The sequence below is a fragment of the Cyprinodon tularosa genome, unplaced genomic scaffold, assembly GCF_016077235.1.
Source record: "Cyprinodon tularosa strain WSP-4 unplaced genomic scaffold, ASM1607723v1 ctg131, whole genome shotgun sequence".
Lineage (NCBI taxonomy): Eukaryota > Metazoa > Chordata > Actinopteri > Cyprinodontiformes > Cyprinodontidae > Cyprinodon > Cyprinodon tularosa.
Window position 1 is genome coordinate 4,577 of NW_024038126.1, and position 214,628 is coordinate 219,204.

Sequence of the window (214,628 nt, forward strand, 5' to 3'; positions counted from 1 at the left end):
TTCAAGATATTCAAAGTTTGACTTGTTCTTCATTCATTTTAAGCTAATTGCTTTCAAGACCTGTAACTCACTGTGCTGAAAACTTGTACAATTTCAACTGAACTTAGAGGGTTTGGACACACAGTTTAAGAAAATGTCATTCTCATCTTTTTCCTGTACGTTTGGATTTTTGAGTCTTTCCACCAGGTCTCTGTTTGGTACGTGTCCTTGGCTCAATGTGCTTCTTGTTTTTCTTGACAATGCACTGCAATTTCAGAAGAGGCAGACTGTAGGTACATGAAAGATAATTGTAGTTGCATGCCCCTTCTTTATTTTTCTATATTTTATTTTATTTATTTTAAAGGCTATAAACTTTTTACTTCAATAATCCAGAAGACATATTGATGTCTTTTAAAAAAGCACAAGCTTTAAAATCTAGCTTGCTTACTTTTTTTTTTTCATTCAGTTTTATATGAAGTCGTTTCAGTCTCTTTCATCTCATAACAAGCATCCATTGTGTTCTTCATTACCCCAGTTAAACGTCTACTGTCACGTATGTTATGTGTCTTGTGTTTGTGCACGTGCTTTGCATGTTGGGGTTGACGGTTCTCTCTTGCTTTTTTCATTTGAACTTTTTTCTCTCTCCCAGTTTTCTTCTTCTATCCTATTTTTGTTTGTATTTTAGGTTATTTATACTGTTTTCTCCATGTCTCTGTTTCTCCTTGTGAAGGGGACGTGCTGTTCCAGATGGCTGAGGTCCACAGACAGATCCAAGTGCAGCTCGAGGAAATGGTTGGTATTTCCAAGTTAAAGTGGTTTGTGGTTGTGTGTTTTAACAATGACTTCATCTATTGGAATATTTTAACAAATACACTATATTGCCAAAAGTATTTGCTCACCTGCCTTGACTCACATATGAGCTTAAGTGACATCCCGTTCCTAATCCATAGGGTTCAATATGACGTCGGTCCACCCTTTGCAGCTAGAACAGCTTCAACTCTTCTGGGAAGGCTGTCCACAAGGTTTAGGAGTGTGTTTATGGGAATTTTTGACCATTCTTCCAGAAGCGCATTTGTGAGGTCGCACACTGATGTTGGACGAGAAGGCCTGGCTCTCAGTCTCCGCTCTAATTCATCCCAAAGGTGTTCTATCGGGTTGAGGTCAGGACTCTGTGCAGGCCAGTCAAGTTCATCCACACCAGACTCTGTCATCCATGTCTTTATGGACCTTGCTTTGTGCACTGGTGCACAGTCATGTTGGAAGAGGAAGGGGCCAGCTCCAAACTGTTCCCACAAAGTTGGGAGCATGGAATTGTCCAAAATGTCTTGGTATGCTGAAGCATTCAGAGTTCCTTTCACTGGAACTAAGGGGCCAAGCCCAGCTCCTGAAAAACAACCCCACACCATAATCCCCCCTCCACCAAACTTTACACTTGGCACAATGCAGTCAGACAAGTACCGTTCTCCTGGCAACCGCCAAACCCAGACCCGTCCATCAGATTGCCAGATGGAGAAGCGCGATTCGTCACTCCAGAGAACGCGTCTCCACTGCTCTAGAGTCCAGTGGCGGCGTGCTTTACACCACCGCATCCGACGCTTTGCATTGCACTTGGTGATGTATGGCTTGGATGCAGCTGCTCGACCATGGAAACCCATTCCATGAAGCTCTCTGCGCACTGTTCTTGAGCTAATCTGAAGGCCACATGAAGTTTGGAGGTCTGTAGTGATTGACTCTGCAGAAAGTTGGCGACCTCTTCGCACTATGCGCTTCAGCATCCGCTGACCCCGCTCCGTCAGTTTACGTGGCCTACCACTTCGTGGCTGAGTTGCTGTCGTTCCCAAACACTTCCATTTTCTTATAATACAGCTGACAGTTGACTGTGGAATATTTAGGAGCGAGGAAATTTCACGACTGGATTTGTTGCACAGGTGGCATCCTATCACAGTTCCACGCTGGAATTCACTGAGCTCCTGAGAGCGACCCATTCTTTCACAAATGTTTGTAAAAACAGTCTGCATGCCTAGGTGCTTGAATTTATACACCTGTGGCCATGGAAGTGATTGGAACACCTGATTCCAATAATTTGGATGGGTGAGCAAATACTTTTGGCAATATAGTGTATATGCACAGAGGAACAAGTTACTACAAGGATGCAAAAGCAAATTTATTTTTATTGCTTCAAGATGTTCCTACAACAGTTCATGTCTTCATAACAAAGATTTATACCTGAAGTCCTTGATATACCAGATAAAATACAGTAAAATATAATTTCTATTTAAACTCTTAAGATTTTCCTTCAAAACTGCCATCCTGCAAAATAAGATTTTTTATTTTTTTTACAAAGGAGCATAAAATCATATGAGTTTGACTTGTAATACAGGAGTGGGTGGCCTGTGGCTTATCTCTCCCTCCTGTGTGGCTTGCAGTGACTCCACAAGTCTGTAAAGGTTTTCATTTAAAGTTTATAGAGGAATTTATTTTGTAATGTGTCCCTTTCCACCTCAGTTTCAGTCCCTTCCAATTAAGACTCTATACACAGGTCTGCAGCTAAATCATTTCTTATGCAGTTAGTTCAACTGAAGCACCAGCGAATCATGTTGGTTTGTTGGTAGTGCACACGTCCAACAAAACCCACCCCTTTACCTTGCCACATTAAAAGACACAAATGTAGTATGGCTGGAGTTCCATTATAACTTTGAAATCAATACATAAATAATAATATTTATAATAATAAATATATAAATAAATATATATAATAATATCATTGAACTTTATTGGTCTCACATTGGAGAAATTTACCTCTTCCTATTAACCCATCCCGTCGGGGAGCAGTGGGCTGCCATAATGGGTCGCCCTGGGAGCAGTGTGGGGTTAAGGGTCTTGTTCAGAGACCCAGAGATGCAGTCTGTGGAGTGGGGCTCAAACTCAGAACCTCAGGATTCCAGGCTCTATGCCCTAACCACTAGGGCCACCACTCCCCCATACAGTAGGAAAGACACTCATGATAGAACAGAGCAAACAACCTGAAGTAACTGACTCTACTTTTACTCCATATTGACATTACCTGTCAATGAAAAACAATAGTGACATACCAGATGCTGCACATGTGACTGTAGCTTTTTTAATCTAAACAATTTTCCTTATTGTTCACTAAAATAACCAGAGGTGAGCAGCCAGAAATTTTACTCAAATAAGGGTAGTGTTGAATTAAAAAATGTTGCTCATGTAATCGTAAAAGGTTAGAGTAAAATTACTCTTGGTGTACATTTTGTTACTCAAGTAAATTTGACCAGTTACTCTTTGCCTCTGGTTGTCATAGAAGGCAAAGATGAATTCAAAACTAAAGTGAGTTTTGTTGTTTTTTTTTTTGCAGATTGACCTCAAGAAAGGTGTCAATGTTATTATCATAATGACATTTTGTTGCCTTAGATGTTTTGATTTTCAAGCAAAATTATGACACAAATTTTCCAATAAAAAATACAGTTATTAGTAATAATATGTGGAAATTTTGCTTTGGGCCAAAAATGCATTTGGAAATGCATGTCCTTCAATCTTAGTGTCATGGTCAAAATTCTCCTGCATTTGATAAGTCAATTTTTTTTAACTGTTTATGAACATAATTTGAGCATTAACTTAGCTTTTATAGCATGTTAGGTAAAAAATAATGGCATCTTTTTAGTAGCCCTTTTACAGTTTCAGTACTGTTAGTTTAAAACGCTAAGTAACCAGCCACTCTAATCTGCACCAGAGATTGACCAATAAAGGTTTTTATTTTTTAAATGCAGATGAGATCCTTCTGATATCACTGTAACTGGTGTAATGTTTTTTTTTTTTGCCAATTATGCCAATATTGCTTTCTCTTTATTTACATGATGTGGAAGAGAATGTATAATATATAACACATATAAATAAAATAACACGTTACACAAGTCTCAATTAAAACAAAAATACTTCTACTGAGAAAACATATTAACAATTGATAGCAACTGGATGGAGCAGCAATGAATGCGTGTCACATGATTTCAAGCCATAGCTCCTGAATGCACAATGAATCGGCCTAAATAAGCACATATCAGCCGATACAAGACAAAAATGCTAATATCGCCTGAAATTAGACCCTGATTTGCATACCTGAGATACAAAAGGTTTTATGAGGGATCACCTGTGGGTTTCTCTCCACACATTCAGGTAACAAGCACTACTGCCTTTATATTATAAAATTTAGATCAATACCTAAAATATTAAGGATTTTCTAAGCACTGAAACTTTATTAGAACTACAGATATAATCTGACCTTCTGTAATGACTTGGCAGTTATTCATTTTGTTAGAGACAAAATGCAAATGTAATATCTTTTAAATAAATCTTTGATGCAAAACTCTTTGAAACAGGGATAAAGAGCTTATGTTGATCCTTGACAGTTGGGTAAATGTAATTTTGAGGAGCTACACCAAGTCACTGTTAAAATGGTGAAAGTAAAAGAATTTCAAAATAGAGGTGATTATGTAAGTTTTTCTATGCATCTGAAGCTGTGAACCTTATTCAACAATCTTTAAATCGCAAAGGATATAAAACTATTTATTGTCTTTTATATATATATATAAAAACTTTAATGTATATGGATGCAGGAAGCTATTTGCAGTTGAACACTTTATAGAATATATATTTTCAGGCTTGAATTCTGACAATGCAGGATATTTAGAAAAATATAAATAATAGTAAAAATGATCAAATGTATTAAAAAGTGACTAAATAATTGCATTACTTATCAAGTTACATGTGGCGTACTCAACAAATATTCAAAATATTTTCTACATTTTAATAAAATCTTGAACCAAAACCTTTATTGAAATATACTGATACTTCACAAGCCAGCACTTTGTTTGTCAAGGCATTCATAACGTCTTCTGTGAAACCATTCCTGTTTAATGAGACGTTTCTGTTTTCCTTTTGGTTTATTTTTCAGTTGAAAAGCTTCCACAATGAGTTGCTCTCTGAGCTTGAGAAGAAGGTGGATTTGGATGCTCGCTACTTGACTGTAAGTATCTACATGCGTCGCTTGGTTTCCTGAATCAGAAGAATGCTTAAAAAGTACACTGCAGTAGTTTATTTTTGGAAATGCTTACATTGTTGAACCAGAGCAGACAATGCCGAATTCAAATTAAGTGATAACAGCTTTGCTGTTTAAGCTGTTTTTCTTAGGTTTGGGTTTTAAGTCTGTAACATTTCATGTCTACTAAACTATCGAGGGTAGATTGATAATAATAAGCTCCTCATGGAGCGTGTGTAAGTGCTGCAAAGTGGGTCTACATGTGATATCTTTAGAATGAGTGGGTTGCAGCCGAAGTGTACAGCAGTATCACTGTGCGTCGTTTTAGGGGATGGTAAATGTTTTCATTATTGTATTGTTGGAAGAACCCTGTTATGAGCTGTATTAGCGCACAGCTCCTTGTATACACACTTTAAACAGCATTTAAAAATAAGTCAGCTGAAACTCACTTTAAATTCAAAGGTTAATTCAGATGCAGTCACAGTTCTGTCATCCTAAGGCAACCCCATTGTAATTACTAACACATTAAGCAAGTTGTTCTAGTTTCCATCGATATCTTTGTATTATTATCCAAACAAATACTGGGATTACCTTAAAAATTATTTAGAACTCTTGAACTCTTTTTCCATGTTTTGGTATCTTGGAACCATTTTATTTTACTGACAAATTAGAAAATATTGCATTTTTTTAAAAGGTGCACAAAATGTTTCATTCTAATAAGAGCTTGGTTTGCATTTGAATTCACTGCCACAGGGTCAATAGTTTGTACAATAACCTGCAATTAGAACTTCAAGTATTTTTATGTTTCTGCAAATTCTTTTTGACATTTAGAGGGTCTGTGAACATAAATTCCTCTCAGTCATATTTTGGTTTAAATATTGGTCACGATTTTTCCTGGGCCATTCTAAAACCTATGCTTTTAACATTTTAGGCCTGTAGTTTTTCATTCCCGGAAAAAAAAAGAAAAAGTTTTTAGTTTTTTTTTTTTTTATCATATACATACAATCAATACATTACACAAATTTCATAGATTCAACCTACTAATTTGCTGCCATCATGTTTTATGAGTGTGATGCATCTTGGGCAAGGTGTTTAGTTTTGGGGAAATCGCACAACTTGATAAGATAGACCGATACATCGGTCTGCTGATAGTAGCTTTTTTGCTTGTACCTGTATCTGCTGAAATGTGCATATTTTAGCTGAATTATTAGTGCATTCAGCAGCCATGTCTTGAGATCAAGTGAAGTCCAACTCCCTCCATTTACGAAACTATCCATTGTTAATGTTTTTTTTTATTTGTATAATACATTTTTACTTTGTGTCTGAATTGAGACTTATATAATGATTATCATTCTGTCATTTTCATCGAATAAATGGAGAAAAATAAAAAAAACAATATCACCTTCAAAAATAGTCTCTTAGAAAATTTGCATCACATACTGGCAATCGTTTTGACCGATGTCAAAATAATTTGTATCGGCCTCAGTCCTAAAAAAAACTTGATGGGTCAAATTTTTAACAAGGTGTACCTCATTCTAAAGGTTTAAATTTAATTGTAAACAAAAATTTCTTGGAACATCTTTTAATAATTTCTTATAAATCTTAGGTTTACAGTCAGGTATACTGTTGCCAGAATATCAGTCCACTTAAGGAGTTGTGTTTAACAAGGAAACAAGGAATTTAATTTTGGTTTCTCATCTTTTACAACGTAATCAACGCCAAAAAACCCCACAATATTTAGATTGAATGCTTTAAAAAAAATAAGAGAATAGATAAAAAGGATAGTAGCAGAACATACAAATCTGCATGTACAGCCCATCTTTGCAGATTGTCCATAGGTTTCATGAACCTATTGCTGCTGCTCGGATTGATGCTATACTTGCAAGAAAGCTACTTGACGATAGATTTGTGCCTCTTTCTACACAAGTATTTATGATCTGTATGAAACCTTGGAGTATTTTATATTTTAAAAAATATTTTAGCCTTCTGAACAATTTATATTTGACCTGGCTGAGTTCCTTAGCATCCATGATGCTGTTTTCACCAATGTTCTGTAAAAAGTGGTTGAGGCCCTCAAAGCCACACTTATATTGTATTTCCATTTGCAAAGATGGACTCTGTTTGCTCATTAGACTTACTGTTTGCCTAGAACCACTAAGATTGGGATACCCGTAGAATTGCCAGAGGGATTTGTCTTATATTTTGTTAGAGGAGCCTAAAAAGTGAAAACTGTTAAATTTAAAAGGCTAATTTTACTCCTAGTTCAAGTGAGTTATGGATTTTCAAAAGATAAGATAGGTAAAAGTTGAGCAGGGTATATTTTATAGAATATTTAAATGTATATTTAGTGATATGTCATCCTAGTTATTTATCTGAGACCAAAAAAGCTTTAGTAATAATGGAATATTTGTAACTATGACAGAACATTTTAATAATTGAGTAACTACTCCCACAATTCTTTCTGATAAAAGTATCCCTTGTCCAAAATAATATGCACAACAAAGCCTGCACAGAATTAATTGCTCAACATTTAATGTTTTGTATTATTTGTATTAATACTTGGACTTTTTTTATTTCACTTGCCCATTACATGTTTGACCTGTTTTTTTGTTTGTTTTTTGGCCAAAAACCAATGTATATAAGGCCATACATGACACAAAGCTGCAGTCAGGGACTCAATCATATGCTGAGTGCATATTTAATATAGGCATCTGGGGGAAAAGAAATTTCTTATTTCAAACCTCTGCTGGAATATTTGCCTATATTTATTTATTTAGGGTTATCTTCATCAGCTTCTCTAAGGTTTCTTTTAATTATCTCCAAATCCTGCACACTTATGTTCTGAATCAGTGCCAAAACCTATTTAATCTTTAATGTTGTTTACCGGTCCAAACCCTGCATCAAAGTTTTAAGAAACTTTACTGCAAACTCAAAGTTTTTTGCAGCCATGTACCTTTTTTTTTCTGCTTTTCATACTGGTTTTTCAGGAGGCCGTTGCCCTGTCAATTTAGTTAAATTTGCTGCGTTTTGCAATATGGCTGCACAATGTTGATAAAATATTTGATATGATTGGTAAATTCTGACTTAATTATATGACTTACAATAAATAAATGCTTGAAATATCCATTTTCTTTGGGTTCAGACAAACATCTTAGAAGATAAGAAATCCATACATTTTTTTAAAACATTGAAACAAATTCTGATCTCTCATTCTTAAAAGCACAGCTCAGTATGAAAGGGTGTTTTTTTTTTTTTTGATTAATTCCTCGGTTTATCACCGCTCTACCTTATAAAAAGTGCCAACCAATTATACAAAGTCTTAGAGGGCGCAGGGTTCTTGGATAAAAGAATTGCACCCAATACTGTCAAAGCGATTCCTAATCTGCACACTGCTTAGAATATTAAGATCACAAATTTGATATTATGGCCTCATAATATATCAAAATTGTGATGTTAACATCATTCTAAGCAGTATTTCCATGTACCTTTTCAGTCATTAGGTAAATATCCTTACACAGCAAAGCTATCTGTATTTGTCAGCTGTACAAAAAAAAAAAATCAACATTCTTGGGGCCATGTTGAGATAGTGATGTTCCAAAGGTAGGAGCAGCTGTCTACACAGCATTTTCTATTATTTAAGGTTCAAATGACCCTCAGCAGTTGTAGGTTTAACTGCTCCTAACTACAGTATTTAACATTGCAATAATTCTCTTACTGAAGAGATGTTGGGGTCTCATTTTTGGAGAAGTCATGAGATATTATCTATGTTCAGTAGCAGCCATTTAAAATGGCCCTTCCCAGTCAAACGCCAGCCGAATGGCAGCCCACTTCCCGGCAGCTCCCAGCAAAATCCCCTCCAACTTCCAGCCACTGCCCTTCTCCTGAGCATGCATTTTTTTTTTCTCTGACTCCACCCTTTCACTGAATGTCAGGGTCTGACCTTTTTAGATCTTAATGTCCACAAATCACAGAGTGTTTTAGTACAAAGATTGATGTTTAAAAAGGAATTGTAAGGGACCAGCCAAGGAGACATAAAGGAAAGTAGGAAAATGATGAATGTCTGCTACTGTATAGCTGCATTTAAGAAAATGACACGATAGATAGATAGATAGATAGATAGATAGATAGATAGATAGATAGATAGATAGATAGATAGATAGATACACTATATTGCCAAAAGTATTTGCTCACCTGCCTTGACTCACATATGAGCTTAAGTGACATCCCGTTCCTAATCCATAGGGTTCAATATGACGTCGGTCCACCCTTTGCAGCTAGAACAGCTTCAACTCTTCTGGGAAGGCTGTCCACAAGGTTTAGGAGTGTGTTTATGGGAATTTTTGACCATTCTTCCAGAAGCGCATTTGTGAGGTCGCACACTGATGTTGGACGAGAAGGCCTGGCTCTCAGTCTCCGCTCTAATTCATCCCAAAGGTGTTCTATCGGGTTGAGGTCAGGACTCTGTGCAGGCCAGTCAAGTTCATCCACACCAGACTCTGTCATCCATGTCTTTATGGACCTTGCTTTGTGCACTGGTGCACAGTCATGTTGGAAGAGGAAGGGGCCAGCTCCAAACTGTTCCCACAAAGTTGGGAGCATGGAATTGTCCAAAATGTCTTGGTATGCTGAAGCATTCAGAGTTCCTTTCACTGGAACTAAGGGGCCAAGCCCAGCTCCTGAAAAACAACCCCACACCATAATCCCCCCTCCACCAAACTTTACACTTGGCACAATGCAGTCAGACAAGTACCGTTCTCCTGGCAACCGCCAAACCCAGACCCGTCCATCAGATTGCCAGATGGAGAAGCGCGATTCGTCACTCCAGAGAACGCGTCTCCACTGCTCTAGAGTCCAGTGGCGGCGTGCTTTACACCACCGCATCCGACGCTTTGCATTGCACTTGGTGATGTATGGCTTGGATGCAGCTGCTCGCCCATGGAAACCCATTCCATGAAGCTCTCTGCGCACTGTTCTTGAGCTACATGAAGTTTGGAGGTCTGTAGTGATTGACTCTGCAGAAAGTTGGCGACCTCTTTGCACTATGCGCGTCAGCATCCGCTGACCCCGCTCCGTCAGTTTACGTGGCCTACCACTTCGTGGCTGAGTTGCTGTCGTTCCCAAACACTTCCATTTTCTTATAATACAGCTGACAGTTGACTGTGGAATATTTAGGAGCGAGGAAATTTCACGACTGGATTTGTTGCACAGGTGGCATCCTATCACAGTTCCACGCTGGAATTCACTGAGCTCCTGAGAGCGACCCATTCTTTCACAAATGTTTGTAAAAACAGTCTGCATGCCTAGGTGCTTGAATTTATACACCTGTGGCCATGGAAGTGATTGGAACACCTGATTCCAATAATTTGGATGGGTGAGCAAATACTTTTGGCAATATAGTGTAGATAGATAGATAGATAGATAGATAGATAGATAGATAGATAGATAGATAGATAACAATGTATTGGTCCGTTACATACTTGTAAAATGCATTGATTTTGCTTCACATGATAGATCTCATAACATTTTAGATCACATGTCAATCCTTTCATAAAGATTGGAATGTGGTCAGAAACCTAAATGACCCTTCTGTTTCTAAACAGATTTATCAACAGTGGTTATCTGTTCTTTCCATGTTGGTTAACCGGGGTTTGCTTTTTCAGTACAAGGAAAATGGGAGGGGTTATCTGACTATTTTTTGTTAATCTAGGAGTTATTTCCCAACACCAGCCCCAGTTTCTGTGAGATTAATTCTGCCACCAGCGAGGCAGTCTGTGTTGGCTGTATCACTTTACCTTGAACAACAGGAGAAAATGAGGAGATGACTCATCCCTTTTTATCATTAATGCATTTGAAAGCTGATAAAGGTCCAAAGACCTAATTTGGTCCATTTTCAAACATATTGAATAGATCGGTGATTTTTGAAAATATCTCTTCAATGAAATGCAAACACTGCATGTCCTGCTGCTAGTCTGAAGCAACCGTTTCCAATTTCTGCTCCTTTTCAGAGTACCTTGAAAATACCTGTTTATGTGCCCATTTCATCCAGGATGCAAATGTGGGTGTTGGAACCCCTGTGCATATGCCTCTTTTTCCTTCTAATCTTGTCAAATGTAGGGACCACATGAGCTTTCTCAAACCACACACTGTTACTATAGCAACAGAGCTCATAAAGCCAAGGAAACAACACTGTTTATTATTATTATTATTATTATTATTTTTATTATTATTATTACAGAAATAATCTAGCTAAACAATCAAAACATCAAACAGATTGAGTTATTAACACTTTTTTTTTTTTTTTTTTGCAAAACCTTGCTTGTGTTGTTGTCCTCACAGGCTGTCACCGATATCTGATTGTTTATGTTATTTGATGAAAATCAGCCCTAACAAGGGATGGGCTTTTGCAGCAGATACTCACAGATACGTGATCAAAGAAGTTCTTCAATTCAAAGCTAAACCAGTAAATAAATCAATAGAGAACATAAAGTTTAAGACCCAGATAATTCCAGCACTTCCTTTATTGAAAGAATTTTCTGTGCCTTTTCTAACACAGAGATAAAACAGAGAGAATGATGCTAGCTCATATCCCCCATGACCTGTAATTGACATACATTTCTCAGCCTTAACTTTACAAGTATCTGTTTAATAATCCTCTGATTCATTAGGGTATAGATGTCAAACCTCCAGAGTCTTCTCATTACTTCTCTGGACTTGTTGAAACAGAATCTTGTGATTCCTGTTGGAAGCAAACAAACGTATACCTGTATGAGATTGGATGTTGGATGCTGACAAAGAAAGATAATAACCTTGGGCTGAAATGCGACAGTATTATGGGATGAAAATTGAACAGGAGGAAAATGAAATGTTATTTGCTATAATTAAAAACTGAATAGAAAAAGAGATAATTCATTTTGAGTTAGGGGCACATGAATATCATTGATGGGTAAGCAAATAGTTAGTCTTTTTAAGAGCTGGCACGTCTAGCAGGCACCAGGGGGCTTGAGTGGTGTCACGAGTGGAACGGTTAACAGAGTGACTAATAGTCAGTCAAAACAGAGAGTGAAGGTCAGCAGAAACAGATGCCTCTATAGACACATCAGAGAACATGACTATCACCAGGAGAGAGTGCATTGGGGGTTTTCATGACACTGGGTGCTTATGTTGTCCATTTCCCCCCCAACATGGGGGGTAATATCTGTGCATATGTTGTCAGCACCACAGGGTTCGTTCTGTGTAAAACCACCTTTCAATGCACATGCATATCTACCGGTACCAGTTTATGCATCAAAAGCCTGACATTTCTACCTATTTTTCTTTGCGAAATCGGCTATTTTTGTCATAATTAAAGACAATATTTTACCCTCAGTTTTTAAACATTGCCACAGATTCTGGGTTGGGTTTGGATATACATTCAAACATTGTTTTCTTATGCATCCCTTAACCGATTTTCTTCAAGATTTTCCACAATTTATCATCATGATTGCTCTTTCCATAAAAGTTTAAAAAAAAAATTTTTTTTTTTTATTTACGGAATGACTATGAACTGGATGACTGAGAATCTTCATCAGCATGGTTGCTCTTATCTAATCTGACTAAATTAAGTCTATAATATTGTTGTTGAACATAAACTGATATCTGGTCCATAGCAATACACCACAGAGATTCTTTTAAATGTTCATTGGATTTTTTTTTATTTTTTTTTATTTCCTCACTCTAAAGAGGAGCAAATGCAACAGGGAATATCTGTGTTAATGTGGATGTGTGACTGTGATCAGCTATACCTGATTTGAATGTGGCGATAGAATTAATTCTAACAAAGGAAATTGACGAAAGATGTTCTTATATTTTACTTTGATAAATTAAATCTAGAGATCGTTTTTCTTTTTTCTTTTTTTTTATTTGCATATATTTCAGTAAAACATGTTCTGTCTTCTGTCTCTTTGATTAAAACCTTTAAAAACATTTGATTATGCAAAAAGTAGGATTTTCTTCTCTCTGAACTGCTTCTTTCTCCTTTTAGGCTGCCTTGAAAAAATACCAGATGGAACATAAGAGCAAAGGGGAGAGTCTGGAAAAATGCCAGGGTGAACTGAAGAAGCTCAGAAGAAAGAGCCAGGGCAGTAAGAACCCTTCAAAGTACGGAGAGAAGGAGATGCAGGTGAGCCCCTGCAGAGTTCTTACTGCGTCACAACTTGATAAGAAATCTTCTTCATATATATATATTCTCTGCATATACCTTATATAACAAGATAAAAGTTTATATTTAGAAATATTTGCAGTAATGTTGAGAAGAAGAAACTGCTAAGATGGTTGTAGATTTAGGAGACATATGTACTTAGTTTTTTTCTCTGCTTTACTGATTTAATAGTTTCTGCATACTCCAACTAGATGTGGCTGAATATAAGATTTAGGGATTATGAACCACAGTGAAAAGAAGGACTTTAAAATCCTTTATTAAGTAAAGAGAACACTGCCAAGATGGGGGTGGAGGCAGAGGTGACATGATGTCCTGAGTGGGAAGGGAAATGCTGAAGATTTGATTATGAATTATGTGCCCTTGGAAACCTTCATTATATGTGCATACATTCAAGTAGGAATACTGAAAGGCAGGAGGAAAACACAAACTACAGTTATTGATATACTGAAGGTGGATGCACAATTGAGCCAATGGGATTTGACAGATTACTTTATCGGAGTTTTAACAAAATATAATACACACGCAATAACAAGAAATGGGTTTATGCATCAAAGGTTAGGTAGAACTATTGCACTCTTAGCTTCCTGCAATACAGATTTAAGCTTTAATCCAGTTGTATTAAAGAAAGAGGCTGCTTGAGGGATTAGTTTCTTATAATAACGGAACCTTTGTTGATTGTTTCAGGTTAAATGAATGTTGATTGATTCGAAGTGAACATTTGCTGTATGACATTGCTTGATTAGTAATGTCACATTTATTTTTCCATCCCTTACATGACAGGGTAGCAGTTCAGTTCAGTTCAGTTCCTGGGCACAAACAAACCTGACAACATTCTTCTGTATCAAGCTCATTGTTCCTTTTTTAATGCTTCCTTGTTCAGTCCTCTACCAAGAGGGAAATCAAGAGACACAATAAAAAAAAAAGGTCAAAACAATTCGTTGGTAGCAGGAATTAAGATAAAGGATGGGAGCAAAGATGTGCACACAGACCAGGGCTGGTAGTTATAACTGAGCTGCTGTTGGTCTTAGTTAGGTGAGATCAGTTGTCAGGTAGACTAAATCTCCAGGATACAAACTTTTACAAACTCAAAAAAGTTTTTTTGTTTTGTTTTGCTGTGCCACTTTTATGCTGTCACTTACAATTGCACACTCACATCCAACGCCATCTTGTCTATTATGGTGTGGAAGAGCTGGATTGATGTGACTCGGTTGTCACATCACGTTTGTTTCATTGTGTCACAAATGCCTTGAAGAGGTGATGTATTAAGTGTCATCATAAGGCATCAAGTCTGACAAAGCACTCAGCAGTGCAGCCAAGTGTGAAGCACTGCTTGAATTGCTAGCATTACTGTGGGCTCTACATGAGCAAATCAATTAGAAAAGAATCATGCTCCTTTTCATTTAAGTTTTTTCCTTTCTCCTAATAGTGAAAAAGTTTTTTTTAAAGTTTGTTGTTGTATAGTTCTTCATTATAGATTGTCTTATTTAAGTCATTTAATTCCTCTTAATAAACGGCTCTGCATTACATTAAACACAGTAATTGTAAGAGTGTATACTCTACTTTTAATATAAGATATTTTCATGGTACCCATGTTAATGATTTAGTGGGAATATGTATTAAAACTTCATCTAAAGACCAAATCCTTTTAATGATATGTCTTGTGGTTATCAATAAAATAACGTGAATATAGTTTTTGTTGATGATTTACAATTTTCAGAATAAATGCAGACATTCAGATAAGGACTGGTGGAAAAACTACTGATTGGAATCAAGTGCTTCTATTAATGATGATGCAATAATAACTAAAGATACAACCAGTAATATGTCTCATTTACTTTCAAAGATTGAAACAAAACAGATCAAACTTTCCTGGACAAATGAAGCTCTTTTAAGTGAAATGTCAAAATCCATGATCTGTATTTGCACCACATAGAACTACAACAGCATTTCAAATGCTTTTATATTAGTATTATTGAACATATTGATTGCATAAAAATATCAAAATTATGTTTAAAAAAAAAAAAAAAAAAAAAAAGGATATAAATATACATATATAATAATAATAAACACATCGTGGTGTGAAATCCTCCTCAATTTTAGGTTTGCAGCTAAATACGCATTTAGTACAAACATTGTAAAAGCATGTGAAGGCTGTGCTTTTTTCATACAAAAAACAGTTAGAATATTATAGTTAGAATATTGATTTATCTTAAATTTACCTTTTTTAATGTATGGGAACTAAATATATCTATCAGCCTGTCTTTCTAATAATTATTGCCTTATTCTACTGCAAACCTTTTTCTTGACACCAAAAGGTATTGATGTAAAGGTTTTTTTTTTTTTTTTTTTTTTTACTTTAACATGTGTTTCAAAGCAAGTGGTGACTAATTTGGTCCTTCCATAAGCTGCACAGTTATACTGGGTACATCTCAAAAAATCTGATTATTTAAAAGTTTTATGCATATTGTTTCTTACTTCAGATCAAGAAGCGCTCTTGTGGATTTTGTATAATTTTGATGATTAAGCCTAATCATGAAAATTCCAAAATCTGTGTCTGAGAAAGTGCAAATACTAAATCAGAGAAAAAAGAAATGCTCTTCTTTTTATCTTATACCAGTAAGTTATAGGATTTTTCCTGTGGTTAGAAGAATCTGGTAGAACTGAAACACTTAATCACCTAAGATAATTGTTTTCTCTGAACTACCGGTACATGAAAAAAAGGAAGGAAGGAAAGTAAAAAACAAATAACGTTTACCTCTTTGAATGTTAAACTTAATTATTAGTTTTAGATGTAATCCCACTCTCCTACCAAGTCTGTATGACTTATCAATTAGGCCCATCTGTGCAGAGGGAAGGGCTCTTCATTCTCTGGACTCATACAGTAATTTGCAATGACTTTGCAGGAAAACAGAAAAATCAATCTCCCTTTCTCATTTTCAGTCTGCTCACTTTCACTGATAATATCACGGCTGTAGGCGTGTGAGAGAAAAGTCAACTCGTTTGTGCCTGAGCCCACAAGAAGCGTAGCTGGCAAATTATAGAACGAGAGCCCTGCACTCCCACAAGACCTGTGCTTCACAATTACAAGTGTCCACCTGGAAAAATAGTTCCGATTTGTGACAGATTGCATGGTTTAATTTGTGCTGCTAGAGGTACAGCGGGAGGCAGGGAAGAAAAGGACAAGTAAATGTTGCAAAGATAAGGGCAGTGTCTCATCCTCCTCCACCACATTTGTGATGCTTTGAAAGATGAGAGGCACTACTTCTTTACAAGCTGGTATCTTAGTGCATTCTAGCAGCAAAAGGAGTCAGACCAGGATAAAACTATAGACTTCTCATTTTTTTCCTATTCGCTCTGACCTTTCTTTCCTAAAGACGATTCCAAAGCCCCATCAGTAGGTAAAATCTGATAAAATGCTAATTATTTCATCATGAAGTTCAATGAAGAGTACCATATAAAGGGATTGTATCAAGATGAGCTCCTTTGTACTGCACAAGATTTTAATAAGAGCGCAGAGAGGAACAGCTCTCCAAACCAAGACGGAGAACTTAATATCATAGAAATGATGTTTGATCCACTCAGACTTTTTCTATAACATTAAATGGATTCTAATCTGTAGATTTTACAGGTATGCACACCCAAAGAAAAGTGTTTTGGGGTGCCTGCAAAGGAAAATCAATGATAAAAACCAAAATGTACCTTGGGTGTTTTGCTTCAGAGGTTTCCAAAGTCTGTTTCTATTTACTCCAACAGTAGTGCTGCGACAGCTCGAAATGGTGCAAGCTGCTGTGCAATCACCTCAGAAGTACTGCATAATATGAACACTTTTGTTGCCATGAATCCAGGTGGATTATTTACCAAGCAATTGCTATGAGAGCCTCTGTCCCCGTGGTTGTAATTACCAGAAAATGTGATGGTTGTGCAGAGTATTGGAGTGCTGGAGCGTTAGGAAATCAGATTAATTGTGATGAATCGATTATTGAAATATTCTTCAACCAATTTAGTAATCGATGAATTATTAACTGTAGTATAGGGACTATAAAGCATGAATTTAGCCGACAGAGCGACCCACTTAAAGCAGTAATTTTGCCAAAAAAAAAAAAAAAAAGAAACATTTTGCATTTAAGATTTAGAAAAGATTAAAAATGCTCCATTCTCCTCAGGTGGAAAAGCTTTAGTTTTACCTGGTTTCATTTCGTTAAAAGTCTTCTTCAAAGAATCGTTGGCTATCCAATTATTAATTGATTAATCTAAAAAAAAAATCTACAGATTATTCAATTTGCAATATAGTCTTTTTTTTCAGCTATAATTTAATCCTGTATATGTCGGTGTATAAAGATGTACAGAGAAGATCCTGTAATGCTGAATACTTAAAGCTGGGGTGTTAAAACTGCCCTGACAGTTTTCATTTCTATCCATAACCTTTGTAGAACAAGTCAGTCTAGCTGTGATGTAACTTGAGGTCACTGGAAAATAATGGTGCCTTGTGTCTGTGTGAGCTTTTCTCACTGCACTCATTGTCTTGGGTTACTTTCATGACCTTTTGAATGGCTGAGAATGGGGCCATGTTGATTTGACAAAAGGCGAGCGCACACTGCCTCAGCCGCTCCTATTAGCTCTGGTTAGAGGTGTTGCAGAGGCTAGCAGTCTGTGAGTCACAGACTGCAAATACGAAAAGGGTCACTCCACCAGAGAGACAAAGGGGAAGTTGCTTTGACTGTGATCTTTCTTGGGTCCTTTCACTGGACAGTTTCTGTGATGTAGTCAAGGACCATTTCACAAATGCTTGAAGATAATACAGTCTGTCCACGTGTGCATTTTCTTGAAATTTCTGTACTGAGATGTGCTTGTTTCTGCCTTCTCCCTCCTCTGGTTTTATTCTCTTTTCAGCTGCAGCAAAGACTATGACTCATTCCTAAACAAAATTGCTATCCCCATCTCTTTTTCATGGAGATTATTAGAAGTAATAAATGTCATCTTTAAACGCAAAAATTATTTTGGCAGTTTTATACACTAACTCTTCTGAAGGATCCTCATATTTTAACAAAGTATTAATTAAAGAACAATAGCCTTTATTTAAAGCATTTTCAGTGTAAGATCTTTTTTATTAAATCTAGCAAAGCAATGATTCACACTCAGCATTATGTTATAAGATAATACAAAAGCGCTGCACCACGATGAAAAGTAACAGACTTCTTTGTTTGACCCAGAGCTGTTCAAATAAAATACTGAAATGACAAAAGGAGGGTATCGTGCTTACTCATAACATGTATGGGCTTTGCTACACAATTATATAGATAATATCTGTGGGTTTTGATTTAATTCCCACATGTTTTTAAAGGAGCATCTTTCTCTCAAAATGAATGACTACATAAATAATCAAAGACCTAACTTTGACTTACTTAAAATGGTTAAAGGTATATTGCAGGAGTTTCGCAAATTTTTGAAAAGATCCGCCCTCTCCACTTAAAAAAAAAAAAAAAGTTGCAATTTGCCTCGCTCATACAAGCTTACTTTCTAAAATAACATTTGCAATTTTTCTACTATGTCAGACTCACCACTGGTAAGTGAAAATGGGGACAAGCACATAAAATGGCCTTACCGTCACCAGAATGATTGACAATTGGGAGGACCACTTATTTTGATGATCCACCTAGAAGAAGAACATCCTCCACTATACCTTTAGGAGTGTGGCCTGATGATTATGAAATGAAACACAAATTCCACATTTGCCATTAAAGAATTTGCTACAAAAGTCAATATAAAAACAGAGATTAAAAAAATCTGATTAATCTACTTGTTTAATAAAATGTTAAACATTAACCTTCCTAGTTCTTATATGCAATATCTAAGATGGAAACGTTTGGAAATGTATTCAAACATATGACTTGATTCTAACATGGCAACACACTAAAGCATGTTTCAGCTTAGATCAAATCATGGCAAGTAAATAAAAAAATCTACCCTTCTAGGTCACTCATATTAGCAGATGGTTATAAATTCATCAAACAGTTCTCATTTGACCTACTTTTAAATGCAGTCTAAAACTGAACTGATAATATACAAAACACTGACATGAACCTTATATGTGCAGGTTTCTTTTTACAAATTTAATTGATATGGTGCAACTTGTGTTACAGTGAATTAGATACAGTAAACATTTTTTTCCATTGTTTTAGTTCCTAATTGGCTAATTGATTTTAGAGCGCTACATTAGGCTGAGCTTCTGTATGAAGCATGAATGTATGGAAACTGTGTCCATCTCCAGTATCGGTAATTTATTCCTGTTCTTTGTGTTTGAATTATGGACATTCTGTTCAGGAATGTGTTGCTGTGCACACATTAAACACTTTGCAATGCAGTCCTAAATGTCAAAGGTGTTGATTAATTACACACAGTGATCAATTGAAGGTATTTTTTTATTCTGTTAATGATGATGCTAAAGCTTAAGACTGATTGAAATTTAATTTATTAAATCTTATCAGAAACAAATATTGAAAAAGATTTTTAATGTTTTCTGACTGAAAGCTATATTCTTGTACTGTAGAATAAATTTGTGCGATACCTGTTCATTAGTTTTGCACACATTGAAGGGGAAGCAAATTTTTCTTTAAAAGTTGTATAAAACATTTGAATTATTGGGAGCTGCGTTTCCAATCTCACACATGGCATATATTGTTATCTGTAGATGATCTACCAATTTCCTGTTGAATCAGAACGGATTCACCATAGTTATTATGCAGGTATTTGCACTTCATGCATTGTGGAAGGATACAAAATCCTCAAGGAAAATGAAAATCAGTGTCTTCATAAAGTCAAAAAGAAGCATTAGGTGCTCTTAAATTTCCTGGTTTATTGTTCGGCTGACTTTGTAATGAATAAAACATGGTGGTCAAACATCTACAGATGCTCTGAAATAATCTGACTGCAATGCACAACAATCAGCTCTCATTCTCTGCCCCTTTATGCTTCCTCCAAACTCTGGGTGTTGAATTTTCAAATAAAATACATCACTTCTATTAAGTGAGGAGTATGATTCACTGTGTATTACTCTTTTTTTTTTGGGGGTGGGCTTTAGTGTAGGGCAGACATTTTTCACGATGTTTTAGGTTAAGACACTTGGTGGTAACCGATGTCCTAAATACATCTGTTAGTGGTGGCTCTTCAACAGACTTTTGCTGGACCATGGGGTCCTGATTGGACTTTGCTACTAAAAACTTTGGTATTCCTTTTTGTATATGTATGTTTTCAATAGGTTTTCCTTCCACTCAACTACCACCTTTTTTAGTAAAGATATTTTGTGGCTTATACTTCTTTGAATAGTAATAACCTTTCGGTATTCAATCCTGTTTTACAAATAACCTTGATAACCATGTGTTTTACCATACTTGTTTTTTAATGGAATTATCTTAAGTTAATGAGCTTTGGTGGAAAAGATGTGTAGAAAATATGTTATAATGGGTCAGCATATTTCAAACTTTTTTGTTGTACAAATTGTTATACAGCTTAAAGGATAAAAGCAAGACCAGGATAAAAATTCATAACTCTCATATTTTAACCGTTATTTTGTGTTCCCTTTCAGTTTGTGGAGACCATTAGCAATAAGCAGACTGAGCTAGATAGCTTCATTGCTGAGGGCTACAAGACGGCTTTGTCTGAGGAACGTCGCAGATACTGCTTTCTTGTGGACAGACAATGTGCTGTGGCCAAAAACAACAGCGCCTACCATGGAAAGGTACGTTCAAATGCCTTTTCAGTCTTGATTTCAGTTTCCTTTCCATTCAGAGGATGCATCTTAAATTGTTAACGAAAAGGACAAATGAAAAGGAATTATATTTTAGTTTAGATTAAAGGCAAAGGCATGTCCAGAGTTCACCAGAGTTTTAAATTACTACTTTAATTTTCTAATTATTGTTACTACTTTTTTTTCCACCTTTTCTGTTGAAATATGAGTGTTTATCTTTTGACATCTTCTGAGCTTTCCATCCAGCATAAAAAAACTGAAAGAGCAAAGCACAACTGCAAACGTACAAAGATTCAACTCTCTCACATACACTAGACTGCTTCTCTTGCAAGGGCAAGAAAAGCATTAATCATAGTAGCAGCAAAGGCAATGTATCCTTGGAGTTGTTAAAGTGACTGTAACTTTTATCCACTAGGGGCACTAGACCTGTAACTTCCAGGATTAGAGGCCCTGAAAGCAACAGGAACGCCTGTCACAGAATTATACAGTCTCTCTTTGTGTTTTTCAATCTGATAGCGGCAGGGCTGTTTTTGGACAAAATGACAAAGCTTTATAGTTTTAGTCAAAATTAAGTCATTTCACATATGAACATTTTAATCAAGTGTTAGCCTTGGAAAACTCAAAGGTTAAGTCTAGTTTTAGTCTGATTTAGCTTTTTAATTGTGTATATATAATGAACACCTTATACAAATATCAGCAAGTGAATACTGAACAATCAAATGTAGATATGTCATATTTAAAAAAATATTTATACACATGTGAATGTATTTATTTACCATCTTGTGTTTTAACACATCAATTTGACTAAATATTTAGTTTTCTTTTTTATCTAATTTGTTTCCTCAGCCTGAGAAAGGCCAAAAATAGCTATATTTAGCAAAAAACATTTTATTTTACTGAGAGCTACTAGCTGGTGCAGCAGAAGAAATTAAAATTGAATCCAGTGATTAACTGTCCTTCCTCATCATTCTCCCTTCATGCTGTATTTGTCTCATTCAGTTGGCCTCTAACTAAGTCATTTAATTTTTATAAGGAACTCAGTTATGTTCAATCTTAGTGGACAAATTCTCTGAAGCCTGAAACTCTGTTCACAATTACAAATGATCAAAACCATCATAACTAGCTATGAAATATATAAATTGAACCATTTCTGGCTCGATCATTCCTCGGATCAACCTTGTATAACACATATGAAAAGATCCAGACTCTGTATCACAGGAAAGCATTGGGGATGAGAAAATGTGCTGCACCTCTGCTGCTGTTACCATGACAGCTAGTGCTGTAGCACTCAAATAACAGTCTACACACAGCATGATTTTTCTCAATCATAAAATGCTAAAATCAGAGACTGCCTCATTAAGGCACAGATCGTGGGGACTGTCCCGGAAAATCAGGACACCTGGTAACCATATTCTTATGGCTTTTAGCCCAAAGTTACCAGATGACAAAGCACATTTATCTCAACCTGGTTACACATTGTAACGTGTCGACAGCACCTAGACAAGGAGTTAAACTTTGCTCAATATCACACTTGTTATCCAGCTATAAACTACAGAGTTTTGACAGTAACACACAGAAATAACAAAACTAATGCTAAAGCAACTAACCGAAGTTTATCCTAAAGTTATTAGGATCTTACCTCGGTAGGAACATCTGGCAGAGGTGCTGCCGTGGTTTTTCCCCCCAACTCATTTATGTACATATTAACCACTACTTGTCTATACATTACATTACATTTTCTTTTGCATATTTGAAGTATATCCATAGGATTTTCGGTGGTGTCCAACCATCAAGCCTGTTTTTAACATGCATTTTTGAATTGTTGATCCTTCAGTTTTTAATTGATAGATTAGATGCAAAATGGGAAGAGATGCCTTTGATTTTGTCTGTGCGGCAAGTCATTATCAACATTTTCGTCTAGTCTAGAGAACGAAAACCTCCCACATCTCGACATTTCTTCATTAATTTTAGAATCATGTTTATTTCATCACTGTCTCATTATCATCATTAAAACAGGGTCTGTCAACTGAATGTTTTAAAGATAAGCCCAAATTCAACCATACAGTTGAAAAACAAAAATATTCTGATTAGATAAGTGACAGAATAGTTTTTACCTGAAGCTCAGTGGATGGTACAGCAGCGTTCTGGGTCACATGACTCATTCAGTGACAAATCCTACCTCTCAAATTACATAGGCGTGTTTACATGGGCAACAGAGAAGCTCGACAGGATGGATGAAGCTAAATGCAGAGGATCTCCTTCCCACTATAAACCATGACAACCTTAAACCCAGCCAAACTGCTATAGAATAGTTTTGAAAAAAAAACTTCAAAATCAATGTACACTTCAGCTGGTCAGTTATGAAATACTCTTTATCTACCATGTAAAATCTCTAAAAAAAAAATGCACCAAAGATTTTTTCTGATTGGAGCACCACCCAGACTGAAAGTAAGTTTCTTTTAAACTAAGCAGAACCTGCTACCCTTAGTTATCCTTCCTGAAATTTTAAACTAAACAAATTTATTTCCACTTCTTATGGTCCAGCAAAAGCAAATGTTATTGAAGAAGTATGTAATTCATTTACATATATATTCTCGTTGTTGTGTGGGTGTGTGCGCTTCAAATGCATGTCTTTTTCACAACAATTTCAAATCCATGGGTAATGGAGTGCATCAGTCACCTGGGATTATGGGTGGGTGAGAACTGCCAGCCTGAAGATGTGGCTGCGGGGAGGACGATGCGTGTGTCAACCACGCTGCCATTTTTTTTTTTTTTTTCCTTTTCCCAACATGAAGTCTAGTCATTAATCAGCATGGGGGTGTGTGGGGGAAATGTCCACCTTCACCAAACTCATGAACGTGCTCCCAGAGGGTTCCTTATGTGCAAAAGATATGTGTTAGAGAGGAAACGAGATTTTAATCTGATTGTATGAGAGCGCATAGTCTATTTTGTGTTTGTTTGTTTTATTTACATGTACTCCTTTCCGTTAAACATTAAACACTATTACCAGACTTGTAAAAAGAACAGCTGTGTCCACAGGCTGGAAAGACTGCAGTGGGCAGCAGGGCTGAGTGATGGTCTGCTTTACCCACGCAGCACATTATCAAAGCTCTACAGAGGGCAGTGGTCAAGGATACACACAGAGTAAATGTTTATAAAGACAGATTTTTATTTATTTAATTTAAAACAATGAGAGTAAAGAGTTAGAAAAGCCTTTTTTAAATATTTATGGCAGGGCTAAACAGATATTAGCATCTCTTCTTCTAATCCAGCCTTTTTGTTTTTGTTTCCATGTTGTTTTACTTCATTCTCTCAGGGTAAAGACCTTTTGACCCAGAAGATCCCAGTGTGGCAGCAGGCCTGCTCAGACCCCAATAAACTCCCGGACAGAGCCATGATGCTGGCCCAACAGATGTGTTCTGCTGCTCTTGGGAGCACCAGTCCCCTGCACTCCTCCAAATCCAATCTGGTCATCTCAGACCCCATACCAGGGGCTCAGCCTCTTCCTGTTCCCCCAGAGCTGGCTGTTTTTATGGGCAGTGGTCTTGGACACCCCGCGGTGAGAAAATTAATGACTTTTTTTTTTTTTTCTGCCTGACCAAAATAAATATATTTATATTTGATGTAACCATGTTAAATCCAAGTGCTGACAATTGAATTAAGTCTTTTTCCCTACTTTTTTATTCCAGAGGCTGATGGGTCCTGATGGCATGTCCATGGTCAATGGGACGACAGGAGTCCATGGAGAGGAATACTGGACAGATGGGGGTACAATGTCAGTCTCTCAAGTTAGGCCGTCATCCCCTCAGGCTCAGACACAGGGTCCGTCCCAGGTCCCGCCCCAGAGACAGGTCAGCGACGTCTACTCCAATACTCTCCCTGTCCGTAGGCCTGCTCCAGCCAAGAATAAAAATCCCGTTGGTAAGCTAAAACAGCACAGCTTGGACTTTATTATACTGTCATTGCTCTATGAAAACTAAGCAAGAGGTCACAGAAATATTTAACTGATATGTTTTTCCCCTTATACAGTTTTTTAAAGTAGGATGGCAATCTGTCTGATCTGCCCCAACATGTCCACCTTTTCAGTTTTAATGGTTTTTCAAGGCATATACTTCAATTGACTGGTGTGATGCATGAAAACCAATAAGGTTTTCCTTATGCTGCTGTTATGCAATCACAGATGAATGAACAGCACAATGCTGAGGCTGCTCTTGTTTCAAGACGGCTGTAGCTTTAGAGAAAAAACACTGAAGAATTGTACCCAATGTTGCCCTCATTAGGACAGATAAGTGGTGCAGTGTATCGTTAGTGTGTTAAAAACCTTGTAGGTCACATGTATGGAAAACATAGAGGCTGTGAGAGTTAACATAGTTTGCTGTTACACTTTGGAAAAGGGTTAGAGTATATAAAAAGTGGATCAAATATTTTGAGAAGACCAAATCCATGATATGATTATAGAATTACTCAAGACTGCAGGTTGTCTTTGCACCTTCCTGACACAGAAATTGAGAAGGTTTTGCTATTGTTACAAAGCAAGTACACCCCGAACAGGAGCCAACTTCTTGTCACTTAAGGGGATTTTGCTTGTGAAATATAGCTTCAAAGATGCCTTTTCCAAAGACTTTTATTTTCATTTGCTAGGCAACTGAGAAGCAATACATGTGACCAACTTTGTAGCAAAACATGGTTGGAGAGAAAACTTAAGATTATAAAGAAAAATAAAGAATTGAGTATACATGCATTTGTTTTCAAATAAGTGTCTTTTGGAGACTGCAGCTTTGAATTTACTTTATCGAATGGAAAAAAAATTCGATAAAGTAAAGTATGGTTCATATATTAAAAATATCCTAAAATTGTTGATAACATTATTTGTACATTAGTTATAAAGTGAGCTATTATTGCTACAGATTAATATTAATAAGCATCATTTGCCCTGTTATAATTAAATTCCAAAGTTTTTAAAGTTCTTTTTATACTTGTTGACTTGCATAAAGTTATTAACTATTCTTTTGTAACCACAAATAAAAGGAATGTACGAGACATTTCAAACTATCTACATAATTGATACCTTAAATCTACACTCTTGTACACATTTTAATTCACAAATATTTATTTAAAATTCTGCTCCTCAGGGGAGACACGGACTTTGCCCAGGTCCAGCTCCATGGCGGCTGGACTGGAAAAGAACGGGCGCTCCCGCGTCCAGGCCATCTTCTCCCATGCTGCAGGTGACAACGGTACCCTGCTAAGCTTCTCTGAGGGAGACGTTATCACTTTGCTAGTGCCTGAGGCCCGTGATGGCTGGCACTATGGAGAAAATGAGAAAAACAAAATGTACGTCTATTCTGTTTTCTCTTAATTCATATTGTAAAATCAACTGAAACACACATGCATTTAGTTTTCATTATCATTTACTGGTATAAATAAAATTATGCACATATACAATGTAAATGTTTTTCATTTCCTCTTTTAATCTGTTTATTACATTTGAAAATTGTTCATGTTTTTAGGCGTGGCTGGTTTCCATTCTCTTACACTCGTGTGCTCCCTGAGAGTGATGGGGACAAGCTGAGAGTGAAGTATGTCCTACTTCTTTCGTGAAAGGTTTTTAAAACTCAAATGAGTCAAAGTCTTAAGGCTGTTTCTTTTTTTGTTTTTTTCCAGTTCCAGTCTTCATCATGGTAAAAGCAGCAGCACAGGGAACCTGCTGGAGAGCGATGCATCAGTGCCCACACCTGATTACGGCCTAACTGCTCGACTGCTGGCCCAGAGCTTAGCACAGACCCGCCCACGCCCTTACAGCATGGCAGGGTTTGCTCCACAGGTATTACAATCCAAGCATCCATGAAATGTGCAGAATCGGTTGCTTTACTTGTGTACTTAATTTGAAGCCTCCATCTGATTAAGGGCTCTATTGCATAATTGGTCATGAGTAATTCTGCAGTACCTGAAAGTTAGACTTCTGCACAGTTCCTACTGCCACCTAGTGTTTGTGAATTAATATAACTGTCTTTCAATAAAACAAAAATTCTTTCATTTTCCAGCCTGCTATTGAGGATTACGACAGCCGCTTTGCCACAAGGTATGTCATTTTGCATTCCCATAATTATTCATTTATGCTGAAAAATGAATATTACATCAGTAATTGTGACTTAGGGTAAATAACTTTGCAATTGGATTACATGAGGGGTAACTGCATTACAAACATCTAAGTAAATCAGCAAAAACTATTTCCGCTGTGTAACACAAAATTACATGCCTCTTTGAAATGATTAGGTTTTTATTGTGCAGATTATTTGAACCATTGTCATTGCAGCTGTGTATTGTGAGCTGCAATAAAGCAGATAATACAGCAGAATGCTGCACATCCTCAAACATCCAAAAATTACTGGAGAAAGTGCTATATTCTGTGTTCTAATAAAAGGAATGTTTATATTCTGTGCAGCAACATTTAGATTGCCCAGTAATTTAACTTTCTAAGCCATCTTTATTTGGCAGGAAACCTTTTAATGTAGTTCTTAAACATTTTTATGTGTGTAAATAAGGAGGAAGAAGTGTTTATCTTCTGTAGCTTGAAGTCACCAAAATGTATGCTGATTTTCCTACAGTATTTTTCAATTTCCATATTTTTTCTAATCATCCTTTTTGTTTTATTTTAATTTTTGAATCAGAGGATTAGAAATAGATATTGATTTTTAAAAATCTTAACCTGTTCAACTACTTTTTTTTTTGCCTCTGAACGTGTGTTCCTTTCCTTTATGGTGGGCTCCATACATCTTGATATTCAATTCGAAAAAATATATTTGATTAAGATAGGAAAAACGTTAACTTTACATTTAATTACTTTGTGTCTTTAGCTTCCTCGGTTTCTCCCTTTTCAGTGCTACTTTTTTTTAGAAATATTTGTAATGCACTGGTGAGATTCTTGCAGCATCAGTGTTCCAGTTTATAGTCTAATGGCTACTGGGCAAGTTCAATTAGATATTATTATTTATATCAAGACCATACTGAGTTTCAGGTTTGTTCCTGTCTAATTAGGGAGAACATCGTGCTTTTCTTATGTGTGTCAGGTGATGTGCGTTTGATAAAGAGAACAGTGTCCTGAGGTGAATGAGCATTTGTCAAAGTGTTGAAGTTTGTTTTAACAGTAGATGTCATGTCAGCCATTTTTTGCCTGGCAGCCTGGATTCTTTTTAGCATCAAGCTGCTGTTTCACTTTCCTGTCTGCTCTAAATGTGTCTTTATTTCTTCTGTATCAGTATTATCATCGTATAGGGTGTATTTACCCTCACAGACTAATACTACATCCTTACAGCAACAAAGATCACTGAGAAATTTCCTCATCAACAGCTGTGCCTTTTTTCATCTTTTTGCATCCATTTGGGGCATGATTTAAATTGTAAAACTTTGATTTGTGGGACAAACTAGATTTCTGTTTAGAGTTGTTGATGATGAAACTGAAGCTCCGGTCTTCATGATTATTGCAGGTGTGATTGGAGTTTTGTAGGTGGGGCCAACAGTAATTTCCTGAGCCCCCCCCTGCATTACCTCTCCAAACCACCCTGCCTCCTTGTGCCTGTCTTGTCTCTCTCCATTTCTCTCTGAGTGTGTCCGACCTGGCAAGCTTCCTTCTCTCTTTGTTCCACAGTGACAGTCCTGATGGAAAATTGATTTCGACTGTGTGAGAACACACATACAGACAGACACAGACAGCTCCGGATAGCACAGGGGCCTCTTCCTCCCCCATCTTTTCCTTCCTCTTCCCCTCCCTGCCTGTCCACTTGTCTGCACCTCTGCCTCCACTCACACCCCTTCTCCGAATGGAAGAGGCCAATTTCATCCCTCCTTTCTGTCCTCTCTTCCTCCCCGGGTTCCTCCTTTTCCTCCTCCTGTCCATCCTGGGTGCTGCTGCTGCTTCTTCTGGCGTTGGTGTGGACAGTAGCGGCTGGTGGGTGGAGGATTGCGTTGAACATGAAACCCCGAGCGGGGCCTACCTGCTCGACATGCAGCGATACGGACTCTGAACACTCTCTAATCAGTCCGCACATCTTGGACTGTTCTCTCAAGAGACTGCCTTTGCTACTGCTTGTCTTTCATGCATGTACATGGTTGTGTCATTTTGTCAAAAAACTGAAAGACATGTTCATGTACTGTTCAAGTGCCAAAAGACCTCAGTGTCGTTGTACTTAAGCCACTGACTGAATGGCCTTTCCTTAAGCACCGCGAGGGCCCTAATATTGAGTTCCTACCCAACAAGCATACAAAAAAAAAAAGCTATGTTATAAGTAACTCTGTCCAATAGCTTGCTGTGTTTGTTTTGAGAAATCCCACAGGTCCTGCTGTGCTTCCTCGTGTCAGTGCTAGATCTTTTTGTCAAGAGGGTGTCATATTGGCCTTACTTTAATATTTTCCTTTATACACACTTAACATATTAATTATATATTTACAAAAATTGAATACTTAACATTACACCCTTGGGCATATTTCTTTATATATTTGTTTATTTCTATTTACTTATTTGCATTCCTGACTGACTTACTACCAAGATTTGTTGCTTAAACTATCATAGAATCATTTCTTTCTCCCACTTCAAGCTTTATTAGCAAACTTTTTATTGACCACCCTTAAATTATAGTTGGGAATAATTTGACATTTAACTACGACCACAGCTTTTATGCATTTTTCCTTGTTTTGTTTTGCTTTTTTGTTTTTTTCCTGAATGGCTGTACAAGTTTGGTCTTTTCTTTTAAAGGGAAAAAAAAACTATCAATAATAAATACTGTCCTTGTAAAATATCTCAAGATACAATGATAAACATACTCATGCATGCTGTGGAGGGGAAAACCAGAAAAACGTGACTCTTAAAATTGACCTTGAATGTATGGTGACTTTTTACAAAGGTATTCTGAATAAAACACATCTCTATATATTAATAAATGGTTCTGGTCTGACGAGGAATATTTTCTGCCACTGACGAGGAATTTCCCTTGTTTCAGTGTTTTCTTTCTGCTTTTTTTTTTTTTTTTTTTTTTTTACTTAAAAAGTAACATTTTGTGAGTAATTCCGTTACGGCTGTGTCCCATGCATGTTTCATTCCTGCCTCCTCCTCCCACCCATGTCGTACCTGTACTGTCCTTTGGGGGTAAAAGTGGTGTTTTGATACAGTATTTTTATTGTGGGAATCTGACTTTTTGCTGCCTGCACACATTCCTTGATTTTGAATTTTTGCTTGTGTGAGGTTTGTATTTGGTTTAAATAAATTAGCCGTTTTCACTATTTATTTTGGTCCATTCTCAGTATAATTTTCTCTGTTGAGACTGTGTTGAATTGACGAGGCATGTGTAGCATGCACAGTAGTGTTGCACCGCTGTTTTGCATTTTTCATTGAAATATAACCAGCGTACAGTATATTTGTCTTGCATCAGACTAACAATTGTCATTACAAGTTTTTACCTCATGCATGATTTGAGGTGTGAACCACTCAAACCCCAAGGTTCTCTTTACCTTCCAGTTTGGGTCCAGAATTGTCCCGGTTCTGAGGGAACAGGACTGCTGTAAGTCCCTCCAGTCTCCATCGCCGCTCAATAAACTTATCACCTCTGTTTTTCTTCTCTCTATTAATGCTTGGTCTCATCTGTTTTTTGCTGGTCACCTGCTAGAATAGGATACTGGAAATTACTGGTCTTTTCTTTTTGGTCTTTGCAATCCGGCAGGCCTTGGGTTGTGCACTCTTTTTTCTTTATTTCAATAACCCAATATCCTCCTCATTAGATATTAACCATGCATGCCTGCATAAATACTTTGACAGATCTGCTGGTAAACCTGTTGAAGATGTGTAGAAAGCCTTTAAATATTCAAACCTATATCTTTATTATCACAAAGATAATTCAGGCTTTAAATCTAATACGTTTGGATCAATTATGAAGCCTATGTTAAAAGTTATTTTAATTTTTTTTCTAATAAGATGTAAAGTTGTTGGTAAGCTTATTAATGCATTTAAGATAAATCTTACATTACATTCACCTTTTTCATTTCATCCACACATTTTTGGACAGAATAGTCCCTTTCTTTTTAGTTTTTTTTCCTGAATGGCTATAAATGTGAGAGATAATACAGGCTTTTAAATTTAAATCGCACCAATTATCCATTAATACCATTACATAATCTTAAGCTATCCGACTTTTTACACACTTTGGGATATTGTCTGAGTGACAGCTTCACCTTCTAAGTGATGTATAGCTGTCTGATTACATGTCGGCACTTGTAGATCACTGTCATTTCAATAATTTTAATAATAGGGGATGGGTGGCCTACTAGTTGGAGCTTTCAGCTTGGGTCCCGGGGGTTCTGGGTTCACGCTGAATCAGGCTGCTGTTAAAATTAATGATCTGCAACACAACGGGCCTGTTTTTCTTTTAAAGGCCCAATTTTTTTCTAAATTGGAACAGCAGGATCCACTCCTTAAATTGCCGGTGTATTTTTGTCACCAGATCTTTCAACTTGGTAATCATTAGGGGTTCGGTTAGTTGCTTTATACACATGTTCGCCAGGGATACCAACGATTATTTTTCACCTTTGTGTTACCAACTGCTTTTCATTGGTGATGTTTGAAAGGTTTCTCATCTCATGCTTGATCTCACAAAACAGCAACTTTTTTTCCACCTCAAAAAATGAATGTAGCAGTTACTGTGGGTGTGGTTGAAAGGTTTAACAGCGTTTCTGTTTGTTGATGTGTGGGATAAAGTTGACGCTAATTCTGACTGTCTACCCCCTCCTTTCCCCACAGTGACCGTTCCCTCGAGGTCTTTCTCCGGCCCTCATTCTCTGATGATCGCTCTGCACCAATATACTACTAGCAACCTGCTTTCTCCTCTCTCCCACTATTGGGCACCTATTTTAAAAGAAGAGGACAGTAACAAGCCATGATGTGCATTTTTCTTTTACCAGAAGAGGGCCCAGAGGTCTGATCGTCTCAACAAATAAGAGAATTTGATTTCTTCTGGTATAGAAAATGTCCTTTGAACAAAGAAAAACAAAAAAACCTACAGCTAGGACCACAGTTAAACATCTCTGCCTGAATATGTTATGGTAATGGTAGATTTATTAAGTTATTTAGACCACAAGGTAAGGCTAGGAAGTTTAAGTTCTATCATTATTATCTTTTTAACACTAAAAACTCTACATTTTCTGAGACCATTATGTTTGCAATAGGATTGCTACTTGAGGGTGATCTGAAAGCAGGACAACCACCCTTTTTGTTATTATGCTTCAATTGTGCTTCTGTTAGATCATATAGATGATTGTTTATCAATGATACTCCATGCTCAGTCAATTTCCTGTGCCTTCTACAAGTCTTTGCTGGTTTTATCTACATTAATCATTCTATCATGTTCTAATTGTTCTGCTAAAATGGTTCAAGGGTGATTCTTTGTTGTACAGATTTTCTTGTTTTGTCCTGACAATGCTCATGGAAATATTTGAGCTCAAGTTTTAATTATTTTTTGTTTTTTTATGTGTGGGAAGCCACTTTTTCTGTATAATTTAAAAAAATATACAGAACTTGGGATATAATTCTTTTTTTTCTCCTAGTATTTAGCTTTAAGGGAGTGATAGATCATTTAGATATCATCCCCAGTATTGTATATATATATTTTTTAATTATCCTCCATTCACAGTATTACATTTCACACTAATCTGGGTCACAGTAAAAATACAATCACACAACAACACACACACATATATATACATATACATTTGTGTGTAGATTGCAGCAAAAGAGGTTAAAATATATGAATGTTTGAGTGAATGGACTGCATTGCCTTCCTAAGCATTGTTTGTGAGAGTTTTTAGTTTTTTTTTTTTTTAACTAGTCCTTAACCTGATGTGATCACACTTATGTCACAATTTAATATCTATTTGTTTTGTACAAAATTGAATTAAACATGGCTGCCCTTGTCTTTATTTCTCCCTTCTGTTTCTGTTTGTACTGTATCCATTCTTTAAAGAAATGCATTTAAATTAAACGTAACAAATAAATTTAAACTTGCGCAGCTGTCTTATTTCCATCTTTGTTTTTAAACCCCACTTTTTACTACTTGTTTCAAACAGAAAAAAGCAGATGTAAACTTCATTGAATATACCACAGATGCAAGGGGGGGGGGGGGGGGGGGGGGAGTACTTGAATTTATTCAGGTTTTTGAAGGGCGTGGATAGTACAACAGCAATGAATGAGGAATAAATGGAAACAGCAACAATGTCACTTCTGGTGCATAGAGCAACCTCGTCTTCCCCAAAGGCATCCACCATTTAAAAGCCAACAGGCTTTGCAGTTTTTCTTTGGCAAATTCAATAAACATTCATCCTAGATGCATTTTTTTTTAAAATCTGTGTACAAAAATACTGGCAACAGTTTTTCAATCTTGCACAACTTAAAAGGCATAGTGGGTGGAGGGGGGCATTGAAACTTGGATCTACAGAAGGATGCACAGAGGAGGGAATACAACAGTGAATACAGCAGTAATAATTCTACTCAAGCTACCTGCTACATGTTGATATAATATTCATATAATATACCAGAATGTCCTTTTCTGAATGTCTTGGTTTCACCTCAGGAGTAGACATTCACCAAAACTGCAATATCATGTGTCTTTTTCTTTTTTTTTTTTTTTCTTAGAAAATATATTTTAACATTAGAAGTGACATTCCACCTTTATGACTGAGATGTTTACGGTGACACCACACAGTTTTGTGGAAAAACGTCTTAGTCTGATTTTTTTCTAAAAAAAAAAAAGTTTAGATTTAAACAAACCTTGTACTATGAATGACAATGACTTGTGTTCAGCTAATTTATTCTAGTACAAGAAATTGGAGAGCAACTAAGGCTACACAAAGTGCTAAATAATCAAAAGTGTCTAGTGATGGTGATTCTGGAACTGGCCTACATCTGTAAGTTTTTGTACACGAGTGCCATAATCAGCTCAATATGGAAAATGATACAGAATTTATTTCCCCTTGACCTTTAATGGAACAATTTTCAAGTCATTTTCTTCTTATTATGAATTCTGTAACAGTCCTAAAGTTGCCAGAACTAGTTTCAAAGCATAAGTAATAAGGCAGCCAATGGGAGAAATGACAATAAAGCCTGTTCTTATTTTCCCATTTTTGTCTTGCGCATTAAAAAGAAAAACCTGTTACCATAAGGATTGCCAGCATTCATTAAGCAAAATATTTAAGCTGCAATAAAACGATTTTTTCCCCTTCAAACATATATAAATTTTATCTGCAATCAAAATTCCATTCCTACTGCTATTGCACATACGTCAAGAAGTAAAGTTTGTGCAAATCAATTAGGTTTTCAACCACCATATGAGCCACCATCTCATAGAGTGTCTCATATTCAGATATCCCCAATACTACAAAATAAACTCTGTAAATCATCTTTAATATATAATAATGCTTCTCTGCTTCTCTTCTTCTTGTCTTTCCTGCAAGATTCAGTTGCTTGGGTTATCTTCATTGCTCCCTGTTAGGCACAAGGAATTTTGTTTCATTAGAGCTGTAAATTAAATAGCATTCTCAAGTATAGAAATAGGTTTTGATTACAGACCTGTTGTTGTGCCTGAATGGGAGTCAGACACATGTGTGATGGAGAACCGAGAGACCATGAAACGGTTCAGAGGAATGGCCGCTGGTTTGGGAACTTCAACTGTATCTGTGACAGAGGAGTGTGAGGACACAGGATCAGGGATATGAGGAGAGGATGAGGAGGTGTCCACTGACTGCTCATCTTCCCATATGTTATTACCACCTGTGTAATGGTAAAAAAAAAAAAAAAAAAGGAACACTTTAGAGATGCAGTAAAAAAAAGGATTACTTGATGACATAAAGAGCATCACTTTTATATAGCGGAGCCTGACTGGTGACCGAGGCTGGACAGAAACCAATAAATGACCTTGGTATTTTTGGTGATTAGTTATATTATAAGCAGACACACAGCATGGTAGTGCATATAAACTCACATTTTGCACACAAATTATGCAGTCGAGAAGATGAAAATAAGTAATATAATAAGTCTTGGACATATTCTGGTATTTTAAACACATGTTGAACTATTTTAATTTTTTTGTTGTTCAAAATAAAAGTAAAAGACCAATATTTACATTACATAATGTGAAATTTTTACTTTATTTTTCATTGATCTCCGAAAAGCTCAACAGATAAAAAATAATATTATAACAAGGCTGCAATTAAAGCCTATTCTGTCGATTAAAAATTGGATGCCAAAAAGAGCCTTAGAAAAGATCTTACAAAGAATTAAAACCAAGGGAAGCCCTTTGAAGATTTGTGGATAGAGCATATTAATGGAAAAAGGTTTTCCAGATTAAATACAAAATGCTTTTATATATTTTACATTTTCAGTATTAAATGCTTTCAGTGGGTTGCTCTTTCAGCTAAAGGCATGCTTCAGACTCTCGATACTCAAGTTAACTATTACGAATACTAAATCACGGTCATTTCAATAATTTATGAGGATTAATCCGATTATGTTTTCAGCCCTAATTAAAACACTTTAGCCTCTGACCACTGCCTTTATTTATACATAAATTCATTAATAATTGATTTGTAATAATGATTTGTTCTATGAAACAGAATTATTTCCATATATGTGCTTAATTACAATAGGAGAGCCTTGGACTGGACCAAAGTGTATCTTGGCCCACCAGGTCTGGCCTGGTATGACCTGTGACAAGTCCAGTCATAAGCTCAAAAGTTTCTGCTATCTTTAAAAACACCAAGGCTAAGTGGTAACAGATCACACTGACAAAAATCATCAATGTAGAAGTTGCTCAATGGAAAGAACTGAAGTTAGCTATTTTTACCAGTGGCGATATGTTTAAAAATAGAGTCAGAGGAGGGCAAAGTTGCTGGTGGTTGCTGATTTTGTACTTTTACATCTACTTAAATGAGGGCTGTGCACAGTGGCGGCCGGCCCATAGGGGGCGCTGGGGCACCGCCCTCCCTGATAAGAAGATAGAAACGTAAATAAATTTTTAGAAATTAACTCATAAATGTCAGTTTTACTCTCTAGACTGTGTACCTATAAGCAAAACAAATTATATAAACTACATTTCCCTATCTACTGTCATTAATTTGTGGATTTCCACAGACAGACTCCTACCGTCTCTGTTCTGGGGGCGCTGATCAGACTGACCCACATTTGCAGAGAATCTGTCAATCATGTACTATTGCTAGGTGAATTTAATGGCCAATCAGCGTCTCGGAACTTTATGGTATTGGGGCGCTGAAAATACTGCGCTTTAACAGGCTTCTGAACCCAAGCGCAGGTGCAGACAGTTAGAGGGAAGATGGCGAATGTAACGACCGAGATGCAGCTTCCACCAAATTCGGTGAGATCCTTATTTATCTACCCGTTTGCCAGAAGAATATCCCTGTTGTAGGATATGAACATTTCATGTCATGGTTATTGTGACTGTGACGAATCCACCTCGTCGCTTAAAACAACCTCTCTAACTTTGCGCACCACACACACATTCTTGTTATACTGTGTTTGTGAGGACCAATACACTCGCGCTGAGCCCAGTAGCTCCATGAACTTAAAACACACAAGCTGTTCCTGGTTACCTGCTGGCGTATTGAGGGTGCACACTTAATATTTCAGTGGGGTTAGCCGTGTGTGTGTGTGTGTGCGTGTGGGTGTGTGGGGGGTGTGGGTGTGTACGTGTTTATGCTACGGGGACTTGTCATCTTCAGTCTGGCTGCGTCTTTGCTGGGTTCAAACCCAGTTTGGTGTAATTGAATAAGTCAATGAATCTGTGTAAAAGAATTAAGTTGTAAAAATTATTTGTTTTTGTACATCAATTGTTTGTGGAGGTAATATATGGACAAAACTGATTAATGAGAAGAAATCAGAAATAAGAGAGCCTGAGGTGAGGGGCTTAAACTATTTAATGAGGGCTGTGGGAAGAAAAGCGGCAATTTTTGTTTTCTGTTTCTTTGTTACATTGCTGGTAACTGGAGGGAGGCTGAGGCCCAGAGTATCTTGTACATGTTTAGTTTTTTTTAAACCCTGTTTTGAGTTTTTGAGCTCAATAAATCACCAACACCGGTAACCCGACTGAGACTGGATTCTTGGAGGCCAAAGAACCCCGTCACAGTGACCCAAATCATCACTGTTACTGTTATTATATAGTAAATTAAATCATTACTGTTAAATTGTATGTATTGTCCAATTGTTTATTTGAATTCTTATTCCGGATTAGTTGGAGACATACACTAGGCTATATCAGCCCCACCAAAAATATTTTTCACCAGCCGCCACTGGCTGTGCAGCTGGAAGATTCCAACAGGAATCTTCAGTCGCAACTTTAGCCATATGGAATAAGAAAAGTATTGAAGCAAAATTTCCGCCTCTCTGTGTCATGAAAGGGGTTCCATCTTTGAATATTGGCTTCCTTTCTAAAGACATGACTTGACCTAAAACTCTACATTTACCTATAGTACTAGTAATGAGGGCTAAAATATGAGATGTTAAAGACAAAGTGACCATTTCCTCATCATTTTGTCTAATTTAAAGTCATTATTTGCTCTAGTGTATTTAGTTGCAGTACAAATAGTGGGTAGTTTGTTCCTCCAAGCAGCTGTTTGACTGTAAAACTATCAACCTTTCCATCGAACACAATAAGCTCTTTACATCACTATCAATTATTCACATGTTGACATATTTTTTCAAATGATCACACTACAAACACTTTTAGTGCGAACTTCCCATTATCTAATTCCGCTAAGTTTTGTATATTTTGTAAAATGAGTGGTTTGCATATTTTTTTTCTAACTTTTTATGTATAACATTACTGAACATTATCTTATTTTCATTAGTACCAATTTTGGGGTGTATCTGCATGTTTTCCATTTGCCTGCCACTTTCCCGATGGTACATTTACCCAGTGAGGATCACATAAAGTGTTATTCAGTTCGGTTTTATTCTAAAATATACGACAATTGCATCAATCATCACAGGAGCTTCTATTTAGAGGGAAGTTGGTATTTCCTATAGGGCCTTCTAAGAACTGGAGATGGAAAATCTTTCAAAATACTCCTCCTAGAAACGTAACTGAAGGTAGGATTCTTTGTGCTTACCCTGTGCTGAGATGTTTCCATCTGTTTGTGTAGAAAAACAGTGAGTATCACAACCTTTAAGATCTAAATTTGATGTTTCCTGCTCAATGGGCTGTTCTCCAGTGGAAAATGAACAGTCCGCAAGTTCTCCGGTGGGGCTCTCCTGGAAGACACAGAGTTAAAATAATGATTATCTTTAAGCCAAAAAGGTGGAACTTTGTTCCATTTCTTTTTCCTACCTGGTCAAAAAGGAATACTGTGACATCATCAAAAAAGGAAACAGCTTTTTTCTTCCTCTCCAACTCGTCACAGGAGGATTGGGTCAGCAGGGTAGGCATCTTCAGGAGGCTGCGGAGGTGTTTCACCTTGCTGCTTTCACTTACTACCACCGGCACTGAGGTGAAATCTTCCTCACTCTCCTCGCTGTCTTCACCTTGGATGTTGTAGGTTCTCAGCTCTTCATCAGACTCGCTGTCATCGGAGTCATCTTCATCCTCAGCCTCTTCCAGAGGAGCTCTCACCTCTTCTCCACAAAGCTCCAATAATGATGAGGAGGTGGAAAGATCATGAGGACTGTTAGATTCCTCACATAAACTTTCACAGTCCTCTGCATCAATGTCCTCAAACTCCTCTTCGTTAATTCTCCCACCCTCTCTTTGATGCTCTTCCTTCTCAAGGACATTAATCTGTTTAGGCACCTCTTCCTCCTCAGTGGATTCCTCCACGTTTTCATTTTCTTCACATGGATTATCTCTGCATTCATTTATGGAGCAACCAGAGACTAATGAATTGATAGATGAGCTGCTCCCTGCTTCTGTGCTACCCTCTCCATGGTTTGCAGTGGCTTCTACGACAGAAGAGGAAGGTTCTGACCCATGGAGGGAGTTGAGCTCAGATGCAGGATCATCCCCCGAATGCTCTGTGTTTAACCCCAGATCATCATCAGCAGGGGCAGATTCTTTGGTGAGACACCCACCCATCTGTGGAGGAAATGGTGACAGCATGGACAACTCAGGGGTTTGGATATTTTGTGTTAAATATAATTTGGCTTCTGAGGGATTTACCGAAATGCAACTTTTGAGATGTCTCAGATTTTTTAGATTGTTTTCAAGAGTATGGTCTCCTGCAGAGCTTGGAGTGTAAGGTTTTCCTGGAGCTGCAAAGAAACTTCTCCTTTCATCTTTGTCTTTGGGACTCCTCTCACTTTCTACATCAAAGTCAGAGAAATAAGCAGAGTCCCTGTATGGATTGTTATCAACAAGACTCTTCACATGTGGCTCTGAGGTGACTATTGAAGTGCAGATACTCTGCCCTAAACCGACATGAAGACCAATTTCAGATTCTCCACCTAGCCTTGGGCAACTTTCACAATCTAGTGCATCTCCAAGCTCTTTGAACATAAACTCTGGGGATTCATTGTTTTCTGTGTCATAGCCACTATCCAGAGATTTGGGCAGTATGGGTGTGTTGTAAGGATCGGGACTAAAGGCCTGGTCACAGGAGCTTGCTACAGATGAAAGCACATTAATGGCACCCAAAGTGTCTGTATTCCCCTCTGAAATCTTTTTGGGGCTGATGTCTTCCTCCTCAACCTCACTAAGATCAAGGTTGAAGTCAGCAAAGATCCCAGATGTAATATCATTCATGTCATCTTCTTCATCCTCACTGTAGTCATCAAGATCAACCAGGCAGCTGCTAGGGTCCCTAACATCTACTGCATGCTGCTGGTTTCTGCTACTTTTGGATGAATCTGCATAACTCAACATTAAGTCACTCAGACTAATGGATTTTCCAGCTGAAACTCCCTCCCAGGTGTTGCCTTGCTGCATATCAGACAAGGTTCTTGTTTGGTCAGTCTGAGGTTCCATTTCTCCATCCTTTGCACAGCTTGTTGTCTTGCTGGAGCTGGTGAGAGCATTGTTGCTTTGAAAATTATCCAAACTTGCAGGTTTTTCTTGAGCTGATTCTTTGTGGCATATCTGAATATATGAGTCTAACCCAACAGAAATGCAGGATGCACTCCATTCAGGGCTTTCGTCGCTGACCCCCAAGGTGCCACAAGGCTTAAAGTTTTGGAAGGTTCTTGTGGTGGCTTTGGTTAAAGCCCATGCATCTGTTGCATCTGAATGAAGAGTTATGCAATTGTCATTCCCACTCCCTGTATGCCTGCTGTCAGTACTGTTATTGTTTGCCGAATGGTTTGAGATCCAGTTGGTTTTGTCCTCAACTTCTCTACTTTTCCACCGACTGAACTGTAGGTCATCATTGTCTCCTACATCGTTGCCAACGTGGTTTACAATAGGTAGTGTTTTTTTCATGGGGCCCAACATATTATGGCAGCTTTCGTTGACTGTGCTATGACCTGTGTGCTGTTCAAGGTAAGGATCGCAGAATCCTAAACTGGGGCTGCTGACAGCCTGTGACAAACTGCATGGGTTTTCTAACAGACCGCCCATATGAGGAGGGTTTGTTTGAATCTCTTGTGACTTTTCAAGTATAGAGGGAGAGGATGGCCTCTTTAGCTCAGGTTCCAGCGATTCGTCAGAGGAGACTGCATTATTATCAATGCTATAGGGTGGAACTAAATTGTAAGAACAACCTGATTTTACTAGACTGCCATTAGATGAGGGGCTCAGTAGTGGATGTGTTTGTAGCTGAATGTTTGGACTCGAATCATTTGATTTCACGTTGTCCGTGGTGGACCAGTAAGAGCTGGATTGATTCTCAGATGGCAACTCCCTGTTAGCAAGTTCCATTTCTGAACTGTAGTCCCCAGTGTCATCATCAAATTTGAGGTTGCACTGGACAGGTTCTTCAATGCGAATGTAGTACTCATTGCTAATAGAGGGGCTGTGGGCACTCAGCACTGGGACAACACTAGTGTGCTCAGATTCATAATAGGATGAGGACTTGCTTGACATCAGAATGTCAGTCTTGCAGCCCACTGAGGTACTTCCTGTGTTAGAATAATAAATATCTTGGTAGTGTGGGTTCTCCTGGCCTAGTTGTCCACTAGTGGAGGAGGAACAATAGGGCTGTTCAGCTCTGGCTGGCTCCCACTTGTACTCAAAGTTTAGACCATGGCTTGTCTCGGTGACGGTCAGGAGGTCATCCCCAGTGTCAGAGTGAAAGCCGTCAGAAAAGTGCTCCAGGAGGGGAAAGGAGGATGAAGCGGAGGAGGCCAGCTCCATTGTCTGAGTTAGGTCTGCGCTGTGGATGTCAGCACGGGTGGGAGTGAAAACCAAGGATGTGGATGCAGCTGTGTGCGATGTGCTGCCAAGCAAATTGGGTTTCAAGGCATTCCAGCGTTGCTCAAAGTCTTCCTCAGCTTCACTTGAGCCTTTAGCACACAAGTAGGTGACCAGAAGGTGGACTTCCTCACTGCTTGGCCTTAGCTCTGGCTGTAGCCAGCAGAACTGCATAACTTCATACCTGAAATGAACAAAAATATTTACACATTTTTACCCACTCTGACATGACTAATGATATTGTAAATGGCAGGGGATTTAAATAATTGATCTAAACAAACAACAGAAGAGAACTTCAGAGGTAAGCATTTTAATGTTACACTTGGGATTTATTTACAGATCTAGCCAATAACCTACAGCCTACATAAAGGCGCATAGAATGGTTGCTGACTCAGTTGGAAGATCCTCTTTGTGTGTCAGTGTAGCTTTTCAAAGATGCTGCCAAATGTTTTTCCATTGAGCAACTGCAGTGAAAAATTAATAGGTATAAACATTGTTCAGCTGTCTTCAAGGTAAAGATAGATGAAGTGATTTAACTCTGCTTTGAGTCAGAAGGGTCACACAGAATAAGACTATTGATCAGCTTCTCTCACTTGCAATTAGATATATAACCTCAATGGTCGGGTGCAATTGAACATTAGCTATTTATGTGATTTTCTTTCCAGCCAACTAATGTTGAATAGTCATTTAAAGTCATGACATGTCTGGGGTCCAAATCTTTAATTTCCTAAATGAGTAAATATCAAAGCTTGTCTCACCAGCGGTCATCCAGGGGGAACTGCAGGTGGGGTTTGGGTAGTTTAAGCTGCTGCTCCTTTACAGCATATGTCAACACTTGTCTGTCAGAATATTGTCTGTATGGTTGGTTTCCCAGCTCATAAAGCTCCCATAAAGTCACACCCAAAGACCTGGAGAGATGGGAGACAGAATTAAAGATGATTTAAGCTGCAACGCGAATAAAAAAGATACAATGAAAGACAAAGTTAATGGTAATAGTGATTTATCAAATTTTATAATAATGAGTATATTCAGTATTTGGAGCTTGATTAAGTTTTTCTGTCGTTAATCTTTTTTTATCACGATTAAATTGTTCATATTACTAAAAATAAAAAAATGAAAACCCTAGCAAGAGTGAAAAGCAATCTTCATGGTATGGTTTTATTTATCAAGTGAGCTGTCAAAACCAATATGACTTTGTAAGATATTGCACCTTAATCATTGGTTAGGTAACCCTTGGTCACAGCTGGAATCTAGAATTCTTGAATTTGCAATAACTAGCATGAGGCTGTTATATGGCAGTGAAGTAATTTTGGACAAGCCTATTCTGTAAGACTATGAGCCTTCAACACTGAAATTGAGGTTGTTGTCTTATTTTCTTACACATTACAAGCTGTGTGAGAGGAACATGTATATATATATATATATATATATATATATATATATATATATATATATATATATATATATATATATATAGCTTATAGTTAGAGTGGCTCAGGTTATCCAGTGCTATCTCTATAGTGTGTTGCTTAGGCTTAGACCGCTGGAGGACATAGGGAACCCTTTTTCACCTTTTTCATCATTCTGCTTCATTCTATATCTATTCTCCCACTCTGCATAACTTGTTAGTTCAATCTCTAATGTTATGCTCTCTCTGGTTTTCTCATAGTAGCTTAATTTGGCCTGTTCCTGTTTGGCTATGATACCATCCTGGTAAGAAATATCAGCTGTGTTGCTCCCATCAACAACATCTTTGTTTATAGATGTTTGAGCTCAGCCTATTTTTCAGTGTAGACCTGTTTCCCTGACTGTGACTGGCTGGATGTGCTCACTTCGTCCTCTGACGTGGAAACGAGCTCAGAGCTTGTCTCTCTGGCTGTGTTTTTCTGTACGGGGCCGTCTGTGGAGCTGGAGGACAAGTTCCTTTGTATCTCTGCTTCCTCTTGTATGCCTGCTTCTGTATTCTTGAACCCCAGTCTGCCTCGGCAGATGCCCCCCTAACACTGAGCCTGGTTCTGGTGCTGGATGTTTCTTCCTGTTAAAAGGAAGTTTTCCCTCTCTAATGTCACTATAAGCAGGTTTGGTGTGAGGGATTGTCTTCGAGTCAATGAGTGGATGCAATCAACTGGTTTTCCTTAGATAGAAAACTTTGAATCAATTTAACTGTATGATCTGGTTGAATCTCCGTAAAGTGCCTTGATATGACATGTTGTGAATTGGCATTATATAAATAGACAGAATTTAATTGAATATATATTTCAAATACATAAGAAAATCCAGCAGTAAAATAACTTAACTTTGTGTTTTTACAGATTTCTCTGCAGTGAAGTGCAAAACAACCCCTGGCTGCTGAACCAACCCATCCTGTGAAATTGCAAGAGTTTGGTCCTCAGGTCGTACCTTGGCACATCAGGTCCCCGTATATCATCAACAGTTTGCTATTGTCTTTTTCTGTTAAACTTCATTTATTTGCAAATAGTACAAAGGCTACATTTTAGTAGAAAAAAGTACAAGACAAAAATAATGAATAAATAAACAACACAAGCAACATAAAAGAAGAGGAAAAAATATACCTCTCAATATGCTATGACAAAACCATAGAAAGGAAATTAAAAGAAAAACAAAAAAAAAGAAGAAAATAAACAAAAGTAAGTTACACAAATAAATTATATTCAGTGCAAATATTCTTTGTTTTAATGGTCTTTTAGTTAATTAAGTCAGAGATTGATTCAAGATACAGTTTAACATCCATTATAAAGAGCTTTAAAAAAGTATTTTTGTGCATTACTTTACTCTTCTGTGATACCAAACAAAACATTTTCAAAACAGAGAAGGAAACCAGACTGAATATTATTAGATATCAAAAAAGGCAAAGCTCTACCTCTTAGGGAAAGATCTCTTTGTAACAAGCTATTAAATATTTTTTTTGATTTTTCAAGGATTGGTGTAAAAATAATAATACCTCTGTTAATATTTTTAGTGATATTGATGCCCAGATATGTTACAGAATCCGTAACAGGTTTTCCAGAAATACGGTGTGAGCATTTATTCAGCTATAATAAAGCCAGAAGCCTTAGTGAAACTTTAAAGTGTATTTATTGCCTAAAGCACAGGTGACTCATCATTTAGAAACAAAACTGTATCATCAGCCAACTGGCTAATCAACAGTTTGCTAGTACCGGAGCTTTAGTGCCACACACACGTCACTTGACAGTCCGAGAACGAATAAAACAAATGAATAAGAGAATATGTAAATAAGCAGCACTGTGGAAAACTCTTCCGTCACTGAAGAATGCAGCATCACCAAAAATCAAAGACTGGTTTTCAAAAAAGAACAGAAAGAAAGAAGAAAGAGGAGAGACGGAGGAAGACGTTAAATACATGACGTAATTTTTCAAGAAAGGTTTGTTAACTGAGTAACAGTTGATTATTAACCTGTTGTGTAAATAAGGTAGCTATCTGCTGTCTACAACTACGTAATAACTCCTTAATGTCGCAGGGAATCACATTATTAATAATATCAGCTAGCTGTGCTCTGCTGTTAGTCTTAAACTGAAACTGATTGCAAGTTTTTTTTTTTTTTTTTTTTTTTTTTTTTTTTTTTTATTTAACCAGGATTTATTCAGCATTTGTAATGAGCCTATAGTGTGTCTGTGAATAACACTAAGCCTAAGCAACTAAAACAGATAGCTCACAGAGCTGAGAATTTACATTTATACAAACCGACCAAGCAACAGGAAAATTTTTAGGGCTATTAAATGTTTAGGAAGAAATTTAAATTAAAAAACTGTCCTTCAACAGATGCTCCGCCAGCAGCAGCCCCCAATTCCCCTCCTAGTTTCAGTGAAAAAGTAGAGCATAAAAACATTGTGTTCAATGACATGCAAGTTAGCATCCTTACAGAGTATGTGAGATTTTCCTCTCGTTACCATAAAAAAAAGATTATAAATTTATAAATATTTAATATTTATTAAAAAAATAAAATGATTTTCCCTACATAATGATCACTATGAAGTAAAAATGGACTGCAGTTGTTTGAAGGACAACACTAAGTACCCTCCAGCAGCCCTGTATTAAAATCAAAATTAATATTAAAATAGTTCAGTTAGATTTTTATAGTCAGATTGAATTACAGTCATTGAAAGACATCCATAAATCTTGATGGGCAGCCTGAAGCAGCCAATACAGCAAGCAGCATATTTTATTGTTATTACAATACATGTATTCATGAATGAAAAATAAGATCTCAGGGCCAACATAAAAGTAATCTGTCCTTTATTAAAATAAAAGTTAAAATCTAAAGCAATGATGTGTACATGGACAGGGGCAGGTGGGGCAGCCGCCCTGCCTATTGTGCTAAAAAACATTTATCACAGTTCTCTTTACAGTGGGGAGGAAGCGCATTATGAGTCCTTTTACTTTATTTCTGTCCCTGCCATTCAAAAAGTATGCACGCCACTGAACTCATTTGACTATATTTTCTAAAACAAATGCTCAACTGTAAAAAAGATGTTTTTTTTTTTTTTCAAGTAAGTCTCTGCTAGTTTTACATCAGATGTAATGGAAAGCAAATTATATGTTGACTTATTTGTCCTCATATTATTAGTTTTGGTGAAAATGTGTGATTGTTATTTTGTGTTGTCTTCAACAGTTGATTTTACTGTGAATCTTTCCCATTGCTGCCAGTTAATTCCTCTTCTTTTTTTAAGACATTTGAGGTCAGAGCTTTAAAAGATGTTTCAGGTCTTCTGTGATCTTCTGAGTGAGTTGTCGATTGTCACTTAAAACGATGTGTTAAAGATTGAAACGTTTACAGTAGTCACATGTCCTCTCTATTTTATTAAACTGCCAAGGCTCAGAAATTGATCCACTAATTGATCACTAATACTGTTCTATCTGAGTGTGGCTAGTGAACTAGACTCCAAAAATGAGGATAACAGGTGATACATTACTTAAAAAGGCAATTACAATTACAGGCAATTACATTTTCCCAGAGTGGCAGGTTGGTTTGGATAGCTTATTTTCCTAATAGTTAAATAAAAATATTTGGACATATTTTTCACATCACTTCACAAAAACATTTTTCTGATCATAAAAGAAAGTATAGTTGAAGTAAAAGACTAAAAAATAAGATGATTACAGTTACACCTTTAGCAGAATTTAATTTAATACTTAATTAATTAATTTAATACACTTTTTAAATCTCTCACCATATGTTGCTGCTTTTGGTTTGATCAACAACCAGCAGGTTTCCGTGGACCTCATCTATGAGTTCCGGTGCGATCCAGCGCAGAGGAACCCAAATCTGGTCTTGTGTGATGAAGTAGTCATCCTACATAAATAAACACAAAACACAGGCTTTATCACTAAAAGGGTAAATAAAAGTGAAAGAAAAAGTGACTTTTTAATCAAGGGCTGACCTTATATTGGCTGTGAGACAGCCCGTAGTCGCCGATCTTGACAGACATTTCTGAAGTAAGAAGGCAGTTTCGCAGGGCCAGATCACTGTGGTGCCAAAAAAAAAAAATCCTAAAATTAATTTTGACTTTTCCACAAAATGCACGAAGTGTGTATAAATACTGTTTATATGAGTCTACAGCTGTTTTCATATGGTTGTTTCAGGGATAAAACATTTAGTCTAATATTACCTCCTTTAAATGCTGCGCCTTTCCGTTGGGCCATCAAAAGAATGAATTGGGGTTCACCACCAGCAACAAAATCACTGATGCTGGAGTTTGTGTCAACTACTCAGGCAGCACCAGGATGTTGTTGCAGGAGGTAACCAACAGGTGGCACACAAAGCCTTCATGTTGATGTTGCTCATTTTGTGCAATAAAAGCAGCTTGAATGCAAAAAGACAGAAACTATTGTTTACATACCTGTGGATAAAATTATATTTGTGAAGGTGAACAAGCCCTGAAGCGATGTCGCAAGCCATTCTCTGGAGAATCAAGGCGTCTAGAGTCTCAGAGTCAGTCGCCCGACAGCTGCTGAGGTAATTCTTAAGATCCCCCTGAAAGGAGGAAAATAGGAAATGAGGGTATTAGGTGTTCTGTCTGTGTGCGACTACAAGCTACAGAGAGCCATGCACAGAAACAAGGAGGTACTTATTAAAAAGCAAATAACATCTCAATCTAAATAGTTTTCATACCAAAGGACAAAACTCCATGACCAGCAGATAGGGAGTGACCTCAGAACACTGTGCCAGGCACTGCAGGAGGGCAGGGTGCTGAAGGCTTCTGGAAGAACAGCAAACATTTAAGCTGCATCCATCCATATATACAGTGGTATGAATAACAGAAACAGAAGTTTGTTAGTTTGGTGAGCCAACATGTTTGTGGCACTGACCTATATGGCTGAGCCTCTTCCAGGAATTGGATCTGATCCTGAACGCTTGAACTGGCTTTCAGCTCCTTCACCACTACCTGGGTGGTGCTGACGCCTGCAGAGACCTCCCCTAACAGAACCTATGAGATTATGGAAGGAAGGAACAGGAGATCCCAGCTTTTTACAAACCTAGACTTAATTCAAAGCATTGCTAATATAAAGCAGAAGCTTTAGAGTGGTAAAGAGGAGTTGCTAAAAAAAAAATCCAAGTGTTTCATTACCATCAGTTAGATTCTAAGTTATCCTCTGTAAATATGAATCTCTGCTCCTCTCCAACAGAACTGACACTGACATAAGTGCCAAAGATTTGCTTCAACTCCTGATCAAATTAACCTCAAATTACAAAGTTTAACAAGCCTAAAATATAGCGAAGATAGTACAGATTTTGAATTATAGCAATGAATTCTGATAATGGAGGTAAACCAATGTTTCTGGATTGTGTACAGAACTATGTTAAAAGCTAAAAAAGATAAACATATTACTTTTCCAAACCAGCCATGTCCGATCCCTTTCAGATACAGCAGGCTGTGGCGGCCAATGTCAGACGATTTCAACAGCTGTACTGAAAAGGAACAACAAAGAACACATTAAAATACTATACTAAGATCAACAAAACTGCAGAATGCCAAAGCTGACCAGAGATTATAAGAAAAAGCATGCTGACTGAAAAAAAAAAACAATCAGATTTGAAGGAGCTTCTTTAAAATATGGAATTGCAAAAGTAAACCACAAACCCTGAGAGCTATGTAGGGAGTTCACTTTTCGTAAAAAAAAAATCATCAAGTTTGTCTGCACAGATATAAACTCAGCATCTTGGCTAAAAATGGCAAAAGAGCAATAAATTAGCAAAGTCTAGAGATTAGATTACCTCCTTGAATCCTCATGATTCAGGAATCAGAGATGTTGATGGTGAGGTTAGAGAAGATAATGACAGCAAGGCAGAGCAACCGGCCGCGCTGAATACCATGACGGGGTCTGAGTCCATGACCCCATCTGAGATAGGGTGCCGGTTCAAAGTGTGAGAACCGAGAGCCTGAGGCCCCAGCTCCTGCCCCAGACATCTCAGCGCTTGTTGTGTGTGTGTAAAAGAGAGCCCAATGGTCATACTGTGTGTGAGACAGCCTCGGGAGGATTTAACCCACAGAGCCCTCCAACAGCTGAACAAGCTCACCACACTGTCTCTCCCCATCTGCAGCGAGCTCATTCTCCAACTGGGACATACACACAAACATGCACACTGGCCTCTCTATGCTTTCCAGCTGTTGAGCAAATGCTTAAATCCTTGAATTTTAAACTGGCTATACTGAACACACAATAAACAGAAAGTAAAAAAATTAGAATCCACTGACTCTCAGTCTATCTATGGCTCCTTCCTCCTGTGATGCAGATTTTCTGAATGTGCGTCGAGCCCGATGTGACCGTCACGCATGTTGGTTGTATGCCGTTTGACGCAGAAGCCTTGTGTGCTGCTTAAAGTCAACCCGTAATGACATAAGGTCCACATAATGCCCCTCCTGTCACCCAGGGCAGCAACATTCCTTAACCGAAGATGAAACAAACACTGCTCTGTCCAATACAAAAAAAGATCTCTGTCATACACATTCACCCCCCCCCCCCCCCCCCCCCCGCTCTTAGGCCCTGGTGCATGCCACCAACCCTTCCCTGTCTCTCTCCATCCTGTCACAAACCCCTCACTGTATTCACCCCACAATGCCGGTCCTCCGCTTATGCGTTCCACAGACGTTTTAGCCCGGCCTTACACTCTCCCACTGGCCAGCCACCTTAAAGCAGGGCAATTGTTCAGTTCGCTCACTCACACACTCACCCTGTGTCTATTGGTACCTAGTCCACCCAGCAGAAACACACAGAAACACAAGGTCCATTCTCTGCTGGAACGCTGGATGGAGGTTGTCACAGCGATAACAGGCCCAATACTTTCCTTCACAATTACCCAAGCTCACTGATAATTCCACCCTTGATTAAAGAGTTGGCAAGTAAATATTGAAGATACTGATATATTCCTAACTTGGATAGTTTGTGCATGATTGTATATCTCTCTCATCTCCTTTTCATGACATGCCCAAAGAATAGGGCACAATCAGTGGAATGAAACAAACTTGCACAAACGCTTTAAAGCATCTGTGGATAAGCATTATTAGAGCAACAACTTGAAAAAGATTGATGTTTTATAAATGGCAAACGCCAAGCTCTCTGTGCAGAGCATCTAGAATGGATCTTTAAATCACAAAACAAGCAGCATTTATGGTTTATGCACCATCTATGCAATGAGAAATCTTCTTCATGTAGTAATAAAAGTAAAAGTAAATAAATAACCAAGCATGTATGCATATAATGTGATCATCATTTTCCTTACTCTGAGGTAAAAACAATCTGGTTTTCACAATGTCTCCTAACGCCGCATGTTCATTCCTCGCCCTGCAACACCTGCACCAATCACACAGCCGTCGCTACAAGGGACAGAGGCATGGCTCACGATTGGCTGCAAGCTGGAGGCTGCCTCGTCCAATCACTGCTGGTGCTCTCATCCAAGGATGCCGAAGAGCAGCAGCTACAAACCTTTCTTTTTGACTAAGCTCAGCGCAGAGTAGACAGCTGGTGAGTCATGAAGGGGTGAGACAAATCGAGGATGTGCCACATGCTGACACATAAATGAGCACGCATATTTCAACATGAAATAGGATGACATGATAACATACAAGCAGATTAAATAGACAGGTTTTAGATAATAGAATGTAAAGTAAAAACATTAAAATCAAAAATGCATATGGATACATTTTTTTCCTTAGATAAAGCAAATTGATCAAAGAGAAAATGCATGAAATACATGCTTCTTTTGGTGCTTTAAATGATATGATACAGAAATATTAGATGTGAACACACAATTATAAAATTTTAACACCAAATAAGTCTGAACTGTTCTTTTATGTTAAATAAAATGACCAAAAAATGCTAAATAATCTAAGTACATTCTTCAAGCACAGGATATAACAAACATTTCTTTAATATTTGGTTTTATTTGGATTTGCCTTTTTTACTGAATGATTTGCGTCAAATGACTTGGACACTTTTCTGCAAGCTTCTAACTTTGCTGGAATTTTTACTTAATTCTACTAAGAGAACTGGTGCAGCTGAGTCCGGTTTTAGGCCACCTGTCATGGTTTTGGTTCTGTTTAAGTTTTCTTTTTGTGTTTTCATTGGTTTAATTTCCATTTTGTGTTGTTTTCTGGTTGTATTTGAGTTTTTATGTATTTCTTGTTTACCCTCCTGTGCCCCCTTGTGTCAGTCTCCTTCCTCTAGCTCTCTTCTAGATTCTTCCATCCACACCTGCTCCTCGTTATCCAAATCTTTATTGAGTCTTCCATTTATACCCCTGTCGTACAGTTTCTTATTGCTTGTTCCTAATGTGTTTTTTTTGCATGGCATCTTTTGGCTTTTTGGTTTTCTGTATTTTGTGTTTGAACGTTGCTTGTTTTGTGTTGGATCTGCATTAAATCAGCAAAAACTAATTTCTGCTTCTTTCCGTCTCTGCATTTGGGTCCTTTTCAAACCCCCAAACAATGTGATATCACCTTGCTCACACACAACTTTTCAGCGCTGCACATACATTTTCAATTGGACTCAGTTTAAAGCTTCGGATAAGAACTTTAAAATAATGAATTGGTTGTTCTTAAGGCAATTTGTGCTTAATCTGAGATTGGGCTTAGGGTCAAGAGGATTTGTATAACTCTTGCTTTCCACCATGACACACAAAATCACGTCTACTGACACACCAAATAAATACAATCAACCACTTATACTAGTGTATTTGCATCTATTGTTGCACTTTCATACATCTAAAAATTGTACTAAAGAATGAACTAGAGTGGTGGAAATTCACAGTTATATTCCATATGTATAGAATATTGATTGATTTTTAAATATATTCATAAGTAGGTCTCAATTTTGATATTTAATCAAAACCTTACAAAGCTGTTGTGTCATCTGAAATGTCCTGAAACTTCCTGCAAAAAGCTGGCTATCACTTTTAGAAAAAAAAAGAGGTGATGGTATGATTTCTTACTTGATCTCCCAGGCTGTTTTGAGACGGGGAGGGAGACCTCGGTGAGGGGAAGGATGTAAACCTCAGGCCCATTCTGGGAGGAAGGCGAGGCCAGAGCGGAGAGGTCTGCCTGGTACTCTTCTCCCTCTGTGTTTTCAAATTCCTGGTGCGAGGTCAGACACTGGGATTAGTCATACGCTCCCAACTGGAGGGTGGTAGACATGAATACACTGTGCAGGCATTAAAATACACTGAGGCACATTCTACCCATATACATTAGTCATATAGATTGTACCCTACACTGAGATGGTCACACACTAATACAAACTGTTCTTTAAACTCTATACACAGGAATTTACATTAATATATTCACATCAGAAGTTATCCATTTTATTCTCTAATTATCAAAAAAAAATCTAATATATAATTTAATGTATTTTTTTCTCAGTCTTCAAAATAACTGCTTTAAAAAATATGTTTCTCAACACCAAATAATAATAAATTTGGGGTTATATTTCAAATTGTGACCTTATATTTGCATCCACTGATCTTATACACTAGTTTAAGTTCTAACTGTGACACCTAGTGAGTTGTCAAATACATCAACATTAAAATAAAATAAAATACACACAGAGGATTAAAAACAGTGATTAGAGCCTTAAAGTAGAAAGCAATACTTACTAAACATAAATGTATTTAAACAGGATTAAAATATTGATGCATATCACTTAGAGGTGGACGGAAAATGATACATAGTTCAAAGTGTCTTCAACAAAGGAAACTCTAGAAATTGCAAACCACTTTATATTCCGACCTCCACAGGAACAAACTTAAAGTTAGGAACTAACTTTATAATAGACAAACAGCCCCAAATACAATTGCTTTTTGTCTGTATCTGCACATGTTGAGAGAGGCAATATAAAACAGCTGAATATCTATCAGATTATGTGAAATATCGCTCTGAACAATCTTTCCACAGAATTTCAATTATATTTATGTCTGGACTTGAGGTTCTTCTATCATAAAATGCCTTCACTGAAGCCACACTGTTTTAGCTTTGGTTGTATATTTAGGGCTATTGCCCAGTTTAGAGGTGACACCTAACCTTCATTTCAAATTTGTGACAGCCTCCGACTTAGACCAATTTCTTCTTTTTTCTTCGCTGCAGAAAAGCATCTCCACACAATGATGCTGCTCCCACTTTATTTTACAAAATAATTGTGTTGCTTAGGGTAGCTGCATCTTAGAATAGCTCTTTTAGCAATATTCTAATGTTCTTTTTTAAGACAAATTTTGTTCCTGAGTTTTTGGATCTGAATTTCTTTTTTACAGTATTTTTGCCTCTGATGTTTAATGCTTTACAACTGAAAGGATTTTTGCCAGTATTTTTCTTTTTTTCTTTTTGGATGTTTCTTATGATATATAGCCATATTAACCATAGTGAGTTGTTTTTTTAGACCTAGGACTGGCTCAGGTCTCTCAAGCGGACACTCTCAACATCTCGTACTCTTTAATACTTTAACACTCTCTAATCTCTTTAATACTTAAATAACTTTTGCATGTACAAGCTCAATGAAAAAGAGGCACTGAGGATGCAGAGTAGGAGCAAGGATAAGAGAGAGGACATGGAAAAACAAGCCATCTCTTCTATAAATCATCATGGGGAATTTAATAACTTTAGGAAACAAGTTAAAAGAACTCCAAGCCCAAGCACGGACCAAGCCAATATACTGGCAATGCAGAAATATGTGTTTTACTGAAACAGTTCTGCAGGACCATATCTCTGACTCTATCACATGTTTCTGTGAAAATTCTTCTCTGCAACCCAGATATTGAACAGTTGGCAGTTGGCTTTATTCATATTATTATCCCAGTGTTTAACGGTGGCATTTTATTAACCTTTTACATTCCTACTTCTGTTGTTGCTCATACTGTGGGTGATCAGTTCCATTGTTGCTAAGCTAGAGACACAACAGCCAAATGCATTTGTAGCAACAACTGGTGATTGAAATCATGCTTATCTCTCTTCTACACTGCCAATGTTCTAACAGCTTCTTTTCCACTTAAAACAAAAAGATTACACTATTGTACAGTATGTCAGCCACATGGAGAGGAACTGAGTGTGTGGCTCACAACACAAACCTCTGTCTAGATCACACCATCCCAAACAAAACACTTAAATAATTCATCACAAATACAATTTTTGATCACCAGTGATTTGAATGAACTGATCAACAAGAGTAAAGGAGCCTCCGGGAAGAGAGAAAGGGAATCATTAAGGAGTATAAAGAAGCAACTTAAGGCCAAAATGAGAGAATGCAAGGAGATATACAGTAAAAAGCTGCAAAGCAAGTTCCAGCAGAACAATTACAGAGATGATTGGTCACGAACCAAGCAGAGGAGGAGCAGTTCAAGTACAGAAAGCAGGACAGATGTTACAGAAGATCATTCCTGCCTTATCTACATTTTGCAACAATTCGCTTAAAAACCTGATGAGTAAAAACAACATTTAATTTCCCTTTGGGATCAATAAAGTATTTTTGAATTGAACATAAATGCCTTTATACTAAGTTAAAATTGCATACAGGAACTGGTGGCACAAGTAGATAACATCTGAGTCAAGTGTTCAAAACTAACTGTATATAAGTGATGTTAGGGTAAAGGAGTAAACGAAGATAAAAACAGATGCACAACACACTTTTTAGATGTCTATATGTGAAAAAATAGAAAACCACCCTAATTTTTCTTCTACTTCACAAATTGGTGCTGCTTTGTTTTTGTCTATTACATAAAATCCCCAAATTATTGTGGCTTTTGGTTGTAACATGCAAAATGTGGATAATTTTAAGAGTAATGAATACTCTCACAAGACACTGTTTTATGATGCCGTGCTATACCAAGACTGAAGCTGTATCTTATTTTACCTAAAGTACAACTAACCTTTTAAACTGAGAGTGATACATATTTAGTCATTGCAGTAAAATGGTCTTTACTCAGGTTGCACCCCCACCCCAAACATGTATGCATCTCTCCCCACGCACACACAACCAGCTGTAGCAGTGAAAAGCTGTGCCGCTCCTTCTTACCAGAAATCCCACCTACTGCCTCCTTGTGTTGTGTCTAATTTATTTCTACAACCAATCTTCCTGCTCCTCGCTCCACTGCAGTGTCCTTGTTCACTGTGCAGTCCAGCCATCAAATGATGTCATATATCATATGATAGAATATACTGGATGTCCCAGCATCATCTTAAATCTCTCTGGATCATTTTAAATCAAACCATAGGGGTTCTCATATGCTACGTCAGCTTGCTTGTCAAATATTATATCCTACTGCCCAAATGAACAGAGGCTTTTCTCATATGTTCCACATTTAAGAGAAATTACAGACACTTTATTCCTTCATTTTGCTTTTCAATTGCAGCCTTGACAGCACCTTTATTTTCCAACTCGGATTAGGGTTATATAATTGTTTGCAATTCTATAATATAATAAATATATAACACAGCCCTTTTTTCCCCTTTAGGCCTTTGTTGATATTACTACTGTATGTGCCCAACACATTTCAGTTGGTGCAATTGAGAGATTAATTATAGAAACCACAAAAATATGCTTATCAAGAACTCACTTTTGAGATGTGAGTAGGAAACAGTTATGTACTTTTTTCTAAGGTGGATTTCCTTTTTTCTACATATTATAGCCTTATATTGATTAGGATATTGTCTTATCTGAAGCACTATATGCTAAATTTGTGGTATTATGTTTTACTTAAAAATTATAGCTATTCTATTCTAAAGATTCTTGTATTTAGCCTGTGACAAACACTTCTCAGGGTATACTACTAAGCTCGTTCACAGCTGGACTGTGACCAATTTTCAATTGCAAAACACACAACTTTGTTTTTATAAATCATTTCAATTTGCTTACCAAATTATGCTGTCAAGTAAACAGCCTCTTGTGCTGATATAGTTAGCCCAAGTTTTAACAAGGTGCTAGTTATGCATTTAGAGGAAGAGCATATCTGTATTTATGTAAATTTATGCAAACTACTGTAAGCCCAAAATGCATCCAATTCTCAAAGAGCAATACTGATTGCAAGAGGCAGTTTAACATAAAATATGGTATTTAATATCTACTTGAAGCTGGTTTTGCAACAGAGGAAAAGAGGCAACCTTGTGGCTGCATTGCAGATAGGAGTGTAATAGAAGATATAGTCCATCTTCATAATAAAAAAAGTGTTTGAAATCCTAATGTTGCATTTTTATATTTAGTATTTTAATATTTATTACTATGATTTATCACAAAAGAATTAATGACATCTTTGTAACAGATACTGTTTCATGTCCAAAGGTCAATATCTAACCACAAGATCCCCCTAAAATATAACTATATCATTCCATATTTTTAGTCTATTTAATAAATTTTATTTTATTTTCATTTTATAATTTTTTTTGCAGGAGATCAGGCTATAGTGCTGTCTTCGTGTACATAAAGCTACTTAATGGTCCTCTGGGTATCTATAGTTCAAGAACCAATCATGAAATAAAACTTGGGGTAACAGCAGTTATATGCAGTTAAAATAAAGGGGAAAACTGATTTAGTACCAGATAGTAAAGTGAGGTTGGACTAATATTTAATTTATCTAAATGGCTTTGTATGTGTGTGCTGTTAAACATGTGTGCATAGGAATGTGTGTAGGTGCACTTCTCATTCAAGACGACCATCTGCCACTCTCCCCGGAGTGAAGTGTGAAAGCGAGCACCTGGCTGTGAGTCAGCAGTGCATAAATCCCCGGAGAGCCTTCAGTTTAGAAAGCACTTAATATCCAGCCACACATTGCACGCTCCAGTAGGAACACAATAAGGGAGAATAATAATGGAGCTTTTACCACAGGGCAGGCCCACAAGAAAGCGCACCTAACCAAAAAGGGTTTGACTGATGAGTCATGGTCAAATCAGATAAAGTGTTGGAACTACTGAAGTATTTCTTGTCACTCCTACTGCTATATGAATGCATTATATACTCAGTAGTAACTGCATTGATGGTAAAATGTTCAAAGCTCTGACTAGGTTCCCTGTAGGCGTCCATTAACAAAACACTGAGTCGTTCAGAGGCAAATGCTTGTTGGCCAAATGTTCATTTTGGAAATGATGTGCTGTAGTAATTGATAGCTCCACTTTAATATAATCAACCAGAAAGAAGGCTGGTCAAAACAAAGAGAAACAACCTTTTTCATACTGCTTACTCCTATATTATTTAAACCCCAAGGAGATTTTGATTTCCCTAGGATTTACCATTTTTCAACCTATCTTTAGCTTACTGGATTCTGTAAATTTGTTTTTAAACCTTTTATTTCCTTGTATTTCAAAAAAAGGATGTTATGTGCACTAACAAATCTTCCAAGAACTTTAAAAGTAAAGCAGGTCAGATCATTCACCATACTTAACACATATGGTTTTTGATAATGCATGACTAAATCAGTTTAATCCTACCGAAATACATGTCTCCAGTTAAGATTTAGTAGAGTTCAACAAACTCTATATTTCCATTTATTTTTATTGCATCCAGGCATTATTACAAAATAGTGTCTGTAAGTGACAATTACATGCCAAGACACTATGTAAAAGTGAGCTCTGGAGATTTTTTAACCTCCCATCATTGCAGTCAAGCACGGTGGTTGGAGGCTTAAAGAGATACACATTTTTGTGTTATGTTTTTTTAATGATTCAGGAAAACATGCATGTTAGGTTTAATTAAGTGAAGTAATACAACCCATTTGGTATCCACTAATAGAATTAATATGATGAAAATAAGCTGCACAAACAACAAGCTAATGTATTCCTGACTGAATAAACATACAGTAGTAGCCATTCAAAATTTCCCCACCTTCCTTAACGGTCCCCTACAATTCCTTTTTAAACATCAATCTTTGTACTAAAATATTCTTTCTGTCATGATTTTTGGACATTAACATCTAAAGAGATGCTGTATCTCCTGGCCAGACCCTGTAATCCAGTGAAGGGGTGGAGCCAGAGTAAAAAAAATATCCAAGAGGGTTCAATCCAGTGGCTTGAAGTTGGAGGGGATTTAGCTGGGAGTTGCAGAGAAATGGGCTGCCATTCGGCTGCTGTTTGACTAGGAATGGCCATTTTAAATGGCTGCTACTGTAGTCAAATTTCAAAATACACCAATTTAGCTTTTTTCAGTGTGTGTGGGGGGGCGTGGGGGGTCGGGGGGCTGCAGTGGGTTAATGATGTCAATGGTGCAGGACACCTCTACACTTTCCAATTACTTATTAGTAATAACTGCACGGCATATCTGGAACAGTAAGATACACTGGAAGACTTTGTAAGTAGTAATGGATGTATCCTCCTTTATTTTGCCTGAAACCAGCTGAGGTTTAATCAATTCAAATCCTCCACGTGACCAAGACATTTCTCCAGAACCAAGGCAATCAACAGCACTAATGATTTTTTGTTAGGGGAGTCTAATCTGAAAAAAACATGGAAGGATTAAACATGATTTCTTCCTCTCCCATTTTTTGTCCAAGACAGTAAGATTTCTTCCTGCAGTCTAACAAATCTATGAAGTCCCCACTATTGTCAATCTACTTCTTCAAAAAGCTAGAAAAGAAATACAAATAACAATTTAATGCATTTTTCGTCCCACCTTCCTTCATCTCTGAGTAGCTTTGCTTCAACTCACTATACACACAATGGTCTGTTTTTGATATAAAAGTCCCCTAATCAAAATGATCAGTTCACTCAGATGTATAAGAATGAGAAGGACATATAAAATTAACAGGAAATGAACTGACTTCATAAGCATCATGAGCAAAGCATGATCCTTCCCTCTCACCCATTGTAAATCAGATATAACACTCTAGATGACTTGAATGGCTCATTGACAGCATAGTGAAGACTTCAATTACATGGCACAGCACTGATTACCTCTGATGAAGCTTTGGTCTAAGGCTTAGCATTCTAGTTTGAGAGCAGTTATTTTGAAGGGAGGTTTTTCTTTAACTCCTTTTTAAAACTGTCAGAAAAGCATTTTTTTACAACTACAACTGGTAATTCTAGGTTGAAGCAACTAGCTGCATATATCTTCCAGGCTGTAGCAGTGACATTTGAAGTTCATCATGCACAGAAGCTACATTTTAGCAAAAAAGTAATGATGGTAATTAATTTGGTGAAAAAAAAAACAACATAATTTCCGTTTGGAATGCATGATCTCCCAACTAGGGCATCCATGTCTATACTCTCTAAGCTGTTAAGAAGCAGCCACTTGTTATGAAATGTGCAACGAGCATACCATTTCAAAAACAGACCAGTGTTCTTTCACTAAGTGTTAGATTACAGGCTTAGATCTTGAATGTAGATTCCACTGCTAGAGTTCAGACTATAATTTATCCACTTTAAAGCTAAAGGAAGTAAGCCATTAAAATGCATGAACAAATTGACTTGACAAACTTAAAGATGTCTAAATGGTCATTCAACGTAAGAGCAACACATTAAAGGGGAAGTTTAAAAGTCTGGGTGCAGCATATTTAGTAGCTTCAGATATTTTACAACTTTGTATTCCCCTATATGCATTAAGACTGTGTCATTTACAATTAGCCTTGATCTCCTGCTTGGTTTAGTGCATAAATTTGACACATTATGACTCAGACTCACTTACAGGCGAAGACAACAGAAATAATGTGTCAGCCTGTTATGGCTTTTGGGAAATGACTTACATTACATATAATGAAATTGTCATGATTCTGGCAAAGTAACTGACTTGTTTACATTTATCTCTAATCATGGCATTATCACTAATTCTTCCCATCTGTGAAGCTTCAACCCTTCTCATCAGTGCTCATATTTACCACCTGATCCCCAACCTACTTAACCACACATCAAACCAGTGACTGTTACCTTATTATTTGAAAGGTTCACAGTGAGTAGATGTCTAAAAGTCTTTACTTTCATGACTGTTAGGGAGGAGAACGACACAGGATTTGGGAAATCGATTGTTAATGCCCATGTGTAGATTTTCTATTAAACTGTCGGCCTCATTTTATTTCTTATTGTCTTTTTTACAGCAGCAGCAATGCAGCACTAGTTCATTTTAGTCTAAAAGCATGGCTGTAGTGTCCAATATTTAGCATTAAAGCTGTGGTAATTAAAAGGTGTGAAAGAGAAATTTAAAATTCTTATTGAATATTCTTACAAACAAAAAGGACCTTGATCTGGACATGTAACTTAAACATGCTATGTTTTCCTGATTAAAACATTTAATAAAACACTTTTATGTAGATGCTTATCACAAGAGAAAATGAGCAACAATTAAAATTGAGAACAGCTGGCCGATTTTTTCAACCAGAGTAACTAACTGTTTTTCTGTTCCATGACTAAGAAGTTATGTTGTTCCTGTTGGACTCCACGGTGGAGAATCTGCAAAGGGAATTCCTGGTCATCTGTCTGCGCCATCTGTGTTTGTGAGCACCATGCTCACCGTTATTTTTTACATCAAACAAAACACTCATGCTTCCAGATGTGTGCGGCAGGGAGCTCACCTTGAAGCCAATGTCCCCCTTCTTGCAGCAAAGGCAGGCCAACATGAGGAAGACAAACGTGAAGAGACCAGAGAAGGAGATGGCTACGACTGCTAAAGAAGAGGGCCAGGACAGCTCACTCAGTGGCGTCCCATCTGCAACATTAGAGAGATTTGCAAGTGTTAACGGTTTCGAGGTGTCTGGGGATCAGATGGCAAACAACAAAGCCATGCAGGAAATTAAAAGCTAAGTGGAGATGAAGCGGATTTGTATCGGCAGGGTTAAAACGCACCAGCTTGGAAAAAAAGAATAATCACTCGTCATTAAAATGGATACAGGTTCTTTTTCCTCTTTAAAGGAATAGTACACTCAAAACATGGTTAGCCTTCATTTTCTACTCACCCCCATGCTGAACAACACTCCGGAGTACTTTTTTGATATCCAAATGCATCTGGAGATCTGGGAGGCTTCTTGCTGTCTGCTGACATTCAAATAATGGAGGTCTACGGTGCCCGAGACAGAAAGGTCCATAAAAGTCCACAAAAAAGTTTCAATATTCCTCCATACTGCTCGTCCAATGTATTCCAAGTGTCCTGAGTGGGTAGCATCCAGAATTTACTCGAAACGAAGTCATTTAGATTGTTTTTAGAGCATAAACAGTAGTGTATAGTATTTCCTGAAAGCGCGCGCCAGCGTGTTCAGGACGCTACGGAAGCCGGCAGACCAAACCAGATGAAAGTGCGCATTCAGCGTCTGCTCTGCCGATAATGCAAGCGTAGAAGAAGAAATGTGCTGTTTACCTGTGCAAAGAAAGAAACAACGAAAGAAAAATGTCTGAGGACTTCAGTGTTGAGGAAGAGCATGAGTTCTTTGCCGAGCTGAATGCGCTGGTTTGGTCTGCCGGCTTCCGTAGGCTCGTGAACGCGCTGGCGCGCGCTTTCAGGAAATACTATACACTACTGTTTATGCTCTAAATGACTTCGTTTCGAGTAAATTCTGGATGCTACCCCCTCAGGACACTTGGAATACATTGGACGAGCAGTATGGAGGAATATTGACACGTTTTTTGTGGACTTTTATGGACCTTTCTGTCTCGGGCGCCATAGACCTCCATTATTTGAATGTCAGCAGACAGCAAGAAGCCTCCCAGATCTCCAGATGCATTTGAGATATCAAAAAAGTACTCCAGAGTGTTGTTCAGCATGGGGGTGAGTAGAAAATGAAGCCTAATCATGTTTTGGGTGTACTATTCCTTTAAGGAGTAAATGTTAGAATATTGTAGCAAAGTTGGAAAAAAAAAATAACAGCAGTCTGAGCCAAGTGGGGGAAAGCATAAAAAAACATCCATTAATGCAAGTAATGCCCCATAAAATGTAATAAAAGAGTAGTTATTATTCTGCCTTAGTATACACAGCTGTAATGGATAAAAATATTGCATTCTGCTTTTCATTTTCCACACAGCAATAAACTAGAATCTGATTTAAACCAACTACTTTCCAAGCAATGCACAAAAAGCTGTTATAACATATTTGTGTTTACCACATTTTAAAACATCCATATTCAGCCTGTCTTGTATTTTTTTGATTGTTTTAAAAATTTTACAGGTACATTACAGGTGCATTACTATATATCTCATCACACACATGATGTGGTTCCTAGAATTTCTAAAAGTGGAATGGGAGGCAAATCTTTCAGTTATCAGGCTCCTCTCCTATGGAACCAACTACCAGTTTTAGCCCGTGTGGCGAACACTCAGTCTACTTTTAAGGGTAGGCTTAAAACTTTCCTTTTTGATAAAGCTTACACTATAGTCAGAATGGCTCAAGTTATCCCAAACTATCTCTATAGTTACGCTGCTATAGGCTTAAACTGCTGGAGGACATACAGTAGGGACCAGTTTTCATTCTAGTAATTTGATTGTTTAATCTCTAACATTATGCTCTCTCTGATTTTTCTCATCATTGCAGCTTCATCTGGCCTGTTCCTGTTTGGCTGTGGCACCAACCAAGAGTAAAAAATATCAGCTGTGCTGCTGCCATCAACACCGTTGTTTATAGATGCTGAGATGCTAGCTGGGCTTTTTAGCCAAAATTAAGTCTTTCAAATGCAACACTGCATATCACCCTAAACACACAATTCCAAAGGTAAAGTATGGGAGTATGGGCATGGCAGAATAATAAAAAGAAGGGGGGGTTTCTTCATCAGAGGCATGAATCTTTGTTTAATTTATTAGGAAGTTGGCTAGAAGTGAGCAGAGTGTGATTTTTGAAAAATGATTGTTTAATAAAAGGCTGCAAAACACTTTGCATTTGGAGAGGAGCTCCACCCTTTCAGTAGAAAAATGAACTAAAACACACATCCAGAACTACAGTGGATCAAAACATCTATGTACATTAAGGAGCAATAATAAAATGTTGGTCTTTAGCTATGTAAAACTATAAAAAACCACAGAACTATACTATATTCTAGACTTCAAACTGATGCTCTAAAATGATGTCAGTCCATCAGATAAAATTACAAAAGATGTGTATCAAAATAAGTGGCTGTTAAAGTTCAAGAAGAGGGAATATTTTTGCAAGGTACTAGAGATCTGAAGAAGACAAATACATACAGAGTCAGAAAAAGCGGAGATCTACATCATAGATTGGAGTTACAATAGTCTGTGAGGCATGTGAGTGGGTTGTTTCCAGCTCGGAGGCTGAGACCCCTGTGGTCCTGGCCCATTTGGCAACAGGGAACACACTGTTCTAGACCTGAATGCTCCCACTGCCCAATCAGCTCTGCTCCAACCCAAGCCCGACCCAAAGGTCACAGCCACAAAGCCTGTTATGTGTTAGACTTGCATACACAACAGATAGAATATACTCTAACCTGATACAGTATCTTTGTGCTAAAAGTTTTGGCATATTTCGGCACTGACTGGTAAAGACATTACCATGGTAACATCCAGATGGCCGCCAAATTGATTGGCTTTTACAGTGCGATAAACTTTATGCTCCATCTTTCTTTCATTAACACGAAAGACTGATGCCTCATGTTTCATCGATTTTACTGTGCCAGTAGTGAGATTGTGTGGTTTTTTTCTATGCAAGTGAAATGTTTGTGAGATGAAAAAGGTGATACTTGGACTAAACCAGACAGTACTACTTCTCAAACCAGTGCAAATCATTAGCATACACAGTGTGTATGCAGCGAGCACACACAATCGGAAGAGGCTGACTTTCTATTTATTTACAAAGAAATTTAAAAAAAAAGGGATACCAATATTCCCATTGGACAAACAGTTTCCACACAACTGTCTGTGTAATTTATTTTAAATCTATAACACATTTTGTCTGTTAATAACTTATACAGTTGATTAATGGCTTTATTAAATGTAAGCTGCAGTTGTTGTCAAAGTTTTAATGGAACACACTAAATATGTGGGAGTCAGTGCCAACTCAAGGACATTACAAAATACATGCATATAGATAATGCCCTTTAAGGAATAGGCTGTTGGAGTTTTTCTGATATGACCTGTAAGATCTGCAGCAGATAAATTAGTGTCCTTTAAAACTTAAGAAAAACAGATTGAACACATAATTCCTCTATCCCTCTGCTGCTGACATTCCCACAAGGATACTATACAGACTGACCGATATGATGGAACCAGACTCTATTGAAAACAAGAAAAAAAATCACAGAAAAATATGCAAACCTGAAAACAAACCAGGTTACAATTACAATGGTCAGTGGGTTTCCTGAGCTTTAATTCATCAGTGGCCATTTTAAATTCACTTTCTAGGTGTGAGTTTTAATAAAGATTGAAAAAACTCCATGGAATCATATTTTCAGTTTAATTCTTGAGAGCTATTGTAATTTGTAATCTTTTTTCTATATTTTTTCAGCCAGCCTCATTTCTCCCCATAAAGTACTCAGCTCTAAATTCCAATATAGTTTGTTACTTGTGCCATTTCCTCATAAACATATTTGCAAAAGCCATTAAACCATTTGTTCATCAGGTTTTAGTGATCAACATTTGCAATCTGCATTAGAAAATAGATGGCCATTGGTTATATTGCATCAGCTAAAAAATGACAATGAGAGATCTCCTTCTATGGAACCTTAATTTTTATTATGACAGATCACTCTCAATCTGCAGATTTACTAGTGGTTCCTAGAATTTCTAAAAAAAAAAATAGAATGGGAAGCAGATCTTTTAGTTATCCGGCTTCTCTCCTGTGGAACCAACTACCAGTTTTGGTCCGTGAGGCAGACACCCTGTCTACTTTTAAGACAAGGCTTAAAATCCTGAGCTATCTCTATAGTTATGCTGCTATAGGCTTAAACTGCTGGAGGACATAGGGACAGCTGCCTTTTGTATCTCTGTTTCTGTCTCCTTGAACCCCAGTCGGCCTCGGCAGATGGCCGCTCACACTGAGCCTGGTTCTGCTGGAGATTTCTTCCTGTTAAAAGGGAGTTTTTCCTCTCCACTGTCGCTACAAGCATGCTTAGTGTGAGGGATTGCACTTCAGTCAATGAGTCAATGCAATCAACTGTTTTTTCCTTAGATAGAAAACTTTGAATCAATTTGACTGTATGATATGGTTAAACTGTAAAGTGCCTTGAGATGACATGTATTGTGAATTGGCGCTATATAAATAAACTGAATTGAATTGAATCCTAACCTGAAGTAGGACTATTGATTTCCTATCTCTTAAAGGTAAAAACTAATAACGAATGATCTTTTGCATTTCTTGCCTGTTGGTGACCAAGTTCCCATCAAGAGTTCATCTTAGGGTCCCTTTTATTCAGTATCAACTGTAAATGCTCCCCTCTCTCACCAGGCGACTATGAACCCATTCAAACACTGGGTAAATGTGCGAAAGAAATCAACTCAGGGATGTGCTACAATTTTCTTCATCTGATTCCAAAGAAAACTGAATAGTGTTTGGACTGAAAGAAGAGTCCGAAATTGTGTACTCGGCTTGTGTACAACCCCCCCCATATGCTCCCTTCGGGTAACCGGTACCTCTTTCAGCGGGTGCTAGTTGGTTTTCTATGTGCAGGGCTGGGTGCACTGCTTTGTTGGGTCCCATCTCATTCTGGGCAGCTGCTGGGCCAGGCCTGGGACCCCTAGCGCAAGGGCCTTTGCTTAGGGATCCAGCCTCCCTAGGCCTCAGGTTTCTGGGCCCACAACTGGGTCTGCTTTGGCCAACTGCCAGCAGAGGCAAGGGCTGGTTTGTGCCGCTCCTTTGTGCTTTAACACCATAGGCTCAGGGGGTCTAGCCCTTGATCTTACATCTGTCAGTGGTGTTGTCCCCATATCTACCCTCCCTGTTAACATTTACTTAGGGGTGCCATTGGATATCTGGGACTGTGGTCTCCTCTTTGTCAGGCCTAGGCTCGTTGGGGTGGTTCCAGGGTCCCTCAGACCTGCTATTTATCATCTTCTCCTGCTTTGAGCCTTTTAAATACTATATACACAAGCATACTCATGTGTATGCACCACAAGCATTTCAATTCAGCCATTCATGGATACACAGTTATGCTCAATACTAAGCTACATCTTCAACAACATATACTGTAGGTCTGAATACCATGGTGTAATCTTCATGTATTTTGCGTTTGAGGTTTTTAAACATGCGTATGTATACCAACTCCCTCTTTTGTCACGATTGGTGTTGTGTGTTTCTTCTTTCTTCTTGCAGGTGTGGAATCAGTCCTAAACCATGTTTTGGTCATTTTTTTCTTTCTCCTCCTTCCCCTCTCCCTTTCTCTCTGCCTTCAATTTTTTTCACCCTGCCTTGTCTCACCAACCTTTCTGTCTCCATGTCCATTCATATTGCTTTTCTTTCCCAAAGGCCAATTCAAATAAAGTTTCAAGCACAATTAACAAGTAGAACCTTATGGCAACAGCGATGATAGTCCACTTGTGAAAGCAAATCTGTTGGGCTCTTATCCAGCACAAGATTTCAACATCTAGCAAAGTACAGAGTAAATCTATTGGCAAACAAGAAGAAGATGTGCCTGAGCTATAAATAGTTGGAGAAAGTAGACCTCTACACTCTTTGAAAAAGACATTTAAAGTAAAACATCATAAGCTGTTAAAAACATGTTGTACTTATAGTGATCTAAAAACAATGAAAAAATATGCAACTTCACCTTTAAGGCAGTTCAGTTACTAAATTCACCTTATATTGGAACTAAATTATATAGCAAGAAGCTATAGGGCTATAGGGATGGCAACAGCTTAATAAAACATATGTAAATTACAAATGTATATTAAAATCTAGAACCATGTATTGCTTTAATTAACTGCAGGCATGGGTTTTTATCTTACTTGTTTTGTGTATCAAAGATCCAGATAATAGATCAGCATACATCTCTTATTTCACCAAAGGAAACTTCTGTGCGGTGGTCCAGGGGAAACCTAGAGGAAACATTTTCATAAAAGTGACATTTAAATCTATCTGCCTCTCTCCCTGACTCGCTCTCTCCTTTCCATCTCACTTGGGATCTGTGAACACAGTGACGGGTTCCTCCATAAATATTTGAGAAGTGCACATTATCGTACCAGCTGCAAAGAGAAATGAAAATAAAGCACTTAAAGCTTGGTTCATTCCAGCTTTATTAAAATGCTTTCTCCAGGACTGAGAGAAAGAGATGAGTAATTTCTTGGCTGGGAGGAGGGCAGGAGCAATGGAGTCACCCTACCACCTTCACATTTCAGGCTGACAATTAGGGGGAGGCTGCAGGGTAAACAGATGGACAACAAAGAAAGATGGTGCTTCCTGTAAAGAATGAAAATAGAGAACTTTTTATTTTCCATAAAACTGTAATACCAAATTATTTGGCCAAACAATTAAATTAATCTACAGGGTTTTTAGAAGGATTCAACCTTTCTAGTTTGTCATGCTTTAACAGCAAACTAACTGACTGTCTGCCTAACTAACTAATGAGGGGCTACATGACATAACATTCTATCAAAATAATTTTCTTCAAAGTGGTAATACTGTATGACTAAATGGAAACAAGATCAATTGGATCAGTACCTTTGCAAAGCAGTGGAAAAGGCATCAGAGGGCTTCATGTAGCAATTTTCGTATTCTTGCCGTACACTTCTTTTTACTTTCTTCTTTCTTTCTAGCATTTTTTTCTACTGTGGCTTCCTAGGAGTGTTCCACATAATATTAAATAAAATGTTCTTAACTTCAGTAAGTGATCATAATAAACCTGATGAAGTCCACATGTGCGTAAGTTCCCGAGACATGTGAATTTGCAATAATTACTGTCCCAATAATTTCATATACGGCAGTGGTTCCCATCCCTGTTCCTCGTCTATCATTGTCCCTTGTTGCTTCACACCAGAACAGGATGAATGATCAACAGGCTTCTCTAGCACTTGATTGCAGATAACAGACATATGTATAACATGTAAGGCAGGGGTCCCTGAGGGCCAGGGTTGGAAACCACTGATTTAGGGGTAAAACTTTCTATGCTTATCAGAAGGTGTCAATTCACATAAGATGCATGACAAACAAAGATGAAAAACTTTACTGTATCAGGGATTGAGGTTCTGCTGACTGAGTGCGGAGCAGCCGAAAGAAAAGACTGTCATGAAGCGGTGTTGGGTTGAGGACCCAAAAGCAGAGGCAAGTTGGCAGAGATGAATTTTGGTGGGTTTATTGAAGTTTACAGATACGGAGGCAGGAATCAAAGATCCAACAAAATAACACTAACCAGAACCAAGGAGACATCAGGGGAAACCAAACTCTAGGAGCCAGGGAAAGACGAGGTAAACAGACAGACGTTTTGATGAGGATCCAGCAAACAGGAACGGAAGAGGGAGGGGTTTTAAAGGGGACAGAGACAAAGAGAGGGCTAACGAGGGAATTGAAAACAGGTGAGGGCAGAACAAAAAACAGAGCAAGGGAAAGAGGACACAAGAGGGCAGCAGAGGACAAAAAATGGAAAACCAAGAAGACTGAATACTAAAAGGAAAATCATAACAGAACCAGAAACCTAACAAAGACTAGTAAAAGTCAAGCAATGGGGAAAAAGTCACAAGAGCTGTAAATTCCATAGCACAAAAGTAAAAAGAAAAGATAGAAAATAATAAAAGAAAAATAATTTGATCCGAAAACAGTCAATGAAAACTACTGATGGAAGCAAGAGATGCAACATATATGATGTGAATGCTTACTAGGTGTTCACTGTCAACCAACAGAAAATAGGATTCTACAAAATCTAGTTTTATTCTCCTTTGAAAAGGCTAGGTCTCCAGAGCACCCCTGCAATCTTCATTGCACTCTTCATCTCTCTCATGCAAAGCATAGGAAAAACATGGTAAATGGCCTGAACTTATATAACACTATTTGAAGTCAGAGGACTTGACCAAACAGTTTACACTACATTCAGTCATTCATCCAATCATGCACACACTCAGGGACTGATGGTGGCAAGCTACAGTGTAGCCACCACTGGCCTGGGGCTCACTGACTGGCTGCCGTACACTGGCGCCACCAGACCCTCCGACCACCATCAGTAGGCAATGCAGCTGAAGTGTCTTGCCCAAGGACACAATGTCACTGAAAGCCAGAGCCGGAACTTGAACTGACAACCCTCCAGTTGCAGGGAAAACTAGTCCTACGGCACTGTAATAAAATTTACTTTATAATTGCAAAGTTGCAGAATTAATAATTATGTAGCCTAATAAAACAGATACTTGCTTCTACGTAAAACTGTAGTAATTTAGTAAAAAATTTGGTTTGGATAACACCTGACTGATTGCATAAGACTCCATCAAGTCTGGAGCACCTGTAAAATTTGTTTGTAGCTGAGAGAGGATTACAAATAGGAGAAAAATTTTGAATGTGACATTTTCTCCTAAATCACTCATACAAACGATTTAAGAAAAACTTTGCTGATTTTAAGGGTTCTTGCATGAGGCTCAATGTCTATAAGTGCCTTAGAGTGAGATTAAGAAACTAAGAAGCCAGCTTTTATTTTAGAAAAGTGAGGGGCAAACGTGTTGTTTCATCTGCCTTAACTGGGCAAACAATACCACAATATACTGTATATAAAGTTGTTGATGCTCAGATTAGCCACAGTGCTTTGCTAAAAGACTGTGAGGAGCATAAAGATGTTCAGAAAGATGGTAGAGTAACGTTGTACTTACTGGAAAAATAAATGAGCAAAACATAGAAAGAAGTAGGGTAAAAGCACTGTTCTCTGACATCAAAGCCTCAGACACAGAAATGTTCAGAGGTATCTCACTCATGAGGCACTCAGTGACCAAGGGGACCAGTATGACATGATTAATGGTAGGATATGGCATTCTCCTCCAGCATACTTCCTCTCTGCCAGTCTCAGGCACTTTCTAAATGAGTGCAGATGGCAGAGGGATGTCCTACCCGCAGACAGCTATGATAACTGTCATTAAATGGGAGGGAGACCTCTGGAGAACCACAGGGAAAAAGCATCAGAAGAACTGTAATGTACATGTAAAGGGAAGCATTCTGGTGAAAACAAAGGGTTAGGCTAAGAATATCTGTTCAGTTTCTTTCTGTGCTTTATTACCCTTTTATGGTAAAAAAGCAGCTCAAAAAGCTACCATCAGACTGTTCATATCACTTCACACAAAACACTGGAAATAATTTTACCTAAAAGCAATAGCAAAAAAAGAAAGCATCATTACTTTGAGAGTTTTTTTTACTGATGAGATTGAAGAGAAGCCATCAAAGCGGGCAATACATACAGAATACATAATTATAATGGTTTGACCAATATTGTACAGCTTTATAAATTAGTGTTGATTTTAGTTTAAAATGAGAAAACACAAAAATATAAAACTCGTTTGAATATTAAGTCTTTTTTCAAATATATTTGTGCTTTCAATATGAACAACCACTCTTGTAACAGCAGCCAGTAAAGAATTGCCTCATTATTCACTTTCATTAACTGATAACACATAATGAATTATTGCTTTCCATAAATCTCATTTAATCTCCTGATTCAAACAGCAGTTAACATCAGCATAAATTAGCCAGTTTATGTTGTTATTTGCTTAGCACTAATCAATAATGAGAAGCAATTCTTTTTGCTCCTTAGGGATAGATCTAATTATATCTCCACTCCTTTGGTCATGGTTCTGAAAATGAAAACTGAGTTTAGAGTGAAAGCTAATGCCTATTGAGATTTAAGTTTGAACGCATCTCTTATAAATGATATTACTGGTTTTGAAAGTTATAACTTTGCGTTTTAAATATTATTTATATGACATCAGAATAATGTCACTGTAGGTCTAATAGTAAAGCAATACACATTTTGCTTCCGTAATCAGCATTTCCTATAGATCTGACAGACCAGGGCTCTGAATTGACATCCCAGGGCTCATTTCACCACAGATGATAAAACTATTTCTGCAAATATGCACTGGAATTGAACCCAAGATAATATTTTAGTCAGTTTCTTGTGAAGCTAACCACAACAGTCTAGATTTAAATGTGAAGATGCCCATGTTTGTGCTTTTGTAGGGATAAGTTAAAATCCAGATAATACAGAAAGGTCTAGAGTAATACCGGTACTTTACAAAATGAATAGAAAGTGGATTACATCAATAATTTACATCATAGAGATGTTAAATAATGAGTGATATGTGTTTATTTTTGTCATGATTGTTTTAATTTTTCATGATTGTTTTTTTCCTGTTATTAACTTTTCTGTTAAAAAAGGAGATTGTATGTGTTATCCACTCTATTACCTTTGTAGAGTCATGAGGAATGTAGGTAAATAGGTAGGTAGACTAATAGGTAGATGAGCAAGGTAGACAACTTTAGACTTAAAAAACTGTCATGAAAAACCCATTTCAGAATTTGGAGAAGAAAAGCATATGGAATATGGTACGGGCATAGAGGCAGTCCTTCAAGTAGCACCACACAAATGTGTCCAGGACTTATGCAACAACTGTGGTGTTCTTTGTGTGTAACTGCTCTTGTAATTCTCATGGTATCACTTTGATTGACCTAAACCCCTTAAGGAATCTGTAAAGGGCTGCCAAAAAGAAGGCAATACAAATATTAACAAAAAAGACCAAACTCAACTCTGATAATGAAGAAACTTGGGATTCCTTCACCCCTTATCACTGAGCTCCACAATTCAATTTGGTCCCGATATTCAATCATTCAATCATCAAAACTAGCATTAAAGGAATAGTACACCCAAAACATGATTAGCCTTCATTTTCTACTCACCCCCATGCTGAACAACACTCTGGAGTACTTTTTTGATATCTCAAATGCATCTGGAGATCTGGGAGGCTTCTTGCTGTCTGCTGACATTCAAATAATCGAGGTCCATAGCGCCCGAGGCAGAAATGTCCATAAAAGTCCACAAAAAACGTGTCAATATTCCTCCATACTGCTCATCCAATGTAATCCAAGTGTCCTGAGTGGGTAGCGTCCATAATTTACTCGAAACGAAGTCATTTAGAATGTTTTAGAGCCTAAATAGTAGTGTAAAGGATTTCCTAAAAGCGCGCGCCTGCAAGTTCACGAGCCTACGGAAACCGCGGCAGACCAAACCAGATGAAAGTGCGCATTATTTGAATGTCAGCAGACAGCAAGAAGTATCAAAGTAAGTATCTAATGCAGTGATCTCTGTGCTCAGGACCCACTTTCCTGCACATTTTAGAAGTTTCTCTGCTTCAGAACACCTAAATCAAATAATTGAATCTCATCAGCAGACATCAAGGGCTACAGAGGACCTGTGATTCACCCATTTGTAGTCAGGGCAGTTGGGACCAAGGTTAAAAACCACTAGACTAATGAATCTATACAATATAAATATTTATCAATATAGATATCTGGTATTAGATGCTGGTGCAATTCCAAATACCCTGCCTTTTCAACCACTGGATGGTTTTTGAGACAATTTTTAATCATCAAAGCTGTCATACAGTAGATTCAACAAAAATGCACCCACACGAACCATTAAGCATTGTGATATAAAAAGGCTTTTTTTAGGTTTCAAAAAACATAAAGCATGTGGAACAACAAAGAATTGAGTTCTTAAAAAAAGAAAACAGTGTGCATCATCTTGATCAGAAGGAATTCCAACTGTCCAACATCTGCTGCACTAAAAACAAACGACTAACACCACATTATTACATTGCCAGCACAGGGAGGACACATTGAAGTGTTCCACTGACTGGTTAAATTCACTTCATTCTTATCCCACTTCTCCCCAGAGGCAGGCTTATGCAACCGAAGTGCTCCATGTTACACATGGATAGATGAATAATCAGTCAGTGGTGGATGCAATGGCTTGTGCTGACCGAGCCAGTAGGAGGAGCTTCTCATGTAGTTTCCCCTTCAATGTTGCAAGCTCCTTGGTTAAAACCTGTGGTGTTTCCATTTTGCTAAACCTAGGGACAGGCCCTGCCCCCCCATGCATGCAGAATAAGCGACATGAACCATGCATCTATTATTTCTTGTTTGCATCAATCTAAATTCCATATATGACACCACTGCCATCTCCAGGCATTGCAGGACAGTGCGGAAAGAAAAACTCCCACGGTGCTGCATTGCCGGCTCCTATAACACAGTTCCTTTCCAGGTCAATCTGCTGTCTGTTTGCCTTGATGGTAAAACCAATCCACGTTTATTTTCTTCATAGTGTGATCTCAATTTATGTTATGAGCTCTCCATGGTGCTGAAGTAATAGCATGCCAGGTGCTGGCTGGGGCAAGTGCCAAACTGCCACATGCATAAAATCCCATTTCTATCCTGTGTCGACAAATAAAGTCAGGAAATCTGGTGTCCTCACACTGTGTTTGTGCATCCCTTACATAATGCCTCCAAATGTAAAGAGGAACTTTTTCTTTACATTTCTTTTCCACAATCTTGAACTAATGTGCAGAGGTACTGTAGAGCAAGCTATGCTCTCACACAGCCAGGGGCACAGGGACGTACTGCAGCTGTAGAGGTTAGCGAAAGGGGTGTAAAAGTTCAAGAGCTGTTTAAATGCGAGCTTTGATGTCTGATCAACCTTGAGTTAATGTGAAATTTTAAAAAAATGCACGGCTGTACAACACGGTTAAATTCCAGAGACACTTTCTTATTCAGAAAAGGTGTAGAATTAGCAGTTTTAGCCCAGCTAGAAAAAGATTTCCTCTAAAAATTGTCCAACCCCTTATAGAGAATGGGCATTTCCCTGTCCTCTTTGTACAGAAGGGGTTGGCTGTCTGACACACACCCCCTTCATCTCCTTGGTAATATTGATTTTAAGTTCAAACACAATACACAGTCTCCGGTCTACTGAGGTGCTGCTCTTTTTAGAAATCGGGATCATTAGTTCAGAATTTAGATGCATATCCAAGCCCTGTGGCTATCCAACTCCCTCACCAAATCTAGCATAAATTTTTCCACTGTCATCTGAGTGAAAAGAAATGCTTCTTATCCTGGCTGGAATTTATCCAAAGCCATGAACTCACTCAGGAAGACAACGCTGGCTAAATTAAATTAAAGACAACCCAGGAGAGTCATAGTTAGCTGCTGTTTTATCCATAATTCAATTGAGGACTGCTTATGTGGTAGGTCTGTTTAACGTGGGTCTGTTTTCAGAAATAGGGTTCAGCATCCACACCTTGTAATTTGAAACCTAAAAAAACAACCTTTTAAGATTAGCATTTGTTTGGATTGAAAGTTCATTTATGTAACAGCTAATTCTTATTTCTATTTCTTGAATGATTCAATATTCAATATTTTAACAGCCCATATGATGACAAAAGATACCAAAGTGGACAATTCTGGTAGAGGAGGGAAGGAATCATTGGACAAAATGGGATCAGAGATCCCTCAGAGAGGATAGTATTGGAAGGACAGATCAAGCTTGAAACGTGAGAGCCAGTGGGGTCACTGTCATTTGTATGCACAGCACACTGCGTCCAGTCCAAGGATTCTCTTTTGTCCAGTTTACATGTGCGCAGTTATTCAGCCTGAGCCCTTTGCAGCCTGTAAGAGAGCTGAGCTACCTGATGACCAGTCGGAAAGCATTGCAGCATCCCCTGGATTCATTTTGGCTGAGGATCCCTTCCGGCTGACTCCATGGTGATGATTGAATACTGAATCCAAAGGACAGCCTGAAGCATTGACCTCAGACAGTTAAACTTTAAACGTCATTCCATACAGAACGCTGCATTAGACACGCACTGAACAAATACATACACACTGCATTGCATGTGTGGGACTATGCACATTTAATGCTGATTCAACTTTTAACCCTCTTGTCACCAAGCTTTTGGGGCCTAACAGTATATATATATATATATATATATATATATATATATATATATATATATATATATATATATATATATATATATATATATATATATATATATATATATATATATATATACACAACTGGGTGCAAATGACAAATGCATTGCATTCATTTGGAATAATGAGATGAGATCCATCAGTGTAACGCATTAACCGCCTGGAGCGGATTGACTGACGCCCTTATTAATGCCCCAGTTTGATTCCTACCTGCATCAAAGTGGGAGCTGAAGGCGAAGCTGGGATTGAAAAAAGCCGAAGACATGACAATCACATGAAGGGCAAACAGCATCCTCCTCGCTGCGTTGCAGAAGACAACAAGTCTATATCTGAAAGGAGGGGGGGTGAAGGATAAATTCCTGACTCAGGGGCTTTGGAGATTCAAATGACCCGAAGCAGAAGCTCTAAAACGTCGCATTTTTCTTCCTTTGTACCTCACAGAGAGAGGAACCCTCTTCACGTTCGGAGACAGGTGTTGACAGCGGTTGTCATTGTTTTTAATCACAGCTATGTCTTTAACAACAACATCCAGTTTAACGCATCCTCTTCATTCAGGGCACGTAGTCAGTTGCCAGGTGAAACCATGCCACGCTGTTTAAAAAAAAAATAATAATTTCCTGGGTAAAAATTCAAATTTTTCCCGAAGATCCAGTCGGATCTCTGTTTGCACCTTACTAAAACAAAACAAATAAAAAAAAATTCTTGTTCACATGCTTCCCCAAAAAAGCTGCTGCCTCCCTCTTTCTGCCTGGAGAGTCCAGGCGTTTGTGGATGTGACCGTCACCGGTGCGTAATTGGGTCCAGTTCGGCTCTGTAGACCTGAGCAGCAAAAAGGACAGAAACTAGAAAGACAGATGCTTCCGTTTATTCCTTTCAAAATAATTGATCTCTAAGTAAAATGACTCTTGCTTCACTTAACCTAAAATTCTTTTTCCGTGGCTTTTCCTCTATATAAAGAAGCCTTAACCCATTCTAATCCAACAGCCTTTTCAACACAGAATATAGTCATATTGTTACTTTTACAATGGATTTTTGTTTAGAATCAGCTCCTGCATAACATAATAATGTTAAATGAAAATACTCTAGAACATTTTTCAGTTATAATTCAGAGATTCAATTAAAATATCTAGTTGTTTTTAAACACAGGTAAAAATCAGCAAGTGTGATCTATGCAGTTAGGGACATGTTGATTTAGATTGTTTCCTCTAAGTTCAGTTTATCTACGGAAGCATCATGTCACTTGAGAAAATAATTTTTTGTTGATTATATTATAAACGTGATATTTATCTGTGTTTTCACTAATATATCAACATGTTTGATGTTGTAAAACACTGAAGTGTGACAAGTGTAAAAAAGGAAAAGTCAAACAGGGTCAAACTCTTTTCATCATCACTGTAATTTAAGTACTGGTGGTCCTTCTGGTATAGAATTGAAGTCATTAGTTGAATATGACGGCACTGTATTAAAACTAGGTTAAACTGGAATCTATCCACTTGATTGGTTTGACTTGATTTCTTGCTTCTGAATAAAAAAAACAACAACTTTCTGAGTACCTCAAGATTATATTTGATGGGAAATAGCATTATATAACAATTAATAAGATTGAATCAAATTGGATTAAAGTTTTTCACTATTAACAGGATTGAAGGTACAAAATGTATAATTGTATGTAGAGGAATACACAGAGGTCTGGTGTATTTGTACTTGAAGGAAATGTAGGAACTTAAGGAATATAAATGAACTAATATGGATTTTATATTAAAATGTTTGTACACATGAATATTATGGACATTTGAGAAATAAATCACCCAACAATATTTTACTGAAGAGGAATACCAGAACTTACATATAAATACCAGTTTTATTATCATTATTTTTATGTAAACAAATGGGATTTTGTTTTTTCTACATTATAGTACATAGTAAAACTATAAATACCAAATGAATCAATGAAATATTAAAAACTAATGACAGGTGGATGAAAATGGTAAAACCACTTTAAAAAAAAAAAGATATCAACAACAGATTGGGACATCCATATTAATAAATTTAAAATCAACTTATAATTTCATTACAAACTAATCTATTAGGTGTGAGCATAAATCAGTATCTCCTAAAATGTGAGAGTTATCTTCAGTAAGAGTCACATCACAATGCGGCCATCTTTGTTAAAAAGCATGGAAGTTACCTTTCTGAACTAGAAAAACTGTATTTTTAATATTTGCACCAAAAATGATCCTGTTTATGCAATATAATGATATAATATTGTAAAAATGTAAAAAAAAAAAAAAAAAAAAAAATGTAATTTCAATGAAAGGTTTTCCAAGTTACAAACTGTCATGTTAATTCTTTTGAAGATGTAATGTGATACTGTATTTGTCAGTAGTGTTGAGTGATTTATTTTTATGCTTTTCCCCTAACTGAGCTCATTAACTGAAAGAATCAGGAGGAAACCATGATGCTTTGACCTTAAACAGAATAAGTTTAGTTAAAGAAACACGTAATGTATTTATTGCATTATTAACTTAACCAAAAAAAATTTTTTAATAATTCAAATCTTATAATTTGCTTAATAATAATTGGAGAGGTAACACCCCCACAGTGAAAAAAACATAGTAGTCACTGACGGGGAAAATTTACTAATTCATTTTTGCTCTTAGATTGTTAAAGACTACATTTTTCAAGTGTTAGTATTTTTTAGGTAAAGTGTTTTAAAATCCTTACTTTTACTTAGATACATTTTTTTAATTTACGTTTTGAAGAATGGCTTATCTAAATCATACCTGTTACCAAATAAAACTTACAATAAAGACGAGGAGAATATGACATCTGAAGAATTCTAGGCTTTAAGATTGTCCTGAGCCTGTTAATGGAGAGAGCAGAGATGCAATACCTACTGCAATTGGTATTTCTGCAACATTATTGTAGCACGACAACACTTACAGACACTTAAAAGACTATGATATATATTGATGGCACAGAGTGAAAGCCCGGCTCACCTTTGATACCATTGTGCAGCCATCAATCAAAGAGACATCTTTCAGGGCCAGTGAAAAAGGAAGGTAACTGCTTTGTTGTAATATTTCAGCCGCTGTGAAGCTGTCATGAAAATAGTTGCTGCTGTAGCATTTTCTCAGATAAAAAAAAAACAATAACTGAGAAGAAATCTTGGGAGTTTTGCTTCCCACCGTTGCCATTTGCATGCTCGGTATACAGCAAAGTTAACGACTAAGTTGATTTGAGTTCAGTTTCTGATGGGAAAAAAATTACTTGTAAAAACTGGCTTAACAAACTGAACCAGACTGCATAATTTTAATAACAAGGATAGAAAGGACTTATGTCTGTATAACTGGGTTAAACTAACTTGCCTTTATAAAGGCATTATTTACTAGAAATTCAAATTGTCTTGCCACTTAAATATGTTATACAAGTGTTATATTATGTTATATAATCTGTTTGTCATATTGAAAAAAAATCCGAAGACAATATGTTCTCAAAATCATTGCTTTCTTTTTCCAGTTCATAACTTTATTGCAAGAATAACTTACAATTCTATACCATCTTTTTGTGTATTTATGATCAATCATTGGTTGGTATGAATTTTATGCTGTGGTGACAATTGATTTCTATTAAATGATGGTATTAAGAGTAACATCTGAAACGTACCTCTGCAGTAATCCACTGTGACCACCAGAAGGCATTAGACTGCCATTATTTATCAAACGCAACCCTCAAAATAATTTGTTTAATCATTTCAAAGGTGCTTCAAAATCTATTTTACTAATAGTTTAATAGTAAAGAAAAAATGTGATGCTTTTTTTGTATTTATTTTTACATTTATTAAAGCTTTGGGTGTTTATCTTCCTCTTCTGTTTGAGTCATTTTGAGGCCTAACTAATGTCACTTGCACTATCATGATCAGGAACACTCATGATATTTCAGTATGGAATAAAAAGCCATTAAGATAATTTGGTATAAAGTGAGGTTTATAAAAAAAAAATCTCTTTTTGACCTCAATATCTGGATAAGAGTAAGTTAATCACATTAAACGTTTATATAAAATGCCTGTATGCCATGTAAGTTATCGGTATTGAAAATATAATTGATTTCAATTGGTCCAGTATGGATCAGTTATAATTATTTACTTAAACTCTTTTAATAAAGTCTTTATCAGTGATGTGTTATTGAGAGAAAATAATAGGTAGCAGCTAAGAAGCTGATGTGTCTCTGAGCTGAAAAACAGAAAGTAGAAGGCCAGATTCTCCTCCCCTCTGATCCTGCAGCTCAACTGGAGTCATTCTTTCCTTTGGCTGTGCTGAACCGAGCAGCAGGGGGCTGGAACAAAATTAGCATTGCTGCAGGCAAAACCAGAGACTGACCGCTGGCTGCATTTTAGTCCTCTTGTACATCTGGTCATACATTCCTATGCAATGATAGTAAAACTAAGAATGAGTGTAATTACAGATTTTGTTTTGAAAAACACTGACTTTCAGACCTAATCTATGAACGTTGCAGTTTTCATAGATTTAAGCAGAAAGAATTCAAGTTACTTGTATGGTATAATTTGATTGTGATTCATACAATTATCACTGGTTGACTGACAGTTTTGTTCATCTCTGATTTAGGTGATGAACAGACTGACAGTGTTTTGAACAATCTTGGTCAATTATATTGAAATATTGTAGTAATTATGTTACAGTTTAGGTTTTGCCTGATAATCAAACATGCATATGTTTAAGGATTAAACATATGCATGTTTGGTTATCAGGCAATGCAAACAACCTGAAATTAAAATAAATAAATAATAAAAAATAATGAAAAAATGATTCAAAGTATTTTTCCTGCTATTCTTTTTATTATAGAGGTTTGAAATTCATTCTAAAAGACTTATATGACAAAATAAATTGACAAAACGATTTTGACATAAAAACCAAACAAAGCATTTTGTCACTTTTTATTAGTGGATACATTACAATAAAATAAAATCATCACAAAAATATTAGAAGCAAAAAGCAAAATAACTCTCATATAAAACATTAAGTGTGAATGCTATATTACATTCCTTAACAACATGATTTAAATACACTAATTCTAGATCTTTTTTATTGTTAAAAGAAACATAACAGTTTATTAAGGATGGGTGAAAGTGAAAAGAATCCCCTAGTGGAAATCTTCCTGGTGGAAGTTGTGTAGGTTTTCATTAAATTCTGTCCTACAGATGCATGGAAACCTTAAACTCACTCACTGCTAAAATCAATAATATTTTTCACTTAATTCATTCTTTTGAGTGTTTGCTAATCAGTAGGTTTCAATAACCTCTGGATGTTACAGAGACTAATGTTGGCTGGTTCTGTCAGCCCAGACGGTTAACATACTGGATTACCGTAGACACTGAGAATGTTATTTCTCAGCAATAGTGCTACTCAAACACCTCTGCTGAATCAGGGACACAGTTGGTGCTGTTGCACCAAAACCAGTCAGTACAGCTTGATGCTTGAACAGCAGCAAGACTTGCTCCAACCTGACCCAGGTACTAGATAACCAGAAGTTTGCTTTTGTAAAGTTATAGTGATGTTTATCAATGACCATGCCTCTGATCTCCATTAATACACCAGCTGAATCCCACTGCACTGCAGTCATGCAACAGAAACAAAGTTATCTAAAGTTTGCAAATAATAGTTTGAACTGATTCTCAGGAATCATGTATTTTTATATAAAAAAGACAGTCAACATATTCCTAGACCTCTTACAACATGCAACCATTGTGTAACATTTTAGATGATCTTACTGCAAAGATTGAGCCAAAGAAAAAGAGGGAAAGATTATACAGCAGTCTTGTTTCCTTTTGCCTGTTTTTTTTTTTCAATTGATATTGAGGTTATTTCTTCTTCACAGCTTAAGACTTTTTTAATTTATGATTTGGTTGTGTTCCTTAATTTTTTCAATGTAGCATCACACAGCTAAAGTTCTTTAAAAAGTTAAAAGGACTATTAGTGTGGATGTCTGTATGTGTTAGGGATCCAATCTCCCCTCAAAGTTTGATAAAATTGAAGTTCTTATGGATTATCTTAAAGATGGTGGACTCATGTTAGGGACTTTTCGCATTTTTTTTCTTGACTACAAGCACAAAGGAGGCTCATAAGTCAACCAACGCAGAGCAAGGAGAACTGCTTACTGACTTGTTCTTTTTAAGGAGATCACTGCTAAATGTAAGAATAGAATACTGAAATCCTGGTCATAAAAAGCATTGTAACAGGCATGACTTTTATATTTGGCCACTTTTCTTAGTAAAGCACTCTAACACAAGGTGGCGCCCTTTATCTACTTATGTGTCTTTTTTTTACACTGCAAACAAAGTGCAGCCTAAAAAAGTAAAAAAGTGTAATACTAAACAATCATAGGTGTTTTTAGCCTATTTTTTGGTGTGCTATATATATATATATATAGATATATATATATATATATATATATATATATATATATTTATATATATACTGTATGCGCTTTTTACAATAAAAAGCAAAAAAAAAAAAAGAAAAAAAGTGACATTGTAAAAAAAACTATACAGCAGTTAGTTTTTTAACCCCTTCAATTATGTTCTGGTTCATCAGTAATAATAATGAACAAACAAAAAAACAAGTAAACAAGCCTGATGGAGCTCCTTAACTTAAATTTTGACCAACAATTTGAGGAAAACACTGCATTCGGGTGGTTCTGAAATTATCAGTAAGATTTCTGCACCAATTGATGGTTTGTTGGTGAAATGTTCATCAGCGAGGTGCTCTAATGTGTCTGAGACTGGTTTGTTTAATTGTGTTTAAAACCAAAACTCGAAATGAATATCTAAATTTACTGAATCATTTGTTAATAGTTATAATTTTTTTCAGTTTCTAGTTATTTGAATTTATAATGAATTATTAATGATTGCCAGTCTAAAGAGGGAGAGGTGTACAAGGGGGAGCAGTGGAGCAAGCTGTGTGCAAAATAACAGGTCAGGAAAAACCAGGTAAGAAAACAAACAGAATAGTAGCAGGAAAAACAGCAGTTGTTAAACTGACAAAGAAAAACATTTCATTCAGTAGATTATTTTACATATATCATGGGAGTAATTTTGGCACACATGGGAGAAAACTTATTTCATGAAAACTGATTCAAAGGTTTCCATGACACAAGTTTATTTAAAAGCTTTAATTGGAATAACCTTCTAAAAAATGTTGCTTTTTGCTTTTCTTGTTAGGTTTTTGGCAAACGTCTCTGATATGATGCAGTAGATAATGATGGAGTCAGTCATTAGCAAAACGCACTGAACAAGTTTCAAAAATATGTGTAGAAAGCAATGAAATGTATCTTGTTCTGCCAGACAGCTCTCTGGGTGCTTACACCCCTAAAACCTATGATCTTAGGATCAACCTAGCTAAATATAACTTCTATTGCATTGTAAACCGGAATTTATAACCCTTTACAGTATTTTAGTCAAAATACAAAGGAAGAACACAAAAAAGATAGTTAAAATGGTAAAACCAAACAGTGTATACAGAACAGCTAGATAGAGCACACAGCCAATTTGATCATTCATCACTTTAAAGGAAAGATTTAAGAAATATGAACTCATAAAGCGATCATTGGAGAATGTAAAAATATGTTTCTATTTAATAGAAAGGGGGTGTGGTTTTTATCTTTGTTCCTCTTGGGCGAGGAAAGACAAAAGATCAAATCTGTCTTACAGTAAATGTTACAAATTGGTTCTGTATTATTATGAGTTTAGAAAGCTAATCAATAAAATGAATAAATGAAAGAACATAATTAGCTATTTTATGACCCTTTAGTAAAAGCGAAATTTCCAGTTTCAAATGAATCACTCTGTTCCGCTTTTGGCGAATGCTTTCCCAGTAATTCGTAACACATAGGCCAAATAATATTACTAATAACACAAGCAAAAAAATTTAAGTGAGACCTTGTTTTTTTGAGCTGAGTAAAAAACTGTCAGCCTTTTGAAAGATGATGATAAATGAAACCACATTTTCATCCTTGATAAGTGAAGCATAATCTCTCTGAACTTTACTCCCTTTTCTTACAGGATGCAGCTGCAAACCTCGCCTCAGTTTTTATACCATATTTAAATGAAGGGCTCAACTTTCTGAATTGATAATGCTAATTTCTTGTTCTCTAAATCATAATTAGTTTATATACCAGAGTTGACATAACTCATTATCTGTTAAAGAATGAGGATAGGGACTGCTAAAAGTGCTGCACAATGTTTATGAATAAGTGACAAGAGAAGAAACTGTGATCAGTCTGTATGAATCATATTTTGATCTTGATTCTTAATGATGTTTGTTGAGGGAATTTTAATTTGAACTATTGGTTTACCCACCGCTAATTTCAGGCTTTGCACATATGGATGAAAATAGTTAAATCTATTGAACGTTGAGAAAGTGTCAGTTAAAACATGTCTCAGGAAGTTTCCTCTAAAAAAAAATGTCCCTATCATTTGCATAAACTGTAAGAAGAAAAAGAATAGGAGACCTGCAGGTGTATCCTGTGAGATGAGAGATATTTGAAAAAACTGAAAGAGTCAAAGTACTAAATCACAACACAATAAAAATGTTAAGACATCAATGTGATATTCGCTTTGCTGTTTTTTATTGATTAAAGGCTAGGCTAATTAGAAATACATTACAAATGATAGATTCATGCTTGTAACAACTATAGCTAAGGTTTTTAGAAAAAAAAAAAAAAAAAAAAAAAAAAAACAATAACAGAAACATAAAAAATAGCAATAAAGAAGCAGATTATAGATGATTGTGGTCCTCTACTGTTCTTCAGCAGGACATCCTGACTTGTTGATGGTTTTCTCTGCAGTCTGGGAGCCCAAAGACACTTTACAGGTATAAACCTTATTCATGTTCCAGTCTGATGTCTGGATGGACAGAGAACTGCTGATGTGGAAAGTCTGGTCTGGTCTCTGAACAGCAGTGCTGGTAGAGATCCCACTGGTCACTGGACTCCCACCAACCAACCAGCTCACATCTGCAAAAGGCGCAGACTGACTGGACAGACAGAGCAGAGTGGCTTTGTTGGTCTGCAGCTCAGCACTGGATGGAGGGAAGACAGTCAGGACAGGAGGAGGGAGACTGGAGTCTGGAAAGACATGGAGGACATTATCAAATAACACTATTATGCCAGCAACGACATAGCACTTGATTGCATTAAAACATGGGTCATAAATGAAAGTTGAAACAACTTTGTAATGACACTGAAGCTCTTTAGAATTTTCTGTTATTCTAGCAACGTTTATGAGCTTGATTTTTTTGGTTTGTCAGATTTTAAACTACATATTTAGTTGCGACTTAAAACACAAGATAATGAACATGACATCCCTATGACAGATAGAAAAGCATTATCCATTAAAATTTATATTCTTGTGAATTTACTATGGGAAAGGTAATATTTACAACCTCATTTTTGTTATGAGGTATTCGTTTTTAAAAGATGGTCAGATGTAATCTAAAATGTAAAATATATTTAGTTTAATATAAAATAAAGTTTAAGAGAATCATTAATTACAAAAAATTGATCCCATTAAAATTTCTCTGTTAACAAAAAATTAAAAAGCAAATTGTATGATATCACTTCTTCTGTCATTCTTACCTCAAAATAATAGTACAATTCTGGATGTTTTTATCGACTTTTATCATTTCAGAAGAAATATTTCTGTATCATGTGGTTTCTTTCAGTCTCAGGAGGAAAGAATCAATTTGGTAAACATGTTAAATTTGACAGAACATGATACAGCCTTTTGTAACAGTTTTACATAATTTACTTCAACTCCGTTCATCAGTTGCATTAGATCCTTACTTTTGATCAAAGTAAAACATTTATACAAAAAAATCGCCAAAATATGAACATTCAATCTTTAAGCATATATTTAAAAGTAATTCTTTGACAATGAAACAGAAAATTTGAAAAAACTCTTATTTAAAAGTAATTAAAACAAATCCTTACCTGTTACAATCAGCTTGGTTCCTTGGCCGAATACCACAGTGATTCAGTTTGTATACATGGCCGTACAAAAACCTCCTGATTGTCTCTGATCAGGGAGTGGAACTGAAACCTGCTGAGACCAACTTTCACTGAAAACATGTCAAATGCCTCAATGGTGATGTATTCCTGGAGCATTATTAGACCAAAATTAAAGAAAAAAAATAAACAAAACAAAAAATAGTCTGTATTTCTCATTTCTTAATCGAAATGAATAGACTTTATATTACGTTCTCATCTTGACTCAAGGGAGAGCACTGTTAACCTATTTTGTAAGGGTCCTTCTGGTGTGACAGTGAGGAAAGGTCACACAGCCAACATAAAATGTTACCTGGGGACTGTTACTGTCAGTCCTGCTTGTTGGTGTATTTCTAGGTAAATTCACACAGTCTGTGCTGATCTATCATGATGTTGATAGTTCAGCCTGGTATGGCTGTTTTTATCTCCAAAGTTCACATCCGACCATTAATCAAAATCAGATAATATTTTGATCATCAACAAAGTAGAGTAGCAGGACTCTGCTGTTTATTACTGTAAAAGATGGGATGGCTCTGACAATGAGAGGACTTCACATTGATTAAAGGCAAAAACTTCACTACAAAGACTTGTGCTGTTTGACATATTCAATAAAATCGTACATAGCTGTAAGCTTTTGAAATGAAAGAGAAGAGATGTCATTTTTACACAGCTTTTTTTTTATATATGTAAAATTTGCATGTTGTCAGTTTGTGTTCCTAAAATATATAGCTGTGAGTTGAACCTTTAAAATAGAAGGCTGACTCAAAGTATAACAATCTAGGTAAATGAAAACAGGGCAAGAAAGAACATTTACTTCCAGTCTTAAAAGCAATGTTTAAGGTTCCATTTTGCTGGAGCTTACTTGAAAAAAAATAATGGTTTGATTTTATTTTTCTTATGAAGTTGTAGCTTTTTTGGGTGAATAATTTATATTTCTTTGGTTTCTGATCATTAAACATGAAAAAATAAAGTTCTGTTGATAATGGCTCTTTGATTGTGGAAGGGTAAACATATGATCCTTGATTTTACATTGAGAATGAAGTAAATCATTAATCAAGCCGTTAATAAGACTTCCTAGTTTAGCAAATATAAAACAATTCAGAAAATACTTAATTACGTCCAGATATTGTACTTTCCTTAGTTTAGTTATTAAAATGAGATGGGATTTCTTATAATCTGGAATTGTTTTTTTTTAATAGGGGGTCTTGGCTTTGGGTTTTTTTCATTCAATTTTAATAGAATGTTCTCACTGTCATTGTTCTGTGTTTAATAAATGAGCTTAAATAACCATAATATTTCACCAAAGGGGATTTGTATTTCCATTAAATGAAGACTTAAAGGATCTAAAATTTGGCCTTGAAATGTTTTTATCCTTTGTGCATCACATATCAACAACTTAAAAAGCAGAAGTATTGACAAGGTTTTTGTCATGGTGTGAATCACTGTGATACCAACTCTTCAGCAGAGTCATCCCATGTGCTACAGTAATATACTGCAGCGTCTCCTTCTTCAACATTGCTAATTCTAAGCTGATAATCTGAGTTTGACTGATGATTAACAGTAAATTTGGGAGAGGAGAAACCAGAACCAAAATCTGGAGCGCTCCAGTCCTCATAAAAATTTAAAACAAACTGAGGGATTCCTCCTGGAATCTGTTTGTAAAAACGTGGTCCATTAACAGCTGAATTACAGTCCATGTTGGCCGTCTCTCCTAAAGGCACCTGTGACACAACTACCACACCATTCACACCTGCAAGCAAAGACATGACATAAAGTTACAGTAAACAGAACATAGACAGATTATTCCAACAGGAGCTCCAGTCTGCAGTAAGTCATCCTGCTTACATGTTAGAGCTGTGATGAGAGAGCAAAGGGTCCCCAGCATGTTGTCAGTTTCTGCTAAGAATGATCTTGGTCCTTCTGAAGTGACCTTACTTCTGACAGATGAGAAAGTTTAAAGGATGAGGAGAGGAGGTGGAGGAGATATTTATCAGAAGACTCAGACTAACAGCAACAGACAGGAGGAGGAGCTCTGATACGTTATGGTGTGAAGGACTTCTTTGACTAAATTTGGTTTTCTTGATTTGTTTTTAATTATTTTAGCATCATGAAATAGTAAATCCACTTTTTCTCAAACAGTACTCCAAGTCAGATCAGGGAAGGTCAGGTTGGCTGAAGTTAATGAGAGAGCTCACTGTGGTGCAACCTGGAGGCATGGCTGAAACCAATTTCAGATATTAAAATCAGATATTTTCATTTTACTGTACTATTTTTCCCTTTAAACCACTGTTCCTTTTTGAGGATGTTTCTCCATAAAGCATCATGAAAACTTAACCAAATTATCGCTATAACTTGTGTTTTTCTCTAATTACATGTGAGCGTACTAAGCAAAAACTTTTTAGACTTGTTGAAACAGAGAATTGTTTATTAATTTCATAACCACATTTTGTTTAGATCCAGCCACTTTACAAAAAACTTTGATTTATTCAGAATGTGACAGATTGTATCATGAAACAAAGTGAATGTGATAGTTTTTTCCTTGTTTGCTTTGACACTGAGGTCTATAATTTCTCTGGAAATGTGGACAAACTTCAATATCATCTTGCATTTTTGTATTACAAACTCTGGATGAAAAACAGCCTGTATATCCCTGGTTTGATCTGAAATAAGTTAATGAGAGAGCTCACTGTGGTCCAGCCTGGAGGCAGTGCTGAGTCTGCTGCATGGACTCCATGAAATAAGTAAATAAAAAGTTAAATAATTAAATCTATATTTGAAAGAAATGTTAATAACTTTTTGTATTATTTAATATTATTGTTGAAGATGTATGTTTAATTATTTAACAGCACATTAAATATTCAATTCTACATTTCATAATTTAATGGTACTTACAAATATTTAGTTATATATTAAATGAAAACATAAATAGTACATTTTTTTCATTTCTTTATTTAACCAGGTAAACCTCGTTGAGATCTGGATCTCATTTTCAAGGGGGACCTGGGCAGAGATCTCCAGTACACTGCAACCTGGTTACAAAAAATAAAACCAATTAATACATATGCACAAATATAAAACATTAAAAACTATTTAAAAGCAGTGACACTGTTTCATAGAAGTTTGTTGTCTATCTTTAAGAATATTTAAAAACTGTTTATGACACAATCCTGGCTCCTTTTTGCCAAGACCTATAGCATTCACTTGAACAGTTCACAGCTGAGAGTGAAGTGGCAGGGATGAGGATCAGCTCCTCCTAGTTTGGAATAAAGTGGTCTGCCCTCCTCAAGTTGGAGGAGAGTTTCTTCCTCAAGTAGAGGACTTTAAGTAACATGGGGTCCTTTTCATTAGTGGGGCACAGTTTCCTGTCTTTGCCTGCTTTTGTTAATTTTTGAAGTGGAATTGGAGTCACATTTTTGTGAGGAGAAACTTGCTCTAAAGCGTAGTGATGCATGGGAAGGATGAAAGGTAGAACAAGCTGAGGAGTCCCACCAGGCACATGTTTGTACCAGATGATATATGTCAATTTTCTCTAAGAAAGTTAGAACAACTTGTTGTCCTGTAGAAACTGTGTGAACAGCAGGTGTCTGGGTCAAAACATAGACTGCTTCAGCAATTGTAAATACAAAAGCATATGGGAATTTGAAATCAATGTTACAAAAAAAGAACAATAAAGTGAACCAAAGCTGTAACTTACAGGACAAAACAGTGATGGCTGTACAGTAGATTAGTAGCTTGTTGTCAGCTTGTGGTGTCAATGTTCCCTAAAATGAAGGTGAGAGAACATGACTGAGATGTATAAAGAAGCTGAGAAGAGAAAACAGGGATATTTAAGGTACTACAAAAAACAGCAACAGCATTATTTACCACATGCTTTTTAATGCTTTCAAATGATAATAGATTGCTGAAGTTCAACGGTATATATATGGTAATGTTTACATTATTTTAAACTTGTCATTACTTATACTCTGATTTGAACTAAACTGAATTGGCCCTGTATTTATACCATGAGCACATTGAGGTGTGAAAGTTTAATTTCATTCAATATTTAAATTATATGTCAAGAGCGAATAAGCTTTGTGACAAGCTCATGTGCTACACTACTCAAAAAAATTAAAGGAACACTTTGTAATCAGAGTATAGCATCAAGTTAATTAAACTTCTGGGATATTGATTTGGTCAGGTAAGTAGCAGAGGGGGTTGTTAATAGTTGCAGCTGCTTTGGTGTTAATGAAATTAACAACAGGTGCACTAGAGGGGCAACAACAAGACGACCATCAAAACAGGAATGGTTTTACAGGTGGAGGCCACTGATATTTTTTCCCTCCTCATCTTTTCTGACTCTTTTTCAATCGTTCTACATTTGGCTAGGGTCACTGTCACTACTTTCAGCATGAGGCACTGTACCTGCACCCTACAGAGGTTGCACAGGCAGTTCAACTCCTCCAGGATGGCACATTAATACATGCCATTGCCAGAAGGTTTGCTGTGTCTCCCAGCACAATCTCAAGAGCATGGAGGAGATTGCAGGAGACAGGCAGTTACTCCAGGAGAGCTGGAGAGGGCCATAGAAGGTCTACAACGGATCAGCAGGACCGGTATCTGCTCCTTTGTGCAAGAAGGAGCAGGAGGAGCACTGCCAGAGCCCTACAAAATGACCTCCAGCAGGCCACTGGTGTGAATGTCTCTGACCAAACAATCAGAAACAGACTTCATGAGGGTGGCCTGAGGGCCCGACGTCCTCTAGTGGGCCCTGTGCTCACTGCCCGGTACCGTGCAGCTCGATTGGCATTTGCCACCGGTACCGTGCAGCTCGATTGGCATTTGCCACCGGAATTTGCAAGTCCGCCACTGGCGCCCTGTGCTTTTCTCAGATGAGAGCAGGTTCACCCTGAGCACGTGTGACAGATGTGAAAGGGTCTGGAGAAGCCATGGAGAATGTTATGCTGCCTAATACATCATTCAGCATGACCGGTTTGGTGGTGGGTTAGTGATGGCCTGGGGAGGCATATCCATGGAGGGACGCACAGACCTATACAGGCTAGACAAAGGCACCCTGACTGCCATTAGGGATCCGGATGAAATCCTTGCACCAATTTTCAGACCCTATGCTGGTGCAGTGGGTCCTGGGTTCCTCCTGGTGCACGACAATGCCCGGCTTCATGTGGCGAGAGTATTCAGGCAGTTCCTGGAGGATGAAGGAATTGATACCATTGATTGGCCCCCACATTCGCCTGAACTAAATCAAATCGAACACCTTTGGGACATTATGTTTCGATCCATCCGACGCCACCAGATTGCACCTCAGACTGTCCAGGAGCTCAGTGATGCCCTGGTCCAGATCTGTGAGGAGATACCACAGGACGCCATTCGTCGTCTCATTAGGAGTACAGTATGCCCCGACGTTGTCAGACCTGCATACACGCACGTTGGGGCCATACAAATTACTGAATACCATTTTGAGTTGCTGCAATTAAATTTCAGCATAATGGACTAGCCTTCCTGCATCATTTTTTAACTGTAATTTTTGGGGTGTCTTTGAATTTAGCCCTCTGTAGGTTGATAATTTTAATTTCCATCAAACGATGTGACATTCTTTTGTTTCTAACACATCACCCAGTCCATATCAGTATAAATAAACGGTATGATTTTTTTCCCCAATGAGATCTGATGTGTTTTCAAAGTGTTCCTTTAATTTTTTTGAGGAGTGTATTTTCTTGCCCCCTAGTGTCCGTTTTCGTTCCCCTTACTATTTAGTTGTTCCTGCCCACACCTGCTCCCTATTAACTGATTAGCCCATTTACTGTATGTTTCTCCCATGCGCTATATACGCCATGCACCTTTTCCTTCTTTTGGCACCTTCGTTCGACTATTGAGCTGATATGAAATGAAAGTGAGAGATGGAGTCTTATCTTATCAAATATACATCTCCTGTGTAGTTCCTCTTTGCTGGATTCTCTTTATTACTTATGTTAGTTTCACTGAGCGTCTCCTAGTTTTTGATTCCTGATTTCTTTGCCTGTTTTTTCGGGATTAGTTGTTTCTGTACTATCAACATCTTCATTAAATCTGCAAAACAAAAATCATCTCTGCCTGTTCATCTCTGAATCTGGGTCCTCAAAAAACATCCACCAAACCTGACAGCTTCTCAGTGTCTCAGATATTCTGGATGCATAAGGAATGAGAATGTTTTTGCATCAGTCTGATTTCTCCATTGTGATACCTCAAGATATCACAATTCTAAGTTTAAAAAGAAAAATAATAAGAAGAACCAGAGATGAACATATGTTTGAGCAGCAATTATAATTCAGAGAGGCCACAGCATGTTGTCAGTTTGTGTTCCTAAAAATATAGCTGTGAGTTGAACCTTTAAAAGAGAAGGCTAAATCAAAGTATAAGAATCTAGGTAAATAAAACAGGGCAGGATAGGAAATTTACTTGCAATGTTTAAAGTTCCATTTTGCTCAAACTTACATAAAAAAAATGGTTTGATTTTATTTTTCTTTTACAGTTTTAGCTTTTTTTGATGAATAAGTTATACTGTCTCATTTTGTCTTAGTTTCTGATCATTAAAGATGAAAAAATAAAGTTCTGTTGATAATGGTACTTTGATTGTGGAAGGGTAAACACATGATCCTTGATTTTATATTGAGACTGAAGTAAATCATTAATCAAGCTGTTAATGAGACTTGCTAGTTTTGCAAATATGAAACAATTCAGAAAATACTTTATTAGGTCCAGATTGTGTACTTTGCTTAGTTTAGTTGTTAAACTGAGATGGGAGTTTTTATAAACTGGTGTTGTTTTCATAGGGAGTCTTGAGCTTTGTGTTTTTTTTTTTTTTAATTTTAATAGAATGTTCTCACTGTCATTGTTCTGTGTTCAATAAGTTAGCATAAACAAGCATCATTTTTCATTGTATTTACATTAAATGAAGACTTAAGGATCAAAAATTCGGCCTTGAAATGTTTTTTGCCTTTATGCATCATAGTTGCAGTAGCAGTAGCAACAAGTTAAAAAGCAGAAGTATTGACAAGGTTTTTGTAATGGTGTGAATCACTGTGATACCTCCTCTTTAACAGAGCTGTCCCATGTGTGACAGTAATAAACTGCAGAGTCTCCTTTTTCAACATTGCTGATAGTCAAACGATAATCTGATGTTGACTGATGAGTGGAAGTGTGTCTTGCAGGAGGGAACCCAGTGTCATAGCTGGGTGAACTCCAGCCATGATAAAACCTCAGCATATAGAGAGGAACTCCCCCTGGAATCTGTCTGTACCAACGAGCGCCAGCCTTAGTAACAGTCCCCAGGTTACAGTCCATGGTGGCTGTCTCTCCTTTCCTTACCGTCAGAACTGAAGGCTTCTGTGTCACCACTGTCACTCCACTAACAACTGGAAACAGCAAAATTACATAAAGTTAAGAGAAACACACAGACTGATGAATCCAACAGGAGCTCCAGTCTGCAGTAAGTCATCCTGCTTACATGTTAGAGCCGTGATGAGAGAGCAGAGGGTCCCCAACATGTTGTCAGTTTGTGCTGAGAATGATCTTGGATTTTCTAAGGGTAATCTCACTGCTGACAGATGAGAGAGTTTAGAGGATGAGGAGAGGAGGTGGAGGAGATATTTATCAGAAGACTCAGACTAACAGGAACAGACAGGAGGAGGAGCTCTGATACTTTATGGTAAAACTCCTCTTTAATATGTTTTCTTCTGAAATTCTTTATACCTGTAGGCAAAGCAAGTTTATGCCAATGGAATAATTCATCACAGGCAAACTTCAAAGTACTTTACATGACTGATAGAAACCATTAAATAAAATTAAAATAAAGGTATACCTATGAGGACAGTATTGCAGTAATCAATTCTACTAAAGATAAATATATGAATGGGTTTTTCTAAATCCTGCTTGGACATTAATCCTTTAATCCTTGAAATGTTCTTCAGGTGATAAAAAGGCTAACTGCCTTTCTGTGTTTCTGAAGGTTAAGGTCTGTGTCCATCATGAAAACAAGATTTTGGCCATAATCAGTGGTTTCTAGTTGTAGTAGCTGAAGCTGTGAGCTAACTCTGGATTGCTCTGTGTGTCTTTCAAACCAACATTTCACTCATGTCTTTCATTTTGTTTGCAGATGTTAATGCAGATAAAGTTTTGACCACTCTCAAGAGTTACTTAACAGTTTCTTTTTTAGTCTTTTTTTTTTTTTTACATTCATCTACTCTGTCTTTTGCCAAAGTTTGTTGCAACATCTTAAAAATTATGGTCACTAATTTACAGGAAACATAAATATCATTAACAAAAATATATGATTGTACATTAGAAACTACTTATTTGTATGTTTTTAGATTGATAATTCTCTTAGTTGTTTAGAATATTGTTAACACTGGAGGTGAAAAGCTGGGTTGAAATAAAGATTTTATTTCATAGATTATTTTCTTTTCTTTCTAGTTTTGAAGATAATAACATGAAACTAAACATTTTTACCAAAATCATTAAAATAACTGTCAGGTTTGTTCAATGATGATTATAAAGCTAATGTATGTGCATATGGAACTTTAAAGAAATGAGATGCTAAACTCTGTTTACTGCAAAATGTCATGCAACGGTGGTAGAAAATTGCTGATGTTTGTGCAAGGATAATCACAGTTATCAGGAGACCACTCTATTCTGTGATTCAATCAGAGGAGCATTTTGTCCTATGACCTGATCAATTGCCTTGTCAGAAGAACACTGTTCTGTAACCCACCCCATGTGTTATGATCTGCTAATAAAAAGGCTTCTGCTGAGGAAACCCACCAGAGAGCAGATGTGGCTGAACGTGGCTCTCTCCCTTTGCAGAGGTCAAAAATCCCTATTCTGTGCGGACTCAGTTTCTCTTTTATGAACCTACATTTTTAAACGTAACATTAACATTTCGAATTGGGATTCGTGAATTGAATGATTGGATTGGACTGATTAAGACCATATTTACAATGAATGAGATTACTTTAAAAAAAATCACAAGCTATATCCTGCAGTGAAAATATAGTTAAACTTACCACCATTTCTACAATATGTTATACTTGATTTTGACCTATTGGGCAGAAACTGTCAAATATTGTTTTCATCCATACAGGTCCCTGTAAAAGTCAATCAGGCACATGCAGCTCATCTGTACTTTGATCACTACATTAGCACCTTAGAGGTTGAAGTAGAAGGATGGAAGTAAATATCTTTTTTGTGCCACTAAAATCGCTGAATAGTGTTGGACCTCCAGACCAGCAATATAGAGTTGCTGGTTGGATGGTAAACATCTGGAGTGTAGAGGTCATCAGGGACCTCTTCATTCTGTAATCCCAGGGCAGGACTAAAGATGTGCAGAGAATTATTTAGTTTTTCTGCTCCACCTGAATTGTGCAGAAATTGTTCACAACATGAAATGGTGTTTGAAACGGCTAATAATCTGAGGTTAAAGTGTAATACTAAATTATATCCCCATTGAAAATGGGTGATTAGATCATAATTAGATGCCTTTGATATCTTATCAATATCTTTATAATTTGATTAAGTAGCGTGCCTGCACAATGCAGGAGCCTTCTGACCTGAAATCTAAGTAAATTTATATTTGGTGTATTAATGGTTTTATTGGTGTATTAATGGACATCAGGAATCATCTGAGTAACAAGGTTCAGGTCAATGGCAGAGTAAAATATTACAATAGCAGCCACATAAATGTCCCTCATAGGAGTGAAAGTATTTGGATTGGAGCAGATTTTGATGCTTTTGAAGGCTGAGTTTTGTGGTAGATGTTCTGGTAAATAACCTTGATCTGCTGGAGGTTTCTACGTGTTCAAAGGGAGTTTTTCCTCTCCACTTTCACTGCATGCATGCTCCATGTGATGGATTGTTCCAAAGCCAGTGACACAATGCAAATTAAAGTCTACTGTACTGTAGCCACACTCTTTTCCATGATTAGCTATTCCTACAAAATGTATGACCGCTTAATCCTAATCTTCACAATTAAAAGTTTAATTTAACCTCTAAATAGAATAAGATAAATGTATAAGTCAGTTTAACCACAGAAGCAGCACTAAATTAGATTTTCAACAACTTTACACATTAAAAAAAGATTTTTTAGAAGATGATGTGATTATTAATTAGTAATCTTTTTAAGTTTTAAATATTAGATTAGAAATTCCCTGTGATGATAAAGAAAACTTTATTTTTTCTCTTCCATACCTTAGACACAAACAATCCTTATTATAGTAAATCAGCTTTTGCTTTGATTTTAAAAAAAAAGATAGAAATATTTAATCATGCGAACCAATTAAACAGATTTTCAGTTCTTGTCAGTGAAACCTCTATCTACATCTTCCTCACTGTTCTTACAGGATGCAGCTGCAGACCTTTACTCTATATTTATACATTCATGTAAATGAGGAGATCCAGTTTTTGGACTCTCTTGGGACCTGCAAACGTTTTTTTTTTATTATTTCTTTCAAATTACCAATATCAATGATTAACTTAAAATAAACTCTCCTTGGATGATGACGTGATGAAATGTTCATAAATAATATGTGTGTGTGTATCACAGTCACTTGTTATATAGTTGATTATTTCTTGTTAATTATTTTTAAATGTTTCCATAATAGCCTACTCTGTTTTAATGTGAACTTAGGATTCATTAAGCTTTAACTTTCCAATATTAACCTCAGTATCTCAGGGATTGTTTCCTCTTAAACCGCATTTCATTATTAACATAAAAAGAAAAAACCCAGAGGAAGTCTGTAAACTGAAGAGGTGGAGAGAAGAAAAAGTTATGCTTTACTGATTGAAAAAATAAATACGTTATTCACTGTTTTTATCTGTTTTTATCTGTTCTATCAGACTATCATTAACTTATAAGAACTTAAACATACATTTTTTTTCTTTTATGTTGTATCTACATATTTCCTACTTCTTCAAGTTGATTGAAAGAATACAGTTTGAAAATGTACAAGATAGAAACACATGAATACACTCTATGTATGCAGACCCTTTTATTTTCCAATTATCATGATCATTATTATCACAGGCAAATTGTGCTGACGCACAGCTACTCTCATTAATGTTTATAGAAATGCACATCAGTCTACAATTTTATTATATATGTTTATTTTTTTTATATAAAAAAAAGAAAACAGATGCAGCAATGATTGTTGAAAACACATTATTTTAAAACTCTGGTTAGAAGCAAAACAATAAAGAAGCAGATTATAGATGATTGTGGTCCTCTACTGTTCTTCAGCAGGACATCCTGACTTGTTGATGGTTTTCTCTGCAGTCTGGGAGCCCAAAGACACTTTACAGGTATAAACCTGATTCATGTTCCAGTCTGATATCTGGATGGACAGAGAACTGCTGATGTGGAAAGTCTGGTCTGGTCTCTGAACAGCAGTGCTGGTAGAGATCCCACTGGTCACTGGACTCCCACCAACCAACCAGCTCACATCTGCAAAAGGCCCAGACTGACTGGACAGACAGAGCAGAGTGGCTTTGTTGGTCTTTGTTGGACAGTCGTCGTCTCATTAGGAGCATGCCGCGACGTTGTCAGGCATGCATACACGCACGTGGGGGCCATACAAATACCATTTGATACCATTTTGAGTTGCTGCAATGACATTTCAGCAAAATGGACCAGTCTGCCGCATCATTTTATCACTGTCATTTTTGGGGTGTCTTGGAATTCAGCCCTCTGTATGTTGATAATTTTCATTTCCATCAAACGATGTGACATCCTTTTGTTTCTAAAACATCACCCAGTCGATATCAGTATAAATAAACAGCATGATTTTTTCCCCCAATGAGATCTGATGTGTTTTCGAAGTGTTCCTTTAATTTTTTTGAGCAGTTTATATTCTTGCCCCCTAGTGTCCGTTTTTTTCCCCCTTACCTACTTTTTAGTTGTTCCTGCCCACACCTGCTCCCTATTAACTGATTAGCCTATTTACTGTATGTTCCTCCCATGCGGTATATACCCCATGCACCTTTTCCTTCTTTTGGCACCTTCGTTCGACTATTGAGCTGATGTGAAATGAAAGTGAGAGATGGAGTCTTATCTTATCAAATATACATCTCCTGTGTAGTTCCTCTTTGCTGGATTCTCTATATTACTTATGTTAGTTTCACTGAGCGTCTCCTAGTTTTTGATTCCTGATTTCTTTGCCTGTTTTTTCGGGATTAGTTGTTTCTATACTATCAACATCTTCATTAAATCTGCAAAAAAAATAAAAAAATCATCTCTGCCTGTTCATCTCTGAATCTGGGTCCTCAAAAAACATCCACCAAACCTGACAGCTTCTCAGTGTCTCAGATATTCTGGATGCATAAGGAATGAGAATGTTTTTGCATCAGTCTGATTTCTCCATTTTGATACCTCAAGGTATCACAATTATAAGTTTAAAAAGAAAAATAATAAGAACAAGAACCAGAGATGAACATATGTTTGAGCAGCAATTATAACTCAGAGAGGCCACAGCATGTTGTCAGTTTGTGTTCCTAAAAATATAGCTGTGAGTTGAACCTTTAAAAGAGAAGGCTGACTCAAAGTATAAGAATCTAGGTAAATAAAAACCAGGCAAGAGAGAAAACTTACTTTCAGTCTTAAAAGCAATGTTTAAGGTTCCATTTTGTTCAAACTTACACGAAAAATTATTATGGTTGGATTTTATTTTTCTTATACAGTTTTAGCTTTTTTTTGGATGAATAAATATATTGTCTCATTTTGTCTAGCTTTACGATCATTAAAGATGAGAAAAGAAAGTTCTGTTGATACTTTGATTGTAGAAGGGTGAACATATGATCCTTGATTTTACATTGAGACTGAAGTAAATCATTAATCAAGCTGTTAATCAGACTTGCTAGTTTTGCAAATATAAAACAATTCAGAAAATACGTTATTAGGTCCAGATTGTGTACTTTCCTTAGTTTAGTTGTTAAACTGAGATGGAATTTTTTATAATCTGGTGTTGTTTTTTTTAATAGGGGGTCTTGAGCTTCGTGTTTTTTTTTCATTCAATTTTATTAGAATGTTCTCACTGTCATTGTTCTGTGTTTAATAAATAAGCCTAAATAACCATAATATTTCACCAAAGGGAATTTGTATTTACATTAAATGAAGATTTAAATGATCTAAAATTCTGCCTTGCAATGTTTTTATGCTTTATGCATCACATGCCAACAAGTTAAAAAGCAGAAGTATTGACAAGGTTTTTGTCATGGTGTGAATCACTGTGATACCTCCTCTTTAGAAGAGTTGTCCCATGTGCTACAGTAATAAACTGCAGAGTCTCCTTTTTCAACATTGCTGATAGTCAAACGATAATCTGTTGTTGACTGATGAGTGGAAGTGTGTCTTGCAGGAGGGAACCCAGTGTCATATTTGGGTGAACTCCAGCTATGATGAAACCTCAGCATATAGAGAGGAACTCCTCCTGGGATCTGTCTGTACCAACGGGCACTACTGTCAGTAACAGTCCCCAGGTTACAGTCCATGGTGGCTGTCTCTCCTTTCGTCACCGTCAGAACCGAAGGCTTCTGTGTCACCACAGTCACTCCACTCACACCTGGAAACAGCAAAATTACATAAAGTTAAGAGAAACACAGACTGATGAATCCAGCAGGAGCTCCAGTCTGCAATAAGTCATCCTGTTTACATGTTAGAGCTGTGATGAGAGAGCAGAGGGTCCCCAGCATGTTGTCAGTTTGTGCTGAGAATGATCTTGGTCCTTCTGAAGTGACCTTTCTGCTGATGGATGAGAAAGTTTCGAGGATGAGGAGAGGAGGTGGAGGAGATATTTATTACAAGACTGAGAGAGAGGAGGTGGCAGGAGGAGCGGCCTTTTAGGGATATAGATAGTGTCTCGCATTTTTTTTTTTTTTTTATTATTTCACTATTATAAACTGGTTAAACTGGTAAGTCCAGTTTTCTCAAACAATACCCAGAGTCAGTTCAAGGGAAATTAGGACCACAACCATTGTAGGCTCATACCCCTTGTTTTTTAAACTTAGTTATTGTGAGTCTGCTGCATGAACTCAATTAAATAAGTAAATATACAGTTTTTAACTGAATTATTGTTTAAAGGAACTTATTTTAAAAAATTAGCTTTCAATTTTATTATTTAGTTGGTTTGTTAAGTTATTTATTAGCACATTGAAATATGTTACTCTACATTTCATGAGGGTGAGTTCCCCATTTGGAAAATGGTGGCTTCTCCTCTTCAGAGGAGAGTTCTGCCTCAAGTACAGGACTTCAAGGATCTTGGAGTCCTGTCTCACAACCGAAAAAAAAAAAAAAAATCAAGATCAAAATGTGGCTAATTTTTTATTCATATTTCTGTGTCTCTCTTGACTTTATGTTATCTGTTTAGAGGTGTGAGCGATGTCACTGTGGAGACACAGGGGCCTCCTATTGTGACAGTTGGAGAGGCAGCCACCATAGACTGTTGAAGGACTATGCTTTTTTAAAAACAGCTTCAAGGAGAATTCTCTCAGTTTGTTCTAAATGTTATAAGGGCCTCTACAATCAAAGTTTAACAATTTTCTCTCCAATTTAATGTCCATCATCAGTCAAACTGATTATTATTTAAGAATTAACTATGTTGGTAAAAGGAGATTCTATAGCCTTTTATTGTATTCATATTGTATAATATTACTGCAGTGATTTATGTTATTAAAAGAAAAACAACCTTCTGATTCCTGTCTTCTTTAGGTCGTGGTTGTTGGCATATGAAGTTATGGTTTTCGGCATATGAAGCCATAACTTTATCATGATTTATCAATTCCTATTATTTATAAAGACCAAATTAATGAAAGGATGCAATCACAGATTTATTACTTTAGGTAAAACAGGGATATATTTCATTATATATATTTAGTATTTGATAAATCTTAAGGCATAACTGAAAATCTAATATTAAGAGTAATTTTGAGTGTGAAGCATGTACATTTGTAAAGTTTCTTGTAGTTCACAAAAACAACAGTATGCACTGACATTATTTAAAAACTTAAGTCAATAATTATAACCCCCCAGCTTCTTAATTTTGTAGACATGATTGTACTAAAACATTCTGATCGTCTCTGATCAGGGAGTGGAACTGAAACCTCTTGCTGACACCAACTTTCACTGAAAACATCTCAAATGCCTCAGTGGTCATGTTGTTCCTGGAGCATTATTATGAAGGAAAGTTATATGAAAAATAAAAAGAAACAAAACAAAAAGTAATTGATGTCTTTTTCACATCTATATGCAATTTATTGAACTGCATATTCGGTTCAAATATCGATTTAAAAAGGTTGGCAGCATTAACCATTTTTAGGGTTGGGGATTAAAAAATTAGGATAAAAATAATGCAGGGGATACGATGGGAATATCATGGCTCTACTATATACAGCTTTTAGATACAGTACATTCTGTCTTCTAAAGAATGCTCTTTACCAGACATCTATAGAGCTGAAGGACTGAATGATAATGAGTGAATTCAGGTGTGTTTGAGAAGAGATGCATGTAATGGTATGGGACAGTAGCTTTCAGGACTACAATTAGGAAGCCAGTATTGCTGTTAACATGACAGCAAAAAACAAGGATGACTATGAGCCACTCTGTTGGGTTTCCAGCTACTCACAGTGAATTCTATTCCCATTCTACGTTTGTAAGGAGTACTGTAAACCCATTAGTAAAAGATGAGATAGACGACTACGTGTGTTCATCTTATCGTATCTCATGCTTCTACTATTTGAGTTCACTCTCCAATGGAAAATATCAGCTGAATCTCAGTTTATGTTTTTTCCGTTAGGCATGACCAAAATCGTTCCTCGAGGGCCACTGTCCTACAATTTTTCAATGATTCCAGCTTCAATGCAGCTGATTTTGATGATTACAGATTAGCAAAAGCCTGTTAATCCATGGAGGTTGATAGAAAATCGGTTGTACTGAAGTAGGGAAACCTCTCAAACCTGCAGGACGAGGACCTTCGAGGACTGACTTTAGACATGCCTGCTTTACATAGTGTAAAAGTTAAGTGATTTTGCTCCTTCCTCTTCTCCTTCCAGAATAGTCTCACAAAGACTGTTTTGAAGAATGTGTCTAAGAAAGCAAAAGTTAAGCCAGAAGGTTCAGGCCACTGTTTAAATCACTGCGATACTTACATCTCATTAGTATCATCCCATGTTTTATAGTAAAACTCATGCAAATTCTCCTCTCCCTAGCTACTCAAATATGTTGTAGGAGAAACCTGCTCTAAGGCTAAGTCATGGATGAAAGCTATACAATGCAGAGTCCAACTAGGCACATGTTTGTACCAGCTGACAATGTGTCAATCATCTCTGAATGATGCAGTTTAGAACAACTTGTTTTCTTGTAGAAACTGTGTGAACAAGGGGAGTCTGGTTTAGAACGTCCGCTACTTCGCTATCTGTAAATACAAAAGTATACATGAATTTGAAATCAATGTTAAAAAAAGGAAGCACGTTTTTTGGATAGATTGATGTTGGGATCTGGAGTTTCTGCCACCTGTCTCCAGCAGAGAGCGCCCTGGGTCTCCTGAGCAGGAGCTTCAGGCACACCTGAGGATCATCAGCTGATCAGGAGACCAGCTACATAAGCAGCAGCCAGACCTGTCTTCAGTGCCAGAGTGTTGCCAAGTTATGGTTAGCAGAACCTGAGCCAAGCCTGCCGCTGTAAACTCTCTGCTGAACCCTCAAGCTCTGGACCCAACTGGTTCCCCCTCTCATCGTGTCCTACGATGGTATAGATCCTGAAGATCTATACCTTCAGGTATAGATCAACTTCAAACTCAGTCAAGCTACTCCAGACCCCTGGCTAACCAAACTCTCCCTTCTCTACAGAGGACCCTCGTGAAGTCTGTCCCGGGCTTGTACCTGACTCTGTGATTGCATGATTTGTGCTTCTTCAATAAACTGTTGAACTTTTTATCCCAGTCTCCGTGGTGTGTTCTGCATGTGGGTTAAGTCAGTGAAGCCCATCATGACAGTTGATTATATTTCTCAAAGGCATTGGAGTTATTCACAGCTGTAGTAATTGGAATTGTTAAGTGAAGTGTACAGATAAAATTTGTCTTTGTTTAGAAACAAAAGATGATATGAAAAGATCTTGAATGACATATCAAAAATATTTTGCAATTGATTGGAACGATGTTGAAAATTTGACTATTTCTGTAACTTGATTATAGAATTCATAAACATTATGTAGAAAGATGACCACGAAGCTCAAACATGTGTACAAACTTCTTACCATTTGATATTTCAAAGCCTTAAATCTTAGAAAATTTGGTGAGCACAAAGTGGGTTCAGACAGTAGCTGCATCCATATTTGTTAGTACTCAAAGTATCACACTGGCATACACAATTTATAGTTTAAGAAAATAAACTGCCAGAAGATAAACATAGTTATAGCAGTGATTCTAACTGGGAAAAGCATGTCAGTTTGTGTTCCTTAAAACATAGTGAGATTAGCCTACAAACTAAAAGAGGAAGAAAAGATAAAAAATAAGATAAAAAGTCTTGTTTTTTCCTTTATCACAAAAACGATTAAATAGCCATGATATATTTCCCTACAGGAGGCTTTTAATATTTAATAAAAATAAAAAAAAATTAAAGGGTCTAAATTTTAGCATGCAAAGTTTTATTCCTTTCATGCTTCACATGTCAACAAGTTAAAAAGCAGAAGTATTATTGAAGAGGTTTTTGTCATGGTGTGAATCACTGTGATACGTGCTCTTTAGCAGAGGTGTCCCATGTGCTACAGTAATATACTGCAGCGTCTCCTTCAACATTGCTAATTCTAAGATGATAATCTGAGTTTGACTGATGATTAACAGTAAATTTGGGAGCAGAGAAACCAGAACCAAAGTCTGGAGAGCTCCAGCCCTTATTAAAATTTAAAACAAACTGAGGGATTCCTCCTGGAATCTGTTTGAAAAAACGTGGTCCAGTAACAGCTGAATTACAGTCCATGTTGGCCGTCTCTCCTTTCCTCACCATCACAACTAAAGGCACCTGTGACACAACTACCACACCATTCACACCTGCAAGCAAAGACATGACATAAAGTTACAGTAAGAGAAACATAGATTAATCCAACAGGAGCTCCAGTCTGCAGTAAGTCATCCTGCTTACATGTTAGAGCTGTGATGAGAGAGCAAAGGGTCCCCAGCATGTTGTCAGTTTCTGCTAAGAATGATCTTGGTCCTTCTGAAGTAACCTTACTTCTGACAGATGAAAAAGTTTAAAGGATGAGGAGAGGAGGTGGAGGAGATATTTATCAGAAGACTCAGACTAACAGGAACAGACAGGAGGAGGAGCTCTGATACGTTATGGTGTGAAGGACTTCTTTGACCAAATTGGCATCAGTCTCTTGATTTGTTTTTAATTATTTTAGCATCATGAACTAGTAAATCCAGTTTTTCTCAAACAGTACTCCAAAGCCGGATCAGGGAAGATCAGGTTGGCTGAAGTTAATGAGAGAGCTCACTGTGGTGCAGTCTGGAGGCATGGCTGAAACCAATTTGATGGCACAATTTATATTATAGCCACTATTTTTTTAACCACCGAAAATTAATTTTAGTCTCAAAATCTGATATTTTAATTTCCCGTACAATTTTTCTCTTTAAACAACTGTTACATTTTTTAGGATATTTATGCATAAAGCATCATGAAAACTTAACTGAATTATCACTATATATTGTTCCTTTTTTACTTATTACATGTGAGAAGCAAGAATTCTTTCAGCCCCTCAAAACCCACCCGATCGTCTGCAACCATTTTTATAGCGTTTACAACTAACAACTGCATGAGGAGTACAACGGTAAAACTTTTACCAATATAGATATGTTAGACATTGTTGAAAAGCTTAGATTCTCTTTACAGTCCAACCACCTAGTTCATTTTGTGGATACAGGCAGCTGTCATGAACCAAGGACAGATGGACCCAGTATTCAGGAGAGACAGTCAGTAGGAAAGTTCAAAAGGTTTATTAAAATTAAAACCAAACAAAAGCGGAGCTGTGGCTCGCGGACATTGCAGGCGGGGGGGCGGGGCACCGCCCAATCTCAGACACTCTGGGGGAGAAACACAGGTAAGTGACCACGATCAACTGATAGGAGATTATCTGTGAAGGTCACTTACCTGGTTTAACAGTCCAGTCCAGTGTCCCCAGTGCTGCAGTCCCAGAGGTGATGCTGGAAGCTGATCCTGGTGAGGGATCCCGAACAGACAGGAACAGGCGGGATCCAGATCAGGCAGGAGCAGAAAGAGGTGGCAGGATCCAGACTTCCAGGCATCCACAGACTTCCAGGAGGGTTAAGAGTCAGACTGGGACCAGAAGCATGACCAGGTGGTCACACACAGGAGCAGACAGGATCAGGTGCAGACAGGCAGGCTCAGTGGAAGAGGGTAGCCGAGACAGGACGTAGGAACTGGAACTTGAAGCTGGACTTTAAATTGGTCTCCTCCCTGGAGCCAGGCTTACTTTGAAAAAAACTGACCCCCCCCCCATAATGAGCCAAAAACCCAGAGGACTCCGTGGGGGAGGAACAGTGGACAATCAGGAGACGAGACAAACACTAAAACCCTCTTTCCACTGGCAGCTAGAATCCAGGACATGAACCAAGGAAATAAAACTGACAGAAAGACAAGTAATGATCTGGCTCTGAATGCTCAGGCTGAACTGAATATAAACCAGAGGAAACAGGTGAGGGGAATAAATTATAATTGAGGCAGGGAAGGAAGAGGGCAGGTGAGAGGAATTACTAATTAAGGGAGAGCAAACAGGCCAGATCATGACAGCAGCACCAAAGCACAATTAACACAGATATAGCAGCATGTCAAAATGTAAACATTAGAGCGATATTACCAGGTCGGCTGTTTGGCTTTGTAGCCAATGAAATAAGGTTTCAAACAAGAGTAGACATGACTGGGTTGCATAAAGCAGAGCCGTGTTACTGGCTTGTGTAAGAGTGAAACACACTGCTTAGAATTAATAAATGCGCGCATTTCAAAGCTGAATAATAACAACGGTATGATATTTTTGAAGTTTGGATGGTGATTTTGTTTATTACAATACCTAAGGCCAAAAAAACAAAACAAAATACAGCTCAGAATAGGCTCTGGGGCTTATTTAAGCTTGAAAATCAACTGTTTCACTTTTTTTTTTTTTTATAGATTTTATGTTATTTTAGTGTCATAAATGTTACATTTTGTTATATACACTGATTCTGAAAAAAAAAAAAGTTGAAAAATACTTGATTCATAAATGTTTTGTGGCCATCATATAAGGCTTCGGTGTTATTCTAGGGGTCAAATAGTTGACTAAAAGCATTTGGCACAATTTAGCACAATCTAGCTCATTTGGAGAGATTTGGAGACGCTGGTGACACCAAAAGTTCAAAGCCCCACAGCTCTGGAACTGTTGTAGCTAGAGGTCTGAAATTTTCTGCATTTGTGGTTGACATAATGTAGAATCCAATGACAGCTTGTCAGCTTGTGGAGTCAATGTTCCCTAAAATTAAGGTGTCATGGTCTTGGTTCTGTTGTACTTTACTTTGCTCCTTGTTTTCTAGTTTTATTGGTTTAATTCCTGTTTTGTTGATTTATGTTAGTTCTCATGTTATTCTGTTGTCCTCTGTTGCCCTCTTGTGTGTGTGTGTGTGTGTGTGTGTGTGTGTGTTCCTTTCCCCTTGGCTACCTTGTTGTCTTCTCTCACACCTGCTCCTTGTAAGCTTGTTAGCCCTGCCTTTGTCTCAGTCAGCTATTTATACTCTACCTCTGCTGTCACTCCTTGTTGGTTCCTTGTCTTTGCTCTCTTCTCATACAGTTGTCTACCCACCCCGTCTCTCCCTGGCTCCTTGTGTTTGGTTTCCCCAGTTGTCTCCAGAGTTTGTTACTGTTCTTCATCATTAAAACTGCAAGAAATCTCCTCAGCCCCTCTGCATCTGGGTCCTCTAACCTCTACCAAACCTTGACAGAAGGTGAGAGAACATGACTGAGATGTATAAAGAAGCTCAGGAAAGAAAACAGGTAGGAGATTTAAGGTACAACAAAAACATTTACCACATCCTTTTTAATGCTTTCAAATGATAATAGATTGCTGAAGTTCAACTTTAGTGATTGTAATGTTCACATTATTTTAAACTTGTCATTACTTTTACTTTGATTTGTACTGAACTGAATGGGCCCTGCATTTATACCATGAGCACATTGAGGTGTGAAAATCTAATTAAATTAAATATTTATATTATATGTCCATAGCAAATCAGCTTTGTGGCAACCTCATGTACTATTTTATACACTTCAGTTAAATCATGGAAGTTCCTAAATAGATAACCTCCTTAAATATCCTTTTAAATTGATTGCTACTCTCAAAAGACCAAACAGATGTACATGCTAATAAAGTTCTAAAGAAGGTGACGGTTGGAGGATCAAAATATAGTTTAACTCACCAGTGGATATAAAACGATCTTCTTAGAAAATATCCCACTAATGCTACATGTTGTCCATATCAAAATCCTGTTTAAACACCCATAGTAAAAATGATTGGATTAAAAAGTCTGGTTACCAATATTCTGACATAACTTTTAAATGTATATAAGGTGATACCAGCATGATGATGATGGTTAAGATTTTGGACATTTTTTAAAATTCCTTAAAATAATTATAAAGATATTCCATCCAGCTGAAAAATTTTCATTTGGAGGAAACGAAAAGCAAAAAAAAAAAAAAAAAGAGAGATGAGTATTTTTCAAAGAAAAATACTCATCTCTTTATAATTTTGGTGTTCCGCCTCTCTGCCTGCTCAGATGCCTCTCTCCTTCGCATTCCGCTTGCTTACATTTTCCCAAGCTGGATTACTTCTGAAACATTTTAAAACATTTAAAGGACTAATGTCCAAGCAGGATCTAGAAAAACAAATTTTATTATTTATCTTCAGTAGAATTGATTACTGCAACAATGTCCTCATAGGGTTACCTAAAGAGTCCATCAGACATCATCAGCTAATCCGAAATAGAATGTGTTCTTATTAAAACTAAGAAAGAAGAGCACATCAGCCTGGTTCTAAATTTAAAATCTATTATATGCTCCTAACTTCTGCCTAGGCTTCATGACAAAAACCTCACTAAAAACACCTGTGCTTTTTAACATGTTTAACTATGTTGCACATAGATTTTTTTTATATATAAAATAGAACAGAACAGAAATAATTTCAACACAGACACTTTTATCATATGGAATTCTAACCAATGAAATATATTAAGACCTACTTTTCCATGTAAAAAGTTAAAGATATTGTTTAGAAAATAATAATAATCAGAATTGTTAAATGAGCTGTACAGATAACCATTAAAAAAAACAGCAAAGATATTATGACAAATAATAATGACATGTCCAAGCTATGTGTGTATAAACCTATGCTATAAATGAGAATTGAAAATGTGATTATTCATGGAACTCCCTTAACTAATTGAAAAGCATTGTGTAGAAAGGTGAATATCAAGCTCTAACAATTATGCATATTTTTAAGTGTGTTGTTTTGAAGCATTGCATTTTATTGTGATTTTTCCAACCAAAAAGCTAATGCAAATAGAGTATAGTATCATAATGATAACTTTGTAAATTCTCTGTCATAGCAACCATAAAACAGGCTTTAATTAGAAGGCAACCAGACAGTTTATTCTAAAAACGTTTTGATCCCTTTACAGGAGTTACTGTCAATTTTGTTGGTTCACACTGGTTCACACCAGAACAATCTTTAGTTACAGTACATTACAAGCACATTACAAGTCAGATGCAGATCAAATATCCACCCCTTGTTCTTCTGAATTATTGGACTCTTATTATGCAGGAGCTCTGTGATTGGCTTTTTGAACACAAATGAGAGGTTTTATGTAATTCCTTTGAGATTATTTCCATGACTAAAGTGTAAATACTTGGAGGCTGAAAATGCAATCTTTCAACTATTCAGTGATGTTTCTCTTTTTAACAAATATGGCTTCCTTCACCCCTCTTTCCAACCAGTTCTCTCTGTCCAGAATCTGAACATTTTGTTTTTCAAATGTGTGTCATTTGTTCTTGAGTTGCAAGTGCACATCTGATTCTTTCCATGATTTACTGGCGCTCCTATGCTGTAGAACACATTTATGTAGATGTTATTTGGTTTTTCCAAAACAGGAGGCTGTACAACCCTCTATGCAATGGAACGCGTACACAGTTCTATTCAGCTTAAATTTGTGTATTCTGTCATTACGATTAACCAATGTATCGGGAAAATGCTTTTGTCATGGTTCTGCTCTTTCTGGACTTTTGGTTTCTGTTTAGGTTTTCTTTTGGGCTCTCAGTTATGCTTTATATTATGTTGTTCAGTGTTTATCACTTTTGAATTCTTAGTTTTACTCCCATTTGTCAGTGTCATGAACCGAGGACATGTGGACCCAGTATTCAAGGAGAGACAGTCAGTAGGAAAGTTCAAACGTTTATTAAATTTAAAAAAACAAAAGCGGAGCTGTGGCTCGCGGACACTGCAGGCGGGGGGGCAGGGCACCGCCCAATCTCAGACACTCTAGGGGAGAAACACAGGTAAGTGACCACGATCATCTGACTGAAGATGATGTTCTCAGTGAGTCACTTACCTGGTTTAGCAGTCCAGACCAAGAATGTCCCAGTGCTGCAGTTCCAGAGGTCATGCTGGAAGCCGGTCCTGGTCAGGGATCTAGAACAGACAGAAAGAGACAGGAACAGGCAGGATCCAGATCAGGCAGGAACAGAAACAGGTGGCAGGATCCAGACTTCCAGACATCCACAGGCTCCCAGGAGGGTTCAGAGTCTGACTGGGACCAGAAGCATGACCAGGTGGTCACGCACAGGAGCAGACAGGATCAGGTGCAGACAGGCAGGCTCAGTGGGAGAGGGTAGCCGAGACAGGACGTGGAACCAGAACTTGATGCAGGAACTTTAAACTGGTCTCCTCCCTGGAGCCAGGCTTACTTTGAAAAAAACTTAACCTCCCCCCATAATGAGCCAAAACCCAGAGGACTCCGCGGGGGAGGAACAGTGGACAATCAGGAGACGAGACAAACACTAAAACCCTCTTTCCACTGGCAGCTAGGATCCAGGACATTAACCAAGGAAATAAAACTAACAGACAGGCTAACAGAAAGACAAGTAATGATCTGGCCCTGAATGCTCAGGCTGAACTGAATTTAAACCAGAGGAAACAGGTGAGAGGAATAAATTATGATTGAGGGACGGAGGAGAAACAGCAGGTAAGAGGAATTACTAATTAAGGGAGAGCAAACAGGCCAGATCATGACAGTTAGTTCTTTCAGTTATCTCTTCAGAATTGTTGATATTATTCACATTATTCATATATTATTCATTTTTTGGTCTAGTTTTAGTTGCAGTTATTGGTTTTATTTCCTTTAGCTTAATTTAAGTTCTTTCCTCTTTACAGTTAGATCCTGTTTTTCCTGATTATATTTTGCTGCCCCTATTGTCCCTTTTCTTTCCGCTTATTTTCTTTTTAGTTGCTCCTGCCCATACCTGCTCCCTATTAACTGATTAGCCCATGTATTGTTTCTCCCATGTGGTATATACCCCATGCCCCTTTTCCTCCTTTTTGCACCTTTCTTTTACTAGTGAGCGATGTGAAATGAAAGTGAGAGATGGAGTCTTATCTTACCTAATCAAATATACAGCTCCTGTGCAGTTCCTCTCTTTGCTGGATTCTCTTCATTACTCTATTACTTATGTTAGTTTCACTGAGCGTCTCCTAGTTTTTGATTCCTGATTTCTTTGCCTGTTATTTCTGGATTAGTTGTTTCTGTCCTATCAACATGATTAAATCTGCAAAAAAAATCATCTCTGCCTCTTCATCTCTGAATCTTGGCCCTCAACAAACAACCACCAAACCTGACAGCTTCTGAGTGTCTGAGATATTCCGGATGAATAAGGAATTTCTCTATTGTGATACCTTGAGGTATCACAATGAAGAAAAAGAAATAATAATAATAATAAGAATAATAATAATAATAATTAGGGCTGCAACTAACGATTATTTTAAAAATCGATGAATCGGACGATTATTTTTTCGATTAATCGATGAATCGGACAAAAAAATTTTTTTATATTAACCTCTTTATTCCAAAATAAACATTTTAGACAGAACAAACAAGCACACAAGTACAGGTTGCTCATTAACTGTACTGGTGCAATATGAAAAATAAATGTTTGTGTTAAAACTACGCAAACTTACATGAGAAATGTAGCTGTACATCCACAAAATATAGGCTACTTTGTTTCATAAAGCACAAAAAAAGACATTTTTGTTTTTAAAAGCCCCTAAGGGGTTCAAAAAATAGGTCCCCCCTTTTCAACAAATGAGTTTTTTTAGACTAGAAGAGTTCTGCCTTTTAAGACAGGAAAGTATAGCAGTTAAAGTTGCTACTTGAGAAAATACTGAACCATAGAGATAAAAATAGCCCTGTGATTCAAATTATAAATTGTATTTGGAATAAAAATGAGAGAACTAGGGGTGCTAAAAAACACATCCTCCAAAGACAGATATTTACATGGGAATGTGGCAGATAATTAATTGACATATTACTGATCTTGCTGGATTTTGTTCTGCTTTACTTCCATAAATTGCAGGATCTTCTTTACTTTATCTTTGCCAGAAGATTTAAACTTTAAAAGCCTTGCCCTCATAATTTGCAAGTTAATTTATTTATAAAGAAAATATAAACGCTGCTTAAGCTAATTCAAATGAAATTAGAAGTAAAATAAGTAGCCAACCTTATCACTGTCTGTAACCTACTAACACGGTAAGGAAAGCATCAGATGAGCTACCTGAGAAACTAACGTTACGTTTCCCCACTTTAAAACCAAACAAACATGGTGCTTCCGTGCCATGTTAATTTCTTTTGAAAAAAGTTGCATGTTATCACATTTTTTCGCTTTACAAAGCGCAGGCTATTTTAATTATTGTGATCAATTTGCGCCGTCAATCCCGGTGCATGCGCGCTTCATTTGCAGTCTGGACGCTGAGGGTCTGACTGCAGCGCTGAGAGGGAGTCCTGCGGGAAAACGCGGTTGGTGTGGGGGAGGCGCCCCACGGCAGAGTAGGAACGATACATGCTTTCACGTAAGAGTCTCCAAAAGCCGCCAGTGACACCGAAAAAAGTCGCCAGATTTGTCGCTAGTCGCTGTTTTGAAAAATAGTCACTGGAGGGGTCTGAAAAGTCGCTGAGTTGGCAACACTGCACCTGCGGCGCTGACTCGCTCTGCCATATTTTTTTTTTTTCCTCTTTCAGTCAAGAGGCAGTGATGACGGCGCAGCGGATGACGCAATAATCGCGCGACACAACTAATCGATGATGAAATTCGTTGCCAACGCTTTTAAAAGTCGATTTTTATCGATTTTATCGATTCGTTGTTGTAGCCCTAATAATAATAATAAAGAACCAGAGATGAACATATGTATCAGCAGCAATTATAACTCAGAGAGGCTACAGCATGTCTGTTTGTGTTCCTAAAAATTTAGCTGTGAGTTGAACCTTTGAAAGAGAAGGCTGACTCAAAGTATAACAATCTAGGTAAATGAAAACAGGGCAAGAGAGAAAATTTACTTTCAGTCTTAAAAGCAATGCTTAAGGATCCATTTTGCTGGAGTAAAAAAAAAAAATAATGGTTGGATTTTATTTTTCTTATGAAGTTTTAGCTTTTTTGGGTGAATAATTTATATTGTCTCATTTTTTTCTTTGGTTTCTGATCATTAAAGATGAAAAAATAAAGTTCTGTTGATAATGGTACTTTGATTGTGGAAGGGTAAACACATGATCCTTGATTTTACAATAAGACTGAAGTAAATCATTAATCAAGTTAATTAATAAGACTTGCTAGTTTTGCAAATATGAAACAATTCAGAAAATACTTTATTAGGTCCAGATTGTGTACTTTCCTTAGTTTAGTTGTTAAACTGAGATGGGATTTTTTATAAACTGGTGTTGTTTTCATAGGGAGTCTTGAGCTTTGTGTTTTTTTTAAATTAGATTTTAATAGAATGTTCTCACTGTCATTGTTCTGTGTTCAATAAATAAGCTTAAACAATCATAATATTTCATTGTATTTACATTAAATGAAGACTTAAAGGATCTAAAATTCGGCCTTGACATTTTTTTTGCCTCTATGCTTCACATATCAACAAGTTAAAAAGCAGAAGTATTGACGAGGTTTTTGTCATGGTGTGAATCACTGTGATACCTCCTCTTTAGCAGAGTCATCCCATGTGTGACAGTAATAAACTGCAGAGTCTCCTTTTTCAACATTGCTGATAGTCAAACGATAATCTGATGTTGATTGATGAGTGGAAGTGTGTCTTGCAGAAGGGAACCCAGTCTCATATCTGGGTGAACTCCAGCCATGATAAAACCTCAGCATATAGAGAGGAACTCCTCCTGGGATCTGTCTGTACCAACGGGCACTACTGTCAGTAACAGTCCCCAGGTTACAGTCTATGGTGGCTGTCTCTCCTTTCCTCACCGTCAGAACTGAAGGCTTCTGTGTCACCACTGTCACTCCACTCACACCTGGAAACAACAAGAAGATATAAGGTTAAGAGAAACACACAGACTGATGAATCCAACAGGAGCTCCAGTCTGCAGTAAGTCATCCTGCTTACATGTTAGAGCTGTGATGAGAGAGCAGAGGGTCCCCAGTATGTTGTCAGTTTGTTCTGAGAATGATCTTGGATTTTCTAAGGGTGACCTCACTGCTGACAGATGAGAGAGTTTAGAGGATGAGGAGAGGAGGTGGAGGAGATATTTATTAGAAGACTCAGACTAACAGGAACAGACAGGAGGAGGAGCTCTGATAGTTTTATGGTAAAACTCCTCTTTAATATTTTTTCTTCTCCAATACTTTATTGGCAAAGCAAGTTTATTCTAATGGAATAATTCATCACAGGCAAAATTCAAAGTAAAAAATAAGTGGAATAAAATTAATAAATGATTTTAAATTCTATTCTCTAAGATACGAGAAGTCACTAAAGGGACTTCAGAACCCGGCTGATGTGCTCTACTTCCTTAGTTCAAATGAGAACATGGGCAGCGGTGTTTTGGATCAGCTGCAGATGTCTGATGGACTCTTTAGGCAAACCTATGAGGACACTAATGCAGTAATCAATTCCACTAAAGATATATATATGAATGGGTTTTTCTAAATCCTGCTTGGACATTAATCCTTTAAAATGAAATGTTCTTCATGTGATAAAAAGTTTAACTGCCTTTCTGTGTTTCTGAACGTTCAGGTCTGAGACCATAATGACACCAAGATTTTGGCCATAATCAGTGGTTTCTTATAGGTCTTATAGGTCTCAATATGTTTTTTTTATTTCACTTGAAAAGAAATGAACAAAATACTGTTGAGGTTAAAATCACAAATTGACAGCATGCTGTGGGCCCCCTGTGCTGTCATCAATCCTCCAACATGTAAATATCTCCTTTGCATTACATATGTTGTCTTTTAAACAAACATTACACTCATGTCTTTCATTTTGGTCACTAATTTACAGAAAAAATAAATATCATTAACAAAAACATATGATTGTACATTAGAAGCTACTGTTTTGTATGTTTTCTGATTGTTACTTCTCTCAGTTGTTTAGAATATTGTTAACACTGGAGGTGGAAAGCTGGGTTGAATTATAGATTTAATTTCATAGATTATTTTCTTTGTCTAGTTTTGAAGATAATAACATGAAATTAAAATTTTGAAACCAAAATCATTAAATTAACATTTCCTTGAATCGAATTGGGATACATAAATTGAATGATTGGATCTGACTGATTGCGACCATATTTACAATGAATCAGATTACTTTAAATAAATCACAAGATATATCCTGCAGTGAAAATAGAGTTAATCTTACCTCAATTTCTAAAATATGTTATATGTGATTTTAACCTATTGGGAAGAAACTTTCAAATATTGTTTTCATCCATTTAGGTTCCTGTAAAAATCAATCAGGCACATGCAGCTCATCTGTACTTTGATCACTACATTAGCACCTTAGAGGTTGTAGTAGAAGGATGGAAGTCAATAAAAAATTTTTTTGCCATTAAGAGGCTAAATAGTGTTGGACCTCTAGACATTTTGGAGTTGCTGGTTGGATGGTAAACATCTGGAGTGCAGAGGTAATCAGGGACCTCTTCATTCTGTAATCCCAGGGCAGGACTAAAGATGTGCAGGAAATTATTTAGTTTTTCTGCTCCACCTGAATTGTACAGAAATTGTTCACAACATGAAATGGCGTTGGAAACGGCTAAGAATCTGATGTTAGAGTGTAATACTAAATTATATCCCCATTGAAAAAGGCTGATTAGATCATAATTAGATGCCTTTGATATCTTATCAATGTCTTTGTGATTTAATTAAATAGAGTGCCTAAACAATGGAGGAGCCTTCTGACCTGAAATCTAAGTATATTTATATTTGGTGTATTAATGGTTTTATCGGTGCATTAATGGACATCAGGACTCATCTGAGTAACAAGGTTCAGGTCAATGGCAGAGTAAAAAATTACAATAACAGCCACATACATGTCCCTCATACGAGTGAAAGTATTCAGATTGGAGCAGATTTTGATGCTTTTGAAGGCTGAATTTTGTGGTCGCTGTTCTGGTAAATAACCTTGATCTGCTGGAGGTTTCTATGTGTTCAAAGGGATTTTTTCCTCTCCACTTTCACTGCATGCATGCTCCATGTGATGGATTGTTGCAAAGCCAGTGACACAATGCAAATTAAAGTCTACTGTACTGTAGCCACACTCGTTTCCAGCATGAGCAATTCCTACAAAATGTATGACCGCTTAATCCTACTCTTCACAATTAAAACTTTAATTTAACCTCTAAATAGAATAAGATAAATATATCAGTCAGTTTAACCACAGAAGCAGCACTAAATGAGATTTTTAACAACTTCACACATTAAAAAAATATTTTTTAGAAGATGATGTAATTATTAATTGGTAATCTTTTAAGTGTTAAATATTAGATTAGAACTTCCCTGTGTTAATAAATGAAACTTTATTTTTTCTGTTCCATACCTTAGACACAAACAACCCTTATTATAGTAAATCAGATTTTGTTTCGATTAAAAAAAAAAAAGATATAAATATTTAATCATGCGAACCAATTAAAGAGATTTTCAGTTCTTGTCAGTGAAACCTCTATCTACATCTTCCTCTCTGTTATCACAGGATGCAGCTGCAGACCTTTACTCTATATTTATACATTCATGTAAATGAGGAGCTCCAGTTTTCGGACTCTCTTGGGACCTGCAAATGTTTTTTTTTATTTCTTTCAAATCATCAAGTATCAATAATAAACTTAAAATAAACTATCCTTGGATGATGACGTGATGAAATGTTCACAAATAATATGTGTGTATATATCACAGTCACTTGTTATATAGTTGATTATTTCTTGTTAGTTATTTTTAAATGTTTCTTTAATAGCCTACTCTGTTTTAATGTGAACTTAGGATTCATTAAGCTTTAACTTGCCAATATTAACCTCAGTATCTCAGGGATTGTTTCCTCTTAAACCGCATTAAATTAATAACATAAAAAGAAAAAAAAACAGAGGAAGTCTGTAAACTGAAGAGGTGGAGAGAAGAAAAAGTTATGCTTTACTGATTGAAAAATAAATACGTTATCCCCTGTTTTTAATCTGTTTTTATCTGTTCTATCAGACTATCATTAACTTATAAGAACTTAAACATACATTATTTTTCTTTTATGTTGTATCTACATATTTCCTACTTCTTCAAGTTGATTGAAATAATAGAGTTTGAAAATGTACAAGATAGAAACACATGAATACACTCTATGAATGCAGACCCTTTTATTTTCCAATTATCATTATCATTATTATCACAGGCAAAGTGTGCTGACGCACAGCTACTCTCATTAATATTTATTGAAATGCACATCAGTCTATAATTTTATTATGTATGTTTTTTTTTTTATTGAAAAAGAAAACCGATGCAGCAATAAATGTTGAAAAAACATTCTTTTTAAACTCTGGTTAGAAGCAAAACAATAAAGAAGCAGATTATAGATGATTGTGGTCCTCTACTGTTCTTCAGCAGGACATCCTGACTTGTTGATGGTTTTCTCTGCAGTCTGGGAGCCCAAAGACACTTTACAGGTATAAACCTTATTCATGTTCCAGTCTGATGTCTGGATGGAGAGAGAACTGCTGATGTGGAAAGTCTGGTCTGGTCTCTGAACAGCAGTGCTGGTAGAGATTCCACTGGTCACTGGACTCCCACCAACCAACCAGCTCACATCTGCAAAAGGCCCAGACTGACTGGACAGACAGAGCAGAGTGGCTTTGTTGGACTGTAGCTCAGCACTGGATGGAGGGAAGACAGTCAGGACAGGAGGAGGGAGACTGGAGTCTGGAAGGACATGGAGGACATTATCAGATAACACAATTACGTATGTAAGCAACAAAATAGCATAGTCATATTACAAAACCCATATATATTATATATAATGACACTTAAGCTCTTTAGCATTTTCTATTATTATACCAAGATTTATGAGCTTAATAAATTTGATTAGTCAGTAATTAAAAGGATACTGAGGATTTGTTCGACGTTATTCTCCAGTCAGTTGTGACTTATAACACAAGATAATGAACATGACATCACTATGAACGATAGAAAAACAATAATCATTTATGAAACTCTATATTCTTGTGAATTTACTACGGAAAAGGGTATATTTACAACCTCATTATCATTATGAGTTATTAGTTTTTAAGGGATGGTGGGATGTATTTTTTTTAATCAAAAATATAAAAATGTAAAATATGTGGTTTAATAAAAACTTGGGTTTATTTTCAAGTGAATGGTAAATTAGAAAAAAAAAATTATCCTATTAAAATTGCACTGTTAACAAATTAAATAGCAAATTGTATGATATCACTTGTTCAGTTTTTCTGAATCCTTATTGATTTAAGTTGCTTTAAAAAAGCACAATGCTGTTTCTTTTTATCGGCCTGTATAATTTAAATAGAACTATTTCTACATTATGTTGCTTCTTTCAGTCTCAGAAGGAAATAATCAATTTGTAAAACATGTTAAACTTATTTGATAGAACAGTATACAGCTTTTTGTAACAATTTTACATAATTTAGTTCAACGCTGTTTCAGTTGTATTAGATCCAGACGTTTTATCAAAGCAAAACAAAAGTACAAAAAATGACCAAAATATGTACTTTTACTCTTTAGATATATATATGTAAAAATAATCCTTGAACAATAAAACAGAAAATTAGAAAAAATCTTATTTTAAAGTAATCAAAAAAAAAATTCCTTACCTGTTACAATCAGCTTGGTTCCTTGGCCGAATACCACAGTGATTCAGTTTGTATACATGGCCGTACAAAAACCTCCTGATAGTCTCTGATCAGGGAGTGGAACTGAAACCTGCTGAGACCAACTTTCACTGAAAATATCTCATTTTCTTCATCTGTTTGCTTTTATTATAAAACACACACATTGTTCTCTGTAGACATGTTGAAACAGTAACATTTATTTTCTTTGTTAATAACTGTGTGCTGTGAACTGTTCAATCTTCATACATTTTATTAGTTATAGAGTTTGAGTCTTGTGTTGGTTTTTGTCACACTGTGAATCACTGTGATACAGCTTCATCTGCAGAGTCATCCCATGTCTGACAGAAATAAAGAGCAGAGTCTCCTGCCTCTGCCTGCTTAATAATAAACTGAAAATCTATACTTGAGGTGGATTTAGAGTTGAATCGGTTTGAAGAGAATCCTGTTCCAAAGTGGAGTGCCCTATTGGAGTGGCGAAAACTCAGAACATATTGAGGAACTCCACCAGGAACTTGTTTAAACCATCTGACTAAGTTTTGATCGTCTCTCTGAATGTTGCATTTTAAAACAACTTGTTGTCCTGTTGAAACCGTCTCAACAGGAGGTATCTGAGTCAGTGTTATCGCTGCATCAACATCTGGCAACAGAAGCAGGGAAAATCATGAGTAAAAGGTTTGCATGCGAAAATAGTCATGTTAAGATCTCTGAGAAGAATCTTACATGTTAGAGCAGTGACAAGACTGCAGAGGATCCCCACCATGATGTCAGTTTGTGGTGTAAAGGTTTGGTTCTGTCCAGCTGAAAGTTGAACTGAAGAGAGGAGAGAACCAGAGGCTTATAAAGAGACTGAGAAGAGGAGAATTGAGGGAGGAGGAAATTCATTAGACTAACAATGAGGTTTGGTATGTACAGTATTGTAAGCACTTGTTACATCACCCAATACGAAGTTTGCTTTCCTTTTTTGTAAGAAAAAAACAAAACAAAATACTTGCATTAAGGATAATGCATTTCTGTAATAACTCATGCTGATAAACCAGCCTTATTAATTTTAAAAAGAAGCTTTTGTGTATTTTAACATTTGTATTTATACATATGTAACATTACAACAGTATTGGAAAAGCAATGATATTTAAGTACTGAGGATAATAGAAATCTGAGCTCCCTTTCTGTTGTGCAGACGTACACAAAGGCAAACAAAAGATTTCTGCAGACTGTATCCGTGCAAGATTTCACTTTTTAAAACGGACAGGCAGAGATTGATACAACCAGGAAGCTTCAAACATGTTCAAAGAAAAGCTGAAGAAAATGTGACTGGTTTATGTTAAACTACACTCACTCTACTTTCATATTTTACAATATATGAATTTACTTATTATACATTTTTCTGATAAAAGGTCAATCCTTGATTTTAGTCCCTTTGATCCTTTTTTAGGATTACAGGGTTCTATGCTGTCAATCTATTTTCTCTGGATTTGAGTGGAAGACAAAGCTGGACAGGTGATCAGTTCCAGTCAGGATAAGAATACAGAATAAAAATACAACTATCAGAAATATTAACATGTTACCATAGAACTGACTACAGTTAAATCAAAATTTCTATTATTCAAACGAAAATAAGTTTTTTGGTTATTCAGAACTAGGGAAACAACTAACAATTATTATTTTTTTTTCAATTATTAAATTAATAACTATATGGCCAAAGGTTTGTTAGAGTTACAGTGATGATATATCCAAGATAAAATTTTGAAACATGATTGAAGCAGACAAACATTCTAATGACAATCAGATATATTATCATGTTGCCTTAGAATTTTAAGCAAGTTCTTGTTCTTTTTTATGAATATTAATATTTGGGAACTGCATGAAGCTACTTTTCCCTGTTATTTTCAATGAGTTTAACATGGAGTAGGAGGCACCTCATATAAGGGGAGAGCATGAGATTCTCTTGAGTTTTTAACCCTTATATGGAAAACCACCAATCAAGGACCCGATTCTGCAGACTGATCAAACGCTGAGACACTCTGTGGCTAACTTCAGTATCAAATTGCTGCATGTCTGCTAGCTGCTAGCTCAATCAAAGAAGGTTAGGAATCAGTTAAATAAAGGTTATTGATTTCTGACTGAGCAGATCATTTAATGTAACATTATTTTGCCAAATAATGTTTCATTTACCTACAGTAATACATGTGTTATGAATTGGTTTAAAAATGTTTCAGTTGCTCTAATTCTTCAAGATCACCTTTGGTTCTTTGGTTGGGAATTTAAAAATATCATAACTTCACAGCAGAATCAGAATCAGAAGAAGTGTTAATATAGGCAAATGTTACAAGTTAGCATTGAGCTTCAACCAGGTGTCAGAGTAAGCACGAGCCATCTAATATGGCATGGATTTCTTTCAAATACTTTGTTAGAGAAAAGATATTTTCAAATAGTTCCAAAGTTCAAATAGTTCTTCTGAAAAAGTTAATAAATAACATGGGCAGCACGGTGGTCCATGGGTTTGTATGAACTGAGTTTACATGTCCTCCCTGTGCATGCATTTGTTCTATGCAGGTACTCTGGCTTCCCCCCACAGTATACAAATCTGACTGTTATGTTAATAGGCTTCTCCTCCTTGTCCTAAGGTGTAAGTGTGTGCACGGTTCTGTGTTTCAGTGTTGCCCTGTGACAGACTGGCGACGTGTCCAGGGTGTACCCCGCCTCTGTCCCATAGACTGCAGGAGACAGGCACAAGCCCTACTGCGACCCTGACAGGACTAGACAGGACAAGATGGATGGAAATAATTTATTATGGGATAGTATCATGAAATATTGGATCCAAAACTGTGGAAGCAAAAACAGAAATTCCCCAGCCTAGATGCTAAACAGTAGAAAAAATATTCTTACTTGTTAGAGTCAGATCCTTGTGTCATATGTTTTTGTATTATGATTCTTTGAACTTTTAATAAAGGGTTTATGTTTTTCTTTTAATATTAAGATAAAATGATAACCTTGTTTAGGCCTTAAACATGAGCATCCAAGATTTTCATTTGTTTCTCAGTTTACATAAAACATAGATGAAGTAATTGACTTTATATAAAAAATAGTAGAAATATTAATTTTACCAATTTTTCCTCAGCTAAAGAGTAACATATGAAAAAAAACAATGATATAATCAAAATGAAGCACAATGTAGCCTTCAGTTAATGTATAAAAGGCAGAGCACCTCTTACAATGACATACTGCAAGTCTGCAACCTTAATCATTTATCAGATTATGTCAGATAGATATAATATGATAAATATGACAAGATAAATATTATATGATAAATATAAAAGATGTGTTTTCTACATATTAAAAAAACTTATCAGAAAACATATTTGGTCAAAGAAATGCCTCACTCCATAAAGTCTCAGAGCTCCTCCTCCTGTCTGTTCCTGTTAGTCTGAGTCCTCTGATAAATATCTCCTCCACCTCCTCTCCTCTAAACTCTCCCATCTGTCAGCAGTGAGGTCACCCTTAGAAAATACAAGATCATTCTCAGCACAAACTGACAACATGCTGGGGACCCTCTGCTCTCTCATCACAGCTCTAACATGTAAGCAGGATGACTTACTGCAGACTGGAGCTCCTGTTGGATTCATCAGTCTGCGTGTGTCTCTTAACTTTATGCCTTCTTGTTGTTTCCAGGTGTCAGTGGAGTGACTGTGGTGACACAGAAGCCTTCAGTTCTGACGGTGAGTAAAGGAGAGACAGCCACCATGGACTGTAACCTGGGGACTGTTACTGGCGCTGTTCAGTGGTACAGGCAGATCCCAGGAGGAGTTCCTCTATATATACTGAGGATTCATCATAGCTTTAGTTCACCAAGCTATGGGACTGGGTTCTCTTCTACAAGACACACTTCCACTCATCAGTCAACAACAGATTATCGTTTGATCATAAACAACATAGAAGAAGGAGACTCTGCAGTTTATTACTGTAAAACATGGGACAGCTCTGTTAATGAGTACGTATCACAGTGATTTACGCTGTGACAAAAACCTCGACACAAACACTTCTGCTTTTTCAGTGATAGTTCTCAGAGGACTTGGCTTATATTTGTTTAGGTATTCTACAGTTTCACATTTTAATGTATTTGGGGGGTTTGAACTACTTTTAAGCAATCCTTTAGATTTTTAGAGGTTGTTGATACTGTATAACCTTTATAGGAGCAAATATGATTTAATCATCTTTTTGCATTCTCTTAAAATCTCTCTGCAGTAGCAGCAACATTTAAAGGACTACAATGATCATTACATAGACTTTTTAACATGATCTATTGATATATCTTGCACATTACAAGCTGAAACGTCAATATTTACTCACATAAAGTTATTCAGAAAGTCCATCCATCCATCCATCCATCCATCCATCCATCCATCCATCCATCCATCCATCCATCCATCCATCCATCCATCCATCCATCCATCCATCCATCCATCCATCCATCCATCCATCCATCCATCCATCCATCCATCCATCTACAGAGAAATATTCTTTCTGAATTCAGAAAGTGCATAAGCAATTTTCAACATTATAATCATCTTTGAGGCATTTATTACAAATAACAAAGACATCAACACCAACATTAGTAGCAAACTCTGTCTCTCTCAGAGCTGTTCTTGGTCCAGCCACATCAAAGAGGGACCATCATGGAAAACCAGAAGCCAAGGTCCAGAATCTGCAGACTGATCAAACACTGAAACACCTGGTGGCTAACTGCAGAACCAAATTGCTGCATGTCTGCTAGCTGCGAGCTCCATCAAAGAAGGTTAGGAATCAGTTAAATAAAGGTTATTGCTTTCTGACTGAGCAGGTCATTTAATGAAACATTATTTTGCCAAACAATGTTTTATTTACCTAATATTTGAGTTATGAATCGGTTTAAACATGTTCCACTTTCTAAAGATTATTTAAAAAGCTTCTTGGACCACAATTCAAATTCTTCAAGATCACCTTTAGTTCTTTGGTTGGGCATTTAAAAATATCATAACATCACAGCAGCAAGAATCAGAAGATGTGTGAATGTAATGAAATGTAACATAACATTGACCTTCAACAAGTTGTCAGGGTTTACACAAGCCATCTAATATGGCATGGATTTCTTTCAAATACATAGAGGAGATATATTTTTAATAGTTTCAAAGTTCAAATAGTTCTTTCAGAGAAGATTCATAAATAATGTGGAATAAGAAGTTTTATCATGGTCGGGCTCAGACTGTCATAAATAGGAAACTTCATTTCTGTTTCACAGTAACTGAAGACAGTTTAACAATCTAATCTCAGATATTAGTCTAATGAATCTCCTCCTCCCTCACTTCTCCTCTCCTCAGTGTCTTTATAAGCCTCTGGTTCTCTCCTCTCTTCAGTTCAACTTTCAGCTGGACAGAACCAAACCTTTACACCACAAACTGACATCATGCTGGGGATCCTCTGCAGTCTCATCACTGCTCTTACATATAAAATTCTTCTCAGAGATCTTAAGGTGACATTTTCACATGCAAACCTTTTACACATGTTTTTTCCTGCTTCTGTTGCCAGATGTTGATGCAGCGATAACACTGACCCAGATACCTCCTTTTGAGACCGTTTCAACAAGTTTCAAGTTGTTTTAAATTGCAACATTCAGAGAGACAATTGAAACTCTTTCAGGTGGTGCAAACAAGTTCCTGGTGGAGTTCCTCAATATGTTCTGAGTTTCCGCCATTTTGATAGTTTACTGTCCTATGGAACAGGATTCTCTTCAGACCGATTCAACTCTAAATCCACCTCAAGTATAGATTTTCAGTTTATCATTAAGCAGGCAGAGGCAGGAGACTCTGCTCTTTATTTCTGTCAGACATGGGATGACTCTGCAGATGAAGCTGTATCACAGTGATTCACAGTGTGACAAAAACCAACACAAGACTTAAACTCTAAAACTAATAAAATGTATGAATATAAAACAGTTCACAACACACATTTATTAACAAGTCTCCATCTGGATTCAACTAAGCAAATAGGTACAAGCCCCCTATTGGATAATTACTGCATGGGATATTTACTGCATGCAATCATTTTTCAGCTGGCAACAAGTTATTTAACCCCAACTGGTGCAATGACTTGCTTCTCATTTCCTAAACAACCATGTCAAAAGACACATCCCTTGGTCGTGGAAAAGATGTTAGTCTGTTTGAGAAGGGTCAAATCATTGGCATGCATCAAGCAGAGAAAACATCTAAAGAGATTGCTACTAAAATTGGGTTAAGAACTGTTCAACACATTATTAAAAACTGGAAGGATAGTGGGGACCCATAATCTTCAAGAAAGAAATGTGGCTGGGAAAAAAATCCTGAATGATCGTGATCGGCGATCACTTAAACGTGTGGCTAGATCAAATCGAAGAAAAACAACAGTAGAACTTAGGGCTATGTTTAGTACTGAGAGTAAGAGCATTTCCACACGCACAATGCGAAGGGAACACAAGGGATTGGGACAGAACAGCTGTGTAGCCGTAAGCCTGATGGCACAGGCATATTGCAAGATGACAATGCCAGGATTCATCGGGCTGAAATTGTAAAAGACTGGTTCAGGGAGCATGACACATCATTTTCACACATGGATTGGCCACCACAGAGTCCAGACCTCAACCCCATTGAGAATCTTTGGGATGTGCTAGAGAGGGCTTTGCGCAGTGGTTAGACTCTACCATCATCAATGCAAGATCTTGGTGAAAAATTAATGCAACACTGGATGGAAATAAATCTTTTGACATTGCAGAAGCTTATCAAAACAAGGCCATGGCGAATGCGTGCCATAATCAAAGCTAAAGGCGGTCCAACAAAGTATTAGAGTGAGTGACCTTTTTTTTTGGTTGCGACTTTTTTTTTGGCCAGGCAGTGTAAATTGTACTTTGAAAATGTCTAAAGAGAATTATGTGTCTTTGTGTGTTTTGTAATAAAAGCAAAATATGAAGGAAATAAGATTTTTTTTCAGTGAAAGTTGGTCTCAGCAGGAGGTTTCAGTTCCTGTTCTGATGTCCTTAGAGTGGCTCCCTGTATGTCAGAAAATAGACTTTAAACTATGTTATTACTGTAATTCTGATTTTATTTTCCTTCTATTATTCCGTTTCATTCATATAAAGCAGTTTTGAATTTTCTTCGTTGTGAATTGTATTATAAAAGTAAACAACCTTTGCCAATAAAGAATATGAGCAGAGAAAACAAGGAGATCTTGAAACTCAAGTCAAGCAGCAAGAAAAATAATACAAAATACTTCCTGTCCTTTCGTGTCATATGCTTTTATATTATGATTCTTTGAACTTTTAATAAGGGGTTTATCTTTTTTTTTATATATATATATATATATATATATATATATATATATATATATATATATATATATATATATATATATATATATAAAGATAAAATTATGACCTTATTTAGGTATTAAGCATGAGCATCCAAGATTTTTGTTTGTCTCTCAGTATAAAACATAGATTAAATAAATGACTTTATACCAAAAATACCGGTAGTAGAAATATTAATTTTACCAACTTTTTCCTCAGCTAAAGGATAACATGTGAAAAAAACAATGATATAATCAAAATGAAGCAGTTTGTAGCCCTCAGTTAATGTATGAAAGGCAGAGCACCTCTTACAATGAGGGACTGCAAGTCTGCAACCTTAATCATTTATCAGATTATGTCAGATAAATATGATATAATAAATAAGACGAGATAAATATTATATAATAAATTACCATTTCTACAATAAAAGATGTGTTTACTACATGTTAAAAAGCTTATCAGAAAACATATTTGGTCAAAGAAATGCCTCACTCCATAAAGTCTCAGAGCTCCTCCTCCTGTCTGTTCCTGTAAGTCTGAGTCTTCTGATAAATATCTCCTCCACCTCCTCTCCTCATCCTCTAAACTCTGCCATCTGTCAGCAGTGAGGTCACCCTTAGAAAATCCAAAATCATTCTCAGAACAAACTGACAACATGCTGGGGACCCTCTGCTCTCTCATCACAGCTCTAACATGTAAGCAGGATGACTTGCTGCAGACTGGAGCTCCTGTTGGATTCATCAATCTTTGTGTTTCTCTTTACTTTATGCCTTCTTGTTGCTTCCAGGTGTGAGTGGAGTGACAGTGGTGACACAGAAGCCTTCAGTTCTGACGGTGAGGAAAGGAGAGACAGCCACCATGGACTGTAACCTGGGGAATGTTACTAAGGCTGGCCCTCGTTGGTACAGACAGATCCCAGGAGGAGTTCCTCTTTACATGCTGAGGTTTTATCATGACTATAGTTCACCCAAATATGATACTGGGTTCCCTTCTGCAAGACACACATCTACTCATCAGTCAAAATCAGATTATCGTTTCATTTGATCATCAACAACATAGAAGAAGGAGACTCTGCAGTTTATTACTGTAAAGTATGGGACAGCTCTGTTAAAGAGTACGTATCACAGTGATTTATGCTGTGACAAAAACCTCGACACAAACACTTCTGCTTTTTAACTGATAGTTCTTTGAGGGTTTAGCTTTTATTTATCTAGATCTTTTACAGTTTCAATCTTTTTTTTGAGGGGGTTAAACTATTTTTATTTTATTTTATAACCATATAAAATATGTCAAGAATGTACCCACACCTCTCGCCTGTAGACACCAGGAGATAGGCACCACAACCCTTTGTGACCCCGCTTGGGATAAGCATGACCAGCCCCGTAACCAGGATTGAGAACACTGAGGGCATGTCTTTGGTATTTTCCTGTTTTTTTTTTTTTTTTTTTTTTATTATTGTTATTTATTGAAATAACAATAATGATAATAAGAAATGTCCAACGATATGATGAAAATTGTTCTGACTTTAATTGGTGTAACGATCCGCATGCATTCTCATTTGTTTAAAAGTCCAAAATCTTAGGGTGACCAGACCTCTTTTTCCCGAACATGTCCTACTTTTCAGAGCTAAATAAATGTCAAAATCGGGAATTTTGGTTGAATACAGTGCAGTACATAGTCGAAACAAACCGGGCACTCAAACCGAGCCGTCAGCTCCGGGGCTAGTCCGGGAACCCCGGTGGACAGGGGCAGGGAGCCAGCCGAGGTAACAAAGGTTGGGTGGAGCTATCTGTTATCTGACGTTTTGAGTTTGTATTTTTTTCCTCTCTTGCTGCTCCTGTGTCCCGCCTCTCAGTGTAACATCATTGGATCTGTCGCTTTGAGACATCTGATTTGCAGTCGCATTTCATAGCGTACAAAGTAGCTACCTGGTTGGAGGAGAGACACACAGCAGCACTCAGTGAATATTAACCAGCAGCTACTTTGATGTTTAAGTAAAAGTTAGGAGACGGGTTGGTTAAAATAATTAGAGATGCCCACGAAAAATCAGTTCGTTAGACATACGGAGCTTTTTCAGCTAAAAATGGCAACAGATTGTAAATTTAAACATGTTGGTATTATAATGCAAGAAGCTTGAGAAAACAGAGTTTGTCCATGACTCCCAGGTTAAAATGAACATGTTTTCTTATTGAACAGACAGAATCAGACTGCAGGGCTTCTACATCTCTTTCAAAATTTGTTTCTGGCATCATCATATTAGTAAATAGGTTAATAAATCTTTTTAAACAGAGAGAAGCAGGGAGAGCTGCAGATTTAAAGGTGAAACAGATTTACTGGGATATGCAACATGCAATATAATATGTCCAAGTTTACTAGAATGTTTACAAGAAAAAAATATGCTATGCTTTCCATTTTTTTTTTTTTTTGATGGAATTGAAATTGTACTCCTAGGGATGCATGTTATATCAATATTGGCATCACAATCAGCCCTTATTAATAACTGTTTTCATGCATTGATTTTTTTCGGCCCTATATTTGTAATGCACTAAAAGGCATCTCTCTAATATCTATAAATACAAATATCAGTGTGTTGTGGTCTTGTTCTCTCAAAAATAGGAAAGCGTTCAATAAACATACGTTTGAGCTCATGTTTGGAAAATTAGCCTAATGAAAGTCACCACCCAAGTGTCCCCACCAACTTTCATCACAAAGTTACTCTCTTGCGGTGACAGTAGCCTGGACACCGGCGGCCCCGTGCTGATCTGGTCACCCTATTGTAATATATTATTGCAAGTAATTTGATTAATTTAGTGGGCCATGCACATGGTGATGATGGTGACAATAATAATGGTAGTAATAATAATCCAATATTAATAACAACAATAATATTATAGTATAATGATGATAATGATAATAATATTACCAACTCACTCACTCAAATACTCTAATTTTGTGAATTTTGGAATTAATAAACATGGTCATATTTACCTCCTTGATAGGCTTGTGATTTAACTCTCTTTATTCATGTTTCCAAAATATATTTTAGAAAGTCACCATATTAGGATGTTTTTTGTCAAGTAAGATTTATCCCAATATTTGACCTCAGTATTTCAAAAATCCTTGTTACCTCCCTGAGCGTGACGGAAAAAGGATGGATGAAGAGGAGACATTTAGAAAAAATGTATTGAGTTAATGGTGCTGATGCTTGCTTTCAATTAGTGATTAGAACCTTTGAGAGTTTGCAAAAAAATTGTAAAGCACAAAAAAAGAAAGATTAAATGTAGTAATAAGGTATCTTCCTGTGTGTTTAAATATCATTAAATGGTAGTTTTTCTAAAAGCAGAAGTAGATCTGTCAGAGGTTTTTGTCATGGTGTGAATCACTGTGATATGTTCTCCTTAGCAGAAGTCATCCCATGTTCTACAGTAATACACTGCAGTGTCTCCTGTCTTTGCCTGTTTTATAATAAACTGGTACTCTATATCTGATGTGGCTTTAGAGTTAAATCTGTCAGAGGAAAAACCTGCTCCGAATTCAGGAGAACTGTAAGCATGATAAAATGCTAGAACATACTGAGGAGTTCCACCAGGAACCTGTTTGTACCAACTGACATAATAGTTTTCAGGCTTCTGAATGTTACATCCAAGAACCACCTGTTGTCCTGTAGAAACTGTTTTAAAAGCTGGTGTCTGGGTCAGAACTTTAGCTGCATCAACATCTGTAAACAAACCGAAACACATATGAGTAACAGGTTTGTGTTTAAAGACAGAATATGTCTTCAAATATAAAAGTATTCTGAGGCAAAGGAGATTCTTACATGTTAGAGCAGAGAAGACAGCGCAGAGGGTCCACAGCATGTTGACAGTTTTATTTTTAACCTTCTTAAGAATATACCTGATAGATCAACCTTTTCCAGTGAAAGAAGAAGAGAGACTAAGACTTACATATGATTTCACTGTTAAAAAAGGAAGGAGGAGATTCAGTAATTATGTAAATCAGTGGTTTTACATAATTACTGAATCTTCTCCCTTTTTTAACAATGGTATTCTTTATAAGTCTTAGTATCTCTTCTTTCACTGAAAAAGGTTTATAATATACCTGTTAGATAAACCTTTTCCAGTGAAAAAGGAGAGACTGAGACTTACAAAGAATACCACTTTTAAAAAATGGAGCAGAAGATTCAGTAATAATTTATATGCTCTTACTTTTATATAAATTGAAGAGTAGAGGCAGTCCCATTTATCAGTGTTTCTGACTTTTTGTTTATTTTCTATTTCCATATTTATGTATTTTGAAAAGAAACAAATGACATATTTGTATTTACATTTTTAATTTAGAAAACATTTTTATGAAATTCAATCTAATCTTTTAATAGGTGTTAAATGTGTGTTTATTTAAAAGATTTAAGTAGTTCAAAATTAATTTGTGAAAAAATTGATCATTCCCGCTCAGTGACTAGAGTGTAATGGGTACATACCTGTGTGACTCTAGTGACTAGAATTTTTAAGGTGGTGCAAAAACTTTTGTAAAAGACAGATTAGATTAATGTAAAAAAAAAAAAAAAAAAACACTGAACAAGAAACTGTATGGTAATAATTCTTAAGGGTGGTCAGAAGTTTAGCTGCATTAACATCTCCAAGCAAAACGAAAGAAATATGTTTGACATGACAGAATATGTAATGCAAAGGAGATATTTACATGTTGGAGGATTGATGACAGCAGAGAGGGTCCACAGCATGCTGTCAGTTTGGGGTTTAACCTCTAAAGTATTTTTGTTTAATCACTTATTTTGAAGTGAAATAAAAAAAACATATTTAGACCTATAAGGTCTTTGGACCAATGGAGGAGAAATCCAGTGTTAGCTCACAGCTACTACAGCTAGAAACCACAGATTATGGTCAAAATCTTGGTGTCATGATGGACTCAGACCTGAACCTTCAGAGGCACAGAAAGGCAGTTACTAAGTCAGCCTTTTATCACCTGAAGAGCAATTCCAGGATTAAAGGACTAATGTCCAAGCAGGATTTGGGAAAAAGATCATTCATGCATTAATCTTTAGTAGAATTGATTACTGCAACAGTGTCTTCATAGGTTTGCCTAAAAGGTCCATCAGACATCTGCAGCTGTACCAAAATTCTGCTGCCTATGTTTTCACTACAACTACAAAAGTAGAGCACATTAGCCCGGAGACTTTAGAATCTTTTATTGCTTTTATTTTCCTTTTATTTAACTGTTTAAATGATTTAAAGATATTTTATATTTTTTTTAACTGAAAATATTTCTATTAAGATAAACTTGCTTTGCCAATAGAGAATTTGAGAAGAAAAACTTGTTAGGACAAGTTTTACCATAAAGTCTCAGAGCTCCTCCTCCTGTCTGTTCCTGTTAGTCTGAGTCTTCTGATAAATATCTCCTCCACCTCCTCTCCTCATCCTCTAATTTCTCTCACCTGTCAGCAGTGAGGTCACTTCAGAAGGTCAAAGATTATTCTCAGCACAAACTGACAACATGCTGGGGACCCTCTGCTCTCTCATCACAGCTCTAACATGTAAGCAGGATGACTTGCTGCAGACTGGAGCTCCTGTTGGAATCATCAGTCTGTGTGTTTCTCTTAACTTTATTTCTTCGTGTTGTTTCCAGGTGTGAGTGGAGTGACAGTGGTGACACAGAAGCCTTCAGTTCTGACGGTGAGGAAAGGAGAGACAGCAACCATGGACTGTAACCTGGGGACTGTTACTGACGCTGGCCCTAGTTGGTACAGACAGATCCCAGGAGGAGTTCCTCTCTATATGCTGAGGTTTTATCATGAATGGAGTTCACCCCAATATGACACTGGGTTCCCTTCTGCAAGACACACTTCTACTCATCAGTCAACAACAGATTATCGTTTGATTATCAACAACATAGAAAAAGGAGATTCTGCAGTTTATTACTGTAAAGTATGGGACAGCTCTGTTAATGAGTGGGTATAACAGTGATTTATGCTGTGACAAAAACCTCAACATAAACACTTCTGCTTTTTTAACTGATAGTTCTTTGAGGGTTTAACTTTTATTTATTTTGATCTTCTACAGTTTCACTCTTTTGTTTGAGGGGGTTCAACTATTTTTATTTTATTTTATTTTATATCCATATAAAATATGTCAAGGGTGTACCCCTGTAGACATATGGAAATAGGCACCAGCACCCTTTGTGACCCCGCTTGGGATAAGCGTGACAGAAAAAGGATGGATGAAGAAGAGACATTTAGAAAACATGTATTGAGTTAATGGGGTTAACGCTTGCTTTCAATTAGTGATTAGAACCTTTAAGAGTTTTCAAAAATGTAGTAAAGCACACAAAGAAGAAATATTAAAAACAGCAATAAGGTATCTTCCTGTGTGTTTAAACATCATTAAATGGTAGTTTTTCTGAAAGCAGAAGTAGATCTGTCAGAGGTTTTTGTCATGGTGTGAATCACTGTGATACATGCTCCATAGTAGAGTTATCCCATGTGTGACAGTAATACACTGCAGTGTCTCCTGTCTCTGCCTGCTTTATAATAAACTGGTAGTCTATATCCGATGTGGCTTTAGAGTCAAATCTGTCAGAGGAAAAACCTGCTCCAAATTTAGGAGAACTGTGAGAATGATAAAACATTAGAACATACTGAGGAGTTCCACCAGGCATCTGTTTGTACCAACGGACATAATAGTTTTCAGGCTTCTGAATGTTACATCCAAGAACCACCTGTTGTCCTTTAGAAACTGTTTGAAAAGCTGGTGTCTGGGTCAGAACTTTAGCTGCATCAACATCTGTAAACAAACCAAAACACATATGAGTAACAGGTTTGTGTTTAAAGACAGAATATGTCTTCAAACATACATGTATTCTGAGGCAAAGGAGATTCTTACATGTTAGAGCAGAGAAGACAGCGCAGAGGGTCCACAGCATGTTGACAGTTTGAATTTTAACCTTCTTAAGAATATACCTGATAGATCAACCAGTGAAAGAAGAAGAGAGACTAAGACTTATATATGATTTCACTGTTAAAAAAGGAAGGAGGAGATTCAGTAATTATGTAAATCAGTGGGTTTACATCATTTCTGAGTCTTCTCCCTTTTTTAACAGTGGTATTCTTTAATATTTTATAATATACCTGTTAGATAAACCTTTTCTAGTGAAAGAAGAAAGACTTAGATTTATAAAGAATACCACTGTTAAAAAAGGGAGCAGAATATTCAGTGATGATATGCTCTTATTTTTATATAAATTGAAGAGTAGAGGCAGTCCCATTTATCTGTTTTTCTGACTTTTTGTTTATTTTCTATTTCCATATTGATGTATTTTGAAAAGAAACAAATGACATATTTGTATTTACATTTTTAATTTAGAAAACATTTCTATGAAATTCAATCTACAGTTTCACTTTTTTTTTTTTTTTTTTTTGAGAGCGTTAAACTATTTTTATTTTATTTTATATCCATTTAAAATATGTCGAGGGTGTACGCCCACCTCTTGCCTGTGGACAGCCGGAGATATGTACCAGCACCATTTGGGACCCCGCCTGTGTTAGGAATCCAGTTTATGTGGCCTGTTTGTTTGTCTTTCTTTTTCCACCACCAGGAAGTGCCCTGTCTTCGCTGTTCCTCCCTGAACACCTGCAGCTCATTGGATCATTATCTGGAGGAGTATTTGAGCTGTGGTCTGTCACTACCTCTACACCAGAGTGTATGCCAGTTTTGGGAACTCTAGCCAAGCTGAGTTTAGCTGAATCTAACCTAGCTTTGTTTCTCTGAGTCTAACGAGTTTTTGTCTTTGCTCCCCGGCAGGAAGCTTTCGCCTTACTGGATTCCTGGACTTTCTCTCCCCTGGAAGGAAAAAAATGAGTTACACTGAGCAGGGGGAAACCTCCATATGTTCCGTTCAAGTACCCATCTGAAATCTGAGTTACAGTCCGCTCCATTTCTCCTCTGGGTCCAAAGCTTGTCAACCTGTCCGCCCTCCAACGTGTGCACCTTTCTCTGGATTTACCACACAGTCTGGATTCAAGGACTAACAAGGCCCCCCTCAAACGTGAGTTCCCAACCTTGCAAAATCTCAGAGCTTCCAAGATTCCCACGGTACCTGAACTGACCACTGAACTTCCCTTCTCACTTCTAGTTCCGGGTCACCAGCTCACTGAGTTCCAGATCCAACTCCTGTTAAATTCCTTCAATAAACCTGTCAAACCTTTTCCGTGCTCTCTGAGTGGTTTCTCTGCATGTGGGTCAGATTTGTTAAACCGATCATGACAGCTTTGGATAAGCGTGACCAGCCCAGTAACCAGCATTGAGAACACCAAGGTCATGTCCTCATTATTTTCCTGTTTTTTTTTTGTTTGTTTTTTTTATTGTTGTTGTTTTTTGTTTGTTTTTTTTATTCAGAGAAATGTCAAACTATATCACCAAAATTGTTCTGGCTTTAATTGGTGTAAAGATCCATATGCATTATCATCTGTTTAAAAAAAAAAAAAAAGGTCTAAAATCATAGGGTGACCAGACATCCTCTTTTTCCCGAACATGTCCTACATTTCATAGCTAAAAAAATTTCCGGGGGGGAATTTCAAAATCTGGAATTTTGGTTAAATACAGTGCAGTACATAGTGGAAACACACTGAGTGTCATGATGGGTGAAGATTCTAGCCCATATGCAGAACACACTCAGGAGGCAGGGAAAAAGTTCAATTATTTATTTATGGTAGAACAAAGCAGGTCAGGATGTATTCTGGTCCAGGGCTGGTCATACAGGATTCTCTTAATCTGTGATTCAGGCTGAGCGGTGGAGAGAGAGGAAACCAGAAGAGTCCAGAGACTGAGAGATGAGCAGAGAGCTAGGCAGCGGCAGGGCTAGGCTGCTGACTAGTTGAGATTCAGTCCTTGAGTTGCTCTTAGTTCTCTCCTTGAGAACAGGCAGGCAGATTCAGACTGCAGATCTTCTGGTTTGGCTTCCAAGGGCAGGTAGGCAGGTTTCAGAAGATGAGCTCCTCCATAGCTCCTGAGAGGCGGTAGGCAGATTTCAGGAATGGAACTCTCCCTGAGTTCCAGGGTTCAGTCAAGAGCAGGTTGGCTGGTGTTAAAGAAAAATGATTATTTTCAGTCTTTAATACAGTTAATCTTATGACATGTGTAAAAGGTATGTTGTATACTCTCCTTGTGAACATATTTCTTAATTTTGAACAAGTTTGTGAAGATAACCTTTCCTTGAACCAGATTACTAAATTTAAGTTTGTTCCTGAGAATTTATGGTGAGGCCCCCGCATTCCACAAGCTGTCTGTGGAAGCTTATCTTGTGTTTTATGACTTTAAGAATTCTAGATGCCAGGACAAGCTTTCCGCCTTTTCTTGTTAAAACAAAGAAGCAAATGACCCCAGATGTTTGCAGTAAATTGGGTGAAGCTCTGGGCGGTGTCAGAGATGGCTCCTGGTTGGAGGACCGAGGGCCAGCCTTTTTTGAATGGATTAGATACAAGAGGATAAAGCTTTCTAAATAGAGGTTACAGATCAGATTTTGCTCTTGCAAACTCTCCAAAGATGTCTTGTACGTCTTTGCTTTCTTTCCTCCTATGTCAGGTAATGGAATGTATGTCTCTGTTGTTCTGCAGTTTCTGGTGTAGGTTTGTGCATTGTCTTATTTCTAAGTGTATCCATTGTCTTATATTGGATTAAACTCTGTAATTCTGTGACGTCAACATGCAATGTTGGTTTTTATTACCAAACGCAGCTCGCCGAGTGGACCTGGGGAAGGGAAGAATGAAAAGCCAACCTTTTTCCAAAGTTAACTATGTTAGAATATTTTCTTCCTTTACAATTGGGGGCTCGTGCCGGTTCTGGAATCTCGGCGGGCGGCTGTTTGGTCCTGATTGATCCGTTTCGGCCCGACTTCGGTGTGGTAAGACAGTATTTGATTATTTTTTATTTTTCAGTTGTCTGAAGCGCCGTGTGGTCGGACCGGGGCTGATTTGCTGTGTGCGGCCTCACAGAACTCAGAAGCTGCAGAGGTAGATAGAATCCCTCCTAAAAGAGTCGGTTGTTTAAGGATTTGAATAAATACACATTACAGGGAACTGTGGCTAGTTCAAACAGAGCCTTTACGTTAACTCTGACTTAAGCTGGGTTTTTTAAAAGAAGGTTTTATTGATTGATTGATTAATTAATTGATTAATTAATAAAGATTAATTTATTCTTTAGCCCTGAGGAACAATGCCTGTGCCTCTAAAAAAGAATTTCGGGTGTCTGTGTATTAATTAGCAGGGGCTTGTATCAGCCCGGAGATTTCGACTCATCTCCAGTGGACTTATAATTATTTGGGTTAATTGGATCGAGTTGTATCACTCATGGAAAAGGACTAATAGCAGGTTAATTGGACCGAGTTGTATCACTCGTTGAAAGAAAAGGGCTGAGAGTCGCCGTAAGTAGCAGTCTGTTACAAGATGTATCGCCTTCTCTGGGACTCTGAAGCGAGTTGCTAAAGAGCATAAAGGACTGAGAATACTAAATTTAGCAGGTTGAATCACCTTAAAGGACTGAGAGCAGGTTGGATCACCTTGAAGGACTGAGAAGTTGAAATGAGAATAAAAGGGATTTGTAAAAGTGAAATTGGAAAATTAAAAGATGCGTCATACATTCTTTTAGCCGGCACCTGACATTTTCTTTTCTTTTCTGTCTTTTCTTGACTGAACTACAACGTTGTCTGTGTCTGTGTTTTGTATGTTTCTTTGTGTTTGTGTGCGTGCTTGGCTGCGGGTTGGTCTATTGCTGTGTGTCTGTCTCCCCCCGTTATACAGTACTGTATGTTCCACCACGCGCTGCTGTCTATTCGTCTGTCTGTGTCTGAATTGTGCTGAGATTGTGCGGAAGTGATTTGTGTTTCAAGATTGTGTTATGAAATATTGTTAAATATTTTTGCTGGATGTTGTATTACTAACTTTCTGTTAAAATGTGCTTCTGTGGGACAGAGGTGTCTCCGTTTTGGATGCAAGTTTTGTTTCACAGCAGGGGGACTGATTGACCCCCCCATTTGCATTTTGGGAGTGCTTCAGTTCTGTTAGCACTGATGTCCAGCTCACTTTTTCAGGATTCTTGGATTTTGATGTGAATTACTTTTAGAACTGTGTTTTGTGTTGAAATGAAAAGTATAAAATAACAGATTTACAGATGTTTTTACTTTCTCAGCGGGTGAAATGTGTTGCATCAGTTCCAGGCTGGAGCACTGGAATGATCCAATTGTTTTTTATAATACTGTAACATTGACAATCACTTAAATTTCTAGGTTTCCTGACAGGATGGAACACCCTCACTGATTGTAACAAGAGAACAAAAATGAGAACATATGGATGTTTTTCTGCTTGACAGTGTTTTCTACACTGTTAATGTAGGACATGTTGAAACACTAATGAATGACTTTGTTTCTTGTAGGACGATCTTCGTGTGCAGCCCATTTTGCATTTTACATGACCACATGAACGGTTTTTGGGTTTTCCTACAGGGGGTCTAGGTAGCCATTTAATAACAGTGGGCTATCATGAAATACGGTTGTGTGTATAATATGGAGTTTTAAAAAAAAAAAGGGTTCACTCAAAACTGAAAAATATTAGAACTGTTGGATAATAATGTCTTTTTATTTTTTTTCAACCATGGTGTTATAATGATTGTGTTTAAGACTTTCACAGGACGAATTTTGGTTTGAAATCTGGGGTAACATCCTGCATCTTTCTTACAATGGGGTGTTGATGAGTCTGCTTGAGTGTGAATGAGAGTGAATGTGTAGGCAGATGGCCTTTGATGGGTTTTAGGATGCTCTGTGTAAATATGACCTCACTTTAGTGTGTAGCTGTGTGATATTTTTCTTATTTTAAACTATTTAGGGACAGTAAAGGTTTTGTTTCATAAATATGTTTTTATTACTGCTTTACGGACAATTTTAAGGTAAAGACGATTACATATTTTGGTGTCACAATCTGGTTGAAGCTGAATCATCTGCTTGTGCAGTGAAATTAATATGAAACGAGAATTCAGCCTTGGCTTAAAGCAGATAGATGTAGTTATTAGGAAACTGTGTTATCCACTTTGACTACCAACACTAACACACTAACCTAAATTCTAACTAAATAAACTTGGTTTATATTTCTTATGGGTAACTGATTGGACATGTTGAAATTTTAGCATAATGGGGGAAAGTTCTTCCATTTTTGTTTTTCCACCTCTAAATTGTTTTTCTTTTGGAAATAAGAAAACACAGGGGGATGTTATAAAGATAAGATATTACAGATGGAACTTTGAAATTTACATCATCTCAGTCTAGTTTGAATACTAGATGGAAGATTTGGAGAAATGGTGGAACATCTTATGATATTTTGGTTTTTCAGCAAATTATTATATAACAGTGACATAGATTCCAAATTGTTTTCAAAATGATAATTCTATTATATCAACAGGGGGAGAAGCAGAAGTAGACCCTAATTCCTGGTAAATTTTTGGATATGGTTAACGGTAAATTAGTTAATCAATAATTTTGATTTTTTTCATTCAACAATAGTGAATTATGGATTTTTTTAATGTAGAGTCATATGGCCTTCCTGCTTTGCTAAAATATGATGTATGTGATATAGAAGCTTCTACTGAATTAGATTTGATCATCTAAAATTGAACGGTTTCAAATAACATCTATGCCATGCTTATTTACATTTAAAATTGCTGATAGTTTTCTGCATCACTGCTGACTTTGATTATATACAGTTGGGTGTAAATTGTTAATTTTGAGGAAAATTTTGGTTAAAACTGCTATGGAATTCAAATAAAATGTAAATAATTTCTGAAATTTTAAAATAGGACTTTGTCTTGAAGCGTGGGACAATGATAGGGATGTTTGGTATTTAGTAGAACAATATGAAATTCATAATTATTTGACCAAGGGCAATTCCATCACAACTTTTATAAGTATCAGTACTAGGACATTCTAGAGTTTGTTCTAATTCTTTAATGAGTTTGTGAGGTTGTGATTTTAGAATTTGTAGTTGATATTTGGCACAAGCAGAGTGAATGTCATCGAGGTATTGACGTTTATTGATTTTGAACAGTAAGTGTCATTATTTTCTTAATTCTGGCACATCCGATCGTGGACTATTTTAACAAATTTCTATGTTTATTCTTTTTGCAGTTCAGGATTTGGGGCAGTTGGCCGTTTGTGCTATAACAACAACAAATCTAGCGCCACACGGGAGGAGGCATCACAAGATAAATTTTATTTATAATAGTGAAAGTAACAAAATGTGGCAAATATAAGTTTTGCTTTTTAATTACTTTGTATTATTTTTTCTCTGGCAGTTCTCCTTCCTTCTGACTTGATGGCGATCTTGGGGGAAGGGTCTTTTAAGCTCAGAGATCATGGGAAGATGTATTTGAAGGGATCTTCTTGATTACCGCATCAGGCCGCTGTTGTTGCTGAACAAAGACATGATGATGCTGAACTGTGCCCATCTTCTGCTGGACTGCTGTACGAAGGTCAGTGAAGGTGAACTGTTCTCCCTCTGTCACGTGAGGGCAAAGTGCTGCTCACAGGACCTGGCAACAGATGTCTCTTTTGAGTGTTGCTTTTCATACCTGGCTGAAAACAAAAGGGACTCAAGCATTATCTGTGGGAGTCTTCTATGGCTGGGAATCAGCAGTGAGTCGGGACCACAAAGATCATAGCCTTTTGTCCAAACCCGGACGGGGGTTTCAGTAGATGACTGGTCTGCTGGTTTCTATGTCCTGCTCTGTCGACCACGAAAGGCTGACCAAAGTTCATCAAAGCGGGACTGTATCCAGATGTTTCTGCACTCCAGGAATGACTGCTATTCTGGACACCTTCTGATTCAGCAGATAAAGAATTGGGGCATGGCAAGTCGCTCAGCGGTGGTCCTGTTGTGTGTTCTCATGTTTGATCCTGGATTCTCACTTCTGATCATGTGACCTGGGCGCCAAAGCCCACTCCTGGGGTTCCCTTCAGTCTTCAGGTTGGAGACGAAATGGGTGCCAACAAAACTTGGTAGTGGTGAATACGATTTTTTTTTATTTTTGTTGTGTGTGATGCCATTCTTCTCTTCTGAAGCCCTGCAGTGTAATTCTAAGTTTTGAGGACACCCCATCTCCTGGGGTCAGAGGTTTTACAATGCAGTTGGGGGTTGGTGTGCACCAACTGTTACGACACTGCATTCCTCCATGATTCACTCTGTTTGTCTCACAAAAATGCTAATGTGTTTTTTTCCCTTCATGCCTCAAAGAATGGGCAGGGACTAACTATTGCAATTACATTTTTTTTAACTATAGCTGAATTGCATTGTGTGTTACGCTTCATCTACTAATTAAGATGATCTAAATTTTATTTACATAGTACAGAGGCTACCATTCAGTAAAACTAAATTTAAATTTAAATGGAATTTGAAATTAAGGTGTTAAAGTGGATTGATGGGTGTCTATAGAGCTTACTGAGCGAATGACACCAAGTTTTGTGTTGATTTCATAAATTTAATCAAACATTAGAATTCTTTGCTTGAGGTGTGCAGATTGTAACAGCATCTGGGACACCATGTTTGAATTGCATCCAACTGTGTTACATGAGGCTAAGGTTAGTGGTGATGGCGGATTTCATCTCAATGAGTTGTATAGGATTTTTATTGTATTCTATGACAGAACATTTGTTCTGTTATAGAAACAGGGGGACATGAATGGAATTGATCTGATAAGCAAATTTTTAGTTTGGATCTCTCTTTACTTTTCGGAAAAAGAGGTTATTGAAGTTAAATCAAAATACATTAAATATTTTACGGTGTATTAGCAGCATTAAAGATGAGCTAACTATTTGGATATGAAATAAGTAAAATTTATAAATTGAATATACTAAACAAAATATTGACTATCAAATAATTTACATAAAATAGTGTTTATTAAACTAAGGAAGGTGATTGTTGGATTGTTGCATCTCTATTCATATGTTTTAAAATAAGTTGTTTAACTAAGACATCCAGGAAGGTCTAAACTAAAGATTTACATCATTTAATAAATTTAGCTGTATTGAATCTCTCTCCAAAACTGAAAAGGCATTGATAATTGATAAACAATATAAAAAGGGTAATACGTTATTCAATTAAATATTTTATAAAAAGGTTTTCAAAAGAATAAATGGATCAAAGGTAAAAAAAGGTTGAAATTTTTGGGATTTAAAATATGATTGGAATAAAGTAGGTCATTTTTGATATTTAGTGACTCATGTAAAACAGGCTGATCATTCTTTAAGGTTTTAAAGAATAGAAAATATGATGATTGAAATTAAATTGGTCTAAATTGGAGATTTACAAATTAACAATTATGGAACTGCTTCTAAAATACAGTTAAGTTTTGGGTTCAACGTGATAGGAAACATTTATTTCTCATGTAGGCCTTATATAAAAAGGGGGTCAAAGGATTGTTAAAATACAGCTCCAAAGTAGTAGATTTATAATACAAAAGGAAGACAATGAAGCTGTCATAAAGTGTAGGATCAATCATTAACCAATCAACAGGGTTCTCCCCATATGAGCTCCAGACAGGACGGATGTTTCCAGGACCTGCTACCCGCATTCCAGGATGGAAAGGTAAGCTTGCACATTTATCTCATAAAGATTTCTTCAATGAGTTACAGGTCCTGGCAGCAGAATTTACAAAATACCAGACGACACAGGAACGTCCAGGCTCGGGATCAGTTCGGGGAATCGACTGGGTGCGCCTGATGGTCATCAAAAGAAAGTGGTCTGAACCTCGCTTCGCCAGACCATACCGAGTCGTGGAGAGGACATCTCAGGCTGTCCGTCTACAAGGGAAAAGGAGACGTGGTTCCATTGGAGTCAGCTGAGGAGCCACAACGCACGCTGCAGGGCATACAGGAGAATCTACAGTCTCAACCTGCGGTTGAGGAGTGTCTGAGGCACATCACAGCGCGGAGGAGGATCTGCATTTCCGGGCAGAAGTCTGCCAAAACCACTTCATTTTCCTGAATTACAGGCACAATAATCCTGTTCCGGTGTCCTTCCATTGAGAAAAGGAGATTGCACCCTCTCCTTAAACTCACTGTTAAATTGGCATAATACTCCAATTTTCAGTGAGCAACGGACACTCAGGTGGAAAACCTGAGGTTTATAACTGAGGAGGAACACGTGAAGGATCAGGCTACAAGATCATCATTAACTTATCTTCTTTTTATTGCGTGTTTTCGTTTTTTGCGAACTCTTCAAGAACATTCGTTTCTTTTTGCGCGTATTTTTGGATCGTTTCCTGACGAAGAATTCATATTCATTTTTGAAAGACTATCGAAGGAGCATAGAGACGAACTCTAACTTCTTATTGTTGAATTGTGAAAAAAAGAAAAAAAAAAAAGGTCTTTTGTAATTTTTATGTGTTTATGATGTATTTTTTTTATGTTGTTATTGTTTTGTATTGACAAATTGTAATTTTTGTGGCGAGTATTGTCTTTTAAGTCTGCTGAGCATTTTTTAGTAATTTCGAGATATCTTACTCTGGTTTTCTAATTTTATACTTGGGCTGATATTTCTATTGTGTGTTTTCTTCTATTGACATAACTGAGTTTTATGATTTTTCATGTTTGATAAGTGAAATGTATTTTTAGTTTAGTTTTTACTGGTTAAAATTTTGTGGTTCATCAGGTGAGTATTAAATTGTTGGACAGCGCAAGATACATTTGATAAGTTCAGATACTGGAGTTCAGCTTCAGACACATGACCTGGCAGTGGAACTAGGAGGTGCTGTTTAAAAAGGGGACTGTTATAAAATTGGGCTAATGTTTTAGTTTTTTTAGTATACTAAATAGTTTTTTGGTTCCTCTATTAGAAGGCTTAATCGTTTTATTTGTGAGGTCTGTATGTCTCAGACCTCAAAACGGGGACTGTTAAAGAAAAATGATTATTTTCAGTCTTTAATACAGTTAATCTTATGGCATGTGTAAAAGGTATGTTGTATACTCTCCTTGTGAACATATTTCTTAATTTTGAACAAGTTTGTGAAGATAACCTTTCCTTGAACCAGATTACTAAATTTAAGTTTGTTCCTGAGAATTTATGGTGAGGCCCCCACATTCCACAAGCTGTCTGTGGAAGCTTATCTTGTGTTTTATGACTTTAAGAATTCTAGATGCCAGGACAAGCTTTCCGCCTTTTCTTGTTAAAACAAAGAAGCAAATGACCCCAGATGTTTGTAGTAAATTGGGTGAAGCTCTGGGCGGTGTCAGAGATGGCTCCTGGTTGGAGGACCGAGGGCCAGCCTTTTTTGAATGGATTAGATACAAGAGGATAAAGCTTTCTAAATAGAGGTTACAGATCAGATTTTGCTCTTGCAAAATCTCCAAAGATGTCTTGTACGTCTTTGCTTTCTTTCCTCCTATGTCAGGTAATGGAATGTATGTCTCTGTTGTTCTGCAGTTTCTGGTGTAGGTTTGTGCATTGTCTTATTTCTAAGTGTATCCATTGCCTTATATTGGATTAAACTCTGTAATTCTGTGACGTCAACATGCAATGTTGGTTTTTATTACCAAACGCAGCTCGCCGAGTGGACCTGGGGAAGGGAAGAATGAAAAGCCAACCTTTTTCCAAAGTTAACTATGTTAGAATATTTTCTTCCTTTACACTGGTTTCAGACGATGAGCTCCTCCAGAGCTCCTGAGATGCGGCAGGCAGAGTTCAGCAGTAGAGACTCCTCCAGACTCCCAGGGTTCAGTCAGGTTTCTTCCGTGATTAACAAACACTCTGGCGTCGAGGTGTTGTCCACAGCCCACATAAGTACTGGTCCCCTGATGAGCAGATGAGAATCAGCTGGTGAAGGCAGCTCCAGGTTCAGGAGATCCAGTATGCCCTCTGGTGGAGGAAAGTAGACAGCACCCCAGATCCCAACAGAAAAACAAATAAACAGGAAGGGATCCTCGGCGCCCTCTTGAGGGCAAGCCTTTGGATCCCAACACAGAGCACTCGAACCGAGCCGTCAGCTGTGGGGCTAATCCGGGAACCCCGCTGGACGGGGGTAGGTAAAAGTAAAAGTTAGGAGACGGGTTGGTTAAAATAATTAGAGATTCCCACAAAAAATCCGTTAGACATACGGAGCTTTTTCAGCTAAAAATGGCAACAGATTGTAAATTTAAACAAGTTGGTATTATAATGCAAGAAGCTTGAGAAAAAAGAGTTTGTTCTTCTTCCTTACTAGTTAAAAGAATCTGGGCTTCTCAGAGGACCATGAATCACAGTTACAGGTTAAAATTAACATGTTTTCTTATTAAACAGACAGAATCAGTATGCAGGGATGTTTTCCTAGGGATGCATGATAAATCAATTTTGGCATCAGAATTGGCTCTTTTTTTTTCATGCATTGGTGTTTTTCGGCCCTATATTTGTAATGCACTAAAAGGCATCTCTCTAATGTCTATAAATACAAATGTCAGTGTGTTGTGGTCTTGTTCTCTCAAAATTAGGAAAGCATTCAATAAATATAAGTTTGAGCTCATTTTTGGAAAATTAGCCTAATGAAAGTCACCACCCAAGTGTCCTCACCAACTTTCATCACAAAGTTACTCCCTTGTGGTAACAATAGCCTGGACACCGGTGGCCCCATGCTGATCTGGTCACCCTATTGTGATATGTCATTTTAAGTCATTTGATTCATTTAGTGGGCCATGCACATGATGATGATGGTGACAATAATAATAGTAGTAATAATATTTCAATATTAATAACAACAACAACAATATTATAGTATAATGATGATAATGATAATAATATTACCAACTCACTCACTCAAATACTCTAATTTTGTGAATTTTGGAATTAATAAACATGGTCATATTTACCTCCTTGATAGGCTTGTGATTTAACTCTCTTTATTCACGTTTCCAAAATATATTTTAAAAAGTCACCATATTAGGATGTTTTTTTGTCAAGTAAAATTTATCCCAATATTTGACCTCGGTATTTCAAAAATCCTTGTTACTTCCCTGGGCGTGACAGAAAAAAGGATGGATGAAGAAGAGACATTTAGAAAACATGTATTGAGTTAATGGGGTTAACGCTTGCTTTCAATTAGTGATTAGAACCTTTAAGAGTTTTCAAAAATGTAGTAAAGCACACAAAAAAAGAAAGATTAAATGTAGTAATAAGGGATCTCACTGTGTGTTTAAACATCATTAAATAGTAGTCTCAGAAAGCAGAAGTAGATCTGTCAGAGGTTTTTGTCATGATGTGAATCACTGTGATACATGCCTTAGCAGAGTTATCCCATGTGTGACAGTAATACACTGCAGTGTCTCCTGTCTCTGCCTGCTTTATAATAAACTGGTACTCTATATCTGATGTGGCTTTAGAGTTTAATCTGTCAGAGGAAAAACCTGCTCCAAATTCAGGAGAACTGTAAGCATGATAAAATGCTAGAACATACTGAGGAGTTCCACCAGGAACCTGTTTGTACCAAAAGACATGATAGTTTTCAGGCTTCTGAATGTTACATCCAAGAACCACCTGTTGTCCTGTAGAAACTGTTTTAAAAGCTGGTGTCTGGGTCAGAACTTTAGCTGCATCAACATCTGTAAACAAACCGAAACACATATGAGTTGCAGGCTTGTGTTTAAAGACAGAACATGTCTTCAAACATAAAAGTATTCAGAAGCAAAGGAGATTCTTACATGTTAGAGCAGAGAAGACGGCACAGAGGGTCCACAGCATGTTGACAGTTTGAATTTTAGCCTTCTTAAGAATATACCTGATAGATCAACCTTTTCCAGTGAAAGAAGAAGAGAGACTAAGACTTATATATGATTTCACTGTTAAAAAGGGAAGGAGGAGATTCAGTAATTACCGGGTATGTAAATCATTGAAAAAATTTTATAATAAACCTTTTCCAGTGGAAGAAGAAAGACTAAGACTTATAAAGAATACCACTGTTAAAAAAGGGAGCAGAAGATTCAGTAATAATTTATATGCTCTTACTTTTATATAAATTGAAAAGTAGAGGCAGTCCCATTTATCAGTGTTTCTGACTTTTTGTTTATTTTCTATTTCCATATTTATGTATTTTGAAAAGAAACAAATGAAATATTTGTATTTACATTTTTAATTTATAAAACATTTTTATGAAATTCAATCTAATCTTTTAACAGGTGTTGAATGTTTATTTAAAAGGTCAAAGTAGTTCAAAATTAATATGTGGAATAATTGATTATTCCCGGTCAGTGAGTTGAGTGTAATGGGTTACATACCTGTCTTCCCTACTGTTGTTTACTTATATATTTGTTCTTTCAGAAAATTCCCTGTACTTTTCTTTTTGTCTTAAAGTCAAATCTTCCAGAAAGAGAAGTGCGCCGAAATGTTTTTTTTTTTTTTTTGCCTTCATCTAACTCTGTGAAAATAAAGACAGCTCACATTTACAGAATTTTGTCATAAGCACTAATTAAATCTTTTTCCAACACTGCTGAAATGTTACATCTGCAGAACGATATTTTTAAAAATCCCCCAAAAATCATATTTCAGGAAGATTTATAAAAAAAAATACATTATTCATTAAGTATTTTGTTTAGTTTTTTTCTTATAAAAAAAAAGCAAAGCGAGCTTCATATTGGTTGATAGAACAAGTACCATGCTTACAATAAATAGGAAACTTCATTTCTGTTTCAGACAGTTTAACAATCTAATCTCAGATATTAGTCTAATGAATCTCCTCCTCCCTCAATTCTCCTCTCCTCAGTCTCTTTATAAGCCTCTGATTCTCTCCTCTCTTCAGTTCAACTTTCAGCTGGACAGAACCAAACCTTTACACCACAAACTGACATCATGCTGGGGATCCTCTGCAGTCTCATCACTGCTCTAACATGTAAGATTCTTCTCAGAGACCTTAAGATGACATTTTTACATACAAACCTTTTACTCATGCTTTTCCCTGCTTCTTTTGCCAGATGTTGATGCAGCGATAACACTGACCCAGATACCTCCTGTTGAGACCGTTTCAACAGGACAACAAGTTGTTTTAAAATGTAACATTCAGAGACATGATGGAAACTTTGTCAGATGGTATAAACAAGTTCCTGGTGGAGTTCCTCAATATGTTCTGCGTTTTCACCACTCCGATAGTTCACTCCACTTTGGAACAGGATTCTCTTCAGACCGATTCAACTCTAAATCCACCTCAAACATAGATTATCAGTTTATTATTAAGCAGGCAGAGGCAGGAGACTCTGCTCTTTATTTCTGTCAGACATGGGATGACTCTGCAGATGAAGCTGTATCACAGTGATTCACAGTGTGACAAAAACCAACACAAGACCTAAACTCTAAAACTAATAAAATGTATGAACATTCAACAGTTCACAAAACACACTTATTAACAAAGAAAATAAGTTGTACTTTGAAGATGACTAAAGAGAATTGTGTGTGTTTTGTAATAAAAGCAAACAGATGAAGAAAATGAGATGTTTTCAGTGAAAGTTGGTCTCAGCAGGAGGTTTCAGTTCCACTCCCCTGATCAGAGACAATCAGGAGGTTTTTGTACGGCCATGTATACAAACTGAATCACTGTGGTATTCGGCCAAGGAACCAAGCTGATTGTAACAGGTAAGGATCTGTTTTAATTACTTTAAAAGGGGATTTTGTGATTACCTGCTTCATTTCACAAGCATTAGTTTTTAATTAATTTACAAAGACTGAAATAACTTGTCTTGATGTTTTTTCTTTTGTTTTTCGTCTTTTCGGTTGATCAAAATCCAGATATACTGCAACTGATGAAACAGTGTTGAAGTGAATTATGTAACAAAAAAACGTTGCAAAAAAGTAATTATATTCTATCAAATACTTTTAATACATGTCACAGATATTTTCTTTGACATTGTCAGAGAGAAAAGAAATCTACACACAGCAAAACATTTCTTCTGAAATCGGAAAGGGGGAATACAAACATACAGCATTGTGCTTATTTTACGGCAAATTTAATGAAAAGTTTCAGAGAAACAAAAAGGGTGGTTTCATACTATCTGCTTTTCAATTTGTTTTTTAACAGTTTAATATCAACAGGATTAATTTTTTTCAAGTTTATAATGCTCTTCCAGGTTTCCTAGGTTAAGTTTAAACCATGTGTGTTTTACATTTTCAGAAAATTTAAAATGTGAAAAAAATCCATTTTGACTTTTTTAAACCATGCAGACAAAAAAAAATCGACAAACTAATCATTAATAATAAAAATATCTTGTAAATGAATACCCTTTCTGTTCATAAACTCACTTGGATATAGAGTTTGATTAATAATGCAGATTTTAATATTTTTAGTGATGTAATTTTGTGGTGTTTCTTAGGTCATTAGCCTACAGACTGGATGTTTAGGTTAATCAAATCCTCTGCTTTAGTAGAATAAGAAAAACTGCTAAACAGCTTCTATTATTTCTGAATCCATAACTCAAGTTAAGTTTGTTGGGTGTTGTAACATACACTTTTATTTTGACCTAGTAATGTTTTGCTGCTGTGGGGAGTGTTGGCCTACTAGGTTAGAGCAGTGCGCTTGTGTGCTGAGAAGGTTGCAAGTACCCAGTTTGATCCCCACAGCTTAAGTTCCTGAGCAAGACCCTTAACCCCACACTTCTCCCCGGGCGCCACACAATGGCAGCCCACTGCTCCCCAAGGGAATGGGTTATATACAGAGAGTTAATTTTGTTGCTCTGTACTTGTGACAGTGTAATGACAATAAAAAAAATGCTGAAAATAAATAAATAAATAATGTGTTATTTGATAATGTCCACCATGTCTTTCCAGACTCCAGTCTCCCTCCTCCTGTCCTGACTGTCTTCCCTCCATCCAGTGCTGAGCTGCAGACCAACAAAGCCACTCTGCTCTGTCTGTCCAGTCAGTCTGGGCCTTTTGCAGATGTGAGCTGGTTGGTTGGTGGGAGTCCAGTGACCAGTGGGATCTCTACCAGCACTGCTGTTCAGAGACCAGACCAGACTTTCCACATCAGCAGTTCTCTGTCCATCCAGACATCAGACTGGAACATGAATAAGGTTTATACCTGTAAAGTGTCTTTGGGCTCCCAGACTGCAGAGAAAACCATCAACAAGTCAGGATGTCCTGCTGAAGAAAAGTAGAGGACCACAATCATCTATAATCTGCTTCTTTATTGTTTTGCTTCTGACAGGATTTTGAAAATAATGTGTTTTCGACAATTATTGCTGCATCGGCTTTCTTTTTCAATAAAAAACTCATAGTTATTGAAAACCTTAGGATCCTGTGTATTTTTATATACATTCATGACAGTAGCTGTGCCTCATGTTACTTTGACTATGATGATTTTGCAGTTGACCATTGGAAAATAAAAAAGTATTTTTCATGTGTTTCTATCTTCTACATTTTCAGATTTTGTACTTTCATAAATTTCAGATATATGTAGATACAACAGAAAATAAAGGTAGTTAAGATTAAAGATTAATGTTAAGATGATCGGAGTTAAGAAACATCTAAATAGATAAACGGTGGAAAGCAAAGCTTTTTCCTCTTTCTGCCTCTTCTTCATGATACACCTGCAGACCTCTGCTTTTTTTCTTTTTATATGTTAATAATGATTTAGAGGAAACAATCCTTGAGATACTGAGGTTGTTATAAAAAAGGCATTTCTTAATGAATCACAAATAATAAATTCACATTAAAACACAATAGGCTGTTAAATTAAAATGTGAATATTACATCACATCTTCATCCAAAGAGAGTTTATTTTAACAGACTTATTAATGCTTGGTGATTTGAAAGAAAAAAGAAACGTTTGCAGGTCCCAAGACATTTGGAACTGGAGCTCCTCATTTACATGAATGTATAAATATAGAGTAGAGGTCTGCAGCTGCATCCTGTAAGAACTGAGAGGGAGATGTAGAAAGAGGTTTCACTGACAAGAACTGAAAATCAGTTTCATTGGTTCTCATGATTACATTTTGATTTTTTTACAATCGAAATAGGAGCTCATTAAATAAAAATAGTTTTTTGTGTTTAAAGTATGGAACATAAGGAAATTGTGTAATTTATCATTGCAGTGATATTCTATTTTAATGTTTAGCAATCATATAAATTAATAATTAATACATGTACAACACACATCAATCATTTTCTTAAAAAAAGTATCTACACTAACTGAAATGCTTAATAGCTAAAATCCTATTTATTTCTCCACCGTAATGAAGATTATAAGCTATCATGTAATTGATAAAAAAAATATTTAACATCTGAAGTTATTCAAAATCGCTTGATATTTATTCTGTTATTCTATTTACAGTTTAAATTTGAGTTTTGATTGTGAATATTTACATGAAGAAGTCAATTTTTGCAGGATTTGCTCATCCATGACCATTGTGTGGGGACAGTAGACTTTTATTTGTATTGTATCATTGACTTTGAAGCAATCCCTCACATGCAGCATGCATGCAGTGTGTGTGGAGAGGAAAAACTCACTTTGAATAGGCAAAAACCTCCAGCAGAACCAGGCTCATTACCAGAACATCTACCACAACAATCAGCCTTCAAAAACACACAGAATCTGTGCCAATCTTATCACTTTACTGGTAAAATATATATAGATATTTGTTGAACGGTGTCAGCATGTACCCTATGAGTTAAAAAATATGACCTATAAGGTACATTTATGTGTTTGTTATTGTAATTGCTTAATCTGCCATTGACCTGAAACTTGATACTCAGATGGGTCCTGTTGTCAATAATGAAACCATTAATATACTGATTATAAACGTCCATGGATTTTAGGCGCACTACGTCGGTAATTGATTGAGTAACAAAGATATTAGTAAGATACCGAAGGCATCTGATCACTATCTAATCACCCTCTTTTTATGGAGATATTATGTAGTATTGCACTCCAACCGAAGATTCCTCTGCATTTCCAACATCTTTTACAGATCCCAGCTTAAAAATGGGAGAAACCCAGGGTCAGTCCAAGTAACCCTGCTTAGCTTCATCTGTAATGGTTTTGTAATATTTAGAAGTTTTATTGAAAATAAGGAGGTATTGGAAGACAGGAACCAGAGATGAATTAGACTGAATCAGACAGGGCAGAGGCAGACCTGAATACCAACCTGTGATATGTTTCCACATCTTAATTCAGGTAAAACATTATTCACAGACTCTTAGTGACATGATGCATGTCAGAGATCAGTGGGCTCATCACAACCTCATTAAATTTTTCCTTTGTTATTTTTAACAAGTGTCACACACAAAGAAAAATCTTATCTATTAAAATATATAAGATTTAAACAAGAGAAAGTTATTTGAATGATACTGTTCATGAACAACATAATTCACAAATGAATCACATCAAAAACATAGAGAATAGAGATAAAACAAAGGAAAATTACTTAAAATGAAAATCAAATAAAACAAACTATTTAATGAGAAACCTAAGACGCCTCAGGAAACACAGATAGTCGTTGGGATTTGTTGTTCAGCTGTATCAGAAAAAAATGTTTCATGTTGTGAAGAATTTCTGCACATTTCAGATGGAGCATAGAAACTAAATACTTTCCTGCACATATTTATTCCTGACCTGGGATTATAGAATGAAGACGTCCCTGATGACTTCAGCACTCTCGATGTTTCCCATCCAACCAGCAACTCTAAAATGTCTGGAGGTCAAACACTATTCAACGCCTTTAGTGGCACAAAAAAGATATTTACTCCAATCTTTGGACCAATGGCCCGAGTTATCCAGAATTAGCTCACAGCTTCTGTTTCTACAGTAAAAAAAAAACACTGATTGGGACCTAAAACCTTGGTGTCATGATGGACTCAGACCTGAACCTTCAGAGGCACAGAAAGGCAGTTACTAAGTCAGTCTTTTATCACCTGAATGACATTTCCAGGATTAAAGGACTAATGTCCAAGCAGGATCTAGAAAAACTCATTTATGCATTAATCTTAAATAGAATTGATTACTGCATCAGTGACTTCATAGGTTTCCTAAAAGGTCCATCAGACATCTGCAGCTGATCCAAGATCCTGCTCCCTGTGTTCTCACTAGAACTAAGAAAGTAGAGCACATCAGCCCGGCTCTGAATTTGCTTCAGTGGCTCCCTGTATCACAAAAAATTGAATTTAAAATATTTTATTGATTTTTTTTCTGCTTTTATTTTTGTTCTATTTTCAAGCTTCATTCACGTAAAGCACTTTGAAGGTTTTTTTCTATATAAAGATACATTTATAACTTTGGTTAGGCATTTTTCTTCTTTCTTTTCTTCATCTATGTTTATTTGAATCATAGATAAAGGAATTGACTTTACTTCAACAATAGTAGAAATATTAATTTTAACAATTTTTTCCTCAACTATAGAGTAACATGTGAAAAAAAGAATGAAATAATCGAAATGAAACAGTTTGAAGCCCTCAGTTCAATTTTTAAGTATAAAAATCAGAGCCCTATTACAATTAGGGACGTTGCAAGTCTGCAACCTTAATCATTTATCCAATTATATCAGTTGAAATTTTGCCAGGTATTATATTTATTTAAATACAGAAAACAGTGTCTTAACATGTTCCAAAGAGGTCTATGTGCCTTCTAATGTTAAGAAAGCTTTTCAGAATGAACATTTAAAAGAGGAGCTATGGGCAAGATGATAGGTAAAACGGTGTAATAGAAGGACAGTGATAAATATCAATTTATACAATAAAAGAAAACATATTTGGTCAAAGAAATGCCTCACTCCATAAAGTCTCAGAGCTCCTCCTCCTGTCTGTTCCTGTTAGTCTGAGTCTTCTGATAAATATCTCCTCCACCTCCTCTCCTCATCCTCTAAACTCTCTCATCTGTCAGCAGTGAGGTCACCCTTATAAAATCCAAGATCATTCTCAGCACAAACTGACAACATGCTGGGGACCCTCTGCTCTCTCATCACAGCTCTAACATGTAAGCAGGATGACTTACTGCAGACTGGAGCTCCTGTTGGATTCATCAGTCTGTTTTTTTTCTTAACTATACAGGTGCTGGTCATAAAATTAGAATATCATGAAAAAGTAGATTGATTTCAGTAATTCCATTTAAAAAGTGAAACTTGTATATTATATTCATACATTACATACAAACTCATATATTTCAGATGTTTATTTTGTTTAATTTTGATGATTACAAATGACAACAAATGAAAATCTCAAATTCATCATATCAGAAAATTAGAATATTACTGAAGACCAATAAAAACAAAGGATTTATAGAAATGTTGGCCAACTGAAAAGTATGAACATGAAAAGTATGAGCATGTACAGCACTCAGTATTTAGTTGGGCCTCCTTTGGCCTGTATTACTGCAGCAATGCGGCGTGGCATGGAGTCGATCAGTCTGTGGCACTGCTCAGGTGTTATGATAGCCCAGGTTGCTCTAATAGTGGCTTTTAGCTCTTCTGAATTGTTGGGTCTGGTGTATTGCATCTTCTTCTTCACAATACCCCATAGATTTTCTATGGGGTTAAGGTCAGGAGAGTTTGCTGGCCAATTAAGAACAGGGATACCATGGTCCTTCAACCAGGTACTGGTAGCTTTGGCACTGTGTGCAGGTGCCAAGTCCTGTTGGAAAATGAAATCTGCATCTCCAAAAAGTTGGTCAGCTGCAGGAAGCATGAAGTGCTCTAAAACTTCCTGGTATGTGGCTGCGTTGACCCTGGACCTCAGAAAACACAATGGACCAACACCAGCAGATGACATGGCACCCCAAACCATCACTGACTGTGGAAACTTTACACTGGACTTCAAGCAACGTGGATGAAGTGCCTCTCTTCTTTTCCTCCAGACTCTGGGACCTTGATTTCCAAAGGAAATGCAAAATTTACTTTTATCAGAGAACATGACTTTGGACCACTCACCAGCAGTCCAGTCCTGTTTCTCTTTAGCCCAGGCAAGACGCTTCTGACGCTGTCTGTGGTTCAAGAGTGGCTTGACACAAGGAATGCGACAGCAGAAACCCATGTCTTTCATACGTCTGTGTGTGGTGGTTCTTGAAGCACTCACTCCAGCTGCAGTCCACTCTTTGTGAATCTCCCCCACATTTTTGAATGGGTTTTGTTTCACAATCTTCTCCAGGGTGCGGTTATCTCTCTTGCTTGTACACTTTTTTCGACCACATCTTTTCCTTCCCTTCGCCTCTCTATTAATGTGCTTGGACACTGAGCTCTGTGAACAGCCAGCCTCTTTAGCGATGACCTTTTGTGTCTTGCCCTCCTTGTGCAAGGTGTTGATGGTCGTCTTTTGGACAACTGTCAAGTCAGCAGTCTTCCCCATGATTGTGTAGCCTATAGAACTAGACTGAAAGACCATTTAAAGGCTTTTGCAGGTGGTTTGAGTTAATTAGCTGATTAGAGTGTGGCACCAGGGGCCATCAATTTTGAACCTTTTCACAATATTCTAATTTTCTGATATGATGAATTTGAGATTTTCATTTGTTGTCATTTGTAATCATCAAAATTAAACAAAATAAACATCTGAAATATATGAGTTTGTATGTAATGTATGAATATAATATACAAGTTTCACTTTTTAAATGGAATTACTGAAATCAATCTACTTTTTCATGATATTCTAATTTTATGACCAGCACCTGTATGTCTTCTTGTTGCTTCCAGGTGTGAGTGGAGTGACAGTGGTGACACAGAAGCCTTCAGTTCTGACGGTGAGGAAAGGAGAGACAGCCACCATGGACTGTAACCTGGGGACTGTTGGTAACTATCAAGCCTGGTGGTACAGACAGATCCTAGGAGGAGTTCCTCTCTATATGCTGAGTTTTTATCATGGCTGGAGTTCACCCAGCTATGACACTGGGTTCCCTTCTGCAAGACACACTTCCACTCATCAGTCATCATCAGATTATCGTTTGATCATCAACAACATAGAAGAAGGAGACTCTGCAGTTTATTACTGTAAAACATGGGACACCTCTGTTAATGAGTACGTATCACAGTGATTTATGCTGTGACAAAAACCTCGACACAAACACTTCTGCTTTTTCACTGATAGTTCTCAGAGGACTTGGCTTATATTTGTTTAGGTATTCTTTAGTTTCACATTTTAATGTATTTGGGGGTTTTGAACTCTTTATAAGCAATCATTTAGATTTTTTAGAGGATATTGATACTGTATAACCTTTATAGGAGCAAATATGTTTTAATCCTCATCTAAATATAATATTTTCTAAGGTTTCTATATGAGTTTAAACTTTTTTGCATTCTCTTAATAAATATTTCTGCAACAACAGAAACATTTCAAGAACTACAATGATCATCACAGACTTTTTAACATGATATATTGATATGTCTTACACATTATAAGCTAAAACGTAAATATTTACTCATATAAAGCTATCCATCCATCCATCCATCCATCCATCCATCCATCCATCCATCCATCCATCCATCCATCCACAGAGAAATACTCCTTCTGAATTTAGAAGGTGCATCAACAATTTTCAACATTATAATCATCTTTGAGGCACTATTACAAATAACCAAGACATCAACACCAACATTAGTAGCAAACTCTGTCTCTCTCAGAGCTGTTCTTGGACCAGCCACATCAAAGAGGCACCATAATGGAAAACCAGAAGCCAAGGACCAGAATGTGCAGGATGAACAAACGCTGAGACACCTGTTGGCTAACTGCAGAACCAAATTGCTGCATGTCTGCTAGCTTCTAGCTCAATCAAAGAAGGTTAGGAATCAGTTAAATAAAGGTTATTGGTTTCTGATTTACCAGATCATTTATTGAAACATTAATTTGCCAAACAATGTTTTATTTACCTAATATTTCTGCTATGAATCGGTTTAAACATGTTCCAGTTTCTCTAAATTAGTTTAAAAGCTACTTTGACCACAATTCAAATTCTTCAAGGTCAACTTTGGTTCTTTGGTTGGGAATTTAAAAATATCATAACTTCACAATAGCAAGAATCAAAAGATGTAGGAATGTAAAGAAATGTAACTTAAGATTGAGCTTCAACAAGTTGTCAGGGTAAACACATGCCATCGACTAATATGGCATGGATTTCTTTCAAATACCTAGAGGAGATATTTTTTTAAATAGTTCCGAAGTTCAAATAGTTTTGAGAATAATCATAAATAATGTTGGCAGCGCAGTGATTCAGTGGGTTTGCATGAACCGAGTTTGCATGTTCTCACTGCATGCATGTGTTCTATCCAGGTACTCTGGCTTCCCCCCAAAAACCTGACTGATGGTTAATTGGCTTCTCTACCTTGTCCTAAGGTGTGGATGTGTGCATGGTTATGTGTTTCTGTGTTGCCCTGTGACAGACTGGCGACGTGTCCAGGGTGTACCCCGCCTCTGTCCCATAGACTGCAGGAGACAGGCACCAGCCCTACGGCGACCCTGACAGGACTAAACAGGAGAAGATGGATGGAAATAATTTATTATGGGATGTTAACATAAAATATTGGATACAAAACTGTAGATAAAAAATTCCCCAGCCTAGATGCTAAATAGTAAAAAAATATTTGTACTTGATACAGTCAGTTCCTTGTTTCAACACTTCCAACTATGATTACAAACATTAACATTATAACAAACTTTTTTTTTCCATTTTATGTCAAAAAAGAATTTCTACACTTTAATTGCATTTAAACAGCCTTGAAATGTGATAAGCATATTTTTCTATAATTACACTTACAAAATAAAGAATGACTCCAAAAAAGAGATAAAGTATTTTGTTCAACTAAATGCAAAAACAGCAACACAATCTAAAAAAAACATTAATAAATGTGCAACATTATTCTAATAAATGGTTAAAAAAATTATATGATAAAAGTTATTGTGTCAAACATTTATTCTTCACCAGCAATTAGATTTCATTTTGAGTTTATATATTTAACATCCAACAGACGGAAAATCAAATAATCTGCTATACATGTAGTTGACATATAGGCCTTGTTTTTGGATTGCACCATTTCTACACAGGATAATTTAATATTATTAAGTAGGAGTACAAAGCAGGAGAAAATTAAATTGATTTCAGACAGATTCATAACAGAAATATGTTTTTAAATCAAAAAATGCAAGCAATAAAAGAGATGAAAAATTACAGGAATAATAAGGCGATGTTTGCAATTAATCCGTAAGCTGCCGTTAACATTTATGTTATTATTGCTGATAACATAGATGTTATCAGTAATGATTTTCTGATTTAAAGCAGTGAACTGATTTAAAGCATAGAAACTTAATGCTGCCTTTCATTGTTTAAGTCCTCTTTCTGGGAACCAGGAGTTTGTATCAATTTTCTAAATTATTTGGTTCCAGGTTTGGCTGGTGTGACGGTGGTGAAACAGAAGCATTCTGTTGTCACGGTGAGGAAAGGAGATGCAGCCATCATGGAGTGTAACCTGGGGTTTGTTACCACAGATCCTGCTCAGTGGTATAAACAGATACCTGGTCAGGCTCCTGTGTTTATGCTAAGGTTTCATCATGGTCAGGCTCAGACTGGGAATGATTTTCGGCCCTGGCATTTTTTCATCTACATCGGCCCATTTATGGACGGTGTAGATGGTTAGGAGAGGAGACAGAGCCACGTTAGGGACTGCTACTGACAGTAGTGACAAGTGGTATAGAACAATCAGGGGCGGTGCTAGACATTTAGGTGACCTAAAAACGCAAACATACTCTAATTTTCCACCCCATTTCTGGGCCAAGCCCCTTTGGCCTACGAGCCATTTTGAAATTTTAACTTAGAACAACTTCTAAATTTCTATGTCAATGTCTGTAGTTTAACATTTGACATCATGTTCAGTTGCAGTTGGGAGAGTTACTAAACAGTAGTTTTTTAAAATGTTTTTGTAGTTCTGAGTTTGTTCTTATTTGGTGTAAATGAAGTCAGAGCATGGACATAACTGCCATCAAGCCTGAGTAAAGAGGAAAGCTAGAAAGTCAGATTTTATTATGTATGAGCATAATAAATACTCATACAGACAACTTTATTTAATACACACTACATAAACTACTCTCCACACACATTTCAAATGTTTTATGCTTTGAGATTTAATAACATAAACCTCCCTAAATGTGTCACAAACAATTCAATCTCCTTCTCTATGTTCTTCTTTCATGGATCTTTAGCCTGTGTCCTACTCACCCTGAACACTCATGTCATCTTTTTACACTTTAAGGTGTGGAAACCACCAAGGAAAGTATACTGCCTGTGATCAGCTACTGTTAATAAAACCCCACCTCTTGACACAGTGCTGTTTTCTTCCTGTTAGTGGCTAGGAACATTATCAAAGCCGCTTCACGCTAATTGCTGTAGCTCCTATAAATTCTGTTCCTATAGCTCTCTTTCCTTCAGCAGGCCATAGGGCTGAACCCATTTCTGTGACAATCTGCCATGTAACATCAGTAAGCTTTTATTTTGAAAGTAGAGCATACCTATTTAGGTATGGTATATAAAAGGTTTTTATTTTATTGATTAGAATCTATGACTTTTATATTGAAAGTCTCAATGACACACAGTAGTGCTCTGTTTTAACCGGACCAGCCAGACTGACTTTCTCTGTATACATCAGTCTGAAAAGGAGAGGGTAGAGACTGATTTCATAGGTAGAATTAAACAAAACCAGGATAGAACCAAGGAAGTTCTCACAGCAGCCAGTTGAAGCATCTATCTTGACTAGTATGGTTACAGAAAATCACTGTTACATTATTGGCCCTCCTACTAGGCTGTAACTTTAAGCCAATTTGTCCTCATTATACCAGTTTAACAGTGAGGAATTTATAGACCACCTTCTTTTATCAGAAATCAATAAGAATGTACCCGTTTTAAACTCGCTATCCAATATGAATAAATGTTGACCCTATTAAAATAAATATCAGAAAAGGACTGGTGGCATCCTATGCTCCTTGCTTTGCAGCAGATCCTATAGTATCAGTTTTATTATATATTATAACATTCTGACTTGGGCTGATACATTAATCAGATTAATTATTATTAATCTATTATTGAAATAATCTGCAATTAATTTATTAATCAATTCATTAACTTGAGGCTCTTAAACTTGCCATAAGCTGAAAGAGCAACTCACTCAAAGCAGTTTTTATACCAAAATTTTATACCAATTTTATACAAATTTTTTCTCCATAAATAGGCTCTAACCATAGGTCCTAAAAGTGCATAGTTTTAGCTTCACTTTGTTTAAATTTTGTGTAAAATTATTTACGATAATAATCTAAATTTATTGATCTCAAATTGGAGAAATTCAACACTGCAGTTAACCCATCCCCTTGGGGAGCAGTGGCCTGCCCTTGTGGGGTGCTCTGGGAGCAGTTTGGGGTTAATGGTCTTGCTCAGAGACCAAGAGTGGCAGTTTGTGAGAGTGGGGCTCGAACTCAGAATCTCAGGTTTCCAAGCTCTATGCCGTAACCACTAGGCCGCCACTCTCCCATTCAATTATAAAATGATTAATTGAGAAAAAGAATGAACAGATAAAAAAATTATTTTTAGTTGTTGCTCTAATTCTGAATAATAAAAATAAACTACTTGAAATACAGATTTTATTGAACTGTAGTCAGTTCTAAGATAACATGGTAATATATCTGATTGTCATTACAAAACTTGTCTGCTTCAATGCTGTTTTTGAATTTAATCTGCATGGAAAATTTGTGCTTTTCTTATTCTGTCTTCTTATCCTGATTGGAACTGGAGGCCTGTCCGGGTTGTACTTCCTTGTAAAACCAGATAAAACTGAGATTGACACCATAGAGGCTTGTAATCCCGTAAATGATCAAAGGGGCTAAAATCCAAGATTGACCTTATATCAAAACATTTTTATAAGTAGTATAATCCATGTATAATTTGGAATAAGTCTAGTTTGAAGCAACACTCTTCCTGGTTACAATAGATATTTGTCTAAAAGTGAAATCTTCCAGAAATAGAAGTGTGCAGAAATCTTTTATTTCTGCCTTCATCTGCCTTTGTGAAAATAAAGACAACTCACATTTACAGAATTTTGTCATAAGCACTAATTAAATCTTTTTCCAACACTGCTGAAATATTACATCTTCAGAAAGATATTCTTAGAAATCCCCCCAAAAATTTATGTCAGCGAGATTTATTACAAAAATACATTATCCTTTTGCAAAAGTATTTTTTTTCTTATACAAAAGCAAAGCAAACTTCATATCGGGTGATAGAACAAGTACCATGCTTACAATAAATAGGAAACTTCATTTCTGTTTCACAGTAACTGAAGACAGTTTATCAATCAAATCTCAGATATTAGTCTAAGGAATCTCCTCCTCCCTCACTTCTCCTCTCCTCAGTGTCTTTATAATCCTCTGATTCTCTTCTCTCTTCAGTTCAACTTTCAGCTGGACAGAACCAAACCTTTACACCACAAACTGACATCATGCTGGGGATCCTCTGCAGTCTCATTACTTCTCTAACATGTAAGATTCTTCTCAGAGACCTTAAGATGATATTTTCACATGCAAACCTTTTACTCATGCTTTCCCTGCTTCTGTTTCCAGATGTTGATGCAGCGATAACTCTGACTCAGATACCTCCTGTTGAGACCGTTTCAACAGGACAACAAGTTGTTTTAAAATGCAACATTCAGAGAGACGATCGAAACTTTGTCAACTGGTATAAACAAGTTCCTGGTGGAGTTCCTCAGTATGTTCTGCGTTTTCACCACTCTTATAGTGCACCTGACTTTGGAACAGGATTCTCTTCAGACCGATTCAACTCTAAATCCACCTCAAGCATAGATTTTCAGTTTATTATTAAGCAGGCAGAGGCAGGAGACTCTGCTCTTTATTTCTGTCAGACATGGGATGACTCTGCAGCTGAAGCTGTATCACAGTGATTCACAGTGTGACAAAAACCAACACAAGACTCAAATCCAAAAACTAATAAAATGTACAAATATTCAACAGTTCACAACACACATTTATTAAAAAACAAAATATATTTTACTGTTTCTATATGTCTACAGAGAACAATGTGTGTGCTTTTTAATAAAAGCAAACAGATGAAGAAAATGAGATTTTTCAGTGAAAGTTGGTCTCAGCAGGTTTCAGTTCCACTCCCTGATCAGAGACAATCAGAAGGTTTTTGTACGGCCATGTATACAAACTGAATCACTGTGGTATTCGGCCAAGGAACCAAGCTGATTGTAACAGGTAAGGATTTGTTTTAATTACTTTAAAAGGGGTTTTTGTAATTACCTGCTTCATTTCACAAGCATTAGTTTTTAATTAATTTTCAAAGACTGAAATAACTTGTCTTGATGTTCTTTTGTTTTTGTCTTTTCCGTTGATCAAAAGTCCAGATATACTGCAACTGATAAAACAATGTTAATGTGAATTATGTAAAAACAACGTTGCAAAAAAGTCCTCATATTCTTTCAAATACTCTTAATACATGTTACAGATGTTTTCTTGGACATTTTCAGAGAGAAAAAGAAATCTACACACAGAAAAACATTTCTTCTAAAATCGTAAAGGGGGAATAAAAAAGTACAGCATTGTGCTTATTTTACGGCAACTTTAATGAATAGTTTCAGAGAAACAAAACAAGTGGTTTCATACTATCTGCTTTCCACTGCTTTTTTTTAACAGTTTAATGTCAACAGGATCCATTTTTTTCTATTTTAAAATGATCTCCCAGATTTCCTAAGTTAATTTTAAACTATGTGTAATTTACATTTTCAGAAAATTTGAAATGTGAAAAAAATAATTTTATAAACCATGCAGACAAAAGAATTCTAAAAACAAATAATTTATAATAAAAATATATTGTAAATGAATACCCTTTCTGTTCACTTGGATATAGAGTTTCATGAATAATGCATGTTTTAATATTTGCAGTGATGTAATTTTGTGGTGTGTGTTATGTCATTACTGACTGGATATTTAAGTTAGTCAAATCCTCTGCTTTAGTAGAATAAGGAAAACTGCTAAACCGTTTAATTATTTTTGAATACATAACTCAAGTTAAGTTTGTTGGGTTTTGTAACATACAGAGTTTTATTTTGACCTAGTAATGTTTTGCTGCTGTGGGGTGTGTTGGCCTACTAGGTTAGAGCAGTGCGCTCCCACACTGCTCCCTGGGAGCCGCACAATGGCAGCCCACTGCTCCCCAAGGGGATGGGTTAAATGCAGAGAGTTAATTTTGTCACTCTGTACTTGTGACAGTGTAATGACAATAAAAAATGCTTAAATAAATGTGTTATTTGATAATGTCCTCCATGTCCTTCCAGACTCCAGTCTCCCTCCTCCTGTCCTGACTGTCTTCCCTCCATCCAGTGCTGAGCTGCAGTCCAACAAAGCCACTCTGCTCTGTCTGTCTAGTCAGTCTGCGCCTTTTGCAGATGTGAGCTGGTTGGTTGGTGGGAGTCCAGTGACCAGTGGGATCTCTACCAGCACTGCTGTTCAGAGACCAGACCAGACTTTCCACATCAGCAGTTCTCTGTCCATCCAGGCATCAGACTGGAACATGAATAAGGTTTATACCTGTAAAGTGTCTTTGGGCTCCCAGACTGCAGAGAAAACCATCAACAAGTCAGGATGTCCTGCTGAAGAACAGTAGAGGACCACAATCACCAATAATCTGCTTCTTTATTGTTTTGCTTCTGACATGATTTTGAAAATAATGTGTTTTCGACAATTATTGCTGCATCTGGTTCCTTTTTCAATAAAAAACTCAGTTATTGAAAACCTTAGGTTCTTGTGTATTTTTATACACATTAATGAAAGTAGCTGTGCCTCAGGTTACTTTGTCTCTAATATGATGATTTTGCAGTTGACCAGTGGAAAATAAAAATGGTTTATTCATGTGTTTCTATCTTCTACATTGTCAGATTTTGTTCTTTCATAAAATTTGCAGAAGTCAGAAATATGTAGCTACAAAAGAAAATAAAGGTAGTTTCTGTTTGAGATGTTCTGAGTTAAGAAACATCTGATAAATAGAAAAATGGTGGAAAATTATTCTGTTTTTTTCAGTCAGTTAAACAAAGCTTTTTCTTCTTTCTGCCTCTTCTTCATGGTAAACTTGCAAACCTTCTCTGCTTTTTTTCTTTTGATATGTTAATAATGATTTAGAGGAAACAATCCTTGAGATACAAAGGTTTTTATGATAAAGTTCATTCTTAATGAATCACAAATAATAAATTCACATTAAAACATAATAGGCTGTTAAATTAAAATGTGAACATTACATCACATCTTCATCTAAAGAGAGTTTATTTAACAGACTTATTAATGCTTGGTGATTTGAAAGAAAAAAGAAACGTTTGCAGGTCCCAAGACATTTGAAACTGGAGCTCCTCATTTACATGAATGTATAAATATAGAGTAGAGGTCTGCAGCTGCATCCTGTAAGAACTGAGACGGAGATGTAGAAAGATGTTTCACTGACAAGAACTGAAAATCAGTTTCATTGGTTCTCATGATTAGATATTGTTTTTTTCATAATCGAAACAGGAGCTGATTCACTATATAATTGTTGTTTGTGTTTAAAGTATGGAACACAAGGAAATAGTTTAATTTATCATTGCAGTGATATTCTATTTTAATATTTAGCAATCATACAGATTAATAATTAATACATGTACAACACACATCAATCATTTTCTAAAAAAAAATTTTACCACACTAAATGAAATGCCCAATAGCTAAAATCATGTTTATTTCTCCACCAAAAGGCAGATTACCGTATAAGCTATCATGTAATTGATAAAAAAAAAAAGATTTAACATCTGAGGTTGTTCAAAAATGCTTGATATTAATTATGTTATTTAATTTCATATTTAAATTAGAGTTTTGATTGTGAAGATTAACATGAAGAATTCCTTTTTTGCAGGATTTTTCTCACCCAGGGCGAGTGTTTGGCGACAGTAGACTTTTATTTGCATGGTGTCATTGACTTTGCAGCAATCCATCACATGCAGCATGCATTTTATTATGTAGAAAAAATACATATGTTTTGTTAATGATATTTATGTTTTCTATAAATGAATGACATGATTTTTTAAGGTGCTGCAACAAACTTTTGTAAAAGACAGAGTAGAGGAATGTAAAAAAACATTGAACAAGAAACTGTTAGGTAATTCTTAAGGGTGGTCAGAACATCTCTAAGCAAAACGAAAGACACATGAATTATATGTTTGTGTTTGAAAGACAGAATATGTAATGCAAAGGAGATATTTACATGTTGGAGGATTGATGACAGCACAGAGGGTCCACAGCATGCTGTCAGTTTGGGGTTTAACCTTGAAGATATGTATACAGTACATGTTTAAGCTAAAAGAAGTAAAGAGCTAAGTTAAAGCTGCAGCAAAACTTATTGTTCATATTGAAGAGTATACTGTATGCTATCTATAATCTAAGGATGGGCAGAAAATGTACTATTCCCAGGTGTTAGGCCAAAGCTGGCAGAGGGGAGGATGGAATGTGTAAATCAGAGGGCTGAATGACCTTACTCGCGTACACACACAGAAAGAGCTGATTTTGTAGAAAGCAGAAAAAACAACTCTATTGCTCTGTTCGAAAACCTAGGACGCGTCCTTAGAAGGCCTGATTCGAAGGACGATTACGTCATAGCGCGGCCCCAGGTCTGGTTGGATTCCAAGAGTACTTGTTACTCGGTCTTAAAATGCGTCCTTCTTTTTGCCCGATTTGAAGGACGGGTCCGATGTATCCTCGCTATCCTTGGTTTACCCAGGATTCATTGCGAGACCAAGCAAGCCGGCTGCTCCGTGATCAGAGGAAAGGTTACTTGGCGCCGAACAGTGGTGAAAATTGGAAGTTCAGTTTAATATAATACAAGTCTGTGAATAGTTCCGTCTGAAATGAATGAAAATAGTTGTTTTAATGGTTATTGAGTCAGATATGTGACGGTAATGTTTGGTTTATCTAAAGGTAATGTTTGGTTTATCTAAAGGTTTTAATCTGTTACTGTGTAAATGAGTTTGGCTGTAATTTAAGGACAGATTTTAATAAACTCTCTCATCTGTCAGCAGTAAGGTCACTTCAGAAGGTCAAAGATTATTCTCAGCACAAACTGACAACATGCTGGGACCCTCTGCTCTCTCATCACAGCTCTAACATGTAAGCAGGATGACTTACTGCAGACTGGAGCTCCTGTTGGATTCATCAGTCTGTGTGTTTCTCTTAACTTTATTTCTTCTTGTTGTTTCCAGGTGTGAGTGGTGTGACTGTGATGACACAGAAGCCTTCAATCCTGACGGTGAGGAAAGGAGATACAACCACCATGGACTGTAACCTGGGGACTTTTACTAACAGCGAAGCTCGTTGGTACAGACAGATCCCAGGAGGAGTTCCTCTATATACTGAGTTTTTATCATGAATGGAGTTCACCCAAATATGACACTGGGTTCCCTTCTGCAAGACACTTCCACTCATCAGTCAACATCAGATTATTGTTTGATCATCAACAACATAGAAAAAGGAGACTCTGCAGTTTATTACTGTAAAACATGGGATGACTCTGTTAAAGAGTGGGTATGACAGGGATTTATGCTGTAACAAAAACCTCAACACAAACACTTGAGGGTTTAACTTTTATTAATTTAGATCTTCTACAGTTTCAATCTTTTTTTTTTTTTGAGGGGGTTAAACTATTTTTATTTTGTTTTATTTTATATCCATATAAAATATGTCAAGGGTGTACCCCTGTAGACAGATGGAGATCGGCACCAGCACCCTTTGTGACCCTGCTTGGAATAAGCATGACAGAACAAAGATGGACGAAGAAGAGACATTTAGAAAACATGTATTAAGTTAATGGTGTTGATGCTTGCTTTCAATTAAATGGTTAGAACCTTTGAGAGTTTGCACAATTTTGTAAAACACACAAAGAAGAAACATTAAAAACAGTAATAAGGTATCTTCCTGTGTGTTTAAACATCATTAAATGGTAGTTTTTCTGAAAGCAGAAGTAGATCTGTCAGAGGTTTTTGTCATGGTGTGAATCACTGTGATACATGCTCTTTAGCAGAGTTATCCCATGTGTGACAGTAATACACTGCAGTGTCTCCAGTCTCTGCCTGCTTTATAATAAACTGGTAGTCTATATCTGATGTGGCTTTAGAGTTAAATCTGTCAGAGGAAAAACCTGCTCCAAATTCAGGAGAACTGTGATCATGATAAAACCTCAGAACATACTGAGGAGTTCCACCAGGAACCTGTTTGTACCAACTGACATAATAGCTTTCAGGCTTCTGAATGTTACATCCAACAACCACCTGTTGTCCTGTAGAAACTGTTTTAAAAGCTGGTGTCTGGGTCAGAACTTTAGCTGCATCAACATCTGTAAACAAACCAAAACACATATGAGTAACACGTTTGTGTTTAACAGACAGAATATGTCTTCAAACATAAAAGTATTCAGAGGCAAAAGAGATTCTTACATGTTAGAGCAGAGAAGACGGCACAGAGGGTCCACAGCATGTTGACAGTTTGAATTTTAACCTTCTTAAGAATATACCTGATAGATCAACCTTTTCCAGTGAAAGAAGAAGAGAGACTAAGACTTATATATGATTTCACTGTTAAAAAGGAAGGAGGAGATTCAGTAATTATGTAAATCAGTGGGTTTACATAATTACTGAATCTTCTCCCTTTTTTAACAGTGGTATTCTTTATAGGTCTTAGTATCTCTTCTTTCACTGAAAAAGGTTTATATTATACCTGTTAGATAAACCTTTTCCAGTGAAAAAAGAGAGACTGAGGCTTACAAAGAATACCACTTTTAAAAAATGGAGCAGAAGATTCAGTAATAATTTATATGCTCTTACTTTTATATAAATTGAAGAGTAGAGGCAGTCCCATTTATCACTGTTTCTGACTTTTTGTTTATTTTCTATTTCCATATTTATGTATTTTGAAAAGAAACAAATTACATGATATTTGTATTTACATTTTTAATTTAGAAAAAATTTTTATGAAATTCAATCTAATCTTTTAATAGGTGTTAAATGTGTGTTTATTTAAAAGTAGTTCAAAATTAATTTGTGAAAAAAATTGATCATTCCCGCTCAGTGAGTTGAGTGTAATGGGTACATACCTGTCTTCCCTACACTTCTATTTTTTACTTATATATTGATTCATTTCAGAAAATTCCCTGTATTTTCTTGTCTTATGCTTTGTTAATCTACAGCACGTTATATGTTCTTCTTTCTGATATGTTATATAAATAAACTTGCTTGACCACAGTTCTTTAATAAATTTTTGGTCATAATATCAACATAAAGCCTGCGAAAATTCAACTTTTCAATTCAGTTTTTTTTCTATTTCCCTCTGAATCTGGCAGAAATCTTGAAAGCCCTACAAGAGCAGACAAATCAAATACCATATAAAGGTGTCATGATGGGTTATGGAGGCAAGCCCAAGATGCAGAACACACACGGAGGAGGCAGGGAAAAAGTTCAAATGTTTACTAAAAGTTCTGAAACACAAGGTTAAAGCACTGGGACTGGAATTGGTCAGGGGCTGGTTCACTGGAGTCTTAACTGGGACTGGAGACTGTTGGTTAGCAGAGTTCATGTGAAGCTAAGCATCTAGCTTCAGGCTTAGCATAGCAGGCCTTGATCTGAGCTTCCAGCTCACTGCAGAGAACAACAGGGAACATCCACATAGGATTCTTCAAGGTTGAGCTTCCAGCTCTTCACAGAACAACAGGGAACATCCACATAGGATTCTTCAAGGTTGAGCTTCCAGCTCTTAGCAGAGAACAACAGGGAACATCCACATAGGATTCTTCAAGGTGAAGCTTCCAGCTCTTCACAGAGAACAACAGGGAACATCCACATAGGATCTTCAGGTTGGCTCTCCAGGGCAGATTAGCAGGTTAAGCTCTCCTAGAGCTTCTGGCTTGAGACTGGTTTCCTGTGATGCAGCTCCTCCAGAGCTTCAGACCAGAGACAGGGTTCCAAAGGGGCAGCTCTTCCTGAGCTTCAGACCAGAGACAGGTTTCCTGTGAGGCACAGACGAAGGAGAGATTAGAATCTGAATCTCACACTAGAGACAACCAAGATTCAATCAAAAACAGAGACTCTGGAAGCTAACAAACTAAGATCAACACTGCAGCGTGGAAGCAAGGTCAGGCAGGAGCTTATAAAGGAGAGGTCTTCTAATGAGTGGATGGGAATCAGGTGTGCTGGAAGGTTCCAGCTCCAGAAGACCCACGGCGCACTCTGCTGGAGACATAGGGTAATCTCCAGATCCCACAGTAACTCCAGCCCTAAAAGACAATAACACAGAGCAGAAGAGGATCCTCGGCGCCCTCTGGAGGGCAAGCCTGAGGATCCCAGCAAAAGGTCCTTCTCAAAATATTAGCATATTGTGATAAAGTTAATTATTTTCCATAATGTAATGATAAAACTTGAACACTCATATATTTTAGATGCATTGCACACTAACTGAAATATTTCAGGTCTTTTATTGTCTTAATACGGAGGATTTTGGCATACAGCTCATGAAACCCAAAATTCCTATCTCACAAAATTAGCATATTGTGAAAAAAACGAGCTATGCACCTCATCATCTGAATCAACAGATTAACTCTAAACACCTGTAAAAATACCTGAGGCCTTTAAATTCCCAGCCTGGTTCATCACTCAAAACCTCAATCATGGGTAAGACTGCTGACCTGACTGCTGTCCAGAAGGCCATCATTGACACCCTCAAGCAAGAGGTAGGAGCTGGAGCTGATTCACTATAATAATTGTTATTTGTGTCTAAAGTATGGAACACAAGTAAATTGTTTAAGCTATAATTTATCATTTATTAACACAACACACATCAATTATTTAAAAAAAAAATAAATAAAATACACTAACTGAAATGCACAATAGCTAAAATCATGTTCACTTCTCCACCAAAATGCAGATTATAAGCTATCATGTCATTAATAAAAAAAATATGTAACATCCGAGGTTGTTAAAAATCGCTTGATATTTATTCTGTTATTCAATTTAATCTTGAAATTAGAGTTTTGATTGTGAAGATTAATATAAAGATTTACTTTTATGCAGGATTTGCTCATCCTGGACAAGTGTGTGGTGACAGTAGACTTTGATTTGCATGATGTCATTGACTTTGCAGCAATCCATCACATGAAGCATGCATTTTATTAGGTAGAAAAAAAAATGTTTTGTTAATGATATTTATATTTCATATAAATTAGTGACTAGGATTTTTAAGGTGGTGCAATAAACTTTTGTAAAAGACAGATTAGATTAATGTAAAAAAAAAAAAAAAACACTGAGCAAGAAACTGAATAGTAATTCTTAAGGGTGGTCAGAAGTTTAGCTGCATTAACATCTCCAAGCAAAACCTAAGAAACATGAATTATACTGTATGTTTGACATGACATGACATGACAGAATATGTAATGCAAAGGAGATATTTACATGTTGGAGGATGGATGACAGCACAGAGGGTCCACAGCATGCTGTCAGTTTGGGGTTTAACCTCTAAAGTATTTTTGTTTAACCACTTATTTTGAAGTGAAATAAAAAAGCATATTTAGACCTATAAGGTCTTTGGACCAATGGAGGAGAAATCCAGAGTTAGCTTACAGCTACTACAGCTAGAAACCACAGATTATGGCCAACATCTTGGTGTCATGATGGACTCAGACCTGAACCTTCAGAGGCAAAGAAAGGCAGTTGCTAAGTCAGCCTTTTATCACCTGAAGAGCATTTCCAGGTTTAAAGGACTAATGTCCTGGCAGGATTTGGGGAAAAAAAATCATTCATGCATTAATCTTTAGTAGAATTGATTACTGCAACAGTGTCTTCATAGGTTTGCCTAAAAGGTCCATCAGACATCTGCAGCTGATCCAAAATTCTACTGCCCATGTTCTCACTAGAACTACGAAAGTAGAGCACATCAGCCCGGTTCTGATGTCTCTTCAGTGGCTCACTGTATCTCAGAGAATAGACTAAATAGAATAGAATAGAATAGAATAGAAAGAATAGAATAAAATCTTTTATTGCTTTATTCTGCTTTTATTTTCCTTTTATTTAACTGTATAAATCATTTAAAGAACTTTGATATTTCTTTGAACTGAAAATATTTCTATTAAGATAAACTTGCTTTGCCAATAGATAATTTGAGAAGAAAAACTTGTTAGGACAAGTTTTACCATAAAGTCTCAGAGCTCCTCCTCCTGTCCGTTCCTGTTAGTCTCAGTCTTCTGATAAATATCTCCTCCACCTCCTCTCTTCAACCTCTACACTCTCCCATCTGTAAGCAGTGAAAACATGCTGGGGACCCTCTGCTCTCTCATCACAGCTCTAACATGTAAGCAGGATGACTTACTGCAGACTGGAGCTCCTGTTGGATTCATCAGTCTGTGTGTTTCTCTTAACATTATGCCTTCTTGACGTTTGAGAGACGGCCACCATGGACTGTAACCTGGGGACTGTTACTGACAGTGGCCCTCGTTGATACAGACAGATCCCAGGAGCAGTTCCTCTTTACATGCTGAGGTTTTATCATGAATGGAGTTCACCCGAATATGACACTGGGTTCCATTCTGCAAGACACACTTATACTCATCAGTCAACATCAGATTATCGTTTGATCATCAACAACATAGAAAAAGGAGACTCTGCAGTTTTTTACTGTAAAGTATGGGACAACTCTGTTAATGAGTACGTATCACAGTGATTTATGCTGTGACAAAAACCTTAACACAAACACTTCTGCCATTTTAACTGATAGTTCTTTGAGGGTTTAGCTTTTATTTATTTAGATCTTCTACAGTTTCACTCTTTTTTTGAGGGGGTTACACTATTTTTATTTTATTTTATATCCATATAAAATATGTCAAGGGTGTACCCCTGTAGACATATGGAAATAGGCACCAGCACCCTTTGTGACCCTGCTTGGGATAAGCGTGACAGAAAGAGGATGGATGAAGAAGAAACATTTAGAAAACATGTATTGAGTTAATGGTGCTGATGCTTGCTTTCAATTAGTGATTAGAACCTTTGAGAGTTTGCACAATTTTGTAAAAAAGAAAGAAACATTAAAAGCAGTAATAAGGTATCTCACTCTGTGTTTAAACATCATTAAATGGAAGTTTTTCTGAAAGCAGAAGTAGATCTGTCAGAGGTTTTTGTCATGGTGTGAATCACTGTGATACATGCTCTTTAGCAGAGTTATCCCATGTGTGACAGTAATACACTGCAGTGTCTCCTGTCTCTGCCTGCTTTATAATAAACTGGTACTCTATATCTGATGTGGCTTTAGAGTTAAATCTGTCAGAGGAAAAACCTGCTCCAAATGTAGGAGAACCGTGATCATGATAAAACCTCAGAACATACTGAGGAGTTCCACCAGGAACCTGTTTGTACCAAAGGACATAATAGTTTTCACGCTTCTGAATGTTACATCCAAGAACCACCTGTTGTCCTGTAGAAACTGTTTGAAAAGCTGGTGTCTGGGTCAGAACTTTAGCTGCATCAACATCTGTAAACAAACCAAAACACATATGAGTAACAGGTTTGTGTTTAACAGACAGAATATGTCTTCAAACATAAAAGTATTCAGAGGCAAAAGAGATTCTTACATGTTAGAGCAGAGAAGACGGCACAGAGGGTCCACAGCATGTTGACAGTTTGAATTTTAACCTTCTTAAGAATATACCTGATAGATCAACCTTTTCCAGTGAAAGAAGAAGAGAGACTAAGACTTATATATGATTTCACTGTTAAAAAGGAAGGAGGAGATTTAGTAATTATGTAAATTAGTGGATTTACATAATTACTGAATCTTCTCCCTTTTTTAACAGTGGTATTCTTTATAAGTCTTAGTCTCTCTTCTTTCACTGAAAAAGGTTAATAATATACCTGTTAGATAAACCTTTTACAATAAAAGAAGATAGACCGAGACTTATAAAGAATACCACTGTTATTCTTTACATTTTTAATTTATTAAGAATTTTTATGAAATTCAATCTAATCTTTTAATAGGTGTTAAATGTTTATTTGAAAGGTCAAAGTAGTTAAAAATAAATTTGTGGAATAATTGATTATTCCCGCTTAGTGAGTTGAGTGTAATGGGTTAACTACCTGTCTTACCTACACTTCTGTTGTTTACTTATATTTTCATTTTTGTTCATTTTATTCAGTTTATTCCCCATTTCTAGTCCAAGCCCCTTTAGCATATAAACTATTTGGAAATGTCAACATAGAACAACTTCTAAATTACAATGTCAATGTCTGTAGTTTAACATAATGTTCTGTCACGGTTGGGAGGTTACTGAACAGTAGTTTTTTTTTCTTTTTTTTGTTTTTGTGGTTCTAAGTTTGTTCTTATTTGGTGTTGAGGAAGTCAGGGCATATAACCCCCCTTAAAGGACAAGTAAAGAGGACAACTAGAAAGTCAGAGTTCTGCCAAAAGGTCGGACAAATAATAAATACTCCTACAGTTTTATTTAAAACACACTACATAAACTACTCTCTACACATACTTTGAATGCTTTACGCTTTCAGGTTTAATGCCATAAAACTCCCTAAATTTGTCAAAGACATCAGTTCAATCTCCTTCTCTATATTCTTCTTTCATGGGCCTTTAGCCTGTGTCCTACCCATGTCTGGATCTGTTTCTTTTGTCACTTTGAGGTGTGGAAACCACCAAAGAAAGTATACTGCCTGTGATCAGCTACTGTTAATAAAAAAACCCCACCTCTTGACACAGTGCTGTTTTCTTCCTGTTAGTGGCTAGGAATATTATCAAAGCAGCTTTAGGCTAATTTCCGTATCTCCTATAGCTCCTGTTCCTATAGCTCTCCTTCCTTCACCTTTCGCAGGCCATAGGGCTGTGGCCAATGTTGTGACAATCTACTACGTAAAATAAGTGGGCTTTTGTTTTGTAGCATATTTTATTTTTAAAAGTACAGCATACCTATTTAGGTCTGATTTAGTTCAGTTCATTAAATAGAACTTGTTTTCAAATAAAGTGGTAGATAAATATATGTAAGGTTTCTATTTTATTAATTAGAAACTATGGGCCGGATTTATCAAAGGTTTGCGTGTATTAAAACGTGAGCTATTTCACCGCGCACGCTAAAAAATGTACAAACTGATCTATCAACAGCGTGCTAAAAGCATTTGATCTTTAAAACGTGCTAAATAGCGCCTGTGATCCATTTAGTACTTTTTCTGCAATGAATATGCAATATGGGGCGTTTACACGCTAAAGTGCGTCTTGTGGGAGGAGAACATGTAAATATATTAATTTAGCACTCGCAAAGTGATTTATCAAACTTGAACGCAATTTTGCTAGCGGTATCTGACTCTATATTTAACACGTTTCAAAAGAAGGTGCAAATGGTCTGTATGCGTAATTGCGCACACATGGCAGCGGTTATTGTCGCAAGAAGGAGACATGGAAATGAAGCAAGGAGACGCAGAGAACGCATTTTTTCACTCCGTGTGAATATTTTTGGGATGAACGAGGAAACGATCATCAAAACATATCGTTTATCCAGCATTGCCATTTTTGAGCTGTTGGGGGAACTCCGAATGGATTTGGAGCCAGCCACAACGAGGACCCACGCAATAACAGATATCACAAAACTCCTTGCAACATTGCACTTTTTTGCATCTGGGTCATTCCAGCGTACGGTTGCAGCGTGAGCTGGGATCTCCCAATCTCGTTTTTTCAGAAGTGCTGTCCGACGGGGTCGGGGTTCTCCCCCTGCGCCTGTGGAGCAACGTGCCAAATGCTGCGGGGATCTCATCCACAGTCACAGGCCAATACAAAACACCTGTTTTTTTTTTTTTTTTGTTTTTTTTTTTTACTGCAGCACATACCACCTTAGGGAATAAAGGTTGCCAATTTATAAATAAATAAATAAATATATATATATATATACTTATTTTTTTTTTTTTTTTGTTGGGGGTCACTGTAAGATTTAAATTTCTTAATGCACTAGTTTGTACAGACTACAAACTACTTTGCCGCAAACCACAAAACGCGCAAAACCATCATTTAAATAGGGCGTCTCCAACAGTTTTGCACCTTCCACCAGTTACGCAATCGCTCTTGTTAAATCACCCGCAAACCATGGTTCAGCCCCTGGCGCAAAATTCCACTTTGCGAGCGCAAATTACTGCACGCAAAATTGGATCTTGATAAATCCGGCCCTATGACTTTTATATTGAAATTCTCAATGATAAACAGTGGTGGTCTCTTTTAACCAGGCCAGCTAGACTGACTTTCTCTGTATACATGATATATCAGTCTGGAAAGGAGAGGGTAGAGTCTGATTTCAAACAAAACAGGATAGAGCCAAGGAAGCTCTCACAGCAGCCAGTTGTTGATATTTTAAACTTAAAATCAGCTCATTTAGAACATGAAAAACGGCATCAATAAATTATTGCTCCATTGAAGCATCTATAATGACTAGTATGGTTACAAAAGATCACTGTTACATTATTGGCCCTCCTACAAGGCTGTAACTTTAAGCCAATTTGTCCTCATTATACAATTTAACGGTGAGGAAATGATAGACCACCTTCTTTTATAAGAAATCAATGAGAATGTAACCATTTTAAATTCATCGCTATCCAATCTAAGTAAACTTTGACCTTATTCAAATAAATATCAGAACAGGTTTGGTGGCATCCTCTGTTTCTTGCTTTGCAGTAGATCCTATATTATCAGTTTTACCTGGCACTTCTGATTATAATTCTAAATGTCTAAATCTAAAAACAAATGTTCAGGCACTTCATTAAAAGTCTGTTTACAGACTTAACATTCTTACAAGGGCTGAAACAATTATTCGTGTTAATCATTAATAATTGATTATTGCAATAATCAGCAACTAATTTATTCATCGATTCATTAACTTGGGACTCTTAAACTTGCATTTAGCTGAAAGACCAACTCACTCAAAGCAGTTTTATAGCAAAATTATAAAAACTATACAGACATTTTGCATTCAACAATAAAAAACCTTTTTGGATAAATAGGCTCTATCTATAAGTCCTCAAAGTGCACAGTTTAAGCTTCACTTTGTTTAAAGTCTGTGTAAAATCTTGTTTAAGGAACCTTTTGCCATACAAATATTACATAAAGTAATTTAAAAAAAGAATTGACACATAGAAAAATAGTTGTTAGTTTTTGCTTTAATTCTAAATAATTAAAAAAAAAACTTATTTGGAATTTCGATTGAAGAATACAGATTTTATTTTTTTTATTTAATTAATAAACTAAGGTCAGTTCTAAGGTAACATGGTAATATCTCTGATTGCCATTACAAAGCTTGTCTGCTTTAATGATGCTTCCATATTTGATACGTATTATCGGTAGTCTTATTCTGTATTGTTATCCTGACAGCAACTGATGGCCTGTCAAGGTTGTACTTTCCCTCAGAACCAGAAAAAAACTGACATTGACATCATAGAGCCCTGTAATCCTGAAAATGATCAAAGGGACTAAAATCAAAGATTAACCTTCTATCAAAACTATAGTAAAATGGAATAAGTCTAGGAAGACATACTCTTTTTTTCAGTTTTAATATTAGATGCCCCCTGCTTGCAAGAAATCTTTGTCTAAAAGAGAAATATTCCACAGAGAGAAATGTACAAAAATATAGGTATGTTTCTTTTTTGCCTTTATCGGCCTCTGTAAATAGCAAGAGAGCTCAAATTTATATTGTCCTCAGTACTATTTAAATGTCATCAGTGATTTTCCATCAATGCTGAAAAAAAATGTTACATCTGTAGACCAATCTTCTTAAAAATATCTAAAAGATGACTTTTCAAATTAAAGATACAGATATGTCAGCATCACTTCTTACAAAAAAGAATTCCTTCTGCAGTAGTATTTTTTTTTTTATATATATATATTGGGTTATAGAACAAGTGCCATGCTTACAGTAAATAGGAAACTTACTTTCTGTTTCACAGTAACTAAAGACAGTTTAACAATCAAATCTCAGATACAGGCACGTGCAGAGGGGGGGGGCTAAGGCTGTTGTTCTTGTGCTATGAGCTAGCTGCTAGCTAATGACTTTGCTAGCAAAGCAAGATAACTAAAAAGCTTCCCTGTGTCGTTAATGATAGTAGGACATTCTTCAGTATTACTTATGCAGTAGGGGCACATCGCCCCTCAAAAACCTATCATCTCCATAATGGATATATGTCTGATTTTCTAATTTCCTTTGCTGCATGATGTACATTGCATTTATTCTAGCGTTAGGTAAATGTATCTTAAAGGAGAACTCATCTAGAACTACCATGATAGATATAATGTATGAAGCTGGTGAAAACAAAACTGCGCAGCTTATGCAAGGAGGATCGGTTGTCAGACCTTCTTTTGTTGGCAATCGAAAAGGATGTGCCAATCATTCACAGTGAGGTTAACATTTTTAAAGACATGGCTAACAGAAAACTGCTGCTGTGAACAAAAGAGAACAAAAATAGCAAAAATGCTTAAAAGTTGGAAATTTGTTTTTAAACAGTTAAATCACCATGACGGAAAATACGTTTTTGGATCATAATCTTGGATTTAGTTTGGGGGGAAAAAGAAAGGCAAGAGACTGAAATAAATAAGACATTGACCTTCACTCAACACAGAAAAGATGAGACAATGAGGAAAAAAAGAAAAGAGAAACTGACAAGAAAAAACGAAGAGGAAAGATTGAAGAAAATGTATATAGGTACTTACAAAATACACTAAGACACAAACAGAGTAGGCTTTTCTCATGGTGACATGCATTAATAAATGTTTGTTTTGTTCTTTTTTTTCTGCAGTTCCACGTTAAAGTTTGATGCAGCAGCTCTGCTTTTCTGAATGGACCGTCTCCATCTCCACTGTCAGTAAAGCAAACCAGGCAGACATTCTTTTTTATAGATTACAGTACACTAAAAGGTTGCATTGTGCCCTTGTATGCATTTTTAACAGTTTAATTCTGTAAAGACAAAATATGTCTGGTGGTCCAGCTCTGATTTACATCTTTGGCTAAATTGCAGGTTTGAATATTGTAATACTTTCCTATAACAAAATAGACCTGCAGAAAGAAATTACTAATAAAATATTTTACATATGCATAGTTCTATGTTCTATGTAGAGATTTCCCTTAGCTTTGATTGTATGTCTCACAATTTTGTAATTTATCATTGTTCATTAAACTCTGAAAGCTATGTGACTTTGTTAATATTCTGTCCTAAAATGCGATAAGATGTGCCCTTTTTTTTTTTTGAGCACCTGCCCCTTTAGTGGTCTCTGCACGGCCCTGCTCAGATATTAGTCTAATGAATCTCCTCCTCCCTCAATTCTCCTCTACTCAGTGTCTTAAAAGCCTCTGGTTCTCTCCTCTCTTCAGTTCAACTTTCAGCTGGACAGAACCAAACCTTTACTCCATAAACTGACATCATGCTGGGGATCCTCTGCAGTCTCATCACTGCTCTAACATGTAAGATTCTTCTCAGAGACTTTAAGGTGACATTTTCACATGCAAACCTTTTACTCATGCTTTCCCTGCTTCTGTTTCCAGATGTTGATGCAGCGATAACACTGACCCAGATACCTCCTGTTGAGACCGTTTCAACAGGACAACAAGTTGTTTTAAAATGCAACATTCAGAGATATGATGGAAACTATGTCAACTGGTACAAACAAGTTCCTGGTGGAGTTCCTCAATATGTTCTGAGTTTTCACCACTACGATAGTTCACTCTACTTTGGAACAGGATTCTCTTCAGACCGATTCAACTCTAAATCCACCTCAAGCATAGATTATCAGTTTATTATTAAGCAGGCAGAGGCAGGAGACTCTGCTCTTTATTTCTGTCAGACATGGGATGACTCTGCAGATGAAGCTGTATCACAGTGATTCACAGTGTGACAAAAACCAACACAAGATTTAAGCTCTAAAACTAATAAAATATATGAACATTCAACAGTTCACTACACACATTCATTAACAAACAAAATATATTTTACTGTTTAAATATGTCTACAGAGAACAATGTGCGTGTGTGTTTTATAATAAAAGCAAACAGATGAAGAAAATGAGATGTTTTCAATGAAAGTTGGTCTCAGCAGGTTTCAGTTCCACTCCCTGATCAGAGACAATCAGGAGGTTTTTGTACGGCCATGTATACAAACTGAATCACTGTGGTATTCGGCCAAGGAACCAAGCTGATTGTAACAGGTAAGGATCTGTTTTAATTACTTTAAAATACGTTTTTTTTTCTTTCAATTTTATGTTTAATTTTAACAGGATTCATTTTACTTTTTTTCTCCAAAGATTGAAGGTACATATTTTAATCTTTTTTCCAATTGTGTTTTGCTCTGATCAAAAATCCAGATCTACTGTAACTGATGAAATGGAGTTTTGTAAAATTGTTACCAAAATTCATCGTATTCTATGAAAACATCTTTTACAAATTGCTATTTTCTCTGAACATATTGCAAAAAAAACCCATCTGAAATTCTGAAATTATTGTGTTTCTTTTGGCAAGTTTAATGAAGAGTTTCAGAAAAACTAAGCAAGTAGTTTCTATACAATCTGCTCTTTATTTCATTGTTAAAAGTGCAATATCAAACAGGATCCAATTATGATTCTTTTGTTGATAAAATGAAGCTAATATTAAACTGTATACATTTTTAGAACATCTTAAATAAAATAAAAAAACACCTGACCAAGTTTTAAAAATCATGTGGAAAAAAATATTCTACAAACTAATATTTCATAACAAAAATAGGATGTAAATGAATATAATTTTCTTCATAAATAATTCAGGTTTTTATATCTTTCTTAGTGATGCCATGTTTATTTTTTGTGTTATAATCCATAACTGACTAGAGAATAAATTTGAACAAATCTTCAATATCCATTATATTTCTGACAGATCAAATATATTAAGCTCATACATTTTGGTAGAATAACAGAAAATGCTAAACAGCTTCAGCGTCATTATGTTTTGTTTTTTTTTCTTTAATTAGAAATTAAGAATGTTGGGTTTTAAAATATGATCCATGTTTTAATTCAACCAACTGATTTTTTTTTTTGACATAAATGTGTTATTTGATAATGTCCTCCATGTCCTTCCAGACTCCAGTCTCCCTCCTCCTGTCCTGACTGTCTTCCCTCCATCCAGTGCTGAGCTGCAGTCCAACAAAGCCACTCTGCTCTGTCTGTCCAGTCAGTCTGCGCCTTTTGCAGATGTGAGCTGGTTGGTTGGTGGGAGTCCAGTGACCAGTGGGATCTCTACCAGCACTGCTGTTCAGAGACCAGACCAGACTTTCCACATCAGCAGTTCTCTGTCCATCCAGACATCAGACTGGAACATGATTAATGTTTATACCTGTAAAGTGTCTTTGGGCTCCCAGACTGCAGAGAAAACCATCAACAAGTCAGGATGTCCTGCTAAAGAACAGTAGAGGACCACAATCATCTAGAATCTGCTTCTTTATTTTTATGCTTCTAACCAGATTTCAAAAAACAATAACACAAAAAACATACTCTGTTTGAATGTGTTTTTAATTATTATTGTTGCGTTTGCTTTTCTCTGTTAATAAAAAAAATATAGATATTGCAAATATAGATTGATGTGTATTTCTCTATATATTAACAAGAGCAGTTGTGCCTCATTACATATTGCCTGTGATATAATCATTGTAAAATAAAAGGGTCTGCATTCATCAAGTGTAATCATGTATTTCTATTTTCTGCATGTTCAAACTTTATTCTTTCATACAATTTAAAATAAGAAATATTTAGATACAAAATAGAAGATAAGAATAGTGTATTTTAAAGTTGTTAAAAGTCTGTTAAAAAGGAAAACAGTTCATTTTTATCATTCAGTAAAGCATAGCTTTTTCTTCTCTCCACCAATCCTTCAACAGCATGCGTACATTTGAAGACCTCTTCTGCTTCTATTCTTCTTCTATATTAATAATGAAAAAACCCTAAGATATTGTTTTTTTTTTATTGGCAAGTTCAAGCTTAATGAATCATAAGTTCACATTAAAATAGAGCAGGCTGTTAAAGAAACGTTTGAAACTAACAAATAATTGCCCTTATCACAAGTGATATGAACACATATTATTTATGAACATTACATTAAAACTTTATCCAAAGAGAGTTTATTTTAACTGAATTATTAATGCTTCATTAATTGTAAGAAGTAAAAACCGTTTGCAGGTCCCAAGACAGTCCAAAATGGAGCTCCTCATTTACATGAATGTATAAATATAGAGTAAAGGTCTGCAGCTGCATCCTGTGAGAACAGAGCGGGAGATGTAGATAGGACTGAAAATCAGTTTCATTGGTTTTCATGATTATTTTTTTTTTTTTTTTTTTTATGGTAGCCTAAATTAAGTGTTGTTTCTGTCTGAGGTATAGAAAATAATAAATAAAATTTAAATTATTAATGCAGTGAAGTTCCATTTAAATATTTATCTCCTTAAGTTAAAAAAATGTCGATTCATCAGCTGCTTTGGAATTCATCCTTAACAACAATTTAAATCAATAATGTATAAGGTGTTTGACCTGTTTAAAAGAAAACAAAATGTGTAAATAATTAAAATCAGAACTTTTTTCTACCAAATGAAAAGAAAATACTATGACAAATGTATGCGTGTAATTCTTTAGGAGGGAAGCTGTACCAGAATACAGCAGTTTGCTTTATCCAGCCCAAAATGGTAGAATAAAAAAAAAATGGAATTTAGGTCTTTTTGATTTTTTGTTTTAAGAGAAAGAAGTGCTGAAAAACAAAAATACATTGTAATGCTCTAAATGCTAGTCAGTTCCTAAAGGAATAGCGTTACAGTGCAAAAACCTTGATGGTTTCTGGTATTTGAAAGTGAGAAACGCCTGAAAAAGAGATAAAGAAGTGAAACTTGGTTTTCTTTTTTAATCCTCAGTCAGCGAAGTGTCACGTCTCTTCTCTGTAGCTCTTCTTTTAATGGACACCTTTGCAGGCTTCTTGGTAATGAATGAAACTCCCTAAAATGAATTATTAAAAAGCCCAAACAAGTTGGAAGTTTCTACTCAATGCTTGGAAGAATTGGCATTCTGTGTTTGGCAGCTAAATATTTAACTTTATTGCAAACTATCATTTTTTTCTTTCTTTAACATAACTTGGACACAGAAAAACCTTTAGTTTTCTATTTATTTATTTATTTTTTTGTGAATCAATCCTTTATAAAAACCTTTTAAAAATGAGAACAGATCATTCTGAATTCTCATCCTTTACCAGTGAAGCATCACCTGTCTTTATCTCCCTCTCTGTCATCACAGGATGCAGCTGCAGACTTCCTTTCTATTTGATATATTCTTATAAATGAGAAAGTTTCATCTTTCTGTGAAGCAGCTAACATGTATTTCTTGGTTTAGCCATCATCAATCACTTAGTTTAAAGCAAACCCTTATTTGTTGGTGAAAGATAAGAGGAGGTTATAATGGAAGTGTCTAACATGATGCTGGCATGTAAATAAATAATTACCATGAGTGTTACACATATTTTTTTATTTAATTTTTGAATTTCAATTATTTCTTTCATAAATTAGCTTTAATGTCAACTTATGACTTATAATTTATTCAGGTCTGATTTTGTATCTTAGGAACTGTCTTTTCTGAAACCTGACTTCATCTTTTACATAGAAAAAACTGCAGATTAGGGAGAAAAAAACTGAAATAAAAAGGAAAATCATTCATTTGTTAAAGATTTTCTTTTGCTCGATAAAAACACTAAATGAATACCAAAGTCAGACCGATCTCCAGGCCAGGGGCACGCCATGAGGTGAAGATGCAGCAGTTTGATGTGGAATGTCGGATGTACAATCTCCCCGGAGTAAGCGGCACTTCTCTCACTGTCAATCCGATTCAGGAGCTCAGACTTCAGCCAGCCGTGGTTCACTTGGGGTCCATCAACAAATTTTCAAAACCAAACACTCATGATAAACAAAAATAAATATATGCCTAGTATTGTGACCAACTAAATCATGCTACTAGATTGCGTGAATTAGGAATATACATTTTATTTGATTATCAACTCTTATTATATATTTTATTTATTTATTGGCAAAATATATTGCTTTTCTTCAAAAGCTTCTTGGCTATGTGACCCACTCACTCAACATCTTTGTCAAAGTCTTCTATTAGATAGGACAGCTGAGGCACATCCTTTTATCCATTTGAAGTTTTTTTCATATTTACATTTTTTTAAATAAATTAATTTTAAATATAAAAAAAATGTTTATCTTCCATAGCTATGCGACCCACTAATTGAAAATCTTTGTCAAATTGCTCTACCAGATGGGACAGATAAAGCACACCCGTAATGCTATTGAAAAAAGTAAAATTTATCTTATTTGTAGATACAAAATAAAAAATAATTTTATATATAACCAGTGGTTTATATATATATATTTTAAAAACATTCAACTGTATTAACATTGATTTAATAAAACAATAACCCCAAAAGTCGAAATGTTAAAAATTGCATTTGTTTACTTTTATATATATATGTTAATATTCATAATTAGTTTTTTTTTTTTTTGGTTCACTTATTTTGCATTATTGTTTGTCCCTCTGTGGTATTTTTAGTTGCTGCTAATTTCTTTGAATCGGCACTACAAAAAAAGGATAAAAGTAAGTAAACAAACATAATAACACTGTTACACTATCAACTCATTTTTATTATCTTGCTTTACAAGCTAAAATATGAAAGTGAGGCAGCAGGAACACCACTTAAAAAGGAATCTTAATTGAATTTGGTATGAAAAGCTCAAATCTGAAGTATTTCTTTAAAAAATTGTTTTTTTTTTTTTTGTGTATGATTGCACTGTTGAGCACCACATCATTTGCCATTGCAGGTTTTTAATTATTGTTAAAGGAGAAACATTGAGCACAAACCAATGACAGTTCTAAATACTGAGTACAGAATAAAAATGTAGAACAAACTTAAATGTAAACTGTGTTAAAATGTTGTGTCCTTTTCCAAATAAATGTAATTTTAACACAGATCATTTTTATTAAAAGCTGCCTTACAGGAACATGTTTATCATTATTCACCTCTTGTGTGATGCACTGAACTCCCTTTCTTGGATATAGGACACATGGGCTTAATGCTCTTCACTTGCTGTTATAAGTATAAACATTTGCAGATGTTTGGTTTTGCTTCGCCTGCATGCATAGTTTGATGCTTATATTCTGTGTTTAAGAAATGCAGATTTCTAATTACTGATCACATGCACATGATGCATCCTTTGTGTTTATATTCTAACAAATTACAGGAAATGCAAGTGATTAATAAAGTAATTCTGAATCTTAAAAAGAAACAGAATAACAAAAAACTGGGAGAATGGTGCCATCTTGTGGGAGAATATAAAAAAGGAAACATATAAATTATATGATTCAAATATCATGTCATTAGTGATTAACCAAGAATAGCTTATGATATGTAATTCCTCTAGCTATAATGATATAGAAAATGTTGGAATTGTCTCTATGTGCCTCTTCTCCTGGCTCTGACCAATGTCTGCTGACTGATGATCCTCCTATCAGGAGCCCTCCTCTGTGCACCCAGTGGAGACTTCAGACCAAAGCTGGGAGGAATCCTTAACATCGGCCGCTTAGGTACAGTGAACCTTCCCTCTTTCAGCTCATCCACAAAAGCCTCCAGTCCATCAAACTTAAAGGTGAGCTTCCCCAGCTCATCTTTTAGAGAGTTAAACTGCTGGTAGAGATCTCCCACAGCCTCAGACAGAGGCTGAATCCTAAAACCACACACAGACACATCATAATTAAAATCATCTTACCATTTCAATAAGGTTTATAAAAAAATTGGCTCTGCAACACCTTAAACGACACAGGGAAATAAGAAAACAGAAACAGACTGTAAATCATAACATGTTGTTAAGCAGAAACAGATGCACAATCAGCAGAAACTCTGTAATCACAGAGCAAAGACCAAACGTCTCTTTAGATAATAATAATTCAAAAAGAAGTTGTGCTAAATGGATCTTAAATTCATGGCAGTTGATCTACAACTTTTACTTAACGATAATCACAAGTCATTTAGTCAGTTATAATCCCGGTCTCTGGAGAAATGACTTGGAGAGTTTTAGAAACATCAGATTTAGCTGAACATGTGGCTGAAACATTTCCCTAATTTCCTTTGGCTCAGTCACGGCAGTGAGATCATTTAAAAACCAGGGACATGTTACATAATCTTCAAATGTTGTAAGACGACCAGCAACGTGTTGACTGTCTTTATGGATGGTTCTCATTTCCTACAGGCTTCAGACCTGATCTATTAGAGCTTGTAGCATCACTACAGAGGTAGAGAGGGATTCACCTGGTGTATTCAGGAAGAACAGAGGCATGGTCATTGATTAGTAGCTGTTTCACTTGGGTTACGATAGCAAACTTCCAGTTATCCAGTACCTGGGTGAGGTTGGAGCAGGTCTTACTGCTGGTGTGTTCTTCTGAACACATAAACACATGTTAATGTGTGGATTTAAGGCATTTTAAACATTAATGACAGAAACACAAGGTTATTCCAGACCTTCAGGATCCCATCGGGAGGTTTCCTGTTTCCATCTCTGAGCTCCAGATGCTGACAGCATGCAGAAAAGAGCCAAAACCTTCAGCCCCATTGCTACTTTTTAAAGCAGAAAATACAGACTTAGAAGAAAGAAAAAACACTAACTTCATACATTTTTTATAGAAATAACTTGAAATTAAGCCAATTTCAACGTTGTATTTAAAGGTTAAATCATCAAATACTCTATGCTTGTTTAGCTTTAGAGGCATGAAGGTTAAAATAATTTGTTTCTATTTGAGTTTTACCTTGGTGATGTAGATCCAAAGGTCTATAAAAGTTAAATCAGCCAAAGACGGGGTAAAATCATTCAGGAATGACACAAATAAAATATAAGCTCTCTTCTGACTGCCTCCAATCTCTCTGAGCCTTTCCTCCACCTGCTCTTCTCCACGTCAGTGATGAAGGGCGGTGACACAATCTAATATTTTAGCATGTGTTCCCATAGCTAGATTAAAAATTTTTTTTACATGGTCTTAAATGGTCCTCTAAATCACTAATATATACATATTGATAGATACATTATCTACTCATCAATCAGCAGAGTCCAGTTTGGTGGCAGCGACGCCCCCTGTGGGCTCTCATCCAGCAGGGGTGTTTGATGTAGCACTATGGCTCCAAGATAACATTCTTACAGTCTACTGTAATCCAATCTGTTAACCATCTGGGCTGACAGCACCAGCCAAAATTAGTCTGTGTAGCAGCCAGAGGTTATCGAAACCTACTGACTCAAACGCCCTGAAGAGAATGTGGGAAATGAAAAATGATTATTGATTTCAGCAGAAAGTCAGTTTAAAGGTTCCATTCATCTTTAAGAGAGAATTAAAGGGGAATGAATCAACGTTGAAGAACTTTTCTCATCAATAAATTGCTTCTATTGCTTATTGAAGCAAGCTGCTGGCTGATTTATTCCATGAGTTGATTTAGTTTGACATTTTATATGAAAATATAAGGATGACATTTAGTTTGACAGGAGAAGAGGAACCTTTATCCATCCATACAAATTCAAGATTATGTAGATGGTGATCTTTTTATTTTTTAAGCTTTTGTTCTTCTAAGCCTAAAGCCTAAATGGCCTAGAAGGTTCCATGTGGAGAATTTAAGCAGGACTCAAGAGGTAGGAAAATATATATCAGTTGAACAAGTTTTCTTTTTTGTATTTAAAATGTTTGCTACTTTGCAGAAAATAAAGTCTGTTTCATACAAATATTCAAAAGTATTGAATATTTCAAAACTCCTTCAAATGATCATTCGTTACTAGATCTGTGGAAATCACTGAAATCTGCAGACAGTTGATGTGATAAATGAATTCAGAAGATTAAATCTGCTAAAAAGGTGTTGAACCGACAGCAGTCTGGATTATTGTACCAATATTAAACCCTCAGACAGGTAATCTGCAGCTGCTTAGTGTATGATGTAGGAATATCAGATCATGGGACTAAAATTAACATAGCATAAAAACTTTTATTTTTGGATTATTATCTATTTTAGTCATTAATAATGAATAGGTGCCACCATGTAAAAAAGAAAAAGTATTTATTTACTATTTACTAATATCTAATGGTCCCGTTTAAAGACTCGACTTCTTAAGAACCTCTCTTCAAGCTTTTGCCAACTCTTGACAGGCTGTACTAGAACTGAATTACTCTTCGGGAATTATTCTGGGATAAATATAATTAAAGTGGATTTATAGAGGGTTTGTTCTAATATCCTAAAAAAATGCTCCATCAGTGCAGACATAACCATACATCACAGTTAAACATAAAAAAAAATCTCCCCATTCATCAACTCTGATGTTGTGATTGTTACTGGATTACAATCTTGTGTTACTTTTCCTTTATCACGGTTATATGGATTTAGGATTTGTTTATGCTTCTCTGGCTGTTAAATGTTTAAAACGCCATGTCTGTCTTTCAAATCTAAAAAAAAAAGTACTGGAAGTTTTGTTTTTCATTCCAGCTTCTCTGCTGACAGTAATATAGAAAAAAGGAGAGAAAGCTTTACAAGTGTTTTGAATAAAAAAAGAAAATTCCAGATTTTTCCCTGTGTTGTTTCAGCTTATTAAGGAAAGTAATATCAGAGAAGAGGGAAGAAATCTCAGATACATATCACATAAATCATGTTCTTTTTTGTTCCTTTCATCAAAAATGATATTTTTCCTCTTTTTAAATTTACATTTACAGATAGTTTTATAGGTTAAATTAAGATATTTGTTAGACAGTGAGAGAAAAGTATTTAGTTAGCCACTGATGGTGAAATGAAATGAAATGGTTTGGACCGAAGCAAATGACTTGAATCTGAGCAATATTTTAAGTAAGAAAACTTTCACTGTCAAAGCTGGTGGAGACATACATTACCAGAGCAAGCTCTTATTGCAGAAAAATGTTCTACTTACTATGGAAATATAGTTTGCCTTCCACATCGCAACCATGTACTGATTTGTATTGGTTTATTACATCCACATGAAATACATCTGTTTGTGGTTGCATTAGGCAAAACTATAAGAAACAAATGTAATGGTTATGAATATATTCATATATATGAATAAATCTAAAAATATAAGCTAAATTCAACCACCTGCTGTAAAAGTTACTGTATGACTAGTTTTGTTTTATTACTTCATATAAACTGTTTCCTTGTGTCTTGAAAACACATCTTGTCTCTGACCGTTCCATTTTCTCTGTTCAGGTCATTCATTTTTGTAAAAACCTAACATGAAAAGCTCCTTGTATTTAGGCTCTGATAGCTGTCTAATCCCCTCATTGTGACTCTCACATGATGAAAAAAAGGCCCGGCCTCACAGCCCTCTGACGCTAAACACAGCAGGGTCACTCAGCATCATCACACTGGTTTCTCAGCTGCAGCAAATATTCACGTTTCCTTTCAACTTGAGCTTCTCAGAGGAATTAAAAGCACTGTGTCTGTTGTCTCCTACTGGATGACAATATGCGGCAATATTTACCCATAAAGAACTTTCCATGGCCCTGGTCTAGGAGGGATGATGGGCAGAATGAGTCCAGCCCCCTCATACCAAAGGTAGGTCTTTTAATAATCTTATTTTTTATAAATGCTGTGCTTTTCTCAGCTTTAGCCCTTTTAAAACCTATATTTCTGTCTCAAGTCAGGTGCTGCAAAAGTGGAGGATGAGGAGCTCGGCCATGTTGACAGGGAAATTCCATCAGGGACTCACAGCGTTGAGGATCCTTACATTTCCACAAGAATCCGCCCTCATTACAGTTATTCTTTGATGGATTATTTCCTAAAATACTTACTGTTCCTGTGTAACCTAGTATTCACAGTTCTGGGCCTGGTGGTTATTGGTTTGGGGATCTGGGGGCTTGTCAGCAAAGAATCACTCGCCCAAGAGAAGATTGGAAGTATCGGCACGGATCCAATGCTGATACTTTTGACTCTGGGCTTGCTGCTCACCTTTCTCTGTCTGACTGGCTGTGTTGGTGCCTTAAGAGAGAACTGCTGCTTGCTGAAGCTGTTCTCTTGGATCGTGCTGGTGCTCATCACAATCCAGGTGCTGTTTGTGATCGTGGCTTATAGCATGCAGGACCAAATCGAAGGGTACCTGCGGTCGGGGATATTAGCTGCCATGGCACGCTATCAAGATGATCTGGACCTTCGATTCATCACAGATGAAATCCAGTTGAGTCTGCAGTGCTGTGGGGCGGATACATTCCGGGATTGGGAGATTAACATGTGAGTAAAATGTGAGGTAAACTTATTTTTTATATCAGTCAATCCAGAATTGAGCATCAACTTAAAAAATGTTGCTTTTTTTTATAGGTATTACAACTGCTCAGCTCCAGGAGTGCTGGCTTGTGGTGTCCCTGCAACGTGTTGCTTGGACCCGTTTGAGAACGGCACGGTTTGGAACTCACAGTGTGGCGTTGGAGTCCAGCTCATGGACGAGTTCACTGCTCAAAGCGTGATCTTCTTAGGGGGCTGCCTCGGGGGAATCTCTCGTTGGATTGAGCAGCATGAGGGCCTGATCGGGACCATCGGAGTGGTTGTTGTTGGAGTTCAGATTCTTACTGTGCTGATCACCAGAAGACTGATGGACAGCATCCGCTGGCATAAAGTTAATGTATAATATAAATACATTATGTAGCTAAAAAGAGGCATGGCTGTTTGGTTTGTTTTTATGTTTTGTGATTTGGACTTCATCACTAATAAATTAATTTGCAAAAAAAAATTATATTTTACACTAAGACAATTCATTTCAATACTAATAGATTATAGAAATCTTGCAGGAGGGCATAAAAGAAAGAAAAAAAATTGGAGTTGTTGAGAGCAGCAATGTCCTGTGGGCAAAGTCAATCAAATCAAAGATGAATGTCTTCAGTCATGCATGCTACATTGTTTTGTAGCAGAAAAACAGATCCAGATAGATGAAGCCTCCAACATTTTGTGCAGCATAAAGAAAACATCCCCAGTATGGGATCTTCTAACTATCAAAGTTGGAACCCTTCGACCCTGCCGAGTCATTGTGAAGCGATGTGGTCGTGGAGGAGTTTTGCTTTTCTGTTGCTTTTTTACAGCTTTCTCATTCAGACGCTGTATTAGAATCTGTCTATCTCTTCGTTGACACTCAGGGACTCGCTTTGTTTGGCAAAGCAATGTCTCAAAAAACTATAAATGACAGTCTCAAGGCATCCAGCCATGCAGTTATGTGGCGCAAGATTCTTGTTGAGCTTTAGATTTTACAACTTTTTTGCCTTTGCCATTTAAAATGTGCCAAGCAGACCAGATTAATGGATTCATTTAAACTTTAAGATCAAATATTTGTTTTGCCTCATAGTTTGTTTGTTTTTTCTTTCACTTTTTAAGACTAATTTATAGCATGAATATGATTCACCAGCACAATATGCAAATTAGGACTTCTACTAACGATTAATTTGCTATAGACTAATCTGTCGATAATTTTTTTTTTTTCAGTTATTCAATTAATAATCGAATGCCAAAGGTTCATTAGAGAAGAATTTTTACGAAATTAAACCAGGTGAAACTTAAACTTTTTTCACTTGAGGAGTTCTGGATAGAGCATATTGGCAGACAAAAAGCTATTTTTTTTATCTTAAATACAAAACTGTTATATGTTTTTTTTACGATTTTGATACAATTACTGCTCTGAGTGCATTGCTCTGTCACCTAAAGACATGTTTTAGTCTCTATAATACAGTTAGCGATTAATCACTTATTAAATTAGTTGACAGTTATTTCAATAATCGATTAATCCGATTGTTTCAGCCCTAATACAAATATTCCAAATTTTATCACTAATTATATAGCCTCTGATTGCATAAGCAGAGTTTCAAAACTTAATGTAAAACAGTCTAACATCAATGTGTTTTATCAATAGATTTAATTATTCTAAGTGTTTAGGCAAACGAAACTACATAACATTACAAAAAAATATCTTAGATTTGACTTTTTATGACATTGTGACAATAAGAAAACAAACCTGATCAATGTTTTAAAAAGTTTAAGCTTTATTTTGAGTTCAGTACAAAAAAACATTGTGCTGGTATAATGCAAGAACAGCAATAGAGTTTAAGGGTGTAGAAATGGCAGCTTGAAAGTCTCATTTGACACACACAAAAAAACACCAAAATATGCAGACACATATTACATGATGTCCTAATATAATTCTAACATTTGCCTTTCAGAAGTAGCAAAAAAATATTACTTTGATTAATTTCTAAATATCCTTTTTACAATAGTTTCCTTTGAGAGAGGAAAGGTGTTTATATGTTGAAGACTCAAATGATGCCGTACTGAGCGAGCTCATGTAGCTCTAGATGGCTGTACGCCTCCCAGGGGCAGATCACAGTGATATCTGAAAGGGAATTAGTTACGATAAATTAAAGCAATAAAAACAGGCGGTCGTTAAATATGAGTAAAAAGCTTTTATTGTGCTCACCAGTGCCAAGTCCCTCCATTCCTGGAATATCTTCTCCAAAGCTGGTGATAATCAGAATTGCATTAGTTTTATTTGGTTACCATCAACATTTGTAAACAAATATGAGAATAAGAGGTCTTACCCAATAACTCCTCTCTTGGGGGGTTTGCTCTTGAATTGACGAGTGTTTCTCTGTTTGAACTTGGGTGGGGCCTTCCGTGGGGAACCAGGAGCTGTGGCTCTGAGGGGGGCTTTGCCACCAGTCTTTGCGTCTGGTTTGCCTATGTCCAGATTCATGCCTCTGTTACTTGAACTGATTTGGGAGAGATGCAATATCACCCAAAGGAAATAACAATGGAGAAAGAAAACAATAGATAAACATCTCTATAGAGCTTATTTGAGCTAGAATTATCCATATTACTTTCCATTTAAAACTGCAAAACAATTAAGGCAATGTACTTATTTGCAGGCTGCAGAGGCTCCTATAATCGGATGGTCCCCCACTTAATATACACTAGATGATAACTAAGATCCCTCATAATCAGATTACTCTGAGGACATGCTGAATTTGCTGCTAAACCCAGATGTAACGACACCTAAAAAAGCAAAAAGTTTTCAGAGAGAAAGTTTTGCGCAAAAAATAGCTTGAAATTGCGGAAATATCACCACTAAAATGTTCCTCTAAGACTTTTCTTGATAAAAAATAATTAATCAAATGTAATCAATACTATGGACCAAAGGAAATAATAAATATGAATCAAGGTAATACAATTCTTAAACCTTATTTACGACATTCTACGTCTACCACATTATCAACCATTACTTGTGTAAAAACTGTTTCAAACAGAACATTTTTGGAGAAAATGTTGTTTTGGGTAAGCAAAATTAATTTTAAAATCTTATGCTTTGAGATGTTTAACATGTTTTACTATAGCATAGAGGAAATTTTCCTTCAGGGGAAAATTGACTGTTAGGAAATCATCTTAATTCTAATTAAATATATTAATGCCACAATATATTAAAAGAAGTACCAGAAAAGTCAAGAAAGTCAACAAATTTACTATTGAAATTACATAATCATACAATTTTGAAGATATATAACATATTAACCAATGTCCAAAAAGAGTGTTGCTCACAAAAAACAGTTAAAAGCTTCAATTTTAAATACTCACCACTTGTGCTCCTATTAATTTTCCCTGTTTATGTCGTAGAAATTTCCCTTTATGCCAAACAGCGACTGCTGCTTCGCTCTGTCCTTTTAAAGAGTTCAGATTCTGATGAGATTAAGATTACATCAGCCAATAAAATGTATACACGTCATTTGTATTGGATATGGTAACAGAGCATTGGACGAGGCAGGGGGGCATTTAAGGACATCATGTATGTTCCTGACAGACTCTTAACAGCAGAGACAGATACAAAAAACATATTTAACAACAGTTTATATGATTTGGGTATTTCCACAACCTCCCAGAAGCTTTATTATGTATGCATATATGCTATGATGATAATGGTTACATCACTCCTCTAAGATTACACAACAGCCCACGTCAAGAACAGGCAAGTGTGATCTCTGGGTATTGCACTTTCATCAGCAGTCTTACAGATTGAGTTGCATTATACATGATAATCCAATCCATCCTCCCTGACACACAGCTAAACACATGTGTGGTCCATTCATGTGATGGGCTACAGGTTCCTTAATCTGGAGTCAAACACATGCACAGACAGTATACTGCATATATGCAGCACTAGGGTGGAAAACAAATAAAGGTAAAAACATTTCCTTACCTTTTCTCAAATACACCGATGGAACAAACTCTTGCACCAAAAAGTGAAATTTCACAAAATTATACGTTTGATACTTGCTAATAGTTACCTAAAAATTAACAACTCAATTATGCTTTTATAATTAAAAAAAAAAATTTAAGACAGATATAACAACCACTTGATGCTAGAGTGTGTACTAATTTTAGGAATTTACTAATATAAAAAATTTAATATTTTATACATGAGTATGTTATTTATTATCTATGAACTGGAAGTCTCAAGCTTTATGTCTGCTTTGTTTTAGATATTGCTGTTTATGATTACATGGGGTTTGTATGGAGGCAGACATCTTTACACTATAGCAGTGCAGAGTTGAAAAACTAGAAACTGTAGAGATTACCATTACACTCAATTGTGACTCTGGCAAGTTAGGCCTATACAAAATCTCTATCCTACACAGACTAATAAAAAATAGTATTTATAAAATAATCTAAGCTACTTTCTCCTGTGCTTGGTCCATGTTTGTTTTGGTCAGAGTGGCTAAAAAGGTGAGACAAACCACCCGGACAACAGAGGAAAGGGGAACAACGTTCTGGTGCTCAGACAGCAGCAGCAGGAAATCAGTGAGAGAACACCGCCTGAGAGAGTTCCATAGCCGGGAAGCAGCCAGCCTGTCCCCCTCTAACTCAGGAGGAGAGCTGAGGACCACAGCTGTGGATTGGAAAAGCCTGCCCCAGTCAAACAGAGCACTGAACGCGGTGGAGAGACAACTGACCCAGGCTAGTTATAGAAGTTAACTGCAGAGGTTTAAAGCAGGACAGTCTAGGTTAGGGCATAGACCTTGGAATCCTGAAGTTCTGAGTTCCAGCCCCACAGGTTGCCACCCAGGGTCCTTGAGCCAGACCCTTAACTCCAGACTGCTCCCCTGGCACCACACATAAGCTGGCAGCCTTAAAAAACAACTATAAAAAACAAAAAATAGTGGCTGGCTAGCTAAAGTGGTAAGCAGCCCATCCTGCAAACAGGAATCCTGGGTTTGTATCCTAGCTGGGGGGAATGAGCTGCCAGTGTGGGTCCTTAGTGACGACCCTTCACACTAATGCCTGCCTTGGGGAGTGGCGGCTTAGAGGTTAAGGCGTTGCGCTTGGAATCCTGAGGTTCTGAGTTCAAGCACCACTCCAACAGCATGCCACTCTGGGTCCCTGATTAAAGACCCTTAACCCCCACTCTGCTACCTGGGCACCACACAATGGCAGCCCACTGCTCCTTAAGGGGATGGGTTAAATGCAGAGAGTTAACATTGGAAAAGAAAGCTTATAGAAAACAGAGCATTAATGATGATGGAGAGAGACTGTGGCTGAGGATGACTGCGGTACTTCAGAGAAGCCTGCCAGAGAAAAAGAGCAAGAATAGGCAGCGGCAGGCTGAGGGTAGCCTATAGAGGCTAACTGCAGGAGGTGGAAGGCAGACCACAGAGGATCAGAGGAGCCTGCATGTGGACAGACCAACTGAGCTCTGGTCAGGAGGTAGAAAGACATACAGTATTTCTAGATGTAAACCAAAATGTATTTTATAAAAGCATTGTCCCTGATATCTGGCCATTAGATGTTGCTGAAAATTATACACTGTAGCTTTAAACAACAACAAAAAAATAGTACTTTACTCTAGGTACATTTTAGTTTGTAGAGATAATAACACTAAAAACACTGTCATCAACAACAAAAAATCTATGAAAATAGAGTAATTATATTACTAAATACATAGCTTTTGTAAATAATTCATCTTAATATGTTAAAACCAATCTGTTTATTTTTTTATTTGCTTTTCTACTTAATTTTTCTTAATATAATATTTATATTATATTTATTATTTATATTTTAGAATATTCCTACATCTTAATAGTTTTACAACAAGAATATCCAGACAACAAAAAAGACCCCTTATTTTAAAAGTCGGAGCTTTGTTGACCTCTAGCGGTGAGATACATTCATAGCAATAATTTTGTATTTTCATCAAAGCTCGTCTGTTGTTGAGATGGATCACTTCGGAATTGTAAAATTCCAACAAGAATTCAACTCAATATATTATATTTTTGTTTGTTCTTGACTTATCTTGTCAGAGCACCACTAGAACCAATAGGTTAGAGCTACACAATTACTGCCCGACGTTCTTTGAACAAATGATAGAAGTTATTAGTAGATTTTAGTTATTAACATTTTCTTACAGACAAACATATTACAGTAAGCTCTCTTTTTTTTTTTTTTTCTCGTCTCGGAATTGAGTCGATTTGCTTCCGGGGTCTGAGACATCATGCAGTCCCACGTGTGAAAATGTTACAAAGTGCTCTATAAAATCTAAAATGGGGAAAAATAAAACAAATAAATCCAAGGAGACCAAACAGCAAACAGGCAAGACCGGAGACGAGCCAAGGTAAGTCCAGGAAGTGAACGTTTGAAACAGTATCAGTAGATAAGCTAAGTAGCAAAGAAAGCTAATTGTTTTTAGCCTCTCGGTCTAGTGATCCTGGTGATGAGAGAGGAGTAAAATAGAAATCAGTGTTCACATAAAACTAGATGACTGTCCAAACGTTTAACCACTGCAAACATAAAATGTACTGTAATATTACAGCAAGAATAAATTTAAAGGAGATGGCAAAACAAAGAAACCCAAACAGGAGGATCACCTGCAGCACATCCCGTTCAGGCTGCGAGAGATCATGAAGAGCAAGGAAAAAATGAAAGGCGCATCTCTGGGGAGCAAAAAGCTTAAAAAGGGTGAGCATTTAACCTAATCATCTAATAACTGACAGCATACATAAATAATATATACATTTAATCTAATGTTTTCTCTTCAGCCATCGCTGTGCAGTCTAAAGCAGAAGATGCCACTGATGGAGACATCGCTGTCCCTCACTTCAAGAGGGGGAAGAAAGAAAGTGTTGGTGCCTATTTGAGGCGAATGGAGAATGAGACAAATTATGTTTCCTTCCTCACAAACAACCAAGTTGAGAGAAAACCCGAGCTTGATGCAGACAAACAGGAGAAGTCTGCAGAAAAGGGGAAATCTGAGAAGAAGAAAGAGTGAGTCAGTGTTGTGAATGTTAATAAGTAAGGTGACTGTCTTTTTAGACCTTTAGATTTCACCTGTTGGAATGGGGAGGCTGTGGAAAGAAAGCAGGTTCCCCATCCCCTAGAACAGGGGTCTTTAACAGGGGTCTTTAACAGGGGTTCCACAGAGGTACTGCATGGGGGTTGCGAAATTTTGGTTGATTAGACTTTTTTTTAAATGCAATTTTTTCCACTAATTTAAATTTTTTTAAATACACATTAACATGAATTCAACATACTGTAGTAAACAGATAAATGGAGCCTTGAAGATGTTTTTCAGTCATCAATGCACACATTCAGTGACACAAAGGAGCTCTTTCAAGCTAGGCACCGTTTCAGTCACAACACCTGTCCCATCAACAAGTAATCAGAATCAGAAATACTTTAATACTCCCAGGGAGAAATTACATTAATTACATGACCTCATCTGTAATAGAGTGACTATAGGACCAGTTTGATATAACAGAATTTCATACAATATATATAATTAGGGGGTCCCCGCTCCATCTCTCCATCCGTTTTGGGGTCCTTGGCATGGAAAACATTCAAGACCATTTCTTTTATTCTAAATATATATATTATATTAGCAGCACTAGTGTTTTGGTTTTTGTACAGTGGGCCGACAGGAAAGGCAGTGCAGCAAATGGGGAAAGACATGTGGGAAAGGACCACAGGTTGGATTCAAACCCATGTCAGCCACGTCTACAACTCAAACAATCCTCAGCTCATATAAAACAGCACTGGGGCACAATATACATTTATTTCATCATTATCACCTGAAAACTGTCTGTCATAAGGCTGATATCAGGTCTGACACAAAGATAACGGCAAAAGCATCCTCCACTATCTATTTTGAAAGCACTCAGCTGCTCTTAAAAAAACTCTTGTCTTTAGTAGTCAAAAGAAATGGTTCATTGTTGTTGACTATGATGTTGAGGTTTTTTTTTTGGTTTTTTTTTATAAAACAGGCATTTTCACATTGGAAAAGAAGCTGGCGTCTCCTTCAACCAAAAAATTAGGTTATGCTGTTTGCAGCCTCTATGTGAGGGCTGTGGCTTAAACTAAGCAGCAAACGGTTAACACTCCAATCTAACAACGTAAATATGTCACAAGTAACACTAGCACTGTTATTTTCCTGCTGGGTATTGTTAATTAAACACTCATAATATTTAATTAACACTATACCTATGATTTTAACAGTGATTTTTGCTGTGTATTTAAAAAATAAGCAGCTAAAAGAAAAAAAATGTCAGTCCCATGTAGACTTCGCTGGGTTGGATCACAGATATTAAATCACAGATATCTGATCCAGTTAATTAGTCAATATCAGAGCTGATATCCGATCTAGGTATCTGATCGGTGCTTCTCTATTTGAAACAGCCTGTAAAGATAACTTGGATTAGATCATTACAGAAAATTTAAGTTACAGCAAATCAATTTCTCTGGCTTAAACACTAAGCCAAATATGATATAGACCAATAATGATCACTTGATGTTTTCAGCAGATTTATTTTTTTATGTATGGAAGAACGTTTTGGATAATCAGGTGAGGCCTTGTGGTTTTTCCCCTGATACATTAAGTCAGATTTATTCACCTTTAGAGAATATTGGCAGTATTTTTTCCCCCACATTGCTTAAATCAAATAAATTCATCTGTTTAAATGTCTTAAACATATTCATTGTTTTCCTCTATTTTGCTGCAGGTATGATAAAAAGAGACTGGGCAAGATACAGCAGAAGAAGCTGGATAAACAAGAGGATAAAATGGAGAAAGAGATGTTTGTAGGTAAGAAGTGCAGGTTTTATGTTATGGTGTAGTGCATGCATTATGGTGCCTAATGTCATTTTGGAAGAAGTGAAATACTCATCTACTTTCCAAACGTTTCCAAACGGACTCTGTCTGAGTGATTCCACAGAAGTAAGAAGACGTCTTGGTCAAGAATGAACATAAATAACCTTTTAGAAAGTATTTATTCATATCATACCAACCCTTATAATTACATACTGTGTATGCTTTGGTTTCAAGAGGTTTCAAAGCTACATTAGGTTTCTTTGCATCATAATTCGAGTGAATTTTTCTGTTATTTCTTCTGTTTTTATATTTTGCTTGCTGCCCCATAAATACACTGGTTCATAGTTAAATACGTTTCAAATAGAAGATTATTTTCATGTTTTTTCAGCACAGAGATTAGAGTCCAATTGATTGATTATTGACTTTATTTATTAGAATGGAATCTCCAGGCAAGTAAAATCACTTACCATTATACTCAACAGCATAAAGTCAATGGATCTTTCCCATTTCTAAGGCAACTTGGTGCCACCAAAAACATTTGTTTTTATATTCCCCAGCCCAATTTCCAGTACATTAACATCTATAATGCTAGTTGATTCCTACATTTAATAATGTTTAATTTTATTAATCCTAAACCTATGTGAAAAGTTACAGCTCTTTTTCTGTAAATAGCACTGAATCAGGGGAGTTTTCTGATTTTTGTTTTCTGTAATGTTAACATGTTTGCTTGTTCGTGTATTTAAATATGGTTTGAATGCTATGTAAAGTTCCTGTCTTATTTCAAAACAAGTATGTTACACATCAACCTTTTGAATAGTGGACATCCATGCGCTTCTGATGATCAGAAAGGGAAAATAGGCATGCAGTGAAAATTTGGTTGCCGGTGGACATTTAACACCAAAACAATGCGGCTGAAACTTGTGATGATTCAACAAACTGCACATCCAGCACACGGGAAAGTTGTCGAATGAAGTATAGCACTGGAGGAAGAGAGCAAAGGCTGTGAGGCAGTTTATCAGGGAGGAGCATGCAGCAGAGGGGGGAGCGAGTTTGGATGCTACATATCAGTCTCCCTGCGCACTTAGGTCAGTGGCACAAAATGCCATAGAAATCCATGTTCAAGAAGAGTGCAAACCAACACCAAACATGGCCACTCCGCCTGCAGCGGACATGTTTAAAAAACGCAAGAACGTTTCCTAATGATTCGGCTAATCTAAAGGGCTTAGCAAAAAAAATGTCGGTTGTAAATAAATATTTTGGTAATAATTTCTAAATGTATTGAAATTTTTGGATTTTAAACAATAATATGAGTTTATTTAATAGTTATTGCACATCTTAGTGGAAAAAATGTGCTGTTTCATATATTTAACATCTTTCGTTTCCGGGCTTGGTTCTCTAACTTTTCGTTTTCAGCCAAGAATTTTCATTTCTGAGCATCCCTAGTAAAAATAAGTCTGCTGAATGTAATCTATCAAGTTGAACATTTTCACTGTATTCTACATTTCTACATGCATAGTGTTTATAAACATTTAAGGTCACCGTTGCTTGATATTGGACCTGTATGTGTGATAATATGCAAACTTCTACAGGCAACAAAATAAATTTCAGCATATTCTGATCCAGTTTTATATTATAGATGATCATACAAAATTAAATCAAAGAAACTGATAATACACACAAGTAATACATACAAGTCATTTTAGTCTTTTATGATATTTTATATAAAGGGTTTATATTTTTGGTCTTTTATGAAATGCACTAAAAGCTGAACTGAGACATGGTGAGATTATTTTCTACTCAGTCTCATTATATTTAATATCGTTTATAGTCAGGCTGTTTAAATTATTAAACATTAAAAGCTTCATTCAGTCTGCTTCTGCCATGCTAGAGGTGTTACTTTACATTTTTTTGCAAAAACGTACTTTTTTTTGTAAAAACTATTTTTGTTTCTCAAGTTCAAGTCGCTCTAGATAGTCGATTCATTGAAAAGTGCGGTGATGAATTAATCAAGCTAAAATAAAGGATTATCCTCAGTGGCAGACCTGATTTTGAACAAGAAAGAAAGAAAGAAAGAAAGAAAAAAACCTGGATGCTGTCAAACATTTCATGAGATTTTAGTTTTCAAAACTAAATCTGAGAATTAGAAAAAACATTTTCTGATATGCAAATTCTGTGAAACTTTACATACTAAAATATGTGTTTGGTTTTCTAGATTATGTTCCATTTGGTGAAGTTTCCATGGCCCCGCCATCACTAAGCACGAAACCAAAGAAGGCTCCGCTTAAAACTCAGGTACTCGTCCATCAGATTAAACACAGGCTGGAGCTTTTAGTTCCTTTTAGTTAACTCACTTCCTTTCTCTCTACCTCTGTTATTAAGAAGGCGTCAAAAGAGCTGCTTCTCAATTCTCTGCTCGGCCACACTGTAACTTCGACAACGAAGCCCTCAATGGCCAGACAGAGACTGATGGAGGAAGAGAGGCAGCGAGCAGTGGAGGCGTATCGCCTGCTGAAGAAGCAGAAACAACAGGAACACCAGACAAGAAATGCCCGTCTGGGAAAACTCTTAAACCTTGAATGATATGCCACTTAAATCAGTGTATTTACCCAGTCCCAGCTTCTGTTATGGAATACAACACACCTTGATATGCTGTATCTGATAGAAAGATCTCCTGCACCTTTTAAAGAAATCAGGTTTGATTTAAAACTTTACACCACGTAAAATAACAGCATTCACCTGCTATTTCCATAAACAGGAGCTAAATGGTAGTAGGTCACTCATATAGAGGAGAGGCTGTATAATAGATGGAAAACATCACAGGTGTCCTATGCTGATTTATCAAAGGGATATTTGTGTTGAATGTTTGTTTTTTCATAAATGCATATTTGCATTTACAGTGCCTATTAGTGTTTGTGTGAGATTACCCTAAAATGCAAAACATCCACCTTTTGATAAATCCGGTTGGCATCATGTAAGAAATTCATGCATTTTTAACAGTAGAAGGGTCTTTTTTTAATTTTATTTTGGTTCTGAGGATGAAAAAACACTTGTTGACTAATTGGTTTTTTAGGCGTACCCTAAAATAAAAAGTCGCTAACATCCACAAGCATGAATTTCAAATTTCTGTTCATTTTCTTTTTTTTTATTAGAATTAAAAAGTGCTTACAATGCATTTCAAAAGGGTTCATTGGCTTGAAGGTTTCACATTTGGTTTTATATGAAATAAAAGCAAAGTGGTGCTGACTATAAAAAGTTGGAGGGAAATTGTTTAAAATAGTTTCTTACAATTAAAAGTCTCAAAAGTGTGATCTGCATTTTCTGATACATTTAGAGAGCTCTTGTGCAATCACTTTCCTTTAGTAATCACCTAAGCAGGAAAGAAATAATCTTATGGCAGAACCAATAGACACTCAGCCTAAACTTTACAAGAGGCAGCAGCCACTGTATTAAAGAGCTGAACAGATCCACATCCCAGGCAGTGGCGGTTCTAAGATTTTTTTTCTGGAGTGGCTAAAGGATTTCCACAGGTTGCCATATTAGCATGTTGCCTGATTATTGGTGGTTCCAGAAAAATTTTACAGAGGGGGTCAGGAAGGCCAATGCACACTGATGGATGGCTGAAAAATGATACATAGCAAAAAAAATTATTAGGTCAATCTATATTGATTAAAATAAGCCAATGGGAGAATGAACACACAACATTTAGATTTCCCGAATCACCAAAGACAGACCAGATTTTCATTTGGGGCCTTCCTAATAAAGCTATGCACATATTTATACATTGCTGACATTTACATGAATCTATGGTTCTACATAATATATACATTAAATGGATTGAACTCTTTTTCTTTAGAGAAGAGTCCTAGGTGACTACAGAGACACTCTCCACTATAAAGCTTAAAAGCAAACATTCTGTATTAGTCATCTTTATTTATAGCATATTATTATGAACGATGTCAAAGTAGGAAATTCCTCATGATAACATCAATGCTGCCACCATCAGGCTTAGAGGAGAACTGCTTTTTCCCGGGGTATCAAATTAAATCCGTGGGAGAAAAACAAATCAGCTGTTAGGGTTGGCCAATGATTGGCTAGAACCGCCCCTGATCCAAGGTGTTGACAGAACAACTATTTGCTGAGCACTCCCCAAAGTTAATCTCTAAGGTGATAGAACCATATTTTTAACATGAGTCTCATTTATGTAAATCCTGTTTTGGCTATATAAAATGTATTGCAGCATGCGCTTTGATAAGGACGCCCCAAAATTAAACCTTTTGGTTGCAGACACTTCCCATCATATGTTTGTAGAATTTAGCTATTTGAAAAGCAAAAAGGGGCAAAAATAGATTACTAAACAAAGTTATATTAATAAAGCTGGGAGACCATCCTTAAAAAATTTGTGTAATGCCTACACAATGTGTCTCTCCAAGTTATTGCATTCATTTTTCCAAGATTTTAATTTTTAAAAGTCTAAAAAAAACAAATGTCTTTTGATCAATCATGAAATTTACAAACTACATCCTGGCTGATTGCTATAGGAATGCTGCTTAATTCCACTCAAGCTTTTATATATATGCAGTATAGGACAGGTTCACATGACATGTCATCTCAAAACACTTTTTAGATACAATTCAATCAAACCGTCAGTTTTCTATCAAAGGAAACCAGGCTGATTGCACAGAGTCAATTACTTTCAGTTGAGCTTATTTAAGTTCAGGTATTCTGCCCCCAACTCTGAAGACCATGTGGGGTTCTTTTCTTGATAATGAAAAAACTGAATTAGTAAAAAAAAAAAAAAAAAACAAGCAGTATTTCAATAAATTACATTAATAATGCTCATGCTTTATATGCCAAGATTTACAAGTTTATAAACCCTCCTGTCATTATAGCATCTGAACTTAACTCTTTCAGGGCCTCCAAAAATGTATGATTTTTCACACTGAAAAAAACAAGGCAATCATTAAATCCATAACATCCAGGATCAAAATAGTTTTCAACTAGAAAAGATTTTGCCTAAATTTCCAAAATTCACCAAATAAACTTAAAAAAACAAATCTTACACCGACTCCGTCCTTCTTCCCGATGTTTTACACAGAGCTTCCTTAAAGAAAGCTATTCCTATCATAAAATCAGATTTACTCAATCAATAAACGTTTCCCTTTTGTCAGGGAAAAACAGCAATCATTAAAGCACTATAGAAAAGAGCAACTTGGACAAGCTGCTCCTGCAGAACTATAAGCCTATCTCAAACCTTCCATTCCAACAATAAGACCATTGGCAATTTAAATGTCTTTGTCAGGCTTTAATTTATTTTCATAAACTTTATTCTACTGCAATGTCTTTTTCTATGGGTGTTTTCTTGTTATGTTTCATTTTATGATTTAAAGTCTTGCTAAAGATATGTGCCAAATAAACAAACTTTCCTTTCCTTAAGAAAATTGGGGCTCCTGAAAGGCTGGTGCCGGTGTTTAATTTTGTAATCCTTTAAAGACTTCCCAGCATGAAAAAGACCTTTGTTTAGATATTGGCATCTGCACAAATATAGAAGCATTGTTTTAGAGCTTAAACATTTAACACATCCTGGACTAAAAAAGCAAATATTTGTTTCATGCTTTTTAGACAACACTAACAGTGTTACTATGTTATGAAGCAGGTCTTAACTTCCCTATGTTAACACTTTATTTTTATGACTATTCTTTTGACTGTTGTCACAGTAATCAGGAAATGCAAGACAGGTGCACGCACCTCTGCTGTGTGTTGTCGCTTTTGCTATCGGGGAGTTTATAGTTGCTGCCTGCGTAGTTTAGGGCATCAATCTGCATCACTCACCAGGTTAAAAAAAAACCCAGGAACTCCCAGCTAAAGTCTAATATTTTGGAGAACACTAAGGGCATTCATTAATAAACCCAAACAGATGTTTTCAGATAACATAAAGGGCTTAACAAGTGTGTGAAAGCCTTTTTGTGAATCTGAACACACATTTTCCCCATTTTGCTTTTACGATTAGATTGTTTTGAAAGAAGAAGGCTCCCTTTTTTATGTAATACACACTTTTAACAGTTGATATTCAAGGCCGTTGTGGAACAAAATGCACAAGGGACTGTTTTTATTGAATAATGGAAAGGAACATTGCTATTCTTGAAGGTACTTTTTGCAGATAAGGGATCTAAGCATCAGTGCTAAATATAAGCTGATGGGTAAATAACTCAAAATGCCACAATCTTCTTTAGCAACAGGTGGGAGGCGGTCTTTCCAGTTCTTTCTCTGGTATCATATGAAAATGGCTTTAAAGGAACACTGTGATGGAAAAGGTATCCTTAAAAGCCTGCTATACCTCATTACCAGTAATTAGCCCATCCCTAATTATAACTATTACAAATGATACCTTTACATAATATCTTAAAAACCTCTATCCATTTCCAAGCTTTCATCAAATCAGTGTTTCCTTTGATTAGTCAATCTCCGTATGCAGGAGGAAACAAGCTTCTTAATATTTGCTGGGATGTTTTGTACAAATCCACAGTGAGGGACTCCTAGTTTGCCACCAATCTCGTTTCCGAGCAAGTGCTCATGACTAGAGGCAAAAGGAGAGGGTGTGGATAATTGGGAGACATTCAGCTGATTCAGCCTGCTGCTAGGTAGCCACAGCTTCCTGAAGATCTGAATTATGAAAAGTGGGTGTGTAGGTGGACTAATCAGATGTAGATCATTTTCCTTGCCGGTGCAGAAAGGTGCCCGAGTCATTCAGAGTCAAGCAGCATTAAAGAGTTGTGATTTTACAACTTATTTTAATTAAAAAATCTAGACCAAGTATAATTATATGCATCTACATGTAGTTCGTACTTATCACTGCATACAGCTCTAACTCAGTACAAGAATGCACTTATTATTCTAGTACGAGTTTAAATGTTTTAGTAGGGTTGACACACCTCTCTAAGCATTGTAAGTCAACAACAAAGTGGGACAGCAGCTGTAGCCACAGATAAAACTTATCAGGACATGTAAATGTATTCTGCATTCAGTGCAGTAACCAAACAGAAAGATCATCCCCTAGTATCACACAATGTTGTTTCTATTATAATTTATTCAACGCTTTCTATTTTTTTTGTGCTTATTTTTATTGTGAAGTATTTGAATAATATCCTAACATGCTGATCCTTTAATTATGTTTTGGTGTTTTGGGGTAATTTATCATAAAAATGAATAGGCGAATCATATATTTAAGGGAGGCACTATAAGCTCTATAAGTTTTACCATCTTTCTTGCGTCTTATCATCTGAGCATGACTTTGCAATGTTTAACTGTATAGCTAAATAAATAAAAATAAAAAGATTATCTAATGGTCTTTTTTGTTACACTGAAAGTTGTCTAAAGTTCTATATAAGCTCAAGACTAAAAGCATTACTTTTTGCTTATGATTTTAATTTTTATCATTTTTTTAAACTAATACCCAACATTTTTACAGTACATACATATTAGAGCTTGATCTAAAAGCATTAAAGTCTTTGTTTTGCTTGAAAGTTTTGATTTGAAAGTAAGGCACAGCGGGAAACAGTTGAATTCGTAGCACAGTAGGTAAAATCCACTGTAAGTGAGGCTAGAGGTTATATTCTACATTTTCTAATACAGTTCACAGCGGATGGAATATATTAGGCTTCAAAAGGGACTGTATTTTCCTATGTAAATATTTGTTTCATCCAGCAATAAATGGACATTCTTCACTGTAAGTACCACAAGATTATACTGGTGCACAGAAAGCAATACTATGGTACGTTGATGAGAAACCCTATAACAGGATCTATTCATGATCTGTCTTGTTAGAATGTTAAAGCATCTTCAGAAGAGAAACAAAGAAAGCACAAAATCTATGAAAGTCCCTGGGAAGCCAAAGACTCGACTGAGTGAGACAAGGAGCTCCTCCCGCTCCCTGGGTTCAAAGACGGGACTCTGGCCCGAGGTATCATCAGGCCTTGGTTCATCTGTGAAAAGGAAAGGTAAAGTCACTGCTTTGAATGCGACTGAGAAATTAAGGAGGTTAATAAACATCTTACCATTGTTAGACCTTTGGTTATAAGGGCTATTTCTGTTGGCTGGTACACACAGCTTCGAGGCTGGCCATTGTAGATGCCATACGGAGACACTGGCCTAGGGGGGTCTTGTAAAAGAATGTTTATATATTTAGAGCACATAATATAAGTCAGGTCATAAAGCTGATCTGTGACACAGCCTAAAATCAAACCCTATCAATATATACATGAATGCTTTTTTTCCACTCTAAATGTGAGGTTTCTTTTGGCAACTAGCTCAGTCTGCCTGGCATATTCTACCAGTAGAATTAGGCAAACCTTCCAATAAGCATTTTGTTGGCATCTATCTTATGGAGAATTTGTGACTCCAAAATGTCTCCTTGCAGTTTGCTCTGACACTAAAGGTTCTTTTATTTATTTTTTCTGTAGTCATTCAGAGAGACCTGCTGTTGTCATTTGTGTATTATTCAACAATAAAATCGGCTCATCCATATATCCTTATCTATATATTTAATGTCTGATTTTGATGAAGAACCTCATAGTGCTGGTTATCCAGATGCTTTCTTTGCTATTCAAAAACCTGCACCCATCTACCCTCCTACTTTTTTTCCTTTATAGATTTTTCTACTTAAGGAGATGTTTTATGCTGAATTCATTTTGGACATTTGTATACTTTATTTTGGGTTTCTACTGCTTCTAGAAAAAGTCCTCCTGTCAAAAAAGCCATTTAGATTATTTTTGTTAAGTAAAGGAGTTATTGGTGTATGGAAAACAAGCTGCTTTGAAAACCTCCCAATCATTCAGTCACCAACCACAAACACTGTCCCTTTCCTAGCAACTCCAGTTTTTTGTTTTCTTTCTGGATCTGCAATATCCACCTCTAATGCAAATTGAAGCATTCCTTAATATTGTTTAGAGGTTCGTATGGCTAATCCAGCTTCAAATTACGACTTTGAGGGACTGTAAAATGATAAAACCAAAGATGAAAGTTAATACGCTAAATTTGTTGTCTAATATCCGGACATTAAAGGTTACATTAATTAGAAATGTATTTACTGAACATGATGAATTGCAAAACGACTGTAGCTAGAATCCAACCCAGAACATACATTTCTATACAGATTTTTTTGGTGTTGTTGCACAACTGATGCAAATCTTGGTATGTTCTTTGATATATCAGCTCTGCTATTTAATCTGTGAAATCAACCATTGGATTAAAGTTAACATAAGTTAAATTAAACTACTGTATGCTGCCTGTACCAGCTGGAGATTTATCAACAATGAACACTTTATTCTTTATAAAGTACATATTATGTATATAGGCGGGCAAGCTTAATGTTTGCATGACACCAAAGCTTTACATATATGCCAATGTGATGTATGCCCTACCTGCTGGTGATTCGTCCATATTGAAAGCTTTATTCTCTATATACAGGTTCTGGGGCGCTGCCTCTAGCTCCTTGAGGATGGTATCGTATGCGAGGCTCCTTGCAGGATAAATATGCTCTCCATCGTTGGGTTCTTCCAGGTCTGGGTCTCCTTGTGTTAGTAGGCATATTTCTGGAATTATGTAGAAGAAGAGGAAGACCCAGGCATTTGAGGCGACAGTTACAGCCAACGTTGGATCATCCCAGCTGGGATTACCAGCCACTCTGTTTCCATAGATGTACATGGTAATCCAGGATACCCAGATTGCTATAGTGCAGAGTCCTGTAACCAAGATGAAAGCACCATCTCGGCGCCACTGCTTGTGTTTGTGTGATAGAGAGGGAGAAGCAAGAAGCACTACACCAACCATAAGAACCATTACATAAATGAGGCCCAATACAAAGTCCTTGTTGGCAATGCTGCAGGAGAGGTCAGGGAGATCTATTTTACCAGGTGGGCTCCAGACCATAGTGAGGACAAGCCATTCAATGTTGATGATCACTTCAACAAGCCAGAGACCCAGAGCTCCCACCCATAACAACCAGCTTCTTGGCCCACGACCACTTTGTTTCAGCAGGGCAAGCCACAACCCGTGCATCACCAAGCAGGCTAGGCAGCCTGAGAACAGTACTCCAAATAAAAACCTACGAGCAGCACAGCTTGTAGAGTGCTGCCCCACAATAAAGGCAAAGGTGAGGCCAAAAAGTCCCAATGTGAAGACCAAAATACTGGCCTGTAGAGCCACCATACCCTTCCTCTTCTTATCCGTCACAAATGGTAACGAGGCCATGAGAATGATAAACAGAATGAAGGAGGTCACCACACCAGCAGCTGCTACGGCTTCAACCACGACACCCCACAGCACCGTCAGGTCACAAAGGTTGTAGTATATGGAGCTGATGTTGGAGCCACACCCTCTTGGAGCGCTCGTTGAACCCATTTCTTCAGACTTTTTGATTGAAGCACTGAAACATATAGATTTACGTTACCAATTTAAAATGTTATGACCTTTACCTTTTAAATTAACAACAAATGCTGTGGTTTTTTAAAACACATTGAGGTAGCGTCGTCACATTACTGCTCATATAAAATTATGTCTTACAATTAGGTGGCATTTATAATGTTATTCATTCATCAGATGAAAACAAGAAATACATATTGCTGCAGAAACGGTATAAGGGGCAAAGTTCACAATTTATAAGGAAAAAAATATATGAAGATTGAACTTATGAAACACAAATAGATTAATCTCTATTAATTTACTGTCTATCAAGGCAAAAAAAAAACATTTAAAATAACTTTTTGACAAAAAGCCTTTCAAAAATAAGAAACATGTTCCGTATATTAATGAAGACTTTAATCTATCCACAGTTTCTAACGATCTATTGATAGACTTATGACATGAGAATGTGCCCAACAGCTGTATGGATGCTTACTGAGAACAAGAAAAGATTAAATGAGCAGTTTTACAATAAAAATGATCTCTTGGGAAACATAGCTGAGCAGTAGAAAACAGATAAAGGGCCAGATTGACCTGCCGCACATTAATATCAAATCAAATAATACAAAGAAAATGCAAGCTTAGCAGTCAGGGGATGGACTAATCCAAACCTAAGGAAGAGGAAAGAAAATGTGGAACACCACGACTTGGACAGATGGCTCAAACAGGAGTAATTGCCTGAATAAAGTTTGTTTTTACTTATCAAAAACTGTTTTAATGTGCACAGATCTCTGTAAATGATCTTTAGATGAGATAATTAGCAGTATTTTTTTTGAAGTGAAGCTAGAACAAAATGCACTCAACCAAAAGTAGGACTACAACAGTACTTTAACATATTTCTATTCAAGTAAAAATAAAAAATGACTAAAAGTTAATTACGTAAATCAGACAGACCATAATGTAATGTTAGGTCCAATTTAATTTTGTTTGAAAAACTAAAAGATAGTAATGAATACAAATGAAAAAAATGCAGGAAACAAAAACTTCAGACAGAAGAAACACTTCTCAAAATCCTTTTTCCCCTCACATTTAATATATAAATCTATTTGTTAAACTATGTAAAATATGCATTACAGAACAAGCTTAAGTATTTCAAGTGAAAGGATAGATACCTTTTCTTTCCTATTACCTTGACCTCATTGCCATAGATGTCTCAGCAGATAAAAGTAGGATTAAAATAACAAAAATTGTAAATTGAGGAAAGTCTTTTAAGCACAAATTAAACTGTCTTCCTATGCCTGGTTCCTTTTAGTTTAAAAGGTGTTTCATCCATTGTTATTATTTTATTTTTTTTTAGGGAAGTTGCTCATACTGGGTAGAATAGCCATAGATATTACTCAAATAAGAGTAGCGATACTTCATGTTACTACATAAGTATATAGTATGGTGTATTGAAATTACTCTAAAAAGTACTTTATCCTAAAGTTAATAATAAAGTAAATATAACTAAGTAAATGTAACCACTTACTACCCACCTTTGTTTCCAAGTACGTATATACAGTCACTGATTGTCTGAGTGTTGAGAAAGGTGAGCCTTCAACAACTGCTGGGTGGATTGTTTACACAGAGTAGATTATTTTAGTGGCAGTTGGTGGAAATAATGTGGTCATTTATGTGAACATCAATGGATCAGTGTTGGTCAGAAGTGACCAGTAATTAGAAAGTCAGTCTGAAAAACTGCTTCCAATGACTGTTCTTGTCAAAAACCTGTAATTTATCATTATGTTAAAGTAATAACAGCTGATTGTTCTGGTTACAGTATGTCTTTTAAAACCCCTCTATCGGGTGAAATTTGTTACTCCTCTAAGACATCTCTCTGGCTTTGTCCTCCTTACTACATAAAAATCTTTACTTTTTGATTTTAAATTGGTGTTGGAGAATTTTCTTCGCTATCTTTGTTGACATAATGCCATGCATTGATGTACAAGTTTGATGTTCAATACATAAATTGTCATCGCTCTCTGGCAACCAATAGGCTGCGGATTACCTTTTCCTCTAATGCTTTTTGCATTGAAGGGAAATATTGATATTTCTTTAAAAAAAAAAAATCAATATTGAATTTGTGAGCATCTTTAACTGAATGCAAATAAAACACTATACGACATTTAAGCAGTGGTAATTGATTCCCATGTATAATCTCACCAGTATGTGTTCATTCTGTATTAACTTGCAGCAGGATTATTGGTAAACCTGATTATCTAATTTTATCAGCAATCATGTTTAGAAAAAAAAAAAGCTTATTACTGTTTGCAGAAATTAAGCATAGCCTAGTTAAAGTCTGCTGTTTTTATACACTTTATCATCAAAACTTTCTTTAGTTTTACATCAAAATAAGGAAAATATTTTTCCATTGATGAAATTGTGGCATCTGAATAAAACCATGACATCAAAAGAGTTATGTACTCACAAGGATAAGAACAGCTTGTCCTCTCTTCAACTTGTCACAAGAATTCAAAAGAGAAATTTGTGTCTTTCAGGATTGTTTTCCTTCACAGTTTCCGTAGAAGCTAGATATAAAGTTTGACCTCTTCCTGCAACGCAAGGTGTTCATTTATTTGGCCTCCTACTGTACTCCATCCACCAATCAATCCGCCACTCCTCAGTCAGTCATCCATATCATAATCGATTATCCTTTAGTCCCATTAAAGCAGTGGCTCCAATTAGGTTGCATTCAGTGAGTGCAATACTTTTCCAAACGACCAACCACTCCACGCCTTTATCCAACCTCTATGGTGTCTGCAGCTTTGCATATTCTGTGAGATTAGCACCCAGCCTACTTATTTGTTTGAGGCCGCTTATATCGAAACAATGGGACCACTCACCTCTCACTTCATGTTTAAAGCCTGTAGGGCTAATTTAAAATGGTGACCTGTTTCACACCCAGACAGCTGATGATTTTCATAGGTCTGGCAGTTGCTGTTAAAATACTGCTGTAAAAATGATTAATGAAAATATACATTCATGCTGCTTGTATGTACTCAAAGCTTAGTTTAAATTAAGCTAAGCATATTTGTTTCCCTTCATGGTGCCACATGATGGCAGTCCACTGCTCCACATGGGGATGGGTTAAATGCAGAGGTAAATTTCTCCAATGTGAGATCAATAAAGTTGAAAAATCAAAATAAAGGATATACTGTATGAGTCACATTCACTAAGGAGATGAAGTTTAAAAGGCCAGAGCCACCTAGTGGTGCATAATATAAATAGGTCTAGTTTTGCTGGAAATCAAGTAAGGATGCTGCTGACTTTAAAAAACAGTATATCATCCCACTGCTATTTTTTATATATTATATAATACATATAATAGTTGGCAAATCATAATTAATCCAAACCACCATCACACACTTTCCTGATTTTAGTCATACAAATGGGTTTCTTATAGTAATAAATAGAATTGTTTTAACTTTTATTTATGAGTTTTCTGTCTGCAGCACAAGAAAATTATTTAACTTACTCATGCGATCAGGGGTCTGCAACCTGTGGCTTTAAAGCTGCAATTGGCTCTTTGGACCTTTCACAATGGCTTTCAATAACTTTTGCCAGAAATGTGTAATCCAGGTAATAGTTTTATATAAAGTAGGCGATATAATAAGTGCAGGTTTCAGAAGGTTTTTTCTCATGGCATAGCTGTATAATATTTTCAGTAACATTGGCCGTAAATGCAGGCTACCTTAATGGGTTTAAGATTTTATTTTCATCATTAGGAAAAAAAAAATAGTGTTTTATATAACTGTCCAAACATAGCATCTAACTAAAGAAGATTTTAAAGAGTCTAAAATATATAAAATTTGACTTCTGGTTATGATATCAATGTGGATACAAGAGGGTTCTGCACCATTACAGATTGAAGTCATGGGAAACATAGGTCAGGTGTTACTAATCCTAGTAACTACATAATGCAGCTGAGAAATGGCTTCCATTTTTCCAGTTCAAGCTAAAAAAAATATATCAAAAAGCAGAAAAAAGGAGGGTGAAATTTTTTTCCAAGATTTCCAGTGTTGGTTCCGTCATAATGCAGCAAAGGTTTTGTTTAGCATTAACATTAGCGTACCTGGCAAGCAGTAGACAACTAGTACAGAACTAGTACAGAGTGAGCAAGCATGAGTCACCATCAATGACCAGGAGGAGTTAAACTTGCATAACTATTAAAAGAGAAATAAAAGAATATTTATTTCCTGTAGTCCATATTTAGCAATAACCCTGAATTTTCATTTTCAAAAAAGTCACGTAATAACTGCAGCACTAGATTTGTTTTATTTTAATGGTAAAATGCCTCTTTAGATTGTTAAGGTTGCAGATCCCTGCATTAGATGTTTCTTTGAATCCAAAGATAAAAATAGCTCATAGCCATCTACATATCTTTAAATACACATTTCAGCTTATAATAATCTTTCTTAGTGAAATAGGTTTAAATAATAACATGTGAAAGGTTTGAGTTTAAGGTACTGAATTCTTATGCACCACAATCCAGAGCTTATTTATGGTGAATTTCCAATTAAAGTTCTCAACAGTTTTCCAGCCATATGTAGTGAGTATGCAGTTTGGCAAACCTGGAGAATCTCAGCCTTTTATCTATTATTCCTGCTGCCTGCTTTGATGACACACATGTCCTGACAGATGTGATGTGAAAGGACAAAGCCAAGTGCAACAGTACTGGGGTGTGGGGTTATGGGAAAGTTATTATGTAAATATTATCTGAAACAGTGAATGCAAACATCAGATACCTATATCAAAGAACACTGTATACATTTCTGGCTGGAAACAGCCAAAACATTACATTCAAGTGATTTTTTTTAAGAGGACCAGTGCAGGCTGGAATGGTCAGATTTGATTTTCAAGGACCAGCTATACACTGTATATGTATATCCCTCTGCCACATTTCAGAAGAATGATTACCAGGTAGACAAAATTACAAGGGCTACATCAGCTCCACCTACAGTACAGCCCCCATCAATTCATTCCACACTAGATGAAAAGGGGGACAAAAAGATACATAGTAGATTATGATAAAGAATGAGTGAATGGATGAATATTTACAATTTACAAGACCCACCCGCTTCAGGTATGCTCTAGTCAAGTGAATGCATTTTTATATCAGACGTTTGACTGCTCTGTATTCTGACATATAGGAATATGGCAACATGAATGAAAAGCAATCAAACAAAGTTTAAACAGGGAAAGATTTTTTCTAAATACATTTTCAAGATAGATATTCATTCATTATTCATCCTTTGCCTCAGCCTTAGAATCCATTCATACATCCGGATTTTAATATTATTGTTATATTAATAATGATAATAACTATATTCATAGAGAAAAATAAAACACTTCTGGGGTCAAACTAATGCTTTATTTCATTATGTGCTTTAAGGATTATTTTTTGGGGTCCTTTAAGATAAGGCTGCACATGATGTTTCTCTGTTGGTTTAATGCCTGATTAATTTTAGTTGAGTATTGCAATAATGTTTTAATATTAACAAACAACTTTCTCTTTATTTCCTATCTTCTTCAACATACCCCTAACAATCTTTACGACCTGCACGACAGTTTTAATGTGTGACAAATGAAATCTTTTCAGCTTTTAAAATAGACCACCCAAGCACCCATGTTTAATTTTAATGTTTTTTCAGACCAATATTTTTCTGATGATCAGTTTTGATCAATTGCTTTGCTTTTAAAGTCTCCAAACCTATTTTCATTTCTCTAGGAGACTACAAAAAAAAGATAGACAGACACGCAAACACACATGGCTGCACCCCAGATCAATTAATGGACTCCTGCACATTTTATTTACACTAATATTAACACAGACAGTTCAATAAACAACATAATTTAAGTACATCTAACTGAAATTATGGAGCTAAAGACATTTTGTCAAACTGTATATCTATGAATCCTGTACAGTGACAAATAAACACATAACTCTTTAAGTAAACTAAAAGAGAAAAAAAAAACTAAATGGAATTTGTTGCCATAATTGGCATCTGGAACCAAAATGTGGAGAACAAATTAAATTAAGTAAATATATTTTTACTGTATGACAAAATAGGAGACCACTTTTCTGCATATTTTGTTGTTTTGCTTCTGTGCAATGCATACCTAAAAGCACAAAGCTATTCTACGCATTCGTTTAACCGGTTCAGTCATATGTCAAGTATGTTCTGGATATGAAGTCAACGAGTGCATTCCCTCGGGCTTCAGCACAAACGTGAGGTCATTCCCAACCCCTTTACTCTGGCATTTGTCCTGTACTTAACATGTGTATACTGCACGATGAGGCCTCCTGGGGGGCATTGATCTCTCTCAATGGATCTCATCCTGAGGGGTGCGCTCAAACCATTCAGCAGCTTGTCAATCAATCCTTTTTTTTATCATCGTGATCCTGTTAGTCCTATTCCTACCATAATGTTCCATCAAAAAAAAAAAAGTATTAATAAATAAACAAGTCACCTCAGTGAAGGGCATTCCATTTTCAAATAAATAAAGACTGCATTGCATCCATTGTCTAAAATAAGATAGCTGCATGAAACTAGATGTGATTTGGGGCTTTTCATTGTTGGTCTGTCTACCAGTTTATTGCTGCAGGATTCATTAGGGCATATAAGCAGCTGCATACATACTCTGCTTTCAGAACGCAGCCAGTTATTCATAGCAGTGGCTCAGGTCGGAGTCTGACAGCTCTGTATTTTCAGCCTGGCAGCCCCCGGGGCGTCAACACAACCCAAATCACCCGAAAAACAATGCCACTTTCTGTCTTTCTCAAAGTAGATTGAACTATTTTGAACACAATGTCACTTAGCGGCTTTTTCATAAAGGAATCGATAGAGCATAGATTTCCTGTCTAGTGATATTTATTCTGTTTTTCTCCTCCCCAACAATTATATATTAAAAGTTACTGCTGAATGAACCATTTTGATATTTATAAAAATGCTAAACAAGTAGGAGTAATAATTTGACCGCTGATAAACGTTACCTATATTTTCCCAATAGAAAGCAATAAATAAAACCAACTGAGTTGACAACAGGCAGATCTGCTGCGCTAACAAACCTGGATGGCTTTAAATGTTCTGTGTTTAAAGGCAGACTAGACAGAAACTGTCAAATTTGGACCAGAGTCACTGCAAAATAAACTGTTTTGTCGATCACAAGAATAGAATTTAAATCTCTCCTTAACAAAATCAAAAATACAACAGATTTTACTGTTTTATATGTTCCTAACTGTGCACTTTACTCTCAGACTGTAAGTTTACTGCAGGCTCATAGAATCTCTATAAGTAAAATTGGAGGCAGATCTTTTAGTTTTCATGCTCCTTTCTTATGGAACCAACTTTCAGCTTTAGATCACAAGCCACACACCCTGTCTACTACTTAGATATTGCTTAAAACTTAACTTTTTGATAAAGCTAATAATTAGAGTGCCTTAGGTTATCCAGAGCTGTTATTCTGCTGCTATGGGTTTAGGCTGCTGCAGGACAAAATGACCACTTTCCCTCATTCTACCACATTCTTCTCAGATTTTGCATCATCTGCTATTATTCAAAATTAAATTATCTGTGTAGTTTCTCTTAATGTTAGATACATGTGGCCTGTTTAGCTGTGACACTGTCCAGGAGAAAAGCATCTGTAACTTTGAAATGTCAAACCATGTGTTGTGAATCTAAGTACTTAGATCTATCAAAATATAAAGAGAAGAGGTCTTTACAATAGACCTCAGAGAAGAGAGTCCTAAACATATGTTGTTTTAAGTTCATTATTTAATAGAAAATAATAATGGAATAGGGAATTATTTTTAGTATGACTTTACACAGACTGAAATAAGAAAAAATCATAAGATAAATGGCTTAACTAAAACCATTTTCAAAATAAGTCTGATGCAAGATTCCTTTACTGCAATTTAAAAGACACTTTGTTGGTTATCTCAAACACTTGAAAGCTGTTGTCACCCAGGTTAGAAAAGGTTTAGGGGGTAATTCTTATTTCAAAATAATTTATTCTCTGACTAAATTAATATGACTGACTAATATTAATATGCCAATATGTAACAAAAAAAAAGACTTACAAAAACACATTTTATATTTAATCTAATCAACTTTATTTGATATCAAAATATTTTCATGCATGATCTGAGAGATATGTTTCACCAAAAGTCAAATTCCTTCAAGGCTTTTTTCCAGAACTCTACATGAATTTATATCTTAATCAATCTCAGTGTTTTGCATTGAGTGAACATATTGCAATGATGATTATGCAACAAGTACCCAGAGTTTGATTTTAAATTGGTACAACTGGTGTTGTGGTTGACAGACCTTTTGAAGATAAGCGAATTGATTCAAGGAAATGTCAGAGTAGTTAGTCACTTCCTATTTCAAACCTTAGATAATTGAAATAGGAAAGATTTTCCTCATATATCATAAACATAGTAAATATAAAATAAGCCCTCTTTTCCAAGGGTCTGTCAGTTAG

At 36.5% G+C, this 214,628-nt stretch overlaps 11 protein-coding genes, 1 pseudogene and 5 gene segments (V, D, J or C); 8 read left to right on the top strand and 9 right to left on the bottom strand.

The window, feature by feature from the left end:
* Window positions 1-625: 625 nt before the first annotated feature.
* On the top strand, window positions 626-33,012 carry LOC119778249 (brain-specific angiogenesis inhibitor 1-associated protein 2-like). 4 transcript variants are annotated; one of them, XM_038277398.1, is made up of 12 exons: window positions 626-771; window positions 4,946-5,017; window positions 13,050-13,187; window positions 20,809-20,961; window positions 24,287-24,529; window positions 24,660-24,891; window positions 26,103-26,304; window positions 26,481-26,549; window positions 26,635-26,794; window positions 27,015-27,052; window positions 30,482-30,524; window positions 31,757-33,012. In XM_038277398.1, exons 1-11 carry the CDS (start codon window positions 727-729, stop codon window positions 30,507-30,509), a joined length of 1,380 nt encoding a protein of 459 aa, XP_038133326.1. In that variant the 5' UTR covers window positions 626-726; the 3' UTR covers window positions 30,510-30,524; window positions 31,757-33,012. The 4 variants fall into 4 exon arrangements, with proteins under 4 accessions (XP_038133326.1, XP_038133324.1, XP_038133323.1 ...); XM_038277396.1 differs by lacking the exon at window positions 30,482-30,524; XM_038277395.1 differs by lacking the exons at window positions 30,482-30,524; window positions 31,757-33,012 and adding an exon at window positions 28,910-29,291.
* Window positions 33,013-33,624: 612 nt separating this feature from the next.
* Window positions 33,625-75,450, bottom strand: aatka (apoptosis-associated tyrosine kinase a). Of its 3 annotated transcripts, XM_038277401.1 has the most exons (14): window positions 74,871-75,449; window positions 60,361-60,494; window positions 51,823-51,964; window positions 48,224-48,303; window positions 47,703-47,821; window positions 47,506-47,593; window positions 47,234-47,367; window positions 46,775-46,859; window positions 46,565-46,686; window positions 42,113-42,262; window positions 38,346-41,538; window positions 38,128-38,269; window positions 34,577-34,777; window positions 33,625-34,492 (listed from the first exon to the last, which is right to left on the bottom strand). In XM_038277401.1, exons 1-14 carry the CDS (start codon window positions 74,950-74,952, stop codon window positions 34,464-34,466), a joined length of 4,701 nt encoding a protein of 1,566 aa, XP_038133329.1. In that variant the 5' UTR covers window positions 74,953-75,449; the 3' UTR covers window positions 33,625-34,463. The 3 variants fall into 3 exon arrangements, with proteins under 3 accessions (XP_038133329.1, XP_038133327.1, XP_038133328.1); XM_038277399.1 differs by lacking the exons at window positions 33,625-34,492; window positions 34,577-34,777 and having other exon boundaries at window positions 37,367-38,269; window positions 47,506-47,590; window positions 74,871-75,450; XM_038277400.1 differs by lacking the exons at window positions 33,625-34,492; window positions 34,577-34,777; window positions 51,823-51,964; window positions 60,361-60,494; window positions 74,871-75,449 and adding an exon at window positions 48,610-49,282 and having other exon boundaries at window positions 37,371-38,269.
* An 8,017-nt stretch (window positions 75,451-83,467) lies between these two features.
* Window positions 83,468-86,604, bottom strand: LOC119778302 (immunoglobulin lambda-1 light chain-like). The gene is made up of 4 exons (XM_038277468.1): window positions 86,565-86,604; window positions 86,175-86,469; window positions 84,666-84,703; window positions 83,468-83,801 (listed from the first exon to the last, which is right to left on the bottom strand). Exons 1-4 carry the CDS (start codon window positions 86,602-86,604, stop codon window positions 83,473-83,475), a joined length of 702 nt encoding a protein of 233 aa, XP_038133396.1. The 3' UTR covers window positions 83,468-83,472.
* A 5,168-nt stretch (window positions 86,605-91,772) lies between these two features.
* Window positions 91,773-92,288, bottom strand: LOC119778291. The segment is given in 2 exon segments: window positions 91,773-92,110; window positions 92,203-92,288. Coding segments are annotated over 2 exon segments (378 nt in total).
* Window positions 92,289-95,971: 3,683 nt separating this feature from the next.
* LOC119778247 lies at window positions 95,972-98,432 on the bottom strand (annotated as a pseudogene).
* Window positions 98,433-102,455: 4,023 nt separating this feature from the next.
* Window positions 102,456-102,912, bottom strand: LOC119778292. The segment is given in 2 exon segments: window positions 102,456-102,781; window positions 102,873-102,912. Coding segments are annotated over 2 exon segments (366 nt in total).
* Window positions 102,913-111,992: 9,080 nt separating this feature from the next.
* LOC119778293 lies at window positions 111,993-113,294 on the bottom strand. The segment is given in 3 exon segments: window positions 111,993-112,330; window positions 112,423-112,582; window positions 113,280-113,294. Coding segments are annotated over 3 exon segments (513 nt in total).
* Window positions 113,295-115,793: 2,499 nt separating this feature from the next.
* On the bottom strand, window positions 115,794-131,432 carry LOC119778253 (immunoglobulin lambda-1 light chain-like). The gene is made up of 4 exons (XM_038277405.1): window positions 131,393-131,432; window positions 130,968-131,293; window positions 117,131-117,164; window positions 115,794-116,204 (listed from the first exon to the last, which is right to left on the bottom strand). Exons 1-4 carry the CDS (start codon window positions 131,430-131,432, stop codon window positions 115,876-115,878), a joined length of 729 nt encoding a protein of 242 aa, XP_038133333.1. The 3' UTR covers window positions 115,794-115,875.
* Window positions 120,686-121,228, top strand: LOC119778255. The segment is given in 2 exon segments: window positions 120,686-120,725; window positions 120,818-121,228. Coding segments are annotated over 2 exon segments (375 nt in total).
* LOC119778251 (immunoglobulin lambda-1 light chain-like) lies at window positions 129,989-147,647 on the top strand. The gene is made up of 8 exons (XM_038277402.1): window positions 129,989-130,047; window positions 130,140-130,186; window positions 132,105-132,209; window positions 132,311-132,554; window positions 145,304-145,393; window positions 145,476-145,800; window positions 146,096-146,130; window positions 147,319-147,647. The coding sequence occupies exons 5-8, from the start codon at window positions 145,354-145,356 to the stop codon at window positions 147,645-147,647; spliced, it is 729 nt and encodes a 242-aa protein (XP_038133330.1). The 5' UTR covers window positions 129,989-130,047; window positions 130,140-130,186; window positions 132,105-132,209; window positions 132,311-132,554; window positions 145,304-145,353.
* A 3,642-nt stretch (window positions 147,648-151,289) lies between these two features.
* Window positions 151,290-153,635, top strand: LOC119778254. The segment is given in 2 exon segments: window positions 151,290-151,459; window positions 153,165-153,635. Coding segments are annotated over 2 exon segments (378 nt in total).
* A 5,301-nt stretch (window positions 153,636-158,936) lies between these two features.
* Window positions 158,937-161,122, top strand: LOC119778256 (immunoglobulin lambda-1 light chain-like). Its single transcript, XM_038277406.1, has 4 exons — window positions 158,937-158,979; window positions 159,061-159,385; window positions 159,680-159,714; window positions 160,794-161,122. Exons 1-4 carry the CDS (start codon window positions 158,940-158,942, stop codon window positions 161,120-161,122), a joined length of 729 nt encoding a protein of 242 aa, XP_038133334.1. The 5' UTR covers window positions 158,937-158,939.
* Window positions 161,123-175,950: 14,828 nt separating this feature from the next.
* On the top strand, window positions 175,951-177,962 carry LOC119778252 (immunoglobulin lambda-1 light chain-like). The gene is made up of 4 exons (XM_038277404.1): window positions 175,951-175,990; window positions 176,072-176,399; window positions 176,693-176,730; window positions 177,634-177,962. The coding sequence occupies exons 1-4, from the start codon at window positions 175,951-175,953 to the stop codon at window positions 177,960-177,962; spliced, it is 735 nt and encodes a 244-aa protein (XP_038133332.1).
* An 8,050-nt stretch (window positions 177,963-186,012) lies between these two features.
* LOC119778294 (tetraspanin-10) lies at window positions 186,013-187,794 on the top strand. The gene is made up of 3 exons (XM_038277460.1): window positions 186,013-186,166; window positions 186,252-186,838; window positions 186,926-187,794. Exons 1-3 carry the CDS (start codon window positions 186,077-186,079, stop codon window positions 187,230-187,232), a joined length of 984 nt encoding a protein of 327 aa, XP_038133388.1. The 5' UTR covers window positions 186,013-186,076; the 3' UTR covers window positions 187,233-187,794.
* Window positions 187,795-188,731: 937 nt separating this feature from the next.
* pde6ga (phosphodiesterase 6G, cGMP-specific, rod, gamma, paralog a) lies at window positions 188,732-190,329 on the bottom strand. Its single transcript, XM_038277461.1, has 4 exons — window positions 190,214-190,329; window positions 189,184-189,354; window positions 189,063-189,103; window positions 188,732-188,978 (listed from the first exon to the last, which is right to left on the bottom strand). Exons 2-4 carry the CDS (start codon window positions 189,336-189,338, stop codon window positions 188,902-188,904), a joined length of 273 nt encoding a protein of 90 aa, XP_038133389.1. The 5' UTR covers window positions 189,339-189,354; window positions 190,214-190,329; the 3' UTR covers window positions 188,732-188,901.
* Window positions 190,330-193,079: 2,750 nt separating this feature from the next.
* Window positions 193,080-198,758, top strand: ccdc137 (coiled-coil domain containing 137). 2 transcript variants are annotated; one of them, XM_038277408.1, is made up of 6 exons: window positions 193,080-193,241; window positions 193,440-193,585; window positions 193,666-193,891; window positions 195,622-195,704; window positions 197,923-198,002; window positions 198,090-198,758. In XM_038277408.1, the coding sequence occupies exons 1-6, from the start codon at window positions 193,171-193,173 to the stop codon at window positions 198,288-198,290; spliced, it is 807 nt and encodes a 268-aa protein (XP_038133336.1). In that variant the 5' UTR covers window positions 193,080-193,170; the 3' UTR covers window positions 198,291-198,758. The 2 variants fall into 2 exon arrangements, with proteins under 2 accessions (XP_038133336.1, XP_038133338.1); XM_038277410.1 differs by having other exon boundaries at window positions 198,093-198,758.
* A 1,756-nt stretch (window positions 198,759-200,514) lies between these two features.
* LOC119778257 (G-protein coupled receptor family C group 5 member C-like) lies at window positions 200,515-208,889 on the bottom strand. Its single transcript, XM_038277407.1, has 4 exons — window positions 208,573-208,889; window positions 205,127-206,130; window positions 203,762-203,865; window positions 200,515-203,689 (listed from the first exon to the last, which is right to left on the bottom strand). The coding sequence occupies exons 2-4, from the start codon at window positions 206,103-206,105 to the stop codon at window positions 203,576-203,578; spliced, it is 1,197 nt and encodes a 398-aa protein (XP_038133335.1). The 5' UTR covers window positions 206,106-206,130; window positions 208,573-208,889; the 3' UTR covers window positions 200,515-203,575.
* Window positions 208,890-214,628: the final 5,739 nt, after the last annotated feature.

Bases quoted from the DNA above. Each gene is read 5' to 3' on its own strand.
- pde6ga (XM_038277461.1), bottom strand. From the start codon at position 189,338: ATGAATCTGGACATAGGCAAACCAGACGCAAAGACTGGTGGCAAAGCC. The intron at 189,104-189,183 runs GTAAGACCTCTT...GATTATCACCAG, and splicing joins CCCAAGAGAGGAGTTATTGG to CTTTGGAGAAGATATTCCAG. The intron at 188,979-189,062 runs GTGAGCACAATA...ATTCCCTTTCAG, and splicing joins AATGGAGGGACTTGGCACTG to ATATCACTGTGATCTGCCCC.
- aatka (XM_038277401.1), bottom strand. From the start codon at position 74,952: ATGCTGTTTGCCCTTCATGTGATTGTCATGTCTTCGGCTTTTTTCAAT. The intron at 38,270-38,345 runs GTAGGAAAAAGA...TGTGTCTTCCAG, and splicing joins CAGTATTCCTTTTTGACCAG to GAGAGCCCCACCGGAGAACT. The intron at 34,778-38,127 runs GTAAGCACAAAG...ACCATTACACAG, and splicing joins TGGAAACATCTCAGCACAGG to GTGGTAATAACATATGGGAA.
- LOC119778249 (XM_038277395.1), top strand. From the start codon at position 727: ATGGCTGAGGTCCACAGACAGATCCAAGTGCAGCTCGAGGAAATG. The intron at 26,305-26,480 runs GTACGTCTATTC...TCATGTTTTTAG, and splicing joins GAAAATGAGAAAAACAAAAT to GCGTGGCTGGTTTCCATTCT. The intron at 26,795-27,014 runs GTATTACAATCC...TTCATTTTCCAG, and splicing joins TGGCAGGGTTTGCTCCACAG to CCTGCTATTGAGGATTACGA.
- LOC119778302 (XM_038277468.1), bottom strand. From the start codon at position 86,604: ATGCTGGGGACCCTTTGCTCTCTCATCACAGCTCTAACAT. The intron at 84,704-86,174 runs GTTGGTATCACA...AAACTGAATCAC, and splicing joins TGGGATGACTCTGCTGAAGA to TGTGGTATTCGGCCAAGGAA. The intron at 83,802-84,665 runs GTAAGGATTTGT...ATGTCTTTCCAG, and splicing joins AACCAAGCTGATTGTAACAG to ACTCCAGTCTCCCTCCTCCT.
- LOC119778294 (XM_038277460.1), top strand. From the start codon at position 186,077: ATGCGGCAATATTTACCCATAAAGAACTTTCCATGGCCCTGGTCTAGG. The intron at 186,167-186,251 runs GTAGGTCTTTTA...TTCTGTCTCAAG, and splicing joins CCAGCCCCCTCATACCAAAG to TCAGGTGCTGCAAAAGTGGA. The intron at 186,839-186,925 runs GTGAGTAAAATG...TTTTTTTTATAG, and splicing joins CGGGATTGGGAGATTAACAT to GTATTACAACTGCTCAGCTC.
- LOC119778251 (XM_038277402.1), top strand. From the start codon at position 145,354: ATGCTGGGGATCCTCTGCAGTCTCATCACTGCTCTAACAT. The intron at 145,801-146,095 runs TGTATCACAGTG...CTGAATCACTGT, and splicing joins GATGACTCTGCAGATGAAGC to GGTATTCGGCCAAGGAACCA. The intron at 146,131-147,318 runs GTAAGGATCTGT...ATGTCTTTCCAG, and splicing joins AACCAAGCTGATTGTAACAG to ACTCCAGTCTCCCTCCTCCT.
- LOC119778253 (XM_038277405.1), bottom strand. From the start codon at position 131,432: ATGCTGTGGACCCTCTGCGCTGTCTTCTCTGCTCTAACAT. The intron at 117,165-130,967 runs GTATCACAGTGA...TGAATCACTGTG, and splicing joins ATAACTCTACTATGGAGCAT to GTATTCGGCCAAGGAACCAA. The intron at 116,205-117,130 runs GTAAGGAATTTT...ATGTCCTTCCAG, and splicing joins AACCAAGCTGATTGTAACAG to ACTCCAGTCTCCCTCCTCCT.
- ccdc137 (XM_038277408.1), top strand. From the start codon at position 193,171: ATGGGGAAAAATAAAACAAATAAATCCAAGGAGACCAAACAGCAAACA. The intron at 193,242-193,439 runs GTAAGTCCAGGA...GTAATATTACAG, and splicing joins AAGACCGGAGACGAGCCAAG to CAAGAATAAATTTAAAGGAG. The intron at 193,892-195,621 runs GTGAGTCAGTGT...ATTTTGCTGCAG, and splicing joins AAATCTGAGAAGAAGAAAGA to GTATGATAAAAAGAGACTGG.
- LOC119778256 (XM_038277406.1), top strand. From the start codon at position 158,940: ATGCTGGGGATCCTCTGCAGTCTCATTACTTCTCTAACAT. The intron at 158,980-159,060 runs GTAAGATTCTTC...TTCTGTTTCCAG, and splicing joins TCTCATTACTTCTCTAACAT to ATGTTGATGCAGCGATAACT. The intron at 159,715-160,793 runs GTAAGGATTTGT...ATGTCCTTCCAG, and splicing joins AACCAAGCTGATTGTAACAG to ACTCCAGTCTCCCTCCTCCT.
- LOC119778252 (XM_038277404.1), top strand. From the start codon at position 175,951: ATGCTGGGGATCCTCTGCAGTCTCATCACTGCTCTAACAT. The intron at 176,400-176,692 runs ATCACAGTGATT...AAACTGAATCAC, and splicing joins GACTCTGCAGATGAAGCTGT to TGTGGTATTCGGCCAAGGAA. The intron at 176,731-177,633 runs GTAAGGATCTGT...ATGTCCTTCCAG, and splicing joins AACCAAGCTGATTGTAACAG to ACTCCAGTCTCCCTCCTCCT.
- LOC119778257 (XM_038277407.1), bottom strand. From the start codon at position 206,105: ATGGGTTCAACGAGCGCTCCAAGAGGGTGTGGCTCCAACATCAGCTCC. The intron at 203,866-205,126 runs GTAGGGCATACA...TTCTTTTACAAG, and splicing joins TATGGACGAATCACCAGCAG to ACCCCCCTAGGCCAGTGTCT. The intron at 203,690-203,761 runs GTAAGATGTTTA...TCCTTTTCACAG, and splicing joins TAACCAAAGGTCTAACAATG to ATGAACCAAGGCCTGATGAT.